Genomic DNA, 253,507 nt, shown 5'->3' on the forward strand with positions numbered 1-253,507 from the left:
TTTATTTTGTAGGCTTACAGAAACACGCGCACTGTAAATATTTCGGCTCAAAGATTCAAAAAAATTGTTAGTCTTATCAGCATTTTAAAATAAATTACATTTAAAATTATGGATTTTATGAAAATAAAGAAAATTTAAAGAAATGAATATTAAAGTTAAATCAACATTAATAATGAAATTTCAAATAGAAACAGTCGTTAAGACACTCGTAGTCATAAAGATAGCTAATGCTGTGAATATAAGGTTTGTGCCACCTTTGGAATAATTAAATAATTTGTGATTTCTTTTGTTATACATAATTTTCATTTTGCGGCGGTTTATGTATTTAATTTAAAAGTAGGGACGACTATTTAGCAAAAAATTCCTTTAAGCAATTATTTTTTAACTATTCGATGATTCAAGTTAAAAAAAAAAAAACAATTTATCTAAAAGCTCTTATGATTTTTTTGAGAACAACTAAAATTCAGCTCTCTGTAATGGCAATATGTTTCTGAATCTTAATGGTATTCACCCGGAAATTTCATATAATCAGCTTTATATATCTGGCTTTCCATAGAAGTAGGGCACCTCGGAATGAGAATGAAAAGCCTCCGTCATGATAGTTGGTTCTCGCCACTCTGGAGGGTACACGAAAAGGTGGGGCTCCTCCCATCGATGACGGGTCGTATTTCCTAAGAGAAGGGTTGTACCGTGGCCGGTGATGGCCCTTAGGACTCAATCACAGTTCCCGTCAGTGTTGCTGTAGCTGCGGTCTGGTCAATCCTTTTTTTTTATCCATGTGTATTCAGGCGGATTGGAGAATCGGTGACTTTGGTTTTGAAATTATGAAAGAAAAATTATGTTATTTCCATATACATGCCCAGTTAAAAATTACTCATGCCCATATTTTCTGAAATATACATTTGAAATTTAATATAATGCTTTTTTTTTGCAATTGTCATGCATTTTGGAAATGTCGAATAGTGTGGTGGCAAATTATTCATTAAAAAACCTGCGGAAGAATTTGCTTTAAAAAATTGATATCTTACTGAATAAATGTGCTATTTAAAAAATGCATGCAAGCATTGCAAAAAAAAAAAGAGATTGCAGTAAACAAACGAAAGCAAAGATGATCATTTTAAATTATTTTCAGTTTTCTGTGAAATGAGGCGAGCCATAAACATTTACTCGTTCAAACCTGACTAAACCTCGCTCTCCTGACCAAAACTTCATTGCAAAATATGAGCACTTTCTTTACATAGTCAAAGTACGATGGAAGTTCTTCCAGTTTTTCAGGGCAAACTCGAACGCATGTAAATTCGGAAATGTGAAAATATTTTTGATCGTATAGTGCGTTTTCTTTTTTCAGAAATATCTTTTAAGTTTCCTTTTTTTTTGAGCCATTGCAGTATTGTTACCTTTTTTATATCTAAATATATAAACTTCTAATATTTAGTGTTTGCAGAAAAATACGAAAAATGGGCTAATCTGAAAGTGCCCGAATCCGTTTGATCATATAAGATATTTCCCAACCTTTCAGAAATATATTTTGAGCTTTATTTCTGGTGATTCGTTACAGCTTTGTTGCTTTGTTTCTTTTTTCCTAATAACATGCAATCTCAAAATAAATTTATTTAGTGATACTTTAATGGTTATTTTCCACTATTACTCTTATATTATTTAACATTTAGTTCCAAATGTTACAAACTAAGAATGAAAAAAGATCGAAATATAGTATCATTACCGGTATTGAATCAATCATATAAAGTTTAGAATTAAATATCAAAATGATCACACCTTTTTAAATTTATAAAATTAATTTTACTATTTACAAAAAATGTTGAATACATAAATTATCCACAGAGAATGCTATAGAAATAAATGCATGTCGATGTTAAGTCTATATCAAGCAATATCTTTGTTTTTTGCGCAGAATATTTATAAAGCTCGTAAGTCTTATTTTGAGACTTTCCATTGTTTTTAACATTTCACACCAGACTGACAGATTTTGAGCATTAGATCTGAAAATTTGAAAAGATCTTTTATAACGAACAATCAGATACATAGTATCATTGGAATGCTGTTGTTTTAGGAGATATTATTAAGAAATTATAACCCAAATCTGTGAAGATAAGCAACAAAGATGTTACCTCAGTATATTAAAATGTCTGAAATACAAGGCGTATAATGCAAATTAACCCTTTAAAGGGTCATTTTTTTTCTAGTTATATTATGTTAAAATATTTTTAGTCTTGAAATTAGAATAAGAAAAGGGATTCATTTAGCTTATTAGGTAAATTTAATTTGATGAATTAATTAATTTGGTTAATTAATAATTAAGTGACAAACCAAGACACATCATTTTGTGTGAGATAAAGAGCTAAAGCATCCAAGTTTCTGTCTTTCTAAAAAAAATTTGTCCGAACTTATTCCAACCTACATAATTTCATACAAAGATTGATAAATTGGGTGGGAAGCATACTTCCCACGGCCTTAGAAAGGGTTAAGAAAAGAAAGTTTTTTGTAACTAAGAAATAAAAAAAATGTGTGTTTGAATGGAACCTCTCCCCCCCCCATACACAGTAATGTGCCTAGAGATTAGTCATTTATATGGGAGGGAGATGCCAATCTTAATAAAATTATCAAGAACTGAAATTTAACCACAATTATGAAATAACTAAAGTCGTTATTTTTACTTAATATTTTTTAAACTAAACCCTTGATATGGTGCATTATCCGGGAAGTTTGGCGTATAGTTAATGCAGAACGGATTGAAGGCAACGAGTGATTTCAAAGACAACTTGTGGATACATTGTTAGATGGGTCCAAGTGATGCCAGAATTTTTAAATGCATAAGGTAAGGATTTCATATTTTTTAAAACTGTATTTGAAAAAATACTTTTTAAAACTGTCTTTGGTACATTTATGTGTGGACTTGAAAAAATGCCAAATGGCTTAAAGCAATTAAAAAACAAGTCTGCTTTGAAAAAGGTATTTATTAAATTGTTAAAGAAAGAATGGGAAATTTTTTCATCGGATGATCGAGATAAATTCTTAGAATTTCATGAATTTTTATTATTAGAAAGAAAAACTAGTCTAAAAGAATTAGATAAAGGAATTCACTATTTAATAGTTGCAGAATCTTTGGAAGCGGATGTTATTCCATGTGTAGAGCATCAAGATAAAGTATTCAAATACTGAAAAGAATTTATTAAATATTAGTAGAAGATAAGAATCAAATTTTCAGGAAGTCAAGTCACTAATTATTCAAATACTGATAATTTTTTAAAAAAAATATTATTAGAAAAATATTTTGGGGTAGAGGGTTCTAAAAAATTCACGAAGTTTTAGAGCAGTTATGAAAGTACTATAGATAAAAACGAAAGTAAGATTTAGAAAAAAATGTTTACCTTGAAAACACTACTTATAGGAAGGACAAGCAATGGCTTTATTACATTAAAATTAAAAGAAGAGAATTATGATGAATGTGTAACATCATTAAAAGAATGATTTGGCAAAAAAATATTATTATAAATCAATTTATGAATAAATTTTTAATTTAGAACCAGTAAAAAATACAATCAATGTTAAGGAAATACCTAAATGTTTTGATAAATTGGAAATTACATTTCGGAATATGGAGGCACAAGGTGTAACAAAGGGCTCATATAATCAAATGTTATTTCCTGTTTTACTAAAACATTCTTCTGAAGAATTGGATTGATTACCCTAATCAAGGGTCAAGTGATTACCCCAATCATCTGACCCATTATTACCCCAATGCGTTTTTCACAAAAGGTTCTGTGATAAATATTATTTATTTCTGTTCTAGTATGTTACCACTCGTGTTTTGCATTTAGAACTTATTTTCTACATGAATATCGAAAATTTATACTTGAATTTCATAAATAATGTGATTTTGATGTACCCTGATACAAAACTATTCAAGTGTACGTATTTCATTCAAAGAAACTCTGGAAATGTATACGATATCCATCTACATAAAACTTATTTTCATTCCTTGGTATAAAATGGAAATATATTGTAGAAAAAGGAGCATGTAGGAAGGGCTCTGAAGAGACATTGTAGAACCATTAAGAATTGCTTAAGACAAATAATTAAACATTTTTGTGTGTAGACACTGAACTAAAGAGCTCTGGAAATGCATTTCCCGTCAAAATAAAATTTATTTTCCTTCTATCATGAACAATGGAAATATATTGTAGGAAAAAGAATATGTGGAAAAAGTTCTGGGAGAGACATTTTAGAACCATTTAAACTTGCTTAAGAAAAATAATGAAACATTCAAATGCCAAGACATCGAATCAAAGAAACTCTGCTAATGCATAAAACGTCCGTCTAAACAAAATTTCTATTCTTTATATAGATTCTTTAGTAGTTACTTTAGTAGTTTCTTTAGTAGATACTTTAGTAGCTTCTTATGTAGATTGTTTATTCTTATTGTAGAAAGAAGAACGTGTGGAAAAGGTCATTTTAGAATATTAAAACTTGCTTAAGAAAATTAGTTGGATGTTCTAGGCTTTCTTTGAATAAGCTAAAATAAGTTTCAATTTAAATTGTGGCCACGAAAAATTATAGGCCAATAATGTACATCTATGACGATCCTTCAGAGCTCTCACCATTAACTCTTGCATCCATCTTTATCGACAAAAGTTTACTCTCTTTTAAACTCCCTAGATGAATTCGAAAAGATCTAATTGGATCTAGGAGTTCCTCAGTTAAGAAGTACAATCTTCAACAAAACTTCGGAACCATTTTTGGCATCACTGGAGGAAGCATTGCCTGCTCCTATTAAGGTCTATTAATATATGTTTCCTATCAAATATATCAATTCAATCTAAAGTAGATGTTGCTGTATTCTTACATAATGAAGGATTCCCTACGAATAAGTTGGAGATGGTTAATATAACAGAAACTTACCCAGGAAGAGAAGGTAAGATCCGTCCATGTCTTTTTAAAATGGAAACCGACAACTTAAAAAATCCCTTTGAAATTGTATAATCTTGAGGTTCATAATAATAGAACAATATTTGTTATAGTTTTGATTGTATTTTTCTGTAACATATTAAATAACCATAATATATATTTTCAATGTGCTTAGTTTACTTGTGTTTTTTATTTATAATTTTCTTTGAATAATTGTATATCTTTTTCATTTTATATTAAGTTTACGAATTTATAAATATCTATTTATTTAAAATTTGATTGTATAAATTGTATTTGAATATTCTTACAACAGTTCATAAATTTTTTAGTTCATTTTGTAATAGTCATAATATGTAATATAATTTTATAATATTTAGCAGCATTCATTCATGTATATTTTATTTTTGCCAATCTAAGTAGGTCCCATATGAGCAATGTTAAAATGTGTGAAACGAAGAGTGTTGCTATCCAATGCAATAAATGAAATTTTGTTTTTGTAAATAAGAAATATTTTTTTTTTGTTTGTAATGACCAGATGACCCATGCGCCACACTTGCGGATAACAATGTTTCGAGAGATTAGCCAGCCTGTGGTCTGAATTTTGCGGAAGGGGTCTCAAGACCTACCTTTTTGCTAAGAATTGAGTTTTAATATCACTAAAAAATAATTTAAGTATTATTGTTGTTTAATTTTTTTATTATTTATAGAACTATAACACATATTTTTAATAATTTCTTGTACAGAAACGGTTTTACAAATGTGGTACAATATCATGTAAAAATGTTCTAAAGTTTCCATATGTGTCTGACAATTGTTTGGAAACCTAAGTGACTCAAATTTCATTGAATTATGATTCAAACTGAAATTATTTTCAATTACCTTAATAGAATATATATTTATGGAAAGAATCGATGAATACTTCTATTATAAAAATGTAAAATATGCAAAACAGTTTTTTACTTTCGTTCATATTTTTGTTACATGATGCTATATACTTTAAATGGAAAATTTGTTTCAAATTCAATTTGCAAATAATTGTAAGTAGTGCTTTAAATATATGGAGTAATTTTTAAAAATTAATTACGCTTTATGCAATCTGAACTTTGTTGTGATAATTAGTCACAATTTATGAGTTGGATACATTTGCTGTAAAATAATATTCAAGTCCTAGATTTTAATTTAGGAATTAAAGATAAATGAGAAAAATTTGATTATGAAATGTCAATTATTTTGGCTAAATATACATTTATCTTAAAATACCACTTAGACTTCATTTTTTTCAAAGTTATTCGGATATTAAAAATCGTTTTAATACTTTCCATATTCCTTATATTCATTATCCAGGTAATTGTCATTGACAATTCTATGAGCATTACAATTCTAAAAGACGGAATTTGCAAAGCAAAATAAATTTTATGTAGAAAAAGAAATTTGCCTTTGTGAAATAACATAATATGAATAAGGCTTTCATTGCTTCTATTTTTTATTTATATTTTTTACGAACTCTAAAATTGTTCTTTACTTGTTTATGTTATCAGCGTTGATTACAGATAACCCAGATGTTTTACGAACTTGGATGATTCAGTAAGTTTGAGAGGATGATAAGATGTTTTTTCTTGCCTTGAATTGGAGTGTATATCTCACTTGTTAACACAGAAGAGAATCAAATAATTGAAATTCTAATCTTTAAACTACAGTTTCCTTAGTAAAGGTAAGTTAAATATCATTTTTCTCCAAAGTTTTCGAAATTTTCTTTTTTAGATTATAAATTTACTAAAATTCATTGAAAAATGTATTTCTATTTTAATATTTATTTTACTATTAACTTTTGGAGATTAGCAAGTTTGCCAAAATATTGATTTTGTTTAATTTCGTTTAAATGTCTTTGTGCGTTACTTAATGTTCAGGATTCTTTTAACATATTCATTTTAAACATTAAATTATTACAGACATTATTATCATATTATTTTAATAGCTTTAGATGTGTTCTATTTATTGTGTAAACAGGTCCCGTGATATAATGCCATTAAACATAATTATCCAAGTTATCTTCCATCTAACTACACATTACTTTTCACTGTAACTGTAGTGAAACACATTGCACTCACACATATTATCTTTATTATTTTTATTATTATCTTTACTGTTTATACTTATTAATACATATCACATTGCTATTACGTATTAGCATATTACATTACTTTATTATTACATTATTTATTATTTATTTTTATTATTACATTATCATTATTATTTTATAGTATTATTATTAGAGTACATTACCTTTCACTGTAACTCATTTTTTATTCCTAATTCAATTTGCTCCAATGGTAAATAGAATCTTAGCTCTCAACTATGAAAAAAATCACGTGACTAAACATTTGATGGAACAACGAAACCGACTATAGCTTGATTACGGCAATGGAAAATATTGTTGGAAATTATTAAAAAAAAATTAACAATTATTAAAAATTAAAAAAAATTGCCCGAAAGCTAAATTGGTGTAATAAAGAGGGCAGTCGTTTTCTAAATGGTGTAAAAGTCAATTTTGCTCTTTAATATTTGAAAATTATAACAAAAAAAATGACAAAATTTATTTTAAATTTAATTAATAAACTTTTTTTAAAAAATCTTTATTTCAAGGGACATTTTTTCATTCACCAAAATGTACCGAATTTCGTTGATCTATTTCAAACGATCTATCTGCTATTGAAAATTTTTGGTTTGCTCTAAATTTTTAATCAAAGCACAAATAATTAATAATTCACTTTGCCAAAATATTTAAAAATTATTAAACATTTTAGATAGATTAAATAAAATTTACTCTGTCTCTTTTTCGATTATAAATGATATTATTAAATTATTGCCATATTATTATGAAATATTAAAGGATTTGTTATGAAACATTCTCCAGAATAACATACTATTAAAAGATTGTAAAAAAATATATTTTATGACATAAAAAATAAAAATATTGTAAAAAAATATTCGAAAATTTTCTGTTTATTAAAGCACATACAGAAAATATCATTCAAAATATTTATGAATGATAATTTATTATTAGATCCAATTATCGTTTTATTCTAGTTATAAATCATGTTATTTTACAATCCGTTACAATCCAATCAAGAAAAATAAGAAAAGTGAAGCTATCAAATTAATTTAATTAACATGTTCATTACGGAAAAGTTTTTGTGCAAAAAACGACAATAGTTCCAGAAGTAATTCATTGATAAATAAATTTGAATTTGATTATGAAGTTTTAAAAATAACTTTTACAAAAATCTGAAAATATATATACATACTATTCTTGCTACATTTATTTACTGTTTTAAGTTAATATCTTTTTAATAAAATAATATTAAAGTATCAAAATGTTCCATGGTATCGTTATATTCTGCTAATATATAAAATTCTGACAATATCTCGATAGCCTTCAGATACTCGTATGCAAAGAATTCTTTGAATGATTGACAGTTTTTAAAAATTTTAAAGATATTTATAATTTTTAGTCATTAAAGTATTTTAGTTAAAAAGAAAGTATAGTTAAAAAGAAAATTTCATTTAAAGCTGGAATTTAGCATCCTTATAATAGTGTTATATTAATACCTTGTAAACTTATATAATTGAGCTTATTAAAAATTTTAGGAAATTTCATAATGAACTAAAATGAAACTAATCATTGTATAAAACATAAATTGTTTAGACCTATTTAATAGTTTCATTAAAAAAAAAACTCTTTAAAATTTCAGATGTACGTACGAAATATATTTGGTCATTTTATATCCAAAATAGTGGATTTTAAATTATAATGAAAATATATGGGTTTTAATTTGACTTTTTAAAAAGAAATTTCAAAGATATTTACGAGAAATTTTGAAATCAAGTAATGTCATATAAACTTCACATATTCTTTTTGCAGCTTCAAAAGAAGGATTTTTATTGATAGACCTTGCAGTGCAGTCTGACGTGATCAGATGACGAAACCAAGTTCAAACCGTCATCTTCCTCTCGTTTTAGTTTTGGCTAAATTAATATAATAATATTTGTCTAAAGTATATTTACCCATTAGAAAAAATAGGCTATTGGTAAGATTGCGAATTTTGAGGTGGGGAGTGTTCCAAGTTAGAAACTCATTTTCACTAAAAGTCTATCCAGCATGCACGCCTGCTGCTTTTTAAATCTGATTTCGTTGGTGAAAGGGCCTCCTGTATGTATGTGGAATTTGTATTTATCTGTTATGTTGCAGAAGTTTGGTGAGAGCGGTGTCGGCGTAGATATTGTTTTCTTTATCTGACCGAGATTCAAAATTACTTCTTAAAATTGCTCCTGCGTTGCTGTCAAACGGTTATTGTAACTAAGCTGTACTTGGCTAATTCACTGAAAACCTTCAACGCTGCATTTAGTAAAAATCTGAATGAGGAGAGTATTCTTCAATAAAATGTTTAGAATGAAAATCAAGCAGCTTATGAAATATTATTGTGGGAAATCCAAATACGGTGTGTCTACGATGAAAATTTTAGCTGGTTTGTTATAAGGACTATTTTTATACGAAACTAAGAAGCATAGGTATCAAAATCGAGGGCCGCGGGGGCCTGGTGGTGAGGTCTCGCCTCGTGAGCCGTAGGGTTTCAGGTTCGAGACCCGATTCCCCCGAAGAACTGTCGTGTAAGAGGGGGGGGGGTCTGTTGCACGTTAAATCTGTCAGGGCCAAACGTCCTCTCACTGGTGTGATGTGGAGAGGGGGATTGCCAGCTCAGGTGTCGTCCTCGTTATCTGACTACGGTTCAAAATGACGAGGTCCATCCCAAAATAGCCTTAGTGTTGCTTTACAACGGGACGTAAATATAATTAAACTAAACTAAATTAAATCAAAACTGAAATGAAGCTACACAAAACAGCTCTTGCAGAAATCACCAACATACACGCAGCAAATTGTTATTCAGCAGTCTCAATAGCAGAAAACAGAGAGAACGTATTGGAGATCAACACTCCAAACTGAGAACTTCCTCGACTTTTTTTTCTATTCAACTGCATGATTTTAGCTCTCTCTCACCAGAATTTTTTAAAGTTTCTATGGCAGGCTTATCTTAGAGGCTTCCAGAAAGATATTGTATATTCACTCCTATTGAAGACATCATCAAAATTCCAATATTTTCTAGATTTTTCCTTTTTATCATAAAACTCGCCTAAAATGGCATTCATCGAAATCCATAAAGGTGGACTTCTCATCAATTAAGTGATTTCTTTCTTGAAATTTCTCTTAAAATCTTGTACATTTTTCTCACGACGTTAGTTTATCCAGTTTTGTATTATATATTCTTTCTAGACTTTTTTTCTCTATACTCTTTTCAGGTGGACTTTACATCGATTAAGTTATTTCTTTCTCAACTTTTCTTATAAAATCTTTTATACTTTTCTGAAGATGTTAATTTATTCATTGTATTTTACATTGTTTTTAAGATTTTGATTTTGAATATTCTTTCTTCCATTATTCATTGATATGCAAATGGTATTATAGCTTTTGGTTCAAGTTCCAAGACCAAATACAAAGCATAACTCGCATCAGGAGCGCGCAATATAACGAAATGAAAATCCACGCACTTAAAAAATATCGAATATAATGTTTAATTGGATATAAATATTTTTTTTTCTATTGATAATAGATAAAATGGATAGAAAAAAATTTGAAGAGATTCAGCCTCTTTGGAAACCGGATGAAACTTATGGAAGAGTTATGAAGAAATTCAAGAAAAGAATCGCAGAAAAATATAATGTTCCAACAGGTAAGTTTAGAGTTTGGCAATATATATCCATTTTAACAGAATGAAAATTTCATGATGCCTTAAGTTGCATAAATAGTTTTTTGTACAAAGAATGAGACCCGAAAAACTGAATTGATTTAAAAAGAAATTAGATTAATTATTTTTTAGAAAATGTATAGGGAACCTGTGAGATCTGTATTGTTTTATTGTTATGCAACAATTACAAAAATAATTACTTAAGCTTATATCTGCTTCTGCTGAATGTTAAACAATAAAATTTTGTTCATTAAAGCATAAAATGTTAGAAAAAAAAGCAAAAAAAAAAACATGCATTTTTACGGGAAAATCATAAATTTTACATGATGAATTTTTGATGCCGATTTTCTTATAAAATTATGTTTTTAATCAAATTGCTGTGTCTTATTAAGAATAAACACGAAGAATCTGTTTAAAATAACAAAGATGTTTTAAAAAGTATAATAATAAATTTAAAATGAGAAATTATTCTATCGTTTGGCCGTTGTACAGAAGTTTCAAAATTAAATAATATTAGATTCCAAAAAGAATCGGGCAAAAGGGGAAAAAATAAAACATGAAAAAAAAACAAAAAAACAATGGCAACATTCGGTATACTTGTTATTTAACTGGATATAAAATGTTCAATGCGGATATGAAAAAATTCTCTGCTAGTCTTATTTTCGACTAGATAGAAAGAAAATGAGCCACTGTTAAAATAAATCTTACAATATACGAAGATTATTATTAGAGGGAAATCTTCCTTAAAATTGAGAAAAAAAATATTGGGTTTTAAATGAATTTTTATTAATTTCAACATTTTTTGAAATACTAATTTGATTTGTCAGAAATTGAAAATTCTGCTCAAATTAAGAGAGAATATAAAGGTTTAAAAAATCAGATCTCAAATTAAGAAATTTGCATTCCTTTTTTCATGTTTTTAATATATAGTTTGAATAAATTCTATATATTTTGAAAAATTATTTGAGAAATGATATATTCCAGGTTTTGTTAAAAGATAACTGCAACTGCAGTTGTAGTGAACACGATACTGTAAAATTTAAAGGATTTGAAATACCATTATATGTTGAAATTACCTGAAGAATTTTATGATACTTCAAACGAGTAATATAATAATGCTCTGAACTTTTTCTAAAAATGATTAATAAAAGCATAAGTATTTGAAGAGTTTATGAAAGCATCGTGTAAATTTTTTTTGTAATTGCATTGAAATGATACAAACACATAAACATAATTTTGCAGATGCTTGGCTGAAAAGGAGAAATTTATTTAACAGAATCATAATTTGTACAGGGGTGAAGCGATAATATATAGACGTCTGCTCACATCGTGATATAAGAGCAAAATGTCCGAAATATTTTCCTTCAATAATTTTATTATGAGATTTTGATAGTGATTTCTTTGAACGTGCTGACTTATGAAAGGGGAATTTTAGGTATGTTCGAAAGGCATGTATAGGATTTAGAGATTTTTATTCTTTCGCCCGGATTATGAGAAATGCAAAAGTCATCAGTTTTCTAGAGAGCGTGTTAGAAATAATTACATAAAAAAATAGGAATTGAATCAGGAAATACGATAACATTTCAAAATGAAATTAATATGTTCAACTTTAAGATAGAAATTTGGAAATTAATTAAGATTTAAATTAGATTAAGAGGTATCATTACATGTAACATTATATATATAGAAAATAAAAAAAAATTTCAAGGCTCAGACTGCTAATTTTGGTAATAAGTTCTACAAATATTAATTAAATTTTTTAATAACAAGTTAATTTTGCAATTTTTTATTTTTCTATAAATAAAAGTTATTAAACGTTTATCTCAATATCGTTTTTAGTCGCCACTATTATTTTTCATAATACCTAAGACAAAACATTAAAATCACTTTGGAAATGTGTTTTAATTTTTTTTGTCAAATAATAATCGATGTCTTACAATTTTGATTTCAGAAAATTACTGGGACTTATACGATTTGTCCTTAGATCATATTCCAGAATTATGGGCTGAAATATGGGATTTTTCTGGAATAATTTATTCAAAATCATATGACAAGGTTTGTTAAGTTTCAAATTGTAATTTTACGGTATAAAATTTTAATAATAATCAGAGACAATTTTTAATAGCTGCATTTAGAAGAAGAATGCCCCAATTCGAAATTATCATAACACTTTTTATTGCTTAAAAATACTTCATCTCTTTGAGATATAATGTAATGTTGAGTTTTAATATTTATTCTCTCAGAACAGCCATGATTGTCTTGAAAGTATATATCATCTCATCGTATTATTTTATCCCAATTTTTTCTTATTATGACAGCTTTTTTTTCAAGAGGATATTGTGGATTGGTTATGCTATATTGTGACAAATTCAAAAGATAATGCCAATTAAGAAAATCATATCACATTTAAAAAAAATAAATTCTTGAGACTTTTCATTTGTTATCTAAGTGCTTATGATTGATATCTCTGTGATTAATGTAACGATATTTAATCATTAATAGCTTCTCCTCTTTCTTCCCTCTCAATGTAAATACTACAATTCTGTTTGCCATTTGAACCGAATATAAAGAGTGTCCCCAAAACTAACCCAAAATTTGAATTTGTCACCATTCGCACAGTGGCACTTCTATTATAAACCATTTGACAGTTGATAGTTTAGTGTTAATATGGATTATTTACGACTGAACTGTTTTCATTGCTGAACAATATTTCAAAAATAATTAAATCTGGCGGACACATTTCGAAATTTTGAGAATTGCCCCCTTAGATCATGTGATTAACCCCTTGCCTGCCAAGGGCGTATTTATACGTCTCACTAAGTCAGTGTGCTAATTGCCCCTGGCGTATATATACGTCTCGCAACTATATACGTATATATATACGTGGCACTGGGGACCGAATCTCGCAAGCTATCCTCGGCAGGTAAGGGGTTAAACACCATTTGGTTTATTTTTATGGAGTTATTTGGTGACAAAGGTCTATACCAATAAACCCATAAGAACGTTGAAAGAGGAAATTCAACTCTGCGTCAACGAAATTGAGCCACATTTAAGTAAAAGAGTTATGGGAAATTTCTAAAAAGAGTTCGTATGTGCCAGCAAAGCCATGTAGGCCGGCGCTCTAGCCTAGGGGTAGCGAGTCTTCCCTGTGATCTGGGCCTCCCGGGTTCAGGTCCTGGTTCGGGTATGGTTTTTCTTTACTCTGTGTTCTATCTCTGAGTGTGTGAAAGAGCCCTCTCCTTTGTAAAAAGAGGTTGTGCAAGCGAGTGTGTGTTATTTTCATATGAGTTAGAAGTCATTGCTAAGGGGCAATTACCTTCTGAAGGTACTGCACAAACTCGGCTTAAATCGCTGATTTCGTAAGCGGGCTTGTCCAAATGCCATAAGTGAAAACAACAAGCCATGTAGGCCATTTGCCCTATGTTTTATTCGATATATAACCCTATCCTGTGTACTTTATAATTCAACAAAAATATAACAATTTAAAGAAAAAAATGTGTTTTTTATTGAATTTAAATCTTACATTAACGCTTTGTTAGTGTAGTGCTTCATTTTTACTAACCCTAAACTACTAATTGTCAAATAGTTTTTAATAGGGTTACCAACACTTTACTGCAGCTATGGTGGCAAATTTAAATATTGCATTAATTTTGGGAAGCCTTTATAATAAAACAGAGATGCGACTTTTCCGATCAGAAGGTAAATTAAACTTATAATGCTCCACGGGTAACGCCTTAAATCATATCTGTATGAAAAGATACAGAAAATTAAATTTCATAAATGGGGGAATTAACAGAAGGATTCCCCATTTTTCAAATCAAGTGGTTATAAACTATTCGAAAGAAACAAAGTGTGCGCTTGGTTTTTCAAATTACTTTTTGGTTTTTAAAATTTTAAATTTGAAAGAATATTTCATTTTTTTTTAAAATTTAAGGCAACAATAATGAGATAAATATCCAAATTAAATATCAGTTAGGATATTTTTTAACAATTTTCATTCATAGAAATACACTGTTAAAATAGCTGCGACTGTAATCAGCTATTAACATAAAAAATAATTTTATTGATGCACTGTTTACGTATCCAAGATATCAATTTCATTGATATCACATAGTGAAAGTCTAAATTGATAAGATAAAGTCTTAATCAAGTCTAAATTAAGATAAAGTAAAATATACAAGGTTTTTGATAACAAAACACATTTATCTTCCTTTTAACATAAGGGTTGAGATTAGAAAGAGTAAAATAGCTATTAAAAATTCAAGATGTTTGAAATAACTCCATTTATACAATTTTGATTATAATAGCGAAAGTCAGCTTTAAAAATATTTAATATAGCAATAATAATAACTCAAATTTTTTATTAGATTATATATAAATATGTATAAAAATAGTTTATGCAAGTTAAATAAACTAAAAAGTATATTAAATATGAAACATATTATTTTCATTACTTTTTATTACATTTTTCTGTAATGTTAAAATTATTAATTAAAATTATTAATCAAAAAATGATTATATAAAAATGAAATTGAAATAATTTTTAATCTTTAATTTTAATAAATTTGAAATTATTAAAAATTTTAACTAAATAATTATATTTTATTAGAAAAAAATGAATCATGAAACATTATTTTTTTTTATCTAACATTGTTGTACATGAGTGAAGAACATGTTTTTTTTATTTTGAAATAATGATCTATTAGACCAACAAATAGCTATTCTTTTCATATTAATTAATTAGTTCTAATCTGAATTACGTACCTAATTATTAAATGTCATTATTGAATCTTTAATCGCAAAATATGAAGAATTCATCTTGCAAAAAATTTAGATGATATTTTAGATGATTTGAATAAGATTAATAATTTAATAACCAAATTTGTAAAATTCTTGCATTTTTTAAACTAATTCTAAATTATTTTTATAGAAATATGTGTTAATTAATTAAAAAAAATCAACTAACCCACAAATACATGAATATTAAAATTTCACCTTCAAGGCATAAGAAAATAAAATTAAAAAAAATTAAAGTTTTGTAGGCTTGTAGTTGATTATTAAAATTATTATAAATTCAAATTTAATAAAATTCTCAATATATTTCAAGAAAATAATTTTATATTATAATTTATTTAAAATTCAAATGGGTAATTCAATGTAGGATGTAATTTTTTAGGTTTAAATATAGTAGCAAATATTTTTTTTCTTAAACACATCCGAATTTTCTTAAAGTATATTGAGCGAGAAATGCTACAACAACGATGATTTTTTTTAAAAAAAAGCAATGAGTAAAGACGTACACGCACAAAAAAAAATTTACACTGAAAGAAATATAGACTTTTAAGAACAAATATAATTTTATAAAATAAATAAATATATAAAATGTAGAATAAAATATGCTATATAAAGTGTATTCTAAACTCTTTATGAAAGTTTCTATCTTATCAGATATTAAATTTTTTTACAGATTGTGGATTTGAGTATTCCTCTTGAAAAACTACCTCGATGGTTTGAAGGAGCTAAACTAAATCTTGCTGAAAACTTACTGAAGTATAAAGATAATAGAGTTGCATTGATTATTGCAGGTACATGCTCTTAAATAAATGTTTGTATTAAAGTATTGTAAGTAAATATTAAACGATTTGAGCGATACTTCAAAATTTCATCATTTATTTAAAATTGATATTCAGAATTATGAATTAAGGAATTTATGTTTATAATCTTAGTTTAGTCCTACATTTTGAAATAGCAATGTTTTAATTTTGGAGATATATTTTTTTTAATTATATTTGATTCTTATAATTCTTATAGAGGATATTTTTAAAGTTAAGTATAGGCTTAAAAATTGCATTATTTGCTGAAAGTGCCTGCAAAATTTGCATCTTAGAGATTGCTTTTAATTTTAAAGTAGGTAAATATTAGGCTTCAGTCATACATGTGTGAAAGAGTATTATTAAAAGCATTAAATCTGTTAAGACCACAATCTTATTTTTTTCTGTTATACATACACACAGAAAAATTAATTTATAATTGCCTATGATGCTGATTGTTTTAAAGAAAGATACAACATGTATATTACGTCATAAAAAAATACATGAATAATATTACGTCACATTTACGTGCAAATTTATGATAAAAATATATGAATATTATTATCAAAAATATTACGTCATAAAAAAAATGCATGATCACAGGAATAATATGAAGCAGCGGATCTATAAGTCAAATATTTTTTACGTGGACATTAAGTGTGAATATTAAAAATAACGATTGCTTCAGATCAGTATTTCTCATATTATATGTCGATTCCAAGGAAAAATATAGAATATTTTAAACACCAAAAGTAGCAAGAACTGCAAACTCTTAAAATTGTTCATTATCGAATATACCTTTATATGCAATAATCAAAATTTTACTCGTATCATAATTCAAACGTTTTTTTTTTCATTTTAATTATAGGAGAAGATAAGGAAACAGAAAAAATGACATTTTATGACGTCTATAAAGAAGTGGAGCTATATGCTGCTGCTTTTAGAAAATTTGGTTTGAAGAAGGGAGACATAGTTGTATGTAAGTTCACTATTTCAGAATATTTCTATATATCTTGTTGTTAAACGGAATTTTCAATTTATTTTAATATATTTCCTCTGGTTTAAAAATTATCAGTCTGTTTACCATGAAGATAAAAAAGTAAAGTATGAACAATAATCATATAAAAAGTGTTTTTAAACTAGAATATGTGAAGTAAATCAGAATTTTTACACAAATTCTAACTAATTTTCATTTGAACTATCATTCTAAATTACAGGCCGCGGTGGCCTGGTGTTAAGGTCTCGGCGTGTGAGCCGTAGGGTTTCAGGTTCGAGACCCGATTCCACCGAAGAACCGTCGTGTAAGGGAGTCTGTTGCACGTTAAATCCGTCATGCCAAACATCCTCCCACTGGTGTGGTGTGGAGAGGGCGGTGCCACCTCAGGTGTCGTCCTCGTCATTTGATCGCGGTTCAAAATGACGAGGTCCGTCTCAAAATAGCCCTAGTGTTGCTTTATAACGGGATGTTAATATAACTAAACTAAACTAATCATTCTAAATTACATTGATTAAAATGAAGCTGAATATCTCTTGAGGGAAAAATATCTTGAATATCTTAGCAATTAATATGAATGAAGTTTGTTTCTGAAAGATGTCAATCATGCTGTCTTTAGCGCAGACTAAAATCCAAACTATTTTCATTCTATAAAACAATGAATCTTAACGCTTGGACTCAATGAAAAGTTATTTACATGAGGTTAACCCTTTCTACGGCCGTGGGAAGTATACTTCCCACCAAATTTATCAATCTTTGTATGAAATTATGTAGGTTGGCATAAGTTCTGACACATTTTTTTAGTAAGTCAGAAACTTAGATGCTTCAGTTCTTTATCTCAGACAAAATGATGTGTCTTGATTTGTTACTTAATTATTAATTAACCAAATTAATTAATTAAATTTCTCTAATAAGCTAAATGAATCCCTTTTCTTATTCTAATTTCAAGCCTAAAAATATTTTAACATAATATGACTAGAAAAAAAGGGCCCTTTAAAGGGTTAAGCTTTAGTATAATCACACTTTTGATCTCAAATCAGATTCTAAGTTTGATTTGAGACCGACTCCACAGAATATGCGATATAAATAAGGATTTGACCTTTGAATTCGTTGCTGATGATCAGAGGTCTTCACGATAGAGCTGCGTGAAAATCTCCATTATAGATATTTTATTCAACTAAACTTCTTGTCATCTGACTGTATATCAAAATTATTCAATCCATCTTCCAATAATCTACGTATAGTTTCATGAAATAATTTTAACCTAACAAATTAAGAGATGCAATGTACTTAATTGGGATAATGATTATATTCTAGTTGTTATCTAACTTAACAGTTCTTTCATTTAGTAAATGAATCAGGCTTACCTTCCTAATTGACTAAGAATACACATTAATTAAGTCACAGTTACAGCTAAGTAACGATGTAATTAAGTGAATACAAGAGTTAATTTAAAAGAAATCGCATATGAATAAATACCTGAGATCTTCTTTACTAGTTTTATATGAATGAATATAAAAATAGATACTTAATATAAAATATAGTAATAGTCCTACTAGAAAATTAAACAAACTTGCAATTCATGGGGATAGATTCTTGCCTGTAAATCCATTGCCTGTTATCCATGCTTCCTGAAAGACGGATTCAGTTTTGTACCTGTAATCTCTACCTGTAAATATGCCAATATGTTGGCATGGTGAAATGTTGTAATAAATTCTCATAGTATTTACATAAGGGAAATTTCGTTAGTAGCTTCAGTGTTATTATTTTATTCTTATAACAGGTCCAAAGTATAGGGCCGACTTCGTTTAGTAATACCTGAATTCAAAATGGCGCCTTTACCCAGAGATTCAAATCATGCTATTGAATCCTTTTGTTATAGGTCAAATGTCCAATAGAAAAGAAGCTGTTCTTGGTATGATTGCTGTGACAAGCATCGGAGCCATATGGTCAGGAGCTTTGCCTCTCATAGGTGCTGAGGTAAATATTGAGTTTCAATTTATAGCACGCTAGAATCGGAAAAATAAGTGATTTTAAAGTGTTTTACCGAAACAATACCATAACATAATTATAATAATTGATTGAAAATATAATTGTAATGTGCTATTTTGGAAACTGTTACGTTTAATTCCTGTTACCACTACATGCCAAATCAAAGTCCGTTCTCCACATATTAACTGCTACTGAAGCAAGCAGCAGAAGCGCATAAAAATGCACCAAATTGATTCGTTGAATCATAAAATCAAGAATTCAAACGAAGATTGACTTCATGAAATAACGAAATTGAGTCAATCAATTGGCTAGATGAAATAATGTAATTGAGACAATCAATTGACTGGATGAAATAATGTAATTGAGTCAATCTATTGACTGGATGAAATCATGAAATTGAATCAATCGACTGGATGAAATCATGAAATTGAATCAATCAATTGACTAAATGAAATCATAAAATTGAGTCAATCAATTGACTCCATAAAATCATGAAATTGAATCAATCAATTGACTGAGTGAAATCATGAAATTGAGTCAATCAATTGATTGGATGAAATCATTAAATTGAATCGATCAATTGACTGGATGAAATCATAAAATTGAGTCAATCAATTGACTCGAATAAATCATAAAATTGAGTCAATCAATTGACTCGAATAAATTACAAAATGGTGTTAATCGATTGATTCGATGAAATCATGATTTTCTTCAACGAATAAATACCATAAAATCGTAATAATCGCATTTTTGTTATTGATTTGAGGTTCATTATGAAAAATTTCTTAGATTCTTTAGAAAGGTAGATTCCATAATTTTACAAACGATTGGAAAATATCAATCTCTTCTTATTAAATATCTAGCAAATCAAATTGGTGTTGGGGGTGCGGGTGGTAGGTGCAAGAACAATATGAAGGAATGATCAAACAGCAGAGATGAATCGGGCTTTGCATGCCATATTCGCTTGTCAGTGACACCCAGGAGATTGATGGTGTGGTTCTTCAAAACTAAAACTTGAAATGTTTATTGTGGTAAAATTCTGGAGAATAAAGAGTATCAAGCATTTTGTTAATAAAATCTTTTATTGTGAAATGAGCTACATCTTTTAAAAAAATGAAATGAAGAAAATCTTCCACGTCTCAAACGTAGCAAACAGCTTTAAGCCACATTGAAATCTGAAAAAGCTTTGGCTGTTTCATAAAATAAATCTGAATAAGGCGTAGAATAAGTAGTGATTAATTTTAATTCAATTTGTAATAGAAGATTTTACATCAAGTGCATTCTGTAATTTTCATTAAGGTTCATAATAAATGATACCTCCGTTTTAATTTATTTTTTACTTGACATAATTTTATCTTCCATTGGAGGGCTTCTCATAATTGAGGATCAGACGCTTCCGGTATGGTGGTTGGTTCTCTCCGCCCTGATAGGTAGAGTAAAAGGGGAGGGATGGCCATCTCCCATTAATGACAGGATGTACTTCCTAAGGGAAGGGTTGTACCGTGGCCGGTGATGGCCATTTTTTCATTCCTTGGAAGGAACCCTTAGTTTTGAATAATATTGAAATACAAATGTGATCAATCATGTTATGTTTGTTTTATTTTACTAGGCAGTTCTTAATAGATTCAAGCAAGTGGAACCTAGGATATTTTTGACGGTGGATCGTATATGTAACGATAGGAAAAGTATTGAAATGCTGCCAAAAATTAAAGAAATCGTCGAAGGTACTTAGATTTTCATGTATGAAAATATTTTTACTAATGTATTCATAAAATATTATTTTAACACATTTTTCAACATAGACAAAAGAAATCTCATCTAAAAATGAGATACATCTTTGGAATGAGATACAGTTTGAATTATATGACAATTTAGAAAATTTTTGCATGAAATAGTTCTTTGCAGAATAAATTATTTTTTCTTTCTTTTTTGGTTATATTTATTGTCTAAAACGAATACAATTATAATTTATTTTTCTTCTTGAGCTTACATCTAATTCGCATGCCACGAAGAATGCATTAAGTTAATATTCATTATCCGTACATACTAGTGAATTACTAAATGCTTCCTAAATATATCTATAAGGCTAAGTATTATATAATATGAAACCTTATTTAAAAGAAGTCTCTTTTTGTTTTTAGGTCTACCATCTCTAGAGAAGGTCATTATTGTACCTGCAAAAGAGGATTCTCATTTTAAAGATATAAGTGGAATTAGAAACGGGTAATATTTATTTAAAAATATTTTTTAAACTTTTGAAACCTAACTTTTTATTTATAGAAAAATTATTGTATCAACCTAATTTATGAGAATTTGCAGAAAATGGCAATGAAATTTATTAATAATATATTACAACTAATGATAATTTATTTAAAAATATTTTTTAAACTTTTGAAACCTAACTTTTTATTTATAGAAAAATTATTGTATCAACCTAATTTATGAGAATTTGCAGAAAATGGCAATGAAATTTATTAATAATATATTACAACTAATGATAATTTATTTAAAAATATTTTTAAACTTTTGAGACCTAACTTTTTATTTATAGATAAATTATTGTATCAACCTAATTTATGAGAATTTGCAGAAAATGGCAATGGAATTTATTAATAATATATTAAAACTAATGATAATTTATTTAAAAATATTTAAAAAAAAATTGAGACCTAACTTTTATTTATAGAAAAATTATTGTATCAATCTAATTTATGAGAATTTGCAGAAAATGGCAATGAAATTTATTAATAATATATTAAAACTAATGATAATTTATTTAAAAATATTAAAAAACTTTTGAGGCCTAACTTTTCTTTTATAGAAAAATTATTGTATCAACCTAATTTATGAGAATTTGCAGAAAATGGCAATGAAATTTACTAATAATATATTAAACTAATGATAATTTATAATTAAAATAAGAGAATAATTACTGATACTTCAGATCATTCGATACTCAAAATATGTATATAATGGAATAAAATCAATTCTGAACAAATAATTAAATATCTTTAATTTTTGCTCAATATCAAATTTCTTCAATAAGTATGCTAAATTGAAATTTTATTATATACATTTTAATGTATACTAACCATTTTCTTTTCAAAATATTCATTATTTTGAGTCATACTTATCATAGTTCCTCTACTTCAACAATCTCAACTTCTCAACATTGTCGTAGCGAAGGTTTCACATATCAATACAGAATGTGTAGAACTTAAAGACGACATTTTTTACATCCAGTTTTCTTAATCTTTAATATTTGACAAGATAGTGCGCACTACATTTTTAATACACTTAGTTTAGCGGCAATTATTCGAACAATAAATCAGCAATAGGAAAAAACAAGCAGCGACATGCATTAAGTATTTTCATCAATGCACGAAGACAATGGCTGCCGTCTCCGAATGTCTCTCTTGCCATCTGATAGATACACTGACCTCACAAACTCTTTACAGACTTTGTTAAAGTTCTTGAATCCTTTCAAAAAACTTTTTCCTTTAATGTGTTATCAGTATAAATATTTATTAATCAATATTTAATAAATGTTCTGAATCGAAGGCATTGAATCTCAGTTCATAAACTATCGTTGAAAAAAGGAATATAACTAAAAAAATTCTAACGTTAACCGCATGTTTTCCTTCATCTTTAAATGTCATAAGTTTCAAATTTAATACCGGACTTTTAAATCGAATTGTACTCTTGCAATTGGTTTGTTTTTAATATTTGGCTATATGTATGTTGCCAATGCGTAAGGTTCTTTTGAACAAAATTAAAAGAATAAACTTCAGCTGTCATAACTGTTAAAATAATATGACATTTTGCTTTCTCTTTGAATTGAACGAGTGACATATTTTTAGAAAAAGTTTAGCGGAATAAATCTTTGAGGTATTTCATTTTTCCGAAAAATAAAAGTACTTTTTCGGTAGTTAAGTATCTTACTTTTACTATAGCATAATTATATTTAGCAAGGGTCTGTTTTTGCTTCAAGAACTGATACCTGCTTTTTCCCTCGAAATAAATATATATACAATGTGATTTTTTTTATCATTAACCCTTATTCTGTCAACTGTAATAAACAAATTCATATTTTTAAAAATTTAATTTGGAAAAGCAGGCTTCTAAGGGTGAAATCTGGTGACTTCCCTGCAAAGAGAACAAATAGTTGAAATGCGTCGACAACATTTCGAAGTGAATCCAGAGGTTTAGCTAGCCAGATTACGAACGAATGATATGTAAAGAAATAGAAATCTCAATCGTAATCATTATAGATGTTAAAACCTATATTAAATATCCAGTCATTAAAAAAAAAATGGCAGGGTCGTTTCTGGCTAAGGTAAGTTTAATAAGATACCGTCTGAAATAGCATATGGTAACATTATGTTCATTTGTACCTGTCCAACTTTTATCCGAATTTCTCATTTGTATTTTGAAATAGCTTACTTTTTATTTTCTGAACTGAAGAAATTTTTACAAAGATATTAACAGGAATTATGATAATACAGATTTTCTTATAATGTATGGTATCGCTTCTCAAAACTTCAATTGATATGTTTATGGATAGTTTTTCCTTTGCAATTGGATTACTTTTTATATGTTATTCAAGTTTCTATGTGCAAACTTTTAATTTAAATTCCAGTAAAATATTTTCGAATTAAAATAGTGTCGCAAAAAAATCAACAATTAGATACATGCTATTCTCAATTAGAGTAAATAATTCAGTAAAAGTATCTCAAATATAAGGTAATATTTTTTCTAATAGAATCTAGAAATTTCAATAAACATATATACTCTTATTAATTAAAATAATAACTCTTTGATGATTTGAGATTCTTTTATGTTTCAGATAAAAATAATTTTAAAAATACATAGGATGTCTATTTCTTTTTCTGTTCTTCGGAGGTTTACTCAGACAGATGCATAGGTTTTTGCAAATAAATCTGTAATCTAAGATTTTATTTGAAATGAAAAAGCATTTTATTTTTAATTTTAAAAAATCATTTGTTTTTAAAAATGTTTTTTTTTTCTGTTTTTCCAAGGCATTTTAGAGTTTATTGGCGTATATTCTTAACCCTAGAATTCATGATTTTTTTTTTTTTACAAAAAATATATATATGTTTTGAATAAATGTATATAATTTATCAAAAAATATTTTAAAACACTTTAATTAATATTTTTTGTGAAATTTAAAACAAACTAAAATGTGCCGAAAGACTACATTATGAATTAAATACTATCAATACAAATAATACTATACAAACCACATTATAACAATTCTGCAATAAAAATACAATTTCATTTATATCTATATTATTTTTAGAATACAGACACAAACAAATTTAGATGGTATTTTTAACGGCAGAATTATTTAAAACAATCATCTTATTATTTTCCCAAATTTCAGTTTTAAATCTAATTCTAATGCCGCTTTTGTCATATATCGATCTTTTCCACAAATTCTTATCAAAAAGCATTTAAAAAAGGAATTCCAAACTCTCATTGTCACCTTTTTAAATGGTTATGAGAAGCTTATAAATGGAAATATGTAACTAAATGGCTACCCGATGCATTGTAGGGTTAAATACTGATTAACATTAAAAGTTATTGACAGAAATTTTCGCCAGTAATATTAACCGCAATGTTTATTTCGACAGTTGCTTTTTAAATGAATTCCTTGAACTTGGACGGGAGAAAGATGGATCTGTTCCACCAATACAGTTCGAACAGGTGTCTCCTGATCATCCTTTATTTATTAACTATACATCAGGCACAACAGGACTTCCGAAGCCTCTTGTACATGGGATCGGGGTGAGTATACATTGTTACTGGAATACTGTCGGTATGTAAGTAACTCAATGAACAGTCCATTGCAGAAGATCTAAGCAGAAAAATGAATCAGGCTTTCTCGAAATTCAAAAGTTTTTACGATAAATTATGGCCAGAAAATTGCAGATTAATGATATCTTTTTCTCAAGGATGGGGAAAGTTTCATATATGACATATATATATATATATATATATATATATATATAATATAATATCTCCAGTTCTTTTAAAAACGTAATAGAAATCTGTTATGTTTTTTCTATCCGATCTACTTTTATGTTCTATATATATCCGACGACAGAGAATAAAAGCTTTACAATGTTTAAAATTTAGCTTGTTTGAACGATAATTTATCTTAACTTAAGAATTCATACTTTAATTAATTAATAATTATGACAAAAGAGCATCTTTATCCAGAATAATTTGACTTTGCCCATATCCAGCCTCACCTGACCATTGAAACTTTCTAAAAATTGAAAAAATACATGCAAGCATACATGCCTTGAAATTTTCTTCAGCATAAAACACCCGTTTTTTTTTTAACTTTACAACTGTAACGTCTTTAAGTGAACCCATTATTCAATAACAGATGTTTTCTTAGCCGATTTCAAATTTATTAATTTTCCTATTTTTTGTTAATTTTTTATGTATTATTACATAAACTGTACGAACTACAATAACAAGTCATATTAAACTCTTTAACAGAAAACTATAAAAATCTCAAGTATATTCTTTACAAAAAAGTAGGGCTCTTTTAGATATATGCTCATTGTGTTACACTTTGGACTCTGTAACATTATGACAAGCATACTTTTATAGTATATCTACTATTATTATTTATTTTTCTTAATATCAACTAAAATATATATAAAAAAATAACAGAAGAAAAGAATTAAGAAATAATCTATGTTGTTCTATCTATCTATGGCACTTGCCATGGACACACCCGCTGTTCTATCTAGCTATGGTTTCTTATGGCACTTGCCACGGACAAGCCCGCTGTTCGAAGACAGCCGATTTAAGTTTAAGGGGGAGCGCCTCTTGTTTTTTTATCGTAGAGCCATCTTGGGCCAAGAGTACGACTTGATTACTCACGCATCACTCATTTGCTTGCACAACCCCTTTTTACAGAGAGGGGGGCACATTCACACATCTCACAGATAGTACAGGAAGAACAACCAGGCCCAAACCGGGACTCGAACCCGGGACGCCCAGATCACGGGGAAGACGCGCTACCCCTATGCCAGGGCGCAGGCATCAGTCTATGTAAATTCAACGTCACGGTGAAAAAAAAAAAAAAAAAAACTAAAAGGAGTTTATCAAATAAAAACATTTTCTTAAATGCCTTTTATTAAGGCCATGGCTAAGTTTTAAGTATATTGTAGCTACTATGAGATTGTTCTTAAAATTTACGGAAATATTTTGAGTAGTTTTTTTTGTATAGATGTGTCTTGTGAGAAACTATTTATTCCACCGGTGTAATATTTAGAATCATTTTAAATATTCTATTTAATAATTGCAATTATAAAAAACATATATTGCAAAGAAATCTTTGGAATATTTTGAAGAAGATCCCTGTGTTCGTTTAAGCATGAAGATTTTTCTGACACATAATTGCAGTGGGGATATAGTTAGTAAATAATATAAATGATAATTTAAGTAAATTTTTTTGAAGAATTAAATTTTGTATTTTAAATTCCTTATCTAAAATTTCGTTGCATTTTTTTTATTATTCTAAACGTTTTAATCCAAAAATATGGAAAATGATTAATTCCATTTCATCAGAAATTTTAAGAGTTTTGATTTATTGAATAAATGTTCCAGTTGTTTGGGTAGTAATTACTTTTGTTATATTGGTTCTTTTTTTATTGCAGTATCTTTTGTCACTATTTAGAGATTTCTCTATGCATTTAGATATTGACAGAGAAAGTGTATACTTTTCAATGTCTCCGGTAAGTAAGGCGAATTTATTTTTTTTAAAAATATTTTTGTATAGATTTCGAGGCTTTTAATACTGCTTGTTTACTAATGTAGAACATATTAATAACAAAAATTCTTATTGGTCAACATCTATCATCTGAAGAAAATAGACAAACTTAATGATTTGTTTGATAATATTTTTGTTTCTAAAAATTACAGGGAATACAAAAATGTATGTTTTCAATGATTTTTAATAACGCTTTCATCTTTAAGAGTTTTGAATATTAAAATTTGCTGTTTAAGATTTTGTAAGCCTCTTATGAGCGATTCAGAAAAAATGAAAGTGGTAAAAGTGCGACAAAATTCTATCTAGGACTATAATCTGGAATATTTTTGTAGGACAGTTCAAATATCGCTTTTGGCCTTGAATTTGTTCGCTTTAGCGCAGAAAAATTCTTTTGCGGTTCATGATTGTCTGAAAAATTTCATAGCGTTTCCAAATATAGGTACTAAATAAGAATTAGTAATAAAAATGAGATTCTTTTCATTTTAAGATCAAATATAAGTAATAATAAACCTAATCCGTACAGGAAAAACAAATGTTATTTAATTTAATTATTTGATAAAAATGAATTTTGTTATGTTGAAACGATTTTTTTAGTTATTGCCTGTTTGATAAAGAATCTATCGATGCAAAAATTAAACCAAAAACAATTATTTAAATTTAAAATTGGATAATAAACTAGTGAGTAAACTATTAAGATAAATTTTCAAAAGTGCAAAATTGGAAATTTAGTTTGTTTTAAAGATAAAACGAATTATTCTGAACTTAAGTGATAAATTTTAGAGGGTAAAATTTCACAATTGTATTTATTTATAGACCAATGTTACAGGACTTAACAAAAACTTATATTCAGATAAAGAAAATCTATTCTAGTTAATATATTTAGCATTCATTCTACTCTTAATTTTTTGCATTTTACCAGTGGTTTGTTCTGGACCATAATTAATTAATAAGGAATGAACTTTCGTATTTCAGGTTGGCTGGGCAACTTGGAATTGCTTCACGTCACTCTTGTTTGTGGGAGCGGCAGTAGTTGTGTACGAAGGAGTGCCTTTCTTCATCAGTCCCACGTATTTCTGGGATTTGACGGACGAATTGAAAATGACCCACGTCTTTATACCTGCCAGTATATTGGACGAAATGCAAAAAAGGAAATATCTACCGAGTTAGTTGATTTAAATTAATAACTAAGCAGCTAATGACACTCAACAAAAAAAAAAAAAAAAAAAAAAAAAAAAAACTTTATTTCGTTTATTAAGAAAAATTGATTTTCATTTTACATCTTTTTATTTAATTTTATTTGGTTCATGTTTGTAACGAGGAAATTTCGAAACTGGTATTGCACTTGGTTTCAAATACACAGGAATTCCGACATTTTATGTATTTTTGTATTACCCATGGTATTACAAAATTTTATAGTTTTATAAATTTAGACATCAGCTAATCTATAAGTTTGATTCCCCATAAGATGCGTCATCTGTTAATGAATATGAAAAATAAAATCATTACAAAATTTTTTAATATTAATAAAATTTATGATAAAGAATGAAGTAATATAAAAGTATAAAGAAGTGGAAAATAAATAATAGAAATTAAAAAAGTTTCAAAAGCGTTCTTTTATCACTTTATTTAAAAATACAAGATCATTATTTTTATCGAAAATTCGGATACTAAAAGAAATTCATAAAAATATGAAACAGTAATAAAAGAAAAAGCAGACATAGCACATATCATAAAAAAGAAAATTTCTAATTATTGTTTAAAACTATTAAACTTGGAATAAAGTAAAACATGTACAGTTAAATATTATTTAGTTTTTATATTGCTAGTTTATATATCTAAAAGTAAAGCTGTTTTTCAGATCTGGTGTTGCTCATCTAATATTAAAAAAATAATTGTCTTTTGCTTATCTTGATAATAATGAATAAATTTCATTTACTCAAACATGAACACTTCTTTCTTCGTAAAATTTCTGAGAGTAGAAAACACTTGTATAAAATTTCTTTACTGTAATATTAAGATATTCGGTAATGTATGAAAATATTTTATTCCTTATGTTCATTGACATTTGACATGTTTAACACTAGCACTTTCATATTTCAGCAAAAAATCACAGTTTGGAGTCTTTGAAGGTATTGATGTCAGGCGGAAGTGTTGTGAAGTCACAACTTTATGATTTTGTTTACTCAAGTATAAAAAAGGATGTCGCCTTTGCATCTGTTTTTGGTTAGTATAATTTTTTATTTTAAATCTGAGAAAAATATTTTAATATGTATATCTTTTTACTTTCTCGTATGCGAAGTATACAAAGAGAAAGTTTGTATAATGATCTGAAAAAAAAAAAAAAAAAAAAACGTGCCAAAATTTTGATGAGACGTCATGCTTTAGGTCTTCATAAATTCAACAAAATATTTGAAATCTTGTTTATCTGTCTCTGAACACGTTGCCTAAATATGGAATGACTATTTAAATTAAATTTAGTTTACAACTGTTTTCATCAGATTGAAAATGGATTTCAAATTATAACTAAACTCGTCAAATTATGTCTATTTCTTTGTCTCTCGTTGTAGATTTAACACAATTCAGAAACTTAATGTCATAAATTCAACAAAATTCTTCATAAATTCAACAAAATATTTGAATTCTTGTTTATCTGTCTCTGAATACGTTGCCTAAATATGGAATGATTATATAAATAAAATTTAGTTTGCAACTATTTTCATCAGATAGAAAATTGGATTTCAAATTTTAACTAAACTCGTCAAATTATGTCTATTTCTTTGTCTGTCCTTGTAGATTTAACACAATTCAGAAACTTAATGTCATAAATTCAAAATTCTTCATAAATTCAACAAAATATGTGAAATCTTGTTTATCTGTCTCTGAACACGTTGCCTAAATATGGAATGACTATTTAAATTAAATTTAGTTTACAACTGTTTTCATCAGATTGAAAATGGATTTCAAATTATAACTAAACTCGTCAAATTATGTCTATTTCTTTGTCTGTCGTTGTAGATTTAACACAATTCAGAAACTTAATGTCATAAATTCAACAAAATTCTTCATAAATTCAACAAAATATTTGAAATCTTGTTTATCTGTCTCTGAACACGTTGCCTAAATATGGAATGACTATTTAAATTAAATTTAGTTTACAACTGTTTTCATCAGATTGAAAATGGATTTCAAATTATAACTAAACTCGTCAAATTATGTCTATTTCTTTGTCTGTCCTTGTAGATTTAACACAATTCAGAAACTTAATGTCATAAATTCAACAAAATTCTTCATAAATTCAACAAAATATTTGAAATCTTGTTTATCTGTCTCTGAACACGTTGCCTAAATATGGAATGACTATTTAAATTAAATTTAGTTTACAACTGTTTTCATCAGATTGAAAATGGATTTCAAATTATAACTAAACTCGTCAAATTATGTCTATTTCTTTGTCTGTCGTTGTAGATTTAACACAATTCAGAAACTTAATGTCATAAATTCAACAAAATTCTGCATAAATTAAACAAAATATTTGAAATCTTGTTTATCTGTCTCTGAATACGTTGCCTAAATATGGAATGATTATATAAATAAAATTTAGTTTGCAACTATTTTCATCAGATAGAAAATTGGATTTCAAATTTTAACTAAACTCGTCAAATTATGCCTATTTCTTTGTCTGTCCTTGTAGATTTAACACAATTCAGAAACTTAATGTGATAAATTCAAAATTCTTCATAAATTCAACAAAATATGTGAAATCTTGTTTATCTGTCTCTGAACACGTTGCCTAAATATGGAATGACTATTTAAATTAAATTTAGTTTACAACTGTTTTCATCAGATTGAAAAATATGTTTCAAATTATAACTAAACTCGTCAAATTATGTCTATTTCTTTGTCTGTCCTTGTAGATTTAACACAATTCAGAAACTTAATGTCATAAATTCAACAAAATTCTTCATAAATTCAACAAAATATTTGAAATCTTGTTTATCTGTCTCTGAACACGTTGCCTAAATATGGAATGACTATTTAAATTAAATTTAGTTTACAACTGTTTTCATCAGATTGAAAATGGATTTCAAATTATAACTAAACTCGTCAAATTATGTCTATTTCTTTGTCTGTCGTTGTAGATTTAACACAATTCAGAAACTTAATGTCATAAATTCAACAAAATTCTGCATAAATTAAACAAAATATTTGAAATCTTGTTTATCTGTCTCTGAATACGTTGCCTAAATATGGAATGATTATATAAATAAAATTTAGTTTGCAACTATTTTCATCAGATAGAAAATTGGATTTCAAATTTTAACTAAACTCGTCAAATTATGCCTATTTCTTTGTCTGTCCTTGTAGATTTAACACAATTCAGAAACTTAATGTGATAAATTCAAAATTCTTCATAAATTCAACAAAATATGTGAAATCTTGTTTATCTGTCTCTGAACACGTTGCCTAAATATGGAATGACTATTTAAATTAAATTTAGTTTACAACTGTTTTCATCAGATTGAAAAATATGTTTCAAATTATAACTAAACTCGTCAAATTGTGTCTATTTCTTTGTCTTTCGTTGTAGATTTAACACAATTCAGAAACTTAATGTCATAAACAAATTAAGTATGTCAAAATTATAGATCACCATCATTGTGTTAAATTTTTAGATCATGTTAGTCAAAAGGTAGATTGTTGACTATTTGGACAAGATAGCTGAAATAAGCAATTTTATGTCGTCTTTGCATCAGAATTCTGGATCTTTCAAACTTCATAATAACTAGATCTAACAAATCAAGTCGAAAGTTTGTGCTCGATAATCTTAGACGAAGCTAAACACAAAAAACTAATATTATATATGTTTAAAAGCTGGTTCTATTTAATATTCTAAATTCTACTTCATTTTCGTTGTAATTTCTGCGAACTCTTTCAATATTGATGATTTATTACAACGTTATTTATTTCTAGAAGGTTAATTTTTGTATGTTACATATATAGTACGGAAAAGTTAAATATGTTACTATCTTCTTTCTTTTTTCAGGTTCAACCGAATTCTTGGGTTCCTGTTTTGTTTTGGAATCAACTTTACCGATTTACAAAGGAGAAATTCCAGCTATAAGTTTTGGTGTGAATATAGAGATAGTTGACGAAACAGGTGACTCCACCATGTTTCTGTAAAATGTTGTATTGAATTCGTAATTTTAATGTCGCTATTTAAGTTTGTATAGAACAAAAAACTTCACAAATGGAAAGGAGTAGAATAACCATAATATTCCTCATGTTTGTGAAAGAATGCATCACATATTTGACGGGGTTTAAAAGTATAGAAATATATGAATGAAAAAAGAAGATTTCTTATTTGGGTCACCTAAATATTTTTTGATGCACTGTGATAGAAAAGTATTTTTGATTAAAAGAAGAAACATAATTTGTTGTAATTTATTAATCTCCAAAATAATTTAATTAATTTTTAAAAAAATACAATTTAAAATAATAAAAAATAGCATATTAAAATTGTATTGGTCCAGCTGCAGAAAATGGGTACTCAAATTTTACAACCCATTTCTTTAATCCTAATCTAAACAAAAATATTTTTTTCATTCTCAAATTGACACTAATAAACATTGTATATGCTCAAATATTATCCTTTATGCAATTTATTATTTCTCCTTCCTTTGTTTCTACACATATGATACAAAACTCTGAAGCTATAATTTTGCTCTTTTTGGACATTTGTTACCTCTAATGTCCCATACTTGTACTCTGTTATTGTTCCAGTTCCAGTGTATCAGAACTATTAATTTCAAATTATTACAGCATTATGAGTAATTCTATTTCAAACAACTGTGTATCCTCTAATCTGAGCAACTTTATAATTATATAAAAAGAACCTAATCTTATTTTAAAATTACTTCAGTGAAATGTAACTCAAACAAATATTCATAATGAGGATATAAAACATATTTTACTGCTTGCTCTGAAACAGTGTAAGCACTTTTAATCATTCGTTAAAATATTTTACTGATGTTAATACGTGATCATTAACCCTTAACTGGGGAGGTGAAATTTTAGGACTTAACTGGGGAAATGCGGTCTACGAGACCGCATTTCATTTACACTCAAATTAAATTTTTTAATGAATGTATTAGTATGAAAAACTGCCAATCTATTTTGCAGATATTTTTCTTGATATATAGATATGTTTCAGAAATTTTTCAAAATATATTATCATTGAAAAAAGTAAATGCTTTAGAACATTCATTTTCTCCTCAAATTACATGTTACAATAAATAATATTCTCGAAAAATTATATTACTTTTTACTTTTTAAATCATATTTATTTTTACAGTATATGAAGGTATATAGAAAACAATATAATGTAAAAATCGGCAATTATATGAAAAATAAAAAAAATTGACAATAGGTAAAATTGGCCCTTTTTTTATCGGCTTGTGTGACTTTCATAGAGCGGTTTTCTAGGGCATTTTAAACATATAAGTTAAGAACTAGTATAAAAATCAACCTATAAATTCTGTATATATATATATATATCACTTGGTATATTAATATATTTTATAAATTTTTCAAAATACATTATCACTAGAAAAATTAATTATGTTTAAACATACATATCAAAATCAGTTGAATGCGAACTTTCATCGAAAAAATTTCTGTACAATTATCCTTATCACTAAAACCACTTTCTGCTTCATTTAAAAGTGTCTGGAGCGCTGCTTCATAAACTGAATGAATGATATTTCGGGCCCACGTTTTAGCGCCATCTGCTAAGCCTTGTTTATCTCTGGGACACTAACAGCGAGATGCGGTCTTAGAGACCGCACTCGAAGAAATAACTGAATTATTTTAAAAAGCATCTGCTGAAATCGGTTAAAAAAGTGCACGTGTATTGAAGGTCACAAAACAGGAAGCTACAGGGTCAATCCATTCAATAGACCTAAAATTAGAATAGGAGTGACAGAAAATCCATCGCTACCGGTCTCGCAGACCGCACGTCCCCAGTTAAGGGTTAATTACAACTTCGTATCTTCTTTTCATTAAAATAATTGTATAAATAACCATTTACGTTATGGTAAATTCCAATTTAGTTGTACTTCCCAAGAAAGAATGAAAGAGAAGGCAAGCACATCATGTGCGATATTTCTATTTTTAGCGGTAAGAGTATTAATTGTTCTTTATAATTTGGTTAAGACAGACAGCTGTAGTTCCTCAATAAAATCATATTGGGAAACTAAGGCTGTTTTATCTACACTGAAAATTGCAAAAAAGTGCATCAAATGTATAATTTTGTAAAAAAAATTATTATTTTGATGTATAAGAGATATTTTCTTTTGCATTTTAAAGCTTTTTAGAGCTTTTAATTTTTGACAATCTAATTTATGCTGAACAATATCGACAAATAGAAAAATACTACATATACATATATGGGGCACTTGCAGTTGCTTAAAAGGTGATACTGACGCAACGTAGACAATATAATTAGACTTTCCTATCGCAAATAAACAATATTATTTTCTTTAAAATAATAATATTACACATATTCAATAATTAAGGCATACTCACAAAGAAATCCAGTGGTGCGCTATAAAAAGATCACTATTTGGACATAAAGATTTTGTTGATTTTTTTAGGTAAACCTCTTGATTACGAAGTCGGTGAAATAGTACTAACGAAACCAATGCCTAACTTGCCATTATGTTTATGGAAAGATAAAGATGGCTCTCTGGCCCGAGAAAAATATTTCTCCAAGTTTCCAGGTACTAAAATGATTCGTGCTTAAGCTCTTTTCTAAGGTTTTTCCTTCTTTTTTTCTGAGAAATATTTGGTTGAAAATAATTCATACACTTTAAATGAGCTATTTTTTTTCAAATTTTAAAATGCATATAAGTATAAAATCTATTGATAAGATTTTGTAATATTTGAAAAAGAATTGAATGCTTAACAAAACAACGTATTTTGATTGTATCAATTTTTGTGGGGTTTTCTTTTTAGTAGAATGAATAAACAGAGGATGTTTTTTAAAAATATTTTCAAAAGAAATCTGAAAATTAAAAATAAGTTAAAAAAAACTATCATAATTTAATTTTTAATCAAAAAGGGGCATTATTTTTTAATAAATGATAAATATCTTTTTTATTGTTGCTAAAAGATAATTCAAATTTTGATATTAAAATCTCACAAATAATAAATGAATAAACAAGCATGAATTTTATTTTTGCAGATTAATCATGCCTCATTACTTTTAAAAGTCAAATAAATGAATGCCAAACAATTTATAAAAAAATTATTCTATTTTACTTAACTTTTTTATAAGGCTAAAAAACGTGAATAAACAAAAATCAAGACTTTAAAGAAGATAAAATCATTGCCTTAATAGTTAAATTAAGAAGAGTTTTCATGATGTAATTGCTTTCAATCGACAAAATATCAATATTTTGTAAGTTTCGGTCGAAAAAACTAAATAGTTCCCCTGATTTCTCCTCCACGTCATTTCCTTGGAAATTTAAGTCATTTGAAGGTTAATATTAACACAAAAGGTCACTTTCTATATATTCGGACAAATCTAATCTGGTCCATTTTAATGAGGAAAATGTTCCATAAGGATACCAAAGTACTGGAAGAAGGATATCTGATACTACTAGATCCTCTGACGCTACCCTTTCTCTGTATTTCAAAACGAATATATAAAACCTATTTTTCTTTGAATTAATAAGCCAATTAGTTTAGTTTTCCTTTTATTGTACTTAAAGTAACATTATCATAAGTTTTTAGTATACCATTATTATTTTAGTATGCCTTTATTATTGAGTTATTTTGATATAAAGTTTTCTATTTCATTCATTAATTTGGTTTAAATTTTATTTTTAAAGACATTTAGAATAAATTTCTTGTGAATTCTATATTGATTACTTTACATAATCAAGTTCATTCATTTATTTATTTTTATTAATTAGTATTTGAAACATTTTCAGCGTGATTTGAGTGCTGATTACCTAGAACGAATGCAACTTACATTTCTTTTTATATCAAAATCTAGAGCCAAATACGGAAAACAATATCGAATTCAAAATCAGTAATATTAAATTATTATAAAATTATTGAAATATTATTGGCAAAATAATGAGAGCTGAAAATTATTTTCATAAAATGTCGATATATTAATTAAGATTGTTAATATCTTATTTAATTAAAATTTAAGTGATTACATTTAACTAATAAATTATTTTATCTTAGGAAAGTTTGGCATAGGTGATTACGGAGTAATCAATCCAATTACAAGAGGTCTTACCATATGTTGTAGAAGGTGAGTTTGAATGAACTTAGAATTACTAAATTTTTGATTTAAAATGGCAACTAATGCAATATTAAATTGGTTATATCTTTTGGTGTTCTTTTCACACGGTAGATGTAGAAATAAGAAGAAAAAAAAATCTTTTTTTTTTCGCTTTTAGGCTGCTTTGATATCTTATATATATATATAATATGAGCTGCCTTTAGCAACCACCTGTTCATTGGGGGTATTAGATGTGTTTAATTTCGAATAAATATTTCATTACTGATGTTTTTCAATGACATATCATTGATCGAGGATGTCATTTTAGTAGTTCGGAGATTTATAATATTCTTATTTTTACGCATCAGATTATTTTAACATTAAAATCGTGTTGTTCTCATTGTATTATGGTTTTTTTCTTATCGTGTACATGAATATTTTTAGTAAAGACAAGTCCCATGACATCACGGTAAAATTCAAAACCTGATTTCCAGGTGGTCTATCTTTTAATTGCTTGCTGTATTTCAAGTACTATTGTTTCACTTTTTCTTTTCTCAAGTAAACTGCGAAAACAAAAAATAGAATTATTTTCTTCTTTAGTCTTCAACAATAGAAGAAAATAAGAGATTTAATGATTAATGAAATAATGGAAAGGGCTTAATTTTCTTAGCGTAAATAAAACATATAACTGAAAATAAGGCAAAAACATCATTTTTGAATTTGTCAAAATTTTGAAAAGATCTCAACTAAATTGGTATTTCAAAAAGTTACTTTTAGATTTTAAAATGATCCGAAAAGCTGTTTTGTGAGATTATATATTTAAAGGTTATCCTAGGATAGAAAACGTTAAAAAAATCTTTAATTTGTATTAAAAAAATTTTTAAATCCTCCCAGGTACATATTTCCAGCTTCAAAAACTCATTGCACTTAGTTTGCTAACTCTGATTCAAATAGTCTGATATAGACTCAAATAGTCTGATATAGACTCAAATAGTCTGATATAGACTCAAATAGTCTGATATAGACTCAAATAGTCTGATATAGACTCAAATAGTCTGATTCAAATAGTCTGATATAGACTCAAATAGTCTGATATAGACTCAAATAGTCTGATATAGACTCAAATAGTCTGATATAGACTCAAATAGTCTGATATAGACTCAAATAGTCTGATATAGACTCAAATAGTCTGATTCAAATAGTCTGATATAGACTCAAATAGTCTGGTATACAGACCGGTAACACTAACAAGAGATCATAAATATACCTTTATTATTAACTGAAATATGTTTTATAAGAGAATACCTGGAATTTTTTATGAAATAAATTTTGATAATGTTTATAATTTCTTTCAGTGACGAAACTTTGAAACAGCGAGGATGCCGTTTTGGTAGTTCAGAGATTTACAATATTGGTAAGTGCTAAAATATGCAAATAATATAGTTTTTTTTTTAAATTTCAAAATTCCTTATAAATTTTCATTTAAATAATAAAATCTAGATTTTTTTTCATCATTGTAAATATAATTATTATCAAGTACTATTGCTAGACTTGTTTTTGTTAACAATTATTATTCTTTTATGGACGAGGGGTGATCCAAAAAAAAGTTTACAAGGAAAAGGAAAAATATTTTATTAACAATAGACCCAGGATACAAATGGTAATTAAGAAACATGTGTGGTGGTCACTTCTCTACATAATCACCAACCTGTTGAGGCATTTATCACACTGCTGGACTAATTTTTTTAACCCGTCTTGGTAATAACAAGTCTGTGGCTATTGAGCCAGTTTTCGGCATCTTTTTGAACAACACCGTCTGATATCCACCTTGTTTCGGATAAGTTTTTCTTCAATGCCAGGAAAAAGAAATAGTCACTGGGAGCCAAATCGGGGCTGTATGTGGGTGGCTCCAGACCTCCCACCTAAACGTTTCCTGCAATCTCTCTGCCCGCTTCAAAAGAATGACACTATTTAGCCACCTGTTGTCTACTTATTGCTTCGCCCCCGTGCACTTCAGCAATTTGTCTGTGAATGTCCGATAGGGACACATTCTTGGCCCATAGAAATCGTATCACGGCTCGCACTTCTATGCAAGACCACATCTCTAGACGTCTTGCCATTACTGTCGCTATTTCAGGTCTCAGTACTAACACTATCTTTTCGAGCGACCGGTCTAAGACAACTAGCGCCATGTGTCTCCACTCTGGGTAACAATATTCCCAACTACAATTTCTACTTTCCAACTGCTGCTTGTGAACTTTTTTTTTTGGATCACCCCTCGTATACACAATTAGTACACTGAAGCGAAACCTACAAAATATAAGCACATTTTATCATTTGAAAATAATAAGATGATAAATCAAAATCATCATAAATTATTTCTAATTTTGATTAATAATTATCATAAAATTTAAATCTGAAATTATTTTGCTAAAAATGAACAAAATAGCAAGATGATAAAACATTTCAATCCTTATTTTTATGAGCTTTAATTCACTTTGATTTGATTTGATAAATTAATGAAAAATTATGAAGTTATTAGCGAAAAAGTTTTAAGAAAATAATTTTACTAAATATTCTACCATGTTAAATGTAATGCATAGTTCTATTAATATACTTCTTATATTTAAAAAAACTTGTTAAAAAATTTCAGTGGAGCTTTTCCCAGAAGTGAGAGACAGTCTTTGCGTATCTCAATATAACAAAACAATGGATGAAAGAGCAGTACTATTCCTGAAGATAAAAGAAGGTTACAGTTTCAGTGAAGAACTGGTCAACAGAATCCGAGAAGCAATAGCCAATGAACTAACTGTCCGTCATGTACCAGATGTTATTCTAGAAGTAAAAGATATACCGGTTTGTATATTCATGCTTCTTCAATGTGTTGAACCAATATTGCTTGAATAGTTTCATTTATATTTAAAAGAATCATGTGTGCAACTAGTTTACTGTCATATATATTAAATTTAAAACTTAATTAATTTCGAAGTAATTTATTAATTAGTAATTTTTATCCTAATTTAGCCCATATAAACTTCATTCTAAAATGTTCTCTTATTTCCTGATCCAATTTCTACTTTTTTATTTAACCTGTTAACTGAGTATAACAAAATATTTCAATGCAAAACGAATTGAATATAAGTTAATTATTCGGTTAAAAGGTTCATTAATCCTACACGCGCTCTATAAAACTGATGGTCTCAGCATTTCAGCAGGTTCTCACGCTCCAAGCAAAGGGATAAAAATCTTAATGTTTACCATATTCTTTTAAAGATGCCTAAATTTTACTTTCCTAAGACTACAAGTGTCAAAGAAATCCCTATCGAAATCCCATAGCAAAATCAATGAAGGGAAAAATTTTGGTCTCTTTTGCTCTTGCATTGCGTGGTAAACTGACGTCAGTTTTATCATCGCTTCTTGTACATAAAATGACTCCAATATTGAAATAACTCGAAGTTTTAAAATTCAAATGTACCAACACACGCACATACGCACGCACGCATACACGCACACACTCACGCACGCACACACACACACACACACACACACACACACACACACACACACACACACACACACACACACACACACACACACACACACACACACACACACACACATTCTTATTGCCATGTTTAATTAATATCTTGTAATTCTACCTGTAACATTAAATACATTCTTTTCTTTTCCATCCATGTTATATATCAAAAGACAAAAAAAGAATGTCAAATATTATTTCGGTATCAATTTTGCTGTCTGATTTTCCAAATTTGTATTAAATTCATTTCGAATAAACTGAATTATTTATTTCCGTTTATTTTTTATACTCTCAAACATTAAAAAATATATAAAGAAGAAAAACCCCAGAATTTGATACATCCACTCATACTCATTCAAAACTCATTCTGGGGCAATCTAAGCTCAAAGAAGTGATAGATTTGAGACTAGGCATTTGACAAAAGTCAAAGGTCAAATTAAGGTCAAGGCAGGCCTACAAAAATCTTATTAATTTGTTCTCTAAATAAATAAATTTGTAAAAAAATACCAATTATATAATTCATAAAATATTAGAATAATACTAACACTTAATCGGATATAAATGGTCAGCCTAATTATTTGATTGCGTTCATTTGGCTATTGAAATATTTCTAAATAATGAGGATTTAATTAAAGTATGTTACAGGATGTTGAACACATATATGGTATCATGAGTCATACTAAATAAATATTATATATATATTTACAAATTAATAAAAAAAATGTTCTGTAGTACTATAACAAATCATGCACATGTTGATTCAAAATACTTTGAAATCAGAAAATAAAATAAGTTTATTAAAATACTAATTCACTCCAATGTGGATTCTAAGGTCGCAGAATGTCCAATCAAACATTTTATTTATACTGTGTTAAAAATAATTTGTATATTTTATAGCCGTGATAAAACACGAAAATAAAAATCGAATAGATGAAAAATACTGTTTAAAATATTGGTAAAAAATTGGCTTTATATTTTGCACAATATTTTCCTGACATTTTTCAAGATGATCAAACATGTATAATCATTTCTAATTTAAATTTAATGAAATGGTTTTGTAAGAGGCATTTAAATTCAAAGTTTTGAAATTACATCAATGAAATATTGTCTGTGCTTTATATAAGGTTACCAATTAATAATTTTATTATATTTTCTTCTTTTTAGTACAATGCGAATGGCAAAAAGATGGAGATCATGGTGAAAAAAATCATCAACAGAATGCCTTACAATGCAGAAACTATTGTTAATCCAGGCAGCTTAAAGTATTTTGAAAATGTACCTGAACTTCAAGGATTTTGACAGCATCTTTTATTGGTATAAATAAAATATGCATGATTTTAATAAAAAGGAATAAAAACTGATTTATCACAGAAGTTTTTAATTTTAAATTTTGTAAACCTGTATATTTGGTGCACAGATTTTTTGTATGTGTAATACAAGAAAAAAATTATAATCTTCAAATATATAAAACGTTTTTTTTATTTTAAAGAAACAGTTTTGTATTATAAATAATATAGGAGAAAAAAAATCTTTAATTATTTTCTCAATTAAGAAATGATTTTTATAAATCATCAATTCATTGAGATTTTAAGAAATTATTTATTTGAAAATGTTTTCCCCCTTTAAAAAATATTTTATCTCCCCCCCCCATGAACAGATGCATTTTTGTTTGTACTGTTATTTTTAACTTTAGAATAGATATGTAGATGGCGTTGTTTTAAAGTAATTTTCATTTGATAGATTCCATAAAAATTATTGTCATGTTTATTACTTTCTCAGAAACGATGTTTGCAATGTATATTACTTTCGTAAAAGTATTTAAGATCTCCCTTAATTTTTTTAAGTATTATAAGGTCAAATACCAATTTTAAAATTGAGGATAAAGGCTAAATTAATCTGTATAATTGAATAAATAGTTAAATCAGCTGGAATGAAACTTATACACAATTTTATGATAACTGAGCAAAGTATGGCCCGTTTGCATTTTGTTTCAAAAACTAATAAGGAGGATAAGAATTTTAAGCCTGATTTCTTTGTCTAGATCTAAATGCAATTATTAAACTTTTCTCTATTATTTGGATATCAACAGCATACACAAAATTTCATTAAGGTGTACGTACACACTTGAAGAGTTTTTTTTAAATTTTAACTTTAAAAATCCAGTTTTTTCACAGTAGGTTATTAATATATGCTTAAACTCATTTCAGTGGGAAAAAATCATATTACACTAATTATTAATTAATTAAATAATATTTAATGAGCTAATTAGGGTATTTTTTGAAACATGATATCTTAAATTATAATTTGTACAGACACACAATTCTAGTTGGAAATTATGCCTAATATTAGTCTTCATGTTGTCTGCCTCAAACAAGTTATAAAAATGTATAGTTTTCTTTAAACAATTTTTTCATCAACGATGAATTGAAAAAGCGAGATTTTTTCTGTCATTTTAACATTTAAACAGCTATTAAAAATTTATTTCTATAAATATAACTTTGATTGAGGCACAAAATATCCGCTATTTCATACAGATTATTTTGATATATAAATAACTGTATTTGGTTCGTTTCTTGTTGAGTTATGATTGTTTGAATGAAGCAACATAGTGGAAAAATATCATTCTTCATAAAATGAGTTTTAAAAACACCGTAACTAGAGATTTTAATAAAAGCACCACAAGACAAATAATTATAACTGGAGAAATTTTTCGAATATTGACAACATCTTGGTATCGTTTGAAAGCTAAAGGATCAGAGAACATTATTAAGCTATAAAAAAATATTCGATATTTTGAACGATTTTCGAAGTTTCAAGTGTGTACATACACCTTAACTTCTTTGAGTTATCAGACCCACCTACACAGAAGTACAAACATAGACAAAAAGCATATCTTTGATTCTAGAATCCTGTTAAAATCGGGTTTATAGTTGATGCAGATATGAGACGGAAAGAAAAAAAACACTTCCTCTAAGGGTATGCGCCCGTGACGGGACTTAAAATCAATGAATAGTAGTCTTCTTAAAACAAACTGGCCATTGAAGTTATGCGGCTTCAGTGTGGTATTGAAACTTAAGTGCCTCTCCGCTGAATTGGAATAAAAGAAAGGGTTTAAGAAAATTAATTATATTAATAATAAATTAATAATAAAATAGTAATAATAAATTAATAATAAAATAGTAATAATAAATTAATAATAAAATAGTAATAATAAATTAATAGAAATTGATTATAAAATAATTAATTCAATAATTTTTAATAGAAATAATTCTTGATTACAGAATCTAAAGGCAGGATTATATGGATCGATTGACAATGATACACAAATTGATATACAATATTTTAAATATAAAGAACAATCGTGTAGTCTCTTTCACGTAATTAGTCAAAATTGGACATAGAATCGTGTAAAAAAATTCTTACTTTAGTTTAATTGATTTTGATTTATAATTACATTTTTTCCATTTATAGGGGATTGAGATGTATATTTACTAGCTGTGGCGATATAGAATACTGTATTTTGATAAAAAGGATATTATCCTCGAAATTATCTGTAATGTTCGAAACTATAATCTAATCAAAATCAGTGATAAGAAATTTAATTACATTTTGCATTTCTATAATATATGTATATATAATTTTGACATACTGAAGTTTTGCACCTCTTTTATATGAGGTTATATATTTTCCGAATACTGTAATTTTATTCTTAGTAATTCTTGTATTTTTTTTATAAACTATAAGTTCTTGATATCGATATTGTTTATGACATGCGCATTCCTGTCGTAATATGTAATTGATGTATTTGTGGTGACACCTTCAAGAGTATCTACTTTTTTCTACATATAATTATTTACCTGTTTTCCTACATATCACATATATACACTCGTTAAATACGAATAAAATGTGCCACTGGGTATACTGGGTATGAATTGTTAAACTAATTAATAACCATATAAAATGGAAATCTCATAAACTCTCTAACCTCTAATTAGTATTCCCCGTACTACCTTTAATAATCTCTTCCCCGTGATCTGGGCGTCCCGGGTTCGAATCCCGGTTCGGGCATGGCTGTTCTTCATCTGTGTTCTATCTGTGAGGTGTGTGAATGTGCCCCCCTGTAAAAAAGGGTTGTGCAAGCGAATGTGTGAGTTCCATCTTCATATGAGCTAGAAGTCAGATTTCTACCCTCGGGTGCTCAGGGGTCTTTACCCTCAGAAGCTACTGCACCCCCTTTCCGTGGTAACACGGATACGACATCATCATCATCATCGCCTTTAATAATCCTCATTAACCTTGAAACAGTCTAATCTGAATGCAACTGAAAGGCTCTGTGAAACTCCATCCGTAAATCAATGCGGAAAATTATTCCTCCAGTATAATATCCCACTCTTTTGGAAAAATTAACCCCTTAATCCTTAAAGTTTTTGTATAAAGGAATATTAAAATATTTTTAGGACTATTAATGCCATAAGCGAATAAAAGCTTTTTAAATTATTAGTTTCAAACATGACTCAATGTACAGATTTAAAAACTTGTTTTTAATAGGGACTAAAACAAAAATAGAATAGAAGTTGATGTAGTAGACCAAATCAGTGCAAGCTTCACGATTCCTTAATGTATAAATACCAATGGTGTTATCTATGCTATTATGAATATTAAAATATTGGAGTCCTAATTGCTCAACAGCTATTATATTTGAAGGAAAAAAATTTCTTTTTCGATCATAGACGATTTTTAAAGGTACCCTTAGATCAAATCCTTATTTTTTTATTATTAATGATTAATTTTTAATATTTTCTGAAGTTCTACGGGCGTTGTGAAATTTTGAGATTAAAAAATGTTATATCAAATGTGTAGCATTTATCCAGTTAGCCTCTAATCATTTTATAATATAAAAAATATGATTGTGTACGTTTATAAAAGCGCAAAGTTGTAGAAAATAATATGGTGCATAGAAAAAATCAATCTGTCCCGAATGTCCCATGAAAGTAGCCTGAGGGCAGAGGTCCAACTAATGAATCCACCATAAATACAGCTCAAAGTTCAATATCTCTCCTTATCAAGAAATTTTTGTTACATCCACATATTTTCTGATTAATTTTAATAAAGTTTTCGGAAGATTGGCATCGCTGTGAATTGGTCACCTTGCCCATGGTAAACTTGTTTTCTTTCTTTTTCCACATGGCCAATTAAGAACTTCCCAAGAGTCCAAGCTCCAGGACATGAAGTGGCAAGTATTTTTGAAGTGAGATTATTTGAAAAAGAATAATATTTCTTGTTAAAATTTTGTCAATAAATATTATTTTCATGACATAAGGATTGATTATAACATGAAATTTATCCATCATTAGTTTCTGTTTTTCATAGTATGAGAATCAGAAATTGCATTATATTCCTTTGAAATATTTTTGAGATTCTTGTAAAGCCAATTTTCGAATTCCTTTGCAATTTTTTTAGATCCTTGTAAAGCCAATTTTCAAATTTTCTTTTGATCCTTGTAAGCCCAATTTTCAAATTTTTTTGCAGATTTTTTTTTAGATTCTCAATTTTTATAATTCTTCCTTTCTTTTTTTTGCGCAAGTAACTAGAAAGCAATATCACTTTATGCACTCACTTAATTATATCAAAGTTTCATGCAATGATGTAACTATCATTCCATTTTACAGTAGATGAATGTTTCTGACACAGAATTATGTACAAAACTTAATATTTAGCCAAATATCTAAGAAGATGGTGTTTCTTTCAAAATATAATCTGTACATTTTATTTTAGGGTAGGTAACTATTTTTTGCAAAAATATCAAACATTTTTTTAAAATTAATATTCTGAATTTCCGAACAATTTTCCTTCATAAAAGAGTTTGAAGTTGTTTCTAAAATTATTCTTTGGGAATATATATTGAATATTTTCTTTGCATAATATGTATTTGAATGTTATTTCTCATCTTCACACGCTATTTTCCCAAATTCTAAATTCTATTTTCCGAATTCTAAATTCTAAATTTTCCGATTTCCCAAATTCTATTTTCTTACTAAAAACATCCCAAATTAAAATCTAATGGATATCTTTTGATCAAATTTGGTCTAAAAAATTTTCAATAATTTCTGCTGCTCAATATAATAAACTAAAGAACAAGGCTCATTAATTTAAAAAAAAGTATTCTATAATTGATTTATTGCTTTAAGATACGGGGGAAAAATTGAAATTTTCATGTTATTTATCATTTGAACCTCTATATTTAAAGATTAGTTTAAAAAAGAGCTTCATTTTTACTTCGGGAACTAGGAAACACAATTATTAAGTTATCTAGCAGATTTTAAGCAAATCATTTGATAAACATTTTAAACTAAAAGATTTTTACTTTATGCCTGGTTTTAATTAGAAAACTCCCATATTTATTAGAATTTAAACAAAACTCTTTTATAAATTTAAAAAAAACACTTTTGACCTTTACTGTATATTTTATTTTCACCGATATTTTTTTCAACCTATTTTATGCAAAAATTTAAAAACATCAAAGTTTTAGAGTATTTAAAAAAAAAATCTTTCCGAACGTAGTTACATACTTTAATAATATTAGAATTGATTTTTTTACTTATATCTATCTATTATTAGTTTTAATTTTTTCAATATATGCAACTTCTGCAACAGCTCTAAATCCCTTATCAAAAAATTTCTTAATATTCATGTGACTATGTTTTGAAATCCCCCTCCCCTTCATTTTTGTACAAATAAACAGATAATTGTGTTTAAATAGCTAATCATGCCCCTTTCTTCTTTATCGAATCAAATGTATCAAAGTTTTGTCGAATGATGTAACATCTTCCCTTTTTACATCAGATGAAAATTTTTGGCACAGAAATTTTGTATAAAACTCTGTTTTAAGACAAACGGTCAAGAAAAAGATAATGTCAAATCTGTTATTTTTATATGATTCATATCAGTGTTTTTTTATTTTATTTACAGTTAAAATTGAGAAATTTGATCAATTTCCAGCAATTTTTTTAGATCTTATTTAAAAATTAAAAATCTTACTTTAGACCTTTTCTCAATATTTGGTACTTTGTTATATATATATATATATATATATATATATATAACAAAAAATTAATTTTAATTCTACCTTTGAATTGATTTTTAATTTTATATTCTTTTTGATAATTGAAATAAATTTTTTATGTATATAAAAATAAATATAGCCTTTTATTCACTGTTTATCTACAAATACAATTTTGTAATTAAAAAAAACTTTCTATCAATAAATGATACTTTATAATTTACTAAACAATGACTGTTTGATATTTAGCAGACTTTATCTATGCACAAAAAATGTACAAAATTTATTCTTTGTTTCAACAGAGTCATAAATAACAGCAGAAGATATTTTCAATTAAAAAAGAAACTCAAAAAAGTATTTTTATTAAAACATTTTCGCAAACCGCTTTTAGTAATCGTTTTTTCCCACGAATATTTGTATTTTTAATTTTGTTTCTTTTCTGTATACCAAACAAAACATTATCTGCCACCTCAATGAAACGTTTCTCCATTCAGGTAGAGTAAGTGAGAGAGATAAGAAGTTTATATACATACATTGCTTCATTTCGAAATTTGCTGCATTAGAATTTAACGTCCATGTTAATTTTCTTATAATTCATCGCTCAATTTGATAAGATAAGATAATACAAGCATTTGCGCTATGTTTTTTTTTTATCTTTCTTCCCTCTTCTCTACGCAAAACAAATCGTTTTTTCAAGACCTTATCAGTGACCTCAGTGAAACGTTTCTCTATTCAGTTAAAGTGAGTGAGAGAGATAAGATATGTATATATAGCTTCACCTCGAAATTAGTTATAGTATTGTGTACTCGAGCTTGACATTCAAGATAATTTTCTTGCAATTCATCTTTCCTCTTGATAAGGTAGGTCAATTAAAAATGTATTCAAAGGTTATTTTTCCACTCCTTTACAATTTCTTGAAAATATTGCTTAAAGAGGAGTTTACACTTAACTCTTTCTAGGGCCGTGGGAAGTATGCTTCTCACCAAATTTATCAATCTTTATATGAGTTTATGTAGGTTGACATAAGTTCTGAGAAATCTTTTTAGAAAGGCAGAAACTTACATGCTTTAGTTCTCTATTTTACACAAAATCATGTGTCTTGATTTGATACTTAATTATTAATTAACCAAATTAATTAATGAATCAAATTAAATATATCTAATAAGCTAAATGAATCCGTTTTCTTATTCTAATTTCAAGCCTAAAAATATTTTAACATAATATGACTAGAAAAAAAATTGATATTGAAGGGAATTTGAAGTTTGGAATGTAATTTACAATTATTTATGTATTATTATCTATGTACTATTTAAAGTTCTGTATCGAAAAATAATAAGTTCATTAAATTTATTAATCTTTGAGCTGCAAAATTAGAAAAACTTATTTAATAATATGCTTTTAATAAGAATTTATAATAAGGAGTACAAAAAAAAAAATTGGATATGAAAATTTTGCCGTTTTGTTTTTCTTGCAAAGAAAGAAAGGGTGGGAGGGGGTGATTAATGATACTATAAAAAGGCCAAGATCATTTTTAAATTCATATTATCTGCAAATAATTACTTAATAAATGATCACTTAATTAAATAACTTTGGTAAATTTATATTCAATATTAATTTTAGTAAAAATGTTATCTATTAGTTTAGTTATGCTATCTATCTATGAGAACAGTGAGTACATAAATTATTTTTGGTTACGTACATAAAAATAAATAAATGCATATTTTATTTTTATTTGCCTTTGTGATGTTTTTAATAATATTGGGGAAAAAGGAGCATTAGTAATTATAGAAGATTTATTCTGATTAAATATATTTAAGTTTCTGTTTAATAAGAATATTTGTACAAAACTTTTTTATGAGATGGTTTCCTGTTCCAGCAGAGAATTCTGAGCCATTTCTTTTTCAAAATAATATCTTTGATAGGGTTCCCAGCCTCAAGAACTGGATTTAACCAGTTTTATACGTAAATTTATCTCTTCACTTTGCATGCACAATTTAAAGACGAGAAAACTTTATCTTATTATATAGTTTAAAGTAATTTTTTCTTCTTTTTATGATAACATGCAATTAATCAAAATTATTTTATATGAATAATTAATCATATTGATATATATGATAGACGAAGAGCTGGTTAAAAAAGGCAGCTAACATATACATAATTTTTCAAATTTGGTTCAGTAATATTAATTAAAGAAAATATAATCGGAGAAACTGTGCAGATATTTATAAGTCCAGTCTTAAGAAATAGTTTATAGTATCTAGATGGTATTTTACTGTGCAATCTAATTAAAAGATGAATTTGACGAATTCTCTGCATTATTTATCCATTGCTTAGTAGAATTAAAAGTGTGATTATTTTTATTTTTAGATAAAATGGCCACTTACAGTTTAGCTGATGTTAAAGTAATGTGGAAGCCAGATGATCGATATGGCAAAGCTATGAAAAAGTTCAAGAAGATAATAGAAGATAAATATAACGTCAAATTAGGTGAGTCTCAAATATTTGCATAAAGCTTCAAGTTAAATAATTTGGGTTTTAATCTCTTAATTCAAAATACTGCCATTTACACAATTAATTCAACAATTCGACAGGAATTTTGTGGCAACAACATAATATATATATATATATCCGGTTTCCATGCATCTTATTGAATTCATATTGTAATTGAAGTGGCAAAAAAAAGCATTAAATATAATGCATCGAAAATTCAAATAATAATTGCAAGCTTAGATGGAAATTTTCAAATATTTTTTTTGTCAAAGTGTTTTTATTAATAAGTTCGCTGCTTTAGGAATTATTTAAACAAATTCATGAAAACAAAAAAAAGTATTATATTAAGCAGTTTTAGCATGCAAATCATTAAGTTAAAAGTCCCGATATTGAGAATTATAAAAATCACAGGATTTTGTAAATTGAATAGATATATCCAGGACTTGTTTAGGCACCTCTTTTACAAAATCTATCAGCTGGATCATAATCAAACTTTTTACACATATGCTCTTGAGTATACATTTTCGATTTCAGACGAAAAAGATCCTAAGAAAAAGAAATGCATAAAAATTTGCATAAAATTGAAAGTATTTAAAATTTTTCTACTTGTATAATAAGGAGGAATCATAGTTTATGAATTTTTTTCTTTGACTATAAATTTAGTGACTATGGCATTATCTTATCTAGACTGAGACATACTTGTCAAACTTTTTTTCCAGAAAAATAACAGTGCTCCTGTTGCACTCAGAGCGTTTTGACAGACATAAAATTTGACTAGTTTTTTTTACTATTAAAAATTCAATAGCGAATGATATTGCATTTGGAAGGAAGTGAAACTTTTGCAGTGAAGCCTAGACTTGGCAATCACAAACCAAATGAACATTGAACTGAAGAAATTGTTTAATTCTGAAGTAAATGAAGGCATTTTAATAACGATGCATTTTCATCTAAAAAAGAAAATGTTTACAGGTATTTTTAAAAAATAAAATATTAATTTGTACACAGTTGCGCCATTTGTTCTCTTATCATTCAAAATATGAATTATATTTTTCTTTTGAAATCTAAAGTATATACTCAGAAAAATATGTAGAAAATTTAAATCTATGCAAAATATGACAGTGACTGAACCTGCCTATTTTTGTATGTATTTAAAAAGGTATTCTTCAAAATATTGTTCTAAAGATATTATTTAACATATTCTGCCAGATGCTAAAACAACCTGCTATTTTATTTAGTTTCTTTTGAGCATTTATGCTATTGTAATTTTTCTTTAAAATTCGGAAATATACCAGAAAATGAAAATTAGTTGTACATTGATAAAAAAAATTAAAATATTCGAAATTAATTTAATATTTTTATTTAAAATGCGTCTAAAATTTAAATAAGTAAAAGAAACAGTGAGTCAAAGTTATTTTAGAATTTCGAATAAGCTTAAGTTGTAAATTGTTTCATTAAACTGTTAATCGAGGAATTAACTTTTGTTAACTCGTTTTACTTTTGGAATTTCTTTTCAGTGGGGATTTATTTACATCTAAAATAATAACAGAAATTCGCTTTTTACTTTCTGTTTATATATTTTCACAAAATATTTTATGACGTATTTAAAACACATATAAATCAACAATTTTCAATTATAAAAAGATAGTTAAATAAATTGAAATAATTATTTCGCAGTATGATATTTCTTGAATTAATGACACATTTATAAAGCAAAACAACGATCGAGACACAAAAGTTCCGATTCTTTCATCAAACCTCTTAAATAAACAACACAATTTGCACGTGTTGGTTATGTTTTAAATTGAAAATTTAGACGATATATAATCACCAAAATGTCTTTCAGTGGTTTTGGTGTCAAAGAAGGACATCCTGTGCTAGTAAAGGAAGTTTGTTGTTGATCTTTTTATTTTCCCTCTATATTTTGATAATATTGTCTTCCTCAAGATAATTGTTAGCTATTTAAAAAAACACTCAAATACTCAACAAGCAAATTATGGTATTATTAAAATTTAAATTACTTAAATGTACAGTGCACGATGTGCAACGTCTACTTTATAAGAAAAGTAGCCGTTATCGTAACATTTGAAACTAAACTGTACAAATTTGAAGTGTTTCTATGTAGCCTTGATTCATTTTTAATGAATAATAACTACGTAAACTATAAAGTAATACACGTTATTTTTAAAAATTCCCATGACGGAAAAAAAATGGTATGCCCTTGGGTTTGTCTTCCTAACTGCTTAACATGTTAAAATGCGAATATTAAAAGAATTTATTGATTTAAGAATCGTTGCGATAAAAATTTAGAAAACGATAAAAAAAATTATTAAAATTTATAAAGATTTAAAGTTTAGATTACGATAAAAATTTATTAAAATTTAGAAACTTTTTTTGAATATAAGTCCAATGCAAAAAGTTTTGAATGCTTTGTTAAACCTTTTTCTAATCATAATGCACTCTTTTAATTGTTGCAGAGAACTATTGGGATTTGCATGAATGGTCCATCAATCACATTCCAGAGTTATGGGCCGAGATGTGGGATTTTGCTGGCGTTATTTGCTCCAAAAAATACGAAAAGGTTTGTGAATAATATGAATTTTAATAAGATTTTACTTTCTGTGTTTCAAAATGATTCAGAATTCACCACAAAATAAGCCAACACAGCATAAAAAGATGTTATAAGAATCGCCAATTAAATGAATTAGACCACACCAACCTAGAAAATGCATAAATTATAAGAACAATAATACGTAGGAATACTTCATTTGGCGATATTTTAATTGTGCAATAGGTGTACGTATCTAAAATCAGAACCATTCACAGTTATGAATATTGCTATTATTATTGCTTTCATGCGTTAACAGTCATATTTTCTAATGTTTTTGGTTTCTTTCTTTCTCCGCAGTTTGTACATTGTCTTTTGAATCACTGATTTGTATTAGTAAAATCGAACCAGTGATTAGTTAGAATCTGTTAATACAACATATACACTCACACTGGATTCTCTCATTTTACTTTAATAAAGGTGATACGTCCCATTCTCATCTGCATAATAATTGTGGACCTTTGTCAAGAATCATAAGTACTCAGATTTTTATTTTCAGAGTCCCACACATGAACTTTTTTTTGTGTCATAGAGTATAAAATTGAGTGTGCACGCTGTTTTTAGATCTACTGAAATAAAAATTTAACACCGAAGTATAATTTTAGAATAGTATTAAAAACCAAATTTCATTTTTCTTAATCGTTGCGTTTTGAAGCCAGTGTATGTACATTCACCGAATATGAGACATAGATATGAGAGTACAGACTAGAGAGTACAATACGATTTTTTGATAAATTTATTTCAAAGAAGTTAAGGATAAACACTTTTTGATTTTAAAACTGTGTAAGTAGCAGCGTACTGGAATTATAGCGTTTACATGTATGCGAAAGTACAGGCGACAAATGGTCAACCTATCATCGGATTTAGTTTAAAGTACGATACAAATTCTTATTTTAAATACTGTACCAAACTGTGCATAACTGTGTACTAAATTTTATTCATGAATATACTTTGCATTTTTCTATGTATGGTTGTGTGCTAAATTTTATTCATGAATATACTTTGAATTTTGCTGTGCATGGTTGTGTGCCAAATTTTAATCATGAATATACTTTGCATTTTACTGTGTATGGTTGTGTGCCAAATTTCATTCATGAATATACTTTGCATTTTGCTGTGCATGGTTGTGTGCCAAATTTTATTCATGAATATACTTTGCATTTTGCTGTGTGTGGTTGTATGCCAAATTTTATTCATGCATATACTTTGCATATTGCAATTACCTTTTTCGCTTGCATTCGGATAAACAGGAAAAATTCCTGAAACTGGATTTTATTAAAAATTTGGGAGAGATCTGCAAATCTAGTGTAATAACTACAGACCGAATTTCATACATCTAATTCAAGTAATTACATCTAATTTTTATACATCTAATTCAAGCTATTGTGTTTTCAGAAAAACAGATAGACATAATTCAAAAAATGTGTTTCTATGACTCAAGGATTTCTGAAATATAGAGATTCAAGAACTTTTTGACTCTTATCTTAATTTCTCTTTGTATTTTTCTTATATGAGATATTAAAAATATTGGTCCAATTTTTAAATTGGCTTTAATTTGATATAAATATTTAAGTGACACTTTCACACGCGAATGATATTGCACTTATACTTTTATGACATTATTTTAAAAATGTTGTATAAAAATTATTTTACAATTTATTTAGTTATTCGTTATTTTTAGATTATAGATCTGAATCTCCCACTAGAAAGTTCCCCTGAGTGGTTTCAAGGTGCAAAAGTCAACGTCGCTGAAAATTACCTGAAATATAGAGATGATCACATAGCTTTGATATTAACAGGTAAATACTTCGTTTTAATTTTATTACAGTTTGTTTTCTATTTTTCAGAAAGTACTTAAGGAATGCAATATCTCAGATGCTTTTATTCCACAAATATACGAAAAATCGTCGTTGTACATGACATTTATTGGATATTTAAAAGGACTGATCTGAGTCTATAGACTTTGTTCGATTGCAGTTATGTGCAATATTATGAATTTTCGAGGAAATATTATTAAAAAGGAATTGGGAAATAAAATGATTAACTCTCCTAGAGATATAATGCAATATTTTGATTGTATAAGTATTGCATAAGTGAAAACTGTTTTAATAAACTTTTTTTATTCTGAAAATTTTTTATATTAAAATATTTTAATATTGATAATTTATATTGAAATATTTATTGAATAAAAAAAAAATTGAAATATTTTTTTTATTCTGAAAAATGTTTTTAGACATATATAAAGTTAAGAATATAGAGACTTTTTGAAATGACTAATTGAAAGTTTTTAACCCATTCACCGCTAACTACGAGATATATCGTAATAAGCATGTAAACCAAAACTTCAGGCGACGAGATATCTCGTAATGTGTACTGCAATTTTAGATTGAACATGATACCCAGAACAAGACGCTCTAAATTTGTCTGGCAGTGAATGGGTTAAACAGAATGCAATTTCTCCTTATTGAGAAGAATAGATCTCAAATTTTTTGTTAGAAGTTATATTTCTTCTTTTTATGTAATTAATCTTTTCAATAGTCATTAAATTTAATGCGTAGTCAACAAAATTCGGAAAAGAAATATTCTTTAAAAAATACAGCTAATAAGTATCTGTTAATGAATAAAAAGCTTCTCAATGAAAAGAAACTGGAAATGATTTCGAATAGATTATATTGAATAAAAGGAGGCTAACTTCTTTCTTCAAAGCCAGGCGAATGCTAATCTTTTAAAGGATTTCGAAATGTTGAACTTTGGTTATGCGACGATTACGAGAGTTGAGTTAAAAGCTCCCTATTTGAACTTCCACACCACACTAATGGCAAGAAGTTTGGCCTTGACGAATTTAACATGCCACATACATAATGAATGTTTATCATAATCAGGTCCCATAACTGATATTCTTATTTCAAATAACAGAGATTGCTAAAAGCTTATCTCAGATTAATGAAGATTGATTTGTCGTTATTAATTCTATCTTCCATTTGAGCTTATGTACGAAATTTATATTTGATTTCATATTAATTTTTTTCTATGCCGTATGTTTATCCATTTTTAGATAAATGAATAAAACATATATTCATTCAGCCATTTCTATTCATTTTATTCTTTTGTCCATTTTTAGGTAATAAATACCATTTTTAAATAAATAGACCCTTTTTTTTCATTTTTTTTAACTGAGAAAAAAGCTGGTTATTGAATCTTAGAAAATATAGATATCTGTAAAAATTAAAGTACCAAATGGTCGATAATTTTCAATTCTAATATCAGAGAGTAGTTGATAAAAAATGTATTTAACAAATCTATATTTCAGGTGAAGGCAGAGAAAGTGAAACAGTAACTTATGCTCAGCTATATAAGGAAGCTGAATTATATGCTGCAGCATTCAGAAAATCAGGCTTGAAGAAAGGAGACGTGGTTGTATGTAAGTTTGAAATACATTTTTTTAAATTTGTCACTGAAATTCCATCTTTTCCAACCTATGCAATTCTCTTTAAAAACTTATCATTAGCATCAAATGCGAAACTTTACTACTCACAAATGGACTAGCAAGACAAGGAATTGTATGAAAATTAGAAGTATAAAAAATATGAAACTCGAGCAACAACATGCATGAGTTTCATATTTTTTATATCACTTCTTTTTAATTAATGAATTTCTTTTAATCTTTCAGTTCTTAATGTGATATTAAAATTTGCGAAATTTTCAATTATATAAATGCGTAAAACTACATACTACAGTTCCTAATATGCACTTAATAGCCAAAATAATGGAAATATCTTTCACTCAAATTTTGACTCGTCCAGGTAGCATGTGCGTTGGCATAATATATCAGTTTCTTTATTAACAAAAATTCTCCTTATGTAGAAAGTCAATAGATATTGGGGATCGGTTGCTTTAGGATAAGCAAAATATATGAACGTTTTTGACAGTACTATAAATTTGTGTGTGGGGTGGGGGGAGTTGTCCCAGCATACTTAAAAACTATAATTTAGTAACTTTTTTAATACTACATTGCATTAAATACTAAACTTCCAACATAGTCAGATAATTCAAGTTAAAAGCTAAACTGTGGATGTAAATTATTTGAGAACGGATTTAGTACCAGGATAATATTTGGTGCATTAACAAAGGAACTGCATTTGGACATGCATTTGGTGCAGTAACAGAAGAACTGCAACGCAACAAAGAACTGCTCATAAGCAATCCAAAATGTATCCAATGACTCGATAAGAAGAAATTTGTAAAGAATGAGTTTTAACTCTCCATGAGCAACAAGAATTCAATCTATTTTATAGCAAAGTATCAAGATATTAGATAGCAATAGAACAACGTTGGAATTAAATAAGTGAAAAAAAAGGATTGACTGATCTGACACAAAGGAAAATCTTGTTCATTACGCTGATGGCAAGATCGTGTATGAATGCTTGATCTGTGTGTCGATTATGGTGGGAAGATCTATTTACTATTCCAAAACATTACCATCTAATCTGAGAGAGTTTAAACTGGTATTTTGTAAAGATACGTACAAACTTTTAAAATATTTACCGAACTATTGTTTTACTATTTTCTTCTCCAATGTTTTCGACTATTTACGGAATCCATTGTATAGAAGAAGTCATGTTATTATCAAAGTTAAATGCAGTCCAAAAGGAATTTAGCACTGTCCATTCTTTATACTGTGATGGATTGATATGAGCGAGGATAGAACCTGGGACCTTGTAATTCGCAGCCCAGTAACATGACCACGATACAAAAGCAATTGCTCAGGTAGCGTAGCTGTTAAATGGCTTATAAGATTTCACCACAGACTCTCCCTCCAGTGAGTCGGAGGTAAGACGAACGATATGGCTGTTGAGTGGTGATGTATTAGCTGTTGATTCTAATGCGCCTGTACCCATTTGAGTATTTGAGTTGCGGCGAGCGTGTGTGTGGGTGAGCGGTTGCTGATGCTGTTGCTGCGTTAAATGAGTCTGACAGCTTTGCGTTGCTGCGTCAAGTGAGTCTGACGACTTTGGTTTGCTGTGGGTAGATGGCGCCACAACAGATGTACGAAGGTTGAAGATTCATCGTCCGAGGTCACCAATGTGGAAGATTGTGATGAGCGAGGTCAGAACCTGGGACCTTGTGGTTCGCAGGCCAGTAACATGACCACGATACAAAAGCAATTGCTCAGGTAGTGTAGCTGTTAACTGGCTTATAAGCTATTCGCTACAGACTCTCCCTCCAGTGAGTCGGAGGTGAGACGAACGATATGGTTGTTGAGTGGTGATATATTAGCTGTTGATTCTAATGAGCCTGTACCCATTTGAGTAGCGTCAAGCGTTATGGCGACCGTGTTTGCGTTGCTGCGTCAAGTGAGTCTGACGACATTGGTTGCGGGTCGATCGCGCCACAACAGCTGTACGAAGGTTGAAGGTTCATCGTCCGAGGTCACCAATGTGGAAGATTGTGATGAGCGAGGTCAGAACCTGGGACCTTGTGGTTCGCAGGCCAGTAACATGACCACGATACAAAAGCAATTGCTCGGGTAGTGTAGCTGTTAACTGGCTTATAAGCTATTCGCTACAGACTCTCCCTCCAGTGAGTCGGAGGTGAGACGAACGATATGGTTGTTGAGTGGTGATATATTAGCTGTTGATTCTAATGATCCTGTACCCATTTGAGTAGCGTCAAGCGTTATGGCGACCGTGTTTGGGTTCCTGCGTCAAGTGAGTCTGACGACATTGGTTGCGGGTCGATCGCGCCACAACAGCTGTACGAAGGTTGAAGGTTCATCGTCCGAGGTAACCAAGGTGGAAGATTGGGATGCGTGATGATAGAACCTTGGATCTTGAGGTTCGCAGGCCAGTAACATGACCACGATACAAAAGCAATTGCTCAGGTAGAGTAGCTGTTTACTGGCTTATAAGCTTTCACCACAATACCATGGCTATTCAGTGTTAATTCAAACCGTTGCTGTCAATAGCAAATAGAAGCAAACTTCAAGAGCTAATTTACTTGTTTATAAGTACGAAATAATTTTATCTAATTAATTAAGAGTCATTGTAAAATGTTGAGCTTATTCTGCCTATAAGGGGAAATAATTAATTCATTGATTCTGTATTTTTTTAAAGATTTGCGATAAGATAATGTTGATAGTTATCTTTCACTTTACCAATAATTGCTATTTGTTTCAGGCCAAATGTCTAACAGAAAAGAAGCTGTCATTGCCATGATTGCTGTTCTCAGTATCGGAGCAGTATGGGCAGCAGCAGTGCCAATGTTAGGCGCTACGGTAGGTATTCTGGGATTTTTATTATGATTGTATTGTGTAGGTACTACTTGTGTAGATACTTAATGTAGATACTACATTAAGAATCTTCCTAAGTTTTGGATATAAATTGTTACTTTTGCTGAAAAAATAGTTTCTATTATTGGAACAACTAATTATAAAAATTATATTTAAGTCACATTTATCAATATGCATTGATATAAGCATAATTTCTGAACAAACTATTTTACAAGCCCGAAAATCAACAATAAAAATAATTTGATTAAAGAACAATATAATTTCAAAGACATTCGAATTTAAAATAGATTAAGATGCGCAGACACTAATACTTAGAAACATTGCCGAAATTCAGCAAAACTCTTTTCAAATATAAATTTAATTTAGCCAAAACCACATACAATGACATACGCATTCCTAATATTCCCAATAGACATTTCTGCACACTAGAATACTTTCAGTATTGATATAGATGTGATAGAAGGCTCGGCTTTCTTCATGTAAAAGATAAAATGAAATTTTCCAAAATTAACCCTTAACTGGGGAGGTGAATTTTAGGACTTAACTGGGGAGGTGCGGTCTATGAGACCGCATTTCATTTACACTCAAATTAAGTTTTCTAATGAATGTATTAGTATGAAAAATTGCCAATATATTTTGCAGATATTTTTTTTGATATATATAGATATGTTTTAGAAATCTTTCAAAATATATTATCATTGAAAAAAGTAAATGCGTTGGAGCATACATTTTCTTCTCCAATTACATGTTACAATAAATAATATTCTTGGAAAAAAATTTTTTACTTTTTAAATCATATTTATTTTTACAGTATATGAAGGTATGTAGAAGACAATATAATGTAAAATTCAACAATTATATGAAAAAAAAATGACAATGGGTAAAATTGGCCTTTTTTTTTTATCGGCTTGTGTGACTTTCATAGCATGGTTTTCTAGGGCATTTTAAACATACAGGTTAAGAACTAGCATAAAAATCACCCTACAAAATCTGTGTTTGTGTGTATATATATATATAATCTTGGTATATTAATATATTTTATAAATTTTTCAAAATACATTATCACTAGAAAAATTAATTATTTTTGAATATACATATCAGAATCGGTTGAATGCCCACTTTCATCGAAAAACTCTTCTGTACAATTATCCTTATCACTAAAATCACTTTCTGCTTCATTTAAAAGTGTCTGGAGCACTGCGTCATAATAGGATCAGTAAATTCGATGATATTTCGAGGCCCAAGTTTTAGCGCCATCTACTAAGCCTTGTTTATCACTGGGACACTAACAGGGAGTGCGGTCTTAGAGACTGCGCTCAAAGAAATAACTGAATTATTTAAAAAAAGCATCCGCTGAAATCGGTTGAAAAAGTGCACGTGTATTGAAGATCACGAAGCAGGAAGCTACAGGGTCAATCCATTCAATTGAGCTAAAAATAGAATAAGGGTGACCGAAAATCCCTCGCTAGTGTTCTCACAGACCGCATGTCCCCAGTTAAGGGTTAATATTATTTAAATTATTATTCCTTCTATAGATAAAAAAATGCAGCAGTTCCTAATTTCTTTATTTATTTGATAATTTTAAAACACAATAAATCTTTTTAAATTGCAAATATTATATTAGAATCAGTTGAACTTTGGAAATTGTAATACCGAACACATGTATCTAGAATTTAAAATAAGTACGGTAATATGTGTTTTATAAAATCATAGCAGATTTCACATATCATTTTTTAGTAAAAGATTATTTTCTTTTATTGCAGCTGTTGACTTAATAATTTTTAATGAAAAATAAGCATTTATTAGATACATTTGAAACGAAAAATTATCATTTTCAACAGGCAGCACTTAATAGATTCGCTCAAGTTGGTCCAAAGTGTTTCATAACGGTCGATCGGATACCTCATGAAAAGAAAATCATTGATATGCTCCCAAAAACCAAAGAAATCGCTGAAGGTATATTATTTCAGTATTATGATATAAAATTAAAATAATTAATTTGTAGATTAATGCTTTTAAAATAATCGTTATAGTCTAATAACTTTAATGTATGATGCTTTTTTATTAAAATACTGAAATATTCTGGAACAGAATGTTCTTGGTTCGTGTAATATAGATATTAAAAGCTAAATTTCAAAATAATGATTCCATTATTAAACGTCAAAAAAATGGATGAATTAAAAATAATTTTAATACATTCGTTGAAATATTATAATCATGTTATAATTATGAAAATATGTGATTATAGAAATTAGATATTTGTCTTTCAGGGTTTATACTATTTTGCATTCTTTCTTTGCTTTATATAAGAAAGAATGCAAGACAATGTAAACCCTAAGTTAGTTTAAATCTTCAAGATTCTAAATCTGTTTAATTTTTCTAATTATTTAATGCCCAAATTGATAATAAATTATTCAAACCTACAGAATAAACATTTATTTCTGGTTCAGATATTTAAATGTATTAATCTGTAGTTTTAATTATTATAAATATGACCTATCTAGAGTTTAATTCTTATTTTCTTGAAACTTTTTATTTTTGTGAATATCAAGTAAATGAAATGGAAAAAAAATGTTTTTCGATAATTATTTAATTGTTTTCGAAGCAAACATTTTGAGTAATTTTTTTATTTTTATATATTACAAAGAATTTTGTTTGGAAATTTTGAATTAATTTAAAAAAAAGCGTTTGCACAGTAAGGATTAGAAATATTTTGCTAGAATATTTTTGAATAATATATAATATTTTAGAGAAGATAAAAAAATAGTTTGCACAGTAAGGTTTAGAAATATTATGCTAGAATATTTTTGAATAATATACAATATTTTAGAGAAGATAAAAAAATAGTTTGCACAGTAAGGTTTAGAAATATTATGCTAGAATATTTTTGAATAATATACAATATTTTAGAGAAGATAAAAAAATCGTTTGCACAGTAAGGATTAGAAATATTGTGCTAGAATATTTTTGAATAATATACAATATTTTAGAGAAGATTAAAAAATCGTTTGCATAGTAAGGATTAGAAATATTGTGCTGGAATATTTTTGAATAATATACAATACATTAGAGAAGATAACAGTAATATGCAATATAGACACATAAATAAGAACAATACACAAGCTTTGATTAAAATGGTATATGCAATGCCAATTGTAGTGGTATAAAATTAAATTTGTTTAAATACAGATATTTGATCGCCATTTGATAAATTTTTGAATTTCTTACTAAAAGTAAATTTAGACTATTGTTATTTTTTCTGAAATATTACATTTGATATAATACTTCTATATGTCACTTAACACAAAATAAATTATGGCAATCCTTCATACGTAAAACTTCAAAGTCTTGAAGCAAGTTAAACATAGATAACTTTACGATATATAGAGAAGTCTTTTTTTATATATATATTTTGTCTTTTAAGAGCATTCATAATTCTATCTCTAATATAAATACAGATAAATGTGTTCGCTTTGGATCTGGAATTTCTTCACTAATATAATTTGAACAGAGATATGCCATATAGACAATCTAACTGCGTTTCGAAATGAGGTAGAGAAGTGTAAGGGAATTTTCCTGTTCCATGGGGACTGCCATTCCTATAATTCGAAAGGATTCCATTTTGTTTTTTGAGATGATATTTGAGCAAGAGATAAAAAATCACAAATTTTTCCCCTAAAAGTATTGAAAATAAATAGAACGACAAAACAATCAATCAGCGAATATTTTCCCCAAAAAATAAAAGAAATCTGATTAAAAATCATTATTAAAATACCACAGAGCTTAAACATATTTATGAAATCAATTTGCATTTATTAATATTTAAATTAGGAACTATCATCAATATATTGGTAATCATCACATTTTTTACAGCTTCAATGGCTTCAGAGAAAAAAAATAGTCAGCTATATATAAACACATAAGTCAACCAATTGACACCCGCCACGAAGGCACACGGATTTTAACCATAATGCTGTATGACTGGACCTCCGCAACAGCAACACTGGCGGGAACTGTGGTTGAGTCCTAAGGGCCCTCACCGGCCACGGTACATCCCTCCCCGAAGGAAGTACGTTCCATCATCGATGAGAGGCGTCATACCCCCCACCTATTTGTGTACCCTCCAGGGTGGCGAGATCTAGCCACCATGCCGGAAGCATCTCATCCTCATTTCGAGGTGCTCCCCGAGGGATTATATAAACACATAAATGAAAATCTTTGTTTTTTTAGATATCACACCGTTCTCATGAAATTCGAAATTAACTAAAGTTTTCATGGCAAAATATAATAGTCGCAACCATAAAAATTATTTAGAAATAAATTTTAAAAATATAACTGTTTAAGCAAAAATGGTAATTGTATTTGGAAAAATCTTTTTAAATTTTTCAATGAATTGCTTATTATTTTAATTTTATCCACTTACCTAATAAATATTAAAAGTATTTGATTTCAGTAAAATTAATGTAGAATTGATTGTTTGGTTTGACGTTATGTATGTGAGAAAACTGCTAAACTTGAATGTCTCAATCTTTATTTTATTTTTTAGGTTTACCAACCTTAGAAAAGGTGGTTATTGTGGAATATAAGGAAGATTCCCATTCTAGAGACATTAGTGACATAAAAAATGGGTATTTTAAATTTATATAAGCTAATTAAAACTCTGATAAGCAAACGAGTAATACTTTAGTTAAACATTTTAATGCAAAACTTTAATAAAATGTTATATTTTAACATGTCAACTATTAATTATCTATTAAGATATTCTATCTATTCCCTTCAATCTGTTGAAGAGAAAAAGGAAACGTTGTCATTAGATCTGTATATGGTATCTTGATACCATTATATCTATACGGTATCAAGATACCATATATAGATATAATGACAACGTTTCCTTTTTCTGTTCAACAGATTGAAGGGAATAGATAGAATATCTTATCAATATAATTTAACATAAATCATATAATTCATATAATTTAACATAAATCATATAATTCATATAATTTAACATAAATTATTTTCTTTAATTAATGAAAGTCGCAGTTAAAGTATCATCGTGGCATCTAAAAGAAAATCTTGAAACATTAGAAAATGAAGTAGTTAAATAGAATAATTGGTACTAAAATGACTGCAGGTATTAACTAATCACTTGAAAATACAGGAAAGCTTATACTAAAATATACCATAGAGGAAATAATGCGAAATTATTGGGACCGTGTGAGTTTGGAGTGACTCACTGATGTGAATCACCGAATGTGAAAGATCGAAATAAAATCCTAGAGAATGTGGAAAAAAATTTGATAAACGAAAGACGTCTCTATTTCAAAGAAATCTCGTTTAGCAGCTGTAGATCCTCAAAAGTGAGTTTCGTACAGCTGCTGACATAGAAGTTGCAATTCTGTTACTTAATTAAAGGCAGATTCACTGAGAGCCACGATGCCAGAAGTAAGTAATTTTCTGGTTTCTCGAAAGATGAGATGCTTGAAGTGCTTAATATTGGGCAACAATAACACATAGTTCTCGTTTAGCAGCTGTAAATATATGTCTCTATTTAAAAATGCCTTATTTTTGGACCACGTTTGACAGAAACCAAGATTGTCAAAATAATTTATTGTTTTTCTCCAAAATGTGATATCCAGATAGTTAGAAACCATTGCCATTGTTAAATAGGTTACATTGTATGGAATACCATGAATCAAGAAAATATATGATCTCTATTTAAAAATATCTTACTTTCTGACATCATTTAACTGGAACTACGATTGTCAAAACAATTGTTTGACTTCTCAAAAATGAGATATCCAAATAGTTAGAAACCACTCCAATTATAAAAAGGCATAAATTTGCATGAAACACAATGAATAAAGCCAGTAATCATTGACATCTTACGCTTGGAAAGGTAATTTATTATGCAGCAAATAGTAGAAGACTACAATTCAGAACAGATTTTACTCTAACAATGAACAGGTAATTGATATAAGTAATGACATATTCTCATGGGAATCATTTCTGCAGAAAGCTGGAAAGTCCACCGTAAGAGATGTTTGAAATGGCATAGCGGTCAGCTGATGTTAGGAAGATGTTGATACAGTGGATTCATTATTTTGCTTGAGAGATAATCAGTTAGCCCTATGTAACCATGAAATATCTTATTTTGTCAACGTTCAAGAGGGAGGGGGGGTTAAAGAATGAGCGTTGTTTTGTTGGCTTAGCCGTGATCTTAGGTATTTTCGGAAGCTGGATTTATTCAAGGTTTGTAAAAACCTTTTGTTGATCAAGTTTACTCAGCCAATGTTGAATTTGCTCTCTTACATTTTATGGTTCTAAGTGATAATACCTCAATCCTGAGATATTGCAATTTTCTATGCTTGCAATGTGACAATAATATCACCCATTGTATAGAAAATGCGCCACAATCATATCGTGAGCATGAACCTGATTCCAAACTTCTACTGAGACCACAACCAGATCCAAATCCTATAAAGAAGATTTTTTTTAAAAAAATTAAGATTTATTCAACAATATAGCTAGGATTTATTCAAGGATCATGGAGACATTTTATTGATCCAGTTTACTCTGCCAATGTCGAATTTGTTTCCCAAGATTTTACAGTCATAAGTGATAATGCCTCACATCTGCGTTTTATTGCAGTTTTACCTGACATTTTATAGTATTTCATAAATGACAATGCTGTCTTCCATTGTATAAAAAGTGCTCAACATTCATATCGTGAGCATGAACATGATTTCGAACTTCTTCTGAGACTACTACTAGATCTGAGATCTATAAAGAAGATTTTAAAATATACGTAATGACATATCCAACAACAATTTTCTTTGAATGAAGTTTAGAGCCCATTTAGCTTTACTTGCCTGAATTTATGTATACTCTGGACTTAAATACATTCAGCTAATTCGTAATCTATGGTTAACAACATAATTAGTCAAAAAGGAGTCCAATAAAGAGTTGAAGTAAAGTATTGGTTAATATCTGCAGTCCCCCCCCCCATTTTTTAAAAATCTGATAGAAATAAAACTGTTTAAAAAAAGATATAATTTGCTATCTTTCAAAGAATTTAATTTTAGATGTTAAAATAAGTATTATAGATGATATTAAATTGCCTATTTTGAGAAATTTCGCTCAAATAGAGGAAATATTTAAACTTCTGAATAAAAAAAATTAAGCAATAAAAGCAAGAAGAGTTTGGTTGTTTTGTTCCTTGAAGAGAGCACTATATTTCGTTCGAATTTGCAAAATGTCAAAGAAACAAAATAGAAAACAAACAACGAATAAGCAATGTTCCTTATTGACTTTGCAGTATATTAGAATTTTAGTTCTGTCTAGTTTCTCTCTCTTTAATCAGGAATTTATTTATTTCATGTATTTATATATGCATGCTAAAAATTCCTAAATATGTTAATATATTCAGGTTCGACACATTTCTTTTAAAATTTTCTCTTATACTCTTGAAAGAATTTCTTATTAATATATTTATGTGCAAGACATTACCTTTAAAATTTTTTGGTATATTCTTCAAGGAATTTCTTATTAATATATTTACGTAAGAGAAATTTCTTTCAAATTTTTCTAGTATAATCTTGAAGGAATTTCATATTAGTATATTCATATGCGAGACATATCCTATTATTCATATGCGAGACATATCCTTTACATTTTACTAGTACATTCTTGAAGGAATTTGTTATTAATATATTCATGTGTGAGAAATTTGTTTAAAATTTTTCTAGTATATTCTTGAAGGAATTTCTTGAGCTTGGTCGTGGAAAAGACGGATCAGTTCCTCCGATGCAGTTTGAACAAGTGTCCTTCACTCATCCAGTTTTTATAAACTATACATCGGGAACAACCGGGCTACCAAAGGCAGTTGTACATGGACCTGGGGTAAGATCACTTAACAGCTTATGCCTTCAGTTAAGATTCCTAGACTATACTATATGTTATGACGAATGCAACTGATTTCTTTTTTGCAAATCAATGTAATTTCTTATAAGAAAAAAATCCAGCACATTTATTTGAAATATGAAGTAAAAGGCGGTGACTTTTGAACTCTCCCAATTGATGGTACCTTTGATAAATCCATGTAAAAGTTTAAATATTTGCTCCAAAATAATCAATATGGGTTTTTAGAATTTAGATAAAAACGAATCTAAAAATTGATTGAGCTAATTTCTTGGATAAACTTATTGATCACAACACTTTTTATTTTCAAATTCAAAAATTGAACCGAGTTCATTTATTGTTCATGGCTAATTTGCCGAACCTTAATTTTGCACAAATATGAAATATCTAACCAGATTAAAATTCGCAGAGATTTTTTAGCACTTAGGAAAGAGTGCTCAGTTTTTACTGTGAATCAAAACTTTTTCAGTTCCATGTAGATAATTTTTTAATGAATTACCAAAACAACTCGATAAATTTATTTTGTTTTGAAACAGGAAATAAAAAAGAATTTCTAAATTTGCTTCTGATCTTGCAGAATGTTTAAATGTGTAACATAAATTTAACAATCAAACCCGAATGGCTGGTTAAAATTTAAACAAGTTTTGAAAAAATAAACAATTAGAAATAAATTATAGACAAACCTTGAACAGCTAATTTGCTGTGCTGCATATGTTTTAATAAGGCGTAGGTTAAAAGGTTTGTTAATCCATTATTTAGAATTTTACTGTAAATATGGCACTTTAAATAATTGATAAGGAAACGAGGAAAATGTTAGAAACTTTATTTCTAATATTATGATTTGGTTACAAAATCAAAATATATCCATTTATGTCTCAAACGTTTCTGTTAAATTTTTGTATAATCTTAACATAAAAATTAGTATAAATTATAAAATTCAAAAAATTTGTTTAATTTAATCTTAATAAAGAAAGGAATAAAAAACTTTTCTTAATAATTACAGATAATTCATAAAAATAACATATCTTATATAAAATTTTCTTTAATAGCCTTATATTATTCTTTGTTCTTTCTTTTTTCATTGTTTCATTTTCACCGATGGCCAGCTTTCAAAGAGATGCAGCTCTCAGGATAGTTCGCGAGTAGTCCACCTTTGTGAAGGCGCCTGGCCACAGTAAACCGCGATATATCGCCCTGTTTTTGTACAAAGTTGCTGAGCAGTGGCACTTGCTGACTGGTATCTGGCTCTTTTCGCCTGCAGGACGATATATCGGTCATCCTCTGTAGTTTTTTTTCCTAGGACAGCCACCACTAACCTTTCTAATAACCATACCTATGGTTCGGAAGGCTTACGAAGCGCGCGAAACGACACTTTTGTTAATTCCGAACTCTTCAGCTACTTAGTCAAACAACGTCCCTACTCCAGCTTTCCGATCATTCTTCCACGTGTGAAGTCGTCCAGGTGATTTTTTTCTCGCCGTATTTCACGCAAGAACCTCCATGCACTTGCAGCGAATGTCTTTGATTGCGCCTCTGTTCTTCCTTGATTCCTCAGTTCTTGAGCTCCGCGCGCCGACAGTACGCGTTTTGCGTACACTCATATCGCCTATGATGTTTTGTTTTTGACATCTGCATACGCATCACTTATCAACTGAATTGCGTGTTCATTGTACTAATCGCAATAACCCCTTTTCTACAATTTCAAGGCTACCTGCTTAAAATTTACATTGTTGCTTAAGTTTTGCACACCAATATATAAATGTAATGTACCTACATTACATTACAGCATGATTTGTTAATTAATTACAATAATCATTATAAATAGCTTCTTTCTCATTGAAATTTTTTAAAAACAATTACAAGAACGAAAGTGTAAAACTTCTATTGTGTTACTGATTTTTATTTGTTTTCAGTTTTTGTTGGCAACATTCAGGGACATGGCCCTGCATATTGATATAGAAAGGAGCAGTATTTCCTTCACAATGTCACCAGTAAGTGAATATTTTTAAAATTAAAATATAAACCATCCTTTTTTTTATTAAAATCGAATATGTGCATAGTTGAAATATGTGCATAGACGTTTTTTAAACTAAAAACATTTTTTTTATTTATTGCGTTTATACAAATAAAATAGATTATAAAATGAAATATTTTCTCTAATTATTCATTTGTATGTTATATTCATTAGATGGCAAATTCCAGTTTTGTTATTTTTCGATTCAATCGCATTAACAGGATGAATTTAAGCACTAATTAAATTTTATAAATAACATATAATCATAAGAATAGAAAGCTTTATTTTAAATTATGTTTCTTCAATAAATATTGAGTATTCTGATTGGTTAGCTATGTTTTCAATTGCTGAATGAGCGTTTGTGACATTGGTCTAGATGCTTATGTGCACTTTATCAGATTTTTATTTTCTGATATATTGCTGAAAAAGTAGAAAATTATTGGAGAAATGATAATTAGTTATCGTTGATTGCGGTTACAGGGTTTTGAGTTTTCATTCGAAATAAAAGTTGGCAAATATATACAATGGCTGTAACTGGAAGACTTCTCTCGTACAGAATATGCAAAGAAATAATGTTTTTGAAATGTATCTCAAAATTAAAAAGTGGTGGAGCAATAGGCCGTCATTGATGACATTTGTAGTGATCTTCAACTTTTATTGGAAATAAAAATATAATCATTCAGTTCAATACACTTGCTATGTTAGGGTGAACCTTTCATTCTATATGAGGTTTCTTCCTCCTAAAAATATAAGATGAAGTAGTTTTTTTTGAAATTTCTCTCGAAAATGGGGGCAGTTAAAGACATATAACTACTGATCATATATCTAGGAGTCATGGATAATCATATAAAATAAAAATTGCCAAAATCGGTGCAGTGGATAATGCTGGAGATCTTTACCAAATAGTCAGTGCGTTGTGTTTCAAATTTCTCTTAATTTAGGGGATTCTGGTGACAGAAGATCACCGTATAGATGTCTAGGGATCATAAATTTTCATATAAAGTAAATATTTACAAGTTTGTACCAAGCTTTATGGCTAAGGGAGTTTAACTGGTTTCGACAACTATTTCAACGTATGGATACTATAATTTTGGGGTTAAAATCATTCAGAAGCCTTCCTTTGCTACTTCAAAACCTGATGCTATTTTTTCTTCCAATTGGATGACCTAAAAAAAATTTCTAAATTATTATTTGATACTTCACTAATTCTTCACTTATACTTCATTTATTATATGTGCTATTGAACATAATTCGGACAATTATTTTTAAGCTAATATTCTATGAATGTTTAGTTCTCTAGTTTAGTTCTATTCTAAGAATATTTAGTTTAGATATAAACTTATGATGCAATCAGGATTTGCCTTTTGGCCTTGTATATTTATTTGACAAGTCCCGAAGCAATCTTGTTTTTCTGCTTTTCTTTATTTTTAGCTGCTGATTTTGCTAACACTTTCTAAAAAAGGTGCTATTTATTCTTTTCTTCCGTGCTTATCCATTTCCACAGACAGGATTTTAGATGCTGGGGAAAGCGATGATATTAAAGTAAAAGTTTTTTTTTTTAAGTCAGAACCTTTTACTTACATTTTCTGCTCAATAGATCGTTAATTTTGAAGAACCAGTGAATGAATTTGTCTGAGAATGAACTGAAATGCTTTTTTAATTTAACATTAAGTATCAAGTAGCAACAAAAATAAATTTTGACTTATTAATAAACAAACTACTGTTCAGGCTTCGGAAAATTGTTTCTGCTTTAAAATTATTGATAAACATGGCTCAGTTTCAACAATAAATATTACCTATTAACTGCCAGAAAAATACATTTACATTAAAATTTTAATTTCATGTGATTCTAAAATGATTATTTTTGGGAATATAGGCAGGCTGGGTATCATGGAATATCATAACATCCTCACTATTCTTTGGGCCCACTTTGTTGCTGTTTGAAGGATCGCCTTACTTCTTGAGTCCAACCTTCCTGTGGGATTTAGTCGATGAGTACAAACTAACGCATATGTTGATACCTACAAGCATATTGGATGAATACCAGAATCTGGGATATGTTCCAAGTGAGTAGGCTTAGTATTAATAAATATTTCCAACAAGTGCTCTTTCATAAATCGAGCATCGAAATAAATAATAGTTTTATTTGATGACTCGAATGGCCTATGCAAATATTTACTTAGCGCTGTTCCCCGATAAGGAGTTAATCTGTTACAAGATTTGTCAGCATCTATAACAATTGAAGGATGATAGGATTTGATTTTCCAAAGTTAAATAAACCAGTGTAACTTGAATAGGGTATTCTTTGGAAGAATTGTACATAAATCTTAGTCATATTTTTTTAAATATTAAAATTACGAAAAAAAAATGCATTCAACGTATAAATGAATTTCTTCAAAAAGATTTCGAAATATATTTTTAAAAAAGGCGAAATAATTCATTGCAAGATGGTTAGCGTACTTATATTTATTTGAGCAATCAAAGCTTCTATGTTGGAAACAGTAGACATTTTCATTAACGAATTTTAATAATTTGATTTTTTTTTGGGGGGGGGGGGGTATTTCTTTTATATGTATTGAAACTCATCTATACCTTTTTTTTTGCATTTTCAGAATTTAATCTTTTAACTTTATTTTTATTTATCATCCAAATTATTACAAAATCATGAAAAATGTCTTTTTTTTAAAACAACAACAACAAATTTTATTATTTGCTCATTAAAGTTAAAGCATAAGAAAGAAATCAATTAGATTGAACTGAAACAGTTTTTTTTGACAAGTTATGTTAACTATGTAAGTATGTTAAGTATGTAACTATGTAAGTATGACAAGTAAGATAACTATGTTAAGATAATCACTGTTCCTCATTATAGAAAGCAAAGTGAACAGGAATTGCATTTTAAACTTTCTGTCCTCAGTGAGCTTCCTGCTCTGTCTGATTGATTTAGATCTTTCCTAAAAACTTTTTTTCATTTTAAAGTTTTTCATTAAAAAGATTGATCATATTCCTTATATTATATATATTAATTTATTTATTCATAAATTAAGTAAATGAAGGTATTGTGCCATTATTTTGTATATTACGTAAGTATTTCCAATTTATTATATCCTCTAATCAGAGTAAAATTCATGATGATTTTGTAGGAGAAGGCAGTTTGGAATCTTTGAAGGTCTTGTTTGCATCTGGAAGCGTGGTGAAGCCACAGATTTATGACTTCGTGTATGAAAACATAAAGAAAGACTTTGCCTTTTCATCAGCTTTCGGTAAATGATTTTGTAATCCTTTTTTTTAGGAAATTTATATTTTTATTGCATTGTAGTATATTATGTATTATCGCGATAACACCAGAGAGTACCTCAGATGAACGGACAAGAAGTTAAAGTAAGTAGAGATGTATAATCCACAATTTTTTGAATAACAAATAATATTGCTATTGTTATTTTTAAATATGCGTTCCAAATATCTGTTATTTCAATCATATTATTAATTAAAAATTATTACTTAATATTAAATATAAAATTTATTAATTGTAATTAATACTTAATTTACTAATTTAATTAACGTGTGATTGAATTAATTTATCTGTTTCAGCTTACTTCTTAAATTTTATCTTTTATCTCAAAACTATTTATTTAATTTATTTATTAGAGTGAACCATTTTCTGGAAAAGATGAGTTAAAAATATATGTCATTTCTTTAGAATGTTTACTTTAGTCCTATATTCTACCAATAGATGGCGCCAGCAGTAAACAGAGTACATGTAATCAAAGTCAATCATGTCACGAGCAATTAAAAATGATCTGTATGGAATAGTGCATCATCAAATACGAATATCGGTCACTCCCGTAAAGTGAAGCGGTGACTTCGCACTTTCCAGTGAAGTCTCGCATTTTCCGGTGAAATCACCGCTCCGATAAACTTCAGTGATATGCAATTCAATGATACGATACGATAATTCCAATAACCGGTCCGTTCACTTTTCAATCCAATCACAGATTTCTTTCGAGAGCTTCCATTGGACAGATCGTATCGTCACCGCTCCGGCAAATTTCGGTGATATCGTATCGATTTTTAGTTTCTATCCTGATCCAAAACTTGTAACCGGAATATCACCAGTAAGATCGTATCAAGGATTTGAATCGCACCCCTCTTTGAAAAGTATTGATCACTTGTATTTGTGACTTTTTGATATTGGTTACGTAATAACCGCTCTGAAAATATTCGTCATCCCTAAAAGTAAATTCTCAACTCCCTGACGGGTTCAATATTCTTATCAGCTTTCGGTAAATAACTTTATAATCTTATTCTAAGAAAATACAACTTTTATTACCTAGATGTAGATTATGCATTATCGATATACCACTAAAGGGTATTTCAAATGTGGGGGATAAGAAGTGTCCTTATAAAGCAACTTTCACACAAGGCCAACTATTGCGCGCAATGGAAGGCCACGCCTACCTAAAGAAGGTTATTTGACCGCAATAGGTCAAGGACAAATAGCTGCCGCAATGAGACAAATACTTGCGAATGACCTATTGGGGCCATATGATCTTGTTGAAATAGGCGTGATCTTATATTGCGAGCAATAATTGACTTCGTGTGAACGCTGCTTAAGAAAACACCTCCCTGATATGTTCCAAATTGATGATGTTGCTCTTTCGGCTCATTAATAATGACGGGTCGTAGAACTTCGGTGATCGGCAATGTGATGCTTGCAATTGGGGTCGATTATGAGTTGATTATAGCATCCAATGTTTTGTGTCGCGGCATGACATTTATTTAATTCCGAATGCTACAAGAAGACAGAAGTTTCTTTCTTATATTCTATATTATCGAAGCCATATACCCAGAGTAATCTCCTTGTTCGTGAATAAATCACCTAGTTCGACTTATTTCCTAACATATTCCCGGGATAAAAAGTCCTCAAATTTCCTAACATAGTTGTAATAGAATGCATGTGTCATACTGTATCATTCATTAACTAGCTTGATACGATGTCCGTTATGTGAACACAAATTGTTTGAAAATACTTTTGCATTCTTGTCAAGCGGTCGCAGATTTAATTGTTAGGGTAGAAGATCTAGGATAAATTTCATTTCTTGGTATTTTGTTTCATACATTACTCATTAGGCTATTCTAATATCTTAAATTGTAGATAAATGAAATATCAGGCATTCTTTTAAAAAGAGAATTTTAAAAAGTACTTTTCTGCCTTCTTTGGTTGTTGGAAGAAAGTACGATGCATCTTTAAATTCCCGCGGATTTTTCCAATCTTGCTTACCCTCTTCAAAAGAAATCTATTCATCAAGCATGTGTTAAAACTAAAAACTAAAAAACAAGCGAAACAATATTATTTACATTTATAGAATACATGCATCCTCTTGTGAATGGCACCCCATAAATTCTCTAGTGAAATTCTCACACTCTCATAACAAGAAAATCAATGGGGAAAAATTCTAATAAATCATCTGTTCTATAATAAAGGAATGTTAATTCATTTACCATAATTAAATTCTAAATTATAATCTTTACTTTTCACTACACATTGAATGGATGGTCATTATCACAATGCAATTCATAGGCTCATAGTTAGTCCTAGAAACTTATTAAATACCGATACTGAAAATAAGAAAAAATAATAACTTGTGGAATCTAAAGTAAAAATAATGTAAACACCAAGAACTAATACAGTAAGCTGCAAAAAGATTTCATAGAAATCGGAAAATTCATTAGAAAAACGTTTTCTGTTTTTCTTATAAAAATACTTGCTCTCAATAAAGACTACATGAAGAGGAAATTAATATTTTATAAATGAAATAAGGTAACTGCAGGCATTTGGAGCATAGATAAGAATAGCATGCTTTCAGCCATCAGTTCTAAAATAAAATACTTGAAATTCTTTGGGTTTATTAAACTTTATCTAAGCCTATTTTATCGCCAGTAATTTTAGTTCAGAAATTGGATTGAAGACCTAAATCAGAAATTATGTTTTTCAAATTACAGACTGAATATTTTCAATGGCATGTACGACGGTCTTTTACAGTGTTTAGAGATTTATGCTAAAAAAATTGTCAATCATGTAAAGCTAATTAGTAATGAACAAGTAGTTGTAGTTGAAAACAAGAAACAAAATCTATGTTTCATTTATTTAAAATTATGAAATATTATAATATTGATATATAAACAACTTATGAAATAATTTTATATTCGTGAGAATATAAATTTTATATAATTGATATGTTTGACAAAAATTTGACTCTTCATTTTTATTTGGCAATTAGAATTTAATAATGGAAAGAACTACATAAATAGAACTAAAATTACAATAATATTCTGCGTTCAATTATTTTCAAGAAAACTCATATGATTTTAATGATTGAGATACGGTAAATAATGTGATTTTTTTTTAACTTTTCGTGCATTAAATAAGAAAATAATAATAAAGTTTCTGCACAGATTAGTGTTTGCAAGTTTAAAATGTTTGAAAATGAGAATTTCCAGATAATTAAAAAATAATAACATCCTTTTGAGTTTAAATAGCATTCTTCTATTGTTTGTTGAATTTAAAACGACTTTTCAATAATATATGAATTTATATAATAACTTTTATATTAAAATAATGAACACTGATTGACTTTTCTATATTTCTTCGATACTTTTATTTCTATTTTCGATTTGCATTAAAAATTAAACATACTGAGAATGAAAAATTATAAATTTCCGCATTTGTCAGCTCAAATGATATATGACTTCTAATGCTCAACTTCAAATGTTTAAATTTCTGTCATATTGATGAGTACTTATGATGTAAAGAGACCTCAAAATCCATTCCATTTGATCTCTAGATAGATAAACCGTTTGACTATCAATTACTATCCATATCATCTATGATATATGACTATCAATGACTATCCATACAATCAATGATATATGACTATTAGTGACTATCCGTATTTGGTACCCAAGTCCTAATTAAAATTTTAGAGCAGCTGCAACATCGCAATTTGATCGCGAGTGTGTTGTGATGGGCGAAAACATATACAGTACACTCACGATTATCCGCGGAATTGGGTGGCGCGGCAGCCGCGAATAACAAAAATCGCGGATAATGCGAAAAAAGCTAAAAACGGGTATAGCAAACGGGTTTTTCAACTTTGAAAAATCGTTTTATGTACAATAAAACGTAAAATAAACAGCAGGAAATGTTTAACTAACGCTTACTATTTTAGTATATCACTCAAAACTAACCTAAAATGCATTTTGTTAATGAAAACAGAAAAGTGCTTGGAATTACGAAAGGCGTCAAGGATGCACAGAAAAATTGATACATATGTACTGTTTTAATACTGTAATGTATAATGTAATTACAAAAGCATAACTGTAAAACTACACCTTTTTTTGAAAAAATCAGTCATTTGTGTTTGCTTCTTGCTTTGGAAGCATTTTCTCTTTGCTTGGAAGCAAAAAAAAAAAAAAAAAACTTAGTGCGGCAGGCGCGGATAACCCGCCCGCGGATAATCGGGAGTCTACTGTACCAGAAAAAAAAATACCTAAGTAAGTAAATGGCTATAAAATCTCAAATAAGTGCTATTTTTCGTCCAAGGTTTATTTCAAAAATCAATTCTCGTTATACAAAGAATTTTTAATATCTATTTTTCAATATCAAGATTCGAGATTAAATCTTCAGTAAAATCCTTAAAATCAAAGACATTTTATTAACTTTCAATGACACATTTTAAATAATTCTCTTGGAATATTTAATTTATCGGTTCATGCAAACAATGAACTACGTTATTCATATCAATATGGTTCATTAAATGCTTTTCCTACATTTTTAGGTTCAACCGAAATGATGGCAAATTGCATGATACCAGAAATGACTCTTCCAATTCATAAAGGAGAAATTCCTGCATTTAGTCTTGGTGTTGCAATAGAAACGTTGGATGATAATGGTGATATATCATGTTTTTTTACACCATCTCCATCAACTAATTAGTCTTTGCATATTTATTATATCTTTTAGTTAATTTTATAAAGTTGATTTCTAAATAATATTATGTTACAATTTACTTTTATATACGAGGAATTTTTTTATAAAAGTTGTAAATAGGATTTCAGTTAAAATTTTTAACCTTTAAAATAAGAGATTTAGTTTTTAACTCACAGCATTTTATTGTCTTTACTGATAGATTGCCCTAATTCTCGAATAACTGATTAAATTTAAAAAAAAAAAACTTATTTCATTTTTTCCATGAAAGTAAAATATAAATTAAATTTAAATTATATAATAATTTGTATGATTAAATTTCATATATGTTTAAATTATTTAATTCTATGATTAAATTTGTATTTACTATTATTATCCACATACGAATAATAGCAGTTTAATTAATTTTACAAAACTCATTTTCGAAATCATCTGACTAAATTTATCTTTCTAATTAAGTCCTTCAGTAAGAATTGTAAACTCAATAACTTTCTAAATTTTTAACATTCTTTTAATAAGTGGTATAATTTATAATGATCCTGCTTTCATCAAGATGATGTCGCGGTTTCAACTGCGCGCTGGTGCAAGGGAATTATCCACTTGCACGAGCACGCAGCTTAAACTGCAACCTCATCTTGTTGAAAACAAGACCACCATAAATTTAATATCACTTCCGATATTTCAACTGCTTATATTAATAGATTATCCAACATTCTGATAGATTATCCATATCCTGAAATGACAAATTAAGTCAACAAAAATATTTCCCATAATGCTGTTATCATTTACATATGAGTTCGACATATAGTTTCTTGATTAAAAATGAGAAATATTTTCAAAAACTTGTTTATTACAGGTCAGCCCGTTTTGGGTGAAATCGGAGAGATTGTTATATCAAAACCAATACCTAATTTACCGTTAGGTCTTTGGGGAGATGATGGCTCTGTTTACCGGGAAAAATATTTCTCAACGTTTCCAGGTATAATATGAGCAAACATTAATTATTACTATTTTGAAAGAACTATATTTTCCCTGAAACTTTTCAATTGTTAATGAAAGCCTATTATCATATTCCCATTCATTTCTTACAGCTTAAGTTATATAATGAATTTTACCTTTAGAAATTAGATTTTTTTGTGTTTCAAGTGAGAAGGTTTTTGATTATAAAATTTCAGATAATTAATACCAACTGTGAAAAACGTTTCTGTAAATTATCAGTGTGTTTACACAGTAAATAAAGTTGTGGTCTAGATTCTTAGTTTAAAATATTTCATATTTATCATTTTATTTAAATTTAATATGATACTCATGGAATGCCTACCTCGTATTAGATGTCTTTCATTAATTATGATAAAATTTTTAAGCTTAATTTTACAGATGATAGTGGTTGGTACAAGTTTCCTATATCTTTTCTCGATGTTTTTTAATACTTTATCATTTAGAGACCTTGAATTTTGGAAAGATCAAGAATTATATTTACATGATGTGTTTCTTGTTTACAAAAACTTTTCTATTTTTTTAAAATCATACATCATTTCAACTTCTTGCATTTTTTTTATTATTCAGATCACAATAAATTTTTATGGGTCTTGGATACTTTAGTTTAGTATTTCGACGAGAAAAATAATTTCTAATTTTGAAGCACACGTTTCTTTTAAAGTATATTGAACGCTTCAATTTTAAGTAAATTTTCAATATTAAATAATAATTCATTTAAGCTTCTCAATGTTAATTATCATTTTAAAATATCGGTATTATTTTGAAATTTTTTTAAAAAAGTTAAATATTTTAGGAAAATTCACTGCAAGCGATTATGGAATAAAAAATCCTTTCACCAAAGGTCTTATAATTTGTTGCAGAAGGTAAGGATTGTAAATTTATTTATTTTTTTATATATATTATTTGCTTTATTACAATATTTTATTGTTTTATAATAATAATAATATCACTAGGGGTAATGAAAGTTTAAATTTAACGAATGTTTTTCCATTATATCAAGAATATATTTAAAAATTCATAATAATATTTAGAGAATAAATTAACATAATCTCAAAAAAAAAAAACCCGAATTGATTATATCAATTTTTAATTCCTTGACTTTTAAATTTCAATGTTTATCTGAAATTAAATTGTTTTCAGCCAGACAGAAATGAAAATGGATGTATGATCAAAATATTAAAGACATTATGAAAACAGTTGTTTGAGAATGGTTCAGGATTCCGAAAAGTTGAGATTCCTTATGCCTGTATCTCTGATTCTGCTATATTTATACCTTTCTCGTACTAAAATCAAGAAAAAAAAATTCAAATTTTGTTCCGTAAAGGTCAGACTTTGAATAAAACTGCGTACAACCGACATTGTAATGTCTTGATCTAGACTGATCAAATAACGAAGCAGAATTTCCAGACAATTCTTTATTTTACAGCCCTATATATACAAATAACAACTTATTCTAATCTTGGTTAAATAAATAGTTATTTACATCTTTAGTAGGAGATACAACAGTCAAAATCGAAGGTTTTTCTTTAAACTCAGTTATTCATCTCGTCAACACGACCATTCCAGGGGTAGTTTCTCAGACTCCGAACTCGTGGGCGTAGTCCAACAATTCCTGCAATTCGTTTCTTCTCTCCTCTCTAAAAAAAAAATCTCCGCGCTTTCTTTTCGGCGACAATCTCCGCCGCTTAATTTACATTGGTCATTTCAGCTCTCTTTCGGCCAATCGGGGTTTAGCAATATGCTATGTCCGTGGCGCCAGTGGGTCGTGGGAAGGTCCTTTCACAAAGAGAAACATCTAGCATCCAGATGTTTGGACACCCCTTTCCCTTTGAAGATACTATCAATACCTCTTGGACGAGGAATTCCAAATGTGGTCCTTTATTCTAGTCACTAATGAACAGATGCGAGACCACCCAGGTGAAAAGATCCAGCATCTGACTACCGCTAGGAGTTTAGTAAGTAACAGCGACGACACTGTAATGTTTTATCAGTACTGGGAAACGAGGAAGATTACAATATGAAAAAAGTAATTCATTTCTGCTCTAAACCTTCAGTTAAGGCCGGGAGTTGATATGGCATGGTCATATTACATCCGATGAAACAACTAAGTGTTATATATGATGATACTGTCAGCACCTAAAATAACTGTGTTCGAGAAAAGCTCATTTTGTTAAGAAAATGTCTTTCATTAGTCTTTGTATGTGGATTGAAATACTTATTTATCTTGTGACTTTAGATAAAATGCTGCAATTAATTTTAATACCTGTTGCATATTTGAAGTGGATATTATGATGTTCTATGTGAACCTTCCTGCAAAGAATTTTTTTCTTGATTCAAGCTTTTTTTATATAAAATAGTGCATTTTCACATTTTGGAAAGTACTCATAAAGTTTAATGCGTCAATGCCATGTTGATTATTGAGTAAATTGTTGCCTGCTCTCTTTTGCCAGGCATGTTATCCTGATTTAAATGAACTCCACTTTTAGAAAAGGGGATTTCAGATATAAACTGCGCTATGGAACAAATATAATATTAGAAGAAAATTTGACAGTGGAATGCCACGTATATGAAATATCACAGATGATATCTTGCTATCAGTGCTTCATCATATAAATCATAGTTTTCAAATGGCACAAATTTGATCATCATAACGGAGAATGTTAAAGATATAGATATTAAATTATTATATGTATGAGTGGTGAATAAATGTTTCTGTTTCTGTGAAATACGTTTTCTATTTTTATCCGCAGTAAAAAGGCTATTTTTATCAGTATTTTAACCCTCTCAGCAGTTAAAGAGGCCATTATTTTCTAGCTCTTCTGTAACTATTTTTTAACTAAAAAAATCATTCGGCACTTAGTTTCATTATAAGATGAGCAAGGTCTTTCTCGCCAACCAGCAATTAGTTGCATTTTCATAATGTTCAAAATGAGCTTATTTTGCCGTTATTTCAAACTTTCAATTTAAATTAATGTGAGAGTGTTTCCTATATTCTGTCGAAACATTGGGTGTTATTTGAATGTTCTCTGTCAGAACAGCATTCGGCGGTTAAATAACTTGGTAGAGTCTTCAAGACCATGGTCTAACCCTTATGATGAAAAGAGCATTTCATTGCCGAAATGAAGGTAACTCAACCTTACACCATTAATTACCCATCAGGGAATGAGAGTTTTACTTATTGAGTTAGTGACTTTTCATCCAATCCATGAAATGCCCTCTCTAAATTAAATTAAAGCTTATTTTTAAGGATACTTTTTTAATTAAAATTATTTTTAAAATCTCTAGATATTATTAAATTTTCTATATTAGCAATTTGTTAAAGTCTTCTTTTTAAACGAAAATTCATAAGTTGCTGTTAACGGAATATTTTTAGAAATTGTACAAAACACATTGATGCTGGAAAAGATTAATAACTATTTATAACATTAAGACTTTTTAATGGAAGTATAAGCAATATGTATATATTTTAAACTCTTAATTTAATCCAAATTAATTTCCAAAGCTTTGTCTTAATTTAGTCTATAGTAATTTCATTCTCTTATTACCTGATCTCATTCCACTTAATAATTCAACTGAAGCTGTGTAAAAATTACTGCGCCATCAGTTGCGCCTTGCCAAAGGTCAACACGAGTATTGAATTGAAACGTGGCCGGAAATCCCATGTTATATAAGACTAGTGATCATTTGTTTCGGCCTTCCTTACTTCTGCTTTTGTGTCGCGCTGTGGCAGACGTGCCTTGTCCGCGTTTCTGCTTGTAAATAATTATGCTTTCCCGAAATGGATATTAAAATTAATTGAAAAATGTAAAATGTCTCTTCAATGTCTTCGAACCTGCATTCTGCTTCAACCAAAATAAGCTTACATACATATATTTATTTGCTATTTAAATTAATGTATTAAAAATATCAGAAAGTGATTATTTTTCCTTTTCTTATTTTTAGTGATGAAACTTTGAAACAAAGAGGAACTCGGTTTGGCAGTTCGGAAATTTACAACGTTGGTGAGTTTCAAAAACTGATGTGAAAATCTAGAATTCTGAAAACTTCTGACTCAAATAAGGCTAAAAGAGCCAGAGAATCGAGAGAAAAAAGTCAAGACGAACAAAATTTTCAACGTAAATTGCAAAAATTCAAAATCATTTAATGAAGTTTAACTGCGATCACAAGATCAGTTTCATTAATTTTAAATAGTTGAAAAGTTTGTTAAATGTTATAGCTACACAAAAAAGTATTGAAAAAATAAAAATAGCATAGTTCATAACAAATAGTTTCTATTAACAATACAACTCTCTAAAGAATATATTAATTTTACAGACATTACATTTTCAGAAAAGACTACAACAGAACGGAATCAATGCATTCATGACAAACTACGAACACTTAAAAAGCTTATCACAACTTTTGATAGAAAAATTCAAATGCTAAAGCTCTGACATCTGCTTTATTCAAATGCCTTATTCAAGAGAGCATATGTACTATTAAATCTGAACGTGTCACATAATACATTCACATCATTTGTGTATAAATCGTCACTATTTCTGATTCAAGGTTTTCGTTGACTGAGTTTTGACTTCCACACTGGATAAATGAGCAAGCAAGTACCGAGACAATAGAGATTAAAGCAGCAAATTACACAGAAAAGATTTCGGTTACTACTGATTTTGCAAAGATGGCAAGAGGAAACCTTAACTCGCTAAATCTGAACATCCGTATATGCTCATAACATTACAAAATTTGTTAACAACTTTGTAAATTTGTCAGATAACCTTTCTTTAACACGAAAATATTGATAGCGTAACATATTATCTGTAAATTGAATCATCTGACATGTGATGAGAAAAAATAATTTTATATGAAATATTCGATAAAAGCAAATCACTGAACTTAGACCAACTAAATTTAGTACATAGTTATTTCTTGGAAAGCAGTTATTTACCAAGAAATTATTTTTAATTATGTTCTTAGAGGTTTAAGTGAAAATCTAATAGTTTTTTTTTTAATTTTCAGAATAATTTCATTGCAACTGCAAAAAATATTTATTACAACTGCAAAAATATTTCTATGTCATTTTAAAATTTAAAAAAAAGTGCTTTCCAGTATAATTTATTTTATTTTCGTAGATATTTTCCCCAAATTTTAATAAATTAAAGAAATTATGCATATTTTACCACAATATTTTCTTTTCTTAGTTACTGGATTTTATTAAACATATTAACTGGGACAATATCAAACATATTTATCGTTAATATAGCGCGTTATTGTTCCAATATATTTCGATCAAATTTTAAAGGTAAAAGGAAGGTAAAAGAAAGAAACTTGAAACGTTATCACACTACAATGTGTCAGACAACAAATTTGAATCTTTATAAATCCTTATCATAGAAAAAAAATACTTATCAAATAAATTTTGATTCCTTATATTTGATAACTATTTTTTTTATTCCTTTTATTCCTTATTTTGTTTTATTGCGTTATAATGCCAAATTTGCTTATTTCTGAAATTAGAATTGTTACTGAGCTTAGTTATGAACTTAAGAATTTTCATACTTGAAATATAAAATCAATTCCTTAGGTTTCGAGAATTGAAGAATAAAAATTATTTGCTAAACACCGTTAAATAAAAAAAAATTAAAAAATTTTAAAAAATAAAAAAATAAACCTTTTTTTGATATTTACACCGTCTTTTATGCTTTTTAAATTTCAAAGTCTATAAAATTTCAGTTTATAATATGATTACAGTTCTAAGTTGTTTATTTCATTCGTTTGCATTTGAAAGCGTTTATAATATTTTATTGCTCACTTTTATTTAATTTATTTGTTTATGTATACTTTTTATGTAATTTTCCTTAGATACAGAAATTTTCATTTTTAGAATGAAATTATCCTGGTGTCATTACATGAGCTTAAAATGTTTGAAAATCGTGACTACAAATATTCAAGTTTTAAATAATTCTTCAACTTTTAACAAAGTTAAGGGATTTAACTTTCTTTTACTTTTCGACAATATACTGTTAAAAAAGCAAACACATAAAGCGATATTTTCTAAACAAAATAAGGTGCTTAAACTATAAAATATTTAGATGTAATAAGATTTTTCAAAATATTTACGAAATAAAACTTTAAAAAAATTATACAAAATTAATAAATTAAATTACCGAAGTACTGTGTATTTTTTCTTGTTACAATTATCATTTTCTTATGACAATAATCATTAAAAAAATTCAAACCTTGAAATTAAAACTAAACAGAAATTTCATCATTAAAAATAGGCAGAATATAATATCGGTAGATGTTCCTGCCAGTCGATTTAATATAGCCGATGACGAGGGATAGATTGGAGTACGTGAATTCATCAATCATCTACTGCTAACTAATGATTTATCTAGTTTTTGACTTGACCATTACAAACAAATATTTAATGCCAAACGATAAAAAAAGTTCTAAAAAGCTAATATTTGACCTTGACAGACCTCATTTAGGAGTAGGGATGATGAAGGACCGAGAAAAAAAAATTTGTAAAGCAAAGCGCAAAATTAATGACACATTACAGGAACAAAATTACCTTATTTGAGGTAATCTTGCATTTGATTCATACTACTGTTTTCTGCTCGGTCTAATATAGCCATGGTAAATGATCGATTAGATTTAATTCAGGAGGAGGGACAGAGAAGAATAGAGAAAAAAGAAAAATAATTTGTAAAGCAAAGCTTAAAATTAATGACATTTTATCACAGGAACATAAGTACCTTATCTGAGTTAATCTTGCATTTGATTCATTCTACTGTTTCCATCTCAGTTTTCTCTAACCATGACCAGTGGTCGATCAGGTTTTGGGCAACTGGCTGAAGACTGGTTAACGTGGAGACTTTGATCTAATAGTTTAAATAACATATCAAAGTAGTATTTTCACTTTACGGTGATTCTAGCGAATCTATTGACCCTAGAATCGTCCATGAAGGTTAAGTTTAAACTTCAGTGAAGGGTAAAGAAAAAGCTTTTGGTCTATTTCATATAGCATATATTGCTCAATATCACCACAAAAAAATTGAGAAGAAAAGGCTCATACAGGAAAAAAAAAACCCTCATTTTAAAGTCAAATGTTATCAATATACAAGAAATATCTTAATATTTTTTATGAGAAGATAATAGATTCAAATTCTCTTACAGTGGATACGTTCCCAGAAGTAAGAGGCTGTCTCTGTGTGGCTCAGTACAGCAAGACGATGGACGAAAGAGCAGTGCTCTTCGTGAGGATGAAAGAAGGTCACAACTTCAATGACGAGCTGGTCAACAGAATCCGAGAAGCCATCACTCGGGAACTGACAGCAGCCCATGTCCCGGATGTAATCCTGGAAACAAAAGATATTCCAGTAATTGAAATTTTACAGCTGCATTTTGATATCTTTTTATTCCTGAAAAGCATATTAATATATTTCTATTTAATTTTGAAAGGCATATTAATATATTTCTAGTTATTTTTCAAAAGTAAATTAATATATTTCTTTTTATTTTTCAAAAGTATTATCGCAGGAAACGAGAGATATCATTCCAAAACTAAATTATGGATCAAATAAAAAGAATCGATTATAACCACGATTTTTCGAACACAGTTCCGAATTACTTTGCAAAATACCAACCACGGTATTTTACAAAGTATTTCAAAAATTTCAAACAAAAAAATTAGTAATGTTTTTTATGTGTCAGAGGTATGAATATATTTATTTCAGACATTACGCATTCATGGTTCTAGGTTAAGATCAAAGGCGCGTTTAAAAATCTATTGGGTAGATTTTTTAACTCTTAAAATTAACAATTACTTAATTTGATTATATTTTTAGTTTAAAGTATCATCCAGTAAAAATAATCGTATCCGTCCATGTATTAAGTAAAAAAAAGCATACCAAACACAATGCAGATAATTTGCAAATTGTTTCAAAATTTTTGAGCAAAATAATTAATATCATTTTCCTTACATTAGAGCAATGAATTTTATTTAAATGAACTAGCGAGCTTCGCCTTCTTCTCGCTTTAGCTCGCCAATCTTGATGTAGTCCGATACTGGACCTCATGTTCGTCAGTTCCAGTAAGCAATGGAATTTTATTTATTAATTCCAAATAATAAATAGTTAATTCGAAATTATTTATAGATAATTCGAGTGGCCAATGAAGTTTGAAAACTTCATTGGCCATTCATTCAACTTTGGAAGCTTAATCTTTTTCTGATGAGAACATATATTTGCCTATCGGCCTACGAATGCAAGGGATGTCTCAAAAAGTAAACAAACCTGAGAGCTGCTTATTAGTGTTGCCAAAAAAGGTGTGTTTAAAAGTAGAATTAACGAATAATATTGTTTTAAATTCATTTGCTTTTAATTTGAAGGTTAATTGAATCTTTACTTTTTCTTTCTTGCACCATTTCATCAGCAAATATAAAATAAATACTTACTACTTATTATTAATACAAACAATACTGGCAAAACAAATATCACGAGTTCGGTAACTCGGTATCTATCAATTACAAAGAGAATAAAAAGCAATGTTTATATAATTCTTTTTATATAATAGAGATATTAATTTTTTAATATATTAAGAAAAACTTTTTTCGTGTTTTAATTTAACAATATATTATATATTCAAATAATTATTTCCTCTGATTTTTTTTGATTGAGTAAATGCTCTTTGAATGTTTACCAGTTTAATAGCTTTAAAAAATCAAAAACTTGGATTTTTTTAAAATCCAAAATGTGTCAAATGCATTTTCAAAATTGAATTTTTTTATATCTCTATAAATGTTAATAAGGACTCGCTGAATCTTGTTAGCTTCCCTTTCCACTGAACGATTGGGCCCCATATTTATCATAGATCGAGATTTTGTAATCCAGATTACGTATTAAATTTCTTCTATAGAATTCATTGAGTTTTTTCAGTTATTGTATCCACATGTGCGCCAATAAACAAAACAGAAAAGCTTTATGGCAATGTATTCGATCTAAATTTTAAAACAAATGTTAACTTTTGGTGTAAAAGTTATGGGTCTAATTTCATTTGTTCCATTATTGAGTTATCGAGTGCAATACAATTAACTTTCTTGAATAAACATGAAATCGAAAAGTCTGAAACATGGGGTTTTCATCAAAATTGTTAGAGCTAATTTTTTGCTTTTTGATTACTTTATGGATCAGAAAGTAAAAATGTGGCTCACAGACTAAGGGAGATATAAAAGTTAGACTTGTTGAGTTAGAATTTTTGTAATTACCGTAATACTTCCAATTCGAATATCAGAATACAAGAAACGCAGAAGCGATATTGAAAGAAAGTTTTTTGATGATACTTAAAACTGAATTAAAAAATAATACTCTGTTGAAAAGGAATAATGATGATTGCCTTTCGTTTAGAAAGACTTTTATTCATTTCGTGTCTATTTACTTTTTAATAAATAAAATACTAAATATTAAACTAAACAAAAAAAAAATACTAAAGTAAAATTCATTCCAATACTGACACCACTACGTCCATTTTGAAAATTATAAAAATCTAAGATAAACTTACTGTTTGATAAAATGCATCTTCTTGATTGTATGTGCTACAGCTTATACTTTCAAATGAATATTCCATTGCCATATTTATACAAGAGAACATTTTATAGTGAATTGTTAAAACAATGTCATAAGTCGTGATTAAAAGTTGTATTTTTAAATCATATTTTCTCACAAAGATAGAATGTACAGATTTTTATACTGAATTGGTAAAAAAATGTCATAAAACATGATTAAAAATTGCATTTTTAAATCATACTTTCTCACAAAAGAGAGTATACATTTTTTAAGTAATAAGTTAATTTAATTAATATTTTGAAATATGATAAATTTGATTTCACATGCGTCACTTCTTATTTTATTATTGATAAAGATTACAAGAATTTTATTGAACGCTGTATATTAAAATTGTAATAGATATATTTGGATAGTGAACTATTTAGTACATTTTTTAATAAAAAATATTTTACTTTTCAGTATAACGTAAACGGCAAGAAGCTGGAAATAGTTGTGAAAAAAATTATTAACAATAAGCCCTTCAATCTAGAAGTTGTGACTAATCCAGAATCTCTAAAGAACTTTTATAATATTCCTGAACTTCAAGGATATTGATTAAAGGGTTTTTTTTCTTCTTTCAGTAACATATTTTCTGAAAAAAAAAGTTTCACATAATTAAATAAAAACTTTTGATAGTCTCTAGATCTCTTTTTTCTATTATTGAATCGATTATTGTTTTCTATTGTTGTTTTGAATCATCATTTTCACAGATACAAATGGAAATGCAGTGTTCGAACTCACGAAGGTCTAAAACATGAAGATTTGTTGATAATTATAATATTTTTTTTATACTTCGTATATAAGAGAGTAAAAAAAGAAAGAAATTGAGGAACTGACATTTTAACTCTTCAACATTCACATTAAGCATATTTAATTCAATCTTTCATATCATACATGCAATCTGCATCTTGCTATAAGAAAAGTTTATAAAATAAATGGTAAATCCAATAAATGAAATATAAGCTTAAAAACTGAAAACTCTTTCATTACGAAATATAGTTTTTAAGACATAACTGATATTCTAATCATTATTCGTTATGCATTCATAATACCGCATATCCACGAAGGATTGTTCGCATTTTATTTTTATCTTGGACATCTTGTTCAAGAGCAAATAAAAATGTGCCAATGAAAAATAGCTGTAAAAGCAATGAAAACGATTTGTGTTTCATTTAAAAATTGAAAATATATTGCTGCAACATACATTTAAAATGTCTAAAAATTAGTCAAACATATAAAAAAAAAGTTAGATAACAAAAAATTAGTAAAACTGAAAAAAAAATTTTTTTTTTTTAGTTATATGATGATATATAAATAATTTTGGGGCCATTATATCTTTGGAAATTGTTGCAGAAAAAAGCTAAAATTTTGTAAAATATTAATTAAAACTTTTAAAACAATGCTCCAAAGTGCAAATTTTCCACTTTTCAAATTATATTATACGTGCCATGTTTGATTACTCTTGGTCAAGCGGCCTAGCCTATAAGTTGAAAACACATGCATAGATTATTAGCATCTCAGAGATATTTTTTTAGCGGAATTCACTTTTTTAACCATCATATAATTTGCACAGATATGAAACCGCATTCTTCTTTTATTTCAACAATGAAAGAAATTCCATTATTAAATATTTGATGAAAAAATGAAAACAGTTTTAATTTCAGTTCTATAATGTAATCTGTTATTAAAAATTTGACAAAAAATTTTTCTAGAATAAATGTAATAATAAAATTGTAATTATCTTCTAAAAATGTAATAATTAAAATTGTAAAAATAAAATGGGAACATTTGCGGATGCGATTAAATTTGTATTATTTAAAAAGCAAGATTTCAAACAGTGTAAAAAAATCAGTTTTTAAAAGCAATATTTTTAGGCTTAAAAACTCAAAAATGCTAAAATTTCTCAGAAATTTTAGTTAATTCAAAGTCTTAATAATTTTTTTAATTGTTCTGAAATTCACATTCTTTCATTCCAAATTCGGTAATTCTACATCAACAGTCTGTATTATAGAATGCTAAAACCTACATGCACATTCATCATGTTTCTTTTTCTTTTTTTTTGGGGGGGGGGGGTAATGATGGAGATATATTTACTCTCATTAAACATTAAAAATATTTAAGGTGAAAGTGTATTGGACTTGTCTAATGATTTATGCATAAATTAGCTTATTCAAACTTATGCTTAAGAAACGTACGCAAACTTATACCTAATCTTAAAAATGTATAAACTCATACTTCACTTGAAATCCCTAATTCGCTCGATTGAAGAGTCAATATTATTCATAAAATGGAGATTATCAATAGTATTTGAAAATGATTACATGATAAAGGGTGCTTTTTTTTTGTTGTGAGAGAATAGCCAATAAATATAAAACGAACTTCTACATAATAGATTCAAAGACAATAGAAAAATCGTCTCACCAAGAAATGGCAAATTAATGAATATATTACACAAAACAGCATCTTCGACGAATAAAATTTGCCGCGCAATATCACACAGCAGGCAGAGGGAAAGAAGTGGAATGTTTTTTGTCTTCTCCAAGTCTTTGTAAGTATTTTGTTGAAATCTATTATTTCATAATATACTGCTTTGAAATACAAACTTCATTAAACATTTTTGGACATTGTATAAAATATCTAAGCTAATCCTTTCTTTATTTTAAAGGGTGAAGGTAAATGAAAAAGGAATTTCAGACTTTACAAATTTTTAAACATCAAATTCTTTTTTTCGACATTTATAAAGAAAATTTCGCTATATATTTTTTCTATCTCTAAGAAAAAATTCACATATTACTCTGTTTTCATATATTCACGTATAATTTATATATTATTATGCACTTTTCAGTATTTATAAAGTACATATTGCTATTTTTTTTTCTCTATCTTAAAGTAAAAATTCACATATTATTCTGTTTCCATATGTACATAAACATTCCGAAGAAGATATTCAGTTCTTTCAGATTCTATTTTATATGGAACTAAATTAAGTTCCATATAAAATAGTTCCATATAAATCATTTTGATTGTTTTATTCATATAGATAATACTACTAAACAGAATCGGTTATGGGAATAAAAATAGTTTCATATAAATCATTTTGATTGTTTTATTCATATAGATAATACTACTAAACAGAATCGGTTATGGGAATAAAAATAGTTTCATATAAATCATATTTATTGCTTTATTCCGTTAGATAATACTACTAAACAGAATCGGTTAGGAGAATTAAAATAGATTTCCTCTGAATTTACGTACTATTTGCAAGTACTTCTTTGCTGTTCAGCATAAACATCGCGAGAGAAAAAGAGACATTTTTCCCTTTCCTATTTTTTTAAATATTACTGAAGTGAAATGTTCTCAGAAAAAATACTGATTAGCTGATTCATATTTTTAGAAATATTTGAAGAGGTTAAATATGTTTCATAGCAGAGATTTCAATAATTTGAAATTCATAAATTAATTCCATTTATTTATAATTCGAATTAATCAGTAATTTTAATTTATATCTAATGATTTTTGAATTTCTTGCCTTCATAAATCAGAAAACCGACAATGATTCGAATTTGCTTCGATTTATTCAGTGAAAACCAAAAATTGCAAACATTTTTTTTTTCTGAGTTATTTTTTATTTTAATCATGTTTGTGCTTTTGTGTTACGTTCATAATCTTTAATACGTTCATTATCTTTAATACTAAACAACCATTCTAAACAAAAATGAACTTAGATTAACTCAATGTGGATTATAAAATTTATTTTGAAGTTTATATATATATATATTTGTTGTAAACAAAGTGCCTTTATTGAATATTATATATTAAAGTAATTTATTTTCTTTGGAAACTTTATTGAATCTTTTAAAATTATGATCTACATTATTTTATTTATTAAAATTACTTACTGCTTTTTTACTAATTAGATAGTTTTTATTAAAATTTTAAAATATTTAAAATTACTCTTTATTTCAATTTTCGATTTACTGATTGTCATTTCAATGATTGTCATTTTTGTTGTCAATGTCAATGATCGTGCTGAAGTCATTTTTGACTCATTTTTTTTATTCGAATTTTAGGATATATCAAATTTTTATTGGATTTTATCTGTTTTGTTCCATCAAATTATAATTATATCATTTACAATCCATGTCTTAAGCAATTTTTATTTTAAGTAATAAAAGTAATATCTTTTGTAAAATTTTAATGAAATGAAATGCTCTTTATATGTCCAGTTCTTAATCCTAAGCTTCACAGTACATATTTCCTGAAGGATAAAAAGAATATGAATAACCAGAAGCTTGCTGATAATGCTCTCATGTGGAAACCAAGTAAACGTTTTGGTGAACCCATGCGGAAATTCAAGCAAGTCATAGAAAATAAATATAACATAAATATAGGTAAGCATTCTTGTAGTTCTTACTTGTTCAAAAAGTGAAACTGCTAGTAATTGAGAAGGTAGAATCCTTTTTCTATATTTAATGTAGGTATCTACTTGTATATACGAAAAATCTTCTTCGAAGCCATGACCTTCCAGTCTTGGAATCAAAAATTTAACAAGACTATGCTACCATACTCTTTAAAATTTAAATATATATTGCAGTATTAAATTGAAAATATATATTGCAAAATTTAAGTATAATATTATCTATAAGTAGAGTAATCGTTTCTTAATTATTAAAAGATAGTTATGAAAAAAATTAATATTAAAGTTGCTTATAATAATGTGGCAATAATTCACTCAAAATTTAATAGAAATTTATACACCTGGTCTTAAAATCACAAATCGCATTTCATTCCATTTAGATAAAGAGTTTTTAGGGTTATCATTTCGCAGACAAATAGATAAGAATGCAAATACACATAATGCCATAAAATTCATCAAATTGTCGTGTTCAGTTAAGTTTTTTGTGGTTATGATACTTTTTCCATACTTTACATATGAAAAGTAAAAAAAGCAGTAAATACAATTTTACAGTAAATACAATAATAAAATTTTTTATGAGATTATTGTCTTTCATTATTGATGAATATTTTCATAGTTGTTCATATTTGCTTTAAAGTAACATGTTGTTGACCTAATTTTTGTTTAATTATATAAATATTTAAAACCAATTATTTCAAAATAAACACATTACAATTCATTAATCATCTATCATTATTATTAATTATAGATGATTATTGGGATTTTCATAAGTGGTCAATCGAGCATCTTCCTGAACTATGGGCTGAATTATGGAACTTTGCTGGAATCCTTTATTCAAAAAAATTTGACAAGGTTCGTTTCTTTTTTTCAAAAAGTTTTGTTAATGTATGAAAATGTTTGTAACTACGAGATTCATTTGTAAATGAATGTTGAATGTTTGTAACTACGAGATTCATTTGTAAATGAATGTTGAATGTTTGTAACTACGAGATTCATTTGTAAATGAATGTTAAATGTTTGTAACTACGAGATTCATTTGTAAATGAATGTTAAATGTTTGTAACTACGAGATTCATTTGTAAATGAATGTTAAATGTTTGTAACTACGAGAGGTGATCCAAAAAAAAGTTTACAAGGCGATAGAAAAATGCTTTATCAACAATAGACACAGGATACAAATGGTAATTAAGAAACATATGAGACGATCACTACTCTACATAATCAGCAAACCTGTTGAGACACTTATCATTCCGCCGGACCAATTTGTTTAACCCGTCTTGGCAATAATCAGGTCCCTGGCTATTGAGCCAGTTCTCGGCACCTTTTTGAACATCACCGTCTGATATGAACCTTGTTTTGGATAAGTTTTTCTTCAATGCCGGGAAAAGGAAATAGTCACTGGGAGCCAAATTGAGGCTGTATGGGGGGGGGGGGCTCCAAACCTCCCACCTGAACGTTTCCAGCAATCTCTCTGCCCGCTTCAAAAGAATGACACCATTTCGCCACCTGTTGTCTACTCATTGCTTCGCCCCCGTACACTTCAACTATTTGTCTGTGAATGTCGAATGGGGACACATTCTTGTTCTATAGAAATCGTATCACGGCTCGCACTTTCTCTACTTGGACTCCAAATGGAGAAAACGCGTGAGGAGCTAGCTCCGTCTTCGACGGGGCAGAAGCTGCTACAGAGGGTGAAATCACCACAGAAGCCTAAAAAGCTAACTAAACCATGAGCTAAGGCCTCCCGGACTGGTCCTTTTCAGGACCATTGCGGAAAGGGAGACCAGGTAGGAATTGATGATTAGGAAACGCAACCTTTCCAAATTAATAAGGAAACAGAAATTGAAGACCGAAGACAATCTCAAAATCAAGGACCACCTCAAGATCTCAGACAACATCAAGACTAAAGACCGACATCTCCGTCGTCAATCCATACAAATGATGAGTTTATTGCTGAGAACAGCCTGGAAATAACGCAAGCAATATCACTAAAAGAAACCTTGGGAAACTGGGCGCAAGCCCTAGCAACAGCCAAGTCTGAAGCCCAACACAGCCAAGGTAAGCAGGAGATTGCGCAGGTAAGCGGTTGTCTTAATAATCTTTTGCTAAAATTAGGGATCCCCCTCTTTAAATTGCCTGAAAATCTTAGGAAACTAAATTTAATTTGTGAAAGAGTCAAGATTAAAAATACCCCTAGCGCAACCTCAAATGAAGCTAAAAGTAATGCAATAATTAATGTTACAACCACTCCTAAAAGAAAAATTGAACTCAGTGTTAATTCAATTAACAAAAATGTAGCTTCGCCGAAAGGCAGTCCTGTAAAAGAAAGAAAAAAAAGAGTAGCTGATGAAGATGGCTTTATAGCTCCGGCTGCGCACCTCATCAGAAAAGTTAAAAACTTAAAAATAAACAATGAAAAAGTTAACGAAGAAATCAAAACCAAAAAACTTCCGGAAGGAATAGAAGAGGTTTGTGCTTGACGACGAGGTCGATACCGATCAACCGCCTGCACAACAAAAACGAAGAAAAGTGCCGCCCTTCTTTGTAACCCCCAGAGCAGACTTTAGAGTTATGCTCAATATTCTAAAACTAGAGGCTCCTTCTCTACGCTCAGTAATGAGCAACAAATTTTTAAATCGAAACCAAGGAAGAGCACCGGAGCCTTTCCCATCTCCTCGAAGCTCAGGGTGTTGAGTTTAAAACCTTTATGCTAATAACAGATACGCCCATAAAGGTCGTACTTCGAGGACTTCCCTCCTGTACTCCTATTGAGGAAATTAAAGAGGAATTACAAAAGGAAGAGTTCGCAATTGTCAGTATGTCAAAATTTCAGATTAAATCACCGATGCCGTTATTCTATGCATAGATTGCAAACGGCACTCTCACTGAAATGTTTGGCACTAAAATTTCAGTAGAGCGTTACAGAGGAAGGAAGGGGCCTTCTCAATGCTGGCGGTGCCAGGGCTTTTTCCACAGCTCTGAAGCATGTAAACTACGAATCAAATGCGTAAAATGTGCAGGACCTCACAGGGCTAAGGATTGCACGCTAGCCTATGAGGATAAGTTAACATGTGCTAATTGTGCAGGTGATCACGCGGCGAACTGGCGTCAATGCTCCCGATTCCCTAAACCAAGTGGACGAAACAACACCACTAGTAATTACCAAAAAAATCACCCCTCCAATAAATTCATATGGGACGTACCCAGGACGCATAGGCCTCTAAAAAATTTCAGAAAAGTGGAAGAAAATGTATTATTTTCAAAAATTCTGACAAATTCAGAGTCAGAATTTCCTTCATTAGAGACCCCAGTGGAGCGAGAAACAATTTCACCAGCTGCTAAAACCCCTATTCAAAATCACTTGGTCCCAGTGGTTGCTATTAATTCTAAAATTTTCACCGACATCTTTTTAGGTTTAGCTATTCTTATGAGAGAAGATTGGTGCGACGCACCTCTTCTACTCCAAGCTTATAAAAAAGCTTTACCAGCAATTCGTGCTGCATCCCACCGTACTGATATGGCGTATTTTCTTTTTGAACAACACGTCAGTCTTAATAACGGTCCCCAACATTAATATTAAATCGTTACAACTCAATAAACTTGCATAATCTTAAAGTTTGCACCTGGAACGCAAATAGTTTGAGGCACAGGATCGCTGAGGTGAGAGACTTTGTTTTAGAGCAAAATATTGACGTGTTATTGGTTCAAGAGACCCTACTCCCCCAGGAGTGCACACCCCTAATCGCTAATTACCGGATTTATAAAAATGATAGATATAATAATATATATAGATAATATATAATAATATAGATAGATATAATAAGATAGGAATAATTTTCCGCGCATTTCAGGAGGTACTTGTATTTATGTGAAATCAATAATTGAACATCACGTCATCCCCACTCCCGTTTTAGAGACGATGGACGCGACAATTATTGAGGTTAAATTAGGAAATACCCCCATTCTCAGAATTGTATCAGCATATTTTCGATCAGGGACTATGTTCCCTCTGGAGGATTTGAAAAAACTTTTAAATTTAGACCCAAACGTCATCATTGCGGACGATATGAACGCTTGGAATAACTATAAAACAGCGAGATATGGAAGTCAATTATTTAACTTTCTAGCAAAGCGGGATGGAATCAATATTTTGGCGTCCCACTCTCCAACCCACATTAATGAAGTTAGCTTTAATGATTCCGTCATAGATTTCGCAATATTAAAGCGAATTCCCTTTCATTCTCAAATTAGAGTGCTATATTATTTAGATTCAGGATCACCTTCCAGTAGTTTTGACTTTTAATACTGGAACCTTTTCTCTAAATACACCAGCACAATTCTCCACCAACTGGGAGAACTTTCGGCGTATCTTAAATTCGATACCCCTTCCCCCCCCCCTTCAAAATTATAGAATGATGAAGCAGAAAATGCAGTTGGTAGTTTAGGAAAAATTCTAACGGAGGCACTCGCAGAAGCCACAAAACCAAAATTTGATAAACCTCCAGAGAATTTTTCTTTTAGAAATCCAAAACAAAATTAAACTGCGAAATTACCTGCGAAGAGTTTGGCAACGTTCTCGCGATCCTCAAGTGAGAACGGAACTTCGCAGAACCCAGGGTGAGATAAAAGGATTAAAAGAAGGTCACTTCGAGCAGCGACGAGCTGAACAGTTAGAAAACCTAGACACGTGCGGACTTTCGTTTTCTAAGAAACGAGGACCAGCGCCATACTCCCCGATCCCCCCCCCCTCAGTGGGGAGACGACACGACCTTATTACGAAGGTCGTGGGAGAACTCGCCCTTGCTCCAATCGAAAAGGCGGAAATTTTGGCGGACAGCCTTCAAGACCAGGTTGCACCCCACGCTGACGCGTGGCTGTCCAACCCCCCCCCCCCCCCCGACGAACTACGTCACAGATCAGCTGGAGAATTTTTGACACTTGGAACATGTAAACAATCTCGAGCCCGTTCGGCCGACGGAGATCATAGAATTTATGAAAAACGTTAAGCCGATTAAATCGCCAGGATTGGACCTAATTACAAATCGCATGATTAAAAATCTGCCGCCTAGATTTATTTTATATTTAACTTTGTTAATTAACAAATTAATGGAACTTTGTTATTTTCCCGATTGCTGGAAAACAGCTGTGGTTGTCCCTATTCCAAAACCAAACCCCGATTTGACTTTACCTCAAAATTTTCGCAAGAAACGCCTGAATCATTTTCTCAGCGACAATAATATAATTATTTCTGAACAATTTGGATTTCGGAAAAATCTGTCGACGAGTCACCAGCTTATTCGTGTTACAAAATTGATTCACGACGGCTTTGGGAAGTCCCAAACCACATGTGCACTTTTTCTGGACGTAGCCAAAGCCTTTGATAAAATTTGGTACGACGGACTTTTATTCAAGTGCATGCGACTTGAATTTTCGGCTCAATTTGTCAAAATTTTACGCTCGAACCTACTTTCTCGTAATTTTCGGGTGCGAGTAAACGATGTAATTTCACCCCCAGACCAATCCTGAGCGGTTGTGCGCAAGGGAGTTAACTCTCACCAACTCTTTTTAACATTTATGTTAACGATCTACCTAGAGCTAGTAATTATCATTTAGCAATTTTTGCGGACGATACCGCCATTCTCACACAGCATAGGGATCCCCACACAATCATTGCAAACTTACAACAGCACATGAACGTTTTACAGTGCTGGCTCATCGGCTGGAAAATAAAAATCAACCCAAATAAATGCGTGTACCCCCTGTTTATTAAAAAATTGATAATAACTGATTTAGCCCCTATCCAAATTTTCGGTCAACCCGTCCCCTTCGTAAATGAATATAAATACCTAGGGTTAGTTTTAGACGCTAAATTAAGCTTTAATAGTCATATTAAAGCAGCCCTCTTCAAAACTACTAGAATGAGTGTTAAACTCAACAGCTTAATTTCTCCTCGGAGCAAGCTATCGATTAGGCTCAAGCTTCTGCTCTACAAAGCTATTTTAAGACCAATTCTGATGTATGGCTCTCAAATTTGGGGGGCCACATCCGCCGGATTTTTCAAAAAAGACAACTGAGGAAAATTGTTGACGCACCCTGGTATGTCAGAGGAAAAATAATTCATAGCGACCTCAAAATTGAACCTGTTTCGGAATTTAGCAAAAGAACGTCAATTAAGTTCTTCGAAAAATTACTCCAGATTCGCAACGAGTTACTCAAAATACCTGCTTACGACCCAACGTTACCCAGCTCTAGGAAAAGACCTAGGGCTTCAATTGATAATGTATATGTAAATTTGGGGGGGGGGGCGACTTCCACCACTAACATCAAGAGGTTGCATGTTTTTCAAAATAAGCACCTGATGAAGATCGTAAACGCTCCCTGATATATCAGGAGGAAAATTTTACTTGACGATCTCAAAATTGAACCTGTTTCGGAATTTATCAGAAGAACATCAATCAAATTCTTCGACAAACTACCCCAGATTCGTAACAAGTTACTTAATTTACCTGCATATGATCCAGCAGTGTCCAGCTCGAGGATAGAAAATATTTACATTAACTTCCCCTCAGTTAAAAAAACTGAGAACTAAATAACTCTGTTACCAATCTGGTGGATAAAATTCTCAAAATTATTTGTTTAAGCCTCAGATAGCTACAATGAGCTACACGCGTGAAATTTCTAGAAATTTTTTCTTTCTAGTAAATAAGCAAAATAGACAAATCAGTCCCAATAGTTAGAAAGGCACGTGCAACATAATTCCATTAAAATTCCCAATATTTACCCCATAAATAATCTGAGTATTATTTTTAATTAGTTAATTATATCATAAATAATAATAACAAGAATTAAATACCAAATTTCATGACGTTAGAGCTTTATTGCGCTCGTCCAAACTAGTTTCAATTCATTTTAACTTTTCCCTAAACTAACAAATTAAAGTATTCATTCCAAATTATGATGTGGAGGTGCTCGTGACCACTTTGTCACATCGCGGAACTCCGAAACATCACGACGTTGCCGTTCTCTATGCGAGACCACTTCTCTAGACGTCTTGCCATTACTGTCGCTGTTTCAGGTCTCAGTACTAACACTATCTGCTTAAACGACTGGTCTCAGACAACTAGCGCCATCTGTTACCACTCTGGGTAACAATATTCCCATCCACAATTTCTACTCTCCAAATGCTGCTGGTTGTAAACTTTTGTTTGGATCGCCACTCGTATTTCTTCAATATTTACCTTAATTTATTAGTATTTCATTATTAGTACCTTAATTTCGCTATTAGTTTTTCTTATTTAGGGAACTTCTATTGTTTTTTTTAATGTTCAAAAGGCATGTAAACTAATTTTTTCGTATCATAAATGGGCGATTTTTCAATAAAGGCCAGTAAAATGTTTTTCCTTTATTTCTAAATTCAAATTTAATTTCCATTACAGGTGATAGATTTAAATATACCTTTCGATGAATTGCCAGTTTGGTTCGAAGGAGCGAAATTAAATCTTGCCGAGAATTTGCTAAAATATAGAGGCGACAAGTTGGCTTTTGTAATTGCAAGTAAGATCTATCATCTGATGACATTAAAAATTGGGTGCTGCATTTGAAAGAGAAATGAACAATTTACAAAAAATATTCATATGAAATGTGATATCTTTTGAGTGTTACAGTTACATTTTATTATATAGTTTTATCATAATATAATTTATATTTTTATAAACATTTTTATGTTTAGTAAGTTAATCCTGAAAAAGCTAGAATATCGTGATTCGTAATCATATTTAGTTATTACACCTTATATAATTCCTTTATTATATTTTTATTTGTATCTTATTTAATCATTATTCAAGGAAGGAACATAGAAGGACAAATATATTTACATTAAAATTAAGCGTTAATGCTGACAGGTCAAGAAAACTTAAAATGTAACTAGCAGCTCTCATGATAAGGAAGGACTCTTTGCTTGTATTCGGCATATGACCAGGGGGAGGACATCTATGACTCAAGAGTAAGAAGTAGAACAGGTTCATGTCTTATTTAGGGTAGTAGAAATAGAAGTACATTCCGAGCAGAACCTCTATTGTTGATTGCTAAGGACATAGGGCTTAGTTTAGTTTAGTTTAGTTATATTAACGTCCCGTTTTAAAGCAACACTAGGGCTATTTTGGGACGGACCTGGTAATTTTGAACCGCTGTCAGATGACGAGGACGATACCTAAGCTGGCACCCCCTCTCCACACCGCACCACACCAGCGAGAGGGCATTTGGTCCTCACGGATTTAACGTGCAACAGACTCCTTCACATGACGGTTCTTAGTGGAATCCGGTCTCGAACCTGAAACCCCACGGCTCTCGAGCCGAGATCTTACCACCAGGCCACCGCGGCTCCCTAAGAACATAGGAGTAGGGAATGATTGTTTGTTAAGAACATAGGGACTATATTAATATTTGTGGCTGTACGTTTATTTAATTTAATAAATAGTTAATATCAGAGGAGTTATTTCGTCTTATCTTTCTATTCCAACCACTGGGGTCCGGCTCAGAAATGAGGATGAGAAGTTTCCGGTATGGTGGTTGGTTCTTGACACCTTGGTGGATACGCATTGTATCGATTAACTCCTATCAATATGAGACTTGCCTCCTAAGAGAGGGGTTGTACTGTGGTCAGTGATGGCCCTTAAGATTCAACATTAATTCCGGCTAATGCTGTCGTGGCAGTCTGGTAAGATATAAGGATGAGAAGGAGACTCAACCTCACCTTCGGACACCTCAGATATAAGGATGAGAAGCGTCTGGTATGGTGGTTGGTTCTCGCTACCCTCATAAATGGCGTAGGATTGGCTCCCCTTTCCGAAACCTTATCTCTCATTCCCCCATTAAATTATAATTTTTGCTCATTCCAATAATCACCACTTACAAATTAATCTGAATGAAATTTCTTTAATTAGTTCTAAAAACGTAACGTGATGCAAACAAAAAAAATTTCTAGGTCCAAACTTAATAGCCCCTTTCATGGTAGCATACTTCCGAACCCTCTGACAGCCAATAAGGTTAACAGCTTATGCTCGTCACCTCACCCTGCACCTGCTTCATTATTGGGATCGGAGGAAGAAGAAAAGAAGCCTTTCTATCCAAGATGTCTACGAAGATGCTCACGGCAACATAATGAAAGAAAGGCTCCTTACTAACAACATCATTACCGGGGATAAGCCCTTACCAAGAATAGTAGTCCCGTTAATGCAATTCACTTCACTCCCTACCGAGACGGGACGTGCTTCCCACCGGAGGGATTTTACCGTGGTGATGATGGCCCTTAAGATTCAACTCTAGTTCCAGCTGATGCTGTCGCGGTCGCCAGTCATTCAGATTTTTCCGTGTGCCTTAGTGGCAAGTCAGAGTAGTCAATGTGTGGTTATCTTTCCGTTCGCGTATCAAGTGAACATTCTTCCGTTCGTTGACAGGTATCAACAAACCAATAAAATTAATTATCCTATTTCAAAATTAAATAGAACTATTCGCTATTATTTTAATTAATTAAACGCAATTTCTACCAATAAATTAGAAGCTAAAAAGGGTGTAAAATAAATATAAGAGTTTTATTTTATTATCTTTTTAAACATAGGAATCTTATATTTTGATGCAATAACAACAGTTTTTTGAAAATGAAAATATATGTGTATATTTATGTAATTAGATGTCAGATTAGTAAAATATTAATGAAGAAATGAAAATGATTTAAATTTTTTACATGCTATGGAAATTGCTAAAATAAAACTTCATAATTATAAATATATATAAAAGATTCCTAGCGTGTATAAATATTTTCACATAAAATTTACAAATAAAATTATTTTTATAAAAATGTTTTTATTTTTAGATGGAGCTGAAGGAAAAGAAAGTATGACATACTCCCAATTATTTGAAGCATCGAAATTATATGCATCAGCTTTCAGAAAATTTGGTTTAAAGAAAGGAGATGTCGTTGCATGTAAGTAATAATTCTTTGAGAACTTTTTCGATTACCATAAAAAATATTTGCTTTCATGTTTTAATTTGCTTTTTCTTGGAAACTCCCTTCCCTAAAATTTATTATTTATTAAACATTACGTGAAGGAAGCTTTTTTGTCTGTGCAGCTAGAAAAACAGATTTTACGAAAATAAGCATGAAGAAATTAGCACAGTAAAAGAATCGCATACTCAACCTGACGCTATTAGATTGTACAGCATTCCGTAGGGTTTTATTTAATATAGAGAAACTGAAATTTCTTTGGTTATTATGTCATTATATTTCTGAATTTTAAAGGTTTTCAAAAAGAATTTTTATAAAAATTGTCATATATATTTGGCTTTAAAACTATGAAGAGAAAATTATGCTATTTTCCCTACAAGTGTTATTAAAAATTGTTTGCTAAAATTATCTATATTTTATTAATATTATAAAAAAATTTGGATATTTATAGCTGATTATCCGTATGTAAAGCATTTACTTCAAATTTTAATATAATGATTATTTTGTAAATTTTAAGTAATTTGGGTGAAAGCTTTATATGTATATTATAAGCAAAACCTGCAAAGAAGTTTCGGATTATATTTAAATAGAACTTCATATCTCTTCAAATAGCTATTTTTATTGTAATATTTTGAAAGTGATTTTCAGTATTTTGTGAATTGATACGAGCTCAAATCGTTCGTTGTGTTTCTGTTTTCATCGCTGTTTGGTCTATCTGCTAAATGTTATTGTAACAGAATCTTTAGTTTAAAATTAGCCATTTAAAATGAGCAAGCAAAATTATTCATACGATACCAGTTCGAAGGCAGTTTGTTCGGATTTTTTGAAGAAATTCGAAAAAATGTGTAAATCAGAAAGTGGCTAGATAATTTGGTTATTATAGTAGTAGCAGTTATATAATTAGATTCGACCATTTTCCTCTGATTTATCGTTTCTTGCTAAAAGTACCATTTTCATACTTGTTAATAAATTCTGAAAAATTTTTCTAATAAAAAGTACATTTTTTTAATCTGTAGTTATGTTTTATTTCGAAACCGTAAACGTTATTAACCCATTAATTTCCATGATGCCCATTTGGATTTTTTAAAATTTTACGCACTCTAAACGGCGCCAAATATTTATTTTGTTGTAGCCTGGTGATTTAATTTCATTCTTTATATATCAGTCAATATTGTGTTTAGCAGGAAATGTGTATTCTGTGCTTCGCGAATAAATTTGAATGCACAATACGCGAATAAATTTGAAATTCTTCTTAACGGAACAGAATTGTCAGATTTGAAGCATTCTATTTTTGACTTGTTACACGATAATGAAATACTTAATATGTAAATTAGAGGTTACAGTAACAATCTGATTTTTACTCAGTTATTTGTTTTTTATTGAAATAATTTTATCCGTCAATTTATATTGATATTCTTTTTTAAAATTATCAAATATTTTAAAACAAAACAATTTAAATATAATTATATTGTTACACAATGTTTTGGGCATATATATATATATATATATATATATATATATATACTCATGCCCAAAATTAAGGTCACAAAGATAAAATCTGTGAAAAATGAAAAACTATTCACTGTGTTGCCACGAAATTTGGCACAGAGGTACATTACAATAGAAGAAAGAACATAGACACATAACAACATGGAAAAGATTTTAATTGGGAATTAAGAAACAGGGATATATCAAAAAGTGTTACATTATGAATCAGATATAAAGCATTTATCTCAGGAAAATCCTGTCTAATATGGAATGGGACCACCGTGCACTGCTATACAGGATTCACAACGAGCTCTCATACTGTTTATGAGGGTGTCAATAAATTCTTGGTGCAACAAAGCCCATTCTTCCAAAAGCGCGGCTTTTAACTCTTGGAGGGTATTAGGAGGGGGGTTACGCTGTGCAATGGCTCTTCCGAGACCATCCCAAACATGTTCAATAGGATTGTGATCCGGAGTCCCCGAGGGCCAGTCCTCTTCCTCAAGAAAATCCTCTTCCTCTTCCTCAAGAAAATCATCAACGATCTGGGCTCTGTGTGGAAGCGCGTTTTCATCCATAAACATGAAGTCTGGGCCAAAAGCACCCCGGAACAACCTCACATAGGCTTCAAGGATCTCATCCCTATAGCAATGTGCATTGATAGTACCCACATCGAAGGCATGCAGTGGTGTACGGCTGCCTGACATTATACCACCCCAGATAAGGATTTCCTCTGCCACCAAATCTGTCGATTTCTTTTACGAGGAGGGATGATAGCGAGTTTCTCACTCTCTCCAGATGAAGATTCAACGAGTGTCGCTCTGTGTGGTAAATCTCGACTCATCACTGAAAAGAACACGCCCCCATTCTTGCTGTACCCAAGACTGATATGTTAGGCACCATAACAGCCGGGCTTTTCTGTTGAATGCAGTCAAAGGGGCACACTCAACTGGCCGCAGGGCATAAAGAGCCCTCTCTGCTAGACGTCTGTATACTTTTTGTCTGGAAATTCTTATTCCAGACGCAGCAGCAAGGCCACGAGCAAGTTGAGGAGCCGTTGTCAGCCTATGCCGTAGTGTGCTTAATGCTAAATAGCGATCCTGTGCAGGCGTCGTTGCTCTCTGACGGCCTTGGCCGGCCTTTCTGGTTACAGTACCACTTGTTTGGAATTGATTCCACAACCTGGATACCACTTTCGGGGCCACTTGTAACCATCGAGCCACCTCCGATTGAGACTGCCCAGCTTCAAGCCTGCCAACGGTTCTCCATATCAAGGCATCGTCTAAACGATTATGAGAACTCATTCTCATTGGAAACAGGTTAAATTTTTTCTTTTAATGCAATGTTCACAAAATTGCAATCAAATATCCCAGCCTAAACGGTCTAATTTTAGTAGTGCCTTAAAAACTAAACTACACAACATTTTTTTCCAACAACAAAGGTTAATATCGTGTTAGCGGTCCATCACAATATATAAAATATAATTTGTTAAAATTTTACTGGTAGCCATTTAGAATTACTTTGAGAAACATTTGTGAGACCTTAATTTTGGACATGAGTGTATATAACTTATCCGGCTAAAGTGATTTGAAAAGATAAACTTAATAAGTAAATAAGTCATTTGTTTCAAATGCAGTTTTATTTCAAAACTTATTTTATAAGTGAAAGAAGCCTTATTAATTCTTTAATGACAATTTTTGCAGGTCAGATGTCTAACAGGAAGGAAGCAATAATTGCCATGATTGCTGTGATCAGTATTGGAGCGATTTGGGCTGGTGTTTTGTCACTTTTGGGATCGAAGGTAAAAATTGTGTATCCTTTTCAATTCATATAATAAAAAGTTATGTAAAAATATAATTTATTTAATATAGGTTCCTGCTTATTCAGTGTGTTATCACGTTATTCTATTTAAGAATTAATACTTTATTCTTCGAAATAATAATGCGAAGTATGTAGAAAAGAAAACTAAAAGAGATTCTATATCTGAGGTTATTAAACCAAAAAAAGTTAGTATAAAGCAAAAATATAAAGCAGATTTTCTAGAGATTTAATAGTAATTAGTATCTGCAGTTTATATGATAAATAATCTTATTAAAATGAAAAAGATTCCATGAAAGAAGCATCTATTAATTTAAATCAGCATTTTATAGCATTTAAAAAATATTATTACTAACTTTTTTTTCATTTAAGTATTTACATTTCATTTTCTATACTGTTATGAAAAGAAAAAAATTCAGCCCAAATTATTTCAAGTCGATGAAGTTAGTAGACTCGTGACAAGGAAGTCATTATAAAGCATTAACTTAAATAAAACATTTTCTCGCTTATAAGAAAAGTACTGTTACTTTCTCACTATTGTTATTTTCTCATTAGGCTGTTCTCAGTAGAATCAGGCAAATTCAGCCCAAAGTCTATTTTACGATAGATCGTATTCCTCATGAAAGAAAACATATCAGTATGCTGGAAAAAATTGAAGAAATTTCTGAAGGTATTTATGGTTAGATACATTAATGTCATATAATGGATGATTCTAAAATTTAAGAATAGGTAAGGCATACATAATCAAATCATTTTTGGTACTTTTCCGTTAGCTGGGCACAAGCGAAAAGTCGCCAAATAATGTAAAATTCCATCATATTTCTTACGCCAAATTCGTGTTTGGTTCACAATCCGTTAGTCGGGTGCAAGAAATCGCCAAACAATGTAGAATTCCGCCAAATTTCTTACGCCAAATTCGCGTCTGGTTCACAATTGGCGATATTTGCACCCGGCTAACGGAAAAGTGCCTCATTTTTAATACATAGATAAAGGATGATTTTATATACACAACGTAAAAAAAGTAGAAGGACAGTCGTTTTCTGTATATTTTCTTTTATTTTTTTATCCTGGTTAATGGATTCTTATGTAGGTTTTATTTAATCTTTTATTTAATCTTATGTAGGTTTTATTTAACAATATTTTCTTTATTTTCATGTAAAAATGAAATAGTTACAGCTATTTATAATTAGAAAGACAAGAATATGTGATTTACAGTGTGTAAAAAAAGTAGGACACCTACTACATTTTTTTATTTGGTGGAATGTGCACTAGTAGAAGAGTAAGTACATACTTTTTTAAACTGGTTTTTTCTCAGGAAAACTTATTTTGTTAAAAATTTTACTGATGCTTAAATTTCAGAATGCTGAGAAGTTCACCCTTAAATAATTTTCAAAAAGCTCAAATTATTGCATATAAAAATGAAGGTAAAGGTATTAGAGAAATTGCTCATATACTGCACGTCAGCTGCAATACAGTTTCTAACTTTATTAAAAATCCAAATAGAAACGGAATAGGAAAGAAGACTGGTAGGTCTGAAACTTGAATGCCTCCTGGTGAAAGAAAACTTGCTCATAAGCTTAAAAAGAGTCATGGAAGTGTTGCAAAACCTCGAAATCAAGAAGGACTTATCCATGTGTCCAATTAAACTGTATACAACTACATCCAAACGTCCAAAAGATTCGTTTTTAGAAAACGGAAGCATCATCCAAAGTGGAAACAAACACATATTAATAATCGTTTGTCTTGGGCTAAAGAACACATGTCATGGACTACAGAATGGACTTCTGTGATATTTTCAGATGAAAAAAAAAATCTTAACTTAGATGGTCCAGACGATTATTAATAATGCTAGCATTGTCTGAAGAATGCAGAACAATATTATTCAACTAGACAAATGGAAGGTGGATGTTTGATGGTCTGGTTTGCAGTTGGTTATGGATGAAGAACAAGTTTAGTCTTTCTCAATGGTAGGCAGAAACATACAGATTACATTAATGTTCTGAATTCTGAGTTTCTTCCTTGTGGCTCCGAATTAGGAGGAGAATAATGGATGTTTCAATAAGATGGAGCCTCAGTCCACACCACCAATGGAGTTAAAAATTAGTTCGCTGCAAAAAATGTGCAGGTTTTACCATGGCCAGCTAAAAGCCTCGATCTGAATATAGTAGAAAATATCTGAGCATTGCTTGTTCATCGAGTATACGCTGGTTAAAAGCACTTGGAATCGCTCTTTGAGCTTCGAATGGCATTAAATACCTCGTGAGATAATTTTTGTCAAAATGAAATCCAATCTTTATGATTCACTTCCAAACAGAATATTCGAAATCATAAAAGCTGATGGAAAGAATATTCCATACTAAAACCGCTTATCTTTTTTTTATATATATATAAATGCGCTTCTACTTTTTTTACACGGTTTCAAATGAAAGAAACCATTTTTAAATATCATGGTAATGATGCTAATATTTTTTGTTGAATGATCTAAAAAATAATTCTTATAAAAATAATTGCAGTAAAAATAAAAAATAAAAACTTATTTTTTTGTTTTGAAAATATAGTGTCCTTCTACTTTTTTTACACAGCGTATAAAGTATATTTTCTTTGAATGGTAAAAAAAACTAAAGGCACTCATTATTTGAAAGTAAACCAGTCCGATAGTGACACAGTGCAATGTAGAAAAATGAGACACTAATACAAAGAAAGCTAGGCTTTGAACGACGCAGTTATCATGGAAGATTATGTCAAATGGCTTTTTCAACAAGGGATAAAAAGTGATTCGAAAATTTAATAGTAGGTCAGGCGTATATAATTATACATACAGAGAATGTTTATTTATTATAAATATATAAAAATTATAATAATTATTATTTTATTCTAAATATATAAAAAATGATATTTATAAAATTTAAATTGTGATACTAAAATTTAGGAATATGCCAGACATTAATCATACAAAGCATTTTTACAATAGAATATGGGGATTCAAAAACAAAAGAAACACAAGAGGTATTTTATTATTTAATTAAATAAAGGAGATGGGTGCACCAGATAAGAAGAAAGTCAGATTAATATAATATTAATTAGGCAATAGAAGATCCAAATCATTATAACAGTTCTTGACATTGCAGCAGAATCAAAATCTCAAACTATCGCATTTAGTTAGTATCACGCTAATATGTTTAAGTTTCTTGTAAGCACTTCTTATGAAAAATTTCGATGCATTTAACATTAAAAAAAATATCGAAATAATTATTCAGATATTTACACACCGTTACACAGTTAATTTTCAAATTTGTATACAATCTTAAAACGTGTATGCTAGACTCCCTATTTCTGAATTGTTAAGATTCTTTTCGTTTGAAATTATATTTTAAACTTATTTAATGTAAAGTTCATAAAAATAAATTTAAAAAACTGAATAATATTAAATGATTTATCTCTTTCGGCACATTGATTACTAACATAATAAAAGCGTTAAAATAAAACTATTTTTTGAATTAGTATTAAGGTAAAATATTTAAAAAGTGATCTTTAGAGCAGCAATTTTGAAATGGGAGAAACTGGCAGTGATGATTTACGACAAGCTAAAATAATTAATTATTTCCTCCTTATGACTTATTTATTATCAAAAGATGCTATGTTTGTATTTTTTATATTATTGTTTAGAGGTTCAAAAATTATGAAAGATTTTTATATTTGAGTTATATTTTTTAAGATGTGACTGAATAATAATTTAATATGTATTGTTACGAAATTTCCGGGGTTCGTTTGGATAGTGGGAGTTATATGGTGTGGAGAACGCTCAATCAGCAGGCGGCAGTAGAAAATAAAACAACGACGTTTATTTACACGAAGACACACAGGACAGCACAAAGACGACAACTATATACAGCACAACAGACGATTATCTTAAGCCGAGACGTGCAGCAACACCAGCATACACAGCAGCATATAACAAGACAGACAGACAGTAGCGCACAGCTTAGCTCAGCACTAGCTTCACTCCTTCGCTGCTCCGCTTATGTCTGGAAGGTCGGTTCCGACTACTCTTCGACTCCACTGGCCCATGACTCAATTCACCGTCGGTTCACAACTACGACGACTCCACTGGTCCAAGACCACTCTTCTCTGTCGCTCCCGACTACTCAATTCACCACTCGACTCACAACTGCCCGGCAGCTGCTGGTGCTTCCTTTTATAGGTCTCAGGAGGCTGGGCTAGAAGCCTCTCAACCAATCAGGAACGTTCGAGGCGTATCTCCGTTTCTACTGGACGGATCGGGAAAATGCTCGATGTTTCGGGTATAATCTATTTTGGCGCCAAAGTTGGCAAATTCGTCGCCAAGTCGCCAAATGGTCGCCAAGCTCTGGGACCTCCTATGGAACCCACTATGCTGGGAAGCCGCATCGCAGGTTCGTAACAGTATTTTCCGAAGGTCATTAAGCTTTCAAGAAGGACATAAGATTAACAAAAATTGGTATCTTGAAATAATTTTCAAATCTGAAGACTACACCAATACAAAGAAATAATATTTTTTGTTTCCATTAAATAAATATTAATAAAAATTTTTCCTTTTATAGGTTTGCCATCTTTAACAAAAGTGATAATCGTCCCTTCGAATGAAGACGTGCGATCTAAAGACATTAGTACCATTAAAAATAGGTATTTATGAAGTATTTATCTTGTTTAATATCAATATTTAATTATAAAAAATTAAAACAGTTCAATATTAATAAATGCAAGTTTACATGTTTTCAATCGCTGAGTTATTGTAGCATGGCAATGTGAAATAATTGGATTGATTAAAAATGTATAGAATTTCCTTGTAAATAAAAATAGGAAGAAATACATTGAACAAAATATGAAGAAAACCGTTTAACAGTTTGAATTATATTTAACTAATTTTATAATCAGCGCAAGAAGACGAGAATAAGCTGACGACCTTATTTCACGGATTTTCTTAAATTCTTTTCTGTTTGGATTTTGTGTACATTTTACACTTATTTTGTTTAATTTTCTTGATCCCCATGATCCACAAATTGTTTCATACCAATACTGTAAGACGCATACATCTACAGATAATATTTTTAAAAATCTAATCTTTGGAAGATATGTTTGTTTAAACGGAAACCCATAAGATTTAATAAACGCAAGAGAGTCAGGAACAAAAAGAAAAAATTGTTACTAAAAAACTGAAGTTTTCTTTCTGGGGAAAAAGCAAGCTAAAAACCCTCACAATCAAGAAAACAGCTGAAATTTCCAAAGAAAGTATAATCCAAGTGAGAACCATTCTAACCCTCGGTTAAGAAACAACGAACTCTGAATGTTGCAAAAGCTACTGTTGGTGACACCAGTAATGTTTGAATTTAAAAAGAGAGAAATTTGTATTTAATTTTTTTAACTGAAAAAAATTTGATTTCGAGTTGTATTGACTTAATATAAGCTAGAATTTGAAACACAGTAATGCTTCAAATTGACTCTAAGGAAAAAAGTACTTAAAATACTGAATTGGTGTATTGCCTTAGTGTTGTAAAAATTTATTAATTTTCTATTATAGTCTATTGGTGCAAAAGTTTATTCAATTTTACAAAGACTCTCATCCTGTCCCAAGGACAAAACCATTTTGATATAATATTTAGGTATAATGACATTTTTGCATTATCTTTTTTTAAATAATAAAACTTTATTGATTATATTAAATATTTATCCAAATAGATATAAGGAAAATCCATTGTAAGAATCCAAGCAAAGAAAATCTATTTACCTCAAAAACTTAATTTCTTAAAAGTGGTCAAATGTTATCATTATCATCTGTCTAAATATATCTATAAAGCCTTAACCTTATTTAATGTATCATTATAATAGTTTTATGATACTAACGTTTATAGATATATTTAATAGATATATTAATATACAGATCTATCTGTATATTAATGTTATGCTACATGAATGACTAAAATTGGCCAAAGAGCTTTTCAGGGCAGAATTTATAGATCATTGCCAAATTTGGTACATCTAGAGCTATCAAATTTGGCAAACAATCTCCTGAGACTCCTCACTAAGAAACGGTTTTTAAAGTCCTAGATTTTTAATTCAAGAATAATAAAAATTTATCATTGTTCCTCAGTAAATTCTGAGCATTGCACTAAAACCATATATGCACTTTTTAAAATTATAGTTATTGTTAGTAAATTATAATTATAGTTATTAAGTTATAGTTATTTATAATTGGTATACATTTAATCCCAACTGTCCAAATAAAAAAAATAACAATTGCTTTTCAAATTTATTCATACCAGTCATTTTATGATAGTGACTAAAATGTGTGTTGTTACTTATGGCATTTTGCAAGCCCACCGACAGTTATCTGTCAGCGATTTAAGCCGAGTGAGCGTTTCTTGTTTTTTCAGTAGCACCAACTAGGGCCAAGAGTATGTCTTAGCTACTCACACGTCACATTCGCTTGCACAACCCCTTTTTACACACACCTCACATATAGAACACAGAAGAAGAAGAACCATGCCTGAACAAAGACTCGAATCTGGGACGCCCAGGTCACAAGTAAGACGCGCTACCCTTATGCAGGACGCCGGCGACTAGATAGAAATGAATAAAAAGATAGATAAAAATGGCAATTTTTCTCAATAGCTAAAAATATAAATTTAATAGAAAAATCAATAGGAAAATTTGATAAACAGATGACATTTGCAAAACGGATGCTTGATTTAACCATTTGTGGTTAAAAGTTTTGTCAAAACATAATAAAACACATGATAAACTGCAGAATTATTTTCAAGGATATATCTGATTGAATTTTTGATACATCGCCACAAATAGTTTAATTTTTTTTTTACGTATGCTGCAATCCCATTTTTAAATCTCTTTCTGCAATTTGTTCTTTAAATTTTGCATCAAGATTGATTATTGATTAAGTTAATATATACAGTTATCAGTCTAATATAAGGTGATTAGCTAATTCCTAAGTTTTCAAACCTTGTAGGAAAGCGGTTTTTAAACTAATAAACGAAATAACAGAAAGAATGAAATCAATAACGCATTTATGGTTGGGTGTCGCCATCTACAAGACAAAATGATAAATTTAAAATAAATAATTTCATACTCATTTCAGTAGAGACCGCTTTTCGGAAGTCGTTTTTAAACTAATAAACGAAATAACATAAAGAAATCAATAACGCATTTATGTTTAGGTGTCGCCATCTACAGGACAAAATTATAAATTCAAAAAATATTTCATTTCAATTCAGGAGAAATCGCTTTTTGTAAATTGATATTAAACTAAATAATTAAAAAAAACAATTTCAGATGAAAAAATAAGAATGATTTATATGCCGTGTGAATCAATAGAAGTATTATTAAAAGTGTTACGAAGTCTTATTTTTTTTTCTAATCTTTTGCTCCTGTTAGTTATATTTAATAAAACAATTATCTCCCACTTGCATTTGAAACAAATGCTTTACATTTTTTAAGCTGGGTTGTAGGGAAAGTCAATGAGCTGAGGTCTACTATTTTTATTATGTTATATTTATGCTGACACTGACCAAAATGAGTTATTGCTTATATTTTTTTCAAAATTATTTTTATTTTATGCTTGACATTGCATTGTTTTGCTCGTGGATCGCTATTTATTAAAACGTGATTTTAGTGATTAGTTTTTATATGAATGTTCGTGAACATTCTGAATAGAGGAAATTTTACAGTATAGAAACAAAATTTTTAACGTTACTATATATTATCTACAAAAGTATGCTATCAATAGTTTTATTTCTTAAATGCTCTGATTACTTGCTAGATACAAATTTCGTAATCAATCTGTGAGAATCAGAGCTATTATTAAATGAATGACAGTCTGTTCAAATGGGTACATCATATAATTATTCAAGAACAGTACCTTAAAAAGCGTACTCCATTCTCTGCTTACAGTAATAATTATGATTACCGTATTAATTATGATCGCTAATTTTTTAAGAAATACACTGTGATGAAGAGATTTTTTGCTTTAAATTATTTATTAATGCGTCATTTCTTGCAGCTGCTTTTTAGACGAATTTTTACAGCTTGGCAGAGAAAAAGATGGATCTGTTCTGCCAATGCAGTTTGAGCAAGTGTCCCTGAACCACCCTGTGTATATTATTTTCACTTCTGGAACAACGGGACCACCGAAAGCAATAATTCATGGAATGGGGGTGAGATAACTTGATATTACTCAGTTTTTGAAGAACAAATCTTTGATACTAGATGGTTGATTGATTGATTGATTTTATAGAAATTAGTGGCTCAAACACCATTCTTGAGTTTTCTGAGCCAAACGTATGATATAAATAGAAATTCATTTTTATAAATTCTTAGATAAAATTTATCATTTGTCATGATTTGTCAACGTTTATGGTATACTGTAAAAAGCAGTAAAAAAACACTTTAAAATCAAACTATTTTTAAATAGCACAAATGGTAAGTCATATCACTGACTCTCCGACCCGCCCGAATGCACACGGATAAAGAATACTGAATGACCGGACCGCCGCAACAGCAACACTGGCGGGAACTGTGGTTGAGTCCCAAGGGCCATCACCGGCCACGGTACAACCCTTCCCGAAGGAAGTGCGTCCCGTCATCGATGGGAGGAGCCATATCTCCCACTTTTTTGGGCACCCTCTAGGGTGGCGAGATCCAACCACCATACTGGAAGCATCCTCATTTCGAGGTGGCTCCCGGGGGTTAGTACAAATGGTGAAAAACAATCATTTTTAAGAAAATAAAAAGATGTAGGTGGTTAATTTGCGAAGAATGTCTTTTAAAATGATACAAGAAGACTGAAAGCAACGGATGCGTATGCTGTTGCGAAATAAATTGTGAGCAAACAATTAAAATGTGTTGAACTGACAATGAGCATTGGCATCTGTATACTGAGGCTGCTTATTGGCATTCTATCGTAGAGCATGTGATCCTAGATGGTATCAAATGTTCTACGTCATGCCTTCCCAAATTTTTGATTTTTAATTTTGATTAAAACCTTTTTTTTTTTTTTAGAAATAGAATTTATAATGACCTGCTTCATCATCGACACCATAATTTTTTTTTTTAAGTTGAACAATAAATATCTGTTTCTGAAGAGGTGTTATAGGTAAAAATGGAGTTTAAAAAAAATATTATTAAATATAATAAATGTTTACACAAATGCTAACTCACCTCTGCGAAATAAATTCTTATATAAATTGAATTGAGCGTAAATGGCAAAAAAGAATTCCTGATTAAAAGGATGATATCTTAACCGAAAGGAACTGCTGGTTTAACCCTTATCGTGGCAAGATTGCTTTTTTGAAGAAAAAAAAAATGTATATAGGTATGTATATATAAAAATGTGTAAGAACAAACATTTAGGCATGTGTATTTTATAATAAACATACATATTTAGGGGTTAAATTAAGGGCTAAGTTAAAAATTATTTTATAGTGGTAGTATATTTTTATAAAGTTGTATGTATGGTATACTATACAAAATGAACATAAGGGTTAAATGAATACGATCTTTTCTAGTCATGTTGCTACAATGTAGTTTGCTAAAAAATTTAAAGCCGCGTCGCTTTATTGTCATTTGTGGAAAGATACATGCAAACTCAAGCAATGTTGTTCGACATTATACAACATTGTATCTTATTGTATATGACTATACAGAACTGAGGATATTCTGCAATACTATACATTATTTCATAATATCTGTATGTTACTAAGGATACATAAAGTATAAAAGTCAAGTTAAATTTTCTATACTGTTAAAATGAAATGAGTTCATACCCATAAATATATCAAAATAAAATAAAAACTTTTCTCATAAGAGATTAATCTTATTTAGAGAAATTGTATATAATATATTTAATAATTATATAATATGATATCGTGTATAATAATTTGGGAAAAAATTGTACATTCATGTTTGATTTTCTAAAAAATTAACATTTTCTTAATTTTACTGTTTTTATTAGGCAATTAAATTATGGTTTAATTCTCTTATTTATGCAGTGGAATTTGTTAATTCGAATCCGATGGAATCACAATAAAACCTCGAATTAAGCAAAATGGCATTTAAAAAAATTAGAACTGGTTGATGAAAAACTTTTGAGTTTAAAGATGAAGATTTGAAATATTTAATAGCTTTTATATATAATGCATAGTTAAAAAATTGTAATAATTTTAATAAATAACATGGCAATAATTATAAATTATATTAAGACTTAATTCAGTAAAAAAGTCCACAATTGTTTCCAAAAGCTGTACTTAAAGAAACATAAAAAAAGCAGTACAATTCATAACGGCATATGCCTACCATGAGTATGGCGTAGATTTCTATCAATTTGTAGTTCATCATTATGCATTAAGTAATAGACGCACATTTGTATCAATATGAGTGTGGCATGTTTTTTGGCGCAAAAGACAAAGATTGCGCCAAAGCTTTAAGTTCCTAAAGATAGCTTTTGCGCCTAAAAAATACCAACAAATTCATGTTCTTGATTAAATTATATAAAATTTGTTTTACGTACAATCATTCAGGGCACATGGTACGGTACTATTAATCTAATAAAAAGAAGTAATAAAGCTTTTTTTTTACAATTTTCAATGTTGACCTAGAATTTAAATAAATAAATAAATCCGCACAATTGACTAAATTACAATATTATGTTAATAAGAAATTCTAGGGACTAAAGATAATACAGAAAAAAAGGAATTCTTATTGAATTCGAATTAAAACATCCGAATGAATAAAGTCTTACAGTTCCATGAGTTTCACCATTGCAAATTTTGTGTGTTAATTTATTTCATATAATTTCGTAAAGACATTTGCGTATACTTTGTTTTGAAAAATTCCTAATTCTTTAATATATTTCTTTTCTAGTTCCTTCTACCACATTTTAGAGATTTCTCATTACACATGGATTCCGGAGAGAGCAGTGTTTGGTTTTCACAGTCATCGGTACGTTAACAATACAGTGATATATTTTACTTAAACTGTAACATGTTATGTACAAATCTCTAAATACGTAGCATCTGATATTTCTTATAAATATATTTTAATGTAAATTTAAATGCACTTATATTGATAGAAATCCTTTAATTCAAGGTGGTCAAAATTGAAACAACCCTACTCTGAGTTCTCTAAATAGAGAATTATTTGGTGCAAAGGGGGTCTTTACCTCAGAAGCTACTGCACCCCCTTTCCGTGGTAACGCGTATAGGACATCATCATCATCATCATTCGGTGCAAAAGCTCCAAATTGTTGAACACACTAGAAATGGGAACGTGGATTATGCGGGGGGAGGGGGGGGGATTAGTTCCAGAAACACAGATAGATGGTGCTGTACTAACAAAATTTCTGAAATGATTCAAAGTACACATTTGATACGTTCGAATAAAATGTGTTGTTATAAACATTCAATCACAGGGACCTTATCGAATGCAAAGGAAACTGCTCAGTATGGTTCCTTTCTTCCAGATGTAAAATAGGCATTCTATGGACAGTTTGTTCAACTGTGGATCGTAATTGGTCGATTGAGATGCTGTCTTTGAAATCTGTCAAGGTTACAAAACACAATCGATAAACAAGATTTTTTAAGTTTCCCCAAAGCCAAAACTCCCAGGGATTAAGATGTGTAGATTGAGATGATTAGGTTGCTGGAAACGCATGACTAATTACTCTGTCATTAGTAAAATGTTGCAGAAGAAACTGCTGTACACAGAGTCCAATTTGGGGAGGCGCTTCATCTTGTATAAAGTATTTAAATCAAGTTATGGCACTGTTGCATTTGGAGTACAATAAAATTTTCGAGCATGTTTTGGTATCTCTTGGTGTTTTGCGAAATTCTCAAGTCGACGAAACTCTCGAAGTGCAGCTGCGGCATTTCTTTTATTTTCATAAAGCAACTTCCCAAGCAAAGCCCGAAGCCAACGCCAGTAAGAATGATATTTTCTCAGCTTTATTTCTTTTATGTCCAGAAAAGTAGCAACAAATCAAGGGTTTATGCAAATTTATGTGCTTATTGTGCGAAATTACTGTTACAATAATTGTTTTTTTTTTCTTTTTTTACACATCAGCAACGGAAATTAGAAAGGAAAAATTCCATATTGCATGTGTGTGTGTGTGTGTGTGTGTTTCGTGATTATTTGTGTCTTTTTAGCATACTTTCTGTTGTACAGCGCCATCTATCGGTGTTTCTAGAAGTATTCTTTTTTCGATTAATCCTTTTCCCCCTTTGAATAGTATGTTCAACAGTTTTTGAGCCTTTACAGTGAGTAGTTAACTGTATATAGAGCTCAGAGTTTTAATTTTGATCACCTCTATACCCTCACAAAAAATATACAAAACTTGATATTCACTTACGATACATTCTTAAGAGTAGCAATTTTATCAATCAAACAACTTGGCAACTACTATTTTCCTCAAGCCTCAACTACTTTGGACTTAGCTCATGGACTTGGTTTGGTGTTACTGTCAATCAGGTGGGATAAGCCATAACACAACAACCAAAATTCTAGCTCATCAGCATCAAAATATGAGGAGGAAACTGCCATATTTCCTCCTCATAAACCTCAACTACTTTGGACTTGGCTCATGGACTTGGTTTGATGTTACTGTCAATCAGGTGGGATAAGCCGTAACACAACAACAACAAAATTCTAGCTCGTCAGCATCAAAATATGAGGAGGAAACTGCCATATTTTCTCCTCATAAACCTCAACTACTTTGGACTTGGCTCATGGACTTGGTTTGATGTTACTGTCAATCAGGTGGGATAAGCCGTAACACAACAACAACAAAATTCTAGCTCGTCAGCATCAAAATATGAGGAGGAAACTGCCATATTTCCTCCTCATAAACCTCAACTACTTTGGACTTGGCTCATGGACTTGGTTTGATGTTACTGTCAATCAGGTGGGATAAGCCGTAACACAACAACAAAATTCTAGCTCGTCAGCATCAAAATATGAGGAGGAAACTGCCATATTTCCTCCTCATAAACCTCAACTACTTTGGACTTGGCTCATGGACTTGGTTTGATGTTACTGTCAATCAGGTGGGATAAGCAGTAACACAACAACAACAAAATTCTAGCTCGTCAGCATCAAAATATGAGGAGGAAACTGCCATATTTCCTCCTCATAAACCTCAACTACTTTGGACTTGGCTCATGGACTTGGTTTGATGTTACTGTCAATCAGGTGGGATAAGCCGTAACACAACAACAACAAAATTCTAGCTCGTCAGCATCAAAATATGAGGAGGAAACTGCCATATTTTCTCCTCATAAACCTCAACTACTTTGGACTTGGCTCATGGACTTGGTTTGATGTTACTGTCAATCAGGTGGGATAAGCCATAACACAACAACCAAAATTCTAGCTCATCAGCATGAAAATATGAGGAGGAAACTGCCATATTTCTTCCTCATGAACATAAAATATGAAGTATATTAGAAGATATAAAGCATTAGTATGATTATTTACCTATATTAACAACAGCAAAATTCTCGGAAAATTGTATGATTTTTTTTATCCTCTAGTTGGGTTGGGTGTCTTGGAATGCTACTGCATCGTTGTTATTCTGCGGAGCAACATTAGTTCTCTTCGAAGAATCACCTTTCTTCAGGAATTCAAGATCTTTATGGGATTTCATTGACCAGTACCGCGCTACGCATGTATTTATTCCAGCTTGTGTCCTTGATGAATACCGAAAGAGAGGAGAAGTTCCAAGTCAGTGTGTTTTGTTTTAAATTTATTTTGTTTTTAAGATATATAAAAATTATTCTTTCTTGGTTAAAATAGTTAAATAATATTTTTTGGCATAAATTTAGCATTTTTATGAATCTATCGTGTTCTCCTTGGCGATTAATCCCTGCCATGCCCTGCGTTATTACTATCCGCAAATCGAATTTGTGTCTTAGACCCGTTTTTCTCAATCGACTGAAACAAGAAATTTTGACACAAAACTGTGCTTATAGTCACAAACTCGCATGCCATTTTGATATATTTCAGTCATTGTATTTTTGAATTACCGTGTTTACATACTTCTGAAATTACAGACCGGCAAACACTCAATCCGTGGTTGGATTTGACTCAACATTTGGCGGTGTCTACACAATAGATGTTAAAACTGAGTACTGAATTTATCTATCTAGCTTTCTTCGTATTTTAAGTATCGTACTAACTTGTATTCGAACAGCCGGACAGACGGAATTTCTGTCAATATATTTCACTTAAAATTTGATAGAAATCGAAAAATTTGGTATAAAGACCATATACCAAATTTCATCCGTCTAGCTCAAAGCGATTTTGAGTTATCTTTGTCATAGAGAGACAGCTAGGCGGTGTGTCAAAAATGTGTTTTTCGATCTCAGAGAGGTCTAAAGCGTGGAGATTCGTCAAAATTTTTAGTTCGAATTTTTTGACATTTATTATACTTTCTCGTATACTAAGCATACAAGAAAGTAAAAAGAGACTGTGAAAAAATAAAGTGAGAAATTTTAATACAAAAATTTAATGCTTATGCTTGATCCCATGTGGAATTTGCATGGATTGTACAGAGATTAGCATACGGGGTGTATACAAACTTTATTTTTAATTAACTGAACTTCATTTTTGAATAGAAAAATTCAATGCTTATGCTTGATCCCATGTGGAATTTGCATGGATTGTACAGAGATTGGCATAAGTGGTATATACAAAAATTATTCTTAATTAACAGAACTTTATTTGATTAAGAAAGAAGATAAAGCTCATCAGCAAGAGTTTTGAAAATTTTTATTTTAGAAATGAAAATGAAAGTAATGAAATTATTTTCAATATGTTTCTTTTATAGTTTTGTTTAATTGTAATTACAGTTCTTATTTTGTGAGGGATTTGGAATTTTCAAAGAAGGTTTCAATTTGACTAAAGTCTAAAATTTAATGACAAAACAAATTTAGTTTATCAAGTACTCAATAATCGTTAAACAAAACATATTCATCGATTCTGTTTATATTTGAAAATAGTCAAATCGGTATTGCATTCTCAATAATTATAATATATACGTTGTAAATTAATTAAAAACCCTTTCCAAAATAATTTTAATATATCAAATTACGTGATCAGATTTAGCATTAAACCTCAGGGAAAAAAGTTATAGACGTAAAAAAATACAAAATGTAAATATATTAAATATAGTTCACAGATTCAACTTCTAATTTGAAGATCAGTATTGAATTTTGAAACGCAGTCTGATAAGGTGTTGGACATTTGACACCAACGATTTATATTTTCATATTGTCACGTAGAACCATAGTATAGAACTCAATGACACACACAAGAGGTAGAGCTAAACCAATTTATTAATTGAACTCTGGACTGAGAACACAGTGACTGACAAATCTTCTGCTTTTATAAAAGCAGAGAAAGTTCCAGAATACTCTTCTGGAGACAGTAAGAAAAGTCCAGAACACATGTCTGGTAAACTAAAGAAATGTCCAGTATCTTCTGGAACATGAAATAAAGGAAAACATAAAATCAAGGAATTAAATAAGTTACATATACTATTAATCGCATTGTCTCTAGCGGGATTCGAACCCACGGTTTCTTGATTATGAGACCAGTGCCATGACCATTCGGCCATGGAAATTCGACTGTCTATCTTCAATGCGGCAATATGAACGCTATAACTGCAAAACGCGGTGACTTATATCAATGAAAATTCGGGCATAGTTTTAGCATCTTAAGTGAAAAATTGCATCAGATTTTCAGGCGAAAGTTTGAGAATTTGAAGAATATATCAAAATGTTGGCCTTCCGTCTGTAAATGTGATAACTCACAAACACTTATGTGAGAGATTCTGAAAATAAAAATCTGAGTACTCGTAGCGTTCAGGACTTTGCCTGAGATCCAGACTTTATAGAGAGAGGAGACAATAGTCTTTATTAAGAAAAAGAAACAGGAAAGTTTTTGTAAGATCATTTTTCTAATTTAACTTGAAAATATATATTTTTATGTGATAATTTTGAAGGCTTTATATGTTTATGCTTAGATATATAAAGCCTCATTATAAAAAAAAAATTCTTACTTGAATGTTGGCGAGAAATATTCATTCAACTAATAATTCTCTTCCAATTAAAAATATGAAAATAAATGTGGGAACACACATAAATAGAGAATATTTTAAATTCTACTATTACAATTTGGATGCCTGCAAAACACTATTCAAAATATCGACGAACAAAGTATTTCATCAATATTCCAAAATATATTTACAAGTAGCTATTTATTTTAAAATTGTTATAATTTATAAAATCGCAAGCAAAATATGTCAAAAGAAACTTTTTAAAAAAATATTAAATCCTTAAAGCATTTATATTTTATATTTATATATATTAATTGTTAAAGCATTTTGGAGGGAAAATGTTAATTTTGTTTCTTATTTTCATTTTAATATAAAAATAAATAAATAAATGTTTTTCTAGCAAAGGATAATAGTTTGGAATCTTTAAAAGTGATCATAGCAGGGGCAAGCTTTGTGAAGCCACAAAACTATGATTTTGTATATGAAAAAGTGAAAAAGGATGTAATGTTCTCATCTATATGTGGTATGTATGCACTCTAAAACTTTATCATTTAGAATTGGAATCTTTACTTTATAATCCATATAATGAATAGAATCATTTTAATTGTTTAAAAGATTATATTCTATAGAATCCTTATTAGATATCCTTATAGATGCATAGAATCCTTTTTTAATTTTTTTAATCTTTTATTTAAAAATAATAAAAGATTTTTTTAGCACAAATTTATTCTAAAATTCTACACAGTCTAATTCTACACTACATTCTAATTCGGTTATATATTCATTCACCGAAATAAAAATATTGAATTTATGAATGAATCTTAATTCCGTTATAAATATAGATATTTTTTTTTTACTGAATTTGGATGCAATGTAGAGAAAAAAGGAATTTCTAAATAAAAATGCTGAACTCGACATTTTGATGAATCGCTTTTTTTTAACATCCTGTAAAATTAGTAAAAAAAATGTCTGCATGGCTGTCTGTGCACATAATAACTTAAACTCTCAATAAATTTGTGATTAGACTTTGCCTAAAATTTATATTATATATATATATATATATATATATATATATATAATGATATTTTAAACTCTTAATTTCAATTTAATTGATTTCCAAGATTTTATCTTAATTTAGCCCATAGTAAGTTCATTCTCTTATTTCTTGATCCAATTCCACTTTCTCTACTTAAGTAATTCAAGAGAAGCTTTATAAAATTGCTAAATCGTCTAAGTGCCGACACATTCTCACGGTCCGCTTGAAGGGATAGGAAACTGTCCAGTAAGCACATTCTTTTTAAAAGATCCCTGTGTTTCCCTTACTTGTGATTGACATGCGTCAGAAATCCCTATCAGAATCTTATTAATATATTAGCACTACGAAGAAATATTTTCCCTATCAAAATCTCAGGTTATATAAGACGAGGGATAATTTATTTCGCCCTTCTTCCCCACTTCCGCTTTTATGCCGCGTTCTGACGGGCGTGCCACGTCCGTGTCTTCTTGTAAATAATTATGCTTTCCCGATGGATTAAAAAGAATTTAAAAAGGCAAAAAAGTTTCTTAACTGTCTTCAAAACCGCATCCTGCTTCACATAAAATTATGCTCTCTCTCTCTCTCTCTCTCTCTCTCTCTCTCTCTCACACACACACACACAATATCACTTGAAATATGCCTAGGGAAATTTGTCTGTTTATTTGAAAACGACTTCGACATATAAAAAAAAGGAAACGAGTTAATTGAATGAAATTTAGCATATTGTCTTATTAAAAAATGAGAGATAATATTAAGATTTAGGTAAAAGCCTGAGCCAAATTAATTATTTGCCTATATGTCTATTTTTGCTTATATCAACTTGATGATTCAAAATCCTAAAAAAAGTATACCATTAAATTAAAAATGCAGATCTGTCTCAACTTATAATAACTTTCTATCCGAAGATGTGTTTTACCAAACTATATTGGGAATTGTTTGAACTATTCACCGAAGTTAAAGACAAAGCACATCAGCTGGTGAAAGAAAGTCGATAAAAGAATCTTTCTATTTGTTGATGGCATGAATGTTACATGAATAATTTCTGCTTAAATTGGTTAATTTCATGTTAAATTTATCGATATTGTAACTTAATGGGATGTAGAGGTGGTGTATACTTTATTTAGAATACACATCATTATTAATTTTCTTCCGGAATGTATTTCACACCATTCAATACAATTTGGAAATTCCACAGAACAATTAAAATAAAGTCTTTCGCACAGAATTATTTCTCATCGAATCAGTAATCTACTGCCGCCATTTGAATCTACTAAATCAAATAGGTACCAGCCTAAAATTTCTTAGACTTAGTATGAAGGATATGAAGTTAAACATAAATTATATTTTATTTGAAACAAAACATTTAGAAATAATTTTTTTAAATTTTTTCAAGATATTAAAAAGATTTAAAAGATTAGAGAAAAAGATTAAAGATAATTAAAAAAAATTAAAAGATTTAATTTTATTAAAGATATTAACTCGAATTTGCTTTTAGTTATGCAGGGTGCCCACTCAACAACATAGTCTTATCTTTGACTTAAAAGCTACAATTATAAAAGTGGTGATTAAATAATAGGGGCAGAGGCTAAATGAAAGGTCATATGAGGTGTTCTGCAACCCTATTTACCCAAATATTTATAGCCAAACAGTTCTGGATTGCAAGAGAGCATTCTAGTTCCCAAAAGCAAGTGCTTCAAGTAATAGAAGGTGCTTTATTTTCGCTCTTTCAATGCTATGGGATTTCCATCAGTTCTGGTATTCCCCATATCATCTATAAGTTTGATGCATCGTTTTGCATCATCCTGCATATTTTCCCAAATAAAATGCTTTTGTTTTTTTAAATTCTAAACGAAATTACATTTACTCCCATATGCATATAGATTATGAATTAAATTTTTAATTAAAGACTCATTTTTTTTATTTTCAAAATCATGATCTAAATTTTAATGAGTTCCCTAACTTTTTCAGGATTTTCGCATGCTACTTACAAATTGACATAATAACTGTAAAATATTTTCTAGTACGTTGAAAGCATTTTTTTTTCTTTCATAGAATCTAAAATAAGAAAAGATTTTTCGTTATTCCAATTACATCTCGTTAATTTTCATTTAATTTTTTAATGTTTAGGTTGCACGGAAACAATGGGATCCGGTTTTCTTCCTGATGCCACTCTGCCAATTTATAGAGGAGAAAGTTCTGCTCTTAATCTTGGCGTTAAAGCGGAGATTGTCGATGATTATGGTAAAATATTTTATAAATATTATTATTTATTTATTTTTAAAAGAAATATGATAGTTTAAGTTGTTTGCTGTTTAATGTTTAGGTTTAATGTTTAGGTTGGCATATTATCTATATTTTAAATGGCATATGTAGAAAAGTCCTTTAAGACTTTATACATGGTTAAACCTAGTATTGCAAAATTTTACAAATTATTATCTCTTAGGCGCTAAGAAAGGACTTTCAAAATTTTTATTAGAATTTTAGTCAGTTAAAATTAATCAATTTTTCTCAGTAGCTTAAAAGCTGAAATACTATTTCGTAAAAACAATTTTTTACTCTTCTTAAAAATTTAAAATAATAACCTTCAAGTAATATCCAGTTTATTTCTGTGATTGTTTTATTGAATTTTAATGGTTTTTTCGAAATTAGATCGTAAACATTAACACCGATCATAAACATTTGTAACATCGATTTTTCTGCTTTATGCCGTGTATCCACTTTAATCATGGCCCAATAGCTTAGTTCGAAACATTTAAAAATATACATATATTTCTATTTGACCATATGCTTTAAACGATTTATTATAATTATATTAATATAATGTCAATTAATGTAATTAAAAAATTACGAAATCTAAATTTTTCTACAACGGTACGAAATTTTTAGATAAGCGTAGCTTTGAATGTGATGAAATTGGGTGCGCATTCATAATGTTCAAATGTAATTGATCATCAAAAAAAATTCACATTTTATAGAATTGATATTTCGTTCATTCAGTAGCTTACCCCTTCATCAAGTCATACATTCCTCTATTATCATGACTTGTTTTTGCACTTTCTACTTCTACGAATAGTTAGTATGTTAAATTTTGAAGTACCAAGTAGAAAAAAACAGCTAGTATAGAAAAATATATTAAGGGCAATAATTAAAGCTAAAGAAAAGAATTATGAACATCGGAAGAAATAAATAATAGAGTAATTTAAGTGATATATTCGTACTTGGATGAACATATCACTTAACACCAATAAGGCCTTTGCTTATATTAATACTATTACTATTAGAACACCAATAAGGCCTTTGCGTATATTAATTTAATTTATTATAAGTACCTTCGATTTATTGTATGTTAACTTCGATTCATCAGAACACAGAAAAACTGCAATAGCAGTTTAAATCTCCAGTCTGAAACACCCTAACATGATAATATTTTAAATTTGATTCATTTGCCTTGCCATTATCGGTCATGATTGTATTCACCGTTGCATTCTGTGCCTGATGAAGGACGCAGTTTACGAAAAAAAGAACAAAGGCAGGCTAAATAAATAATATTAATGAGAGATAACTTTGATCAGCAATTTTATTAAATAATTCAAAATTTAAAAAAAATGTTTTTATAAATTATGGGAGAGTAAGTATATTAAGAATGTTTAAATTAATTATTTAAATAAATAAACAAGTCTCATTAATAAACAATGTTAAGCTCTTAAAAAAAAAATGTTGAACAATAAAACAAAATAAACTGTATAATTCCTATATATGATGCTTAAAGTTAACATTTTAAATAAGATTCTTTTATGATTGTATATTTTCAACAACATTTAAGACCTTGACCGAGTGAATGGTCTTAAACAGTTATTCATACATTTCACTGAGGACATACTGACATATTTAACTAACTATAACCCTTTAGAAATAAAAATTATTTTTTTGCAATCTCTAGTTTTGATTTCAGAGTAACCAAAATAAATTTCTAATTATAGATAATATTTTAATGTTTTGTTAATAGATAAATAAATCATTAATAATTAGAGAAGAAATTCCAATGACCAAAGAATTCAAACTAAAAAGTTTTCACATGTTTCAATCGATAAACACAGCCAGATCCTACAGTGTATAACATATCGTATAATCTAACTGAGAACTAAGAAATAATATTTATACACAAGTTGCTCAAAAAATATTTTAACTAGTAATTTAATTTTTGCAGTAATTTATTTTGAAATTGAATGTAAAAAAAAATGCAATCGACGATTGTCGAACCATTTCTTGTTCATATTCTTATTGGTTGTTAAATAATAAAAATTAAAAAAAGAAAGAATTCAGAAATTCTTTATATTTAAAATTATTCATTTATTCAATATTAATTAATTAATTTCATCCAGATAAGTTATTTAAATTATTCTTTTATTACCTTTTGTACAAATTCCTGTTGCCTTTTAAATTAAAACAAGTTCTCTAAAATCTGAAGTTACATTTATTTGCATTTCTGTTTTTCAAGTATTTCCTGTTTTTAGGGCTGGTAATGACATTTGGTTATTCGTTTCATAGATCCTAAAAGGATTAATAGTTTCAATTACTAATACAAATGTTTATTTTAGTATATTTGGAAACATATATACTTGAAAAAAAAACTCCTAATCAATTTGAAATTGAAATTACATTACGAAAATTTTTTTTGATCATTTGTACTCTTTTAGTAATGTTTTATTCATCTAATCTTTTCAGGTAAACCCGTCTTTGGAGAAATGGGAGAGGCTGTCATTTCAAATCCCATACCTAATATGGCCGTTGGTTTGTGGAATGACAAAGATAACTCGATATTTCGAAAAAATTACTTTTCCAAATATCCAGGTATAAGATTTTTTTTGGCAAATTTTCAATATGTAAGTTTTTCTAAAACTTTATTTTAAAATAATTTACACAATAAAATAAAATTTAATACAGATAAAACCTTGTTCATGAATGTATAGCATCCCGAAACGTTTTGTTCATCTGCAAATTTTTATGAATAGGGTGTGTCTTGGAAGACATACTCAATAATTCATTTACATTAAAATTTTATTACACTCTTGATTATGGATAATTATTTCACATTGTTTATTCGCAAAATAAAAATGCATACGCATATAAATCTGAAACAAAATGGGTCATGAGACAGAAAAAGAAGCTTATTTGAATAGAGAAATATTCCTCAGTGAATCAGTAAGATCAAATAAAAAAAATTGCACCAAGTTGGGAACATTGTAAGACGTAAATTTCGCAGGATAAACAAAAATTCAGCTTCTAAGCAAATATCCCGAACATGAAATGATTCTCTTTCATGATGATTCATGAAAGATAATCTCTTTCATGACACAAAGATGATTTTCTTTCTGTTTTGAGTTAGAAAGAAAGAAATATTGAAATTCAGCTTCCAAAAGCTTGAAGATTATTTATCTGGATAGCTTATATATGAAACAAAAATGGAAAATGAATATAAATTAAAATATTATAATGTCAGGAGATAAAAATAATTATCATTGAAACTATAATTAAAATAATTAGGAACAAATTTGGAATAATTTAAAATTATAAACGAAATATAAGATGGGTCTAGATTTGAATTCAGCTAGTGGGAAAAAAAATAGTAAATTCCATTCAAATATTTTTCTCTTCGAATATTTAAATGAATTTCAATATCTATAGTTTTACACTAAATTTTATATGTTTGTATATTTCAATATTTATATTTTTGCATGACATATCTTTTTACCAAAAACTGATACAAAATATCAATATATTTATCCGTTGTACAAGAGTATCAGTATATATACTCCAAAATAAGAAATTGTTAATAGAGGGGTGTAGATTATCGTTTTTTAATCGATTCCCTGGAGAAATACATTTTTATGATATATTGATGTTGTAGACTATAAAAAATCGGTTGTATTGTGACAATCTATTTTATTCAATTTTTATGGGAGAAAATTTTCATGTCTCAGTAGATTCTCATTATTTTTTATTCGATTTCTATGAAAGCAATTTCTTTGCTTAGAAAATATCTTAAAGAACAAATCACAATCTTTTATCTTAGTTTAATTCTTATAATTGCATTTTTTTATATTTAGGAAAATTTGCTACGGGTGATTATGGAATAATGAATCCATTCACAAAAGGTGTCGTCATATGTTGTAGAAGGTAACAAAACAATTTTTTCCCTATAATTAAAAGAACTCGATTTAATTTTCTTCCAAAATTAACTGTATTTTGAACTACTATTTAATTTGTAAATTTCTAATATTTCAAATTTATTCTTTCTGTCTATTATAGTTCATTATATTTTTCGTCATTTGAAAAGATTTTGCGTAAAGCGCAGACGATTTCATTTTATCTAACTTATAAATTTATTTAAACGTATTTAAGCGATTAATTCAGGAAGAAATTGAAAATCGTTTGACACATATTAATGTTATCTGAATAATAATTAGTAATTCTGCAAAATGTTTGTAATTCCAATATAACCTACAAAAAATACAACGTATTAAAACTACAAACTCTCACTATTTGTACCATAAATAACAAATAGATCTCTATTGATGTGGTGCAGAGGATAGAAGTTCATATTTCTATTTAACATCTGATCGGGATTCAAAATTACGAGGATCATTTTAAAATAGCTTCAGTAGTACTTTTAAAACTTTAATATAATTAAAATAAACTAAATATCAACACACACTGCAAAGTGGATTAATCATACTAGAAATATGATGTTAATTATCGCAGTCTTTTTCAAGATTTCGGAATTTTTTTTTCCGTGCATAAAAGCAAGCAAGAAGGAAATATGAAAATATTGAATCTGGAGCTATAAAACTGGCGACTGGATCAGAATATATTAAACGGAAAAATTAAATTGCAATTAGAAATTTCTGAAAAGTTTTTTTAATGAAATTAGTTCATCTTCAAAAAATTTGCCCACGTACACCGAGATAGTCTTTTCCTCCTCAGTGTATTTGAAATCGGAAAGCAAGAAGGCGATATAACGCTACGTCCAATGGAAGATCCAACTGAACAAAGATTCAAATAACAGTGAAATCCAATGTGCAATACCACTTTACATCATAAATCACTAAATTATTAAGTCTTTTCATCCTCATTGCATTTGGAATCGGAACGAAGAAGGTGATATAACGATATGTCCAATGGAAGATCCAACGGAACAACGTTTTAAATAACTGAGATCTAATGGGCAATACCGCCTTATACCATAAGTCACTTTACAAATAATTATAATTTTCCTTTTATTAAAATTATCACCTTACTTATGGATATTGAAAACCAACGTTAGATAGATATTAGATCTAATACTATACTTATAACTAATATAAATATCCAATTGTTAGTTTTTAATCGCAAATTAAAGAGATCTAAAGCATAACCGTCTCCTCTGCTATACGAATTGAAAAAAAAAATAGCATTGAGACAGATTTTTCAAGGCGCTAAGTATAATCACTGATTATAAAATATAAAAAAATAAAACTGATAATAAACTAAACCAGAAACATATATTTTCTTATCCATTTTTTAAAGTTTTGTTTATTTTTAGTGATGAAACTCTGAAGCAACGAGGTTGTCGTTTTGGAAGTACAGATATATATAACGTTGGTAAGTATTGAAATATGGACATGACCAGTGATATTCTAAAGTTAGAAGAACTTTCTTTTACCTTTCAAATGGAACTGATTTTATTGAGCCTTTAAAAATGAATCAGATATTTCAAATTCACACGTTTTAAATGTCATGACATATTTCATCGATTCATTTTAAAAAATCGAATGAGAAAGTCATTGGAGAGCTAGTTGACCATCTGTCCTGTACACTATTTATATTTATAATTTTTCAAAAATGGCAGATATACAATTTTCACACGAGCGCACGTATTTTGTAACAAATGTGCAATAAAAAGATTGCATTTAAAACCTTCATCATTTAATGATATTCGCAACCAGTATAAGCTAAGCTTTATGTACCTCTTGAATTTAAACTTCAACAAAGGCTACAATTCTTAATGATGACATTTTGGATTTTGTAATCATTTCCAAAATAGCGATCATTCTTTCAAATAAAAAAAGTTATTTTTGAAATAAATGATTTTTTTTGTGCTAAGAAATGTATGATTGCTGGTTTTCAAAAATCTATTTTCATATTCAAGAGCACTGCTTTCTCTTTGCGATGATTCTTGTTTTATCAGTCATTTACTCATAAATATAATAAAGTAATTGACTGATTATTCCAAAGAATATGGAAGTCTTATAAGCTCTTCTAATTTACTTGCTCTTTCTAACTACTTCTTCCTGAAATGGAAATTTGATATCAATTAATATTTTTATTATTATAAATTATTCAATATACTTTTTTACTTTCTAGTGGATGCATTTCATGAAGTAGAAGACAGTCTTTGTGTTTCTCAATACAATAAAACCATGGACGAAAGAGCAGTGTTGTTCTTGAAGATGAAAGAGGGTTACAGTTTCAGTGTTGAATTAGCCAAACGAATCCGGGAAGCCATTGAACGTGAACTAACAAATCGTCATGTGCCTGATGTGATACTAGAAATTAAAGACATACCGGTACTTTTTCATTCTTTTCTACTTTAATCTTTTTTTCATTCAATCATAGTGTTAATTTGTTTTATTTTTTATTGGAAACGAAGCTTTGATTCAGGAAACAAAAATTAACTCAACAGGTTTATCTAACTTATTAATATTAATTATTTTTTGTAGATATGAAAGATACTCGTTAAAAAAATTTATTTTAAACAAAAACTTATTAATCATTTAGAAAGGGAATTTTAAGATTGAGATAATTGATTTTGATGATTTTTTTGTTAATGATATTTTAAAATTGGCATAGAATTTCGTATTGTGTTGAATATCTGAAATTCATTGAAAAATACATTTCACAAACATTCATTCAAGGTAAATGTGAAATTTTAAATTTCACATTTACTTTTCTTTCATACATCAGTTAAGAAGTGTTGAAATTTAAAAGATGAATAATAGTACGAATGAACAATTTTGTCACACTTGCAAGCGAATGAAAAATACAACTCTACTTACACAGACACTTGCATACACACATAACAAAACACTAGACCTTGCTAAGGAAATTGTAATTTTTGAGCTTATTTAAACAGTATTAGAGAAAAAAACACTAGTCTTTCTGTACCGTTAACAAAGGAAGTGAGGAAAGAAGGCTTAACATCAGGAGTTCTAAACACTATTCATCAGACTGGCCCACTAAGAATATTCAAGGCGTAAGAGGAGTGATGTGCAAATACCATGGTAGTGTATATATAGTTAATATGTTTTTTCATTTTTTTTCTAGTACAATATTAATGGAAAGAAACTGGAAACTGTCGTAAAGAAAATCATCAATGGAAAGCCTTATAATGCTGAAAACATCATCAACCCTGAATCTCTAGAGTATTTTCATAGCATCTCCGAGCTCTAAGAATTTTGACGAAAATTTTCTTTTCTGAGCGGAAGATTTTGTTTAGAAGATAGTTTTTATGTTTGTATAAGATATACATGAATGATAAATAATTCCTTGTCCCTTTATGTAAAAAACTATCCTATAAAAAATGGTATACATTTCTTGAAGGGAAATGTAAAATACATACAAATGTTAATATATATTCTCAATACTTAATAAAAATTCTACGATGTTGTTCTTTTTCCATTTTGTATTCATTCATTATAAAAAATTTGGTTTAGGAATTCCTTTTGTATTAAAAAATATTTTATCTGAAAAACCGTTGAAAAGTAACAAATTAAACAAAAATATATAAAGTAATTCATAAATTTAAATATTTATTATATAGATGATATAAGATTTCAACTAAATAAATTCAAATATCACTTAACTTGAAACTTATTTTTTTTACGAGACACTATTTAAGAGTATTTAAATTCCTTTTTCCTTTTAAAAATATGCCTTTACTTTAAGAAAGCCGTGAAATAAGGTAGGAAATTGACATGAATTTAGAAATAAATTTTATTTCTTTTGTTTAATTGACGTTTTCTTCAAAAATACTCCAATTCGCAATTAATTTGTGCATCAAATGCTTTAAAGCAATGTTATTTAATTCTTCCAGTTGGGTCTTTGTTATTAAATTTAACGCTTGTTATTTTTGTTCTTAAACTTCTTGTTAAGAGAAATTTCTTAATTTCTTCAAAAAATATTTTAAATGCCAATAATTGACGCTTTTTTACATGTACCTAAGTTTAGCTACCTGATGTAGAATCAAATAACAAATAATCAAATAATAAATAGTGAATAATGGATTAATGGTATTGGGCATTAATCAAATCACAAAAATTGGGAATGATTTACATTCTAATCTGATAATTAAAAAAAATGCAAAGAAATTTTTACTATTACATTATGCTTTTTACTATTACATTAAAAGTATAAAATAACTTTATTAAAATTTGTACGGCAAAACCAAATTATAAAACCATAAATCGTTCATAGAACATATTTTAACTGAATTCAAATTTTAATGTTATTTATGGTATCTTACAATATTTTATAAAAGTTTTGGAATTTTAGGTCTAATTTCTCTTTATCATTATTATTTTCAACGCCACTTTCTTTCCCATTTACTCCAAATTTGTGATAAAATCGATTTCCTAATTTTTAATATTCTAGTAAAAGCATGGTTTTAAAGTCTTTTTGTTTTATTGCTTATTTTCAACATTTAGTCATATATAATATGTAACTCATCACGAAAAATATCATACATCATTAATTCTTTTTCTCTAATTCATATCCAGATAACAACCCTGATATGAAATCAAAATTTTATTAAAATCACTTGACAAATTGGCTACTATGATCTGAAAATATTATATTATACTATTTGATGGTAAACACATTTGTAGACAATTCTAGTACAAAGGCAGTAAATGAAAAATCGATTTAAAAATACCATCATTGCATTGGAAGAAATTAAATATCAGTTAGAAATAACCACTGGATTTTTTTTAAAAAAATCATAATAACACAAAGCTTATTTCAAAAATATGTCCTATCTTATATGATAAATAGACACAGTGCTTGCTTTATTACATAAAACTCATCGTTTGATATATATGTTGATATATGTTGTATTAAAGATTTTCTCACTAACTAAAGAGGAAAAAAATCTTATCTTTGATTTTTCTAATCCGTGACCCAAGTTCAGATTTCTTTGATATTGAAAAGCTGATAAGACAATAGATGCTTCTTTTACTTCTAGCAATTCGAAAATTTGCTGATGAAGTTCAACAATTCAGACGGATAATTTTTAACGGTTTTCCAGGATTTTTATATGACGTAAGTAATACATGCTTCCTTTTCTCAACCTTCTGTAACATGTTTTTTATTATTCTTTTTGAGGCTTTGAAAGTTTAATCATATCTAGACACTTTTTTTTTACTCACAATTTTTTACGTTTTTCTTTCTTTATTAATTTTGTTATTTTGCTTATAAAAGTTGTGTTTTTAGAATTTTTCTGATTTTATAAAACATTTTTATGAATTTAAACCATTAATCAAATTATTTTATACTAGATTTTTTTTTTACTGTATACTCAACTATTATGTTACGAGAACAAGTGCAATAATCATAGAATTCATGTGTCTCTTTTTATGCGTAATAACATGATATCTTCCTACATATTATTACTCCAGATAATTTTTCTATCCTATTTCAAAGTAGAAAGTCGTTGTAATCGGTTTCAAATTATTATCATCTCTTATAAGTTTGTAAATTCTGAACATATTTATTTTTGTTTATTCTTCAGTAAATATTCTGGTATTTAATAAAATTCCCATAAAACCATTCAATTACCAGAATATTTACGGATATGGGGATACGACACGGCATTCTGTTCTGTAGGAATTTGAAATAAATATCTAATTTGCTATTTTCTTCCTTTATGCTTGATATAATATAATTCATGTTTCGTTTTGACATGCCAAGTGCTATGAGCATTTTAAAATATTTCAAATGTTTGTTGTTAATATGGATTCCCATTCGTCATTGTATTTATCATGTTAAGAACCTATAATTAATGCAACTACGATGTTATACTTTTATAAATTAATATTCCATTAAAATATACATTACGTGATATATCCTTTGCTTTTAGCAACTAACATGTAGCGTTTATCGTTTGCTCTATCATAAAAGTTATTTATTATTTCGTTTACAGTGCGTAATCCCACTTAGAAATATATCTTTGAAGTTCTAGAGTTATCGCTTAAAAATAATACTAAGAATTCTCTTTTTTCTTGTTAGTCTAAAGCAGCCCATTTCTTGAAATACATCTTATAGCTGTATTCAGTGGCTTTAACCACTCATTAACAACCAATTCTAGTACTTAAAAACTTGAATAACAAATAGAAAGAAATATTATGACAGAAAACAGGCAATTATTAATTTAATATTTGCTCAATTATTTTTGAATTCTAACAGCGTTATATATAGACCAAAAATCAAATCAGAGAATATTAACTATATTCACGCATACAAAATTTTTTTTGAAAGTCTCAGTATATTTATTTCATAATTTACTGAATTATTTTTCCTTGTTTGGTTTCGATTAAAAAAAATTCCTATCGGCAAGCTGGAAGGAAAAAATAGATTCCCTTTCATCTAAGTTAGGACTTGAAAACCACTTTTTAGCTCCTAACGTCCAAGATATTGCAGTTATTGGTAAATTTTAAATGCAAAAGTTGTTTGTCTTAATGAGGCGCTAATTTGGGTAATTATATTTATTTTTCTATCTTCAATATTAAGAGAGATATGGATAAATGAAAATTTCTACCCCCATTTCCCCCCTTTTGATGCTAGACAGGCATTTGCGAACTCGTAACAATATATTCCAATCCAGTTAAAATCCAAACAAAATTGACATAATTAACGTGTTTACAAGATAACATGGGCAAAGCATTACACAAATATATTTTATATACATAAATTTTTAAGCGACTTTTTAGATTCTAAGGACCATGATCGGTGAAGAATTGAAGAAATTTTCCCGAAGTCTTGTCATGAGAACCATTGTAATAGGTAGTCTTCCTATAGGAGTTTAACTGAAAGTAGATAAAAAAAAAACATAGCCCATTCACTGTGTTAACTAAATTATATTCAAGCTGTCTTTCTTAAACATTCATTTCTTTTAAAATTGAAATTGCAGGAAATCCAGTTTAAAAAAAAGCGAAGTTTCGATTGAATTTAGTTTTTCCAACTAAAAAATATAATAAAATTCTCCATTAACTATTAATATCCTTGAATCAATTCTTTACTTTAACACAAGGGTTAGAAGTACAAAAACTAAGGATTGACGCATGAAAATACATTTAAATATCCAAGATAATATTTATAAGCGAAAAGAGGTAGATAAAATACTTGAGACATGTCAATAAAATACCTAAAAGTAAAGGAGATAGCAAAATTGGATATCAAAAGCATTCTTATCAGCTAAATAAGAGTTGTTCTCGAGACAATAAAAATGTTCTCGAGACAGCAACAATAAACTAATAAAATTAATCAAGCCTAGAAAGTCAATTTAAAAAAATTATTTCAAATTAAAAGTTTAATTTAAATTATTAAATTAATAATGCAATTAAATTTAAATTATTACATTAATAATGCAATTAAATTTAAATTATTAAATTAATAATGCAATTAAATTTAAATTATTACATTAATAATGCAATTAAATTTAAATTATTAAATTAATAATGCAATTAAATTTAAATTATTAAATTAATAATGCAATTAAATTTAAATTATTAAATTAATAATGCAATTAAATTTAAATTATTAAATTAATAATGTAATTAAATTTAAATTATTACATTAATAATGCAATTAAATTTAAATTATTAAATTAATAATGTAATTAAATTTAAATTATTACATTAATAATGCAATTAAATTTAAATTATTAAATTAATAATGTAATTAAATTTAAATTATTAAATTAATAATGTAATTAAATTTAAATTATTACATTAATAATGTAATTAAATTTAAATTATTAAATTAATAATGCAATTAAATTTAAATTATTACATTAATAATGCAATTAAATTTAAATTATTAAATTAATAATGCAATTAAATTTAAATTATTACATTAATAATGCAATTAAATTTAAATTATTAAATTAATAATGCAATTAAATTTAAATTATTAAATTAATAATGTAATTAAATTTAAATTATTACATTAATAATGCAATTAAATTTAAATTATTAAATTAATAATGCAATTAAATTTAAATTATTAAATTAATAATTTAATTAATAATGGAAAAAGAAATAATTACTTTCTTAAATTCAAAATAACTTTGGAAATTGAGCAGACGACTATAATATTTTCGTAAAAAGTAAATTGCAACAAATTATCATATGATATATTTGTTTTTTATACTTTCTCGTATATGTAGTATAGAAAAAATATATAATAATCGCCAAAAATTTCGAACACGAGATTTTTGTTAAATCGCCAAGTTTTAGACCTCTCTGAGTTCGAGAAACATATTTTTAGAAGATGTCCGTCCTCTGTCTGTCTGCAACAAAGATAACTCAGAAATGCTTTGAGTTATTCGGTTGAAATTTGACATACAGTCTTTACACCGAATTTGCAGATTTCTATCAAATTTTGAGTAAAATTGGATGAGAGGAAGTTCGTCTGTCTGGCTGTTCGAACATAATTTAACAATATAACTGCAAAATGAAAAGAACTAGATACATTAAAATTGGTACAAAGATTTAACATCTTTAGTGCAGACACCTATAAAAGTTTGAGCCAAATCTAACCAGAGATTGACCGTCTGGCGGTCTGTACTTTCAAAAACATGCAAAGGCTATAGTTAAAAAACCCAAATGACTTAAATATATAAAATTTGGTTTGGAAATTTGAAACTACAAGTGAAGTTTTGTATCAAATTTTGGTTTCAATTGGTTAAAAAACGTTTCTAAAGTACAATTGTGGTTTTTGGATACTATTAACAGCATTTCAGGGATTAATCGCCAAACATCTCGCCAAAGATGACACGATAGTGTCAATAAAACTGCTAAATTCACGGCAAAAAATATTTCGTAACTATTGTATGCCAATGCCATGAAAGGTACTTTCAAACACATTTATGAGAGAGTGTGCGAGAAAGTTTTAGGGAGACCACTCCTGCTGGTTTTACTAACTACAATAGATTCAAAGATAAATTAGACGGATACTTTAAAAAGAATGCCATTATTCTCTAAATTCACAATAGTGAAATAAATGCCAAAGTCTCAGCAAGCCTGTTGCTTACATTATTGCACTCAGGCTTATTAAAAAAAGAAATTTACGAACCGAGAAAAAAATAGCAGAAAGTTCCGAAATAATGATATAAATTATTTCCAACATAATTTAAAGCATAAAAAATATTAATTTGGTGCTAACTATTACGTATTAATAATAAACTGTAATATTAACCGCGTAACTCCGTGCTCAATATCATAAATAACAAATAATAGAATTTGGTGGAGAATTTAAAGTAAAATAATATAAAATTTAGAATTCCATAGAATATAATTTTATATGTAGCATAAATAATTTCAGTTTAAAAGTAACACAGTTTGTCCAAACACCAATATAATTAGAAAACTTAATACAAAATTAATAAGAAAGTAGAAGATATACCCTTCACTCAATAAGTTTGTTACACTCATGCCCATAAATGAAGAATAATGCAAGTTCAGGAAAAGAAAGAGTCAGAAGCGAAAAAAATGTGACTTATTAGTAAAGCCTATTTATTAAACAAAAGGTAAAGAGCAAAAAAGATGCTATATGTTTGATATCATTAATAACAATTGCGATTTTTTGCTGCCTGGAGCAAATTCAAAAACACTATTCACAAAAATTAATACTACATGGTTGGTATGGTGGTTAATACATAGTATGTCTCCCAGACGATGCAATACAATCCGTACAATGCCTAGGCATACTGAGTATCAAATTATCGATCTGATCTTGGGGAATATTACACCACTCATCAAGCAATTCTTTCCGAAGTTCCAGGTGACATGTAGGAGGTGGTTGACGGGCTGCAACTCGTCGGCCAAGCATGTCCCACACATGCTCTACTAGTGAATGCTGCCTGGTGAGAATGCTGGCCAGTCAATGCGGGTGATATCCTCCGATCGAAGGCATTCGTTTACGATGTTTGCACGGTGAGGGCGGGCGTTGTCATCCATAAACACGAATTCTGTGTCCATGGTGCCCCGAAACAAACATACATGTTGTTCCAATATGACGTCTCTATAGATTTGGCCTGTCATGGTTCCAATTTGAACATGCAGGTCAGTTCTGGAACCCAGAATAACTCCTTCCCAAACGAGCAATCCTGCACCACCGTAACGGTGTCGTTCAATGATGTTCTTTTGGTGGTAACGGGTACATGTCACTCTCCATATGAAGGTTCGGCGAGAATCAGAATGCAAGAAAACATCACGCAAGCCCGATGTTGCTGTGTCCACAATACATGCTCTCTACTCCAGGCTGATCGCAGGCAACAGTGAGTTGTAGTAAGTGGAACACAACTGACAGGCCTACGAGTATATAGATTAATCTGCCCTAAGCGTCTGTACACGATCTGCCTTGAAACTGTCATACCAGTGGCTGAAGAGAGCTGACGAGACAGGTCTGATGCTGTGCTCGGTCTGCTTCTTTTGGCAGTAACTGCCAAATAGAGGTCCTCATTCGGCGTTGTAACTCGGGGGCGATCTGTGATCTAACGTCTACTACATCACCATCATCTTGGAATCGTTGCCAAAGCCTGGAGATGACACTCTGAGCGATTCCAAGTTCCTCGGATACTTCCAGCTAGGTACGCCCACATTCCAGACGGCCGATAATTCTACCGCGTAAAAAATCCTCCAAATGCGTCCTTTGTGTCATAACTATTGCATTGAAAGGCTTATAAAGCGCTTGCGGACATTTTACTTCTCTGCCTGTATTCCTTATACATCACTCTCTTACACTCTCGTCATTGCAACGTATCATCGGTGTCATTTGGTGACTTCCTGCAATTTGCATACGATTTCTGAAGATGTGTGTAGTCATTTTATAGGTGATATATGTATTTTAGAGTTCGATTTCCGTGTGACTCTGAATTATCCTTAATTTATGGACATGAGTTTATATAACAGAAGTGTAGCTAGCCTTCTTAATTTTTATAAGCATGATAAATTATCCATGTTATTTGTTCATTCCTTTGCCAAAGCTAAAAAATGTCATTTTTAATTAAAAATCATTTAAATTAAAATTGAGATGGCCTGGTAGTAAAGTCTCAGCTGCAAAACTGGAGGTTCCTAGGCTCTGAATCCGTTTCCGTTAAGGAATCGCCAAGTTAGCAGATCCGATGCCCACCAAATCTACTGAGTTAAATGAGCACAAACTGGCCCGGCATCGAAGTCAGGAGAGGAGAAGTATGCAGCCAATTGTTGTATTTGTCTCCCGTCTGCAGTTCAAAATTATTAGGCCCGTTACAATAAAAAATTTGGTGTTGCTTCAACGTGCTCAGTAGATATAAGTGAACTGAATTACGTTTGCGGTAAGAGGCCAAAGTAAGAAATCTCAAATTATCTTTTGTACAGATCACAGTAGTCTTCCTTCACCAAAAATTTGTCTACTGAGCTAAATAAACACAAACTGGCCCGGCATCGAAGTCAGGAGAGGAGAAGTATACAGCCAATTGTTGTATTTGTCTCCCGTCTGCAGTTCAAAATTATTAGGCCCGTTAGAATAAAAAATTTGGTGTTGCTTCAACGTGTTCAGTAGATATAAGTGAACTGAATTACGTTTGCGGTAAGAGGCCAAAGTAAGAAATCTCAAATTATCTTTGTTTGTTTGTTTCTTATGGCACTTGCCATTGACAAGCCCACTGTTACGAAGACAGCGATTTAATCCTGAGGGGAACGTCTCTTATTTTTTATAGCAGCGCCAACTAGGGCCAAGAGTACGACTTTGCCACTCACGCATCACTCATTCGCTTGCACAACCCCTTTTTACAGGAGGGCACATTCACACATCTCACAGATAGAACAACAGAAGAACAACCATGCCCAAACCGGGACTCGAACCCGGGACGCCCAGATCACGGGGAAGACGCGCTACCCCTATGCCAGGACGCCGGCCAAATTATCTTTTGTACAGATCACAGTAGTCTTCCTTCACCAAAAATTTAGTGAATAGTCAAGAAATAATTCAGTGTGATTGAGGAGTGCAATTAATGATAGAAAGCAAAAAGGGGAACAGATCAGCTCCACTTTAATCTCTGTGTTGTCAATTTGATATCCTCTCGATATTTTCATAGTAATGATTTTCTCAAGACTATCACCCTTTATATCTCATCAAGATTTTAGATTTTAATTGAAAATTTGACTGATTTCGTCAGGTGGTGAGTTAATTGTCTGTTTGTCAATTCATGTGTATGTGAAAGTGATGATTAAAAAATCCAGTAAAGCGATTATTCTAATTTTATAACATAATATTTATACTGATATCATAAAAAACCCTGGGGAAGAGTATGCGATGCTTCCAAAAGAGGATGAGATGCTTCCTATATGGTGGTTGGATCTCGCTACCCGGGAGGGTACACAAAAAGGTGGGGAATCTGGGTCCTTCCATGGATGACGGGACGTACTTCCTTCGGGAAGGGTTGTACCATGGCCGGTGATGGCCCTTAGAACTCAACCACAGTTCCAGTCATTGTTGCTGTAGCGGCGGTCCGGTCATTCAGTTTTCTTTATCTTTGTGCCTTCGGGCGGGTCGGAGAGTCAGGATATGACTTACTAATAGCATAAAGAAATGTCAAATTTTAGGCTCGAATGAATTAATAGGAAACTGCAACAAAGGATATTTGATTATCTTCATTGTGAGACGAGGTGAAACACAGAACGCACCGTATTATCAAATTTCTGAAAAAAAAATTGGGGTTGCACTATGATGTTTATTAAAATACCTTCAATTCCGAAGTATTTCTAAAATCTTGAATTCTTTTTTTCAACTGTGATTCGTTATACTATTAAATCAAGAAATATATAAATTAAAATATTCTCTCTCTCTCTCTCTTTTTGTAATTCAAATTTTGTTAAATTGATTTGAAAGCAACTGAAATTTATTCTCCGTCGTAATCTGTTAAAATCTGTTCGGGCATATTTAGATAGCAAGAATAATACCAGAATATACAAGAATAAGCCAGTAACTCCTCTGCAAACTTTCACACCGTAACAGCAAAGGATGTCTGATCCTTGACTATAAATTTAGAGAGTACTAGGTCATATATATGATGAATTTTTCCAGTGGAATCAGTTCCGATTCTGATAACCTCCAGTTTCGAAGCCGAGACCTTATCAATGCGACCCCTTTTTTCTTACTTACTTCTTATGAAGTATCATTAATCATATTTATTTTTCATAATGCTAATCTTATGACAACACGAATCTCTTCTCTCTTTTGTTCTTATCAACAACTAGAGACTGGGTGATTATAGATAGCGACACTAAGACAGGGATTTTCTAATTATTTAATATGGAATATCAAGCGTAATATCCCTTGGATATTATTGTCTTGAATAAAATTGAATAATTTCTTTGTTATTCTATGAATTTTAAATCTCTTTCCGAACTACGGCGGTTGTGAAGTCCTTGAACCGTCGATCTCTTGCTTCTTCTATTCATACAAAATCTATTTTTTAATTTTATGATGAATGCTTCATTTTTTTCCATGTAATAATTGTAATATTGAGCCTATCTCATTTTTTATTTTTAGGAAAAATGAACGTCAAAAATTTCTCAGAAGTTCCTGTGATGTGGCAGCCGGATCCAGGCAATGGAAAAATAATGCAGAAATTTAAAAATATAATCAAAGAAAAATATCACGTAAAAATTGGTAAAAAAATTGCTTTATTTTTATTTGCGGTAAACAGACGTGTATATAATTAAATCTCAAACAGTATTGTGCTATACGAAATTAAATTGCATTTTGTAGTGTTAACAGGAAAGATTACATTTCGAAATAAAAATATTTGTCAAAAAGCTTTAAAATCTTAAGCTTACTTGAGTTAAAGTGTAATTTCAAGTGAAGATATCTAACATTAAAATTCCCATTTTCATAAAAGAAAAAAAATATTGTTTCATATATTTTTATATATTTAAAGACTTTTATTTGATCTTATACTTAATCCAAATCTTATTGATTGTTTCTTCATTTTATTTGCTTGCTTTCATAGGTTTTATTGTTATTTATTTATTGGCATTTGCCTTGAACATTTTGTATTAGATTTATGGTTACCTAGATGAAATTCTAATTTCTAGCATAAATATTGAGTAACACAAAAAAAAGTAAAAATCATTTTTTAATCTTTTGTTTCTGGACAAAATTAATTCAAACACAACAATTGCAATCGTTAGAAGAAATGACAGTTAAATGAGGGCCTCTAAATAGATATTGTCTGCAAAAAAGGCTAAAAAAATTCTTTAATATTTTTCCCTGAAAATCGTCTTCCATAATAAGTAATATTTATAACGTGATATAAATGAATGAAATATAATTTGTATAGTTCATTCATCAGTATATTTCATATTACAACATAGTTTAAACAAAATCCATTCATGCAGTATAAAAATTTATTTCCTTAAAATTTATAGACAACTACTGGGAGTTTCATCAGTGGTCAATCAATCACATTCAGGAGTTATGGGCTGAATTGTGGGACTATTCCGGAATAATATACTCGAAAAAATTCAACAAGGTTTGTTTCTAAAGCTATTTGTTTTATTTCAAAATAATACGTACAATCTGCTTATATATTTCTTTTTAAAAAATGTTGCTAATTATGTTTATTCGATTTTAAAAATGATTATTATGAAACATAAATCAAATTATTTTAATATAAAATCATAAAATGTTGGTATCGAAAAAATGTTGGTATCATCGTAAAATTCGTATTTGATTTTTTAATAGTAAATTATTATTTTATTTATTTATTTTTTATTTATTTATTTTGCAGGTGGTGGATCTTAATATTCCTCTCGAAGATTCGCCATCTTGGTTCGAAGGGGCAGCTGCAAATCTTGCTGAAAATTTACTTAAATACAGAGATGATAAAATAGCATTTGTGCTTGCGGGTAACTGATTTTGATCGGATATTAATGGAAATTTTCGCATTTTTTTTTTCTTATAAATATTTAAAATTTTTCAAGTTAACTTAGCTGGGAAGTAGAAAGAGGGGGTAAGATGTTTAAAAAACATAAAATTTGATTCAGGAAGAAATGATTTCAGATTCAGATTTATTCAAATGTTGCATACATGTAATTGTGAAAACAAAAAATGTAGCTAATTACACTAAACTTCCTGAACAAATTGTGGGGTTTAATAGACCAATTACATTGTATCAAACTCATAAATATGTTCAAACACTAAATACAAAATTCAATAGATTGATTTTCTTTTTAAATATTACATATTCAAAATTCTTTCTAGGTGAAGATAAAGAAACTGAACACCTGACGCGTGCTCAATTATATGAGGAATCGAAATTATATGCTGCTGCTTTCCGAAAATTTGGTTTGAAGAAAGGAGATGTCGTTGTGTGTAAGCTATATAAACTTTGTTTATTTTTATTATTTTATTTTCAGTTTACTTTAATACTTTCATTTTATTTTTACTTAATGTTTTTACTTTGTTTGGTTTTATTATTTAACTTTTATTTACTTAATTATTTTATGTTTAATAATTACATAATTATTTTACTTTTATTAATTACTTCCTATTTAATAATTGCTTCATTATTTTATATTTATTAATTACCTTTTATTTCATAATTATTTAATTATTAATTACCTTTTATTTCATAATTATTTAATTATTATTAATTACTTTTATTTCATAATTATTTAATTATTATTAATTACCTTTTATTTAATAATTACTTAATTATCTTTACTTAATTTCCATCAATTTATTTTTACTTAGAAAATATTACCTTAGTTAGATTTATCTGAAGAAACCAAAGGCAAAAGGCTATTGTTTCTAAATATTACAAAAAAGGTAATCAATTACTACAATAATAAAAAAAGTTTCTAGAAACTGGATTTTTAGCTTTTATTTTCAGGTTTAATGTCTAGTTTAAACAAAGCAAATGATCTTTAAAATAGTCAAGAAATCGGATTTATTAAAAATTTATTAAATGTTACTTATCCATTTTATTTATTTTTAAAATGCCTTTTAAAAGACAATGTGGACTATTAAAAAACTTATTAGGTTTAAATGTTGTCTCCTCGTCTATTTTTTTGAAGAATAAAGTACAGTATTTTAAAGGTTTATTTAAATTTCAATATAGACTCAACATCTTTGAAACATTTATTTTTACTACTATACTGATTTTTTTTTCGCAGGTCAAATGTCCAACAGAAAAGAAGCCATTATTGCCATGATTGCTGTGGTCAGTATTGGGGCCATCTGGACAGGTGCTTTACCCCTTTTAGGAGCTAAGGTTAGATCTCAACGTATGTTTGGTTTGTTTAAAATCTAAGGAAGATATTACGCATGTAATATTAAAATTTATTTCAGGTATTCAATGGCGATTATGTCAAAAATTATTCTTATTTATTTCTTTTGAAAAATTGTGTTTTTGTGATGCATTTTGATATTCTGCTGATTGAATTATATGAATTTTCTTTATAAAAAAGAAATATTCAGATAAAAATTCCTCTTTCAATACTTGTTATCTTATTATCTACATTAGAACTAACAAAGTTAAAAAAAATGTTACTTCATTCCCTAATCGTGTTATTGATAGTTTGTAAAACATTTTAATGACTAAAAACTAATGACAGAAGGTCTATAACTTGTCTAATAAAATGAAATAAAAATTTTAGCAATTTGATCAGATTTAGATGCTAAAGAACGTTTGAGTGAAAAGTTTTTTAGTTAAAAATGTTGGTATGTCAAAAATATTTTACTAATATGATCCACAAAACCAGAGAAACTGATAAAAATTTAGTCTCTGTTATTTATCAGATAATACCAACTGTCTAAAACAATATAAAACTTAATTCATTTTTTTCAACTATTCTAGCTATTCGATATTCTGTCTCGAACGCCATAAAAAGTTTTTTATTTACTGCATCTTTCTAGTTAGTAGTATACGACAATCTCAAATTTTTTAGAGATTATCTATTGTATCACAATTAAAATAGACATGCTGTTAAAAAATTTTAAATCTTCACTTACTTATTATGTAGCTTATCAAAATTAGCTGAAGCAGGTATCAGTTTCTCGAAATTAAAATCTTGCAAGAAAGAAACTTTCAAAACACACACACACAAAATAGACCAATGAGTAATGTGATGACATTATATATTGTGCTAAAAATCGTGCAAATTTACTCATCCAAAGCAAATTTTTTATAGTTGAAAAACGAATTTATTTTATAATTAAAACTTTTTAACATATTTTTATTTAATTTCGATTGGGCTAATAATTATGGTTACCAATGAAAATATAGCATTTTAATATTATTGAACTTTAATTATCAATTAATTATTTGATTTTATTTCGCTGCGACTGAGTACAAGAAGCATCTGGTTTCGAATTTTTAAAAAAATGGTTCCTTTTACAGTATAATAATGAAGTATGAAATTATTATCTGCTTTTCTAACTTCAATAAGTAAAGTTTGAAAATAATATTTTTATTAGAGTACTAAAATGTATAAAATAGATATTTTATCGAAAATTTGGACATCATTGGAAAAATATAAAAACATGAGCTTCTGAAAACAATATGAATAATCAGGGAAACAATTTGACCAATATAAAATAAATTAACAATGAATTTTAGAAGAAAGAATTATTATTTTATGCTAATTAATTATATACTGTGAATTAACACTTTTTCAATTTTTTTTTGATCTACTAATTTTTTTTGATAAAAATGTCTGCATAATACACTAATAATTATTTGTAATAAAATTATTTTCAATAAAAACATTATTCTCAATGAAAATGATATCTTTAAATAAAAAAAATCATTATTTTCAATAAAAGCGTTATTTTTAATAAAAACATTATTCTCAATAAAAATGACATCTTTAAATAAAAAAAATCATTATTTTCAATAAAAGCGTTATTTTCAATAAAAACATTATTCTCAATAAAAATGACATCTTTAAATAAAAAAATCATTATTTTCAATAAAAGCGTTATTTTCAATAAAAACATTATTCTCAATGAAAATGATATCTTTAAATAAAAAAATCATTATTTTCAATAAAAGCGTTATTTTCAATAAAAACATTATTCTCAATGAAAATGATATCTTTAAATAAAAAAATCATTATTTTCAATAAAAGCGTTATTTTTAATAAAAACATTATTCTCAATAAAAACACTAATTTTTTTATCAAAGAGTTATTATAAAAACGTTAATTTAATAAAAATATTTTTCTCAATAAAAGAATTTTCAATAAAAAAATTTATTTTTAATAAAAGCATGATTTTCAATAAAAACGTTATTTTTATTAAATCATTTTCAATAAAATGTATTATTTTTACTCTTACCAAAATATGTTTTTGCTTTGTTTTCTAGGCTGTCCTCAACAGATTCAAGCAAGTTGAGCCTAAGATTTACTTAACAATAGATTCCATTCCCCATGAGCGGAAGCGTATCGACATGCTGCCAAAAATCAAAGAAATCACTGAAGGTATACTTAGAATTACACATTATTTCATTAGAAAAATTTACTTTTCTAAAGATTAGATACTAAAATAACTAATTATAACTTCGACTGCAAAGATAACTATTTTTATATCAAGTTAAAAATCAAATTTTGATGGTAAAATCTACTTTAAAATTTATATTTCATGAAATAAAACGTTCTTTATTTAGGTTTGCCGACACTGACCAAAGTTATAATAGTACCCTCCAAAGAAGATTCGCATTCTAAAAATATTAGTGACATTAAAAACAGGTATTTTCAATTCAATATTTACAGTTTTAAATAGCATTGATGATTCATATTAAGTGCGCATTTATCTTACTCAGAAAAAAAACTGAGTTATTAATTACTATGAAATTGATTTAATTACTCAGAGAAGAAGTTATACAAATGTATTCATAAACAATGTAGTTAAAGATTCGAAAGCACAAGTTTATTTACACATAACATTGCTATTAAAATATGAAAGGAAGTAAATTGGTATTATTTACCACAAAAATAATCGCAAACATTATTTTTAAAATTAACACTTTCTGATTGCATTTGCTAAAATATCAATGAGCTGATAATCTTACAGAATTATTTTGATCCATTTATCATATTTTTCTGAAAGAAAAAAAAAAGCAAGAGAGTTTAAAACTTGTAAATAATGTCATATCTCCTGTAGTTTATTTTTAATCAAAATTCATGTTTCTGAGCATAAACTATTTAGAACTTGTTTGGGGTTTTGAAATTTGTTTTATTTCTCACTTTCTATTTTTATAGTTTTGAAATTTTGTGCACATATGCGATTTTTAATGATAATATATCGTTTATATCTTTTTTAAAAATATCATTGATTTAACTGAATAAGCACGGCATCGCTGGATTATGAATTTGAGAATAATTTGATTTTGAAATTTCATAATATTTGGAATAATGATTCATAAAATAAAAAATAAATAGTAAAAAGGATTTTTCAAAAATTCTGCTTTTTAGTACGTTTGATAAAGAGTGTTTTAAAAATTACTTTTAATAAATAATTTTATTTCGATTCTAAATTTGGTTTCCATAGATTATTCTCAGCTGCATGTCATTTCTTATAATTCTATCAATATAATTGAATTAACTGAATAAGCACAACATCGCTGGATTAAGAATCTGAGAAAAATTTGATTTTGAAATTACATAATATTTGGAATAATGATTCATAAAATAAAAATTAAATAGTAAAAAGGATTTTTTAAAAATTCTGCTTTTTAGTACGTTTGATAAAGAGTGTTTTAAAAATTACTTTTAATAAATCCTTTTATTTCGATTCTAAATTTGATTTTCATAGATTATTCTCAGCTGCGTGTCATTTTTTTATTCTATCAATGTTATTGAATTAACTGAATAAGCACAGCATCGCTAGATTATGAATTTGAGAAAAATTTGATTTTGAAATTTCATAATATTTGGAATAAAGATTAATAAAATAAAAAATAAGAAATAAAAAAGAATTTAAAATTCAGCTTTTTAGTACGCTTGATAAAGAATGATTTAAAAATTACTTTAAATAAATCCTTTTATTTTGATTCTAAGTTTGGTTTCATAGGTTATTCTCAGCTGCGTGTCATTTTTTTTTATTCTATCAATATTTTTGTAATGGCGGATTATTTGACTTTTGATCATATAGATTAATCCTTTTGTCGCTTAAATACTTGTCATAGACAACAGTTCTTAATGTCGTAGGATTAAAAATTTATAATTGAATTATTATACTTGTCATAGACACAAAGAAGTAAAGATTTTAAAATGAACCCATTGAAACGGGCTCTTCTTATTTTTACATCAATAAAATTTTATCAGAAGATGTTTGATATATGGAGCGTTGCTGCTCTTCTAAAGCAAGAGAACTTTCCCCAATGGTTTCATTCCGATCGTAGTCACTGCATCTTCAAGTATGGATGATTCAATGCCCTTATTAGTCTTATTATTAAATACATCGTTTATTGGGAAGAATTCTCCTGTTTAAGAGAATCTAGCATTGTTCCAGCAGCGTGCATTTAATAATTTCAGTACAGCCAGTTAGAATCCAATATTGTTAAATGACATGTATAACGAGTTCATAGAAATAACTGAAAATAATTTTGGATAAAAAGTAACTGTTACTTTTTGTTGTTTCAAAAACTAAGAAGATGTTATATATCGTATAACCGCAAACGACTACGTGTCACAAATTTATCAACATGAGGTCAGACCGAAGTTCCAACTTTGCATTCCAAGAACTAAATTTGACAGTACAGCAAAAATTACCTTTTTAGTAATTTTAATTACTTCTTTTTCACTTTAGTTTAGTTTAGTTATATTAACGTCCCGTTTTAAAGCAACACTAGGGCTATTTTGGGACGGACCTCGTAATTTTGAACCGCGGTCAGATGACGAGGACGACACCTGAGCTGGCAACCCCCTCTCCACACAACACCAGCGGGAGGGCGTTTGGTCATGACGGATTTAACGTGCAACAGACCCCTTTACACAACGGTTCTTCGGTGGAATCGGGTCACGAACCTGAAATCCTTCGATTCCAAAGTCGAGATCTTACTACCAGGCCACCGTGGCCCTTACTTCTTTTTCACATAGGGAGAACTGATTGAGTAAATTAGTTATTTTTTTTAAACTAAGTAAAATATCTACTAGAATATCCGTGAATTCAAATATTCAACTATGCTTAGGTATTGCTATTACAGAAAATCTATAAATTTCTGAAAAAGCAATATTCTACAAAAAATATAATCAGAGAAATCATATTTTTTTGAATTTATTGAATAATGGTTTTCTTTCAGTTGCTTTTTAGACGAATTTTTGCAGCTTGGCACAGAAAAAGATGGTTCTGTTCCCCCCATGAAATTTGAACAAGTAGATTTCACTCATCCAGTATTTATTATTTACACATCTGGAACAACTGGACTGCCAAAAGCAATTGTGCATGGAACTGGGGTGAGAATTCATTTGTAATAACATATTTATTACGAAAATAAAATCTAGTTATTTTTTATTGCTTCAAATTAGTAATATGCCACAGAAAAAATATGATATTCGAAATTCTGAAATTCAGATGAAGTTTCTGTAATACAGAGTGTTTATAAATTAATATCCCAACTTTTAGGGGATTTTTAACCTTTATATACAACTTCATTGTTCACCAAAAATTACAAAGAACAGTTGGTTTTAAGTTCAATATAGTTATAAATATTCATTTTGAGCTTCTGTAAAAATACAAAGGATATCAAGGCTATACAATAACTCATTCCATACTGTTACAAAAAAATTTTCTACTATAAATACCGCCAATAAATCGTAATGACGCAGCACATTTAATTTCTATAGTTCAGTAGCTTGCTTGCTGTCTAGTCCTCTAGTCTTTTTACTCGTCTGCGACTTCGACCACTCTTACACACACAACTTCTGACGATCCACACAACTTCACTGCAGTTTCAGAGTGCCCGTCTTTTATAGTTCCGGGAGGCGGGGCTAGAATCTTCCAGACCAATCAGGGCGTATCTGAGTGTATCTTGGTTCCTACTGGATAGATCGTGAAACTTCTCGAATTTTCCAGTATGATCCATTTTGTCGCCAAATTTCTCGCCAAGCCACCAAATGCTCGCCAAATTTGTCGCCAAGCTCTGAGGTTATTGACGCAGCACCCGCTCAGCATGCACAGGACAGATCTTACAACTTTTTTCCCACGATGACACTATTCATGCCGGGTAGCAAAATTACAGATTTGTAACAATAATTTTTCAGCATCTCTTACTTGATGCTTTAAAAAAACCTACATATATGCATGTCGTAAATTCTTCAACGTCAGTTTGCAGTGGTGAAACTAATATCTTCTATTTGATGTGGACCCAGAAAAAAAAATCAAGTATCGCCATACACGCATATCTGCATCATTTCAAAACTTCACACCAGTTGTACAGAAAAAAATTGTGGGATGAATTATCATACACCGCTTCGAAATGTTTCGTATTTCTCATATATAATATAGATAGGCTCATATAGAATATAGATAAGCTCATATAGAATATAGATAGGCTCATATAGAATATAGATAGGCTCATATAGAATATAGATAGGCTCATATAGAATATAGATAGGCTCATATAGAATATAGATAAGCTCATATAGAATATAGATAAGCTCATATAGAATAACTCTATTGAATTTAAACTTTTAACTATCATTCTTTTTTATTTCGGTTGAACAACAATGCATTTTTTAACAGACTTTCAAAATTGTAGCATTCATTTATAAACACCCTGCATAATTCAGAAGTAGTTTATTCCCTTCTACTTTCTCGTGTATGTACTAAATACTTTACGTTTTGAGTTTAACTTCATTTTATAAATAAGTAAAACAAATATGCGTTATCAATGTCAACGACCCGAAACACAATTTAGCACACATACATACAATTTTCATGCCAAAATCATAGATTAAATACCTTGTGTTATCATGTTTGCCGTCATATTAATAGACAGTCGGACGGATAAGAGGGATTTGATTCAAAATTTAATATCCGTCTACATTTATGGTGAGAAAAACTACCTGCCAAATTTCGTCCATCAAGCGTGTTGATTTTTTAGTTTAGTTATATTAATGTCCCGTTTGAAGCAACACTAGGGCTATTTTGGGACGGACCTCATAATTTTGAACCCTGGTCAGATGACGAGGACGACACCTGAGCTGGCACCCCCCTCTCCACGCCACACCACACCACACCAGCGGGAGGACGTTTGGTCATGATGGATTTAACGTGCAACAGACCCCCTTACACGACGATTCTTCGGTGGAATCGGGTCTCGAACCTGAAACCCTCCGGTTCTTAAGCCTAGACTTACCACCAGGCCACCGCGGCATCAAGCGTGTTGACTTTTTACGTTATCGTATTCAAATGCGCATGATATAAGAAACAGGTGAATCTCACGGAAATGATTTCTTCAAGAACTTGATAGAAGTCTGTTTGTGTGTTTTGTTCTGTGTATCGTTTACTTGTTTTTATGTGTTGTGTGTATGCCTCTTTTCATTTCAAACATTTTTGTAGTTTTACTTTTCATTTAAAAAAAGAAATCCACCTTCATCGATCCGAAAAATGTAATGTGATAACATTTTATTAGTTCCTTTCATTTTTAAATTACCGTGGTCATCGATAATTTTTCGAAAATTCAGAAAATTATTACACTTAAAATCCTTACAATTTTATGGTCAAAATTCTTACTACTTTAATACTTTCTATTTCTTTCATAGTTGGTTCCACCATCGGAAAGAATATTTTACAGTCATCTGTATTGGACGGAGTCCGTGTGTCGCGTCGGAGGTCCCGGAGCTTGGCGACAAACTTGGCGACCATTTGGCGACTTGGCGATGAATTTGGTGACTTTGGCGCCAAAATTGATTATACCTGAAACATCGAGAATTTTCCCGATCCGTCCAGCAGGAACCGAGATACGCCTCGAACGTTCCTGATTGGTTGAGAGGCTTCTAGCCTCGCCCCCTGAGACCTATAAAAGGAGGCGGCTGCGGCTGCCAGGGTCATCGTAGTCGGAAGCGACGATAAAGAACTGGCCTTCCAGATATAAGTGGAGCAGCGATGGAGTGAAGCTAGTGCTGAACTAAGCTGTGTGCTACTGTCTGCAGTAGAGTCTGTTGTATGCTGCTGTTTATGCTGTTTTGTATGTTGCTGTGTATGCTGTTGTATGCTGCACGTCTCTGCTGAAGATAATCGTCTTCTGTGCTGTATATAGTTGTCGTCTTTGTGCTGTCCTGTGTGTCTTCGTGTAAATAAACGTCGTTGTTTTATTTTCTACTGCCGCCTGGTGATTGAGCGTTCTTCACACCATATAACCCCCACTATCCAAACGAACCCCGGAAATTTCGGAACAATATATATATATATATATATATATATACGAAAATTATTCATTTGCTAGAAAAAAATAAATTACATAGATTTAAGAGTTCTATAATACGATTTATGCTCCATTTATCGTTTTTATTTAATAGTAATTAGTAATGATTTATGATTTATTATAACTCGATACTTATAAATAACATATATTTAAAGCAATTTCTTCTATAAATCCAATGAATCTGCACAGATTAAATGAACAAAACGCCTCTGTAATTCGAGAATAATTCATTTGTTAGAAAAAATTATTCACAAAAATTTAATAATTCTATAGCAGGATGTCTGCTTTATTTATCATTTTAAAATAAATATAATACCTTTAACAGAATATAATACGATGAATATAAATAACGTATTTAAGTTAATTATTTACTTTTGTAAGAATCTAACTCTTATGTCTTCATTCCAGTTCATTTTGGCAATATTTAGAGATTTCTCGATGCACTTGGACGGTGGGGAGGATAGTGTCTGGTTTTCTTCTTCCCCTGTAAGTAAACAATGAAATGGAAGCAATAATATTTCAAATAATATCTCTAAAAAATGCAACATTTGAAAAGTTTGAGAAGTTTATTGGAGAAACTAGGGAAAGTTAATAATAATAATTCATTTAACATTTCTCTACTCTTTTAATTTTTAACATTATAAATGGATTTGATTTTAAAATATGTGCACTATACTAAATGGACATCTGGTTTGAGAGTAAAGTAAATATATATCATGATATCACTTAGGGTGATGTCTAAAATAAAGATAGGAATACATGGTTCATTTTTAAATGAACTTTCAAACAATTTCTTTAATAAGAAACGACTAATAAAACGATTACCGATAATGTATCAAAAATCAAAATGAAATATTGTTAACGTAATCTCATCTAAATAATCTAAATTATATGAGTTGGCATAGTGGGAATATGATTATTCCAACCTTAAACCTCCCTTCAGTATGCTACGCTCATGCAACGGAAGTGCAGTAAATATTAAAATGTGCGTTTATAAACTTTGTCTTAAGTTTTAATGACTTGACTTTTTCTGTAAAAAATTAAACCACTTAAAGTGATGTTCATTACAACATAAAAAAATTATCACTTCAACCATATTAAAATCTAAGCAATATTTTAACTCATCATGCATTTTCGAGTAAAATTCAAATTCATAGAAAAATGAAATTTGCATTAGAGTTCTTACATAAACATTCACCTAAACGCCATTCCAATGTATTTATTGAATGGAGTCGACAAATGCTAAATATAGTTGTCACACAAATTACTGTATCGCAGTTTCAGAAAATCATCTGGGGTTTAATCTCAAAAATTTCTGTTGTTATTTTAAATCTATCGAGCTGATGATGATAATCCTTGTCATTTTTAATAATAAATTTTTTGTAACTCTTTTAGAATATACTTTTGCCTATTTTCATGCTAAATTCATATAGCTCGTAAGAATAAAAGAAATCTCTCTAAAAACTTAAAAATTTGACTCTATAGTTGAGAGATTGACTCAGAAAGCTCTTTTTCACTTAATTATTAAAACACGTTTATTATTCAATTTTTTAATATGAAACTCACTCTAGAATTACTACAAAAATCTAGGCGAAGAGTTACTAAAACAAATCAAACTAGAATCATGCCATTAACTATCTCTTGATTGTGAGATGACCATTCGGCCATGGAGAGTCGACTGTCTGTTTTCAATATGGCAATATCATTTATTTCTACACATTATAATTTTATCCCAATGCTTTGTTTAAAAATAGAATAGGTAGTTATTAAGAATTTGTTAGGACTTATACAGTTACCTTTATTGGTTAAGTAGAGCAAAGTCGTAGTATTGTTAAGTTGCTGTTAACGAAAAAGCAGTCTGGTAAAATTGAAATTAATAATTATATAAAAATTTAAAATTTTCTTAATAATGAGAGAGTTCACTAAAAATTACCGATGTATGATTTACTATTTTAATTTGCTTTCTTCGTTCTAGGTTGGCTGGGTATCGTGGAATTGCTATGCCTGTCTTCTATTCTTTGGTGCAAGAATTGTTCTTTTCGAAGGATCAGCTTTTTTCTTAAGTCCAACACATTTTTGGGATTTGATAGACGAACACAAAATGACACACCTGTTCATTCCAACCAGTGTTCTCGACGAATATCAAAAGAGAGGATATATTCCAAGCAAGTTGATTTACGTTTAAAATTTTTGCACTGAAACAATTATTATAGATGTACAAAGATAACCTTTTATAAAGTGAAACTAAGTGAAATAAGAAATTCATTTGTCGATTTTTAATTTTTGGTTTAAATTTGTGAAAATTCTTGATGTAAAGCGATGATTTCGTTTTGTTTGTTTTAAGAATCTCACAAATAGGCTTTTAAATTGGACAAACTGTCTTTCTGACAAGCAATGGCGTCGCTCTTTAGGTAAATTCTGTAGGAAAATTACCTAATGCAGTGGTTCTCCTGAACAAGACCTCCGAAAAAAAATTTCAGTTTTTCACCGATCATGGTCCCTAAAACCCAAAACCCCCCTTCGTTCAAAGGTAATATAATATGTGCATAACGTTTTGCCCATGTTGTCTTGTAAACACGAGTTTTTTTGTTTAGTAATTAGTAATTTTAGAGTAATTTTGTTTCAATTTTACCTGGCTTTGAATGCGTTGTTAGAAATGTAAATATCTCGGCCAAGTTCGCAAATAGCCTATCAAACTATAAATTTCCTAATATTGAAGACAGAAAAATAAATCTAGTTAGCCAAATTAGCACTTCATTAAGACGAACAACTTTTGTATTTAAAGTTTTTCAATAACTGCAATATCTTAGAAGGTAGAGGTTGAAAAGTTATTTTCAAGCGTTAATTTTGACTGTTTCTGACATCAACAATTTATGTTGCCAAATAGTAATTCAGATGTAAAGGAATCTACCTTTGACTTCCAGCTTGAAGAGAAGAATTTTTTAAATATATATTCTTATGATTTTTTTTCACCTAAAAATCTTTAAGACATTGTAGGAATGAGTTAATTATTTTAGCTTTAATTTATAGAAATTACGCCCATATGAGTGGAAAATGTGGATTCAAATTAGTTCACAAAATTGATACTTATTTTGAAAAATTTTGATTCTAAACCGCTTACAAACCTCAAATTCCGTATGACAACTCGTGAGCTCACTCACTGAATTAAAGCGAATTTCCTTTCTATTGTAAATGATCATAGTTCTTAAATTTTTTTTATAATATTTTTTCTATAATAAAAGACTAATGTTCTCATTCCTAGAATGTCCTTAGTTAATTTGTTATGGTGAATTATCATAATCATGATAATATGATGATCATACGTTTCAACACAATATAACTATTTTTGGACTTCTTACCATTAAACTCCATTTCCAGCTTTATAACTAAATTAAATTTCTAATTGAATCTATATATACAGTTTAGTATGCCACTATTCTTCCAAGATTAAATTATTCATAAAGTATGCGCATATTTTTATACAAAACCATTCACTCATCTTCTAAAGAGTTATAATGTAATCAATATATCCGTTTAATAACTTTTACGAATGACCATTTAATAACTTTTAAACGATGGCAAATGTATTAAATGTTTAATGAAAAGTTACTCTTAGACTTAAAGCTGTTGAAAAAAATTTATTTTGAATTTACAGCAAATTGTGAGCATAGTTTTTTCATTATTAATGATCTTCTGAACCAGAAGACTTCAATAATGTGCAGTGCCACAATGATTGCTGAGGACAATTGGTTCAGTATTCATTATTCAATGGTGGTAAAACTCTTCAAAATGATGATGTTTTTCTAAGTATATGCTAAATTAAAAAAAAATATTTAGATTTTTCTTTCGAACTCATCAAAAATAGCTCGGCATTAGATTTAAAAGTTGGATAACCTGTTCCGTCTAAGAAAACAGTTTGTTAGAAAATTAAGTTAGAACTGGAAATGAAAATTTAATATTTTTGGTTGACTTTCCTCATTAGAATTTTTCAATACAACCTTTTTAGATCGCAACAGATTGCCAATTTTTATATCTGCAAATTCTTTAAAGCTAAATAGCTAATAACAAAATATGTAAGAATAATAAGTAAATAACTATAATAAACATATCTACTATGCCAAATAAAGAAATTTATTCGCACCATTTATCTCCATTTATTCACACTTAAATAAGACATATTGCTCTCAAAACGAACTGTGTATGATGTATTCTGATATGCCTAATATCATCTGTATAATTAACAGAAAAAACAAAATTTTCAATATTATTTGTGTTTGAAGTAGAACAAAATTTGTTGGCCTGCATTAGAATGCATATAAAAAGATGGACAAATTAAAACCAAAATTATTAATTTTTCTTCGATAAAAGATATCTGTAAATATAAAGGCTTCAAAACGAAATAGGGAAAAAATATAAACTATTAATAATTTAATATATTTAAAATATTCTACTAATACTATCTATGACATTTCATCCTCCCATGAAAGTAAAAAATAAAAAAAGAACTTAGCAACCATAATGTTTTTACTAATTTTGCGAATCAATTTTTACTACTTTTTCATTTTACAAACAAATTATAAAATCGTAGAAAATTCTAAACAAAATACATTCTTTTAGAAATGTTTGAAAGAAAAGAATTTTGTTTTTGTTAGTTTGCTTTAGTACAAATGTACAGGGTGTCCCAAAAAAATGTATACACATTTTAGCAGCTGATAACTAAGTTATTTCTTCTTTCTTTACTGACTGAACCCATTGAACCGAGTGATGGCAGACAGACTTGAATTTGAAGAAAGGAAATTTATTCTAAAATGCTACTGGAACTATGAAAATGCAGTAGAAGTGCAAAGACAGTTTAAGTGGGAGTTTAACAAAGAACCACCTACACGAGTTACCATACGAATTATACACGAGTTACTACACGAACTAGAGATAAGTTTGAAGCTGATGGAACTGTTCAGGATGTCCATAAACCTGCAACAGTTGTTCAATTGAGGGCAACCATTGAACATGAATGTACGAATATCCCAAGGGAATTGTTCCATCATGTGTGCTTTTCCATCGCTTCGCGTTGTCAGCAGTGTCTGGAGCAGAACGGACATCAGTTTGAGAACATGCGATAACAAGACAATAGAATGATATTTGTAGAATCTTTTACATGTTGAAAATTATTCGAATTATAATAAACACCAAATTTACAATTATTTAAAGTGTGTATACATTTTTTGGGACACCCTGTATAAAAGAGAATTATTTTTTTTAGCAAAGAATCATAGCTTGGACTCCTTAAAGGTATTTTTAGTTGGCGGAACAGTTGCAAAGCCCCAAATTTACGATTTTGTGTATGAAAAGGTGAAAAAGAATGTCCTTTTTGCGTCTTCTTTTGGTAAATAAACTTCTCTTTCTTTTTAATTTTTTATTTTACTCATATTTCTATCTATATTCATCTTATATTTACTTTATTTTTTTAAATTTAGGTTCAACTGAAACTATTGGATCAGGTTTTATAGCCGACGTCACGTTGCCAGTTCACAAAGGAGAAATCCCCGCTTTCAGTCTAGGTGTTAGTGTAGAGACTGTTGACGATAATGGTAGTAATTTAATAATTATTCGACTTTTTATTATTCCGACAAATATTCTACGAAATAATTTGTTCAAAATTTCAGATTTTTGTTCAAAATTTATTCTGAAGAAGAAAAAAAATGCAGAAATAATTACATTACTGAAATATTTCTGTTTTATCAATCACAAAACCATTTATCAGTGGATTTTATCTCAGAAAACTATTTTATTGTTAATAATAAAATTCTTAAATTAATAAATATATTGCGTTGGATTTTTTACCAATTACTTAATCAGCAACTATTATTTAAATATTGTTTTTCAATATTATGCAACTATTATTATTGTTACAACTGTTATTTATTCAACTATTTATTTAAATAATACAATTCATAGATAAATTATACAATTAATTGAATTAATTGTATAATTTATTTATGAATTATACATATTAATTTGATTTCAAGGACTTATAAAAAGTTAAAAACAAATTCTTATAAGACAGGTTTGACATTTTCTAAATTAATGCTCCGAGAAGTCAGAATTTTATAATTTACTTGACAAAATTCAGCATCATAAACAATATTTGAATTCAAAAAGAGAAATTGTTATAAATCATTTAATATAAATTAATAAGTACAAAATAAATATAAAATGAAATAAAAAATAATGTGAATTTTGAATATAAAAAAGCAAATGTAATAATGAATAAATAAAGCAAAGCAAGAAAATACTGCTTCAAAAATAAATCATGTAAAACAAAACATCTCGATTCTATTTGACATATATAATGGAAATTTCGGAGCAATTTTTTTTTATATAAGTTTAGAAATATTTCCTACTTTATCAGAAAATTAACATTAAATCATAATAAATAATTAATAATAAATAATCACTTTCCAAAATAAAGGTTCAATGACAAATCTTATCATTTAACAGTTTCAATAAAATGGAAAGTAAATTGAACTTGAAAGTCCGAAAGTTGATAAAATTTTGCATGCAAAAATTTTGTTTGCATTAAAGGGACAAAAATAAGCACATATCGGAATTTCACAAGTGTTAAAAAATGTATTTCACGCAAAACTGGTTACTTAATTTGTTTCCAAAATATATAATTATGAATTATTTTATAATTTGAATTATTTAATTGTGAATTATTCCTCTTTTTAGGTAAACCTGTGTTTGGTGAAATGGGAGAGATTGTTATAACAAAACCAATACCGAATCTGGCTTTAGGTTTGTGGAAAGACAAAGATAATTCTTTATATCGAGAGAAATACTTTTCCAAATATCCAGGTATATGAAACAATAAAATAATAAACATTCTTTTTCAAAAGTATGTAATAATTTACATGAAAAGCTCTATTTTAATCTCAGTATATGATTCTTGAATAAAATGCTATAATCTTAATAAATTCTATTTATAAAGGAATATCCAAAGAGTAATTTACAAATTTAATGAGCAACTTATTATTTACAATAAAAAGTTGTCTCACAAAAAACACATTTGTTAAACAACATGCGAGGAAGTTTGAAGAAGACAACTCCCACCTTTTTTTTCCTTAAAACAAATCATAGGATTTTGAAATGTATTATTTAGCTTTTATACATTGGCTTTTCTATTCTAGGAAAATTTGCTACTAATGACTATGGAATAATAAATCCATTCACTAAAGGTTTAATTATTTGTTGTCGAAGGTAAGAAAGCATTTTTAGTTAATCCGTATTATTGGATACAAAATAAGTTTTCAAATACTTTTGGAGTTTTAATGCATAAGACTTTATTGATTTACTAATTAATTGATTTCTCAAATCTCAAGTATAGAAAAGAGAAAATATTATAAATGTCTAAAAATTCGATTTTTAAACTTTGCTAAATTTTAGTTTATACAGCTTTAAACTCGAAAAGTAGTATTTTTTATGTGTCGAAAATTTATATATATTTTTTATGAATCTATTAAGTCGAAAACGTGATGAGTTAAATGGTAGAACTTGAATATACGGATTTTCAACTGAAACTGTAAAATGCTGAAAAATTTTGAAGGAAAAAACTTGCAAAAAAAATTCTATCTGTGTATTAATCGTTATGCATGCGGACGCAACTCCGAAATGTATTAAGATAAACGTTTTGAGTGTCAACTGAAATATGGGAAGGGGGTTTGGTTTGGTTTTGGTTATATTAACGTCCCGTTTGAAGCAACACTAGGGCTATTTTGGGACGGACCTCGTCATTTTGAACCATGGTCAGATGACGAGGACGACACCTGAGCTGGCACCCCCCTCTCCACACCACACCACACCACACCACACCAGCGGGAGGACGTTTGGTCATGACGGATTTAACGTGCAACAGACCCCTTTACACAACGGTTCCTCGGTGGAATCGGGTTACGAACCTGAAACCCTCCGGTTCCGAAGCCGAGACCTTACCACCAGACCACCGCGGCCCTCTATGGGAAGGGGGAATAACATTTTTATTAGAGAGTAAACAAAAAATTTTCATGAGATTACTTCCATTGATTAAGATTCAACCAAATCTTTATAGTCTAAAATTGTTGTTGATAATCAAATATTGAATTAATATTAGAAATAAAAATGTTAAGTATCTGCTAAGAGATTTGAAATGATCAATGCAGACATATTTAATTTCCAAAAGTATTATTTACTTAATTTCCTTATTTGTCGTCATTGTCCGTGATAAAGTGACTTCCGCATTCAATTCTTCTACCAAAAGTCAAAAAGGAAAGGATTTATCATTTTGGGGGATTTAGATTATCTCTACACAATATTTAAATAATCTAAGTGTGAGAAATTCAGTTTAGTTTAGTTATATTAACGTAAAGCAACACTAGGGCTATTTTGGGATGGACCTCGTAATTTTGAACCGCGGTCAGATGACGAGGGCGACACCTGAGCTGGCACCCCCTTCTCCACACCACACCAACGGGAGGACGTTTGGCATGACGGATTTAACGTGCAACAGACCTCCTTACACGACGGTCGTTTCTTCGGTGGAATCGGGTCTCGAACCTGAAACCCTACGGCTCACAAGCCGAGACCTTACCACCAGGCCACCGCAACCTTACTTAGTGTCAGAAAATGCCCGGAATGTAACAGAAAATCAGTTGTAATCCTTCACAAAGCAATATCTCATTATTTGAATTAATTTCGACTAAAAATAGCTTTATTTTGAAATAACAATTGATTTAACTAAAATCAAGAATAAGAATTTGAGAAATTGGAAAATCATTATAATGAAATTTATTCCAAATAAGCTTATCTTTTTCACAAAAGCAGTTTAAGGCTGGTTTTCTTCTCATAATTATTATTAAAATCAGAGGATATCTAATTTAATTATAGATCAAAATAGACTTTAAAAGAGTAAATAATTCATTTTTTTAAATGAATATGCTTTTAAATAGAATAAATTTATGAAAAAAAAGAGATTAAATTTTGTTTCTTGCAAATTATAATTCCCCTTTTAAGTTATTCTTATAAATTTATTTTTTCATAGTGATGAAACATTGAAACAAAGAGGTTGCCGTTTTGGAAGTTCAGAAATTTATAACGTCGGTGAGTACAAAAATAATTTATAAATTGAAACATATGACTGAACTTTTGCTCTGTTATAAAAATATGCGTTATAAAAAATCTTAAGATCTTAATCTTAGCATTTTTTTTTTTCATATTTCCTCAGACCAGGGCCCGATTTAGCCTAATTGGGTCCCGGGGCAAAAACTTCTTTGGGGGCCCCCTCTGCTTCACTACTTCAATAATAAAGAACGGTGCATAGAAGTGCATAGAACTTGTCTATGATATTTTTTGTTAAATAACATTAGAGCGAAATGCAGCTAAATTTTAGCAATTACGATGGCTCAATGAAACCTATCAGAAGCCCTTATTTTTGTAAAAATATCGTATTTTGCGATATGTAAAAATACAGGCTTTTGATTGGTTAAATGTTCGCGTCGTAATTGAGAAAATTTAGCTGAATTCTGCCCCAAAAAACCATGGATTTACGAAATATAGATTTTTTTTTGTGTTTATACGATAGATTAATGAAGACGTTAATATAAAACTGACGGATTTTACTTTATAATGATACTTTGTTTAAAAAAAATTCATTAAAGAAGAAAACGTAAAATAAACTTTCTATTCGATTTGCCCCCCTCAATCTGATGCGGGTGCCCTGGGCAACTGCCCCGTATGTCCCTATCTTACTCAGGCTCTGCCTCAGAAAGAAATATTTTTTACATATTTATAATTAGTAATAAAAAAAATAAGCAAACAATTATTCACAAATTTCAACGCGATTACCGATTTATCAAATACTAAGGAAAAAACACTAGAATTCCAGTAGAAGTTATAATAAACTTAATAGTAATAATTATAATTAATAGTAATAGAAAATACTATTACACAAATATGAACGTTGAATTTGAATAAATCCATTTTGAAAGTAAAATTGAGTAATATTTTCAATTTATGAATAATATTGTCATTAAATATCTAAGGAATTGTCAGTAAAAGTTCCTAAATAGCTAATAGATTGCAAAATAGTTTATCCTGGGAATATAATTATTTTGTGTTGTCTGAATTTCTACTGAGTTACATATTTAAATTTAACGAATTAATTAATTTAAATTCTTATGAATCCTCGGTCGCCATTTTTTGCCTTCAAATCATTTAAAATGAGGATTACTATTTTAATACAATTAACCTATTTAGTGTTAAATTTTTTTTAAAAAAACTTGGCACTTTAATACATTTTTCTACTACATAAATTCCATGATAAAGGGATTTTTAATTATTATCCTTCAGTATTCAATCGTTAAAATAATTTTTAATTTTTAATTATACAAAACCTTCTCGGTATTAATAGAAAGTTTTCAGTTATAGAAATAAATTGTTTTACATAATAATTAAAACTAATTCTTATTTCCTGGCTTCAAATATTATAAAAATAGATTTACTTAACCCTCATCGTGGCAAGATTGCTTTTTTGAAGGAAAGCAAAAAAATGTATATAGGTAGCTTCTTTACGCTATAAAAAAACATCAAAAAATAAATAAAAAAAATCGTTTAATAAAACTAAGTTAAAAATTATTTTATAGTGGTAGTATATTTTTATAAAGTTGTATGTATGGTATACTATACAAAATGAACATAAGAGTTAATATATGATTTGTATAAGGGTATACAAAGTATTTAAGGGTTGCAAAAATATAAATCTTTTCAATAAATCCTTTTATTTCAGAGTAGGGTATTTTTTTCTTACATTTTTATATAAAATGTAGCTCTTACAAAGGGAAAAATTTAAGATATATGAATTGTATTTTAGAAGTTTTGGTACACAATAGAGGTAATTAACAATGCCTTCCCAGGTCTCCCCAAAATTTATGATTTTCTGTAGTTTTCTTTCAAAATTTTGTTATAAATAAAGCTTTGAATGGTAATTTAGATTTTTTTTATCATATTTATTTGCTAATAAACGTCTTTTATTGCAAGTAATGTTCTTATTTAATGTTCATGTAGAATAATTTTTAAAAAATGATTTTGCGTGTTTTGCAAACTAACCAGACTCCCTGAATATTTCTCTTATGTAAATGTAAAGACCGGGAAGACCACTTTAAATTTTAACTATGTTTTTCGATCTTTTTTTTTAGTGGACACATTTCCAGAAGTGAGAGACAGTCTTTGTGTATCTCAGTATAACGAGAAAATGGATGAGAGAGCAGTCTTGTTTCTGAAGATAAGAGAAGGTTACAGTTTCAGTGATGAACTAGTCAGCAAAATTCGGGAAGCTATTGCCCGTGAGCTCACTATTCGTCATGTACCTGATGTGATTCTTGAAATAAAGGACATACCTGTAAGTCATAATTTTTTGTGCTTCACCAGTTTTTATAGTTTTTTTTATTTACTTGTTTTTGTATTTTATTGAAAATTGTTATTATACATCAAAATTTTTATTTCTTTTTCAGTATAACATTAATGGCAAGAAATTGGAAATCATCGTAAAGAAAATAATCAATAATAGACCTTACAATGCTGAAAATATCAACAACACAGAGTCTTTGAAGTATTATCAGAACATTCCACAGCTCCAAGGATTTTGATATATAAGTTGGTACAATTAATAAAGAAAGCATACTTATAATATTTCTCTTTAACCGAGAATATAAGAAAATAATTATCTCCTTATAGTTTTATTCAAAACAAAACTCATCTTAAAATCTTGTTGAAAATCTAAAAGTCTTTTACAATTTGATTGTTTTCTTATTCTCATAACTGTTTTTATGTAATACCATTAATAGTTTTATTACTCGAGTTGTATTGTTTGATGCTCTTATTGCCGAAGTATTCATTATGTGATAACTTTCATACTTTTTATAAACAAATAAATGTATAGCAAAATGCATTTTTTATAAAATAAAAATATTTGTACATTATAAAAAACTGGCTCATTCATTTAAATATCTTGACTTTTTAAGTATTATAAATTATTTATAAAAGTGCTTAAAATACTTTAGAATCTTAATGCAATTTATAGTTAATTTAATACAATCGAATATTTAGTATATTTCTAGAAAATTGTTCTTGGTTTATTAGAGTTTTAAAAAAAATGCAAGTATAATATGAAACTATTACGAATTAAATTTTTGGAATACTTTTGCAAATTATTTTTAACTTCAATAAATAAGCAACCTTTTTGCTGAAACGAAATATGTTTTTTTTTAAATATGACTACAGAAAATCGAATTCTTAACATTAAATTTTTATGTGTACTAAATAATATTTTTTTATAAATTATGCAATATCTCCCAAGAATTATTCAATAAAAAAAAAATTTTCTGATTTATTATCAAATTCATTTTTACCTTCAAAAAGAATTAAATGCTGAAAATAATATTTTATTTCAATCGATAAATGTACTCGTGAAGACAATTATGAAATCCTTCGACCCTATAAATCATATTCAGCAAAAGGACTTTTAACAATATAAACGTTTCAATCGTCTCAGATTATGCCCGATAGAGTTATAAAGCTTTGAGTGTCCTTATTTTAGGACAATCAAAAATTTATTTATTTTTGTTAATCATTCTTGGGAAAAGTCCATGCCCTGAATAGCAATTTTTTTTTTGTTAAATAATCAATGCAGATATTTTAAATCGTATATTTTTATGGTACAGAGACATTCAAATTTTCATAACTCATTAATTGCAAAAGTGAAATATTAGAGTCTCAAGAATATTTTATTAAATATGACTCACAGTGCAGAGGATCGATATAAAAATTTAAAATTTTTAATTCATCAGATCATTTATTGATTGAATTTACATAAAATAAAATTATTTATCACATTTAAACCGTTTTGTGACAGATGTATCTTTATTATTAAAGGTTTACTACGTAATTGTAGGATCCAGGTTAAAGTGGTTATCCTGTTTATATTACACTATGATTGCATTAAATAAAATTGAATTAATAATACAACTATTTTAAATTTTCGCAGAAAATTTTTTCTCGTATACTTTTTTTAAGAAAATATAGCATTTCATAATTATTCTATTTCATACAAGCACCTGCCGAACATTGACCTTTTCTTAGTTCAGTTTGAAATATTCTTTAACTAAATCATTCAATTTCAGTTTTTGTCAACGTGATGGCAACGCGCTGAAAAAACTAATTTTCCCAACGCACTAATAATGAGCTCATGCAAGCTAAATTTTATTTCCATTTTGTGCGAAATAAATTTTGGAAAATATAATTAAAACATCTTTTTAAGAGCTTCATTGAAAATATAAATAATTTATAGGTTAGAACATGGGTATCATTGAAAAGATTTTTTTTTAACTTTCAGTTGATGTAAAAATCAGTTTTGTGTTGCAAATTTTCAGAGGAAAAACTCCGGAATTTTGCTTAATTTTTAATTAATGAAAATTCTAATTAAAATTTCAAAAAATAGCTTTGAGGTGCACATTCCCATCTTCCAAAGTACATAAGGGCCAAGTCTGTTATTTCTCAGTTATATCGTCTTGCATGTACAGAGCCCAAACATATACGTACAAACAAACATATATGTCTCTAATAATCAGCCGTGGTATAAATTCTTCAAGATGGAGAATGGAAAGATCTAAAATCGTGCGCTTTTATAGAAGAGCGATATTCAAATTTTCATAAATAATCAGTTTTAGTGATTGATTTAGTTGACTGGAATTCAACTTTTTTTTTAAATATTAGTATCTCAAAAATATTTTGTAAAATATGATTCACAGAGCAGAAGATCTATGTAAAAATTTAAAATTCGTAATTCATCAGAACATTTATTGACTGTAGTTACAGGAAATATAATTATATACTTCATTTAATCAATTATGTTAACAGATATATGTTCATCATTAAACGTTTAAAAAGTAGCTGTTGGGTCCTGATTAGAGTGGATATCCTGTATATATTAAACCGGATTTGTCTTAAATTAAACTGATTGATTAAATAAATAATATAGATATTGTAAAAAGTCATAAAAATTTACTTGAATTTATTTTTATAAAATATTTTAAATTTATTTCATTTTATGCGTGCTGAAAATTGCACTTTGCTAAATTTAATTTCCAGTAACATTTAACTTATTTTTTTAAATTTGAGCTGCTGTCAATGTGATGGCAACAACACGTTGATAATAGCCATTTTTTTCCCATACACGCGAAACGTGCTCGTGCAGGTTAAATTTTATTTTGTATTAAATAAATATTTGAAAAATGTAATTAAAATGTTTTTAAATTCATTGAAAATATAAACTTATAAATTAAAATATTGGTAGTACTAAAAAGTTTTTTTTTTTTTTTTTTTTTTTTTTTTTTTACTTGATGTAAAAATTATATTTTGCGATAAAATTTCCGAAAGTTATCATGAAAAAAAATCGTTCGCTTAATTTTCAATTATTTAAAATTCTAATTAAAAATTCAAAAGAATCGCTCCAAGATACACATTTTCGACATTCAAAATATATATGTGCCAAATTTGGTAGCAGTAAATCAAATGATGTGGCCTGCTGAACACCAACACACACACCTCCATCTTTATTATAAGTACAGTTATTCAAATCAACCTAGGTTACAATATATATAAACAAAATTTCATACGATATCAGGCGGAACAAAGATTCTTCCTTCTAATCAGGACGCTTTATCATATTACTACTACTGCGTCTGTATAAAAAAATAGATAGCTTTAATGCTGGATTAATGTCATTGAACTGCTGAATCAGCTGAATACGTTTTAGATTTCGAATGAAGGTATTATTATTGTTTAACCCTTTAAAGGGCCATTTTTTTCTAGCCATATTATGTTAAAATATTTTTAGGCTTGAAATTAGAATAAGAAAAGGGATTCATTTAGCTTATTAGATAAATTTAATTTGATTCATTAATTAATTTGGTTAATTAACAAGTAAGTAACAAATCAAGACACATCATTTTGTCTGAAATAAAGAACTGAAGCATCTAAGTTTATGACTTACTAAAAAAATTTGTCAGAACTTATGCCAAGCTACATAAATTCATACAAAGATTGATAAATTTGATGGGAAGCATACTTCCCACGGACCTAGAAAGGGTTAAAACAAAGAAAACTAAAACTCATGCGTAAATTTCTTTGGAAACAATTCAAATTTGTAAAAATTTGTGATACTTATTAGCTTACTGTAGAGTATAACATGGTGAAAATTTTCATCATGTGTTCACAGGTTTGTCAAATGATTTGCTTAAAATTTTAACAAATAAGGAATATATTATCTAGTTCCTGAATTAAAAAATAGGCTTTATTTCTATCCATTCTTTAAATGTTGGCCTTCAACTGAAAAATAACGAAATATTTTCTATATTGTTTTTTACATTATGAAGCACTAAAACAACCGTAAAATATTTCTAAATGAATAGATTATTTATTCTCTCTTACAGGAACTGAAAAACATATTGCGAAGCTTTTATACTAAATTTGAACAAAAAATTTGCATTAGATCTTGATTTATTAAGATGTTTGTAAGAAAATTCTATCACATTTTATATTTGAGAAAAAAAGATGTAAAACAGCATAAATACGTAGGTAAATGTTAATATAAAAATCAGTTTAACTTTAAAAAAAAAGACTTAAAAACAAAATTCTTATGGTTTTACAAAAAATCCTATTCAAATACTGAGAATATTAAATAAAAAGAATTCGAGGTTTCGCAAAAAATCTTTTCAATGAATTCACCTATTTGAAATCAGATGGATTAAAATAGTGAGCTAAAAGACAATGAGACAATAGATTCTTTGTCATTTTTCCTTCTTTATATCTATTTTTTTTACCATTTCTTATTACTTTTTTTTATAAATTATGCTCTTCTGACTGTTTTTCTTCTTGAATAAGTTATATGTAATCTTGTTTCTTCTTAGATGCCGCAAAATTTGCGTGCTTTAAGGCAAATGATGCAACATCTGATCCCACTAAGAGAATTTTTACTAATAATTTGAATTATTTTACTTGCCTTGTTTCTTGTTTATTTTTTATTTTAATTATATTTTGGATACATTCCTAGAAACCTTTTTTCTGTGACCACAGAAAGTTTTTATTTCAAACGTGCCACAACCATTGCTGAGTTATATTATGTTCTATCAGTAGACCCTCTTTTAATTACTATTTGTCAAATTATTCTAATGAGAAATCCGCCAACTAATTTGCATTTTTATACATTATGCTCTTCAGACAGTTTTTCTTCTTGAATAAGTATATGTAATCTTGTTTTAAAGAAATTTTTTATTAATACATTAGCAGATATTTCTTGCATTTTTAAATTTTAATATTGAACATCGGTTGTTGGTAAATTCATTACATAATCTTATTTTCAACTCTTCTTTTTATTCTAGTTATTGCCATCACATAAAAAAAACCGAATGGAAATTATATTTGCTTTTCTTATTGTTAAATTTGGAAATATAAACTTCGGTTCAAATTTATTAATGAAGTACTTAAGTGAATTATTAATGAAGTACTTAATGAATTCAAATTTACTTTATTAAATATTCTGCGCCAGTTCCCATTGCATTTAAATGTTCCGATTTTTCTTTTCAAAAACACTATTTCTAATATAAGAACATGTAAACCAAATTTTACATGTTCTTATATTCAACAAACATGTAAAGAAATTTTATGCACCAAATAAAATAAATCATAAAAAATTATTCAAATTTGCAGTTTATCTTATTAACTTCAAACTTTCCAGATATAAATGATAATCTATTATGAAATTCTAGTTTCGAAAAAGATATCCAATACGAATGAAAGATAAAATCGGCTCAAAATTGCAGAATAATAACAAAAAACAATCGAATGTTACTCTAACAATTGAAGTCAAATAATCAATCATAAATCTGTTATTTTTTGACAATCTGGAAATCACAGAATCAATTTTTTTATTGATTATTAATATTTCACAAGCATTATGTAATAAAGTTTCACTGACATGTGAACTGATAGCTTAACTTGAACTTAATATTTACTATTGTAAGAAACATCGAATGAAGGCCGCTGTTGTAATTGGGTAATAATTAGCTATTTTACAGATTTCTGTTGTTCTTTGGATTTTTATAGCTGATAAACCAAGACAATACTGAGATGAGGTTTATATCATCTGATAATGCTTAATAATAAAGCACATATAAAATTATTTTTAAAAATGACAAAAAATTTAGGAATAAAGCAAATTATATATGAATATTCAGGCAGATTATAATGATAAGATACAAATGAGGAGATATTATCATATGCATATTTTAAAATAGCAAAAAATAATCGAAATTACTTGTACTCTGACTTTAAAAGTAATTAGAAGTGTGATTTCAAGTAATTAGAAAATGCTTCCTTTCTAATAGATATAATAAAATTAACTCTTAGAACTGTAAAACAAGTTCGTAAAGGAGGCATAGGTCGTGATTTTTGCTTTTCTTTTCCTTTTTAGTTAAATACATTTCACTCGCATTTTACCTGTTTCACCATCAAAATAAATTCATTTTTAAATCTTATCTTCAAACAAAGAAATTTTGAGTTCTCATCATATACATACTTTAAACTAGTAAAAAATAACCGTACTTATATTCTGATTTCAGCTTGAAAGCAATTAGAAGCGTGATTAGAAATATAATTATTACCTTTAATAGAAAGAAAACAATTCTTAGAAGAATTGTTAAACGCGTTTAGAAAGGAGGCATTTTAGGAAAGGAAGAAAAGGTCATGATTAAGAGTTTGCATTTCTTTTCTTTTTTATAAACTACACAATTGTTTTCTTTAAAGCTGCATACTAAATTATCTTTCTCTTTTTATAAACTACACAGTTGTTGTTGTTGTTGTTTTAAAGTTCCATACTAAATTATCTTTCTCTTTTTATAAACTACACAGTTGTTGTTGTTGTTTTAAAGCTCCATACTAAATTTGCTTTCCCTTTTTATAAACTACACAGTTGTTGCTTTAAAGCTCCATACTAAATTTGCTTTCCCTTTTTATAAACTACACAGTTGTTGTTGTTTTAATGCTCCGTACTAAATTTGCTTTCCCTTTTTATAAACTACACAGTTGTTGTTGTTTTAAAGCTCCATACTAAATTTACTTTCCCTTTTTATAAACTATACAGTTGTTGTTGTTTTAATGCTCCATACTAAATTTGCTTTCCCTTTTTATAAACTACACAGTTGTTGTTGTTTTAATGCTCCGTACTAAATTTGCTTTCCCTTTTTTATAAACTACACAGTTTTTTTTTAAGCTGCATTCTAAATATTCTTTCCCTTTTTTTATAACCTGTATACTTAAACAATTCCCAATTACAATAACTTTTATCAATCATATCAATAAAATGTATTGCTCAAGTGAAAGTATTACTAGATAAAGCAAAAATTTGAATCAAACGTTTAATCCTTTTTTTAGAACTGAGCATAAAAAACAGTTTAGTTAAAGAAAGAAAATCTGCTACCTAAAAAATGCAATTTGAGCAGTTTTAAACCAGTCATTTATCTTGGAAAAGTAGAGGAAAGATAAGTCATAGTAGAAAAAAGGCATTCGTCATTTATCAATGTTTCTCTTAGTGTCAACGATAATTTTTAAGATAAAAAATATCTTGAGAACAGGACTTTTATTTCCTCATTCTCAAATTTTATTTTCAATTGATAACCTTTAATCAATGAGAATAACAGGTGTATAGACGCAAAACGGTAAGTTGCAATCATTATTTTTTCCATTTTTAGAATATTTACAAAACAGTTCAGTGTCTGAATTTTAGTATTTAGTATTTTTAGTAACTTGTCTTAACAAATTAAAGAGAAAGAGATTAAGTTTTAAACATATTTTTAACATATTACATATTTTAATATTAATTTAATGTTTTTTACACTTAATTTTGTTTGAAAATTAAATTGTTTGAATTAAATCTTGTTTGAAGAAGTTAAATTTATTTTAAATTTTTATTAGCAAAATAAAATGTTTGTATTTTATTAGATAAAAATACTAAAAATATAGATAAAATCAACTCTTATTGAAATTTACTGTAATTTTAAGTTACATATACAAAGAAACTCGATTAATAAGTCAATAGCTCATGTACTTAATTCTCTTCAGTAGGTTATTTTGGTTATTTTGCTATTTTTTCAAAACATTCTGATTCATTTCATTGCAAAAATTCTTCATAACATTTTAAAATATTCCTTAGAACATTACCAAAAAACCATAAAAGAAATATTTTAAAGGACAGATATTATTAATTGAAAATCTAAAATCAACATTACCACAATCGGAATGAATCTGGACAAAAAAATTATTGCCTAAACAGAATAAAAAATTTATTGATAACTATTCAGAAATAAAAGAAAATCTATAATCAACTATTTCAAAATATTTAGACACTTAAATGTATATAGATTATTGAGCATTAAATAATTATAAATAAATTAGTAAAAAATGAAATAAAAATGATTTTTTACAATATCTTAAAAAAATATTTCAATTGACCCAATAACAAGAATTATGTGTTTAACAGAAACCTTGCTAATATTTCAACAAGAAAGTAATATGTATATATGTTGACCCAAGACAGTTATTGCAATAAAAATATTGCAATCCCAAAAAGTTATGAAATTGTTAAATTTAAAAATTATAGCAATATTTTAAAATTTATTAATGATGTTTAAGATATTATTATACTAATAATATCTTAACATAATTATGAAATCTCACATAATTATATCATCATAACATCATTTAAATGTGCATCTTTTTTCATTTAAAGTGTACAACTTAGATGTTTCTTGAATTCTGATTCTTATTATAATGTTGTTTTGAATGTTATCCTCTAAATAACTATTAAGAAGATATTACAATATGTAAGTGTACATAATAAATATCCCTATATCAAAAAATGTAAATATAAAAGTGTTAATGTTAGGCTATGAAATAAATCTATTATACATCTTTACTATATAAACCTAGATGTACTTCATGAAAATGGCATTTACAATGTATAAAACAATTTTCATAAAGATCAATGTTGTAGCAAAATATCTCCAGAGTGAGTAATGTGGAAGAAAATATTATTGCTACACTTGTTTAAACGAGATTTATATATTTTTAATTTTGTGTTTATAATGTTATAATAAAAAAGAAATAAACTCAAATATAAAAAATGCTCTTATATGAATGCATTCTTCTAATGTAATTACAAAGAAAAATTTGGCATAATGTGTTCAAGTTTTGAACTTATTTATTTCCGAATCATGTATTGTATACATTTTAACACTAAAAATATGTAATGTAATATGTAAAATGTGAAAAATAAATATAAAAAGTCTTACTTTTAACAATCTTGGGAAGCAGATGATTTTATATTACTAGAAATTGCCAAAAATTGCTACTCATTAGACTTTAATACATTTTACTAGTCAACAGTTAACGAGCAGTTTAATTATATTTACATTATATTTGAGTTATATTTACTTTTATAAGAGAGCATGAAACTGTAAATTCATTGAATATTTTTTAATGATTCTTTCCAATTCAAAAATAAAAACATTCAAAATAATCTATAATGATTATTGTTCAGAAAAATTAAATTGAAAAGGAAATCATTTGGAAACCATATATTTATATCTTTAGTCATACTTTTTTAAATTAATAAATAGAAAAGTAACTATTAGAATTTTTTTTCTTTATTGAAATAAATTGTTAGTTCAAAATTGTTCTTAATGGAAAATAAATTTTATAAATTAATTTAGAAACAATAATAATAATTTTAATAATATGCACAGTTTTATTTGCAATCTTATTATAGAGCCATTTATAATTCTTACAGCTTCTTCAGGAAAACTATCTTTCAGATTTACTTCTTTCAATCCAGAATGAGTCTAAGAAATTTTGACAACATTCCTGTTATGCGAAAACCTGATGAATCTCCAGGATTTTATCTAAACAAACTGGAGAGATTAATCGAAGAGAAATATAAAACAAAATTCAGTAAGTTCAGTTTAAATTTCATAAATTCCATTTTTGAATATGAAATTTTTTTTTCTAATTCATTGAGATTTACGCATTTTTAATAAAGCACATTCACATCTTAACTGTATTCTTCTTATGAATGTTTACATTTTCAAAAGAATTTTGATAAGATTTCAATTTTGAAAGCACAATAATTGTGCAACTTGCTGATATGAAATGGGGTTTTCAGTGTGACTCTTTACTTTCGATTTACCCTCAATTTTCTTAATTTACCAGAAAATTCAAATGCAGATGAAAAAATTAGTGGATGTTCTAAATAAGTCTGCCTGCATCAGGCTTCTTTTATGCACCAAACTGCTTGCTGAAATCAGTAGATTGTTTTGCCTATTTTTATCCCTTATGATGTCAGTAAAACTGATGAAAAGCGCAAACATTCCTTCTTCGAAGATATGGAGGGCAAGTTACCTTTCATTATTAATGCATACTCTTTGATATTGAATGAAATGCAATTTACATCCCTTGAAAAAAATATGGTCAAAATTTCCAACATACGTTTCTACGGACCAAGAAAGATTAACTGATGCCATGACAAAACTTCCACGATTTGGGAACCCTTTATTGGCCGATCCTCTGAACTAATCGAAAGAAAATTTTTAGTACAGTAATTTGAAGGTATGCTCTAGAGATTATTAAGATTTAAAACAATATAGCTTTTACAGTTACGGTTACAGTGAAAAATTTTAAATGGCAACATCACTGTTTCTTCTATGTAAATTTAATAATGAAATTGATAAAAACATAAAAGTCACTGGAACCATACCAATACGAGAAAATTTTCGGTATAAAATATTTGCTAAGAAAATAATTGTAAAGAATCAGTTATAACACAGAGATGAAATTCATTGATGCACTTTGAATAATTTACAGGGATATACTGCATTCTCATCAGTCTTATGCAAAATCATGCTTATGGGGAACCTTTAATAAGCACTGTGAGAAAGTTTTTTATTGAATCAGGTGTTCGAAAGTGCTAACTAGGTGACTTGATTAAGCTGGTTTATCTGAACGAGAAAAGTGCTGCCGAAGAAGTGCGAGTTTATCAGTGAAAGTATAAGTTAAATCGAGGTACATGTTTTTTAAATACAGTGTGTTATTTGATAAAGAAATTTAAAGAATTGTTTTCTCATCAGATACTTTTAAAACAGTTTATCGCTGTCAATATTATAGAAACTTAAGCTTCAAGAACTATAGAAACTTAAGCTTCAAGAACTATAGGAACTTAAGCTTCAAGAACTATAGAAACTTAAGCTTCAAGAACTATAGAAACTTAAGCTTCAAGAACTATAGGAACTTAAGCTTCAAGAACAAAGTTCAATGGTCTGACGAAAATAATCATAATACGACACTAATGCATTTATACAAACAAATTGATCAATTGATGCTGAATTGAATTCACATTCGTCCTCAGTTCGCATTTCTTCATAGAGGTCACTTCCACAGGTATGGATATCCACTTCATCATAGGAATCCAATATAAAATAATGTTGTGTAATTCCAGATTTGCATTAGCTAACTGTCGTTATCTACGCAAGATAGTGCTCCTCCACGCATCTCCAAATGTGTTCGACAAGTACTGCAATAACGCTTTGCGACAGAATCATGCACTGCAATTTAGTAATTGCATGGCCACCTGGCTCTCTCGACTTTACTCCAACGGATTTCTAATTCTGAGATTATCTGAAATCTAAAATACCATCGACTACTCCAGGTAAATTTTCATAATTGAAACAGGCCACAAAGAGTGAAGTTGCATTGATTCTTCCTGAGTTGTCACGTTCAACATGGCTATCAATAGTCTTCTGTATATAATGTATTGTCGTTTACGAAAGTGGATACGTCGAAAACTTCTACTCCATTAAAATCCCCTCCCACTCCTATCTTGTGTTGTCTTTAATTCTCTTCGTTGCATATGTTTCACGCCACCAATTTCCGTCAAACGTGCATGTTCCTTCACTATTTATACTTTTTAATGCACTGATGAATTTTTACAGGAGAAAATTTCGAAATTTTATCTCTAAAAATCTGTGATTGTGAGATCTATATTGCTTTAAGGCATCACAATCTCGAGCGCATAATTTCAAATAACAATATCAAAAACATTAAAAAAAAAAAAATTGGATTGGCTGAGTAGACAAGACTGCTAGACTGAAGTTCATATTTTTCTAAGATCACCCAGTGTTTTAAAAAGTTTCGTTTATTTCCGTCCAAAGGATAAATAGGTTGGGAAAATCAGTGAAAATCAGAAGATCATTGAATTGAAATCACATATGTCATAAAATATTTTTGATCCAAATCTTCGAAAACATATGTATTTGTTTAAGGATTCTATATCTCCAGAAATGAGCTTCGAGGAGATAAAAGCCTCTCAAAGTGTCGATATAAAAAGGAGAAGATTGTCAAATTCACTTCAATTCTTTGGAAAGGGGAACAAATGAGGACTAAAATTTGTCCTCGCTAACCATTAATGAAATTCAAACCCCATTTCTCAAGTTGAAATGCATGCATCTGGTAGTCCTCTAAATTCCAAAAAATCTATAAAAAAGTCATTAGTGTGAGAATTTTCCGTGGACAGTATGAATATTTTTTTTTAATGTTTTGTAATGGTTTCGCATTTGGCACTTAGAAATTTACTACTATTAGTCCTCATTTAATGACAATACATTCACATGTAGTTCAGTCCATTCAGGTGCCAAAGATGTTGATGAAATATTAGGATATTTTAGGAACTAGTTGCCCTAGAAAAAAAAGTCCAGCACGAACATTATTTTTCAAAAGAGGTGTATGCAATTTACTTTGCTCTCTGATCCAATATTATTCCTAATGGTGCAAATATGAAATATTTTAACTATAAGAGAGAATTCACCACGCTAAATAACCCATTTTATATTAACAAATTTTAAATAAATAATGTATTTTGAAATCTTACGTCTTGCATTCTACAATACATCCTGTGCTTGAATTTTTTTTTTTTTTTTTTTTTTTTGCTTAAATGAACTGCACAACTTCATACTTCTTTCTTTCTTTCTTTATACATAATAAAGACGAACATTTGCCGGGTATAATCGTTTGTTCATACACAAGAAAACTTATTGTGTAAGATTATTATATCATGCATATATTTTTGTTTCAGTGATCATTACAACCTTAAAAAGAAATCATATAACATAAGGAAGAAACTATAATACTCCACTTCTTAATACTGTTGTTGGGATTCCTAAGTTGATATATCGAATTTTGTATCTCAGAAATAATGAAGGGGGAATCAGTCTAAGGATCTACTTACTTAGGAAAAATAGTGAAAATTTAATCGCAACACTACAACTTAAAACCACTTCAACACAAAGAATCATGATAAACATTACAATAATATATATAATACATGATGTTGTATTTCCATAAACTGAAGGTACATGAGCAAACATTACCACAATAACAAACAAAGGTTGCAATAAACCTTAAGTTCATCTCGAAACTTGTTGGCATGAAAATAAAAAAAAATAATAATAAATAAACAATATTGAAATTAAAATGAAATCTACGATCGCAAATTTCAAATTATCATGTGAGAACATTATTATTTTAAATTATTATTTGTCTTAATTTAAGTCATTTACCAGTTTAAACCGGTTTGAAAGAATCACGAGACTTCTCTATCGGTCTCTATCCCTATATATATAATGATAATTATTTTAAACTTTTATTTTCAATTTTTCTAGCTGGCAAACAAAGTTTTGGAGCTCGACCGATTTTGAGATGAAATAACACTTATGATGTCACAGTTCTACATCAACCTTTTAAAAACGCATCTGCTGTCAAAGAAACATGCGTAATAATAAAGCGATACTGGTAAAAGCGGGCCATCCTTTTGAAAACGCATCTGCTTTCAAGGAAGCATACATAATAATAATGCAATATTAGTAAAAACAGGTAAAAAAGGTATGCAGTTAAAAGATGATGAAAATTGCCATTTACGCTTTATTCATTGCCTACGTGATTTCGAGCTTCAATATTCATGGCCTACGCCATTTCGAGCTTCAAAACCCCCTAACCAAAACCACATGTTCTCACATGATAAAAAAAATGAAGAGTTTAACTGTTTGATGTACTTGCAGTGTACTGAAATATAACGTTTCTAAGTTTATGATGTAGCTTGTTTTTTTACTTTCATTTAACACAATGATACTTTATCTTTACGTATTTCACTTTTTCAGATGTTTAAAACAAAAAAAGTAAAGTACTTTTAAATTTTTTCTAACAATGGGTAGTCTTCATCTACAAATATTTGAGATTAATTTTATTTAAGAATTGTTAAATGTTATGAATATTTATAACTTATTATATATTTTGAATAGTTATGGAATTATTTTGAAATCGTTAAAGAAATTCATTTAATTATTCTTACTCGAAGATATGTACCTCGATTGTTTTAATCGAATAAATGTTAAATCTCATTTACTATAAAAGTGCAAAGCTTTTGTCTTTATTGCAATTCATTTTGGAAGTTATTTTTATATAAATTTTTCTTTTAATGAAAATTAAATAAAAATTAATACTAATAGATGCACACCACTGATACAAAAGTACTTGTTGGGAATTTCAGTTAAACGAGAAAGAGTCCAACAACACTTAATTCTTTCACCTAACTCATTTGGCATTCTAAAATCTTATTCTGCAAAAATTCCACATCATTAAATTTTATTTAATAATACATTTTCTTTTTCCTTATAGATAATTATTGGGAATTTCACAAATGGACAACTGACCATCTATCTGAATTCTGGTCCGAATTTTGGGATTTTACTGGAATAATACATTCGAAGAGATTTGATGAGGTCAGACCCAGAAGTAAATGTCATTTATTTTTGAAAAACGAATTTCACTAAGAACTTAAAAGAAATGTGGCGAAATATTAGCATTCTTTGTATTTGATACAGAAAAGACTAATTTGCTTTTTTTTTTGTATTGAATAAATTTTTTAAAAGAATATGTACCAAAATATATGAGGAAAACAGACTAAGAGATAAATGTTTTTTTTCTGAGGGTGTCAGTTAAATTAATTAAATAAAATAATCGGATACTCTACTAGAATTTTGCTAAGTTTGATTTAAAAAAAAATTATTCCTTTTGATACCCAAAAAAATGTTAAATTAATTAAATCGAGTAAACAAATATTCTATAAGAATTTCTTAATTTCACATAATATGCTTGCGATAGCTTTTTTTAATAGCGAATTACCGTTGATACACTTTTGCATGAATATGTTTATGGCAAATTATTAAATGTGACGTCCTTATAAAATTTAAAGCAATTTTCATAAATTCTTAAACTTATTTGCGTTTCTTTTCAGGTGATAGATTGCACAGTTCCTATGTCCGATTTTCCCGAATGGTTTAAAGGCGCTAAGCTTAACTTTGCAGAAAATCTTCTGAAATTCAGAGATAACCGTACAGCTATAATAGAAGCAGGTAAAAATATTGATTATTATTCAAAACTAGAGTCATTTTAACTTGTAGATAATTTCTATAACTGAAAGTAGAGAACACATCTATAAATATTTTCAGAAAATTGTGTCTTTTTATAATATTTTTTTACAAAAATATTTATGATTATTATATTAATTTGAATGAAAATTTATTCAACATTTATAATTAAATATATGATTATATTCATTAAAGTAAATCCTATATAAGTAAAATTCTTATTCATAAGAAATTAACATGTTTTAAAGTGCAATTAAAATAACACTTAAATATTTATAATATGTAAAAGCAGTTCAACTTTTATGCAAATATCTTCATGGAATAAAACAAATTTTAATAATATGTGACAATCTATTTTTTTTCCTACTTACTGTTTTGTTTGGTTAGAAATTATTCAAATTCCTTATTATTATAATTCTTTATTCCCACTTGAAAGAACACAATAACTTATTCATTAATTGTATTTAATTCTCTAAAAATATGACTTTCAACTTTACGATTTATGTAAAAGGAAAAGATTAATTGAAATGCTTGAGTCTAGGTTAATGATAATGCCTACTATTATACCTAGACTAAGAGCTATAGTTCTTATGGCAGTAAATTTATTTTAATAGTTCCGATTTGCCTAATGATTTTGCAACTTCATAAAAATTATGACAGAAATTTTTAAATATCACTTACTACTTAACTATTATAATTTCTTTAAAATATAATTTACTTAAAGCTATCTTTTTACCAGACAGTATAAACCACAGAGTGAAAAAGGTGAGCACAGGAAATGAGATTCAACTAAAAGTGAATCAGAGAAACTTTCTTAAAAATTTATTAGGGGAAATTAGTTGCAATGTTTCAAGATTAGAGATAATTTTCATTATTATGTTTGGTTATAATAATTAGAAATTTTGCCAGACGCATTTAAGCTAAGAATTTTCGCTACTTCGCTTTCGAATTTTGAAATGCCAGTTTGTGTAGGATTTCAATACTTAGTTTACAAAATTTTCCTTATATCACAGTGACTTACATTTACAGAACTTAATTAAATTAATGAAATGAGTTCCTAAAATTTCACTAATTTTTAAATATTTAATGTAATATATAAAAAAAATCATTATCTTAAAGACAAAAAGGGCAATTCAAATTTAAAATGTCAGCAAAAGCATAATAATTAAAATTCTTACATAATATGTATTATGTTTCCTCGCTTTTTTTCTCAGCATATAAAATAATTTACATTTCTGTTTTGAATCTTCTGTGGAAAATCATTATGATAAAAAAATTGGAATGGAAAATTAAGGAAAATATATTTTTAAGATTTAACACATCTGGTTTTTTTTTTTATATATATATATTATGAATGAAGAATCAAAATAATCTTAGTGTCTAAATTAACATTTATCATCATTTGACAATTTCCTTTGATATTGGATTTTTTAAATTTCAGGTGAAGATAAAGAACCCAGATACATTACATTCGCTGAAATGTATGAAGAATCTAAATTGTATGCTGCTGCATTTAGGAAATTTGGCATTAAGAAAGGAGATGTTGTTGCATGTAAGTTTCACAAAATTCAAGAAAAATTTTGAAAAAATAATAAAGGTTTGTGTACCACGATTTCTCAAAGATTTTAATATAAAAAAAAGTCATTGATCTAATGGAAATGGACAAACAAGTATCTCTATAAAAATATTAATATTTTGTAAATTCTTAAGTAATTAAATCGAATTTTATAATAAGTTTTTCAATATTAATCTTATTCTTTACATTATTAATAATAACGGCTTGCTATATTAATGAAGTTTATGAAACATCGAACGTTATTTTATTTTATTATTATTTTTTATTATTGTTTTTATTTTTATTTTATTATTATTTTTTATTATTGTTTTTATTTTCATTTTATTATTATTTTTATTATTATTATATTTATTCTTATAATTTCGATATTAAGGCTATTAAGCTATTTTGAATCAGAAAACTTTGCTTAATACTAGGGAATGTAAATTTCAATATTTGTAAATTATAAATTTCGATTCTATCATTATGCGATGTGACTTTTAAAGTCATGTTGACGATGCTTTTCTTTAAACAAATTTATAAATGTTTGAATACATTTTGTTTGAACATGACTTAAATACAACCAATCAATTCTATAAATTGAATCTTTGGAAATGAGAGATGCTTGGTGGAAATTTACAGTTCAATTCATTTAATCTGAAATTTAAAATGTCTTGAAAAAATATTTTTTTTATTTAGGAAAAGGGTCAATTTGAACTTCTTTAATTTTGAGATAGTTTAAATAAAATTCATTTTCAGTTATGAAAAATAATTATAATGTTTTTAAAATTAATTCTACTAATGAGTATCATTTTTTTAAAAAAAATCCGATTTCATTATCGATATAATATTTTATTGATACTTCCATAATTATTTATATATATTCTTTTAACTAAGCAAGAAGTTATGCATTTGATATGATTATGAACTAAAGTGCATATCTTAATAAAAGATTAAACTGTAAATTTCTTTTCAGGATTTCTGAATTTAAAAAAAATCATAACAAGCTATTGAAGAAAGATAAATTATGAAGTCACATTTTAAGAAAATATAAAATATATGACATTATTCAACTTTAAAACATAAATATTGTTCGTAAAGTCTTAATCAGTTTGTACAAACCGCAGCTTATTGAAAATGTATGTAATGCAATGGGTAGGCACAATGTACAAATTATGAATGATATATTGGTATTTAAGTAAGTTTCATGGAATTTTTAAACTAGTACATGTAAAGTGTATGTATGTTTTGATCTTTTAGCAAAACGAATAGTATATCGCAATATTCTTTTATAATTCTATATACATTGAAATGGATTGATGAAATAACATTTGATCACTATTAACTTTAATCTTTGCAATAATAGTTCCAAAAATATTCTTTTATTTCATTAAATATTCTATTATTAGAGGAAATATTTATCCCATCTTCCATCATCCGGAATACTGAAAGACAGGGCGCCGTAACAATAACATCGGAAGCAAGACCAGTTTCCAAACAATCATTATCTGCTCAAACAAACCCACTCCGAAGGACGTATGTCCAATCTTTGGAAATGAAGTCAGCGTACCTGCTTCTATATGATTCTATACTTTAAAAAAAAACACAGTAATTAATTATTGTATATCGGCAATTCTCATCTATGCACTCGAACTCTCTCCCGGAGGGGAGGGGGGAATCATTATATAACCCCAGACCAATGTCCTCAAGCTCTGCATAAGCATCCGAAGTAGTTGACTGATCAACATCGTCTCATCACGGAGACGGTGGCTAAGACTGAACTAAAGTAATTCTATGGTCATTGCCAGTTACATTACTACCCGTCCTTTAGAAAGTATGTTTTATAAAGAGATTGGTAGTAATTCAACCCTACTTTATTATTGTGTCCACCACATACTTTTAATGCTTTTCTGGGGGAATTTATTGTTATATAACATACATCGGAATACCCGTGCTTTATATAAGCATCCTGGGTAGTTGAATGACTTTCTTTCTGATCTCACCTGTGAGAAAATAAGGGTGAATTCCAATGGCCATTAGACCCTGACATAACATCTTGCGTAAGAATGGAAGTAATTTGATCCCACATCATTACTATGCTTAAAAGGGAAGTGAAAAGCAAACAATGAGCCGAAGACTTTTCTACTCCATATTCCACCACTTTGGGTTCATCATTATATAAATGAGCAAGTGTTACATATAATTTAGCAAGTGTTACATATAATATTTAATAAATTCATTCTTTTTAGGCTATGTGTCTAATCGACCAGAACCACTTTTCGCAATGCACGCTACAGCAAGTATTGGGGCAATATGGACAGGAGCTCTACCGCTTTTTGGAGCGCAAGTAAATACATTGATGGAATTCACTTCTCTTTAATTTAATTAAACTGAAGCAAATGCGCAGTGCTTTTTAAAATATTTTTATTTTTAAAAAATATTATAAATAAGATTTTCAAAAATTAACTTTCGAAGATTTCATATTTAAAATCCTTCTTTATAGATATAAAAATATTTCGGTATGTTTTTACAGGCTGTCCTGAACCGCTTGAAGCAAGTGAGTCCAAGGATCTTGTTAACCATCGACAGGTTTCCTAACGACAGAGAAGAAATAGACATGCTTCCGAAAATAAAAGAAATTGTTAATAGTAAGATAAATATTTTCATTTGTATGATAAATAACTGTTGAACTAATATTCAAACTATTGTTTAAGGATGGAATAATATAAATATGCATATCTGGACAGTTTCATAATTAAATAATTTGAAAAATATTCATTCCAAAGGATTAGCTAATATTTTATCCTAAATATATATTTTTAAAATTACAAATATTATATCCTAAATGTGCAAATATTGTTGAAGAATGTAACTGAGTTGCATATATAAATAGTATTTTTTTTTTTTTTATGCTCCCGTAGACATGGAAATAAAGTAGCTGAAAATGTTCACTATTAATTGTAGTTTCAAGAAATTCATTCCTAAAGAAACATGTCTTGAAATTTCTATCTTAGATAAAATAAAAATGTCTTAAAATTAAGCACCCTTCTAGATTTAAAAAGCTTTAATTGTTGATTAAAAAAAACATTAAAAAAGGATTTTCTGATGGGACTTCTTAGAGCAGCAAATCAAAATTTTTTTTGTGTGTAAAGGTCAACTATACGTCTGATTTAAATTAATATTCATGCATTTGGCTTTATAGTTTACCATGATAAAATATTAACTAACTTAGCTTACCCCCTATTTTCTTACAAAGCGATAGGGAACAAAAATTTAAAATAATATTACTTTCGGCAATCAACATCATCAACGTTACCGAAGTTTTTTAATAACATTTCAATCTACAAGAGAGGTAGAAAAAAAAAGATATCTGTCTATTCTTCATACCTTGAAAGAGAATAGAAACTTGAATGGAAATAGTAGGATCTGGAAGTGAAGCCCATTTTAAAAATTTTATGATCATTATTATTAACTGTTTAAAGTTCGCATTGAAAAATTCAACCAATTACAATCCGTTCCAGAACAAACTTCTTCAATGGAAATCACTAATTTTGAAACAATTTAACAGTTATCTTTTGTTTATTGGTTTGGCAAAATTAGGGAACCATTTTATAGGTTTTAAGTTAACTGATATAAAGAGAACTGTACAAAAAAAATTTAAAAAATTTCAATCCTTTGTATAAAGTGTATTTATCATTCAATAATTTAATATGAAAAAAATATAAAGTAAGACATTATTCGGAGTTCTTTGCATAAGCGAATTTTTGCCGAGTAATTTTTATTTTCGAAAACGCTGTATAAAAATTGTTGAATTTATAAAATACAAATTTTTTTGGTGCTAATTATGCAAATAATAGAAATTAAATCGCTTATATTGAATGGAATCCTTTTCTAGATTTGAGAAAAATTTAGGTAATACAATTATGTAAAGTAATTTTGCTTCCCTAAGTCCGATTGGAAAAGAAAAACTTAGATCTAAATGAAATTCGACTTCTGAATATGGTTCTCTAAAAAATCTTATTTCTATAAATATTGGTAAAAAAAAATTTCTTGCTGATATTGATTTTTTTTTATCTGTAAAATTTTACATCTTGAAATAGTTTTAATCAAGATATTTCATGTTTATTTTATTAGAGAACTTGATTACAGCTGAACTTCATTAAAAGCATTTAAATGTGCTTTTTAGTGATTGGTTACAGATATGTGTCACGTGTAACAGAACATTAACGGTTATCTACCATATAAAACAAATTTGCATTATAAATTTTTAATTAATAAGCTTTAAATATCTGTGTCATAAATTTCTTATTATGGTTTTGCATTGCAAGTTTTTAATTTTTAATTAACTTTAAAAATATGGATATACAAATAATTATATTATATTTTGAAAAATAATAACGTAATGAAATGGTTCAATGATTCACATTTTTATATTTAATGGAATTTGTCAAAGTTTCCTTTATAACTAATAAGTGAAAATGTTTCTATATATAATAATACTGAAAAGCAATCAAAATTTCTATTTATTAGTTTTAATCAAACGCGTACATTTCATTTGTTTTTATGATTAAATATACATTGTTAGAATTTAGGGGCCATATGGTTACGCTTAATATACTAATTAATTTCTCACTTTGTGAAGATAAATACGGGAATTAAAAGAATTTTAAACTCGGGAAAGCAAATCTATTCTATAATCTGTTGCAAAATTTATCATTTCTTACTTATTCGTAAATTTATTGTGTGTGTGTGTGTATATATATATACACGCCTTTTCTAAAAAAAAATTATTATTTCCCTTTTCATAGATTTACCATCTGTGGAAAAAGTCATAATTATTCCCTCGAAGAAAGAATCTAAACAGAAAGATATAAGCAACATTCGAAATAGGTAACTATTCATTTTCTTTGAGTACGCAAGTATGATAAAAATAAAATCTTCTTTTAAACCAGTCTCGGACAATTATATCATTGTAAATTTTACCACCAGGATGCTCAATCAACATTTTCTAAAATTTAATCAATATATCTGTTAAATTTCTAGAAAAGTTAATGGGAGATGTGAGGTACAAAAGTTACCTGAAGATATAAATTAATTTTCAGCATTTGTATTGAGTTTTAGAAAGTCTGCTATGGAGAAGGTGATAAATTTGTAAGCGTAGAAAATTCTCCTTATATTCAACAGGTTTTCAATTTACAAGAGACAATTAACGAAAACATTTATGTAAAATATTTTAGTCCATTGAAAATAATCAAAAAATTTGATTTAACAGATTTTTTTAAAAATTATCAGTTTTATCACCAAATAAAATTATATAATTTAATGGTGTATTCCCAAATTCATTGTTTTATTTCTTCTTACTAGGAAGTAATTTAGCATTAATTTGATAATCTTCATATTTAAAAGAATTATCTATTTGACTACAAAATAATTTATACAAATTCCATGAAAAAAAATCATACCTGTTTTTTTAAGTATAACAATAGTGAATATTATTGTAAAAGTGCTGAAAAATAAATTATTTTTTTAAATGTCGGCAAGTCTTTGACATTTCCTTTTTAGAGTGAAAGTTTATAAGGGGAGATCATGAATATATGGATGAGAAATCGCCGGATAAATAAAATTTATCTGGAGGATATAAAAAAAGAGAATTTCTCATGCCGAATTATATTTTCTATGAGAGAATTAAGCACATAAACTGATTTCCCTATTTTGTAACTGACCTTAGAACCCGTCAACTATTCTCTTCGGTTGCTTATTCAACTGCGCTGGAACAAGCCAAATAATACGATTATTTCATGCTATTCAGTTTGAGAAATGTGACATAATGATGATCTCATCTTTAAATGTTAAATCAAGAAAAAGATATAAATATATACGAATGATTTGTTTAATTTTAAAGGAAATACGTCATTCACAAATTCTATTTTAATATAAATGGCAAGAATGATTAGTTTCATTTGCTTTACAGAATGTGAACATATTGTATAAAAAAACAATAAATTATTCGAATGAAACGTCTATATTAATCAGTATAATAGCATCAAAGTCATTCCAGAATTATTTTTATTATAGGTACTTATTTATTCTTTTTATTATTTTCATAAGTAAGCATTGCCTCATGTTATTGAAAACATTCTAAAAATTTATTGAGCAGAAAAACATGATCCAAATCTTTAATTATATATGTTAATATTGACTGTTAGTTTCATTCAGATTCAGAATATTTAATCAGTAATATGTTTTACTTTGCATTCTAGCTGCTTTCTAGACGAATTTTTGAAGCTTGGAATGGATGAAAACGGATCTGTTCCGGAAATGGAATTTGAACAAGTCTCATTTTCACATCCTGTTTTCATAAACTTTACATCTGGAACAACTGGTTTACCAAAGGCCATGATGCACGGGAGTGGAGTAGGTATTTCGAAATAAATTATTTTATTTTTTGATATTTTTCTGCGGAATAAATCTTAAGATTTATTCTTTAAAATTTTTTTAACTCTCTCTCTCTCTCTCTCTCTCTCTCTCTCTCTCTCTCTCTCTCTCTCTCTCTCTCTGTGTGTGTGTGTGTGTGTGTGTGTGTGTGTCTGTGTGTGTCTGTGTGTGTCTGTGTGTGTGTGTGTGTGTGTGTGTGTGTGTGTGTGTGTGTGTGTTTGAGTATAATTTTGAGAATAATTTATTTGAGATAAATTATATATTTAAAACTAATTTTGTCCTTAAATTCAGTCAATGAATTTTTCCAGCGTATAAATCTATTTTTTGTCTTTTTATTTTTTTGACCTTGTAACATTTTTATTAATTTCAGTTACTTGACAGCAACATTAAAAGAGCTCATGTTAAACAAATTGTCGAGCGTTGTGGTTTACTTTTTGTAACATTTATATTGGTTGAAGTCGGTTAATTTTTTTTATTGGAGAAACTTTGATATATCACTTTTATTTCTCATTAAAATATGAATCAAAATATTTAGTTTCAAAATTATTCATCTTAAACGTCAATCACTGATTTAAAAAAAAAATTGCAAGACTCCTGAAGGGAAAATAAAAAAATATATGAAGTTGTACGAGTACGATTAAAATTGAAATTTATGAAATTGCATGAAAAATATGTGTTCTTTCAATTTTATTATAATCATTTCATCCATAGAAAAAGTACTCAAAAATTTTAAAAAATATATTCAGAATGATTTAAAGAAGAAAAGCAACAACAAAAATGATAAACTATGGAAGAAAACTAGACAAAAAAATTAATTTAAATATTTATTTTATTATATTTAGTATATCATATTTATTTTAAATATATATATAACAAATTTATACAAACAAAAAAACTAAATATATTTTTTTATTTCCCAGCCAGCGTTAATTGGCTATATAATTATAAAGTCATATTGTCAGTTTGCAATTGAAGGAGCGAAATGTTAATTAAAACATCAGTTGGAATAACAGATTATATTGTATAGTGTAAACATTCATTAATAATTATAGTTTTCATACAAGAAACATCGCTTTTAACAGCGTTTAAGCATCATTTCGTAGTATTACAAAATATTAAGAAATGAGATTCTACTTGGTACTGCGAAAAAAAATATTCCTCATTGCATGACTCTTACGCTATCTAATGGAAAAAGGCAGATTAAGTATTTATAAATCTTTTCTCTGAACAGTATTTTAATATATGTGATGATCAAAAATAACTGGAAAGAAGCGGCATTCGCTATGATTCACCTCAGTTCCATTCTAAAAAACAATATTGGTGTGAGACGTATGTTTATCAAGTTTGTGCCAAAATTGTTTGCAGATATCAAACTGAAAACCTACATTCAGCTGCGCTTGCTGCCACAAATTTGCAAGAAATGTAGAAAACCTCACTGAAAATTATTGTGATAAGGATTGAATCACGGATTTAATCGATGATTAAGAGCAATTTAAAAAATTTTCTGCCATTAAAAATACGACAATTGCACAATATATGCATGTGTTCAAATTCTATTGTATGAAAGCTGCAACCGTGTATTGTCGGCGCATGCGTGAAAAGATTAAAGATCAATATCTACTAAGAGCTTTCATACAATAGAATTTTTAATTAATTAATTTTTAGTAGTAGTAGTTTTTTTAGTAGTTTAATGGAATTTAGTTAATTTTTTTTAGTTATTGTTTTGAAGGTAAGATACACATTCCTACACCTTTTGATGAAACTTCAGATAATGCATTGTTCCAAACTCTGAAGAAACATCTGATGGTTTAAATTCCATACTAAGCTACCAATAAATTTCGATTTCCTTCATAAGAAAAAAAAACTAACTTCATTTCCAACATTCATCTCCAAATCATATCTTTCAATCTTAATTCGCTTATAGATTATATATTTGTAAGTATTTCTTAATTCTTGAAGTATACTGTAGTGTTTCTATAACTACAGTAGACTCCCAATTATCTGCGGGCGGGTTATCCGCGCCTACCGCACAAATTTTTTTTTTTTTTTTTTGACTGATTTTTTCAAAAAGGTGCAGCTTTACAGTTATGCTTTTGTAATTACATAATGCATTACAGTATTAAAACAGTACATATGAATTAATTTTTCTGTGCAACCTTGACGCCTCTCGTACGTACAAAGTACTTTTCTGTTTTCATTAACAAAATGCATTTTAGTTCAGTTTTGAGTGATATACTAAAATATTAAGCGTTAGTTAAACATTTCCTGCGGTTTATTTTACGTTTTATTGTACATAAAACGATTTTTCAAAGTTGGAATGACTGTTTTCTTTTTTGTTATACCCGTTTTTAGCTTTTTTCGGATTATCCTCGATTTTTGTTATCCGCGGCGGCAGCGCCATCCAATTCCGCGGATAATCGGGAGTGTACTGTATATAGTTTTAAAAATATATACAGATGAATTATTATAATTTTTATTATTATTTTTAATTTGATTGAAATAAACTATGAAAAACAAAGTATAACTGAAATTCTCTGATTATGACATTTTTAAAGAAGTAATGTGTATATATGACTCAAACGTAGTGATTAAATTCAGAGTTTAGAAAAATGACATACGTAGATTTAGAAGTATTCTTTTTTTTTAAGTATCTCTTTGTTTCTCTTATAATTAATTTATTCATGTTTTAAAAAATTTCACTTCACAGGCTTTAATGCCCACTGCTAAGGATTTTTGGATACAGATGGATTCTGACAGAGACAGCATTTGGTTTTCCATGTCTCCGGTAGGATTTTAATTCAACTTTTACATGAAGCTAAGCTGAATTAATAATGTCGCTGAAATTTTAGAATGCACAGAATAACTTTAGAATACAGTTTATACGTAATAATGTAACTATATAATTAAAAACAAAGTGAAGATTTACTATTAAAATTATTAGTTGCAAATTTCTTCTTTGGCAAATTTTGGTTTAAACATTGAGTTATAATAATATTATATATGTAACATTATTTTGTTTGCAGCAGAATGCAGATTCGAAGACGTTGAAGAGACATGTTATATTTTTAAATTAATTTTAATATCCATTTCGTGAAAGCATAATCATTTACAAGCAGAGACGCGGACAAGGCACGTCCACCGCAGCGCAGCACAAACGCAGAAGTAAGGAAAAGCGCGAAACAAATGATCACTAGTCTTATATAACATAGAATTTCCGGCCACGCGCCGATGGAATACATGTGTTGACCTTTGACAAGGGCAACGGAAATATCATTTTCATTTAATGCTTAGTACTGATGGCGCATTATTTTTACAAAGGAATTAATTAAACCGAAAGTGGAATTGGATCACGAAATAAGAGAATATTTTAAAATGAAGTTACGATGGACTAAATTAAGATAAAATATTGGACATTAATTAAATTGAAATTAGAGTTAAAATATCATTATATATATACATATTAAATTTACAAGTTATATCTATAAAACTAATATATATTAATTAAATTGAATTGTGTTGCCTCTTAGATAATCTAAATATTAGGTAAGATTGCTACATTTGGATTCTGTTTAACCTCTGATTGCAAAAATTCGATGTGTTGGATTCATCGTAATTTTATTATCTCCGTTTTAACTACTGCTGATTATTTTTATTACAAATGAAGTCGCACATATGTGATACTTCTAAGGATAATTGATAGATAAGGATGTAAGGATAATTGATGTCTTAGTATATAAAGTGGAAATAGTAAAAATTCTTTTATTTTATTATTAATCTTTTATGACGTTATATAACCTCCATTGTATAATTTTTCAATAGTAAATATATGCTTTCTAGCACACATTTGTAACAAAAATTTCTAATATTGTAAATATTACTTTATATATTGTAATATAATTGTTTTAAAGATAATAACTCATGTTTCACGCGAATATAATAGTCAGTGGGTGCTTCATTATCCCAAAATACGTTTAATTTTTATATCGTGAATAATAGATAATGTTAAAAAAAATTTAATAATATTTATCATTAAGTTGCAATATTTTACTATCTCAATTATCTCAAAAAAAAGTTCGTTTTGAATTTGATATAAAAGAATGATGCATAAATAAAAGCAACGAATACTTAATGGCATAAATGAATGAGCTAATTTGCTTTAAGTTATTTTTATTGATTACCAAATTTAAAAGAAACTTGCAATATAAATGATATTTTTAATTCTATATTTTAATGCATTATATTTTTAAGAGATGTATTAAGTAATTAATGAGATAAATGAATGAGCTAATTTGCTTTAAGTTATTTTTATTGATTACCAAATTTAAAAGAAACTTGCAATATAAATGATATTTTTAATTCTATATTTTAATACATTATATTTTTAAGAGATGTATTAAATAATTAATGAGATAAATGAATGAGCTAATTTGCTTTAAGTTATTTTTATTGATTACCAAATTTAAAAGAAACTTGCAATATAAATGATATTTTTAATTCTATATTTTAATGCATTATATTTTTAAGAGATGTATTAAGTAATTATTTTACGTTTATTTACTTTTAAATAACGTAAAAATGGAGAGACTTTTATAAAAAAAGACAAAAAGAACAGAAGATAAATCACAAAAAATAAAAGAACTTAAATCGTATTTTTTTTTTTTTTTTTGAAGAAAAAATTGGTATTTACTATTTACAAAATAGATACGATATTCTAATAATTACATAAGAAATTCTTCGAAGGTTTTTTTTAATTAATTTTTTTATAAAATAAATTTTGTTACTATTTTCTTTTAAATTGCAAGTCTCATTTGTTCTCATGATTTTCAATTCTCCCCTCTCATTTTAGCTTCACACTATTAGCTTCAAAATCAAAAAGCAATGGCTAATATTTAAAATTCGAAAATTATAATTTCTGTTTTCTTTCTGCTACCCTCATTTACAGGTAGGATGGGTATCGTGGAATATGACTTGTGCCCTCCATTTCTGTGGAATCGGTGTACTTTTGTATGAAGGCGTTCCTTACTATTTAAGTCCAACCTACTTTTGGGACTTGGTGGCCGACCATAAACTCACCCATCTGTTTCTCCCAGCCAATGTCGCAGATGATTTAGAGAAATTCGGATACATTCCAAGTTAGATTTTCTTTTTATGAATTAGTATAGTTTTTGTATAAAATATAAGATTATTTAATTCTCAAACGCACAGAAATTCGATGTAAATAAGTGTGAACTTAATAGAAATAGTTTACAAAAATAATTTTGACATTAAAATTTTAACCTTTTGCACTCGTAAAAGCATTTCGATGTTTAATTATTCACCTAATTCAAGGACTTGTTTATTGCGAGGAAAAATATATGAATTGTTTTAAGTTGAATTTCTCCAAAAAATTAACCCCTTACACTCGGATTAAGGCGACTCTCACTCGCCAAACGAGACGGTGCATCATTTTGGCGTTTTATTTATTTATTTATTTTTCTGTTTTAATTGTGGCAAAATGACGAATGGTAAAAAGACGTAGATTATTTTTTCGGGGAAATTCAACTTAAAACAATTGTATACATATTGTCACCTAGGTTCTTTAGTGTGGAACTCAATGACACACACAAGAGGTACAGCTAAACCAATTTATTAACTCAACTCTGAACTCAGAACACAGTGATTGACAGATCTTCTGCTTTTATACTAACAGGGAAAGTTCCAGAATACTTTTCTGGAGACAGTAAGAAAAGTCCAGAACACTTGTCTGGTAAACTAAAGAAATGTCCAGAATCTTCTGGTACATGAAATAAAGGAAAACATAAAATCAAGGAATTAAATATTTACACAGACTGTGAATCGCATTGTCTCTAGCGGGATTCAAACTTATGATCTCTTGATTAAGAGACCAGTGCTATGACCATTCGGCCATGGGGAGTCGACTGTCTCTTTTCAATGCGGCAATATTTATTTTTGGAGCTATAAACAAACCCTTGTATTAAAGGAATTATTATGCATAGAATTACTTATCAAAGTGCAAAGAGTTAATCTACAACATGTTACTACTCTTTAGGTATTTTGAACAATCAAAATTATAAAATTGAATAAAACATCAAAGTAATTCACCACCTCGAATGGTACCCGAGTGGAGTCATCCGACTGTAAAGGGTTAATTAGGATTATGAATAACAATTAAATTAATATTTTTTAATTAAATTATTCCTTTTTCATATGAAACTTAAGAATAATTTAGTAATGATTTAAAAGTGGTTTTAAATGTTAGAAAATGTTTGTTATATTAGAAATTTTAATTTTATAATAAAATGATTGATTCTTTTTAGCTTTAACTTTTTTATTAAAATTTTTGTAAAGCAATTTTAAATATTAAAACATCAGAAATTAATAAAAACACTCATTTATCCCTTAAATTTAGGTTTGAATACGTGTAGAACATATGATTTTCTTGTTTTCAAGAGTCGCAATTAAAAGTTACCTTATTGAAATCTTAGCTCGATGCTCCGTTTTATATTGTAGGACCACAAAAATCCTAGAATTTTTTTAATGCTTCAATATTATTGCAAAAGAATAATTGTGAGTTAATTATAAAGAAAATTATATTGGTTTATTAACACAAAATAAAAAAATAATAAAATGCCAAAATTTCTGATTCCGAACAAAATTAATATAAAAATAATAATAAATGAGTTTCAAATTTTGCTGTTCGATTTAAATTTTAATCCTTTCTAAATTTTTTTTATTTATTATTGAATATAATTGTAGTGTTTTCTTCAATTTAGCGGAAAGGCATGATCTGAGCCATCTTAAGGCTGCTATGGCAGGAGGAAGCATTGTAAAACCTCAAGCATACGACTTCTTTTATAAAACTGTCAAGAAGGACATATTCTTTTGCGCAACTTATGGTAATACAAAAATTTATATAAGTGCATTTAATGGAAACATAAAAATTAAATATTTATAAAAAAAAATCTTTTCTGTTGAAATTTCTTATAGTGTTTAATTACAAAATTCAATTGGAAAAAGATAATTTTGTTTTTATTTATATAAAATTATTTTTAAAAACTATACTAAAATTTAATTTGAACTCTCAGCATCAATTTCTTAAATTGATTTTTATAATGTATCAGCCGTTAGACTCACTGTTTTGCTTGCGCCTATTTAATCTATAGATATGTAAAAAGAAGCAACACATACGTATTTCTAAGTTGGGCAGTTTGTGTATTCAGCGCATAAAAGATTTACATCTTAATCTCCTAATTAATTTTTATTCTATGTATCCGGATAAGCCTTTTTAATGTAAATATTTGAAGTAAATGGAGCTTTTAAGAAATTAAATTTAACTAAAGTTTTTGCATTGTTCCGTTTTGGTTTCAGATACATAAAAGTTTATTTTTCTCGAGGCACCGACTGATTGGAATCTCTCTTTAGCAAAAGAGAATTCACTAATCAATGAAGAATTTCAAATGATGTTCACCAAAAATTGTTATATAGGAAAAATTTTGAAAGACTATATTGATTGGGGATGAAGTTTCACATTGTTTTAGCTTCTAGTATCTTGATCTAATTCAAGATTTTTCTAATACTTGGATACTTCAAACAGTGCAAAAAATTACGTCAATTTCATTTATTTTATTACAAGAGGAACAAAAGAAAGACATAAATTCTAAATTTATTAAAGAGGGTCGCAGCATTAACTCCTTCATTTAAAAGACTTCAATAAAAGATACAGATTGCAACTATATACAAGTAGCAATTTTAAAATGTACCAAAATGTCTATTAACTATTCGAATTTATATGTTTATATTTATAATTTATTTAATATTACATCTTTTATATTTATAATTTATTCAATATCACATAGTTTATGATTTATTTAATATTACATGTTTATATTAATAATTTATTTAGTATTACATGTTTATATCTATAATTTATTTAATATTACATGTTTATATCTATAATTTATTTAATATTACATGTTTATATCTATAATTTATTTAATATTACATGTTTATATCTATAATTTATTTAATATTATAATTTACAAATAATATGCAGGGTGATTCAAAATTCAGCATAGACATTGTGAACATAACAAGCCAAATTCGAGTAAGAATACTTCGTCGTATTATCCAGAAAAATGAATTAGAATGGTATTCATCAGTGTAGTAGTTGAATATCAATGCAAATAAATTTAATTTTCAACTGCATATGAAAAATACACTGAAATTTACAAATATCTGAAACTGTGTACATGCTAACTATGACGCATGAATCTCAGTCGCCAAGAAATGTCTTGCATTTTCAAAAGATAGACCAAGAATTTCCGGCATCTTTGTAAAGCACTTATTACTGTGAATAGTAAGAACTTCAAAAAGTTTTTGTGAAATGCAAATTTCACAAATGCATGTTTTAGTTGGCGATCTAAAATATCGCCAACTAAAGGGGATTTGCCATTTTTGGATCTTCAAGCCTCTTACCTCTATTAGCACAAGATACTTAACAAAATTACAAGAATATCTTTGCGATATTTTGTGGTATTCACAATATCGAATAGCATCACAACTACATCATAAAACATCTTGTGCTAGTTGATATATTTCAGATGGATTACTTTTAGCGTTAAACTCGTTCCCACCATTAATTCTAGATTATTTTACACTTTCTTCTTTTTTTTAGGAGTTTATACGCTGCATTTTGAATTAGCATAGTCACATTGGGACTATGGTAATTCAAAATATCGAATATGCAGCTTATGGTGTGAACTACCATATAGTCACATCAGGGTCACCTCAAATATGAGGATGAGAAGCTCCCGGCATGGTGAGTGGTGCTCACCATCCGGGTGGGTATAGAAATGGTGTGGGGTCGATTACTCTCTACGGATGACGGGATATGCTTTCCCCGGAAGGGTTGTGCCTTGGCCGTTGATGGCCTTTTGGTCTCAATCTAAGTTCCCACCAATGCTATCACGACGATTCGGTCACTTAGATTTTAATTATATGCCTCTGGTGAGTCAGAGTAGTTAATGTGTGATTATCCTCTATGTGATTTTGATCACGTATATCTATTTTCTTTTATAGGTAGCACAGAAGTGACTGGAACTTGCATCTCTATGGAGAAGTCAGTGCCGATATATCGAGGGGAGAGCCCGGTTGCTGCGATAGCAGTAGATATGCAATGCGTTAATGAGAAAGGTGAAAATATTTAATTCTTCTAAATATTTATTTTACAGAAAAATTATTTCAATTGAGCTGGTTGTATAATTAATGGATACATATTACATAAATGAAAAGGAAGGCCCTTTCTAACACATAGAGTGTCAAATCTCAACAGCAAGTTTAGTTTAGTTTAGTTTAGTTATATTAACGTCCCGTTGTAAAGCAACACTAGGGCTAAAGCAACACTTGGAACGGACCTCGTCATTTTGAACCGGGGTCAGATGACGAGGACGACACCTGAGCTGGCACCCCCTTCTCCACACCACGCCATACCATACCATACCATACCACACCAGCGGGAGGACGTTTGGCAATGACGGATTTAACCTGCAACAGACCCCCTTACACGACGGTTCTTCGGTGGAATCGGGTCTCGAACCTGAAACCCTACGCCTCACGAGTCGAGACCTTACCACCATTCCACCGCGGCCCACTCTATAGCAAGATATTGCGACTATGAAATTATACAATACCTATTTTAAGCTACACAATAAAGAACCATGGCATTTTTGTGATTTTCAATATTTATAGATGTATTCCTTTGTTAGGTTATCAATATTTTCAAATTATTCATTTTTAGTCATGATCAAGTGAAGTTGATGCCAGATTCCTTTAACCAATTTTTGTAGATCATAACATACTGAAAAAATTCCTCTCGGCAAATTGGAAGGCAAAGATAGATTCCTTTACATCTGAGTTACTATCTAACAACATAAATTTGTGATGTTGGAAGCAGTCAAAATTAAGACATGAAAATCACTTTTCCCCACTAACTCCTAAGATATTGCTGTTATAGAAACACTTTAACCCTTTCTAGGGCCGTGGGAAGTATGCTTCCCACAAATTTATCAATCTTTGTATGAATTTATGTAGGTTGGCATAAGTTCTGACAAAATTTTTTTAGAAAGACAGAAACTTAGATGCTTTAATTCTTTATCTTACACAAAATGATGCGTTTTTATTTGATATTAACTATTAATTAACCAAATTAATTAATAAATCAAATTAAATTTATCTAATAAACTAAATGAATCCCTTTTCTTATTCTAATTTCAAGCCAAAAAATATTTTAACATAATATGACTAGAAAAAAATGGCTCTTCAAAGGGTTAAATACAAAAGTTGATGGTTTAATGAGGCGCTAATTTCGCTAAATGAATTTATTTTTCTTTCTCCAATATTAAGAAAGTTATAGTTAGATGGGTCATTCCAAACTCACCGAGATTGTTACATTTCTAACAACATATTCCAAGCTGTTTAAAATCCAAACAAAATTACTCTAGTCATCCTATTCATAAGATAAATGTTATAGGCAAAACGCTAAGCGTATACTTTTGAACGAAGGGTGGTTTTGGGTTCTATAGGGACCATGATTGGTGAAGAAATGAAGAAATTTTCCCGAGGTCTTGTTATGAAAACCATTGCAATAGTTAGTCTTCCTACAGGAATGAATATATATACCTAAACACTTGACTCACTGCAAAACATTTAATGTTAATCAAGATATGGACCATTTAATATAATCTTATCTTGAATTGGTTATCCTCCTATTTTATATACAATCTTTGGACCGTGATTTCTAAGCTAAACATTTTTGTTCCAGTGACAATCTAATGAATTAAATTCTTTATTTCCTTCACTAGATTGATACCAGAACTAAGCTATTTTAAATGCCATACGTATATTTTTTATAACATTCTTTTCAGTAGTTATTCAGTTGCTTGAAATTTTTAAAATCTCATTTGAATCATAAATCTAATAAATTTAAGATGAGTTCCCTTTATCAAGTATAGATGGCAGCACAGTATTTAGAGATCTTAATTACACATTTCGTGTCTTCTTTCTTACAAAGCTTATTTTTAATATAGATTTGCTGCTTTAACATTTTTTCGCCATTGCACTCTACGTTTTTTTGATCAGTAGGAGCTTTTTTTTTTATTTGCAAACCTATTGAAATCGAATACGGATAATTGATTATAATAAAATCTGCAATATTTTCACTTCTAGGATTTTGAGGAAATTAGTGGAACGATATTAATAAGCACTGTTATAATTTAAAGCTTTAAATTATGAAAAAGTTTCAATTTCTTAAATATAGATGGCGACACTAAAAATAGGAATACCACTGAAAAGTATCTATTATGTATCCTTCTCTTTATTCCAAAGGTTATATATATATATATATATATATTGCATTCATTTATTTTCTATCATACCTTATACATAATTTTGAAGCTGTTACTTTTTTTCAGGTGAACCCGTCGAAGGCGAATATGGAGAACTGATTATAGCAAAGCCTGCACCATTTTTACTTCTAGGATTATGGGGTGATACAGACGGATCTCGCGCTAGGAAAAGTTATTACGAAAAATTTTCAGGTCATTACAAACAAATAATTTGAATTTATATATTACAGCAATATTTTAGGTAAATTATTTAAATAAGAAAGTTATCGACAACAATTCAGATATCTTCTGTTCAAAGTAAAACTGCGGTTTTTTTTTTTTTGTTTTTTTTAAAATAAAGGGGTTGATAAATGATATATAGGTGATTTTAGTGCATCAAATATATCTATAAAGGTGGATCATTTATATTACAAATAAAATATTTAGATTTTCTTATTTATATGTGCCGTCAGGCTCAAATAATTTAAAATTATATTAAACTCTATAATATATATTTTAATAAATATATTGCATTTTGAAAGCTTTAAAAAAAAGCCTTATTTATCATGAAGCTTAATTTTTCTTCATATTATTGGTCAAAAATATATACAGAGAGAGTACAAAGGATGGACCCTATTTTAAAAAATCTTATTTCCGAAACTACTGCACATATTACAATAAGTGATACATGAATTTGAAGAGAAACATACCTATTTTTATTCAGTTACAAATGTCCGATGTATGACCCTCTTGTTACACATCATACGCCCAATCTGTAATCCAGTTCGTTCCAAACATTTTGTTCTAATAAACGAAATAACATAAAGAAATCAATAACGAATTTAGGTTTAGGTGTCGCCATCTACAGGACAAAATTATAAATTCAAAAAATATTTCATTTCATTTCAGTAGAGGTCGCTTTTCGCAAATTGATATTAAACTAAATAATTTTAAAAAACAATTTCAAATGAAAAAATAGGAATGATTTATATGCCGTGTGAATCAATAGAAGTATTATTAAAAGTGTTACAAAGTCTTATTTTTTTTCTAATCTTTTGTTCCAGTTAGTTATCTATACTTATAATAAAGCTCAATGTGTGTGTGTGTTGCCGCTCTACAGGCCAGGTCATTTGACATACAGCTATCAAATTTGTTACATGCATACCTTAGAGGTTGGGAATGTGCACCTGGGGTCCCTTTTTTTGAAATTTTAATTAGAATTTTAATTATTAATTAAAAACTAACTTTCCCGCCAAAAATATCTTCCATTTTCCCCAGCGGCAAATGAGTAAGGCTGTAGTTTCTTTTTTCCTCCCAAAAGTAATGAGTCCAGGGTTAACATTTTTCGGCGGATTATTTCAAACGATTCTGTTTATTTTCTTAATGTTTTATGCATTTAAAATTAAACATTGTTAATGAATCGATCTTTCAGATTCATTCTGAAGTACTTTTGAATTAAAATAACACAGAATAAAGGAAATTAAAAATGTATAATCTGCATAGCGTTACCCCAACTGGCGTAGAAAAATTCACGCATTTGCGTTAACGTAACTGGCAAAGAAAATTCACGCATGCGCACTGTGTTCTGATTGTTGCCATGACAATCGTTATGAACGGATGATTTAAATTATTTTTAGGTTAGTTGCATGCTTTTGTAAGTAAATTGTATTTATGTTCGTTATATATTTTTTGTATATGCTTATAGTTTTAAGTACATCGTTTTTTAAGTAGTTTTTTTAAACCTGTTTTAGACCGATTATTTTAAACGATTCATTTTATTTTCTTAGTGTTTGATGCATTTAAAATGAAACATTGTTAATGAATCGATCTGTTCATGACGAATCTGAGAAAATTTTGTTGAGAAATTCTTGAGATATTACATAAATTAAGAAAGATATTCTTTAGTGCCCATAAAGTTTAAACGCTCAGTGACTCTATTATCAGTAATCATATTATTAAAAAAAATCAGTAAATTTCAGTAAAAATTATTATTATATTAATTGCAGATTAGTCATTTACACTTTAATTTAAAGCATACATTCTACGATTGATAACAGAAAATTAGAGAGATACATATCACGTTATGACTAAAGGCCTTTATAATATTATGAGTGAATTATATGACTATCAAAATTTGAAGTTTTAAAATATTTTGCTGAAGAATCTATTAAAGTTGGAATTGCATAAAATATTTAATTATTAAAATTTTAACGAACATTAAGATTGGCGAACCGGCTGGTCGCCAAAGGCGGCTAGTATACCATAAATGCCGAAAACGCTGTCAGAACTTAAAGAACTCATTCAGAACCACTGGCAGAGTGATGTTTCAAAATGTTTGGAACGAACTGGATTACAGATTGGACATATGCCATGTAACAAGAGGGTCAAACATCGGACATCTGTAACTGAAAAAAAAACTTGGTAGATTTCTCTTTAAATTCATGCATCACTTATTGTAATACGTGCAATAGTTTCGGAAATATAATTTTTTTAAAATCGGGTCCATCATTTGTACTCACTCTGTATAAATAATAATGCATAAAAAGATAAATAAAAACCAATTTTTTTATTTAATTAGAAATCTCATCATCATATTATTCAATTGCATTCTATTATTCGTTACACAAGCTTTAATGCAATTTCAAATATTGCGAGCTTTATCTCAATGATTATTTTGAAACTACGTTGAATTCACTGAAGCCATTCCTTTTATATAAAACTAAACATCTTATCCGATCTTACTTTATCCAATGAATTATGGGCATACGAGAACGAAAAGTATATCAGTTGATTCTAACTTTTTTTTCCCCGCAGGAAAATTTGCAATGGGTGATTTTGCTGTTGTTAATCCAGTCACAAAAGGATTTGTTATCTGCGGGAGAAGGTAAAACCAAGCTTCCTTTTTTGATATGTGTGTGTGTGTGTGTGTGTGTGTGTGTGTGTGTGTGTGTGTGTGTGTGTGTGTGTGTGTGTGTGTGTGTGTGTGTGTGTGTGTGTGTGTGTGTGTGTGTGTGTGTGTGTGTGTGTTAATTTTTCTTTCTAAAAGTCAACATAACTTCATTCTGCGTCATTTCAAAAGAAAATTTTTATATTCTTAAAGAAAATAACTAATTTTTTTAAAAAATACAATGTGATAATTCACAGAAAAAAGTAACCATCATTTTCTTACAAAATTATTTGTCCTAGTTTTGATCACTCATATTTTGTTCAATTTTGTGGAAATTCATAATTTTTTTAAAACTTCATTAATTTTTTTAATAGATTAATCTTTTAAAAAACAACTTTCAATTTTTAGTGATGATACTCTAAAGCAAAGAGGCACACGGTTTGGTTCGTCAGAAATTTATAATGCAGGTAAGTAATTTTAATGTAAATATTACTGATAATAAATGTCTCTTATATTCTATAATATGAGTTCATCGTCATATTATAGATTATTATAAACATATTATAGATCTATTTTAGGAAAGTTATGGTCCTAGGTTGGCATGTTATCTGTAATTTACATCATGCTTATATACGGTTTTTTCATCATCGATATGACGTGCATGATGAAAAAAAAATCGTTCAAAATTCTTCAAAAGGCAGACTTAAATCCACAACTAACAAATTTCAGTAATAGATGTTTAATTCTTGTGCAGGAGATCCTTCTTAGAAAGATATTTTAAATGTTATTGGAGTTTTAATTAAAATTTACTCAATAATTTAACGATTTTCCTCAGTAACTTCGTAATTATTATTATACAAAAACCAATCATACAAAACAGCAATTAAAAAAAATGGCCATTTTAGTAATTTGGCTATTATTATAAAAAATTGTACTAGATTTTGCTATTATTGTACAAAAACCAATCATACAAAACATCAATTAAAAAAAATGGCCATTTTAGTAATTTTGCTATTATTGTAAAAAATAGTTCTAGATTTTGCTATTATTGTACAAAAACCAATCATACAAAACAGCAATTAAAAATATGGCCATTTTAGTAATTTTGCTATTATTGTAAAAAATAGTTCTAGATTTTGCTATTATTGTACAAAAACCAATCATACAAAACAGCAATTCAAAATATGGCCATTTTAGTGATACTGATTTTGATCCCACATATTTATTTTGCTAGTTTTAATAAATTTCTAAAATATTTTAAGAGAATTTATGATATTTCTCATTATTTAAAATCCTTTGTTCTGTAATGATGCGCGTTTGGATAATATGAAATAATTTTTTCTCTGTACGTTATTGCTGCTATATAATTACGAATAAATTTAAAAATAAAGACCAATAAAGCCTGAAACATTAACATTCCACAATGTGTAACTAGATCCTCGCCCGTTTTTTCTCTATGAAATTTCAAATCAACCAAAATTAATGAATTCACTATTCAAAATGCTCAGAAGTCTTAAACAAAGATAAATAACAAAAAGTTTTTAATATTAACAACTATTTTAGGAAAAGCTGCTTTATTTAATTAACATTAAAAAATTATTGATATACTAAACATTTAGAAACAGATACCAAGTAAATTTTACATTAGCAATATTTTGAAATATATTCTGCTGCAGTTTTTAATAAAACAAACTTTTTTCCCCAAAAATCGAATATAATTTTTTAAAAATATTGTTGCTTTTAATGCGATATAAATAGAACTCAAAAGTAGGTACTGCTTCTACTGTACAATTAGATAAAATGGGACAATATTTTAATTCTAAAAATATTTCGGTAATTGAAAATAACAGCATTAGTTGTTTTCTCTTAATGGAAGACAAAACTGCAATTTTAATACGCACAGATTACATTTTTAATTATTGGTTGATTCAGTTTATTTAAATTTGTATACCATTTTACAACAATATGAAGGATATTTTTGATGGATTATGAAATGTTGAGTCAGCTACAGAGGATAATATTATTGTTATTATAATTATATTGATGGTTTCCACCCTATTCCTATAAATTAAAAAAATCAAATATTTCTAAATTTCAGAAAAGTTATCATTTTGATTATACTAAACATGACAAATACTGTATAGAACTAAGATATCAATTTCAAAAATTTGGAAAATTGCCTTATGTTATTTCTTAATTCATATGGAACAATTTGAAAAGTCGAGAGGTTAATATACTTTTTGAATTTCTTACATATAAATCAAAAAGTAATCAATGAATTTTGCTGAAATTATTTTTAAAAAAAATCAAGGCAATTTCAAATAATGATTGTTAAAAAGAAAAAATAATACTGAGCACCCATAGTACTCTTAAATGCTAAATATTCATTAACATGATAAACTAGTCTCTAATTTGATTATGAATTTGACGTATGTAAACATTTCTTGGGGAAAGGATTTTCTACTCTTTGTAGTTTTTTGCCTATATGATGATACTCGTAACTCTTCTCCAGTGAAGTCAAACGCTTGTTCCCTGGTTTTAGCCCGAATCTTAATGAATATTTATTTCCTTGTCACAAACTATATACCAACATTATTTAATTTAAGGAAAATAAACAGGGATGTTTTCCTTTTCAGTGGATGTATTCGTTGAAGTTCGGGACTGCATTTGCGTTTCGCAATATAACAAAGACCTAGATGAAAGAGCAGTACTTTTTCTCAAAATGAATGAAGGCTTCTCCTTTAATGACGACATCGTAAAGAGGATAAAAGAAGCAATCACCAAAGAGCTCACATCCGCACACATACCAGACGTTATACTGGAAATTCAAGACATTCCTGTAAGACATTAAATAGTCCAGTAATATATTTATTGTTTTTTATCGCCATTTTATTTCCTTATTAAATTGAACAGCTTATTTATATAACAAAAACTCAGGATATTTCTTCAAATCGTTAAATGGTTTTGTATTGCAAAATATTACTTCTTTTTTTACTTATTATATCCTAATCTTTTACCAACATTCATCATCACTATCCAATCATATCCTATTCTTTTACCAACATTCATCATCACTATCCAATCATATCCTATTCTTTTACCAACATTCATCATCACTATCCAATCATATCCTATTCTTTTATCAACATTCATCATTACTATCGAATCATATTCCTTTCTTATTCAACATATCTTATTCTTTTATCAACATTCATCATCACCATCCAATCATATTCCTTCTTCATTTATTGTACAGCAATGGCCCTTACTTTTATTCTAATTTAACATAATTAAATAAAAAAAGAATATTATATAGAGCTTCGTACATAATATTATATATAAGAAACTCTGGATATGTAAGTAAATCACGTAGTATTCATATAATGTAAAATATCCATCATTATTTTCTTATTCATTGTATCAACAAAATATATATTAGTAGCATTATATCGTTATAGTTATTGTATCATCATAGAAGAATTCAGAAGATTCCTCTAAGTCACCAAATATTTCCGTAACGAAAAGTATTTACCCCTCAAAATTTAATTCATTATTAACAGTTTTTCTTTGTTTTATATTTATTGTATGTAAATAATTATTAGCTATTTTTATTTATAGAAATATCAATCGCCCCCTTTTAAAATAATTAAAAATGCTCATTAACACGATGGAATTTTAAAAATCAGATTGAAGATATTTAAAAAAAAAAAAAAAACTTACTTAAAATTCTTTTTGTTTGAACAAATATTCTTTATTGCAAATTTTAAGATATTTCAAAAAATATTTTACAATTTTCTGAAATATCAGATTTTTATAATTGATTGATTCACCTATTTAGAGTATTTCATCAGCTTATAAGAAAATTAAATTTATTTCAATACGATTCGAACATTTTTTATGGCTTGTTATTTTTTTAGTTAAAATTATATGAATAATTTCTTGCTTATTTCTTCCAATGCAGTATAGCATCAATGGAAAGAAAATGGAAATAATTGTGAAGAATATTATAAACAAGAGACCATACAACACAGATAACGTCATGAATCCAGAATGCTTGAAGAATTTCTGTAATATACCAATACTGCAAGAAGACTTTTAATGTTTCCTCATTCAGTTGTATTTTTTTCAACACATCAATTCTAAAAACGCAGAATTATTGGATCTAACCGCTATGTACAAATAAATTTTCTGTTAAATTTCTGTTATTGTCATTGAGCACGTAAAGCAAAAAAAGCATTGCAGTACGTAATTAAGGCACTGTACTGTAAGCAGAAATGAAAGCAAGCTACTCATAAGACTATTGTCCATTCTATGCTGCATAGCATATTTAATTTTTGAGACATTTTAATATCAATAAATAAGATACTTTCATTTTCAGCAGGTCATTCCTCAGTAAACTTTAAAATTGATTTAGAAAGGATAGGAATGCATAAATGCTTTTCGTATTAATATAACATTTAAGTTTTTTAAAATATTAATTTGCAACATATAAGATTTAGTTAGATTATTTAGGCTATTTACAAAAAAAAAAATCTATTTGGCCATATTAGGCCAAACGAATGATAGAAGAATCTAATAAAATTTCCGATTAGGAAATTCCTAAAAATTTAAGAAAGGTTTTTAAAAGAATTTCCAAACTAGTAAGTTCTAGAAAATTTATAAAAATTAAACTTTAATAAAAAAAAATTGAACTTCGATCTAAGTATACATGAAACATACAAAACATTCATGAAGTTGATAAGAATAAAGTTAAATAGAATGTGCGAAATCCTGTAGTTGTTAAAACTCGCCTTTTTAATTAAAAGTGGAATAGCAAACATTATTACCACTTTATTTCAGATTTCATCATTTCTAAAGAACATTATAATTAAAAAATCCTTTTAGAAAGGATTTACTGATTTGTTTAATAACCAATTTTTCATGTCTAACACAAGTATATGGAAGGATTGTTTGGAGAATTTGAAGCGTAAAAATAAAAATAAAAAAACTCGGTTTTATTTTGAATTAGCATGATTTAAAAATGATCAATTAACAACATCTTTTTAGCTGCCTTATTCACTATAACCGTTAGAGTTTAACGTTATCTTACTTTCTCCCCAATCAAACTACAAAAATGAAGCTACCTTTATTTGGAATGAAGGTAGGTTTCTTGGAAGTCCTATAAGAAAGCAATCGATTCCCATATTAGTCAGATTATATCTCATGTGCGATATAGGTACTTAAGAGTACCTATATCTCATGTGCGATAAAGGTACTTAAGCGTACTTATGTACCTGTCAAACAGAATACGCTATGTTTCATCATGAGTCCTTGGCTTGACTAGATATGTCGATCCAAGTGAGATTACCACAGTCTCAATACAGCAAGACAATAATATTGTCTATAGAAAAATTAAAAATCTCACTGATTTTATTCACAATGAGCAAGTGGACTTAAATCGAGTAACGATGCAGAATATGTATCAACGCATAATAAGAGCTGAAAGGCCTAAAAATAAGCATCTATTCTACTCAAGAGAAAATATTTATCTTTAACCAAAATAGCATAAGATTTTAAATATTTAAAGCAATCTTATAAAAATTCTAAGAGTTTGTCTGGTATGTTTTATGATACCAATTTATTAATGTAAGAAAATAACTTCTAATATTTCTTTATGCAAGTTTCAATCATATCTTCGTAATAGCAAAACTTGATAACTTAAGAGTGGTATTTTGAATCGTATACATAAATTCTTCACAGCAATAAAAATTTATTAAACTGCCTTGAATACTGTTGTTGTTGTTTTCCCTCAAAAGATCTGACATATGTTAAATCAGCACCAGTATGTTGTTGTTCGCCAAGAAATTTATAATAAAAGGATTGGATATTAAGGCTCCCTTAGAAAGCCCGAAGCAACCCAGAATGCAATCCAGTGAAGCTGGATGGTCACAACATTTTTTACAAATGGGATGGATTTTTCTACCACTTTCAAAGGAAAGAAGGGGGCCATTTTTTAGTCTAGTCAGAGCAGTCTTGAAACCACAGTCACATTTGATTTCCAGCAGAGTGCCAGAGAACGTTCCCGTGTACCATTAATGCGCAGGTGGAATACGCCATATTAAATTGAATTTAGATCTTTCATTTGAGTATAGTTCTTGATAAGTAAGCGAAGAGCCAATGGCTGTTTCATTTTCACTACTGTCTTTGGCCTATCTATCAACGACCTCATTATCACTGATATTTATGTGTGATGGGATCCATTGGAAGTGGACGCCGTCGTTCTGAGAGATATTCCACAGTTTGAGTCAATATTAAATTGAGTTTAGATTTTTCATTTGAGTATAGTTCTTAATAAGTAAGCGAAGAACCAATGGCTGTTTCCTTTTCACTACTCTCTTTGGCCATTCTATCAGTGATCTCATTATCACTGATATTTATGTGCGATGGGATCCATTGGAAGTGGACGCCGTCGTTCTGAGAGATATTCCACAGTTTGAGTCAATATTAAATTGAGTTTAGATTTTTCATTTGAGTATAGTTCTTAATAAGTAAGCGAAGAACCAATGGCTGTTTCCTTTTCACTACTCTCTTTGGCCATTCTATCAGTGATCTCATTATCACTGATATTTATGTGTGATGGGATCCATTGGAAGTGTACGCCGTCGTTCTGAGAGATATTCCACAGTTTGAGTCAATATTAAATTGAGTTTAGATTTTTCATTTGAGTATAGTTCTTAATAAGTAAGCGAAGAACCAATGGCTGTTTCCTTTTCACTACTCTCTTTGGCCATTCTATCAGTGATCTCATTATCACTGATATTTATGTGCGATGGGATCCATTGGAAGTGGACGCCGTCGTTCTGAGAGATATTCCACAGTTTGAGTCAATATTAAATTGAGTTTAGATTTTTCATTTGATTATAGTTCTTAATAAGTAAGCGAAGAACCAATGGCTGTTTCCTTTTCACTACTCTCTTTGGCCATTCTATCAGTGATCTCATTATCACTGATATTTATGTGTGATGGGATCCATTGGAAGTGGACGCCGTCGTTCTGAGAGATATTCCACAGTTTGAGTCAATATTAAATTGAGTTTAGATTTTTCATTTGAGTATAGTTCTTAATAAGTAAGCGAAGAACCAATGGCTGTTTCCTTTTCACTACTCTCTTTGGCCATTCTATCAGTGATCTCATTATCACTGATATTTATGTGTGATGCTATCCATTGGAAGTGGATGCCGTAGTTTTGAGAGATATTCCTCAGTTTGAGCAGAATTGATACGATGGCTTCATCGTTTGCAGAATACCAGCCACTAAGATGTTGTTGTGCACCGCGACTGAATGCCTTGAATACTAAAATATATTATTTAATATGATCTGAATACAATTTAATAAAATTTTATTTCAAAATACTCTGGTTTTGAAACTTGAAAAGTTTTATATCTGTACTTTCTAATTTGAAGAAAAGCATACGATGCCTAATAATGCTAAAACTAACAATTAACAATCGCTTCAAATTATTTTGAAAAATTGCAAGATTATCTTAAAAAAATAAGAAATAAAACAAGCGCAAGAATAAAACTGTTATGTTTTTAAAATTAATAATTTATTTATCAATTATTATATTTCCAATTTAGAAGAATTTCATAAATTATTTCATAAATTCTGCTCCAACTCCCATGGTTCAAAATTACGAGTCATATCGATAATAATTATATATGTTTAAATACAAACGTTTATAAATATATTAATCATTCAAATAATAATTTTATCAAAAATATGGAAGTCAATTCAAAATTATAAAAAATCGTGTAATGCTAATATAAAAAATCTAAACATATTGGAATTTCAATTACATTTTTGTTATATCTCCAATTTTAATGAATGCTCATAAATTTTCTTACATTTACAAACAATTTTCTTACAAATATTCATTTTGGTTTTAATCTATTTACAATGTCTTTTTCGGTATTTCATTTTTAGTAGGCTTTTGACGTCCACAATTTTGGAAACAAACAGTAGACTTCTGCTTGCCTCTATTTACCTACCTATTTTTTTCTACTGTTTAAGGCACTTAGTAAAAGTAATTAAAAAATAAAGATTTTATATCTTTTTATTTTTTATAATTCTTATTATTTTCTACCTTTTTTGCATTAATAAAAAGTAATTCTAACTCCTTTTCATCTAAATTTTCTATGATTTATTCTAAATTTAGTGTAGATGGCGCCATTCATAAGTATCAATTAATATCCAACTAAATTAATTTTCATTAATATATTGATATTTAAGTTCCAAAAGTGCTAAAATAATAAAATGTCAATATGAATGCGAAATTTCAGAATTCCAGTACATCACATCAGAAAACATCTATTAAAAAATGCTTTCCTTGGAATAAAAAAAACAAGTCACATAAAACCATGCAGAAAGTTTTGAAGTAGTTGAAAGGAATAAACTGATAATTTTGACAGCTATTTTACAACCCTGGAATAAATATTTTTCTAACAATTAAGTATCCTGATTTATCTCTGGATTGCTCTGGCATTGCTCTTCGGAGTCTGGAAAGAGACTCCATCTCAACCTCATTCAGATATAAAGTTCTCATTACATAAATATTAAGAAAATAAAAGAGAAGTGTTTTATAAATATATTAAGCGTTTAACCAATTTAAATACAGGTTAATTTTATGAGTTTTATAATATTAGAAGTTCCAAAAACAAAACGAAGATCAAAGACACGAGAAAATTAACCAATATTTATATGCAAGTTTTTCCAAATTTTGAAATATGCATAAAAAAATGATTTCATCTTAAAGTATTTGATTTCTAGGCTTAAAATATAGCAGCTATTTTATTAAAATATTATGTAATTAATTAATCACTATGAAATTAGAAAAAATTATTTTCCACTTTTTGGTCCATTTCAAAAACGTCGTAGAATAAATTTTTGTTATTTAAATAATGAACTGCTGTTTTTTAGTCTTGCTTGTGTAAAATCATGCAATCAAATTAAAACTAACTTCTCGATGAACTACACAAGCACTCTTATGACTTATATTGCCGACAGATGGCGCCATGATAAGTTCAGATTTGTTTAAAATCAATTGCAACATCTATACCGAACAGACAACAATGAAATAGACAAGAAACACTCAGCCAAAAGGAAAAAAAAAAAAAAAAAAAACTCACGACAGCCAAAAATTAACAGTTTCCAATAAACTGCAAGCCCTTGAAAACGATAACAACCCAATCAGCAAAGATGTGCCGCCCATAAACCTGAAGATGACAGAAGATTACAATCTGACGTTGCAGGAGATCTGCCGAAAATTCCCAGAAACAGAAAACACATACGTAAATGGTTTCATCAAAATTGTAACGAAGAAGAAAGAAGTGGAATCCTCGAAATATTGGAAAAGAAGAGAAAAGTCTTTGGAGTTTGCGCGAAAAGTTATAGGGATTGAGTTTGTAAAATTTGTGACTAGAGTATCTAGGTCATCTGTCGAATTAACATTAATATTTAGGTCGGTGTTGTAGAACATGCTTGTTTTAAATTTAATCCAGTCAATTTTTAATTGATTGTTGTGTTTGGGAGTTTTAAAGGTAAAGTAAAAATTTAATAAAATTGGGTTGTGGTCTGAATTTAGTTCCGGGATCGAGGATATGTCGTATGGGTGTACATTTTTTTTTTTTTTTTTTTTTTTGTTATTGCTAGGTTTATGAAAGATGCAGTGTAGTTTCCATAGCGGGTGGGTGTAACGACTTTAAAATATTACCTCTAACGGTGTTTTTGTTGGAGCCCCAGCTAATGTAGTGAGCATTAAAATCACCACCCAGAAAAATATTTAGGTTACCACTTAAATGCATTAAAGTGTTCAGGTCCGAAGTGAGCGGGTTTGTGTCAGATGAGAGGGGAATGTAAATTGACGAAATTACTATTGGGTTCTAATAAGAATGTTTAACCTGATACTGGGTGATTCAATATGGGGGATTGGAGGAGAGAGGATTTCGTGGTGTGGAAGTGAATTTTTAATTACTATGGCCGTGGCATCGCTTGATTTATATAAGTCTTGATTGGGTCTATAGTTTACGTACGAGTTACAGTTGGCTATTTTAATAGTTTGGGGAGGTCTCGGGTGGGTTTCTTGCAATAAGATAATATCAGGGTTGTGCCTGTTTATAAAGTCACGGAGCTCTATTATCCGAGTTTTAATGCCGTTGGCAATCCAAAACACAATCCTTAGACTAGGTGTAGAACTAATTATTTATTGTAGGTATAGCTACTTCAAGAACAGTTTCGACTATTTGCTCAGGACTACTGATTTTACTTATTGATTTTAACATTTTGTTTAAGCTGGGTTTGCGATCAGGGCTTTTCTCAGGTTAATCTGTGTTTGGTGCAACTCGGTAAGTTCGTTAAAGTCTAGATTTTCTTGGCCGGTGTTTGTCTAGGTGAGGATCTGTTGGAAGTCGTCAAAGTTTGCTGAGTTGGAGTCGGTTTATTTGAAGTAACATCTGCGAAGATTCTGTTAGATCTATAGGCGCGGTTGTAATTTGAGTTGGCATTGTTGGATGGCGGGAGTAGCTGGTTTTGGTTTGGAGAACATCTCGCATCCTCTCCACGAAGCGACGTGGCCTGCTTTGTGGCAGTTGATGCAGGTGGGGGTCGGCAATTTTTTCTTGATTGTGCATTCTGATGTTCGATGGTTTTCTCCACATTTTAAGCATCTGGTTTGTCTACCGCATGTCGATGAGCTGTGGTGGAAAAAGTTACAATTCCATCACTATGTATAACCTGAGCGCTCCTGAAAGCTTTCTATTTTAATTTTTGAGATTGCAATTTATTTAAGTTATATATTTTTTCTATTTTATGATTATTTTCTTATTAATTGGACCATGAAAATTGGTAAGGGTTGTTTAAGTTGTATAACTTTACCTACGCATAAATTTAGCTCTTCCAATTCCAGTTTGATATCTTCAAGGTTTGTATTTATTGGTAAGCTTTTTATAATTACTTTTAAGGGTCTGTTCTCCTTGGGTGTTGTACATAGTAATCTTGTTTGTTTTCTTTTAGCAATTTGATTATATTTCAGTAATCATCTTCATTATTAGGGGAAATTCTTATTTAGCCATTTGAATGACAATTTCCAGTTCCAGGGAATTTTCTGCTGATGTCCTGAAGGGTTAAATTGTATTTCTCAGTTATTCTGAGCACGATGGGTGAATTTTAATTTTATCGTTTTCTTCATTTAGGGATTCGAATCTATTGTTGATTGGGATTTATGTGTTTGGATTTTTGGGTTCTATTTGATTTTTTTGCGACTCTGTTAGGTGGGGGGGGGTCTGAAAGTTTTGGGTATTAGGGTGGTTTATTTTTGTTGGAGAGTTTAAAGGAGAGTTTTTGTTGCTATCTGCGTTTCGCTTTTGGTTGAACATGTGAAGGGCACATATCTCTCTACAGGGCAAGGTCTTAAAGAAGTCATCTCACCTGCTAAGATGTTTTCTCTGTTCATCAGAAGTGGGATTTTCCATTTCCAATTGGCGGACGATGTCGGCAACTGCTGATTGACTGGAGACTTGATTTCTTTTGACAAGAATTCGTTCTTCAAGATGATAAGCGCTGTCATTTTGTTTGACAGTGTTTTACAATGAACAAACTCTTTGTCACTGCTGACTGATGTGTCCATTGCGTCCTGGGCTGCCGAAGAGCCCTCATCTCCATTCATCTTCTCGAGGAAAACGCGGTCCTTGACGGTAACTCCCCCCCCCCCCCCTCCTCTCTAGAGCTGGGCGAAAAAAAAAACGATTCTGGCCTTCCCACACTCCTTGTACTGAGGTCTCCTGATTGGTCCAGTTTAGTTTAAATTTAATAAAAAAAATAACGGGCCTAGAAATTAAAAAAAAAAAAAAAATATTACAGACAATTTTATTACCATGACTAAGGGTAATGCATAATTGCCAGGCGATCTTTATTATTATTTTGGAAACTTAACTCTTAAAGACTGTTATTGTCAAAATATCGATGAAGATATTTCCGAAAAATAGTACAGCTTTAAATAATCAAGAAGAAAAATAATATGTTACTTTATTATTTTATCTTTCCTGTCATTGTGGATAACAATCGAGTTCAACTAAAATTATTAGAGCTATACTATTTTTAGAAAATATCAATTTCATTAATATTTTGACAATGGCATTCTTAAGAGTTAAGCTTTCAAAACATTTTTTCAATATAAATAGTAAAGATCGTTTGGTATTTGTTTTAACCTTAAGCTGTAGAGGTCATTAATTGTAAAGGTAAATATCGCCATTTAATTTCTTTTAAATGAAAATATCCAATTACGAATCTGATTTTGAAATGAGAGAAAGTAACTCTGGAAGAAAGTGCTGTGCTGTAATCAACTTTACTGCAAACAATGACTTGAAACGTTTTTCTGAATGACCTGATAACAATTTTAAATGGTTTCTTATCATTCAGACGTGAATTAGAATTGATAGTAGTTTCAAACGTGTTTTTATGTTGAAGAAAAGAAGCAGAAACTCTACTTTGAAGTTTTATTACTGGCTGAAAGGTAAGTACATAGTGTTTAAAAATTTCTTAATATAAGCATTAATAACAAATGCACATTTACTCAAAATATAGAATTCTTTCTCTTACAACTACACTACGTTATTTGCATAATATTGGTATAAATGAATATATGTAAAAAAAATGCATTTTTGTTAGATTAAAATGGAATTAGTAAAATGTTTTCCTACTTCAAATAATTGAATGATGTAACAATCAATCAGTTTTATAAAATATTAATTAAAATGTTTTATTATTCAGAATGCAACTAAATGTATTATTATACAGAATTATATTAAAAGAAGAAATCAGTAATGCACATATTCATCACTGCGTAATGTCTGATTAAAACTAAAAAATATTTAGTTGTTTACTTCCGGAGATTTTCTCAGCACCTTTTGAAATTTATGATTCTATTTCTAGTTATTCTGTTTAAAAAATTTGCACATATGCATTCTCTTAGTTACTGACTATAAATATTTTTTTTTTGAAAAATATAAAATTTCTGTTTGCCGGTAACGTTTTTAAGAAATATTGGTCAAGATTTAATTATCTATTAATATCTTCGAGATGAGTTTATTAATAAGAATTATATTCAAGATTTTTTTTTTCTATTTTTTAAAAAAATTTGACAATGCTAGGAGTAAATTCTATGATTACTCATTTGTGATTCTTTCAATTCTAAAATGAAATTATCGTTAATATTTTATTGTATTTGCATTCTTATAAAGAATGCCGGCTTACAGATTTGTACCTATTATAAAAAAATAAACAATTCCTTATTTTTCATTAATATTATAAACAATTTTATTTATTATTATATTATAGTATACTTCAGTGATATTTATTTATTAAAGTTATATATAAAAGATTAACATAAATTTTATCAGGATATTGAGAGAAGTACTAGATTTGGATTTTTATGAATGGCTGTTAAATTACTTTATAATTGAAAATTATGATTTCTGTTTCTAAAACAATTAAACAAATTGTATATACTAAAATGTGCCAAGGAAGGTTGAAATTTCCAATTTCTTCATCTATTTAATGAAAAAAAATATATTTTCTTTAATCCATGTAATTTATAGATTCCCCGTCCCCCTTTTTTTTTCAGATGAACCCGAATAATCAGAATTTTGAGAATGCCCAAATGATGTGGAAACCAATAGGTATTGATCATAGAAAAAAAAGGAAAAAATTTTTAAGCATTTTAGAGGAGAAATACGGTGCCAAATTCGGTAATTACTTTTTATATTCTGTCATTGAAATTTTCAAATACCATTAGAATCAAAATATTATTTGTAAAAGAAAAGTTATTATTTAAAGTTTTTGAAATGTGGCGAATCGGAATCGTAATTTATTTAAACCATGCAATTACTATTATTCCATTTATAATTTTAATTATCGTTTTCTTCATTTTGTTACTGAACATTTAAAATTCTGACACAGTTACGTATCGATAGAATTATCAATAAGCCGCCTTTAACCTCTTTTTAAAAATAAGATTCACTCTTATTTTTGCTATCAGTTAGCGAATAATCGATTTTATAGCTCAAAATCTTAATCGGTACCTATTGTTCTATCAATTTTGAATCAACTTCATCAAACATAAATATGATTATGTTCTTAATATCTCAAATGAACTAAAGAATTAAAAAAAGCAATCAATATCAATATTTCATTAAAAAGCCTCAATAACTAACATTTTTCTTGTGTTTTTATTACATAAAATGAAATAAGCCATATAAGAATAAAAATTTTCATCAATCAATCATTTATATGCGTAATTAAAACGTAATATGTTTAATTGACGAATGAAAATTCTGAATTACTATTTTGGTTATTATTATCTAAAAAATAAAACTTATGCATTAAATAATATTGCGGGATACAAAAATATTAATAGAATCAAATATCCAATTATTAATAATTTTTAAAGGCTTTTACCAAGAATAATTCAATTATTTAAAAATAAATGACAAAATAATAAATTACAAAGAAATAATTCCCAATATTAGAAATTCCGTTGATAGAAATTACAAGAAATTTTTAACAGTTTTATCTCTACTTGAAATCTAACCGTACAAGAAAGCAGGCGCTTCATTCCTATCTTTCAATTGTCTGCATGACTGTTCATTGAGACAAGATAAGCAATACAAACAAAGAATTGGATGAACTTAATGATCTGAAAACAACTCCGTCATTTTATGCCTACAACAATCTTTTTGTTATGTAACATCGCAACGTCAGTGATTGCAATTTTATTATATTATATATACAGGGTGTTCATTAATTATTGTCGGGGTTTCCGTACCTCATAACTTTCGAATAAAAAATATTACGCAAAAACCGATTACGTATTCGTAAATTACAACTCAAAGAATTTTATTAATGATATTAAAGTGTAAAGCTTGCTCAATTTGCACTTTGTAGGCATTCAGCTGAAGGCGATTCTTTGAGTTGTACTTTACGAATACATAATTCTTTGAGTTGTAATTTACGAATACATAATCGCCTTCAGCTGAATGCCTACAAAGTGCAAATTGTGCTAGCTTTACACTTTAATATCATTAATAAAATTCTTTGAATTGTAATTTACGAATACATAATCGCCTTCAGCTGAATGCCTACAAAGTACAAATTGTGCTAGCTTTACACTTTAATATCATTTAATATCATTAATAAAATTCTTTGAGCTGTAATTTACGAATACGTAATCGGTTTTGTTGTAATATTTTTTATTCGAAAGTTATGAGGTACGGAAACTCCGACAATAATTAATGAACACCCTATATATATAAAACAATGCTGTCAAAAAATCCAAAATTCTGTTATTTAATTGCATAAAAACAATCTAGAAAGAAATTCTCTGTTGAGACATTCAACTACAAAATATTTTAATTGATCGGGGAAAAAAAGAAAAAAAAGCAGACTGAAATCAATAATTAAACAAAGCAATCAGCACTATTATAATAAACATTTTAATTTTAATAGCATATAATTCATTTGCAATTATAATGATAATCGCCGTTTGTTACGTAATTATTTTGCTACACATAATTTAAGCATTTCTTTATTATTTGTTTTACTAAAAAATAAGTTTTAATAATAATTTTCTCTAAATCAGGCGATTACTGGGACTTCCATAAATGGAGCGTGGAACACTTGGAGGAATTTTGGGCTGAAATTTGGGATTTCGCAGGAATTATATATTCTCAAACTTTTGAAAAGGTATGAAAAGTCTTATAAACTCTAATAAGGAAAATTTTATGTATATATGTTTATGTGTTTTTTTGAAAAACCATTCTTTTATTATATATTATACTGATAAACTAACAACCTTTGGCAACCAGTCGATTTGCCAATTTTTAAAGCTGGTTAAAATTTTCAATTAAATATTCGATGCAACTTGCCTTTTAATATCTTCTTCATCAAAATAGTTTTAACCTTCAAATTTTGATAGTCATATAATTCACTCTGATTGTTATAAAGACTTTAAGCCATAACGTATTTTGTATCTCTAATTTTTTTTCAGCTTCATTAAAATTTTAACTGTAAATGAAAGTGGAAATGATTAAACAGCAATTAGTATAAAAAACATTTTTTACTGAAATCAAGAATTATTTTTAAAAATATTATTGCTGAAAACAGAGTCGATCAACATTTAAAACTTATGAATAATCACAAAATAATTTTCATAATTTATATAATATCTCAAGAATTATTCTACAAAAATTTCTCAGACTCATCATAAAATTCAGTTTTACATTCAAAAGGATTTAATTGAAGTGAATAACAATATTTTATTTTGTTTTGTTCTACAAATATACTCCAACAGATTATGAAGTGTAAATTACTGTACACCATAATACATTTTGAATTTAATCTATGAATGCAACACAATGGTGAACGATTAACACTACAAAGATTTGTGCAAATTTTAATTCATTCGGAGGCAAGAACAAGGAAACCAGCAGTTAGGAGTAAAAGTACACATCATGTCGATATAAAACAATGTATATTAAAATAAAAGTGCAGCTCAAAATGAAATTATATCACCATTGTTATGAATTTGGGATTCTTTCGATTTGTTAGTCGATGAAGAACCGTCCTTTACGTCTGAAATACTTATTCCAAAAAATTCCAACAAATTCAGGACTTGACACGAACCAAATATTACAATTACGCACTTGAATACAGCGTAATCTAGTGGTAACTAATAGCAGAATAACAGACTTCAAAAAGTCTAGACGATTACATTACCAGCGAAAAGGTTCTTAGTGAACTCGTTTCTGTCCACTTAACCTATGACATGTCCTATTTATACCCTGCCTTGGCTAGATATGGTGTAATCATTATTCCACTGATTTCCAGAAAATCCCGTAACTCTCGAAATATTAGTGCTAGAGCTTCAATTCTCAAACTTTCGAAATGTTAGAAAATGTCACCAAAATGGCCAAAAACTCTCGCTAAATTGGCGATAATCTCCAAATTGGTCGCCAAGCGGCAACAATGCAAACGGAGAACTGATCTTTTGCAATGGGCACTAACGCATAATATCTGATTTGTTTTAAACATTTACACAAAAATATAATAAAAATACAAAATATTTATAAATTTGTAGCAATAGTTTCAAAAGAGTTATAACTACTGATGTCTAGCAGTTTTTTTTTTCCTCTTATTTCATTCCTCATAACAAACTAATGTTGTTGTTAGGTTTTTTTTTTTTTTTTTTTTTTTTTAATTTCTTGCCCGATTGCTCGAGTACATTTAACATTATAATCCATTGTCTCCAAAATTTGTAACTTTTTTGTAACCGAAAATTTGTAACCCTTTTTTTGTATGAAGTTTGCAGTTTTAATTTAGTTCCTTAGTATTTTCTTGTCTTCTGATGTATCATCTTTCATAGTAGCTCATCAACGTCATTACTATTAATATCCAAAAGTAATTATCTGGCAAAGGTGGCAACTTATATTACATGACCAGCTAGATAATTTTCTCTATTTATTTCTGCTTCCTTTTTGAAAACATAATGAATAATTTTTTATATTTCTGTTATTTGGATTTATATTGAATTTTGCGTTTGAATTTTAACATATCAAGATTTTTCTTCTGTTAATGCTAGAAGCTTTATTAACTTTTTTTTTATTTCTGGTTTAACGCAAATATTACTATTCTTAATTTAATGTTTTAATAGCTACAATGTGCAAGCATTCGCAGAAATTGTGCCATTTGCGATTTTCTTAAAATATTTTCTATGCTTGTGCATAATTCTAATTAGAATATACAGAAACACAAAAAATATTTAAATTAGAATATACAAGAATATTACAATCTAATGAGAATATACAAACATTTTAAATTCATATTAAACATTCTACCTTATAATCATTGATTAAAAAATGGTAATAAATGTTTCTTCAAAATATCGTTATAATGCATAAAAATTTTTCTAGAATATCATGTTAAATTAAAATTTTCATTGAAATGCGTTTCATTCATTGAAAATTAAGGTTACGTTTTTTATATATTGAAGTTAGCCAGTTTTCAGTTTACTCTTATAAATCAAATTTGAAATTTGTCGTCTTCAGATCATAGATTGTTATGTATAAAATATTTTACTCCTTTTAATGAATCCTTAAAATTGGTCAGAAGCCTTTCTAGATAATATTGTTACGAATCTGTGATGCGGCTTCCCAGCATAGTTGGTTCCATCATAAGAAAGAATGTTTTACAGTCATCTGCATTGGACGGAGACTGGGTGTCGCGTCGGAGGTCCCGGAGCTTGGCGACGACTTTGGCGCCAAAATAGATTATACCCGAAACATCGAGAATTTTCCCGATCCGTCCAATAGGAACCGAGATACGCCTCGAACGTTCCTGATTGGTTGAGAGGCTTCTAGCCCCGCATCCTGAGACCTTTAAAAGGAGGTGGCCGCAGCTGACAGAGTAGTCTGTGGTCGGAGAGAGTAGTCGCGGTAGTCGGAATCGACGGTGAAGAATGAGTCTTCCAGAGATTAGCGGAGCAGCGACGGAGTCAAGCTAGTGCTGAACTAAGCTGTGCGCTACTGTCTGCAGTAGAGTCTTGTTGTATGCTGCACGTCTCGGCTGAAGATAATCGTCTTCTATGCTGTACATAGTTGTCGTTTTTGTGCTGCCCTGTGTGTCTTCGTGTAAATAAACGTCGTTGTTTTTTTTTTCTACTGCCGTCTGCTGATTGAGATTTCTCTACACCATATAACTTCCACTATCCAAACGAACCCCGGAAATTTCGTAACAATATATACTGATAGTCATCTTTTGAAATCCTTAAAATTAGTCATCTTTTGGAATCTTATAAAATTCTTATTCTTAATCAAATGAATATCATAAGACCTCTTTTTACGAAAAATTTCAGATTATCTTTAAATAGTGATGTTAAAAATATCTCATTGTTTAAAGATTTAGTTTATCTTACAGATTAAAAAAAATCCTGATTTGTGGTTTTTAGATCATCTACTGTTATCAATAAAATGTTTGACTATTTTTAATGAAGCCTTAAATTCGATCAGAAACCTTTCCAGAATTTATATACTGATAACCATCTTTTGAAATATGATTACTACGATTCTCAAATGAGCATCGTAAAAACGTTTATTACGAAAATTTTCAAATTATTTTTAAGAAATGACGTAAAAAATATCTGAAAATATTGCAGGTAATCGATTTAAGCATACCCATGAGTGATAGACCTAATTGGTTTGAAGGAGCGAAGCTGAACTTTGCAGAAAACCTTTTGAGGAACAGAGATGACAGGATAGCATTAATTATGACAGGTGCAGTAATATTTCTTATACATAAAAGAAAATTTTAATTACGATATTATTTGCTTTAATTGTAAAGATTTTTCTATTCAAATGCTTACAACTTTCAAGTATTCTTTTATTAAAACAATTTTTGCATATTTCATATAGTTTTGGCAAATTACAGATAACAATAAAACAGTCAACTGCTTTTAACAAGTATACTCGTCATGGAAAAAAATGCAACATTTTGCGTTATAACGAGTTTATTCGTCAGGAGTAATAAGTAGTGACAATTTGCAGTTTGAATAACAATTTTAGTAAAAACTCAGACATATTCATAAATTTCAAGATACTTGAAATATTTTGAGGCCAAGTCGAAATCAAAAGAACAATTAATAATTATTATTAAAAAAACCGCATAAAATATCAATTGTTTTTCTTAAACGTATCGCAATGTCGTATTAGTCATTCAAATTTTTTAAATATTTTTTTACGTTCATATGCAAAAAATGTATATTAGTTTAAGTAAATAAATAGAAGTCATTTCATTACAACATAATTTCATATAACTCATACTTTTTGTTTGACGAGTGTACTCGTCATCATTAAATTTTTGCGACACAATTTAAATTTGCATTTTCGGAAGAGGTTGAAACAGTTAACTGGTTAACAAGTAATTCCATATTACATGTACTAATTATTATATTACAAGTAATTTTGTTTGCAATCGTACATATTTTTCATAGTTACGTAAGTGAAAACCTATGAATGCTGTAAATATATACTTCTTTGATATCATGCATTGTTATGCATGTATTTTGAAGGTAAAATTCTACTTTAGTAGCTAAAAACTGTTCTATTTATTTTAATCTATCCCCTGGGAATGCTAAATATATACGGTATGCACAGATAGTCCAAAAGTGTGTACGCCGTATATATCCATTCATTGTAATTTTGGATCATTTGCCCTTGGTAAGCCGGAAAATCATTGACGCATGCGCTGTCAATGATTAAGCTGAATAATAAAGAATGGCACTTTTTTTTAATTAATACAAATTATCAGTTATATCAGGAGAATTTAAATATTCAAATGAACAGCTAAAACGTCTATAGCTCTAACCAAATATCTTAGGAAATGATTGGACATAATGCAATACAATAATTATGTTTATTTCAATAATTTGTGTGAAATAAACATTTTTTTTTTTTACTTCGGTGCTGATACGTCGTCAGTAATTCATCTTTATGCCATTGTTACGATTTGAGGGCTAAAAGTGATACAAGGTTTAAAATAGAATAGACGAGCTATATATTCATTGATTTTATTCAATATAATATCAATGAAATGACGTCAAGAGGATTTATTCACTCATGCAATAAATGCCAATTAAAATGCCAGAAATAATTTTATCGATATATATAAATGTTAAATATTTATTCATCACTGAATTATATGACAAAGGGCTTTAACTTCCCTATCAAAAATGTGTTTAAAAAGAACATGAATATCGTATTAAAGCTTTAGATAATTAAAAAACCTAGATCGGAAATTATATTCTTAGTATACATATAGAACGATAAAAAAATTGTAAAAAATTTGATTTTCTTAAATTTTTTTTATCTATTGGCATCATTATATTGCTTTTTAAAATATATATTGAAAATCCAAGGTAAAGTCGTTTATGATGCATTAATTAAAGGATTCCATAATACATATTTAAAGAATGCATGAAAAAAGAAAGCTACATGACATGGACTGTTAAAGGACCTAAAATATGTTAACATGAATTTTTTTTTAAAGAAAAACCAGTGACTGTTAATTTTTGGAGCAACAATTTGAAATTGCAAAAAAATTTATACGATTCCATACAAAATCCACAAATACCATTGGTCAATTTACATGATTCCAGACAAACTCCTTAGCTACCATCGGCCAATTAACGTAATTCCAGACAAAACCCTCAATTACCATCGGACAATTAACACGGTTCCAGACAAAATCCTCAATTATCATCGGACAATTAACACGATTCCAAACAAAATCCTCAATTACCATCAGACAATTAACGCGATTTCAGACAAAATCCTCAATTACCATCAGACAATTAACGCGATTCCATACGAAATCCTCAATTACCATCAGACAATTAATACGATTCCATACAAAATCCTCCATTACCATCGATTAATTAACATGATTCAATGAATATTTATTTGAAAACTTTTGCGAATAAAAGAATTATACGATGAAAAAACCTTTTGAAATATACTCTTTTAGAATGATATTTTGCACAACATATCCGAAAAAGTACTTATGTTGCACTTTAGTAAAATTAATTATTGTATCTTAAATAATCTAACTTTCAGCTTAACAATGGTTCAATTTTGCATAAAATTTATACGTACTTATAAATGTTTGAAATCATAAACCCAAAACTCATAAAGTGGTTAGCAATCTTGATTTCAATCGCTATGTCCAAATGAATGAATCACAGTTTTCATAAATTTTAATGTTATTGTGCTAGGTGAAGACAGGGAGACAAAGAAGATGACTTACAATGAAGTATACGAAATAGCACAGCTTTATGCGTCTGCATTTCGGAAGTTTGGAATCAAGAAAGGAGATAGAATTGCCTGTAAGTAAAAATTTGTGAAGTTTGTTTCCTCAATGAAATTTGAAGTTGGCAGCTCTTTTTACTGCTATCCTAACTGTAACAAACTGCTTTCATTATCCATTATAAATGTTAGTAATATAATATATACTTCCCAGCGCAGAAATTGGACTTACTGCTTATTGTCGGAAGGCGATACTTAAATGTAAAACCATTTTACGAACGTTTTAGACTGCTTCAATGTATGCTTTCACAGCAACGCTTAATTCAACGCTTTTCTTAACTAGTTAATAAAGCTGTAAAATAATATTAGAAATGCAGAGAAAAGAATTCGCCGTGTTCTGAAAAATTCTATTCAATTAGAGTAAACGAAATCTAAATAAAACCAAGATTTTGGTGTCAAACAGAATATTCGGATGCAGCGAACAATTAGGCTTAACCGTCGTTAGATAAATAATCGCTATGGAATGCATCGTTAAAGCATGAAATCCATTATTTCAACAGTGTAATAAGATTTTTGATGAAATAATTAGAAATTTTGTGAAATAAATTATACACTTTAATGGTAGTACTTACACCTTTAAATTTGTTCAGGTCTGTAATCCATTACAGACTAATTCAATTTAATTCATATTGTTCCGAAATTTCCGGGTTCGTTTGGATAGTGGAAGTTATATGGTGTGGAGAATGCTCAATCAGCAGGCGACAGTAGAGAAAGAAACAACGACGTTCATTTACACGAAGACACACAGGACAGCACAAAAACGACAACTATATACAGCATAGAAGACGATTATCTTCAGCCGAGACGTGCAGCATGCAAACAGACTCTACTGCAGACAGTAGCACACAGCTTAGTTCAGCACTAGCTTCACTCCGTCGCTGCTCTGCTAATCTCTGGAAGACTCGTTCTTCACCGTCGCTTCCGACGGTTCTTCGACTCCACTGGTCCACGACTACTCGGCATCTGCAGGCCGCTCCTTTTATAAGTCTCAGGAGGCGGGGCTAGAAAACTCTCAACCAATCAGGAACGTTCGAGGCGTATCTCGGTTCCTACTGGACGGAACGGGAAAATTCACGATGTTTCGGGTATAATCTATTTTGGCGCCAAAGTCGCTAAATTCGTCGCCAAGTCGCCAAATGGTTACCAAGTTTGTCGCCAAGCTCTGGGACCTCCCATGGAACCAACTATGCTGGGAAGTAACATCACAGGTTCGTAACAATATGTTTCAGTCTTATTGAATAAGGTGGAAATTTAATAAATTTATTCTATATTATTATTTTTAAAAAATAATAAGCCAGCATTCTGGATCAACAAACTGGTTGCCAAAGGCGGCTAGTTTCCTAAAACTATTTTAATCTATAGCGATCGTTCTTATTTGCTAAGCTTATTTCAAAATCAATTAGTAATTGTCTGAAGCTTCACGTTTTCTTGAACGAACTCCTTGTCTTGCATAGTTTGGAGTGCATTTACTCTGCAATATTTGATTATTTGTATCTTTTGAAAATATTAAAGCATTTCCAGAGTTTTCCCCCATTATTCATTTGCAAAGATCAATGTATAGACTTCATTTTCTAATTTAAAAATGTGTAATATTTTAGGTTTTATGTCGAACAGGGAGGAGCCCATTTTTGCCATGTTAGGAGCTGCAAGCATCGGAGCCATTTGGACAGGAGCTTTACCATTTATAGGCGCAGAGGTTAATTTTCACAAATCTTCATTTAACATTATTTCTTTCATGTGTGTTCGATTGGAATTTTGTAGTCTATCTCTAACTCAATTTTGGATATACTACAATTCATAAATTCTCTATAATTACATATTCTTGATGCACGATATTTAAATATTTCCGGAAATGAATTATTACTTCATCGTTAATTTTATTTCATTTCTATTTAACAAGAAAAACACCCTCAGTCAGTGAAAATTAGGAAAATAATGGAAAAAATATTTAAAAATGTGCATTTATTAATTAATTCAGAAAAATGTAGAATTTAAATTATAGAAAATATTGGAGATCAAATCAAAAATAAAAAAATATCATTTGATCTTAGCACTATCGATAAAAAATTATTCCGACATTTTAACTTGCAGATAAAAAAAAAAGGGTAATTTTTTATTTTTTAAACATAAAATGGCATATATATTCAAGCGTTTTCAGATGAGTTTCCAGTGAATTCCAAAATGTAGGATCACATACTAACTTCGGAACTGAAAATAAAATTTCAAGAAATCTCCCCAGATAGCACAGCCCGTTGCACAATATTCTGCGATATTACATGATATTAAACAATATTGCGAATATTGATTAATGTCATACAATATAGGGGTGACGAATATTTTGCGAGCGGTTATTACGTAACCAATATCAAAAAGCCACAAATACCAGTGATCAATACTTTTGAAAGAAGGGGGCGATTCAAATCCTTGATACGATCTTACTGGTGATATTTCGATTACAGGTCATGGATCACGATATTAAGTAACAATCGATACGATCTCTGAAAGAGTTGAAAAGTGAACGAACCGGTTATTCTTGGAATTATCGTATCATTGGATTGCATATCACTGAAATTCATCGGAGCGGTGACTTCAGTTCACACTTTCCACTGAAGTCACCGCTCCACTTCATGGGAGTGACCTTGATTGTCCGATACTCGCATTTGACGATGCACTATTCCATAAAGGTCATTTTTAATTGCTTGTGACATGACTGCATATATTCTGTTTACTGCAGGCGCCATCTATTGGTAGAATATAGAACTAATGTAAACATTTTTAAGAAATGACATATATTTTTAATTCAAATTTTTCAGAAAATGGTTTACTCCAATAAAGAAATTAAATAAATAGTTTTGAAAAAAAATCAAATTTAAGAATTAAGCTGAAATAGATAAATTAATTCAATCACACGTTACTTAAATTAGTAAATTAAGTATTAATTACAATTAATACATTTTATATTTAATACTAATTAATAATTTTTAATTAATATGATTGAAATAACAGATATTTGGGACAAATATTTAAAAATAACACTAGCAAAATTATTTGTTATTCAAAAAATCGTGGATTATGCATCTCTAGTGCAATATTGTACAACAATATTTGAATGCTACTAGGATCATTACTAATATTTTAAATTCATTTATGGATCAATAGATTCATTCACCCTGGCAAAAAACAAGAGGATATGAATTGAATATAGTACATATGTTTTACTTGTTAATCCATCATGTGCTTTTGCAAAAAGATAAAGACTACGATATTAAAATCAAGTTTCATTTGTAACTATGATATAGCATAACCTGATACATATCTATTTTTCTTATGGGAAATATTTTTCAGTGTTGTGGTAGTTAAGATAGCTTCAATTATTTATTTAACATATTTTTTGATTCCAAAGATCAAAATTTGACTCGCAGACTGATAGCGTTTTAAAATTTTGTACTCGATAGCAATAGACTATATTTTTTTCAAACTTCTAACTGATTCGGATGAAAGAATTTAAACATAATCAGCGATAATTAATTTAACCAAATTCTAATTCCATACTAGCGGTGACATCTATTGGTGAATTTTAGAAACATTTGATTCCTAGATACAATAACACTAATTATAATGGATTTTAGAGAAATTTGATTTCTGGATGCAATTACACTAATAATTATGGATGAAAAAATGAAACTTATTCATTAATGAAAAGGAATATTTCAACTTTTTTTATACTAATGAAAGGATTTCCAAAAACTCTTTACAATTTTTATAATTTATTTAAAATTATAGCATAGAATTCCAAACGAATACTTTATCAGATTTAAAAAAAAATGACGATATTTAATATCTTTGTTATTTTAATGCAAACTGTATGATGGCTAAGTTTCTCATTAAAAAGACAATAAAATAAAACGAAAGCAATAAAGTAAGGAACTAAAAATACTTTTTCTCCCGATGACATGAATAAGGAAAAAAATGGAATTTAATTTAGAGGTATTTTTATTTTAAAGCGTTTTGAAATTTTTCAGATGTGTGCAATTTATGGATTCTTTTTTATTTTATATTATAAAATAAGCCCTTTTTTTATACATATTTCAATTATTAAGGAAGTCCATTTCCTTTTTTTTAGGCTGCTCTAAATCGTTTTAAACTAGTGGCTCCAAGGATAATGATTACTGTTGATAGATTTCGAAATAATGGTGCAGAAATAGAAATGCTTCATAAGGTGCAAAAGATCGCAGCAGGTATGATTTTTATTCCTCAAATTACTTCTTTCAGAATTTGAATTTACATGGCATTTAAAAAAAAATTGATTCGTGAATTTTTATTCTCAAAATAACTGAAAGAAAAAGTCTAATAAATAACAAAAATTATATAAACAATAACGGTAAGAAACTCAAGAAGGTATTAATTATTTGAATGCAATAAATGTAAAATAAGCTATTGCAATATAATGATGAGAACTGTATTAAAGATAAACTTAATTTGAAATTTTGTTCCCACTTACCATCTACTTCTTACACTACATTAAGAACTCTTCTCTTTTCAGAATTAGAATGTTTAGAAAAAGTTATTATAGTGCCGTCAAAGGAAGAATCGAAGTTGAAAGATATCAGTGGGATAAAAAACAGGTAATATATTCATATCATATTTTTTATGAAATGTGTTTCATTTCATATTAGTAAAGATGTAATTTGTAAGCAATTTTTCCTCTTATTTACTCGTAGATTAAAGCATTAAACTTTATTTGTGTGTCTCGATGATAATATATGATTGTAATATTTAAAAAGACCTTAATGCTTTCTTTCTTTTTTGCATTGACAAAATTTCTACCTGGCGCCATCTGGTGGAAAATTTAAGAAAGAAATGATCACAAGATTTCATTAATATTTATAATTAAGAATTAACGAAAAATTAAAGGAATTAATTGATATAGGTAATTTTAAATACTTATTGGTAAGTTTTTAATAATCAAATAAAAGTGAAATTTAAAAATTTATTGAATATTGTGAATGATAACAACATAACTTCATTAATAATTTCGAGATTATATAAAATTATTCTAATCTTTATAGTTAACCTTTACAAGATGAATTTTCAGAAATTTAAAATGATATAATTTTTAAATCATTATAAATAGCCTAACTTTTTTTTATCGAAAAGAACGTGAAAGTGAAATTTAATGGATAATGTTGGCAAAGTAAGAATTTTCAGAAGCAACTTAATGGCCCAGTTTTAATCAAAAGTACTTCTCTTGAACATGAACAAAATTTTCCTATTAGATATTTTCTTATCAGATTTGAAATTTTCTTATCCTTGCTCTAGAGGGTTTAGATTAGATATTTTGAGAACATTTTCTTTTCTTTTTTTTTATTTTTTTTTTCTCATCTTAAAAATATAATTTTTTAATAGGAAAAAATATGTTTTTTACTAAATATGGCAGTTCCAAATACAATTTCCTTTCATGCCCTCTCTCATTTTATGTATTTATAATGTCTAAGAAGCTTTGCATATCAGATTTAAATAGGTTAATCAAAAAGCAGTTCATTATTTTCTTATCATAAAATGTTAGTTTTAAAAGCATTACCGAAATTTTTTTTGCTGTAGCTTAAAAATACGAACAAAAGCATTAAAAATGCATCTTTTTTTCTCTATTTAATGCCTAAAGCTTATGAAAATAATTGAAATAAATCTTTGATGTATTTTAGTTGTTTCTTAGATGATTTTCTGCAGCTTGGGGTCGAAGAGGATGGATCTGTCCCTCCGATCGTTTTTGAGCAACTTCCTCTGTCTCATCCTTTGTTCATCAGCTACACTTCGGGAACAACAGGCTTACCGAAACCACTTGTGCATGGCTCTGGGGTTAGTAAATGTCTTGAAAATCTGATTTTCGTTAAAAAAAATCTCTTGGCACTCATTTTCAAACGCATAATATATACGTAGAATTGGGTCCAGAACGAATACATATGTGACCCGATCAACATTACAATAATAGGCAAAAATGACTAAGAAATTTTTTTCAAACACTCATGTTTCGTTTCATAATGTATTATTATTATTAATATTTAGTGTTATTTAGGAGTCAAATGCCTTATTAGGATTAAATTTTTGAGACTTTTGCTTAGCTTTTTAAGTATGGTGGGGTACATTTTAACATAGCTCGGAAAATTGAAGTTACTCATAGTCATACAATCTTGTGTCTTATTTAAAAAATTTCATTTAGTTGGTAATGCTAGGAATCAATGGTAAATGCGTAAATAAGCGGAAAAAATTATATAAATTAAAATGCATCAGTAAGTTGTGTGTGCTGCTGCGATTAAAATTGGAGCATTATGTGATATAATGGATTTTCATTGTTTATACTGTTATGAACAATACATGTATTATGTAGTACTTCATTAAAAGCAAATAAATTGTTTTATAATAAAAAAATATATGTTATTTGATGTTATATACAAATTTTGAAACTGTAAAGTGATGGAATTATATATATACTGGTTTAATTATGCAGGGTGGTGAAAAAGTCCATAAAAACTTTAAAAATTTATAAAACCCAGAAAATTAAGCAAACTAAAAAACGGTTTGCAGATTTAGCTTCCATAACTCACCGGATTTTTTTTAAGATAAGAAAAAAAATAATTCAAAAAAAAACAGTCAATAGATGGCACTTCGTGCATAAGAGAGAGAAAAGATACGCAAATAACAAAAATACCAAATCATTTATCATAGCAATATATGTTCCACATGTCCACCACCACAGGTGATAATGGTCTGACACCAGGCATGCCATTATCCAGGCAGGCCATAATTTCAGGTGTGTCATAAATCCAGCAATGGCAGCATGTCCGGCTATATACATGACAGCTCTCGGCGGATTGCATCTTTCAGTTCCGAACAGATTGTATGGACGGGATCGATACACCCGGGATTCCCCATAATCAAAATTCTGGTGTCAGATCTAGAGACCGAGGAGGCTATGGAAACTTGCGACGTCTGCTAATGATTCTCTCTTCTTCAAACGTCTCTATCAGGAATTCCTTGACTGGAGTAGCAATGTGACTTGCTGTTCCCTCTCTCATAAACTTAACAGTAGACGACGTTCTATTCTACGCAAACATGGAACAATCTTCTCGGGTAGAAGCGTGAAATAACACTGAGCATTTACTTTCACCATTTTCCGACCATTTAATGGACACTGTGTTTTAAAGAAGATAGGACACTGTGTTTCCTATCATGAAGGAACCTATAAATCATACCTATAAATACTTTGGGGGAATGCAATATTACAACTTCTATAGAAATTATATTTAAAAGCTGATCCATATATTACTTTTTTCAAGCAAAACGAAATATTGCAATATAAATGTTTTGACTAATTGAAACAAAGCCAGAACATATTAATTCAGATAAAGTAGCTGTCTCGAAATATTGCTGCATTGAAAAGAGGCAGTCGACACTCCATGGCCGAATGATCTAGCACTGATCTCATAATCAAGAGATTGTGAGTTCGAATCCCGCTAGAGACAATGCGATTCACAGTTTGTGTAAATATTTCATTCCTTGATTTTATATTTTCCTTTATTTCATGTTCCAGAAGATTCTGAACATTTCTTTAGTTTACCAGACAACTGTTCTGGACTTTTCTTATTGTCCCCAGAAAAGTATTCTGGAACTTTCCCTGTTAGTATAAAAGCAGAAGATCTGTCAGTCACTGTGTTCTCAGTTCAGAGTTGAGTTAATAAATTGGCTTAGCTCTATTTCTTGTGTGTGTCATTGAGTTCCACACTAAAGTATCTACGCGACAATATCAAAATGTGCTTGCATGAAAACATTTTGTTATATTTTACAAAAGAACCATTTATAACATCAGAAGCGAGAATTTTTATTTACCTCTATATTTCTTTAATCATATATTTGTAATTACAGGGTCTAATCGAAGTAGCTAAAGTGCACTATCTGAACAGAGAGCCTAAAACAGGTCAAAGTTACCTTTCGATGTCTCCAGTAAGTTGAAAAAAAGCATTTCATTTTAATTAAGCGTAAAAAATGTTATTATTTTCTATCATATACTTTTTTTAGTATATGATTTTCATTCATATGCTTTCTTTCAATAATTTCCTTCAATAGAATGCTCTACAAATCCAAATTCACCCCCCCCCCAATGATTTCAATTCTTACTTCATATGCCACTTTTACCTCCCCCATATATAAAAAAAAAACACTCATTTTAGAAAGTTGCATCGTAGCTCATTTTTTACCATGATTTTAAAGTTTGAACTATATGTAAAAAAAATGTTGATGTGATATATTTGAACTTTTAATGTGCGATTTCTTCAGGTAGGTTGGGCATCCTGGAATATGACTTCCGCATATCTTTTCACTGGGATCACAGTCATTCTTTATGAAGGGGTTCCATATTTTTTGAGTCCAACCTATCTTTGGGACCTGATCGACAAATTTCAGCTCTCAACACTTTTTCTCTCTCCCAGCGTTTTAGATGAGTTGGAGAAAAGAAACTACGTTCCGAGTAAGTGATACTGTAGTAGCCAATGTATACCAAATGAAATTTGTACTGCTTCTTCTAAGCACTAATGAATTTCTCTTCTTACTGCTTCTTCTAAGCACTAATGAATTTGCCTTCTTACTGCTTCTTCTAAGCACTAATGAATTTCTCTTCTTACTGCTTCTTCTAAGCACTAATGAATTTCTCTTCTTACTGCTTCTTCTAAGCACTAATGAATTTCTCTTCTTACTGCTTCTTCTAAGCACTAATGAATTTGTCTTCTTACTGCTTCTTCTAAGCACTAATGAATTTCTCTTCTTACTGCTTCTTCTAAGCACTAATGAATTTGTCTTCTTACTGCTTCTTCTAAGCACTAATGAATTTCTCTTCTTACTGCTTCTTCTAAGCACTAATGAATTTCTCTTCTTACTGCTTCTTCTAAGCACTAATGAATTTCTCTTCTTACTGCTTCTTCTAAGCACTAATGAATTTCTCTTCTTACTGCTTCTTCTAAGCACTAATGAATTTCTCTTCTTACTGCTTCTTCTAAGCACTAATGAATTTCTCTTCTTACTGCTTCTTCTAAGCATTAATGAATTTACTTTCTTACTACTTCTGAGAAGATAAATTTAGATGGTGTGTGTGTGTGTGTGTGTGTGTGTGTGTGTGTGTGTGTGTGTGTGTGTGTGTGTGTGTGTGTGTGTGTGTGCAAGGGGTGTTGCCTTTCTAAAGTTGGGGTGGTAATGCGCGCTTCAGAGCTACTTTTTAAGCGAATTTTGTTAGTTATAAATTAAATGAAATGCCGGCATTTATCAGCAATAGCATATGAAAATATTACATTAAAAAATGATTTTTAAGCCTTAAAATTTAAAAAAAAAATTTAAAGATACCAGGTTTTTTAATATATAAATTCAGTTTTTATTTTTATTTAATTTTTTAACGAGATATTTTAAGTATATTTTCCAAAAAATGTTTTTCATACAAAATAAAAAATTACCTTCACGAGCACATTACGATTTCTTGGAAAAATGTGCATTTTTTAAAGAAATTTTTATTGGATAATTTGATGATATGCTGCAAAAATTGTCAAAAAAAATCTATAGTGCATATAAGATTACAGTGCTGAATAATTCTACTTTCTTTACTCATATTACTGAAAAACATATTTGGTTTCAGCAAAAAAGTATGTTTATATGAAATTTAATATTTTCAGCTTATATTTAAAGTTCAAATTTAAAGAGAGAAAGTAAGAAACATATAATATACACTTAATAGAATGCCCAGAGGTAACTATATTAGTACAAGTTATATAACTATCAAAATTTGAAGCTTAAAAATATTTTGCTGAAAAATCTATTAAGAGGCCAAGCAACACAAAATATTGAACAGAAAATTTTAGCAAGCAATAATCGCCAAAGGCGGCTAATATGTTTAATAAATGCAACATAAATTACAAGATTTCGTTTTTTTAATTTTCATTTAAAGCATTTTAATGCACTATGTGCATAGTAAATTTCGGGAAACAAAATATCCAATTTTAAAAATTCATATCAAGTATTCATATTGGATGGCTTCTATTAGAATATTAAAATGCAAAATTTTGATCAAGAATATTAAAAACAAAAGGAAAGCTGTACAAGCGAAAAGTGATGATAGAAATAATCTAATCAATTTGAAATTTCAATCACATTTATATTTAAACATTTTCTGAATGTTTAGAGCTTTTTTTTATTCATGATAGTGATTGCTATTTAATTTCTTTAGAACATTAATGTTAGGACTTTTTTTCTTTTTGAGTTTTTGTTTCGACGACCAAAGTTTTGCTAACGATTTATTTTTCTATATCGAAGAAACATAAAATAACATTTTTAAAAACATGTTCCTTATTATATTTTGCTATATTTCCTCATTATGTATGCCATGGAACCTCAAAATATTTTATTCTCAAATTCACCAAAACGTCGGGCTATTTTATGGAATTAAAATTTAGTTAAAGCTGACTGGCTAACCAAAATGAGTTTCTGAAAATATTTAAATATAATATTATCATTTGAAACACACTACATTTTTACTTGTATGGTATAAATGAAATTAAGTAAAAGCATGTAATAAAGAGATCATATGATGATAAAATTAAAAGCAGCACTTTAAAAGAATTCAAAAAAAGAAGAAATCTGTTTAAAACAGTTTAATTTCCGAAAAAAAATTGTTTGGAAAGGGAAAAGATATAATTCAAGTTTTTTTGTGGCTTACATTTAAATATCAGAAATAAAATTCAGAAAAATTCTTAGCTTTCACAAACAGCTTTTCTAAATTTAAAATATTTATTTTTTATCTATTCATATTAACATGAAACTTTTGATGCGATTTTTATTTTTTCCTCCTTACAGCTGAGAAGCATAGTTTGGAATCCCTCTCAGTTATTGTCTGCGGAGCAAGTGTTGTAAAGCCAAATAATTACGATTTCGTATACAAAAAGATAAAAAAGAATGCCATTTTCTTCTCTGGCTACGGTAAGAAATTTCACAATATGTATACATTAGAAAAGAATTTGCTGTAAAGATCGTAATATAGAATAAAGATCGTAATATCGTAATGTCAGAAAGTATTTAATATATAAGGAATCTAGAACTGTAGAAGTGGTGTTTTCACAATTTATAGAAATCGAATCCACTTCTTTTTTTTTTAATTCAGTATGTTTTTATTAAATATAAAATAATCACATATTGTCTCAAAAGTACAAAACTTTAATTTAAGGGTAAAAAAAAAGTGCATTTTCGGCTTAATTTACTTTTAACTGATTTCCTTAGACTAATTTTTTTGCAGGATATTTTATTAGAAATATCAATAGCTCCACATTATTTAAATAAAAAAACTGTTGTATTTCACTATTTTATTTCCTTTTCTACACAGTTATTTATTCATTAGAGATTTCGCACACATTTCAAAAATTAGGTATAAGAAATGCCCTTTTTTCATAAAAATATTTTTTCTTGCAACGATATTCAATAAATTTATAATCGAAATTGCAACTTAAATATCATTTTTTAACCATTTACAATTCCAAGAACATAAAGGGATAATTTCTAACTGGCTAGATTAAATCTCAAATAGGAATTTTAAATAGCCTTTCAGGAAAAGGGAACTCAGAAGTAATTTTACAGTAGAGTTAGCCAGCGACAGAACAGAAACACCTTAATTGAACTTGTGATTATTAAAATAAGAATTAAATTCTTCAAGAATTGTGTATTGAATCTTTATAGTATTCTTAACATTTTTCAAATCTTTAACTGTCAAAATGGTTTATGTTATTTTAATCTCGTTTTTAATTAAATGTTTAAAAATTACTTTTGTATATTCTTCATAAGCACACGCGCTAACGAGATTTATTTGCTAGTAAAACTTAAGTTTAATATTCGATAAACTATTTACTGCAGTTGAGAAATGCAATGATGAAGTACTACATTAAACTAAATTAAATAAAATTTTAATAATAAATTTAAATACTAAATTATTTTCATTCTTAAAATCCTGAAAAATACTAAAAAATTTGAAATTAAAAAAAAAAATATTTAATGATTAAGAACTTTATGAAAATTAGAAATTTTATTCTTGTAATTCTTCTTGAATAATATAAAACCTATTCCTTTTATAGAATTGTTTTTATAATGTATATAACAAGGCAATTGACTTTATTAGATATATTGTGATATTTCGAATTGTTTCTTTACAATGGATCAATGGAGTTTTCTCAAAAATTGTTTCATTTCTGAATTTTTTCCCCATTTTTGAAAAAAAAGTACCAAGGAAATGCTATAATTTTAATTTCATTTGAGAAAAAAAAGTCTTTAAATCTCAGAACATCGCGAAGTTTAATTCTGGAAATCAATCTAAGCAATATGAATTGAATTCATATTCCTAATTTTTTCCCCTCTTATACGTTTAGACGATGTTTTACCGAAAATCATTGATATTACAGTGATTTTTTCCTACAATCAAATTAATATAAATGAAGCTGAATTAAAACATAGCGACACGCAAACAAAAATGTTGCATTCAAATGATTTTAAGGCATAAAATCAGTGTCAGAAAATATCTTTCTGTAGCATTTCCTGTGGCTATTAAAAATTCCCAGTTGCACTGTTTGTAATAAATATGAAATTCTTTTCAAGAATATACGAATGAAATAGCGAACTGTATTAATCTTGTCAAAAGGCAGAACCTTTACTGGCCTTCACTTTAAGATACAACATTCGCTTATTAGTAAACATTAGGGCATGAAAGTTTTATTAAAATATGTTACTAGTTTCAGAAAAATCTTAATATCCGATTACTTTTAGACTAAATGTGTGCATTTTTAACAGGTTCAACTGAATTAATGGGTGCATGCATGGCATTCGATGCAACGTTACCCATATACAGAGGTGAAATACCCTGCCCAACCCTAGGTTTCGATTTGGATTGCCTAGATGATTCAGGTATTATTAAATATCCATATTAATTATATATTATAATCCATATCTCCTCATCACTCTGAAAATAGGATTGTAGGATTTAAAGGCGCAAGAGCCATAGATGACTATACTGCGCCAGATACATGGTTAGAATAGAAAAAGCGTGTCTTTATGTAAAATTAGAAACGAGAATAAAAATTGGTAAAGAAGCATTAAATAAGATGATATAAACCAATTTCTTTAAAAAATTTAAAAAGATTTTTGTGGGGATGTTCCCTTACAAGCATTTGCATGTACACTGTTGAATCATTAAAAAATCGTAAACGATGATGATTAAAAACAGGGCATTCAATTAAAAGGTGAAGAACCGTTAAAATCGTTCGGCATCTGGAGCAAAAAGGAGCTCGATCGCCTAATAAAAGATGTCTGTGTGTTAAACGAGTGTGACCAATGCGAAGTCTAGTCAATTTGACTTCGAGCTCACGCACTAGAAGAGCAGCCCATAATGTAATTGTAGGTCTAATAAAATATAATTTATTACTGTACTCTGAAAATAGGATAGCACACATAAGCAATCTTAATATAAACTCCTTTGAATATTTTAATTCCAATTAAAGGCACTATATTATTTAATATTCATTTAATTATATATTATTCAACAGCTAAATGATTTTGTTACCCCAAATTTGAAATAATACCGGATATTTTTCAGTAAACTATTATAGTGATTTTTTACTGATTTTTTTTTCTTTTTCTTTTTGCATTTTTAACACAAAGATTTTCACATTTTGAGCTCCAAAGGAAATATTATTATTATATATATATATATTCAAATATTAAATGTTTTCATACCAGTAAAGAAACATTGTCAAGAAAATCAAGTAGAAGATAAAATTTCCTTGCGTTTCCGATGGTTTTAAATAAGGACAAGCGTATGCCCCACTACTATCTGATCCCTCATCTGTTAGTAATGCATTGGATTCTGTTTTTGTTACATTCTAAATAAATAATGTAAGTGCTTAAAAAGCTTATAGATCATATCATGTCACAGACATAGGTTAAAATTATTCTCGAACTTTTACTCCTCTCACAATTGTGGAGTTAATTCTTATTTTGAAATTCATCGAAACAAATCTAGTTTAACTCATTTTCGCATGTTTCAATTTTCTGTTATTTTAATGCTAGTATTTTAAAGTCGGGAAAATTTTTAACGGCTCTAGGGAGTTTGAAATTGTTATGGAATTTAAATGACAGCGACTTGGAAAATGGGTATCTGTGTCATATTATAAAATTTACAAGACAAACGCTACATCGATAAGTTTATACACTCATGTACCTGCAATATAAACTTTAAATTCTTTTATAAAAAAAGATATTTGTAATAATTAATAATTTGCAAGTTGTGAAGCATTGTATATTAAATTGAAGAACATGATTAAGAAGTTCATAATTAAAAGAAATGTTTTTTTATTTTTGACGGTGATAATATTCATAACGTTGTTCAATTAAACAACACTTCAGACAACATATCTATATAGGAAATTGGTGTATAAATACTGTTTAAAATCTTTAGACACTTTATGTCCGAGTTTCAATTATTATAAAAAGAATCTTAAAATTTTTTTTTTCAGGAAATAGTGTCTTGGGCGAAATCGGGGAACTCGTTATTAAGAAGCCTGCTCCGTCCTTACCTCTGGGATTGTGGGGTGATACAGACGGTTCTCGGTTTCGGGAGACATATTTTTCAAAATATCAAGGTATGTGTAAAGATTCAATTAAAAAATAATCATGATATATTTCAAAATTAATCTTATTCTTTTGTTAAAAACAAAAGAAATAATGTTTTGTAGTTTAAGGATATTTCGTTTGTAATTTTGATTTCTATGAAGGGTGAATGAAGAAATATGGGAAAAAAATGTATACAAAATCGGGATGTAATTCTGTAAATGTATATAATTCTGTCAGCTTTCTTATAAGCACAAAGACTACTAGTTTTTAACTTGCAAATTTTATTTTAGTAATTTCTAAATGCAATAAATTTTGAAAATTCTAGCAATATTAGAATTTCATATTAGTTTAACACTTACGACAATCTTCATCCATTTTCATTGTTGAAAATCAATAAAATTTGAAAAAATCGACTAAATAAGCACATGAAAAATTTGAAAGAGGCTTGTACGATACATTTCATAAAAATATAACATTTTCTTTAATATCTTGTAAAGAGTGATTTCTATTGCTTTAACTTTGTTTACACGATTCGTTTATTGCAAATAGCCCAGGCATACTAGTAACTCCATCTGTGATTAGAAAGTTGAACGAGAGAAACTGCTCATCTCTCTGGCAAGATTCTACACAATAGATCATCGGATAAATATCGATTTTTTCATACAACAGTTTTAGTATATATAGAATAAGGATTTGTAATTTTTTCTGATAATCCTTTCACGAAAAAGTTGACCTTTTTTTGTGTGTGAATTCGATAAATACTCATGCTATGAATTTTATAATTCTATACCGAAAGAATAACTGAGGTATAGCTACAAAAAATTTTATTAGCTCTTATGCTGAAAATGAAATCAAAAAAGAAATAAAAACTTATAATGAAGTATTCTTTATGAAAATTAGTTTAAGCATTTACCTAGAAGAAATTTGTCTACAAAAATATAATTTATATATATATATATATATATATATATATATATATATAGTTTTTTTTCGTTAAACAACATTTTACCATTAAATAGAAAATTCTGAAAATAAAATGTCTGAAGTTTCACTCCTCGTCAACTACATTTGATCATTAAATAGAAAATTCTGGAAATAAAATGACAAGTTTCTCTCCTCGTCAAGAACATTTTATCATTAAATAAAAGATTCTGGAAAAAATTGAAGTTTCAATTCTCGTCAACAACATTTGATCCTTAAGTAAAAAATTCTGGAAATAAAATGACTCAAGTTTCACTCCTCGTCAACAACATTTGATCATTAAATGGAATACTCTGGAAATAAAGTGACTCAAGTCTCACTCCTCATCAACTACATTTGATCATTAAATAAAAAGTTCTGGAAATAAAGTGACTCAAGTTTCTCTCCTCCTCAAAAGTTTTCATTAGGAACTAGGATTGTGTAATATATAAAATTATATAAAAATATAATTGAATAAAGGATATAGTTTTAGTCCCAAATTTGGTTTATTCCGTTCATTAATGGTATTTTATTTTTTACTTTTTCTGCGCTAGCTAGAATTATTACTTTTTATTCTATTTATTAATATTTTTATAAATTAAAAAAAATTAATCTTTTTTTTTGTTGCATTTTAGATGTATTTGCTTTGGGCGACTTAGGAATTATCAATCCTGTAACAAGAGGAATTATAATTTGTTGTAGAAGGTAAAAAAATTCTTAATCATTGCTTATATATCTCAAAATATGTTAAAATATGTTTATGATATACAAATATGTTAATGAAAATTAAATTTCTTTCTTACGAATAATACTTCCAATTTTTTAAAAATAAATATAAATCATTTGCATAAAATTTCGGGATAAAGATAGTGGTTACATCTTTTTAAAAAAATAAGCTCACAAGAATAAATTTTAGCTCGCCTCCTCACATATCTGATGTGATACTAAATGCGGTCAAATACAGATTAACGTTTCATCACACAAAAATTGTACGCGCATACATGATTATCTAACAACCGAATTCGGATTTAAAACACTTTGTTTTGAGCTCTGAAAATCAAATTTTGTCGCAGCATCAAACAAAAATTATCGATTCCAAAAGGAAATACAGAAAAGAAAAAAAAGAAAAAATTTAATTCTGAATTCTGTTGTTTTGGTTTGGTTATATTAACGTCCCGTTTGAAGCAACACTAGGGCTATTTTGGAACGGACCTCGTAATTTTAAACCGCGGTCAGATGACGAGGACGACACCTGAGCTGGCAGCCCCCTCTCTCCACTCCACGCCACACCACACCAGTGGGAGGATGTTTGGCTAGGATGTTTAATGTGCACCAGACCTGCTTACACGACGATTCTTCCGTGCAATCGGATCTGTTCTGAATTCTGCTAAGCTGAGATTATAAAGCGAAAAAAAAAAAAATGTCAGTTATTTGGTGGAAAGAAACGATTCCGGTTGCTTATACAACTATACAACCATCAACTTTTCAACTACTTTTTTTGAAAGCTGGAATTAGTCTTCGAAGAAGTATTGTAATATTCTTTAATCGATGTTATGTAATTTAGAAAAAATGACAAAAACAGTTTATTTTAATTTATTTACTAAGCCAACGAACAGTTTTTTCCAATTATTTTATGATATTTTAACGCTTTCTAAAGGCCATGGGAAGTATGCTTCTCACCAAATTCATCAATCCATGTAGGAAGTTATGTAGGTTGGTATAACAATTTTTTCAATAAAATAGAAACTTAGGTGCTTCCTTTCTCACACAAAATTATATATCTCAATTTTTTACTTAATTAGTAATTAACAGAATTAAATAAAGTTAAGCTAATACACTAAATGAATCACTTTTCCTAAACCAATCATAATTCTGAAAATATTTTAATACTCCATCACTAGAAAAAGCATGGCCTTTAAAAGGGTTAAACTTCCTAAATTGTGGATCCTCAATCCATGTGGCGTCTTTGTTAAGAATAATAGAATTATTAAAACTGTCACAAAGCTTTTGGATTTCAATTTCTTCAATAGCTTAAAGCAGAGTTAATAGAGAATGCAATTTTAAATCAAAATCTTATTTAGAAGAGTATACATTATAAAATAATAAAAACAACTTAATATCATTATCTACTACTAATATATATATATATATATATATATATATATATATATATATATATATATATATATATATATATATATATATATATATATATATTTGTTTTGTTTTTTGTTTTTTCATATTTAAAGGTATTATAAAAGTGATAATTTGACAAGAAAATACGTTTGAAGATATTTCATGATTTTCTTAAGGAGTTTCATATTTTTCTCAAACATATAATAAAATATACATTATTCTTAAAATAAGACTTTACATATACACAATTTAATGAAAAAAATGCTTAAAATTTTTAAATTAAGCCTTTTTTTTCGGCACTTATCAAGCATTTCTATATTATATATATATATATTATATATTACTTTTAATAAATTTAATATTTTTATATATATATATATTTAAATTCTTTATATTTCAGTGACGAAACTTTGAAACCAAGAGGCGTTCGTTTTGGCAGTTCGGAAATTTATAACATCGGTAAGTAGGAATGGTGCTAGCTATCATTGTATTTGCTGGTACGTACTTACTTTTCTAAATAAAATCTAATAGCGTCTTAGTAAGGCAAAGGTCGGAATTATATATTTTTATAAATAAATTACCTTAGTAGCGAAAATTTTAGTTCATATACATTGAAATACAACTGTCGATTTTAAAAAAAGTAATTTTAAGTAGTTTTTTATAACTATCGTTAAAACTTCCCTTTTTCAACTTACGAATTATTTACTTTTGTTAACATTAACACTAGTACTGATGTTAAATATATACCTAGTTTTACCACATCAGCCAAATGATGGACTTTTGATTATCATGGCTTTCGTTGTAACTTTTGGCTTAGTCCATGTAAATAAAATAATATTTAACAAAAACAACATTTAATATAATAAGTCATTAATTATTAATTTAAAAAACAAGAAAAACAGTTTGTATTTTCATTTATAGGATATCCAATTAGAGCTTTTAGTTCTAAATTGAATCATAATCGAAATAAAATAGATCCCATTATTATGGCTGAGGAACACTTTGGATCAATCAATACAATTTCATATAGAAAATGTAATTGAAATTTTTCCAAGAAATGTCTGAAAGCGATGTATAAATTAATGGATATACGTATTGATGCCCATTATTGCATAGACGATCCATAAAATATTTTTAACTCTGAAATTGCTGAAGCCATCATTTTGACGGGTCTTGGTATAAACAGGTATAGGTTATGCTGATTATGGATGTTTCAATGGCTGAGTGGAAATTGAATAGGCATACTTAATTGTTGTTATATTTCATTAAAAGCCGTTATAAAGTTCTTGAACAATACATAAATACAAGGGCGTTCAAAAAGTAAGTTACACTCAAACAATTAGGTTATAGATACTTTATTGACAAGTCCGCTACAATACAATATGACACACATACTAAATAACATCCCAATCGCTAGAGACATTTGTCGGAACGTAGCACTAATATTTCAATGCCCTGACTATAGAAAATCGCTCCTTGGTCCTGGAGTCAGCTTAGAACAGCTGTCTGAACCTGGTCATCGTTGGTAAATTAGCTTCCACCCAAATGTTCTTTGAGCTTGCCCAATACGTGAAAGTCACAAGGCGCCAGATCGGGACTGTAAGGTGGATGCTGCCAGACCTCCCATCCAAAACTGCGAAGCATTGTGTGGTGCTTGCCTTATGCAGTCTTGCATTGTCGTGCAAAAGGACAATACCTTTGATTAACTATCCCCTTCTCTTGTTTTTAACAGCTTTGCTGAAATATCTTAATGTTCTGCAGTACGACTCAGCATTGATGATAGTGTCCTTCCGAATAAACTCGGTGTAGACAACCCCTTCGCAATCGAAAAAAAAAAAAACAGTAGTCATGACTTTACCCACTGATGGGGTAACTTCGGATTTTGTTCTCACAGGAAATGATGTGTGCCTCCATTCCATTGACGCTTGCTTCGTTTCTTTGAAGTGATGCACCCATGTCTCATCGTCAGTAATGATACGACTTAAGAAATCATTACCTTCCTCAGAATAATTTTGAAGGAATTCCAGGGAAGACGCAAACTTTGCTCCTTTGTGTTCGGAACTCAAAGAATAAGGAACCCATCGTGAACACAATTTGCGATAATCCAGTTGGTGACGGACGATGGAATAGGCATTGCCAACGGATATTCTCAAGTCCTGTGCAATGTGTTCGATGCTCACTCAGTGATTGCTGAGAATAATGTCTTCCACCTGCTGCACCATGTCTGATGTGCTCACCATCAGACATCGGTTAAGTCTGTGCGACCGTCTTCGAACTGCTGGCACCATTTCACAATGGTTGGACGTGACATTGTATGTGTTCCATACACTGCCAATATTTCGTTATGAATTTTTGTACTCGTTAAACGTTTTTTCCCACAGAAAACGTACCGTCCCGCGTACTTCAACGTTGGGGTAAGTTTCCAGCTGACGTGCTATGTTTTTCTCGTACTACGCAACAACGGTTTTCACTATCCGAATGAAATTGCTACCGTTGTAAGTCGTGGAACTCGATTATCGTCTGCTCAAGCTAAGCTTTTGTTTCGCCATGACGCCATCTGTAAAGGAACAAGTGCAACTTATTTTTGGTACTCCCTTTGTAATGTATCAAAATTTTTAGGCAAGAAACTTGAAAACCGTCAAAATGACGGTCTTTGGAGTTCCAGTGTTAAACTAAACTTTGCTAGCAAATTTTATATACTATTTTATTCGCATACAAGTATAAATTTTGGAGATGAAATGATAAAATTCCGTTTTTGATAGATTTTTCCTAATTTTGTAGAAAAAATGACCTTAACGTTATCGAAATAAGGAACAAGTAAATTTAGGAATGTAAATATACTAGCAAAATTAATTTTTAAAACAATTTAATGTTTAATTTTCAATGAGCTTTCGTTTTGGCTCTCAGTCATTTAAATCAATTGAATACAGCTCAATATCTGAGGGAAGTACCGAGAATCCAGAGCAACTCTTTTTGAAACCAGAGCTCTCTACTGTCATTAAAACTAACATTAACATTAAACATTAATTATGTTAACTAACTATGTTAGTTAACATAAACTATGTTAACTAACATTAACATTGTCATTAAACACACACACACACACACACACACACACACACACACACACACACACACACACACACACACACACACACACACACACACACACACACACACAACAGGATTACAATACAACTAATTAACATACATATATTACAAATGAGTGTTTACATTTTTATTTCAACTACTTGCTGTCACTACTTCATCAAACCATTGCAAAATTTAAAACTGACCAGAAAAATATCTATTAATTACTATATTTACAAAATATAATGTGTTAATGCTAATTCATTAAGTTTTAGTTTCAGTTATATTAACGTCCCATTTTAAAGCAACGATAAAGCTATTTTGGAACGGACCTCGTAATTTTCAACCTCGATCAGATGACGAGGACGACACATGAGCTGGTAGCCCCTCTCCGAACTTCCAGAAGGACCTTTAATCCCGACGGATTTAACGTGCACCAGACCCGCTTACACAACAGTTCTTCGGTGAAATCTGGCCTTGAACCTGTAACCCTCCGGTTTCGAAGCCGAGACCTTACCACCAGGCCATTGTGGCCCAAACTCTTTTTGAAGACCAGGGATGTCTGTTGTCATTAAAACTAAACATCTTTAAAGTTAAATCCTCCAAACTTTAACAAAAAAAAATCGGTAAGACTACAGTACAATTTGCATCTATTGCTATTGGGTGTTTAAATTGTTTTTTGAATCAGATGTTGTAACTACTTAATGAAATCTTTGCAAAATTTGCAATTGAGCAGAAAAATGGTTCTAATGTATAAAAGTACGATATTTACAAACCATAATTTGTTAATTCTCATTTATTAGAAGAGATAATTTAAAATAATAGATTTAATCGATGTCAATCCTACATTAAAAAAACGGATTTGTAACGTTTACTCTGCAAGGATATTCCTTCCCGCTGGTTTATAAGGCATATGATTTAATCCGAATGACCGGATTAAATCATATCCGCGGCAACATTATCGTGAATTAAAGTTGAGTCCTCAGGGCCATCACCGACTACGATACAACCTTTCCAGTAGGAAGTACGTCCCGTCATCGGTAGGAAGTAGCCGATTCACTATACTTCTTTCCCACTTGGGTGGCGAGAGCCAATCACCATGCTGGAAGTTCCTCATCCTCATATCTGAGCCCCCCCTCCACACACACATACTGTGGTAGGGATTTGTGACTAAGGCCCCAAATAAAATATTGAAAATTGCATTCAGTAATATAATTAATATTATATTATAATAATCAATAATATTATATTATTGTATTATATTCTCAGTATATAATTAAGGAAAATTCATCAAAATGGAATATTTAGGGAACATTTTCCAAAAACTTGTCTTAAATATTCCTTATTCTGAAACTCATGTGTGTAATTGTAGCATATTTGTGTCTATCTTATATTATAATACATCTTTTATTATTGCTAAAATATAAAAATATGTAATTAAATAAATATATACCATATTTTATTATTTTTAATGAATTTTATGTAATAATAACGAAATAATCATATTCCATTATCTTATATCTTATTCATGTATAATCATTCATGTATATATATCATCTTCATCTCATATCTTATCTCTTCATTATCTTAATCATATTCATTATCTTAGAATATATCTTATTTCTTTTTTTTTTCATAACAGTGAATTTATTCCCCGAAATCCGTGACAGTTTATGCGTTTCACAGTACAACAAAAGTAACAACGAAAGGGCCGTCTTATTCGTGCAAATGAAGAAAGGCTATTCTTTCAATGAAGAATTAGTCGACAGAATTAGATTGGAAATAAAGAATGGCTTATCAGATGGGCATGTTCCAGAACTCATTTTGGAAACGAATGATATACCGGTAATTCAGTTTTTCTTATTACGTTTTTATATTTAAAATTACATTTGTTATGAAAACATATAAATCAAGGTCATTTCGATCATTTAGTAAATGTCAATAACTAGATTGTTAGTTCTTTCCAAGCCAAACATTTATATTAAAACATGAGGGAAAATGCTTTGGGGAGGGAAGTTCCTTTGCCATAAATTGAAAAATATGTCTCAAGAGCCCCAAATTCAATTTAATGCAACAAATCTTAAACTGAAAATTCCATAATGAATTGAAAAATTTTGCAATTAATTTTTTGTATTCCTCTCGCTATTAAAAACAAATTAACTCACAGCAATTTCCTTTGACAATATTTTGAAAAAAAAAAAGAGCTTTGGGCTCCATTTTGATTTAAAATATTTTGCTTAAAGATGCATAAAAATTTATTTCATTAAAAATTTTTTACTTAAAATCAATATTCCATGACTTTTTCGCTAATCAATATAATTTGGATACATTAACACCCCGTTTTAAAGTCCTCAAGGGTTATTTTAGAGCGGAGCTCGTAATTTTGAACATTGGTCAGATTGATGAGGATGATACCCAAGCTGGTACCATCATTACCATTATATTCATCAGAGAGCATCCAGACACTGAAACAAAAGTCTCTTTGAAAGATAGACATTTTTACTTTAACAACTATGAGAAAATCTGATACTCAGTTGGAGAATAATCTGTTGAATAATATTTACGAGAATTCTAATCTCTCACTAAGATATTTGTTACTTTATCACTTGGAAAAACAATCACTTGTACTAAAGATACTCTGGTACAATGTATACAGCTACCATCTTTAGTTAGCGGTTAACAACATCTTTAAACGCCTTTACAAACTCTATAAAAAAATATAAACTACTAAGCACTATGGACATTTATCGCATTTTGAAACTTTGCTCACTTAATGCTTAGATTATTAAATTTATTTTGAGTACTTTCATCTTTTTTCACTTTTTATTTTCAAATTATTTGTATTTTAAATAACTTACAATTTCCTTTATTACATTTTAGCACAACATGAATGGGAAGAAAATGGAGATACTTGTGAAGAAAATAATAAACAACATGCCTTACAACGCAGAAACGGTTGCAAATCCACAAAGTCTAGAAAATTATAAAAATATACCACCATACGAAGACTGAGGGAGTCATGCTTTTTGAGGAAGTGAAAAAATCATTTCCTAAAATTGTTTTCTTCTGTACAAAGAAATTAAAGTATTTATTTCAAAAAAAAAATCTTGTTGCATCTAATGCCATTTATATCTTTACACACATCCACTTTAATATTTATTTTAAAATTTGATAATTGATCGCCGTCTTACCCAACATTTTTTAAAGACATTTGTATATAATAAAATTGACTACAGGATATACAATTATAATCTTATGAGCTATGGTGTGCGTTTGAACATATAACCTAAAAATTACAAAATTCTGGATTTTATATTAACATGATAAAAACATTTATGCCTACTTTTATTCAAATTTGACATCCAGATACTTTGGAAAAAAAATTTCAAAATTCGTGTTTTCTTTTGTTGTTCTTTCCGTATTTACAAGTTATTTTACTGTCTTTCTATTTTTCAAGCCTATGTATATTATGTATTTATGGAGTCGGTTAAATACCCGGTCATATCAGACTAAAATAAAAATAGCGATTTCTACTGACAGTTCAAAACATCCCTAATGTTAGCCCTAAATTTTGGTATTGTGTTAATCTTTAAAGATAAAATGTCAAATTCCATTTACCTACGCCTCTTTATATGTTTGATTTATTGTTTTTGGTGATTAAATTAGATTTCCAAATAGTTTTTTACCAAAAGTCTAATCCCAAATCTAAAAGTCTAATCCGTTAAAATTCATCAATTCATATTCAAATTTGGAATTTTCGGCAATTACAATATTTATTCATCATTAAGCACGGTATTTTATTAATTGCAAATAACAAAATCGAAGTCATGACAAAAAGCAGCTCTGCCGAAGAAATCAGTTAAAGAAAATACAGGTCGGTTACCGACAGGTTTTTTTTTTTATAAAATATAAAGAAAATGTTTAAAAAGTACTACTTTTTAGGATAAATCATTTCGTTATTTTCAGTTAACCCTTTAAAAGGGCCATTTTTTTCTAGTCATATTATGTTAAAATATTTTTAGGCTTGAAAGTAGAATAAGAAAAGGGATTTAGCTTATTAGATACATTTAATTTGATTCATTAATTAATTTGGTTAATTAATAATTAAGTATCAAATCAAGACACATCATTTTGTGTGAGATAAAGAACTGAAGCATCTAAGTTTCTGTCTTTCTAAAAAAATTTGTCAGAACTTATGCCAACCTACATAAATTCATACAAAGATTGATAAATTTGGTGGGAAGCATACTTCCCACGGCCCTAGAAAGGGTTAAATTAATATTAAAGTCTTTTTTTTCTAGCAAAACTAGGACTATTTTAGAATAGATATCGAAATTTTGAACCACGATTAAGTACATAGTAGATGTACTTCCTCTTTTAACTTCCCTATCACTGTAGCCGGAAGTTTGGTATATATTTTGGAGTTTAAGAATCGTATTGGATAATGAATACACATATGTGCAAAATGAATATGCATTTACTTTAAATTCTAAATTTCTAAAATTAATTTTAAAATTCGAATAGTTTAGAATCTTAGATACATTAAGATAAATAAGATTTAATGCAAATTAAATTTTATTCAAACTATTCAATTAGTTTACAATAAACTTTCAATCGATTAACTGCAGGTAAAAATTTATAAATTATTTTTTTATTAGCAAACATTACTTTCTGCTATATCGGAAATTCCAAATCTCCTCTAGAGAAAAAAGAGAATTTATAAACAAAATTTGTTTTAGATTCGAAACTGGTAAGGAATAAAAAAAAAATTTCAACACATTATATAGAAAAAGTTACATTTCGGAAGAAGAAAATAATCGAGAAAAAATATTCTGAAAACCATGAGCTGGCGATATAGTGTATTTTATAAATTTTATCTTTACTTGGTTAATTCAGCTATCAAACATACATAGTAAATTTTATCTTTACAATGGTAAGCATATATCAACTTCTCAACATTTTGATATAAATGTTAACTAAATACACTATCGAAAATTTGCAAAATAATGTACTTAACTTAAATATAAATGTATTTTTAAACTTTAAATAGAATTTGTAATGTTTTAAGAATAAATCACAAGTAAACAATCACAATTCAAAAGCCTATAAACAGGAAAGGAAACATTGAAAAAAATTGCAAGTATACTAGAATGTCACGTGACACAAAAAATTTTGCAGAAAGATCAGAATATGAAAGTAGAAATACAGTTTTTAGATAGTGAAACAATACTAATCTTGCCGCAATTCTTACACAAGTCTTCAATAAATCTTAAAGCTTGCAAAATTTATTTAAAATATCTCCTCGAAGCAAAATTCATTTCTCTCTTGATAGTTTTGATCACGATTGCATGGTGATTAGGTTTATGTTTTCAGATAATAAGATCTTATCCTACAGTGCAGAAACATATCAAATGTGTATTCAGCATTTTAAGGATAAATATTCTTACATTTGAGTAACTTGGAGACTAGAAATTTCAGATCCGAAAAAGATATATCTGCATCCACTCCAGCATGGTTCAAAATTGATACTGAAAACAGGACTTGAACAGCTAAAAGTGGGCGTTGTTGAGTGTAACGTTGGCATGATATTTTCAAATGCATTTTGTTACTCTGTACTTTCAAAACAGCCCTTTCAAATATTACTTTCGGTTCAGTGTTTGAACAGACTGATTAGTTCAAAAGTAACTCACACTTCAAACTTGGTTATAGAAACGTGGATGCATGATATCTAACATATTATGTAAAATGATCCCATCTTTATCATTGCAAAATTACATGTCCTACTTCGTTTATGAATATAATTAAAATCTTTTCTCTTAGGTTAAGCATCTTTTGTTAAGTGCTTAACTTTGGTTTGTAAGATGCTTGAATTTGTTCGCGTCTTTTAACCACCCATGATTATATGGTTCAAACACATACAAACTGGACTGTGCAGTCACAGGAATATATTTATATTTCTGAGACTTCAGGTATTTTTGTCAGAAAAAAAAACATAATAATTTATTGATAAATATGTGAAAAAAATAATTGACTTACCTTCTATTTTTTGTAGCGTGATATGCATCTAAAATAGCTATACTTAGTAATCCAGTTGTTAATAAATCTATGAAGACAGTCTGCAACTTTTAGACGGAAGAAACATTATTTCATACATTGGACGAGCACAAGGAAAAACGCAAGCATTACATCTAAAATGAAAACAAAAGTGAACAATAAGATGATTGGTTACTTTTACAGATTTATTCATTGAAGTGCGCCATCTATCGGCATAAAGGACAATTATTTAGTGAATTTTCAAAAGAAGACATATAAGTCCAATAATTTCTTTCTGAATAAATATTTTTTGTGTGTATATCGTGTATTATGATTGAATGTAATAAATGTCAAGGTTTAAGAATAAAATTGGTTCTGGCGAGATAAAAAACATTTTCAATCCGACTCTTATTTATTTATTTTGTATTGTAATGATCACTGCGATGATTGTGTTCTATGTTATTTTCTAAATACTCATCAGTGTTTATGAGAATCAATTTACGATGCGACAACATTGAGCAAAATAATACAGTACAACAAATAAGATTCTTCATCTAACGAATGGACGCAAGATATAAAGAAAATACCAATGGTTTTAAATATTTTTATTTATTCAGTTTCTCAAGAAAATCAGTCGAAATCTATTGTATCAAAAAATAATTCATCAAAATGTTCATCGTCAAAGGACGTGTATTTTTCTTCTGTCTTGACACTCTGTGGAGCTGTAAAACTTCGATTCCTTCAAAGAGAAGCCGTTTAAAACAGGTACGTTGAATGCCAAACCCATCAAGGCCAAATGCTCCTCCTCCAAACCACAATTCAAAAATACGATATTAATCTTAAAATTAACCTCACGTTGCGTTGAAACAGTAGGTTGATATAACTAAACTATATAAATATTAAGTAGCTTTCACATCATTTATATAACTATTTGTTCCTTCAATAACCGTCTTAAGGGCCGCGGTGGCCTGGCGGTAAGGTCTTAACTTTGGAAACGGAGGGCTTCAGGTTCGAGATAGTCGTGTAAGCTCGTTTGGTGCACGCTAAATCCATCGAAGCCAAACGTCCTCCCACTTTTACAGTTTGGAGATGGGGCAATGTGTCGTCCTCATCATCAAAATTACGAGTTCCGTCCCAAATTAACCCTAATGTTGATTTAAAACGAGGCGTTAATATAAATAAACTCAATAAATGTCCTTCTTTTCATTACAATATTACCCGCTTTTAAGTCCCGTTTCTTGTACTTAATTCCAATTAAATCTCTTGATGTTCACGAATCCCTTAATAAAATATTTTTAAATATCTCATTGATATACACATTAAGACTTTTTCATTTTAAAATGCGATGGACATTTATCTGCCCTATTTATAGCGTGCATAAACTTTTCTAATGGAATCAAATTTCATCCCATAACATTGTCATTAAAAACATAAGTGTGTAAATTATCTATATGCAAATTACACGTTGCATTTCGCTGTAATGTAACTTCACTTTATTATTCTTCATAAAGACTACGCTGGTAATAAGCAGAATCTTTCTGCTTTAACTTTCAGCACTAAAAGAAAATCATTCGATAAAATAACTGGTTAGTCAATAAAAATATTTTGAATTTTATTAGAATAATAAAGATTTTTATTTAAAAATAGTTTTGCATATTTTTCAGTAGTTAAAAAAAAAACTGCATGGCAACTAATTTGGTATGCTCAAAAAATAACTTTAGGATCTTTAAAATTGCATAAAAATCAATTTATCTCAATTATATTTTCGAAAGTTGGAGCAAGAAATTGCCAATATCTCGCTTAATGTTCAACTGATAAAATGTTTAAAAAATAAACTTGAGGTGCAAATATCAAAATAACAACAAACCATAGCACAATTTTTTTTTTCAAAATATTCAGAAATTCACAACGAGTATGCATAAAATATATATGAATATATGAAATCTATTCTACGAGATGTCAAGTTGAGTTTAGTTTAGTTATATTATTGACCCGTTCAAAAGCAGCATAAGGCTATTTTGGAACGGACCTTGTAATTCTGAACCACGGTCAGATGAAGAGGATCATACCTCAACCGGCAATCCCTCTCTCCAAACTTCTACACCACACCAGTGGGAGGACATGAGATGTCAAAGTGTATTTGGTTCCCTTTTTCTGAATCGCAGACCATTTCGGTTCACTTCAACTGACTTTTGGCTGGTAGTGCGAGTGTCAATTTTCTGTCTTTCAGGCAAAACCGTTTAGATTTCATTATAAAGTTAATTGAAAACAAAACTGTAATTGCTGCCGGAAGTGTAACCAATTTACCATAATATCAGATGGGTCAATGATAGCAATGTAGTTATCAGAAGATTCCTTTTGTTGTTGTTTCTGTTCAAATATTTTCATGTTCTCTTGCGTATAATGTAGCCATAAAATAACTTGTCCTGTTTCGCGGCATTTGGCGGCATCTGCAGCTAAAACGAATGACCGAAATAAAACTACATTTCATATGCAGACTGTAGAAAGCATGGGCAAATGAATTCAGCAGAAAAAGAATTAGAACCAAAAGTTGCATCTTTTATTCCTCAACTTTAGTCCCTGGACACCGTGACACATTTTCGATATCCTGACCTTCTCTGTGTACAACATATTGATTGCGGTCCATTGCTGCGCCAGTTTCGATGTTCATAACAGTCCGCCATATGTTCTGTTTCAGGGCATACAGGTTTGCATGCCCGGCATTACACTGTCTAACGTAGAACATTTTTACCAGTAAAGCATGCTTATATAAAGAAGGATATCACGTCCGGGTTACCAATGTGGCGGATTGTAAAGGTGGGTTCACACGAGGCTTTTTATTGCGCGCAATAGAAGGTCACGCCTACTTCAAGAAAATCACATGACTGCAATGGGACAATGGCAAATGGTTGTCCCTTCGGGACAACTATTAGCCATTGCCCCATCGACGTTGTCTCAACTGTTCACACGGGGACAATAGCAGAGAGACAATAATTGCGCGCAACTGTTAGCCTCGTGTGAACCCACCTTAATAAGCGAGGATAGAACTTGGGACCTTGGGGTCCGCAGCCCAGTAACATGACCACAATACAAAAGCAATTGCTCGTGTAGCGTAGCTTTTAACTGGCTTATAAGCTTTCACTACAAGCCCATATTAACACACATCAACAATCAATCACAAAACAGTCAAGAACGAGCTCCTAACAGGTCGTCTTCCTTTTTTATAAGGAATGAATATATGGCGCTACTGCCATACACGCATTAGGAATTTTATATAATCCATCTCGACTCAACTTTCCTCGTTCG

The 253,507-nt window shown here is 28.9% G+C and overlaps 7 protein-coding genes across 9 annotated transcripts; all 7 read left to right on the forward strand.

Moving 5' to 3' along the window:
• Window positions 1-6,418: 6,418 nt before the first annotated feature.
• Window positions 6,419-41,323, forward strand: LOC129989354 (acetoacetyl-CoA synthetase-like). Its single transcript, XM_056097844.1, has 18 exons — window positions 6,419-6,637; window positions 10,593-10,712; window positions 12,679-12,782; window positions 16,195-16,312; window positions 17,187-17,297; window positions 19,195-19,292; window positions 20,914-21,028; window positions 21,446-21,527; window positions 24,959-25,112; window positions 27,005-27,082; window positions 28,090-28,279; window positions 29,218-29,340; window positions 32,162-32,275; window positions 34,770-34,895; window positions 36,373-36,442; window positions 37,768-37,826; window positions 39,066-39,268; window positions 41,115-41,323. The coding sequence occupies exons 2-18, from the start codon at window positions 10,598-10,600 to the stop codon at window positions 41,247-41,249; spliced, it is 1,995 nt and encodes a 664-aa protein (XP_055953819.1). The 5' UTR covers window positions 6,419-6,637; window positions 10,593-10,597; the 3' UTR covers window positions 41,250-41,323.
• Window positions 41,324-47,741: 6,418 nt separating this feature from the next.
• LOC129988667 (acetoacetyl-CoA synthetase-like) lies at window positions 47,742-87,548 on the forward strand. Its single transcript, XM_056096936.1, has 18 exons — window positions 47,742-47,870; window positions 49,378-49,497; window positions 51,975-52,078; window positions 53,787-53,904; window positions 55,416-55,526; window positions 58,282-58,379; window positions 60,236-60,350; window positions 62,941-63,022; window positions 66,140-66,293; window positions 68,225-68,302; window positions 70,202-70,391; window positions 71,469-71,588; window positions 76,164-76,277; window positions 77,169-77,291; window positions 78,105-78,174; window positions 81,254-81,312; window positions 84,479-84,681; window positions 87,325-87,548. The coding sequence occupies exons 2-18, from the start codon at window positions 49,383-49,385 to the stop codon at window positions 87,457-87,459; spliced, it is 1,989 nt and encodes a 662-aa protein (XP_055952911.1). The 5' UTR covers window positions 47,742-47,870; window positions 49,378-49,382; the 3' UTR covers window positions 87,460-87,548.
• A 1,871-nt stretch (window positions 87,549-89,419) lies between these two features.
• Window positions 89,420-112,749, forward strand: LOC129987482 (acetoacetyl-CoA synthetase-like). The gene is made up of 10 exons (XM_056095459.1): window positions 89,420-89,452; window positions 91,134-91,298; window positions 92,073-92,176; window positions 98,761-98,878; window positions 101,196-101,306; window positions 104,516-104,613; window positions 105,186-105,300; window positions 109,211-109,292; window positions 112,681-112,709; window positions 112,745-112,749. Exons 2-10 carry the CDS (start codon window positions 91,184-91,186, stop codon window positions 112,747-112,749), a joined length of 777 nt encoding a protein of 258 aa, XP_055951434.1. The 5' UTR covers window positions 89,420-89,452; window positions 91,134-91,183.
• An 11,152-nt stretch (window positions 112,750-123,901) lies between these two features.
• LOC129989420 (acetoacetyl-CoA synthetase-like) lies at window positions 123,902-131,406 on the forward strand. Its single transcript, XM_056097953.1, has 6 exons — window positions 123,902-124,003; window positions 126,488-126,613; window positions 127,870-127,939; window positions 129,345-129,403; window positions 130,166-130,368; window positions 131,126-131,406. The coding sequence occupies exons 1-6, from the start codon at window positions 123,904-123,906 to the stop codon at window positions 131,249-131,251; spliced, it is 684 nt and encodes a 227-aa protein (XP_055953928.1). The 5' UTR covers window positions 123,902-123,903; the 3' UTR covers window positions 131,252-131,406.
• A 1,576-nt stretch (window positions 131,407-132,982) lies between these two features.
• LOC129988491 (acetoacetyl-CoA synthetase-like) lies at window positions 132,983-164,419 on the forward strand. Its single transcript, XM_056096731.1, has 18 exons — window positions 132,983-133,117; window positions 141,611-141,730; window positions 142,489-142,592; window positions 142,851-142,968; window positions 143,324-143,434; window positions 144,238-144,335; window positions 146,430-146,544; window positions 146,730-146,811; window positions 149,367-149,520; window positions 152,901-152,978; window positions 154,468-154,657; window positions 157,753-157,875; window positions 157,967-158,080; window positions 159,222-159,347; window positions 159,680-159,749; window positions 161,566-161,624; window positions 163,718-163,920; window positions 164,033-164,419. Exons 2-18 carry the CDS (start codon window positions 141,616-141,618, stop codon window positions 164,165-164,167), a joined length of 1,995 nt encoding a protein of 664 aa, XP_055952706.1. The 5' UTR covers window positions 132,983-133,117; window positions 141,611-141,615; the 3' UTR covers window positions 164,168-164,419.
• Window positions 164,420-171,190: 6,771 nt separating this feature from the next.
• Window positions 171,191-205,558, forward strand: LOC129988365 (acetoacetyl-CoA synthetase-like). 3 transcript variants are annotated; one of them, XM_056096574.1, is made up of 18 exons: window positions 171,191-171,292; window positions 173,422-173,582; window positions 178,353-178,456; window positions 178,972-179,089; window positions 180,546-180,656; window positions 182,909-183,006; window positions 183,193-183,307; window positions 185,468-185,549; window positions 186,920-187,073; window positions 189,802-189,879; window positions 192,037-192,226; window positions 193,868-193,990; window positions 196,173-196,286; window positions 198,563-198,688; window positions 201,290-201,359; window positions 201,771-201,829; window positions 203,999-204,201; window positions 205,324-205,558. In XM_056096574.1, exons 2-18 carry the CDS (start codon window positions 173,468-173,470, stop codon window positions 205,459-205,461), a joined length of 1,998 nt encoding a protein of 665 aa, XP_055952549.1. In that variant the 5' UTR covers window positions 171,191-171,292; window positions 173,422-173,467; the 3' UTR covers window positions 205,462-205,558. The 3 variants fall into 3 exon arrangements, with proteins under 3 accessions (XP_055952549.1, XP_055952550.1, XP_055952551.1); XM_056096575.1 differs by having other exon boundaries at window positions 171,211-171,292; window positions 173,447-173,582; XM_056096576.1 differs by lacking the exons at window positions 171,191-171,292; window positions 173,422-173,582 and having other exon boundaries at window positions 178,368-178,469.
• Window positions 205,559-213,801: 8,243 nt separating this feature from the next.
• On the forward strand, window positions 213,802-247,238 carry LOC129989257 (acetoacetyl-CoA synthetase-like). Its single transcript, XM_056097648.1, has 18 exons — window positions 213,802-213,906; window positions 215,017-215,140; window positions 217,030-217,133; window positions 220,600-220,717; window positions 223,213-223,323; window positions 224,902-224,999; window positions 227,427-227,541; window positions 227,847-227,928; window positions 229,006-229,159; window positions 231,224-231,301; window positions 231,635-231,824; window positions 234,191-234,313; window positions 236,165-236,278; window positions 237,886-238,011; window positions 239,578-239,647; window positions 241,479-241,537; window positions 245,811-246,013; window positions 247,049-247,238. Exons 2-18 carry the CDS (start codon window positions 215,017-215,019, stop codon window positions 247,178-247,180), a joined length of 2,001 nt encoding a protein of 666 aa, XP_055953623.1. The 5' UTR covers window positions 213,802-213,906; the 3' UTR covers window positions 247,181-247,238.
• Window positions 247,239-253,507: the final 6,269 nt, after the last annotated feature.

This window comes from Argiope bruennichi, chromosome 10 (genome assembly GCF_947563725.1).
Source record: "Argiope bruennichi chromosome 10, qqArgBrue1.1, whole genome shotgun sequence".
In the NCBI taxonomy this organism is placed as follows: Eukaryota; Metazoa; Arthropoda; class Arachnida; order Araneae; family Araneidae; genus Argiope; species Argiope bruennichi.

Coding starts and splice junctions, on each gene's coding strand:
- LOC129989354 (XM_056097844.1), top strand. CDS start 10,598: ATGGATAGAAAAAAATTTGAAGAGATTCAGCCTCTTTGGAAACCGGAT. Junction 25,113..27,004: donor CTCTTGTACATGGGATCGGG/GTGAGTATACAT, acceptor TTTTTATTGCAG/TATCTTTTGTCACTATTTAG. Junction 36,443..37,767: donor CTTACCATATGTTGTAGAAG/GTGAGTTTGAAT, acceptor AATTTCTTTCAG/TGACGAAACTTTGAAACAGC.
- LOC129988667 (XM_056096936.1), top strand. CDS start 49,383: ATGGCCACTTACAGTTTAGCTGATGTTAAAGTAATGTGGAAGCCAGAT. Junction 63,023..66,139: donor ATTAGTGACATAAAAAATGG/GTATTTTAAATT, acceptor AAATTTTTCTAG/TATATTCTTGAAGGAATTTC. Junction 77,292..78,104: donor ATATTTCTCAACGTTTCCAG/GTATAATATGAG, acceptor TAAATATTTTAG/GAAAATTCACTGCAAGCGAT.
- LOC129987482 (XM_056095459.1), top strand. CDS start 91,184: ATGAATAACCAGAAGCTTGCTGATAATGCTCTCATGTGGAAACCAAGT. Junction 104,614..105,185: donor TGTCACTTTTGGGATCGAAG/GTAAAAATTGTG, acceptor TTTTCTCATTAG/GCTGTTCTCAGTAGAATCAG. Junction 109,293..112,680: donor ATTAGTACCATTAAAAATAG/GTATTTATGAAG, acceptor CATTTCTTGCAG/CTGCTTTTTAGACGAATTTT.
- LOC129989420 (XM_056097953.1), top strand. CDS start 123,904: ATGGGATCCGGTTTTCTTCCTGATGCCACTCTGCCAATTTATAGAGGA. Junction 127,940..129,344: donor GTCGTCATATGTTGTAGAAG/GTAACAAAACAA, acceptor GTTTATTTTTAG/TGATGAAACTCTGAAGCAAC. Junction 129,404..130,165: donor TACAGATATATATAACGTTG/GTAAGTATTGAA, acceptor TTTACTTTCTAG/TGGATGCATTTCATGAAGTA.
- LOC129988491 (XM_056096731.1), top strand. CDS start 141,616: ATGAACGTCAAAAATTTCTCAGAAGTTCCTGTGATGTGGCAGCCGGAT. Junction 159,348..159,679: donor ATACTTTTCCAAATATCCAG/GTATATGAAACA, acceptor TTTCTATTCTAG/GAAAATTTGCTACTAATGAC. Junction 159,750..161,565: donor TTAATTATTTGTTGTCGAAG/GTAAGAAAGCAT, acceptor ATTTTTTCATAG/TGATGAAACATTGAAACAAA.
- LOC129988365 (XM_056096574.1), top strand. CDS start 173,468: ATGAGTCTAAGAAATTTTGACAACATTCCTGTTATGCGAAAACCTGAT. Junction 183,007..183,192: donor TACCGCTTTTTGGAGCGCAA/GTAAATACATTG, acceptor ATGTTTTTACAG/GCTGTCCTGAACCGCTTGAA. Junction 198,689..201,289: donor TTATTACGAAAAATTTTCAG/GTCATTACAAAC, acceptor TTTTCCCCGCAG/GAAAATTTGCAATGGGTGAT.
- LOC129989257 (XM_056097648.1), top strand. CDS start 215,017: ATGAACCCGAATAATCAGAATTTTGAGAATGCCCAAATGATGTGGAAA. Junction 231,302..231,634: donor GTTACCTTTCGATGTCTCCA/GTAAGTTGAAAA, acceptor CGATTTCTTCAG/GTAGGTTGGGCATCCTGGAA. Junction 238,012..239,577: donor ATATTTTTCAAAATATCAAG/GTATGTGTAAAG, acceptor GTTGCATTTTAG/ATGTATTTGCTTTGGGCGAC.